This window comes from Schistocerca nitens, chromosome 2 (assembly GCF_023898315.1).
Source record: "Schistocerca nitens isolate TAMUIC-IGC-003100 chromosome 2, iqSchNite1.1, whole genome shotgun sequence".
NCBI lineage: Eukaryota > Metazoa > Arthropoda > Insecta > Orthoptera > Acrididae > Schistocerca > Schistocerca nitens.
In genome coordinates this window covers 929,259,886-929,548,243 of record NC_064615.1, presented here as the reverse complement: position 1 = coordinate 929,548,243, position 288,358 = coordinate 929,259,886, and the positions used below count along the sequence as shown (strand labels likewise).

At 43.0% G+C, this 288,358-nt stretch overlaps 1 protein-coding gene and 1 non-coding gene across 2 annotated transcripts; one reads left to right on the top strand and one right to left on the bottom strand.

Annotated features, from left to right (window-relative positions):
* The first annotated feature begins 57,015 nt into the window (after positions 1 to 57,015).
* LOC126234715 (solute carrier family 22 member 7-like) lies at positions 57,016 to 271,103 on the top strand. The gene is made up of 11 exons (XM_049943463.1): positions 57,016 to 57,148; positions 99,376 to 99,491; positions 165,097 to 165,284; positions 175,282 to 175,373; positions 184,370 to 184,532; positions 197,709 to 197,866; positions 213,316 to 213,484; positions 219,723 to 219,944; positions 243,228 to 243,442; positions 261,574 to 261,761; positions 270,625 to 271,103. Exons 2-11 carry the CDS (start codon positions 99,396 to 99,398, stop codon positions 270,865 to 270,867), a joined length of 1,734 nt encoding a protein of 577 aa, XP_049799420.1. The 5' UTR covers positions 57,016 to 57,148; positions 99,376 to 99,395; the 3' UTR covers positions 270,868 to 271,103.
* Positions 121,183 to 121,257, bottom strand: Trnas-cga (transfer RNA serine (anticodon CGA)). The gene has a single exon. It is a non-coding gene; the product is annotated as a tRNA-Ser (tRNA).
* Positions 271,104 to 288,358: the final 17,255 nt, after the last annotated feature.

Genomic DNA, 288,358 nt, shown 5'->3' with positions numbered 1-288,358 from the left:
CATGCCCGAGGGACGACTCGTTATCCTAAGGCCAAGCGCACGCACCCATACCCGAGGGACGTCTCGAACCTCCGCCGAAGGTCGTTATCCTAAGGACAAGCTCACACACCCATGCCCGAGGAACGACTCGTTATCCTAAGGACAAGCTCACGCACCCATGCCCGAGGGACGACTCGAACTCCGCCAAGGGACGACTCGTTATCCTAAAGACAAGCTCACACACCCATGCCCGAGGGACGACTCGTTATCCTAAGGAAAAGCGCACCCACCGATGCCCGAGGGACGACTCGAACCTCCGCCGAGGGACAACTCTTTATCCTAAGGACAAGCTCACCCACCATGCCCGAGGGACGACTCGTTATCCTAAGGACAAGCGCACGTACCCATGCCTGAGGGACGACTCGAACCTCCGCTGAGGGTCGTTAAACTAAGGACAAGCTCAAACACACATGCCCGAGGAACGACTCGCTATTTTAAGCACAAGTGCACGCACCCACGCCCAAGGGACGACTCGAAACTCCGGAGAGGGACGACTAGTTATCCTAAGGACAATCTCACACACCCATGCCCGAGGGACGACTCGTTATCCTAAGGACAATTGCACGCACCCATGCCCGAGGGACGACTCGAATCTCCGCCGAGGGACGACTCATTATCCCAAGGACAAGCTCACACACCAATGCCCGAGGGAATACTCGTTATCCTGAGGACAAGCGCACGATCCCATGCCCGAGGGACGACTCGAACCTCCGCCGAGGGTCGTTATGCTAAGGACAAGCTCAAACACCCGTGCCCGAGGGACGACTCGTTATCCTAAGGACAAGTGCACGCACCCACGCCCAAGGGACGACTCGAAACTCCGGAGAGGGACGACTCATTTTCCTAAGGACAAGCTCACACAATCATGCCCGAGGGACGACTCGTTATCCTAAGGACAAGCTCAAACACCCATGCCCGAGTAAGGACTCGTTATCATAAGGACAAGCGGACGCACCCATGCACGAGGGACAACTCGAACCTCCGCCGAGGGACGACTTATAATCCTAAGGACAAGCTCACACACCCATGCCCAGGGGACGACTCGTTATCCTAAGAACAAATGTACGCACCCATGCCCGAGGGACGACTCGAACCTCCACCGAGGGTCGTTATGCTAAGGACAAGCTCACACACCCGTGCCCGAGGGACGACTCGTTATCCTAAGGACAAGCGCACGCACCCATGCCCGAGGGATGACTCGAACCTGCGCTGAGGGACGACTCATTATCCTAAGAACAAGCTCACACACCCATGCCCGAGGGACGACTCGTTATCCTAAGGACAAGCGCATGCACCGATGCCCGAGGGACAACTCGAACCTCCGCCGAGGTACGACTCGTTATCCTAAGGACAAGCTCACACACCCATGCCCGAGGGACGACTCGAAACTCCGCTGAGGGTCGTTATCCTGAGTACAAGCTCACACACCCATGCTCGACGAACGACTCGTTATCCTAAGGACATGCGCACGCCCCCATGCCCAAGGGACGACTCGAATCTCCGCCGAGGGACGACTCGTTATCCTAAGGACAGGTTCACACACCCATGCCTGAGGGATGACTCGAATCTCCGCCGAGGGACGACTCGTTATCCTAAGGACAAGCTCACACACCCATGCCCGAGGGATGACTCGTTATCCTAAGGACAAGCGCACGCCCCCATGCCCAAGGGACGACTCGAATCTCCGCCGAGGGATGACTCGTTATCCTAAGGACAAGCTCACACACCCATGCCCGAAGAACGACTCATTAGCCTAAGGACAAGCTCTCACACCCATGCCCGAGGAACGACTTGTTATCCTAAGGACAAGCGCAAGCACCCATACCCGAGGGACGACTCCAACCTCCAGCGAGATACGACTCGTTATCGTAAGGACAAGTGCACGCACCCATGCCTGAGGGACGACTCGAACCTCCGCCGAGGGATGACTCTTTATCCTAAGGACAAGCTCACACACCCATGCCCGAGGGACGGCTCGTTATCCTAAGGACAAGCTCACACACTCATGCCTGAGGGATGATTCGAACCTCCACCGAGGGTCGTTATCATGAGTACAAGCTCACACACCCATGCCCGAGGAACGACTCGTTATCCTAAGGAGAAGCGCACGCCCCCATGCCAAAGGGACGACTCCAATCTCCGCCAAGGGACGACTCATTAGCCTAAGGACAAGCTCACACACCCATGCCCGAGGGACGACTCGTTATCCTAAGGACTAGCGCACGCACCCATGCCCAAGGGACGACTCGAACCTCCGCCGAGGGACGACTCGTTCTCCTAAGGACAAGCTCACACAAGCATGCCCGAGGGATGACTCGAACTTCCGCCGAGGGACGACTCATTAGCCTAAGGACAAGCTCACACACCCATGCCCGAGGGACGACTCGTTATCCTAAGGACAAGCGCACGCCCCCATGCCCAAGGGACGACTCGAACCTCCGCCGAGGGACGACTCGTTATCCTAAGGACAAGCTCAGACACCCGTGGCCAAGAGACGACTCGTTATCGTAAGGACAAGCTCACACACCCATGCCCGAGGTATGACTCGAACCTCCACCGAGGGACGACTCGTTATCCTAAGGACAAGCGCACACACCCATGCCCGAGGGACGTCTCCAACCTCCGCCGAGGGACAACTCATTATCGTAAGGCCAAGCGCACGCACCCATGCCTGAGGGACGACTCGAACCTCCGCCGAGGGACGACTCGTTATCCTAAGGACAAGCTCAGACACCCGTGGCCAAGGGACGACTCGTTATCGTAAGGACAAGCTCACACACCCATGCCCGAGGTACGACTCGAACCTCCACCGAGGGACGACTCGTTATCCTAAGGACAAGCGCACACACCCATGCCCGAGGGACGTCTCCAACCTCCGCCGAGGGACAACTCATTATCGTAAGGACAATCTCACACACCCATGCCCGAGGGACGACTCGCTATCCTAAGGACAAGCTCACACACCCATGCCCGAGGGACGACTCGAACCTCCGCCGAGGGTCGTTATCCTGAGTACAAGCTCACACACCCATGCCCAAAGAACGACTCGTTATCCTAAGGACAAGCGCACGCCCCCATGCCCAAGGGACGACTCGAATCTCCGCCGAGGGACGACTCGTTATCCTAAGTTCACACACCCATGCCCAAGGGATGACTCGAACCTCCGCCGAGGGACGACTCGTCATCCTAAGGACAAGCTCACACACCCGTGGCCAAGGGACGACTCCTTATCCTAAGGACAAGCCCACACAACAATGCCCGAGGGACGACTCGTTATCGTAAGGACAAGCGCACGCACCCATGCTCGAGGGATGACTCGAACTTCCGCCGAGGGACGACTCATTAGCCTAAGGACAAGCTCACACACCCATGCCCGAGGGACGACTCGTTATCCTAAGGAGAAGCGCACGCAACCCATGCCCGAGGTTTGTCTCGAACTTCCGCCGAGGGACGACTCATTAGCCTAAGGACAAGCTCACACACCCATGCCCGAGGGACGACTCGTTATCCTAAGGCCAAGCGCACGCACCCATGCCCGAGGGACGTCTCGAACCTCCGCCGAGGGTCGTTATCCTAAGGACAAGCTCACACACCCATGCCCGAGGAACGACTCGTTATCCTAAGGACAAGCTCACGCACCCATGCCCGAGGGACGACTCGAACTCCGCCAAGGGATGACTCGTTATCCTAAGGACAAGCTCACACACCCATGCCCGAGGGACGACTCGTTATCCTAAGGACAAGCGCATGCACCCATGCCCGAGGGACGAATCGAACCTCCGCCGAGGGACGACTCATTAGCCTAAGGACAAGCTCACACACCCATGTCCGAGGGACGGCTCATTATCCTAAGGACAAGCACACACACCCATGCCCGAGGGATGACTCGAACCTCCGCCGAGGGTCGTTATCCTAAGGACAAGCTCACACACCCATGCCCGAGGAATGACTCGTTATCCTAAGGACAAGCTCACGCACCCATGACCGAGGGACATCTCGAACTCCGCCAAGGGACGACTCGTTATCCTAAGGACAAGCTCACACACCCATGCCCGAGGAACGACTCGTTATCCTAAGGACAAGCTCACGCACCCATGACCGAGGGACGACTCGATCTCCGCCGGGACTTTGTCATAATGAAAAGGGAAGTCTTTCATACTGTAAAAGTTAGCAATCTGTTTGCAAGAATTTTGAACAGTATAAATTGCCTGAATAATTGACTTGGACATAAAACCTAGAGGCAATTGCTTTGCAAAATTCGATCACGAAAACTGTCTCTCAATATCGTACGTTGGCCCTGACTGAATGAATAAAACAATCAAAATATTTTCTCCTTACCTCTAATCTGCGTAAATTTGGATAATGCGTTGCTCTACTGCTCTGTCTTGCGCGCCTCTATGCTAAAGCTGCGCCGGCCGTTGTGGCCGAACGGTTCTAGGCGCTTCAGTCCAGTACCGCGCTGCTGCTACGGTCGCAGATTCGACTCCTGCCTCGGGAATGGATGTGTGGGATGTCCTTAGGTTAGTTAGGTTTAAGTAGTTCTAAGTGTAGGGGACTGATGACGTCAGATGTTAAGTCCCATAGTACTCAGAGCCATTTGCTAAAGCTGCAAATTACTATCTATCTGCAGAGACACTCGCGAGGTGCAAAGAGTTCTTCGTACATACTTGTTTGGATCTTCCATTAAAAAGAATTATAAGAGAAATGTTGGTAATAAAATGAAATGTGTGCATAAGTGACAACAGTCTGTTTTCTTCGTATATTGAGAAAAAGTGCTCAATGCAGATTTTAAATGTAATGAACTTATTAACATCCAAACAACACACTTCCCTATCTCTCAAATGTAACGTCTTTCGGTACAGTAACCAAATTCCTTCGATGGCGCAGCAATAGTGAAAAGTAATAACACCATTCCAGAATGAGATTTTCACTCTGCAGCGGAGTGTGCGCTGATATGAAACTTCCTGGCAGATTTAAACTGTGTGCCCGACCGAGACTCGAACTCGGGACCTTTGCCTTTCGCGGGCAAGTGCTCTACCATCTGAGCTACCGAAGCACGACTCACGCCCGGTACTCACAGCTTTACAGATTCTGGCAGAAGTAAAGCTGTGAGTACCGGGCGTGCGTCTTGCTTTGGTAGCTCAGATGGTAGAGCACTTGCCCGCGAAAGGCAAAGGTCCCGATTTCGAGTCTCGGTCGGGCACACAGTTTTAATCTGCCAGGAAGTTTCAATAACACCATTATTGTATTTACCTGACATTCCATTCGATTTGGTTCAATTGGCTCTGAGCACTATAGGACTCAACAGCTGAGGTCATCAGTCCCCTAGAACTTAGAACTACTTAAACCCAACTAACCTAAGGACATCACACACATCCATGCCCGAGGCAGGATTCGAACCTGCGACCGTAGCAGTCACGCGGTTCCGGACTGAAGTGCCTAGAACCGCACGGCCACCGCGGCCGGCCCAATCGATTTCTTCCGTCGCAAATCAGTCTCATAATCATGTTGATTGAACAAAAGATACATTTTAATTTGAATCGTAATAATTCCATAGGTTCCTCACTAACACTGCTTAAAACTCTAACACAGTTCTACTTCGACACCACTCGTTACCAGAGCTAAACATTGTCTGCTCCCTCTGCGCTCTCACGCAGCTCAAGGATGTTAGCTTAACTTCTGCGATACAGCTTACAACATGGCTGCTCGCTCACAATTGATTCATATACCAAAAATTCACAAACCAAAATTATACTGGCACCTAAGACAATGCCCCTTTATACGTTGAGTACGCGGTACTGCCGCCATCTGCATATATCCACATCAGTATCCCATCTCATTTGCCACCTCGGTGTAATATCTACGTCACTCATCTTTCTAGTGTTTCGGGAATTAACTAAGGACTATACTCCTGTATGTTACTTGGGAAAGGAACATCTGAATGCGAAGCCATGTATTTTTGACTTTGCTTTGCTATCCAATAGCCGGCCAGTGTGACCGAGCGGTTCTAGGCGCTTCAGTCTGGAACCGCGTGACCGCTACGGTCGCAGGTTCGAATCCTGCCTCGGGCGTGGATGTGTGTGATGTCCTTAGGTTAGTTAGGTTTAAGTAGTTCTGAGTTCTATGGGACTGATGACCTCAGATGTTAAGTCCCATAATGCTCAGAGCCATTTTTTGCTATCCAATATTTCAATTCTTGTCATCCATAAGTATCTGACACTAACTTTTAGGCCACCTACAGAGTTTGCATTTTGTTGTTGTTGTTGCAGTCCTCAGCCCGATGTCGGGTTTGATGTAACTCTCCATGCTACGCTATCCTGTACATGCCTCTTCATCTCCGAGTAATTAGTGCTTACTATACTAGTCTCTTGGCCTAACCTCTACAATTTTTACGCCCCCCCCCCTCCCACACACACACACACACACACACACACACACACACACACACACACACACACACACACACATCCCTCCAATATTTCAATACTAAATTGGTGATTTCTTGATGCCTCAGAGGGTGACCTATCAATGATCCTTTCTTTTACTCAAGTTGTGCCACATGTTTCTTTTCTCCACAGTCCTATACATTACCTCCTCATTGGTTACATGATCGCCCATCTAATCTTCAGCATTCTTCTGCAGGAATACATTTCAAAAATTCTGTTCTCTTTTTGTCTAAAAAGTTTATCGTCCAAATTTCACTTCCATCCAAAGCTACAATCCAGACAAATACCTTCAGAAAAGACTTCCTAACACAAAATTCTAGATCCGATAATAACAAATTTTTCTTCTTCAGAAACGCTTCTGCTGCCATTGCCAGTTTTCATTTTGTATCCTCTCTACTTCGGCCATCACCAGTTATGTTACTGCTCAGAAAGCAATGTTCTTCTACTGCTTTTAGTGTCTCGTTTAGTAATCTAATATCTTCAGCATCACCTGATTTAAATAGACTACATTCCATTGCTCTTGTTGATGTTCACATACCTCCTCCAATCAAGACACTGTCCATTCCATTCAGCTGTTCTTCCAAGTCCTTTGCTCTCTCTAACAGAATCATAATGTTATCCGCAAACCTCAAAGTTTTTATTTCTTTTTCAGGAACTTCAATTCCTACTCCCTAGTTTTTCTTTGGTGTCCTTTAATGCTTTATGTTTGTACAGATTGAATAACATCGGGGATAGGCTACAATTCGTCTCACTCCCTTATCATCAGCCCCTTTCATGCCTTTCCATTCTTGTAGCTGCCGTCTGGCTCCTGCACAGGTTGTAAACAGCCCTGCGCTCCCTGTATTTTACCTGTGCTCTCTTCAGAATTTCAAAGAGTGTAGTGCAGTCAACAACTTCAAAATATGTTTTTAAGTCTAGAAATGCTATAAACGCAGGTTTGCCTTTTCTTAACCTGTCTTCTAAGAGAAGTCGTCGGGTCAGTATTGCCTCCTGTGTTCCTATATTTCTCCGAAATCCAAACTGATCTTCCCAGAAGTCGGCTTCTACCAGATTATCCAGTCGTCTTCTACAAATAAGTCATGTTAGTATTTTGCAACCATGATTTATTAAACTGATAGTTCGATAACGTCCACATCTGTTAGCGCCTGATTTGTAGTTCTCTTGTCTCATACATTTTGTACACTAGGTGGAATAGTTTTGTCATGACTGGCTCTTGCAAGGCTATTAGCAGTACTGGCGGAATGTTGTCTGTTCCCGAATCCTTGTTTCGACTTAGGTCTGTCAGTGCTCCATCAGTTTCTTCTCGCAGTATCATATCTCTTATCTCCATCTACGTCCTCCTTCCTTTCTATAATACTGGCTCAAGTTGATATCCCCTGCATAGCGCCTCTACATACTCCTTGCATTTTTCAGCTTTCCCTTCTTTGCTTAGTCCCGGTTTTACATCTGAGCTCTTGATATTCATATAGCTACTTCTCTTTTCTCGGGATGTCTCTTAAATTTTCTCATACGCGGCATCTATCTTTCCCCTTAGTGGTACAAGCTTTCATTTGCTTATGTTTGTCCTGCAGCCATTCATCCTTAGCCATTTTTGCACTACGTGTCAATCTCACGTTTATACGTTTGTATTCCACTGCACCTGCTTCATTTACTTCATTATTATATTTTCTCTTGACACCAATTAAATTAAATGTCTCCTGTGATATCCAAAGACTTCTCCTGTTTGACCCTCTTCTACCTTCACTATTTCATATCTCTAAGTTACCCATTCAACTTTTACTGCACTGTATTTCCCTGTTGTAGTGAACCGTTGCCTAATGCTCCCTTTGACTCTCTCAACAACCTCTGCTTTTTTTCAACTTATCCAGATCCCATCAGCTTAATTTCCCACTCTTTTGCAATTTGAGCAGTTTTAATCTGCTGTTCATAAACTTAAAATTGTGGTCAGAGTGTACATCTTCTCCTGGAAATGTCGTACAGTTCAAAATGTGATTCCGAAATCTGCCTTACCATTAGGTAATCAACCAGAAACCTCCCGGTGTCCGCAACACTCTTCCACGTGTACAGCCTTCTGCCATGATTCTTAAACCAAGTGTTAGTGATGATAGAATTATGTTCTGCGCAAAATTTTACTTGACGGCATCCTCTTTCATTTCCTTCTCCCAGCCTGTATTCACCTACTACGTTTGCTTCTCTTCCTTTTCCTACTATGGAATTACAATCCACTATCACAGTTAAATTTTCGTCCCCATTAACTAGCTGAATAATAATTTCTTTTATCTCATCATATCTTTCTTCAATTTTTTCATCTGCGTAACTAATTGTCATATAAACTTCTACTGCGGCAGTGCGTGTGGGCTTATTGTCTCTCTTGGCTACGACAAGGCGTTTACTATGCTATTCATAGTAGCTTACCCGCAATCCTATTTTCATCTTCGTTATTGAACCTAGCCCTGCATTACTCTCATTTTTTTTATATTTTTGACACTATATTGACCTGACCAGAAGTTCTGTTCCTTCTGCCACCGTACTTCACTAGTCCCCACAACATATAACTTCACCCTATTCATTTCCCGTTTTTGATTTTTGAGCCTACTTGTTGTAACAAGGGATCTAACATCCTACGCTCCGACCTGTAGAATGCCAGTTTTGTCTGTCTTTATATCGACAACTTCCTGAGTAGTCTCTGCCAGAGACCCAAATGGGGGACAATTTTACCTCCTGAACATTTTAGCCAAGAGAATGCCACCATATTTTAACCATGCAGTGGAGCTGTATGCCCCTGGGAAAGATCACGGCTGTAATTTGCTCTTGCTTTCAACCGTTCGCAGTACCACAACAGCAAGGACACGCTGGTTGGTGTTAGAAGGTCAGATCAGGCGATAATCCAGACCGCTGTCCCTGCAACTACTGAAAAGTCTGTCGTCCCTCTTCGGAAACCACGCGTTTGACATGCAAGGCTCCTCGCCGGGGCAAGGTTCATGGTTCTTGGGGGAGAGCAGCTGCATATGATCAGAATTTCAATGGGTTTTGCGACGTTTCGGTAATATTCTGTTGCCAGTAGCCGTCGAAGGCTTCACGCATAGCCCTTTTGACACCAAAGCTCGTTTCAGTCAGCATCTTGTAGCGGAACGAAACGCTTAACTAACTAACCATAAAGCTCAATTTTTGTGCTGTGGCTATGCTCAGAATGTGTTGGGGCAGGAGTAGAAAGTAACGTGAAGACAGGTACCTGTCACTAAAGTGCTTCAACAGTCAGGGTGCATAACTTCGTACAGTAGAAACCTGTCTGTCGCACAACTCCGTGCGATTTTTCCGTCAGTGTAGTTCTTAGTAATCAGCAAGTAATGTTAGAAGACGTGAGTGTTTCAAACTGAGCGCATCAAGCACCTGTGAAAAGTTGCATAAATGTATGGCAAAGATACAATATATCGCACATTACTAACATTTCGCTATGGTATATTGTACGATTAAAATAGCCGAAGAGAATCTGTGTCCCACAAAGTCATCTTGAAAGGTGTAGTAATTTTCTCAGATCACAGATATTACAGATTTAATTAAAAATAGTAGTAATGTGGTAGGAGGAACTTGTGCCAGATTGGCTGGAACAAACATCTTTTGAGCGAACTAGACTTTTGACGAGACCACAAATGAAATAGACTTCTTCTTTAATGCTTGCGGGCAGTGGGTATACTCTTCCAGGACGCGTGGCCAATGCAAGCAAGATTATTTATTACTTATTTAGCCTGACCAGATTAGGGTCTTAGGATCCTCTCGTACTTCTGACCAGGAACAACGTATACCAAATATTTTACAAAACATTCCCATTAATAATAATAATAATAATAATAATGGTAAAGGGCATTTAGAATTACATAGATTAACTTAGCAAATTTGAAGCCGTGTTTAGTATTATGAGAAGCGGAATGGATGAAGGAATAGGAGAAGATTGAAATGACACTGAAAGTCTCTGTTAGGAACGAACAGAATATAAATGGAGAACTCTGCCAACTAGGGAAATAAGAAAGTTGTCGAGGAAGGGGACAGATGCGCGTGAGCTGCATAGAATATGGAAGAGATGGCTATTGTGATACACGTGTGTTTTTAAGTTTGGAAGGAATTTAACTGCTTTTATATTTCGAGGAAGACTGCTCCTAAGTCGGATTGCTGATACAGAAACTGACTTAAGGAACGTGTCATTGTTATCTGATGGTAAAGAGTATTTCTGTTGTGCTATTGAGATGGTAGTGTAAGAGTTAAAGAGTAACAAAAGGGATTGCAGTGACTGAGAAACGGTAGACCAAACACAGATTGTGTTGGTCTCTACGCTTATCGGCACGTAGCCATGATAATTGTTTGTAGGCTGGTTTGATAGGTCGGAAAAGCGTATGTCACAAATGTGTCGCAGATAAAGATTCATCACCAGTTCCAGCCTGTGTAAGGTTTCGTACCAAAGTCCTTGGAAAATGGTATCATCGTAGTCGAGTAAGGAGAGCTTAAATGTCTCTAGAAACTTCTTTTTAAGTTCGAAATAAATTACTTTTCTACACTTCTGCTGCGAGTGAAGTGAACCGATACCTTCTTACAGGCTCCAGTTATACACACATCAAAAAGTTTTGCATCACCCCCAGTTGCCAGAATTCCTGAAGATAGACGTTGACTGTAGGTATTGTATCACAGACACAGTCCCGTTGATTGTTCAGATATGTCTCTAAACCCGCCCAAAGATGTAATCAACCATGCATGAACAGCGCCTATTCCACGGAGGGGTTCGACAGCCGATCAGTTCCACTCATTCCACTTGGAAGGAGGTACACGGCTCGTGTTGTCTGTAGTTCAACAATGCCTAGACGGTCAATACCGCGATTCGATCACGTCCGCATTATTACTTTGGGCCAGGAAGAGCTCTCAACAAGGGGAGTGTCCAGGCGCCTCGGGGTGTACCAAAGTGATGTAGTTCTGACATGGAGGAGATGGAGACAGACATGAACTGCCGATGACATGCCACGCTCAAGCCGCCCAAGAGCTACTACTGCAGTGGATGACCGCTACCTACAGGTTATGGCTCGGGGGAACCCTGACAGCAGCGCAACCAAGTTGAGCAACCACGACACCATGTAGCGCGGTACAGTTGGGCCCAGTAACATGCCGAATGGACCGCTCAGGATTGGCATCACGTTCTCTTCACCGATGAGTGTCGCATATGCCTTCAACGAAACGTCAGAGACGTCTTTGGAGGTAACCCAGCTAGACTGAACGCCTTAGGCACACTGTCCAGCTACTGCAGCAAGGTGGAGCTTCCCAGTTGTTTTGGGGTGGCATTATGTGAGGCCGACGTACGCGACTGATGGTCATGGGAGGCGCCGTCACGGCTGCACGGTATGTGACTGCCATCCTCCGACCGATAGTGGAACCATATTGGCAGCATATTGGCGGAGAATGCGTCTTCATGGACGACAATTCGCGCCACCATCGTGCACATCTTGTGAATGACTTCCTTGAGGATAACGACATCGCTCGACTGGAGTGTCCAACATGATCTCCAGACATGAACCCTATCGAACATGCCTGGGGTATGAAAAGGGCTATTTATGGACGACGTGACTCACCAACCACTTTGAGGGATCTACGCCGAATCACCATTGAGTAGTGGGACAATTTGGATCGACAGTGCGTTGGCGAACTTGTGGATAGTATGCCACGACGAATACAGGCATGCATCAATGCAAGAGGACGTGGTACTAGGTATTAGAGGTATCGGTGTGTAAAGCAATCTGGACCACCACCTCTGAAGGTCTCGCTGTATTGTGGTACAACATGCAATGTGTGGTTTTCATGAGCAATAAAAATGGCGGAAATGACGTTTATGTTGATCTCTATTCCAATTTTCTGTACAGGTTCCGGAACTCTCAGAACACAGGTGATGCAAAGCTTTTTTTTTTTTTTTTTGATGTGTGTACGCTCATTGCCGTCTAAGTGAATTATCCCCAAGCTCTTTGCAGAAGAAGAAAAGGTTAATTCTGTGCCGTTTAGGATTCATGGTGTAAGAGATTCTTGAACAGTGGGGTAATATGTCTTCTGTGTGCGACTAATTGTATTTTAGATGGGTCAAGTTTCAAACCTATGCTCTGCACACACTTGATAGGGCAAATAAATCAGCGTTTACATGCTGGATGGCTATAGGTGATGCTTGCAGTGTGAGAGAATAGTTGACGTCATATTAACATACAATGAAAAGAGTAAAGGGCCTAATACTGATCCTTTTGGGACCCCTGATACCACATCCCTCAGTTGTGACCATTTTGTTCCACTCATCACATACCGTTGGCGAGATGTAAGGTACGAGTGGAACCAGTGCACAGCACTTGTAGAAAAACTATGACTTGTGAAATTAACAAGTTGAATGTCAAAGTCGACAGTGTTGTAAGCTTCGCTGAAATCCGAAAAGAACATAAAAGTCACCAGTTTTTTTCTCCATAGCTTATTTCAGTTCGTCAGTCACTTTTGTAACACTATATTGCAGTGCCTCAGTTGTTCTGAACAACACAGACACAATAACGTATTTATCCACCGACGCTGGGTAAGCGACTTTCAATGAAAATGTGTCTCCTGTACGGGAATATACATAATGGACGTACAAGTCCAGGTTGTAAACACATGGTTGACGACATATGAAAGTTTGGATCAGGCCGTGAAGGGTGCTTGAATGGCCCACTGGTAAGGCGGTCGCTAGCGATAAGCGGAAATCCGGGTTCGAGTCCCGGTTCACCACCAATTTTCATTGCCGTCATTCTAGTACATGGTGGTCAATATTTGCACCTGTAGATACATTTCATGTATTTTTATAAGACTAGTCGTCCTGCTGCTCATTTGCTGAAAAAAAAAGCGGGACTGCTATTCGTCTAAAAGATTATTTGATGTTAAATAATTAGTAAGCTCTTTGTGCTTTGTTTATGATATTTCAATGGTTGGTAAGATGATGTGTGCCGATTGCCTTGCTCCATTGGTTTTCCCTGTTAAAAAGAGATTGCTGCCTAGATAATTTCGATATAGATATGAATTGCCAATATAGATATGAATAGGACTTGAGCTACGTTAACTGAGGATATGTATTGTAGATTGTTTGTGATACCAATAATAATAGAAGGCAGTTTTCTTTTAACTTTGTTTATTCCGGACTGGGAGCCCAGTAGCAACGTCGGCGTTTTATTAATCCTTATTAATATTGTTTCACATGCCTTATGCTGTGGATGAGTGCGTCCGTTATGCGACAGAGCACCGAGGTGAAATGGTGTGGGTGGGTATCAATTCTGTTTGAGCAGTAGAAAGCAAATCACGATCCTCTGGTGTTCCCACTGCGCGGAATCCACACGCGCAAGCACAGAACTACCAGTACTACTATTAATATTACACCATCGCAATCTCTGTCTGTACCTTTGTCTTACACCTATTGTGAAGCAGTCGCTGTTTGTTTATGGGTTTCTTTACGAAGATCACCGAAGTTAAGCGCTGTGGGGCTGGGCTAGCACTTGGATGAGTGACCATCCGGTCTGCAGAGCTCTGTTAGCCACCGGGGTACACTCAGCCCATGTGAGGCAAGCTAAGGAGCCACTTGGTCGAGAAGAGGCGGCTCCGGTCTCGAAATTTGACATACGGCGGGGAGAGCGGTGTGCTGACCATACGCCCTTCCATACACACATCCATTGACGTCTAGGAGCTGAGGATGACACAGTGGCCGGTCGGTACCTTTGGGCCTTCATGGCCTGTTCGGGCGGAGTTCAGTTCACTTCATTACGAAGACTGTTCAAATGTTCAAATGTGTGTGAAATCTTATGGGACTTAACTGCTAAGGTCATCAGTCCCTAAGCTTACACACTACTTAACCTAAATTACCCTAAGGACAAACACACACACCCATGCCCGAGGGAGGACTCGAACCTCCGCTGGGACCAGCCGCACAGTCCATGACTGCAGCGCCTTACGAAGACTGTACGCCATTGTATTATAAATAAGTGACAAATAAATAAAATGTCTGTGAACTAAGTGTCGATAATCTGCAGGGTTTTCTGCATCTCTCAGCCCTGTGTATTCAGTAATGAAGACTGATAATTGCGAAAGAGAGCTACAGATGTCGTCTACGAGGCCAATGATATATTTATCAATCAGTAATAGTTCCATCTCAGAATGAAGTACACTCGTGTAATGATATTAGCTGTTTTATTTATCCACCTACGTTTCTTCAGATTCCCGCTAAATATTTGTGGAGAAATATAGAGAAACGGACGCCAGTAATACTTTAAAATTTTCTTTAAAAGCCTTACTTTGTGGGTATGATGTAATGATGGTAAACACCTATGTAGATATTTTGGGCAATTCATAAACTTGAACCGACACATATTTGATACGAAAACTATCTACACATTGCTACCACGTTTTCTTCAAAAGCAGCTCTCAACATCTTGATTTTTTTCTATTCCTTCTCTCTTACTAAAAATCCAATCTGGAAGCTATTTTGTTGACTGCGAAATGGCAATAGATCGACTTCTTACAAACATACTGTATTGTACAGTCATAAAGCGGAATCATTGAAGAAGAAAATAGGAAATAGTGAGTATCAGTAATTAGTTAATTTTGATGCAAGACACACGTGTGCATATTTTGGCGTAAACTACTTTTGTTATCGACAGTAATTACGTCTTTCTCGAAGTTGCGAGATAAAGAGCTCTGCTAGCGCCTACAAATGGCCGTCTAACATTGACAAGGCCAGGCAGGAACCACAATAAATTATCCAACATATGTGTGTTGTTTCCTATCTCTGTTTTTCTGGAAGGTATCTGCCGCCTTTGTAAATTACAGTATGGTTTTCATTCTGAGTCAGTAGTCGAACCACCGAAATGTCGACGCTATTGCTGTTTATGTAAGCGTTTTTCTGTAACGGATAAGCATTTCCTAATATGAGAACTATCAGTTTTTCCAGAAATGAAAACTAAACTGAACTCCGCCATCAGGCTCCGTAGACCAAGCCATGTCGACCAACCGCCGTTCATGCTCTCCCACGTGGCGTTAAGCAGATGCGGTATGGGGAAGGGGGAGGGGGGCATGTGGTGAACACACCGTTCTGCCGGCCATTGTCGACTTTTCAGACCTTAGAGTCGATGCTTGTCATTCAAGTAGCTCCACAATTGGCAATCTGTGCGTCAATGTGCAAAAACGGAACCATTATTGGACGGCTTTGTTGTCCGTCCTTCTGCATGTCTGTCTGTCCTACTGTTAAAAACCCTTTTTGTCTGGAACAAGGATAGGTGTAAAGATGAAATTTATGGCACTTATGAAGCTCTACGGTTCCTTTTTGGTAGTAAGAAACTGAAGCTTCTAAGTCAATGCAATCAACAGATACGTCACATATTTTGACACTCGTAAACTCACTGGTTAAAACCTGTAAGGATACTTCGGTTGATCTAGAATCATGAAATTCGGTAAGAAGCAAGGTCTCACTACCAAAGGAAAAAATCGAAAACTTGTTAATTTGTAATTATATCACACGAAAAAGTTTTTGTCATTTGTTATCAGGCAGTCTGTCTGACCGTCTGTTAAGACCCCTTTTCTCACGAAGTTGATGAAGACCGAAAAGGTGTTTCCCATTGATCTAGAATCATGAAATTTCGTAAGAAAAAAAAAAAGAAGATTGTTAATTTGTACTTAGATCACGAGGAAAAAAATTGTCATTTATTATCAGCCTCCAGAATGAGATTTTCACTCTGCAGTGCAGTGCGCGCTGATATGTAACTTCCTGGCAGATTAAAACTGTGTGCCGGACCGAGACTCGAACTCGGGACTTTTGCTTTTCGCTTGAAAGAGCTCTACCATCTTTTTTTTTCATTTTGATCGTTATTGTTCGTTGCGTTTGGTCGTAGCGGATGTCACATGACATCCGTTGAAGTTCGTCGTTGATCCTTTCACTCAGTTTTTTTATTACAGAGCACAGCTAACCCTCTGACCGAACACGCTGAGCTACCCTGCCGGCAAACTATCTGAGCTATCCAAGCACGACTCACGCTCCGCCCCCATAGCTTTAATTCTGCCAGTACCTCGTCTCCTACCAAAGGTACCGAGTTCGAGTCTCGGTCCAGCTCACAGTTTTAATTTGCCAGGAAGTTTCATATTGTCATCCTGTTTGTCTGTTCTTCCATTTGTTTTTCTCAGAAACTGGTAGTCATATCAAGTTAATATTTATGTCACATACTGAAATCGCGACCGTAGCGGTCCCGCGGTTCCAGACTGAAGCGCCTAGAACCGCTCGGCCACACCGGCCGGCGCGTATGGTTCTTTGGTGGTGGAAAAAGATGAGCTGCTAAGTCAGTGTGATCAAACGATCGTCCATGTGTGTCACATATTTTGATACTTGCAGGAGTATTCATTAAAACATACAGGGCATTTCTCATTGACACAGAATGATTAAATTTGGCTAGAAGCATGGTTTCACAGTACAAGTGAAGGAAAAAATTCCGAAAATTTTTAATTGGTAATTACGTCGCAGCAGAAAATATTTCTTTTGTTGTCCTGTTTCAAACTTGACATCAAAACATTTTCGAAAGTCTTGGAATTGCTTGGAACAGTATCTTGCGAGTATTAGTGTTGATGACAGACAAAAATAATCGAGATTCTCGATTCACGGAATGGATGAACTGTCTGTACGAAACCCTCAGCGCGCAAGTCCTAATCGCACCTGGCCATTTTTTTTTTCTCTTACCTTAGATTTGTCTCTCCATCTTTGTGTCTTCAGTGGTTCTTCGCGGGTGTCGCAAGACATCTTACCAAACTTCACTCAGTATGCTGACCAAACACTCTGATCTACCGTGCCAGTAATATAGAATTTATTATTTAAATGCCACAAATGAACAGGGCGATCCATCGTACTTTAGTTGTATTACGGTCGTTGGTTTGCTACAGCAGCTATCCCGAGTGGTTTTTCAGGCGCTTTTCCAACCTTGTTTACGCAAATACACAGCTGCTCCATAATGTCAGCCTCAGAAAATGTGAAACACAATAGGATAATATACAAAACAAAGTTAACATGACTCACAGACAAAAGGTGCGCAGGACATTTCTGCCTTAGGTTAATTGACAGGAAGGTGGTAAAATAAAAATAAACTTGCGAGATCATGAAAACAGCGGACTCTTTACGATGACATAAAGGCTAGAAGAAGCACGTCGATAATTCAAGAGATAAAAAGAAAGAGATCTCTGCTTTAGATTCTACTTAGAGTACTGAGAAGTATTTATCGTATGTAAAATGGGCGATCGAAATCCTTCATCACCTCTTTTGGCCTTACAAATGACAGTGTGAACAATACAGTGTGAGTCACTAACTATTGCCACCTAGAATATCTCCGGAAGTATGAAAGCAGCTGAAAAGTTTGTGGGACAAATGTTGCATGGTACAATGGGGGCTACAATATGACGTTGGTTTTTTGTTGTTAGGTGAGTCGCGTCGGAGATATGAAGGTCATCTTTGTTTATTTAAATGGTATGCTATAGTCTGGTACTCATTTTCTGATAGCGGCTATCGAGACGAATCCAGTAATATGTAACAGTAACGTCTTTGAAGATCAACGAACGTTAGAAAGTGGCATGAGCGTCCATATACAGAAGTTGTTCGAAGTGATGACCATTGGTATCAATGCAGTGCTGCAATCTTCTTATCATGGATTGGGTGGTATTCCTTATCACATCGGCACTTATTGAAACACATGCTCTGACAATTCTCTCTCGTAATCGTGCAAATAGTAAATATTCGTCGAATACGGCGTATCCATCTAACGTGCCACTGACATGTAAACACCATTCGATTGAGTTGCATTATAAAAGTAACAAAAAAAAAAGACGTAAGATTAATTAAACACGTATTCACAGTAGTATTCTAGTTTGCTTTTGAAGACCAATTTACATGTCAAGACCGCTATGTTACCACTGCGTTGACGTCGAATATCTAGAGCGGCGCAAGAAGTATCGACTACCGTAGAGATGCTGCACAGCAAAGCGGTATCACGAGGCGCCAATGGGGTGCTGGGAAGAAGCCGTACCTCCCGTAGTTCCGAGGTGCCACCTCTTCGTCTCTGCCCTGAAACAGCGTCGCGAGAGGCCAGGAGGGTAGTTCTGTTCGAAGTAGGATCCTGTTCACATCCAGGAAGTAGCGTCGTTGTGCTGCCTACTCGCCGTGACACAGACAGTGTCAACAGTCGGAGAGTGAAGAAGCTTCCGTCTCCTATGAACCGTGCCTACGCACCAACGCTGTCAGAGCTGTGTCAAAAAGTGTCTACGAACTTGCGTTTTCTAGTGACTATGGTGAAGCCACATTACGGCCGTTCTGAACTTGTAACAATTCGCCACTCGGTACTCCCGGGTCATTTAGTGTGTTCTGAACCGCATGTTCATGTGTGCAGTTTCATACACTACTGGCCATTAAAACTGCTACACCAAGAAGAAATGCAAATGATAAACGGGTATTCATTGGACGAATATATTACAATAGAACAGACATGTGATTTCATTTTCACTCAGTTTCGGTGCATAGATCCTGAGAAATCAGTACCCAGAACAACCATCTCTGGCCGTAATAACGACCTTGATACGCCTGGGCGTTGAGCATTGAGTCAAACAGAGCTTGGATGGCGTGTACAGGTACAGCTGCCCATGCAGCTTCAACACGACACCGCAGTTCATCAAGAGTAGTGACTGGCGTATTGTGACGAGCCAGTTGCTCGGCCACCATTGACCAGAGGTTTTCAATTGGTGAGAGAGATGGAGAATGTGCTGGCCAGGGCAGCAGTCAAACATTTTCTGTATCCAGAAAGGCCCGTACAGGACCTGCAACATGCGGTCGTGCATTATCCTGCTGAAATGTAGGGTTTCGCAGGGATTGAATGAAGGGTAGAGCCACGGGTCATAACACATCTGAAATGTAACGTCCACTATTCAAAGTGCTGTCAATGCGAACAAGAGGTGACCGAGACGTGTAACCAATGGCACCCCATACCATGACGCCGGACGATACGCCATTATGGCGATGACCAATACATGCTTCCAATGTGCGTTCACCACGATGTCGCCAAACACGGATGCGACCATCATGATGCTGTAAACAGAACCTGGATTCATCCGAAAAAATGACAATTTGCCATTCGTGCACCCAGGTTCGTCGTTGAGTACACCATCGCAGGCGCTCCTGTCTGTGATGCAGCGTCAAGGGCAACCGCAGCCATGGTCTCCGAGCTGATAGTCCATGCTGCTGCAAACGTCGTCGAACTGTTCGTGCAGATGGTTGTTGTCCTGCGAACGTCACCAACTGTTGACTCAGGGATCGAGACGTGGCTGCACGATCCGTTACAGCCATGCGGATAAGATGCCTGTCATCTCGACTGCTTAGTGATACGAGGCCGTTGGGATCCAGCACGGCGTTCCGTATTAACCTCCTGAACCCACCGATTCCGTATTCCGCTAACAGTGCTTGGATATCGACCAACGCGAGCAGCAGTGTCGCGATACGATAAACCGCAATCGCGATAGGCTACAATCCGACCTTTATCAATGTCGGAAACGTGATGGTACGTATTTCTCCTCCTTACACGAGGCATCACAACAACGTTTAACCAGGCAACGCCGGTCAACTGCTGTTTGTGTATGAGAAATCGGTTGGAAACTTTCCTCATGTTAGCACGTTGTAGGTGTCGCCACCGGCGCCAACCTTGTGTGAATGCTCTGAAAAGCTAATCATTGCATATCACAGCATCTTCTTCCTGTCGGTTAAATTTCGCGTCTGTAGTATGTCATCGTCGTGGTGTAGCAATTTTAATGGCCAGTAGTGTAGTTGCAGCCGAGCTTGGCGAACAAAGATAAGTTAACTTGTACTAAATAAAGCATTACTTATTCAGAGTGTTCTAATTGTTACGATAGTGAAAATGCCTGTGTTATTCTTATTACGATGCAAAGTTCCTTTGCACACGCATGATTGTCCAAAGGAACAGGCATTCCGAAGACCACAGCCGTTTCAAAACACATCAAGTGAATTCGCAAATGCAAGTAAGGACTACCATCGGCAGTAGAATAGAATGACGAGAATGAAAATTTTTACCTTACCGGGACTCGAAACCGGATTTCCCGATTATCGCGAGCGGACGCCTTAGCATTCGGCTACCCGTGCACGAGTACTTAAAAGTCGGTTGCCCGTTATCGGCAGATATATACGATAACGTAGTGCATGCATTATTCTGATTACAGTGGAAAGGTCCTTTAGACGTGCATCGGGTACAGGTCGTAGTCGCATGGCTGAGGGCACGTGGAGATTTGGATGTGGCCGTGGGTCGTGCAAGGATAGCCAAATGGTAAGGCGACCGCCCAAGATACGGGGAAAATCCGGGTTCGGGTCCCGGTCAGGCACAAATGTTCACTGTCGTCATTTCATTCTACAACAAATGTTCAAAAAAATTGGTTCAAATGGCTCTGAGCACTATAGGACTTAACATCTGTGGTCATCAGTCCCCTAGAACTTAGAAGTACTTAAACCTAACTAACCTAAGGACATCACACACATCCATGCCCGAGGCAGGCTTCGAACCTGCGACCGTAGCGGTCTAACGCGCCTAGAACCGCACGGCCACACCGGCCGGCATTTGATGTTCTAATTATTGCTAGCCACCTCAGTGTCCAAGAAGTCGGACACAACAGACACTATCACTGGATTGCTGGTTTCGGTGTTATATATTGCCATCCTTCCATTCATTGAACTGGGCAGTGGTTATTACGTCGTACAGTGCTTAAACCACTCTGTCACATGAAAAATATACCATATTCATAAAAACTAGTGGAATTACAATGATATGCCCTGGTGTTCGATCATGTCACTGTAATACCTCAATATTTTATGAATATTGTACACACTTCATGTGACAGTATTGTGTAAACATTTTTTATGACGTAACTACCGCTGTCCGGTTTTATGGGTCTGAAGATAGAATACATATTGCCGAAACTAGTAATTCAGTAATCCTGGAAAATAAATTAGTTAAAAAAAACAGACTACAATACCAAATTATAGATCGCCTCCTGCTCTGAATGATCATGCCAGGAATCCATACTGTCAGTAGCTTTAACGTGTTTTTACCAAAAACGCACAGACCGACATGATGCTGGTGGCAATCTGATGAAATAAGTTATGAATTTCTGGTAAACCGTTTTTTTTGTTGTTGTCAGGAATGGTGCTATCCGTCCACTTCCAAGCCAAGGTGCAGCTCCGGATGTTGAACGAGACGACCACAGGTGATGTCAGTCATCAGGCGAGGCAGCCCATTACGTTTAGGCGAGGGGGTTATTGCAGCTGCCTCTCGCACTATGGCCAGTGAAATCTTTCAACGTGGTTACCGACATTACCTGAAATGTGCACACCTGTGATTTCCAGCATCTGCGTAATCATCAGCTGAGAGGCGTCAGCCTGAGGCTAGGCTGCCTCCTCTCATAGTTAATTCATTTCTTCATTCTGATGAGCAAATTTTGAATCTAATCGAGACACAGAGAATAATCATAAGAGCCCGAGGAATAGAAACAAAGTTTTAAGAGAAATAGGTGTTTGTGAAAATCAAATTTGTATACAAACTCATAGGTTTGACTTGTTTCTTAACCAAGCCTCTACATCCTGTAATTCATACAAAGATCATGTACCCACTTTGTACTACGAAATTTTAGTTAATATTTAGGATTAATAGTGTTCATGTTAATCCACAAATTTTTCCTATATGGGCTAGCGGCAATAGTGTCTTTTCGATTATTGTGTAGTTTATAATTAATACGAAACTAGAATCAGAACATAAAGAACAGATACTAAATGTAGCACTCACGCAACTATGATCGATCCCAACATTTCTTGGTCCTCATTATCATCATTTTCATAAAGCACGCTTTCCGCCATGAGAATCAGGTAAATGTAGGAATGAAATCTAGTAGTTTTGTTAAGTCTACTTGGTTCAAATGGTTCAAATGGCTCTGAGCACTATGGGACTCAACTGCTGTGGTCATCAGTCCCCTAGAACTTAGAACTACTTAAACCTAACTAACCTAAGGACAGCACACAACACCCAGCCATCACGAGGCAGAGAAAATCCCTGACCCAGCCGGGAATCGAACCCGGGAACCCGGGCGTGGGAAGCGAGAACGCTACCGCACGACCACGAGATGCGGGCTAAGTCTACTTGTTTCAAGTTTGATCTAGCCGTTTTTTTTAAGTCTTCGTGTTTTCAAGGTTGCTATTTGCCTTCCACCTACATATTTTGACACTATGTTTCCTAAGGAAACTACCAATTGTGGGGAAATGCAAACTGTGGTCCCCCTCGATGTGAACTGAAGAAAATGATGGCTCCCCACGACTCCAATGAAGAATATGTTAACATCTTCAACTTTTGTAGTTCCGTCATCCTCAGTTGCTTATAACATTGCGGTACGTTGATAGTATTTACCTTTTCGTACATACTATTTAGTTATATACGAAGACAGTAACTTGTTCTCGAAAGAACAGTTACTGCTGATGACCGTGCAGCTTTTCCTCGGAATAAATGATGACTAACTGAAAACCGCAGCTGCCGACAGGTGTTGATGATATACCTCGATGTGGACAGCTGAAAATGTGTGCCCCGACCGGGACTCGAACCCGGGATCACCTGTTTACATGGCAGACGCTCTATCCATCTGAGCCACCGAGGACACAGATGAATAGCGCGACTGCAGGGACTTATCCCTTGCACGCTTCCCGTGAGACTCACATTCCCAACTGTCCACAATTCTACATAAGTGTTGTACCTTATAGACATTTGCCCACCCACTCATTACTCGCGCACGCTTTGGCGATTCCCGTAAGAGTTTGGGCAACCTGTGCGCATTCGCACAGACGAAGGTCCATGGCTGGGTAGCCTTTAACTATATATACGAAGACAGTAACTTGTTCTCGAAAGAACAGTTACTGCTGATGACCGTGCAGCTTTTCCTCGGAATAAATTATGACTAACTGAAAACCTCAGCTGCCGACAGGTGTTGATGATATAACTCGATGCGAATGCGTACAGGTTGCCCAAACTCTTACGGGAATCGCCAAAGCGTGCGCGAGTAATTAGTGGGTGGGCAAATGTCTATAGGGTACAATACATATGTAGAATTGTGGACAGTTGGGAATGTGAGTCTCACGGGAAGCGTGCAAGGGATAAGTCCCTGCAGTCGCGCTATTCATCTGTGTCCTCGGTGGCTCAGACAGTCAGCCTTCGGCGGCGCAGCGGTTCGGACGGTGTTTACGTCCCTACCGCACGTCTGCGCGAGAGGTGTTTACGTTACGTGGGTAGCGGTGTGTCGCGGTAATACATAGAACGAATCATGGCCTTCTCGTTCCGCAAATCGACACTGAAATTTAGTTTTGTTAACGAATATGCTCGACCGAAGGCTTACGAGATCGAACGTTATTTACGGGACGAGGTGAAAATCGAACCTGACGTTCTAGTTGGAATACACTTATCTATAGTCAGCAGCGTGGTTTATGTCAAGCTTATAAATGAAGCGGCATGTGACGAACTACTACTTCGACACCGACAAGGACTTCGTTTCTGTCATTCGGACGGGAATGTTGGAGCGGTAACAGTTGAACACGCCGGCATGGGACTCCGAACGATCCGCGTCTTTGAGCTTCCATTCGAAGTGCCAGAAGAATTGGTGACAGACGCCCTGCGTCCTTACGGTACGGTCCTATCCCACGTGGCTGAAAAATGGGCGAGTTTCAAGACGTATCCTGTCCTCAATGGCGTCAGGCAAATACGGATTGAACTCCGAAAACACGTCCCGTCATACTTGTACATCGCCGGTTGTAGGACGATTGTCATTTACGACGGACAACCAAGGACGTGCTCTGGATGTGGGAAGGAGGGACACATACGTTCTGAGTGTGCTCAACGAAGGTTATTACAGCTGCCACGGGATGATCCACCCCTCACGCCGCATCCGACTGTGCTCCCCATGACTTACGTCGCCGCATTACGCGATGACGTGGGCCGCGAGACAGACGCGTACCAGAACACACAGACAGCGGCGGATCGTGGCGAGCCACATAAAGACGACGTTGCGCTGGACCGCCTGCAGCAGTCACAGGACGCCCTCTCTTCGGTTGCGCTTGCGGCCCCTTCCGATAAGGCACTTGGAGACGTCGATAATACGACGGCGCACGATTCTGACGTCCCCCACGAACAACTGGAGACCATGCTGACCTCTGATTCCGAGGCCCGGCAACGTAAACAGCGCTCACCAAAACGCCGGAAGAAGCGCCGCCTCACGGTGGAGAACGACCACTCTGATCTAGCAGATAATTCTGAGAAGTTTACGGGTACAGAACAGGCGACCATGGATACTGAAGAACTGCCTCGCGTGGATGCAACGGCGGCCAGCGGGACGGCGGCACGACCTACCGCTGATGATGCTCCAGACACAGCGAAGGAGCTCAATAGACGGCAACAGGCTACTGAGGAGTCTACGTCGCCTGCACCGCACGACAACGATGGGACACTAGGGGACTGGTCAGAAGAGCCACCCCCGTGGGGGACAGACGATGCCGGAGGAACTGCTCCCACGCACTCTCCCGGTGTAAGATCGGCAGAGTGCACGGAATAATGGCAGACCATATGAGGGGACGGCGGGGGACGTTAGTCCGACAGCAGCCTATGTACGGCAAAATTAGCGACCGTACGGTACCCTATCTACGTAGACCGCCATGCAACAAGCTTATCGGATAGGGTCTGTTAACATCAACAGCATTGGGATGCCGGTAAAAATCAAGATGCTCAGTAACATGATAAAGGCTGCGGATTTAGACATCGCACTATTACAAGAAGTTCGGGTACTTCCCCCCTCGGACTTTTACGGTTACGACGTTTACTGTTCCCCGTGTGACGAGAGAGCCGTTGGCACAGCTATATTATTAAAGGAAGGGATACGTGCAGACGAAGTAGAGTATTTGCCTTCTGCCCGTGGTACGGCCGTGACCATAGGAGGAATACGTTTGATCAACATATACGCACCGTCAGGCTCGGATAAGAGAACGGACAGAGCAGATTTTTACGCCCTTGAGGTTGCACCATGATTCCAGGGACGATACGATGGTTGCATACTCGGCGGAGATTTTAATTGTGTGCTTGACAGAAAGGACCAACAACCTAACTATACTACTAGCCCAGAACTTAGGGAGCTGGTCAACGGGATGGAATTAGTCGATACATGGGACCTGAAGTATCGCAACCAACCAGGATATACATTTTTTACTAGCCACTCCGCGGGCCGTTTGGACCGAATCTACGTTTCAAGGGCGTTAGCAGTGTCGACGGTGGACGCAGAAATATGGCCGACAGCGTTTACGGACCACGAGGCATATACGAGGGGCGTTCAGAAAGTAAGCTCCGATCGGTCGCGAAATGGAAACGACTATGAAAATCCGATAAAGCTTTGCACAGATGTGTTGGGTAGTGTCTCTAGTATAACCCCAGTTAGCATCACGTCGCTCTTCTCATTTCTGAGCTCGCAGTGAGTGCGTAAAGATGTCTAGAAAATAGTGACTGCCGCCAAGTACGAGGGCCTGGTGAGAAATTTCGCCTGAAGCTATGCAGCTAACATTACATAACTGTCGTGCTGTTTCTTCTTCAAGACAATTCTCAGTCGCATTCTGCAGGGGCAATGAAGATGCTCCTGCATCGTTTTCAAATGGAAATGTGAGATTACTCACAATACAGTCCGCAATTGTCTCCCCCTGAGTTTCATCTCTGGCCACATGAACCGCTGTCTTTGAAGACAACATTTTGACACAGACAACGAGGTGTAGGCCAGCGTGGAGAATTGGCGGAAAGCACTGGCGGCTGCCTTCTATGATGAGGCTATTGAAAAGTTGGTACAACGCTATGACAAAAGTCTAAGTCAGAACGGCGACTACGTAGAGAAGTAGCTGAAAGGTGTAGCTAATTGTTACAAGTAAAACATTTCTGATGTTCACTGTGGTTTCAATTTGGCAATCAATCGGAGCTTACTTTCTGAACAGGCCTCGTATTTGTACGGTTAACCTTGATAGACAGCAGGTATGGAGACGGAGGGGTAATTGGAAGATGAACGTCTCCCACCTGCGAGATGCAGAATGCCGACGCATGGTGGAGGACGCGTGGCATGGCTGTCTCCGTCGTCGACATTCTTTTGGTTCTATCCTGCAGTGGTGGATCGAGTGCGCGAAGCCAGCTTTACGGAGGACGTTAATAGGTTACGGGAAGGAGGTTTCTCAATGGCAGCGCACGACCACTGAGTTTTACTTTACGGCTCTCCGGGAACTGTTAGCTCAACCACCTACATCAGAACGCCAGACGGCCGTCCACCGAGTTAAGGCGAAGCTGGTACAACTTGCGAAGCAGAGGATGGCAGGTAAGATGATACGCGCGAGGTCGCAGGATTTCCTGCCCAACGAGGTTCCCTCGATGCATTACGTGATAAAGGAAAGACGAAGAAGACGCAGGAATTTAATACATGAGATCGATCTCGGCGATGGCCGTCGTTTTACAACACAAAGGGGCATAGCACAGGCATTCACGGATCATTTTAGCAGATTCTATGCGAGCAACGGGGAGGGTCAGAGGGAGCTGGGGAACGTCCTGGAAGAGATCCCAGACGCGACGAGTGTGAACGGGGAAGCAGACGGGTTATCTGAAATTACGTGTGAAGAGCTGGAGGAAGCGATTACACGAGGTGCTTGCAACAAGTCCCCAGGTCCATATGGATTCCCGTTGGAATTTTACCGTGCCTTCGTGCCCATTATGACACCGATGTGGCTATGTATGTTTAATGAGCTTCTGCGGCAAGAAGTACCGGTTCACATTCAATTCACGGAAGGGCTCATGATACCGATACCGAAGCCCCGTGGTGGCAAACGGCCTTGTGATTATCGCCCCTTGACCCTCCTTAATAGTGACTACAAGATCTTCATGCGCATCCTGGGAAGTCGTATCAAAAAGTCGCTGGAGCATCGAATACATGCAGATCAAACTTGTCTTGGCGGCATCAGTAATATCCACACAGCCTTGGGAGACTATCGTGACGTCGTCGCCCTCGCGGCTGCATGCCGCCTCCGGGGGGCGATGGTTGCTGTAGATTTCGATCATGCTTTTGATCGCGTGGATCATGTGTACCTCGCGGCGGTGATGAACAGGATGGGTGTCTCGCCATTACTGACCAATGCTGTGATGCGGCTGTTGCACGGCGCCAGATCAGCGATGGTGGTCAACGGAGGGAGAACTGAGTATTTTAAGATCTTAAGATCAGTGAGACAGGGTTGCCCCTCGTCGATCCTCCTTTATGCGATCGCCTTAGAACCGTGCCTCGCAGGCCTTCGCCGCCGTCTTACCGGGATCTCCCTACGGCATTTATCATTCAAATGCAGAGCATACGCGGATGATATTGTGTTCCTCGTGCGGAATGAGAGGGAGACTCAAACAGCACTGGATTGGCTACAGACGTATGGGATGGCAGCTGGAAGTGTGGTCAACTACCGAAAATCACAATTCATGCATGTGGGGCGTGGACTAGAACCGGGAACGGAAGGGCCCTTACCTGCGGTGGAAACCCTCCGCTGTTTGGGTATCACCTTTCATAAAGAGACAGCGGGAACGGCTGCGGACAACTACCGAAGACTGTTACTCAGAGTCCGCACGGCAGTACGACTAAACGCCCTACGGTCGATGGATATGCTGCAGCGAGTGTTACTCGTCAACCTTTATCTCGCGCCCATGATGTGCCACCTGACACACCTTCTCCCCTTGACGCGTACGATGGCTATGAGAATTCAGGCGGCTTTTGGGTACTATGTGTGCCTGGGACAACTCTTTAAGGTACAGTACAACACGCTTACCCTCCCAGCGCGAGAGGGGGGCGTTGGTTTAGTGAACGTGCACGAGAAGGCGCGTGCCATGTTTATTAATACTATGCTCAAATGGTGGCGCAACAGGAACCACTCGCTTACGGGGACGATCATCGAAGAACTCGTACCAACATCGCATCTTCCTCCAGTCAGTGTCGGCCATATATCGCCCCCTTTAACGTATGTGCGCACGTTCATCGTGGAACACAGTTACGTTGGAGAGCGTTTACCGACGACCCGACAGTCGACATCGAAGGACGTGTACCATCTGCTTCTTCGACAGATCGCCCGGAATAGGGTGGAACGCAAACATCCAGCTGTTAATTGGCACGTGGTGTGGCGCACGGTCCACCACCCCCACCTACCTACATCAGTCAGATCAACATGGTACATTGTCGTCAACCGAAAATACCCTACAAATGATAAAAAGTACGCAATACATTTGGCGGATTCGCCCTTGTGTCAGCAATGCGGCGTGCTGGATACGGACGACCATCGGCTGGTCTGCGGCGAGGCATTGGCTGTCTGGACTCTCGCAAGAAAGATAATAGCGTTCATGCGGCGCACTATCTATACAGCAGTCTCTTCTGACATAGTATTTTTTCCAGAGGAAACGTATTTTCCGCGTCATAAGACGAACGCGGTGGCGTGGATCACAGGTATGACGGTCCATTACATCTATAGAGACTCACGTACGAACTTACTGAACGTCCTGGATTACTGGCAATACTTGCAAGATGGACACACAACACTATTACGGCTACAAAAGTACAAGGATTGGTATGCCAATTTCCTAGTAACGGTTTTTGCGGACCCGCCGTATACCTGGGGTGTGCCGGGTGCGCAAAGATGAGCGGCGGTGCTGTCGTTGTGAAACCGACCAAGTTAAAGTGATCGACTAAGAACACTATGCGAGTATGCGACCTACGAAAAACTCACGCTTGAACAGTTATCAAATGGATGTATTTCAAATTTTGTTTTCATATCCAACATACTTTTCTTTAGGGTGCCGGAGGTGGCCCCACTTCGATTTTGTTGTTATTTCATGCTGCATGGTAGGACGGCAGCGAGGATCCTTCCAGAACAGTTATCATGTGGCAGGACGTACTATGTTTATTTTGTGAATAATAAAGGTTTCTGTTTCTCCTACCTTCCTTCATAAAAAAAAATGGATAGAGCGTTTTCCATGTAAACAGGAGATTCCGGGTTCGAGTCCCAGTCGGGGCACACATTTTCAGCTGTCCACATCGAGGTTTATCATCAACACCTGTCGGCAGCTGAGGTTTTCAGTTAGTCATCATTTACTATTTAGTTTACATTTGGGACGATGAATATATATAGGATGTAAACAGTTATCGCAGTTTGCTTTTCTGTCGTGTAATAATTTAAAGGTCTATTTACAGGTTTCATGGATGTTTTTCTACATGTTGTGTTTTTCTTCATTTTCGGCGCTCTTCATCTTATAATGGCCATTTGAAAAAGAAAATCACGTACGAGGGCTATTCCGAAAGTAAGGTCCGATCGGTCACGAAATGGAAACGACTATGAAAATCCGATAAAGCTTTGCACAGATGTGTTGGGTAGTGTCTCTAGTATAACCCCAGTTAGCATCACGTCGCTCTTCTCATTTCTGAGCTCGCAGTGAGTGCGTAAAGATGTCTAGAAAACAGTGTCTGCCGCCAAGTACGGGGGCCTGGTGAGAAATTTCCCCTGAAGCTATGCAGCTAACATTACATAACTGTCGTGCTGTTTCGTCTTCAAGACAATTCTCAGCCGCATTCTGCAGGGGCAATGAAGATGCTCCTGCATCGTTTTCAAATGGAAATGTGAGAGTACCCACAATACAGCCCGTAATTGTCTCCCTCTGAGTTTCAGCTCTGGTCACATGAACCGCTGGTTATGAAGACAACATTTCGGCACAAGACAACGAGCCGTAGGCCAGCGTAGAGAATTGGCGGAGAGCACTGGCGGCTGCCTTCTATAGCGAGGGTATGGGAAAGTTGGTACAACGCTACGATACACGTCTAAGTCGGGTCGGCGACTATGGAGATAAGTAGCTGCAAGGTGTATCTAACTGTTGCAAATAACACATTTTTGATTTTTACCGTGGTTTCCATTTCGCGACCTATCGGACCTTACTTTCGGAATAGCCCTCGTACATACCATCACATAATCAAACGAAAACTAATACCATTACATACACTCACAGAAGAGCGCTCCCACGCACACCCGCACGCACACACGCACACACACACACACACACACACACACACACACACACACACACACACACACACACACACACACACACACACACAAACAGATCACAGATATCACAAAAATAGAAAATACACACAATTGTTGGCAATAACGTTCGATCTTTGGCAATAGCATTTGACAGTTGGCAACACATACCAAAATGTAACATCAAAACAAGTGTTCAGTTCCTAGTGCTGTGAAGTCTAAAAACTAAAATTTCAGATGACAGTTATAAGAAGAATTATTGCACCACAGAAAATTAAACTGTCAGAACTGTTTAAAACCTATATATACAACGTAAACTAAATAGTATAAAGAAAAATATGTACATATTCCAGGCCACTGAAGATACCTTGCAAAGAATAAAGACGAAAAGCGAATGCACAAAAATTATTTCATTCAGTTGCGCGAAAGCAAAAATTATCAACATAATGTCAAAAGAATATGTTATTTTCAACAGTAGTTAATGCAACCCTATTGATAACGTCACCCATGAAAAATTTCTGAAATGTACGTTGTTACCACGAACGTCAACTTCTGGTTTGGTAGTGATATTTCCTAACAGCGTCTATTGCATGTTAGAATTGTGTTTCTGTGTGAACTGTGGGAACAAGTGGAAAGGGGAAGCCGATCGTGGTTTACCTGGTGGTCATCCTGAAGAGGAGAATCCTAGTAGAGCAGGGGTGTGCCGGCCTAGAGTCATCATCTTCGGCCGAGTATTGCATTAATAGGTGCCGGGATGACGTTGTAAGTGGATCGTCCCCCTAATACGAGGGTCACTCCAAAACAAATGCACACTATTTTTTTAAAAATCCATCTTTTATTCTACATGTTTGAAAGTTTTACAGTGTGTAGATACATCATTTAGGAACAATATTTTCATTTCTCCACATAATTTCCATCCCTCTTAACTGCCTTACGCCATTTTGGAACCAGCGCCTGTATACCCGCACGGTAAATTCTGGACCAACCTGTTGGAGCCACTATTTGGCAGCGTGCACAAGGAAGTCATCATCTTCAAACCTTGTTTCACGAAGAAAGTCTTTCAGTTTCCCAAAGAGATGATAAGTCACATGGAGCCAGGTCAGGACTGTAAGGCGGGTGTTTCAGTGTTGTCCATCCGAGTTTTGTGATCGCTTCCATGGTTTTTTGACTGACGTGTGGCCGTGCATTGTCGTGCAACAGCAAAACATCCTATTTTTACCCATGTGGTCGAAACGACTCAGTCGAGCTTAAAGTTTCTTCAGTGTCGTCACATATGCTTCAGAATTTATGGTTGTTCCACTTGGCATGATGACCTCCAGCAAGAGTCCTTCGGAATAGAAAAACACTGTAGCCATAACTTTTCCAGCAGAAGGTGTGATTTTGAATTTTTCTTTCTTGGGTGAATTTGCATGATGCCACTCCATTAACTGACTCTTCGACTCTGGTGAAAAATGATGGAGCCATGTTGCATCACCTGTCACAATTCTTCCAAGAAATTTATCTCCACCATTCTCGTACTGTTCCAAAAGTTCGCTGCATACCGTTTTTCTTGTTTCTTTGTGAGCCACTATCAACATCCTGGGAACCCACCTGGCACAAACCTTTTTTAACGCCAACACGTTCAGTATTCTGCAAACACTTCCTTCCCCTATCCCAACGTAGGGTGACAATTCGTTCACTGTGATGCGTCTGTCAGTAGTGAACATTTCGTTAACTCTCTGCACATTGTCTGGAGTGTGTGCAGTACGAGGCCTGCTGCTGCGAGGACAATCCTCAATATTGCCGTGCCCGCTTTCATCACGTAACCTGCTTTCCCATCGACTAACTGTACTGCGATCGACAGCAGCAGCTCCATACACCTTTTTAAACCTCTTGAAAATGTTTCCCACTGTTTCGTTTTCACAGCGCAATTCTATGACAGCACCTTGCTTCTGACGAACATCAAGTGTAGCAGCCATCTTGAAGACATGCTGTGACGGCGCCACTCACGGGAGCAGGTTGAACTAAGTTTGAAAACAAGCAAGAAGGATGTATCTACAAACTGTAAAACTTTCACACATGCAGCATGAAAACTGAATTTTTACAAAAATAGTGTGCATTTCTTTTGGAGTGACCCCCATACAAAGACAAAAACAAGACGCACCACGAAGCAATAGTAAGAATGGTATGAAGTTCGATAGATATGATGGAGATGTAGAGACAAACTAATGAATTAGAAAGAGTTTCACAAACTGAACAAGTCAGTAATGCGCTGGTCCACCTCGTGCCCTCACGCAAGCAGTTATTCGGCTTGGCACTGATTGATAGAGCTGTTGGATGTCCTCCTGGGGAATATCGTGCCCAATTCTGTCCAACTGACACTTTAGATCGTCAAGATTCTGAACTGGTTAAGGATCCTACCAATAATTTTCCAAATGATCTCAATTGGGGTAAAGATCCGGCGACCTTGCTGGCCAAGTAAGGTTATACAAGCAATAGAAGCTTTCACAGTGTGTGGGCAAATGTAAGCCCAGGGTGGTTTCCATTAAGGGCAATAAAATTGGTCGTGGAATATCGTCGACGTATTGTTGTATTGTAAGGACTACAACCAAACGATCCTGCTCTGAAATGAAATGGCAACCTAGACCATTACTTGTGGTCGTCGTTTTGTACAGCAGCTGACTGTCAGGTTGATATGGCACCACTGTCTGGGGCATGTCCAGACACGTCTTCGCTGCTCATCGGCGCTCAATTGGAAATGAGTCTCATCACTGAAGAAAATTGTACGCAAATCAACGTTATTCCAGGCCGAAGACGCTTCCAGAGGGTCACTGGACAGCACAGGAATACCAAATTGACTCTTATCCGCTATACGGCCTGACAGCTACCAGGAGTGACGGTCTGGGAGGATATTTCTTTTCATAGCAGGACCACTTTGGTTGGCATCCGCGTCACTCTTATGGCACAGAGGTACGTCGATGATATTTGACACCCCATTTACTTGCACTTCATAGTAAGCCATTCTGGGCTTGTAAGATAATGTGCATATGCACATGGCGATAGTTAGTTCTTTTTATCTTCATGCTTGCCAAACCATACCTTGGCCAGCAAGGTCATCGGATCTCTTCTCAATCGAGAACGTTTGTATCATTATGGGCAGAGCCCTCCAACCATCTCACGATTTTGACCATCTAACGCTCCATTTGGACAGAATTTGGCACAATATCCTCACGAGATCCTACAACTCTATCAATGAATGCGAAGCCGGATAATTGCTTTCATGTGGATCAGAGGTGGACCAACGCGTTACTGACTGGCTTAATTTGTGAAGCTCGTTCTCTTGAAAAAATCATAAAATTTTTCTGAAACCGTAATATTTGTTTGTCTGTGTATGTACTTCACGTCAACCGACTGCCTTTGTAGTGCATGTATTTTTTTATTCTTCTTGTAGTGTGCAAGGGAGTAGTAGCTACACTCCTGGATATGGAAAAAAGAACACATTGACACCGGTGTGTCAGACCCACCATACTTGCTCCGGACACTGCGAGAGGGCTGTACAAGCAATGATCACACGCACGGCACAGCGGACACACCAGGAACCGCGGTGTTGGCCGTCGAATGGCGCTAGCTGCGCAGCATTTGTGCACCGCCGCCGTCAGTGTCAGCCAGTTTGCCGTGGCATACGGAGCTCCATCGCAGTCTTTAACACTGGTAGCATGCCGCGACAGCGTGGACGTGAACCGTATGTGCAGTTGACGGACTTTGAGCGAGGGCGTATAGTGGGCATGCGGGAGGCCGGGTGGACGTACCGCCGAATTGCTCAACACGTGGGGCGTGAGGTCTCCACAGTACATCGATGTTGTCGCCAGTGGTCGGCGGAAGGTGCACGTGCCCGTCGACCTGGGACCGGACCGCAGCGACGCACGGATGCACGCCAAGACCGTAGGATCCTACGCAGTGCCGTAGGGGACCGCACCGCCACTTCCCAGCAAATTAGGGACACTGTTGCTCCTGGGGTATCGGCGAGGACCATTCGCAACCGTCTCCATGAAGCTGGGCTACGGTCCCGCACACCGTCAGGCCGTCTTCCGCTGACGCCCCAACATCGTGCAGCCCGCCTCCAGTGGTGTCGCGACAGGCGTGAATGGAGGGACGAATGGAGACGTGTCGTCTTCAGCGATGAGAGTCGCTTCTGCCTTGGTGCCAATGATGGTCGTATGCGTGTTTGGCGCCGTGCAGGTGAGCGCCACAATCAGGACTGCATACGACCGAGGCACACAGGGCCAACACCCGGCATCATGGTGTGGGGAGCGATCTCCTACACTGGCCGTACACTACTGGTGATCGTCGAGGGGACACTGAATAGTGCACGGTACATCCAAACCGTCATCGAACCCATCGTTCTACCATTCCTAGACCGGCAAGGGAACTTGCTGTTCCAACAGGACAATGCACGTCCGCATGTATCCCGTGCCACCCAACGTGCTCTAGAAGGTGTAAGTCAACTACCCTGGCCAGCAAGATCTCCGGATCTGTCCCCCATTGAGCATGTTTGGGACTGGATGAAGCGTCGTCTCACGCGGTCTGCACGTCCAGCACGAACGCTGGTCCAACTGAGGCGCCAGGTGGAAATGGCATGGCAAGCCGTTCCACAGGACTACATCCAGCATCTCTACGATCGTCTCCATGGGAGAATAGCAGCCTACATTGCTGCGAAAGGTGGATATACACTGTACTAGTGCCGACATTGTGCATGCTCTGTTGCCTGTGTCTATGTGCCTGTGGTTCTGTCAGTGTGATCATGTGATGTATCTGACCCCAGGAATGTGTCAATAAAGTTTCCCCTTCCTGGGACAATGAATTCACGGTGTTCTTATTTCAATTTCCAGGAGTGTATGAATCAGGAGCTGCCCTGCCTCAAGAAACATATGAGGAGGACAATGTTGGCATTTCGGCTGGGCCATATATTGCTTTTCCAAGGATGTCCTCCGGCCATAGAAAACGTGAAAGCCAATTTTTGTTAAAGGCGTGCTCTCCTGCAATGCTGGGTGATAATGTTTCCACCGTGATGACATTTTTCTGTGTTGCATGTGAAGCGGGTGCCACTTTTGGCTATGCCTTTTTTCTGTTTTATGGAGGCGAAAAGTGCCAGTCTGACACCGTACCTGGGAAAAGATTTGGTTGCTTGTTTGTCTGTGTCCGTTTGTTGACCCAGAAAATTTCCATAGGGGGGAGAGGTAGCTTTGCTATTAAACTTCCCATTCTACTGAAATTAGCCCTCGGACTGGCAGATGAAGGTGCACTAAACTACAGTACCGCAGTCTGGAGCAGAGAAGCAGAGGAGCCCCGGGGAATTACATAGTGGGCACTCTTGGAGTGCAGTTGTCTCAGTTTCTGGTTTTCATGAAGCACTCTTCGTGGTCACCCCGGACTTAGAAAAATTTGTCGCTGATGGGCTGCAGAGGCGGAAGAATGTCGGAGATGCGGGACATTAGGCTGCCCCTCAATTAGGTTTTAGGCTCGTCCGGTTGCGGCAATGCACGTCTTACAGCTGCAATTTCCAGTACACAACTCTTAAGAATTGTCTGCGCCTTGGGGCTTCGAGACTACAATGAAGTTTAAGCGTGATCGGACCACAAGTTGTTTCCAATCTGAAATCGTCATTCAGTATATGTAAATGTTGGTGTGGCTCATTTATAACAGCACAGTTAGATTTCTGTAACCAGTCTCCTATTACTAGCACATTCGTGCCACCTCCAGTTGTACTGATTAACAGCCTCAGTGTTTGTGTGTGGTGTGATCTCATTATTCCACCATATGTCATGCGACGCTAAACGACAGGGACTAAATTTGCAAATTGCTATACCTTGGTTATCTCATGTGAACACAAACAATCAAAATAAACCTTATAATTCCACCGAACCTTGAATTTTAATTTAAGTAATTAGAAATTGTATCTCATTTCCTGGCAGGTAGCTGTTGTAAATGTAGAGATACCGACACAATAACCCACTTACATGGGCCTATTTTGATACCATTTATGTAACTAATTCTCATTGAAATAATTTGCGTTTCTGTTTATGGTGGCGCGAGAGTTATGATGATGTATACCGTGAGTCAATTATGGTAAAATAAATGTCTTATCAATGCTGTGGAAGCAGATAGGCCCGGTGTATCGCACAACGTCATCGAGCCCACAAACAGCTTTAAGCTATAAAGTCTGCCAGACTCAGTTATCTACATTGCCAAAGCTAGTACCATTGTAATAAAGCTTTTAGTAGCCTTTGCTAGCACACATAAAAATAGGTAATAAAATTTGAGAACGTTGATGTTTCAAGCAGCAGGTAAGGACGTGGTTATTGCCGATTGCCGAAACAGCAGCTGCTGGCAACGTGCAAGATTTTCTGCGGAGTTCCGTCCTATTCAAACGTTACGCTGTGGCGCTCGTTAGAAGGGAATAAATGTGCAGCATAAACTTTACCTGTGACATTGAAAGTTTCAAATGTACCACAGTGGCCTATTTCAAATAAAAAGAGCCCAATGATAAAATCTTCACTACTTAAATAAGTACGGTAGATTATTGATCTCACACTCTTTTATTTGTCATCTCTTTAAGCATTTCAGCGCTTTTACTATTCTCGCAACAATTTTCAGGTATTGCGACATTTTTTATGTACTACTTCACACACTGTGCAAAAAAACAAAAAAAACTGCACATCCTTACACTAATATCAATCGGCTGGAATGTATACTACAACTAGTTCGATTGTTTTTCTTGTACCATAGACTGGTGAGGCAACTCCCCTATCCTTTGCGTCTGTTTGTCCGTTTAATTTAGTGTGCCTTCGAGACTTCTTCCGTGCGCATGCGTGTTTATCATCAGTTTATTGTGCCTTCAAGACTTCTTCTGTGAGTGTGTGTGCGTGTGTGTGTGTGTATGTGTGTGTGTGTGTGTGTGTGTGTGTGTGTGTGCGTGTGTGCCTGTTCATCGTCACTGTCGCCATCTCGCCACTGTTTCGTTGCCGTTCCACCGTCGCCGGCCGGCCGGTGTGGCCGAGCGCTTCTAGGCGCTTCTATGTGGAACTATGCGACCGCTACGGTCGCAGGTTCGAATCCTGCCTAGGGCATGGATGTGTGTGATGTCCTTAGGTTAGTTAGGTTTAAGTAGTTCTAAGTTCTAGGGAACTGATGACCTCAGATGTTGAGTCCCATAGTGCTCAGAGCCATTTGAACCATTTGTATCACCGTCACCTCCGCCACCGCCACTGCCACCACCACTTTCGTTAAGCATTCAACGCCACTATGCCTTCTCCAACCACTACCATTGTTTAAATTCCTCCTCCCAATCCCCTACTACCATCACTTGGAGCACTTCCTCTTTCCATAAGGACTATTCCCCTTTCCCAGTGCTCTTCTCTCCAGGCACGCCATACTCAGTAGCACTTTCTTTAGATCCAGTACAAGGACCAGCATCATTATGTACAACTGGGTCACGAGAACTGCTGTCACCATACATCGATCCACCTGAGCTATCACCAACGGCTGAGCAAAATGTTTCCGCAACAGCTTCCTGGACTGTGGTACCCTCTTCATCCAAACCCCCTTTCAAACAATCCCATCATATGTTACCCCCAGTTGTGCCCATCAAGCCCTGCTTACCCACATCCATCCGCAAGAACACCAAACGACTCGGTATTGTTCCTGCCTCCATCCCTGATCTCAAAAAACACCAGACTTCTTGGACTGGGAGGTCATCTATTACTTTTACTGAATTGCACATCTTTCTTATCTCCCATCGTGAATCCACCTTCCTCAAATCCAAAACCCTTGTCCTCGAAATCAGAAAATATATCCTTTTCTTACCCATCAATCAGCTCATCCTGAGAAGAGTCTCCATAATGAAATCCTCTGATCCACAATTCCACAGGAACAACTTCAGAAGATCCACCATGTCACTTTCGATTGCTATGACTACCTCGCACACTTTCCCACAGCCACCTGGACCAACCAGCCACAACCTCCTTGCTGTCCCCACACCCTCACCACCATGATCAAAGGGATCGACTTTGGGACCAGAATGGAGGAAGTGGTGTCTGAGCTCAACTCCTATCCTGATCTCTCAGTCCAGAAAGCACTCCATATCTCTTATGATTCTGGCTCAACCTTCCAAGTTCACATCTTCAATGAATCCCTTTCCACAGTGAACCACCTTCTCCTCTGTGAGACACTGATCTACAAATGACGACATGCTGCTGAGCCATCCAAATACCATCCTCAATCCTACCACTGCTGAAGATGCCTAATGTATAATGACCACCTAACCACTGACTGCAAAATCCCACCCACCTGCCCCTACTGTAAGTCCCACAATTCCCTAAGCAGTATCCTAACCTTGCTTCCCCTCTGTCAAGTAATACCTGTAACCTGCATCGTCAAACCAATTCTCCCACAGCTGAAGACATCATTTGCTTTACGACTGTAGTTCTTCAAAAAATTCACCCTTTCCAGAGGCCAAACAACTTACACCAAATTTTCCTTGCTGCCCACACTGTCTTCCACCTCAATACACAAGTCACCTATTCCTGAAATAAGGTCTAGTTCCTTTTCCCTCAACTCGATACCTTGGTTTAAACCTATCTGAGCCATCCGTCCCCATCACCCTTTCTCTCCTAAATCGAGGCTCGACTGCAGTATAGTATCCTATTCCACAATATGTCTGCTCCTTTTCAGCCAATGAACACCTCTTCATTCACACAACCTCTCCTACAACCATGCTGATGCTTTCATCCTGAATGAAAACTTCCTCCAGCCTCATCATACTATCTGAAGTTTGCCATACATCCTCCACCAAACAGATAATCCATTTCCCATGGCCCGAGGTGGGGTTGCTATTGGCCATCACAAGAATCTCTCTGTTTGGCCACTCTACAACAATCCGGCTGAACACCTTATTTTCATCCTCTCCCTCAAAGCCGTAACTGTTACCTGTGGCGCTAACTATATCTGGCTACACCATCCCTTTCGATACGACTTCCTCACCTGCACAGACCATACCATTTCAGTCTATATTGTTGCTGCTGTCTTTAATATCCACAGCCAGTCCCATGCTGAATTCCAGTGCTGGTATCTCTCTCCCACTACATACCCACACTGAAAGCAGTTCCAGTACTGAAGTTGTCCTCGACTCTTCTACTCTCCTTTGGACCATTACTGCAACAACTCTCGACCCCATCGTAAGGTACCATCTTCCTGTCCTAACCACCATCCCCCACTCCACACTCCTTACCAGTGGACCCACTCCTCCCACCTCTCCCAAACACAGCCAGGACTTCTCCTGTGTTGGCTGGGATACCTAGAGGAAATTCATTACTATCAAACTCAGAAGCTATCCCCTATCCTTACCTACCCTTTCTGCAGTTCCATTACCGAAACACACTCACATGCCCCTGAAAATTACGACACATCCGAAATCTGTGACACATCCGAAATCTGCTGAATGTAAAGAAACGCCGGTTTTATCGCCAAACATGCACAAACCTCAACACTACACTGGCCACAAACTCTTTCAGATACTGGAAGGCACATCACCACCACACTGGAAACAGCTCAGCTCCCTCCTAACCCTCCAGAATGATAATCACCCTCTTCCCGACAACCTAAGCAAAGACAACCACTTTGTGTCCTACCTCTCTGACACCTTCACCGTCCCAGATGACCCCCACTTCGATTACTCCTTATCCCCAACAGTCTACTAGGGTACCAATACCTCCCTCCAAATCCTTGCTCCTGGCTTCCAGTACCTCAATAACATCCGAGGGACAGAACTCAATACTCCGTTAACAACATATCCATACATCCATACTCCGCAAGCCACCTGAGAGAGTGTGGTGGAGGGTACCTTGAGTACCTCTATCGGTTCTCCCTTCTATTCGAGTCTGGTATTGTTCGTGGAAAGAAAGATTGTCGGTATGCCTCTGTATGGGCTCTAATCTCTCTGATTTTATTCTCATGGTCTCTTCGGGAGATATACGTAGGAGGGAGCAATATACTGCTTGACTCCTCGGTGAAGGTATGTTCTCGAAACTTCAACAAAAGACCGAACCGAACTACTGAGCGTCTCTCCTGCAGAGTCTTCCACTGGAGTTCATCTATCATCTCCGTAACGCTTTCGCCATTACTAAATGATCCTGTAATGAAGCGCGGTGCTCTCTGTTGGATCTTCTCTACCTCTTCTATCAACCCTATCTAGTACGGATCTCACACTGTTGAGCAGTATTCAAGCAGTGGGCGAACAAATGTACTGTAACCTACTTCCTTTGTTTTCGGATTGCATTTCCTTAGGATTATTCCAATGAATCTCAGTCTGGCATCTGCTTTACCGACGATCAACACATGACATTTAAAACAAATACGCCATTACAAACGCAACATGGCTCCCAGTCATGACTGCATCACCTACAGACATCTGAAAGAATGCCCTCTCTCCTTCCTTGGAAATCCTAGCCTCCTTTTACAATGTAATCCTCCACATGGGTTTCTATCCTGAGCTTTGAAAAACTACTCAAATCCTCCTCTTCCTCACACTTAATAAATCTGCCACTGACACCTCCTCCTACCATCCCATCAGCCTGATCTCCATGTTTAGCAATGTCCTTGAGTCAGTTCTATCCTGACGTATCCATAAACACCTACAACAACACCTAGCCATTCCTGTCCATCTAAGTGACTTTCGTCCCATTTTTACTCTGATGACCAACTCGTGTACCTTACTCATTTCATAAGGGGACTGATGACCTCAGATGTTAAGTCCCATAGTGCTCAGAGCCATTTGAACCATTCTGAACTCATTTCATATCCCACCAAATGGACAACTGAAAATCCGCCATTTCTGTCTCCCTAGATCTTGAGAAAGTTTATGAATGTATATGGCGTTGTGGGTTCCTCTTTAAATTCCTGATCTTTGCACTTCCTATAAATTTTGTGTGCCTCATCGTCTCCTTTCTCATTAACCACCTGTCTTATGTCACCATCAACCATTCCAACTCCCATATCTTCTACCTCACTGTTGGTTGCCCCAAGGTTCTGTTCTCTCACTTCTACTGCATGTCATATACACGGCCGATAATGTCCAAGGCCCCTCCTCCTGTTCATATCGTCCAGAATGTCAAGGACACTGCTTCATTGCCCTTTACCCTGTCTTCCAGAAATCCCGACGATTACTCCAGCTCCATGTCAATCAGTTCACCTCCTGGTGCAACCAGTGGTTCTTCAAAATCAACCCTACCAAAACACAGGCAACAATTAAAGGCCGAACCACCTGCAGCTTATGTCACCACGACTTTTACCGTATCATTTACGAGCATCCTATCTAGTTAACTAACATACGAAGGTAATCCCAAAAGTGAGGTCTCCTATTTTTTTATAAGCACATAGACCTGTTTATTTCTACAATGGTTTACATCAGTTTACAGCTTGAACATTTAGCTATTTTTCGACATAATCACCATGTCTGTCGTTGCATTTTTGTAGACGCTGTGGCAGTTTTTGTATGCCCATATCATACCAGCTCGCAGCCATGCAGTTCAAAAAGCTATGAACCTCTTCTTTCACCTCGTCGTCGGAGCTGAATCATTGGGACCACAGTTAACGCTGACAGGTACTGTGAGACTCTGAAAAAACTCAAACGTGCAATTCAGAATCGGAGAAGAGGAATGTTGAGCAAGGGCGCACACATTCTTATTTGAGACTAACACTTGATCGCCAACTTACATTGAAGCCTCATCTACTAACTATTCAACAGAAAGCCCGCAACAGACTAAAATTACTAAAACTACTAACCGGCCAAACATAAGGATTGCATCTTTCTACGATGCTCTGCTCTACACATATTCAGCCCTAATTCAACCCATCCTCTTCTATGCTAATGTGACATGGATTTTCGCTCCTCTGTCGTCTTATCACGCCTTACATGTCCTCGAATGCCATGCACTCTGCTTAGCCTTTTTGAGCCACTTACCTTCCCCCACCTGCATCCTCTACCAATTTATCAAATTCCCCAGCCTATACTTCTGTCTCGAATACCTCCAAACACCCTTTTGTTACCTGTAATCTCGACAGTGCCGAACCTTTAGTTTCCTCACTGCTAAGTGATCCTGGTACTCTGCCACACCTCGATCACCACACTCCCCCAACACTAAACCCCCGTACACTCCACATTCTCTCCCAAAGAAACTTTAATCGTAATCGCCTTCCCTTATCCGACCGTGAGATCAGCGGTGCTATACACCCATCCTACCAGATCTAGGAGATCCCTACCACCAACCTGTAGTCAGGGCTCCCTTCCCCTCCATTCCTCTCTGCCCACTTCCTAAGTCTGGGTTTGGAACTACATCATTCTCCACTCTTTCCCCATCCCTTCCCAGACATCCACCTACAAAAACCCCCTCCTATACACTACCTTTAAATACTATGTTCTCCTGATTCCCTTCTCCCTGGCAGTCTGTTTTCTCTCCTCTATTCAATTATCCATGTATCTCTTGTAATAAGTGATATATCGGCCGTTCATTTTTAGTTTAGGCAACTGTCTATCTGTTTTCATATCTTCATGTGCGACACTCAATTTCCATTCATCTGTGTCCATATTTTAATTAATCATCGAATCAGCCTTTTATCTTTTAACTTACGCAACTGACGATTTATCTTTTTATTGTACAAAGCGTTTATTTTTTCAAACGTCATGTTCAGTTTTTACGTTATGTTTTTTAAGATTTTTCCCACATGTCGCTGAAGAGCGGCAAATTGTATCCTCTGACAGCCCACCCTGTGCCCTTGTGAGGCAGGGGTTGGGGAGGGGGAGGGGGTGGGATGAAATTACAACAAAGAAAACACACACACATACTCTCTCTCTCTTTCATGTTTCGGCAACAAAACTCTTGTTGAGTGCACCTGATGTTACTTTGACATATGACAGTTTAGCCCTATATGTCTACTTTCAACAACACAATTCCCAACTCCATGGCGTCCACATTATGTCAAATGGATTCGAAGGGAGATTAGGAGTTAACATGACGACATATGACAGTTTAGCCCTATATGTCTACTTTCAACAACACAATTCCCAACTCCATGGCGTCCACATTATGTCAAATGGATTCGAAGGGAGATTAGGAGTTAACATGACGACGACGGCATGGACATTAGAGGCGATGGACAAGTTCGTACTGTGGACCGAGTGTAGTGGTACAGGGGTAAGACGCAGGAGTCTAATTCCAGAGGACAGTTGTTCAAACCCCAGTCAACCTGCGCAGATGTCGGTTTGCCACCTCTCTTTGCTAGCGTTCATCCCGTCGTTCGGCGTCCACGTCTTCGTGATTTGGCTACTTCTTTATTATCTGAACTTTGTAGCTGGAAGCCGCTTCCTGGCCTACAGACGGCAGGTAACCTAATGGGGGTAAGAGGTGTGCGCAGCCCGTGTGAGAAAATCTTTGATCAGTGTATTATTATATTTAACTCTTTATAAGTTACATTGTATTTTCTGAGTCTGAGATTGGGGCCAGCCGAGTATTTGCCTAAACGAGCATTGAAAACCATTGGCAATGGATGAGCACCACTGTTGTTGGCCGGCCGTGGGAATCCAACGGACGTCCAGGACGTCCGAATCCTTCGATCGGTCCTCATCGGTGGCCAGCCCAGTTACTGCTCTCACTGAGGTTGACCCTCACCTGTGGTCGAGTGGGAGGTCGCCCCGGGGCCTAGCAGGCTGCGAAAGACTTCCCAGGCGGCCGCACGTAAGGCCTCCCCGGTTTGTCTGACAAAAAGGCTCCAGGTGTTGTCTGTGGCTGACACTATCGCTGAGCCAGATGCCGTCGCCTCTCCTGTTTCAGAGGACACCTCTCAGCCTGCAAGATCCGGACAATCACAGAGGGTGGGATTATTGATAGTTGGTAGCTCCAACGTAAGGCGTGTTATGGGGACCCTTAGGGACATGGCTGCCAAGAATGGAAAGAAACCCAATGTGCACCCCGTGTGCATGGCGGTTGGAGTCATTCCAGATGTGGAACGGGTCCTCCCGGATGCCATGAAGAGCACAGGTTGCAGCCAACTGCAGGTGGTTGCTACGTCGGTACCAATGATGTGTGTCACTTTCGATCAGAAGAGATTCTCTCTGGTTTCGAACGGCTAACAGAAGTGGTAAAGGCTGCCAGTCTTACTTGCAAGATTAAAGCAGAGCTGACCAATTGCATTATAGTCGACAGTACCGATTCCGAACGTCTGGTACAGAGCCGAGTGGAGGGTCTGAATCAGACGGTTCTGCGACCGTGTAGGTTGCAGATTCCTCGACTTGCCGAAGGGTGGTTGGGTTTCGGGTTCCGCTGAATAGGTCAGGTGTCCACTATACGCAGGAGGCGGCTACACGGGTAGCAGGGGCTGTGTGGCGTGGACTGGGCGGCTTTTTAGGTTAGAGGGTCTCGGGAAAACACAAGAAGGACACGCCGAACACAATAAGAACGTAGATACAGGAACCATCGGTATAACAGTTGTAAATTGTCGTAGCTGTGTTGGCAAAGTACCAGAGATCCAAGCGCTAGTTGAAAGCACTGATGCTCAAATCGTTATAGGCACTGAAAGCTGGCTAAAGCCGGAGATAATCTCAGCCGAAATTTTTGCGAAGAACCTAACGGTGTTCCGAAAGGATAGGCTAAGCACGGTTGGCGGTGACGTGTTTGTTGCTGTCAGAAGTAGTTTATCTTGTCGCGAAATTGAAGACACTAGTTCCTGTGAGTTAGTATGGGCAGAGGTCAATGTTGGCAACCGACATAAAATAATAATTGGATCCTCTTACCAACCTCCCAATTCAGATTATACAGGTGCTGAAAGGTTCAAAGAAAACATGAGTTTGATTTCAAACACATAACCGAGTCACAGATTATAGGTAGGGGTGACTTTGATTTACCCTCGATATGTTGTCGAAAATACGTATTTAATTCCGGAGGTAGTCATAAAACATCATCCGAAATTGTGTTAAACGAATTCTCTGAAAATTATTTCAAGCAGTTAGTTCATGAGTCTACGGGAATAGTAAACGGTTGTGAGAACACACTTGACCTCTTAACAACAAATAATCCTGAATTAATAAAGAGCATCAAAACGGATACAGGGATTAGTGAACACAGGGCTGTCGTAGCAAGATTGAGTATTGTAACCCCCAAATCATCGAAAAGTAAACGAAAAATATACCTACTCAAAAAATCAGATAAAAATTCACTTGACGCCTTCCTGAGAGACAATCTCCATTCCATCCAAATTAATAATATAAGTGTAGACCAAATGTGGCTTCAATTTAAAGAAATAGTATCGGCAGCAATTCAGACATTTACACCAAATAAATTAACAAACGACGGAGCTGATTCTCCGTGGTACACCAAACGGGTCAGAAGACTGTTGCAGAAATCGTTTTTGTAAATCGTAAAAAGCAGAGGACCTGTTACGCTGCCCTGGGGCACACCTGAAGCTACTGTTGTTTCTGTTGAAGTTACCCCGTTCAGAACGACATACTGCTCCCTGTCTGTTAGAAAACTTTTCTATCCAACCGCATATGTCATTGGATAGACCGTAAGCGCGCACTTTTTGTAGCAAGCGACCGTGCGGAACTGAGTCGAATGCCTTTCGAAAGTCGAGAAATATGGCATCAACCTGGGAGCCGGTATCTAGAGCCTGTTGTATATCATGCACGAAGAGGACCAACTGTGTCTCGCATGACAGCTGTTTCCTAATACCGTGCTGGTTTCTGCAGATGAGCTTCTCAGAGTCTAGAAAGGTCATTATGTCTGTACACAAAATATGTTCCATGATTCTACACAAATCGATGTCAGTGAAATTGGCCGGTAATTATGTGCATCCGATTTTCTACCCTTTTTATAGATTGCTATGACCTGAGCCTTCTTCCAGTCCCGTGGAACTTTCCGCCGTTCCAATGATCTCTGACAGATGACGGATAAGAATGGTGCTACATTTGTAGCATAGTCAACATAAAATCTTACGGAGATACCGTCTGGGCCAGATGCCTTTCTGGCGTCTAAGGATCTTAACTGTTTTACAATCCCAGATACACTAAACACTATGCCAGCCATCCTTTCGTTTGTTCGAGAGTTGAAAGGGGGAATGGTGCTGCAGTCCTCTATCGTAAACGAGTTTTTGAAAGCTAGGTTTAGAATTTCGGCCTTCTGTTTATCGTCATCAGTTACATTACCGACACTGTCAGCAAGAGAAGGTATTGAAATATTTGTAGCGTTCATAGATTTTACGTACGACCAAAATTTTTTGGGGTTATTTTTAGAATCTGAAGATAAAATATTGCTTTAAAATTCGTTAAAAGAGTCTCTCATTTTCCTTCTGACAGCTGCTTTCATTTCGCACAATTTCTGTTTGTCAGCGGAGCAGTGACTACGTTTAAAACAACGGTGCAAAATTCTCTGATTTCTCAGCAACTTCCTAATATGTTTGTTGTACCAAGGTGGATCTTTTTCCTCACCCTATACTTTTACTAGGCACATACTTCTCTAGCACATGGTGGACAATACCTTTAAATTCTGACCAAAGATGCTCAATATCTTTGTGTCCCGCGGAGAATGCTTGGAGCTGACTATGAAGATATTCATTAATGACACTTTTATTTGCTTTCCCAAACAAGAAAACTCTACGCTGTTTTTTTTTTCCCAACTTTCACTGACATAGAACCCACAACGACTTTATGGTCACTAATACCTTCCCCTAGATTAACTTCCTCAAAAAGATCAGGTCTGATTGTCGCCAAGATAACTAATATGTTCCCATCTCGAGTTGGTTTTATAACCAATTGCTCAAGGTTTTATGTAGAGAGCGCTCCTAGAATAGCTTCAGACGAATCTTTGCTTCTGCCCCCTGTGATAAACGTGTAATTTTCCCAGTCAATGGATGCCAAATTAGTCTCCATCTATAACTAATGGATAATTTGGATATTTACTTCCTATGTGTTCAAGACTTTCCCTGAAACGTTCTGCGACGTTTGTTGCGGATGCTGGTGGTCTATAAAAACATCCTAATACAATGATCAATCCTTGTCTGATTGACAGCTTTATCCAGACTATTTCACAGTCCGACGCAGTATCGATCTCAACTGCGTTTAAACAGCTTTTAACTGCAATGAACACACCACCTCCCACAGCATCAATCCTTCTTAAACATTGTCCAATCAGAGTTCAAAATTGCACTGCTTTTTATGTCTGGTTTCAACCAGCTTTCGGTACCTAATACAATATTGGCATTGCTACTGTTTATTTCGGAGATTGACTGGAGATCTTGCTACAGACACTTCGACAATTTACTAACGTGAGATTAAGCATTTTTAAATACTTTGGAATGACCTGTTTAGGGGTACTAAGAATTTTTACAGTTGGCACACCCACATCAGTGTCATGGACTGGTAATTTTTCGGGCCAGTGGTTTGCTTCCCATGGGGAGGAACCTAATCTAAAAAAAAACCATGTGCATGCCACAAGTACTGTGCTACCCATGTAGCTGCTTCCTGTGTGTAGTGCACCCATGATCTATCGAGGGGCGTCCTACAACCTTCCACCCAATAGCGTAGGTCGAGGAATCTACAACCATTTTCGTCAGAGTCGACGTAGCCTCTGATTTAGGTTGTCCACTCGACTCCAAACCAGAGGACCCAGGTCTACCCTGGGTACGATGCTGCAGATCGTCAGCTTGGCTTCCACCCCTCGAGAGATGGAGGCCGCCTTCGCCAATTTAGCCAGCCGTCGAAAGGACCCAAGGATTTCCTCGGAACCCCTTCGACAGGCATCGTTGGTGCCGACATGCGCAACGATCTGCAACTGTCTGCGCCAGCACACTCGATAGCCGCCGGAAGAGCCTCTTCCGCATGCTTGACAAGGCCCTCCGGCAAGCACACCGAGTGAACGTTGGACTTCTTCCCCGCCCTAGTCTCTATGTTCCTGAGGGGCTCCATGACCAGCCTAACATTGGAGCTCCCAATAACTAACAAACCCCTACCCCCACGTGCTGGTCCGGACCTTGCTGAAGGAGCAGCCACTATCCTGGCAGAAGATGCAGCTTGATCCGGCTCAGCCCCCCCCCCCCCCCCCCCAGCATCAGATAGCACACTGAATCTATTAGCAAAGCGCATGGGATTTGGCAGGAGCCTGTGTCCCCCATGCACCCTTCGCCTTGAGGCTCGAGACCTCGACACAGTCTGCCACCCACACTGAGGTGAGAGTGGGCCAGCCGGATTAGTCGCACCTGAGGTCGGCTCAGCGACAGAGAGCTGTGACATCCCCCCCCAGGACATCTAGTACATCAGAGGCTGCCCCAGGCATCCCATCCCCACCGCACCTCAAGGTGGCACTCAGGAGCTTGTTGACTGTGGTCAACAAAGCTTCGAGGTGCGTTTGGAATCTGGCCAACTCCTCCTGCATCTGCACACAACAAACAAAGTCTCTATCCATCTAGCTAATAACTGATTTACTATAAAAAACTTGAGGAAACCTACTGTCACACAAGGTCAACAGCTACACTCTAGTTGGCAGAAAGGACACTCAATAATGAAAATAAAAATTTATGGTAGAAGCGAGATCTGGTGCTTATTTTCCTGATAGGGGCTATTTAGTGAATACTTAAGGATAAGACAGTGACCTACAGTAAACTGCTAGGGGCTGTCTATTAAATATTATAAACGAATTAAACAGTGACCTACGGTAAGATGCACCTACTGATTATCCCTAGTATTTGTAAACCAAACAAGCGTTTACGTGCATTCTAAAATGACCTAATAAAACTATAAAAACTGCTACCTTAAATTTACCGAGTCTAAATGACATTAATAAACGTAACACTGGGTATTGTACACTGACTCCTACCCGTACCATTAACGTCGATATGCAGCAGGACTCCGGAACATATATTCTGTTCGAACATAATGAACTACCTCGGAGAAAGCGGTCTATTGACACACAGTGAACATGGGTTTAGAAAGTATCGTTTCTGTGAAACACAACTAGCTCTGTATTCACATGAAGTGTTGAATGCTATTGACAAGGGATTTCAGATCGATTCCGTATTTCTGGAAGGCTTTTGACACTGTGTCACACAAGCGGCTTGTAGTGAAATTGCGTGTTTATGGAATATCGCCGGCCGCGGTGGTCTCGCGGTTCTAGGCGCGCAGTCCGGAACCGTGCGACTGCTACGGCCGCAGGTTCGAATCCTGCCTCGGGCATGGATGTGTGTGATGTCCTTAGGTTAGTTAGGTTTAAGTAGTTCTAAGTTCTAAGGGACTAATGACTACAGCAGTTGAGTCCCATAGTGCTCAGAGCCATTTGAACCATGGAATATCGTCTCAGTTATGTGACTGGATCTGTGAGTTCCTGTCAGAGAGGTAACAGTTCGTAGTAATTGACGGAAAGTCATTGCGTAAAACAGAAGTGATTCCTGGAGTTCCCCAAGGTAGTGTTATAGGCTCTTTGCTGTTTCTCATCTATATAAACGATTTGGGAAACAATCTGATCAGCCGTCTTCGGTTGTTTGCAGACGACGCTGTCGTTTATCGACCAAGAAAGTCATCTGAAAATCCAAAAAAAATTGCAAAATGATTTAGAAAAGATATCTGAATGGTGTGAAAATTGACAGTTGACCCTAAATAACGAAAAGTGTGAGGTCATCCACATGAGCGGTAAAAGGAATCAGTCAAATCTAAAAGCCGTAAATTCAACTAAATACCTAGATATTACAATTACGAGCAACTTAAATTGGAAAGAACACATAGAAAATGTTGTGGGGAAGGCTAACCAAAGACTGCGTGATACTGGCAGGACACTTAGAAAATGTGACAGGTCTACTAAGGAGACTGCCTACAGTTTGCTTGTGCATCCACTTTTAGAATACTGCTGCGCGGTGTGGGATCCTTACCAGGTAGGACTGACGGAGAACATCGAAAAAGAAGAGCAGCACTTTTTGTATTATCACGAAATATGGGAGAGAGTGTCATTGAAATGATACGGGATTTGAGCTGGACATCATTAAAAGAGCGACGGAATCTTCTCACGAATTCTCCTCCGAATGCGAAATTATTTTGTTGACAGAGACCTAAATAGGGAGCAACGATCACCACGATAAAATAAAGGAAATCAGAGCTCCTACGGAAAGATATAGGTGTTCGTTCTTGCCGCGTGCGATGCAAGATTGGAATAATAAAGAATTGTGCCGCACGGGGTAGCCGCGCAGTCTCACGCGGCTTTTCACGGTCCGCGCAGCTACCCGCGTCGGAGGTTCGAGTCCTACCTCGTGCTTGAGTGTGTGTGTTGTCGATAGCGTAAGTTAGTTTAAGTTAGATTAAGTAGTGTGTAAGCTAAGGGACCGATGACCTAACGAGTTTGATCCCATAAGATCTAACCACAAATATACAATTTAGAGAATTGTGAAGGTGGTTCGATGATCCCTCTGCCAGGCACTTAAATATGATTTGCAGAGTATCCATGTAGATGTAGATGTAGATGTAGATGTAAAACCGCAGTTCGACTGGCCTGTGTGGCAGGTGCTGAGTAAGTGTTTAGGTGACCAAACAGCTGAGGTCATTAATTTTCTATTCACTCGTTCCCCCGAACTACGGCAACTTCCCTATGCTGACGTGAAACTGATAGCTGTGAATAAAGCACCATCACGCAGCTATGCAGCTTTTGGAAACAAGCCAAGATTCTTGAATTTTTTTTAATTGTAATAATTTTTATGACAATTTAGATTGTTACTGAATGCTGAATGCATTTTTATTGTTATTCACAATTCCTGCGAGCTGTGGTTGCCATCATAGAGCTGTTTGCTGGGAGGAGACGGAAAACAAAGAGAGATGGATACAGTCGGTCGTAGAGGGTGAGGAGAGACGGATGTTGGAGGAGTTCCGGGGCTAAAGGCACGGAGAGGCTACGAAGGCTAAGTAGATGCTGCTCTCTCAAATCACTGAGGCGCTGTGCCTCCTCCACTCTGCTCACATTACACTGAAGACTGTGGTAAGCGTCGCTTACAGCTCCGTAATATCAGGGTAAGCGAGTGTGTATTGCAGTTCAATCGCAAGATAGCCATCGCTGGTACATGTTTGTCAGTGCTTTCTCAGATCGTCGGGATTATTGAGTGTTGGTTCCAGACAAAGAGTCACCGTGATTGTTATAGAGGGGTTGTTGCACCCATTCAACGGATTTAGATACAAGATATTATGTGAGTCCATCTGTTTCAGTAACTTTGCCAATTAAGAACTTTAGTTTGCAGTTCTTATAGCAAGGTACATCTTTGGACGAGGGTTGTTCATTAAGTTGTTTTCCTCTGCCAATTTCGGTTGAAAAAAATGCAGGATTTGTTGCGAAACATCGTGGAATATTTCGCTTCAGCTCCTGTAGTTTAATGAAGTTCCGATAGTGGCGGAGCTATATGTAGGCTTCAAAATGGCGTCTGTAACGGACGTGCGTTCCAAGCAGAGAACTATCTTTGAGTTGCTTTTGGTAAAAAATTGATGCATCGCGGATATTCACAGGCGCTTGCAGAATGTCTAAAAAGATGAGGCGGTGAACAAAATCACTGTCAGTCGTTGGGCGAGGCGTCTGCCATCATCGCAACAAGGTCAGGCAAACCTGTCGTATCTCCCGTGTGCCAGCCAGCGGCACACAGCTGTGCTTCTGCAATGTTGGAACTCGCGAACACTCTCATTCGAAATGATCGACGGATCACAATCAAATACTAGCGCTGACACCCTCGTCCACAGGTTGAGGTCGTAAAGGGTGTTTGCCCGCTGGATTTCTTGCCACCTAACAACAGACCATAAAGAGCGAAGAAGGACCATCTATGGGGAATCGCTTGCGCATTACAAGGCTGATCGTGGTGCTTTTTTGTCGAACACCGTCACAGGCTATGAAATGTGGGTTCATCACTTCGAACTGGAAACAAAACGACAATCAATGGAGTGGTGCTCCACCAACTCTCCTCCTAAGGAAAAGTGCAAAACTGCAACCTCAGTCGGTAAAGCCATGGCGACGATCTTCTGGGACTCTGAAGGGCTTCTTCTCTCTGATGTCCTCCCTCATGGTGCAACGATCAACTCTGAAGTGCATTGTGCTACCCTCAGGAAATTGAAGACGCGACTTCTTTAAGATCGTCTCCACAAAAATGCAAACGAACTTTCCCTCGCAATGACAGAGCGAGGGCTCACAGAAGTCCGCTCAGCAGAGAGGAGCTCACAAAACTTCTTTGGACTTTTTTTATTCATTCACCCTACAGCGTGGGCCTCGCAGCTTCCGACTTCCATCTGTGTGTCCCAATGAAGGGTGCACTCTTACTGGAAGCAGTACGTGGATGATGGGGAGGTTAGTGACGCAGCAAGACGTTGGCTCCGACATCGACAAATAAGAGTGGCACCGTGCGTACCTACAAGCCCTCTCAGTAAGGTGGCGTGAGGCCATCACAATGAACCGACGTTATGTTGAAAAATAGGATTTTGTAGCCAAACGTGTGGGGAATGGTATGGCGTATTGGAATCCTGAAGAAAACCAACATGATTTCAGCAAGGATATGTGTTGCATTACTGAACGCCCCTCGTAAAGTTGTTGTCCACATAATTGCGTTCTGTCGCATTACTTCTCATGTATGTTTCATAATAAGCTACAGTATTATAAAAATGTTTAGTTAATTATCGCAACCTCTCCCTTTAAATGATAAATATTACGTCAATACCTCAGCTTCAGATTCACTTCTGTTGTTGTTGTTGTGGTCTTCAGTCCTGAGACTGGTTTGATGCAGCTCTCAACGCTACTCTATCCTGTGCAAGCTTCTTCATCTCCCAGTACCTACTGCAACCTACATCCTTCTGAATCTGCTTAGTGTATTCATCTCTTGGTTTCCCTCTGCGATTTTTACCCTCCACGCTGCCCTCCAATGCTAAATTGATGATACCTTGATGCCTCAAAACATGTCCTACCAACCGGTCCTTTCTTCTTGTCAAGTTATGCCACAAACTCCTCTTCTCCGAATTTCTATTCAATACCTCCTCACTAGTTATGTCATCTATCCAGCTAATCTTCAGCATTCTTCTGTAGCACCACATTTCGAAAGCTTCTATTCTCTTCTTGTCCAAACTATTTATCGTCCACGTTTCACTTCCATAATGGCTACACTCCTTTCAAATACGTTCAGAAACGAATTCCTGACACTTAAATCTATACTCGATGTTAACAAATTTTTCTTCTTCAGAAACGTTTTCCTTGCCATTACCAGTCTACATTTTATATCCTCTCTACTTCGACCATCATCAGTTATTTTGATCCCCAAATAGTAAAACTCCTTTACTACTTTAAGCGTCTCATTTCCTAATCTAATTCCCTCAGCATCACCCGACTTAATTAGACTACAGTCCATCATCCTAATTTGGTTTTGTTGATGTTCAGCTTATATCCTCCTTTCAAGACACTGTCCATTCCGTTCAACCGCTCTTCCAAGTCCTTTGCTGTCTCTGACAGAATTACAATGTCATCGTCGAACCTCAAAGTTTTTATTTCTTCACCATGGATGTTAATACCTACTCCGACTGTTTCTTTTGTATCCTTTTACTGCTTGCTCAATATCCAGATTGAATAACATCGGGATACGCTACAACCCTGTCTCACCACCTTCCCAACCACTGCTTCCCTTTCGTGCCCCTCGACTCTTATAACTGCCATCTGGTTTCTGTACAAGTCGTAAATAGCCTTTCGATCCCTGTATTTTACCCCTGCCACCTTTAGAATTTGAAAGAGAGTATTCCAGTCAACATTGTCAAAAATTTTCTCTACGTCTACAAATACTAGAAACGTAGGTTTGCCTTCCCTTAATCTTTCTTCTAAGTTAAGTCGTAAGGTCAGTATTGTCTCACGTGTTCCAACATTTCTACGGAATCCAAACTGATCTTCCTCGATGTCGGCTTCTACCAGTTATACCATTCGTTTGTAAAAAATTCGTGTTAGTATTTAGCAGCCGTGGCTTAATAAACTGATAGTTCGGTAATTTTCACATCTGTCAGCACCTGCTTTCTTTAGGATTGGAATTATTGTATTCTTCTTGAACTCTGAGGGTATTTCGTCTGTCTCGTACATCTTGCTCACCAGATGGTAGAGTTTTGTCAGGGCTGGCTCTCCCAAGGCCGTCGGTATTTCTAATGGAATGTTGTGTACTCCCGGGGCCTTGTTTCGACTCAGGTCTTTCAGTGCTCTGTCAGACTCTTCACGCAGTATCGTATCTCCCATTTCATCTTCATCTACATCCTCTTCCTTTTCCATAATATTGTCCTCAAGTACATCGCCCTTGTATAGACCCTCTATATACTCCTTCCACCTTTCTGCTTTCCCTTCTTTGCTTAGAACTGGGTTTCCATCTGAGCTCTTGATATTCATGCAAGCGGCTCTCTTTTCTCCAAAGGTCTCTTTAATTTTCCTGTAGGCAGTATCTATCTTACCCCTAGTGAGATAAGCCTCTACATCCTTACATTTGTCCTCTAGTAATCCCTACTTAGCGATTTTGCACTTCTTGTTGGTCTCATTTTTGAGACGTTTGTATTCCTTTTTGCCTGCTTCATTTACTGCATTTTTATATTTTCTTCTTTCATCAATTAAATTCAATATTTCTTCTGCTACCCAAGGATTTCTACTAGCCCTCGTCTTTTTACCTACTTGATCCTCTGCTGCCTTCACTACTTCATCCCTCAGAGCTACCCATTCTTCTTCTACTGTATTTCTTTCCCCCATTCCTGTCAATTGTTCCCTTATTCTCTCCCTGAAGCTCTCTACAACCTCTGGTTCTTTCAGTTTATCCAGGTCCCATCTCCTTAACTTCCCACCTTTTTGCAGTTTCTTCGGTTTTAATCTACAGTTCATAACCAATAAATTGTGGTCGGAGTCCACATCTGCCCCTGGAAATGTCTTACAGTTTAAAACCTGGTTTCTAAATCTCTGTCTTACCATTATACAATCTATCTGATACCTTCTAGTACCTCCAGGATTCTTCCATGTATACAACCTTCTTTTATGATTTTTGAACCAAGTGTTAGGTATGATTAAGTTATGCTCTGTGCAAAATTCTACCAGACGTCTTCCTCTTTCATTTCTTACCCCCAATCCATATTCACCTACTATGTTTCCTTCTTTCCCTTTTTCAACTCTCGGATTCCAGTCACCCATGACTATTAAATTTTCGTCTCCCTTCACTACCTCAATAATTTCTTTTATCTCATCATACAGTTAATCAGTTTCTTCACGCGTGGGCTTCGTGTCTATCTTGGCCACAATAATGCGTTCACTATGCTGTTTGTAGTAGCTTACCCGCACTCCTATTTTTTTTATTCTTTATTAAACCTACTCCTGCATTACCCCTGTTGATTTTGTATTTATAACCGTGTATTCACCTGTTCAAAAGTATTATTCCTCCTGCCACCGAACTTCACTAATTCCGATTAATCTAACTTTAACTTCAACCTATCATTTCTAGGGACATTAAATTGATACTCCTGCATTACCCCTGTTGATTTTGAATTTATAACCGTGTATTCACCTGATCAAAAGTCTTATTCCTCCTGCCACCGAACTTCACAAATTCCGATTAATCTAACTTTAACTTCAACCTATCATTTCTAGGGACATTAAATTGAAGTCTTCGTAATTTCGTTGCGTACATTTTATTCAGCTCTGGATCTCAAGGATATACCCAATTCTTGATTAATTCTTGCTACATTCTCACACAAACGGAGTTTTGCAGGCTCAAAAAACTTGTGGACTTTCCTCCTCGCCGAATTTGACTAATTATAAAAATCAGAGGCTGTGTTACACGGCTTAAACGTGACGTCTCCTGATGGTGACCAATTTTTTGACCACTGTGTTAACTGCACGCAGTGAGACACGTGATTCCAGTTCACCTGCTTGAGAGAATGAATTTTCCACTGCTTACCTGAACCAGAAAGCCGTAGACGCTATCGACAGAGAGTTATTAAACCCCTACAGGAAATGAAAAGAAACTTTCGTTCCGAGACAGAGTGCCTGTTTTACGGCGTGAGTACGGTTCTACGCAAAGAAGTTGTACGGTGGCGAGGACAAAGGAGCCATTCTATGGCCGCTTGGCGCTACCATGTTATCCCCGGCAGATATAACGAAGGCCGTCAATTTAGGGAAGAAGTGATAATGCGCTGCAACAACGTTTTAGTGCGTAACTTAACAACCGGCAAGGCGACCCGGGTATTGAGAACCGCGAACGGACAAGGTAATACGGCTGTATCGGAGCAAGTCTGCCCGCGATAAGGCTCATAACGACAGGGGAGGTGGCGGTGGAGGCGCCGCGACGCCCGCCTAGCGAGTAGCGCTCCGCCTGACCAGTTACTCCTCACCGCTCACCCAGTTCAAACCTGAGGCTGCCGAGGTCCACGCAGGTACGTCCCGCTCGCGTCTCTGCTGTTACGTTTTACTCTCTGTGTATATGTGTGTGAGTGTGTGCGTCAGTCCTTTATTTTAATGGCTTTAGATAACGGCTCCCGATCAGAATTTTGCGTTCCACTTCGTCAAAACATATAACGGAAGAAACGGAAGTTTAAAACCTGGTTTCTAAATCTCTGTCTTACCATTATACAATCTATCTGATACCTTCTAGTACCTCCAGGATTCTTCCATGTATACAACCTTCTTTTATGATTTTTGAACCAAGTGTTAGGTATGATTAAGTTATGCTCTGTGCAAAATTCTACCAGACGTCTTCCTCTTTCATTTCTTACCCCCAATCCATATTCACCTACTATTTTTCCTTCTTTCCCTTTTTCAACTCTCGGATTCCAGTCACCCATGACTATTAAATTTTCGTCTCCCTTCACTACCTCAATAATTTCTTTTATCTCATCATACAGTTAATCAATTTCTTCACGCGATAGAGTTTTACGCCCCATCGGCAACCTGGTCAGTAGAGAAGTAGCACAAGCTCGGATTCGGGAAGGATGATGTAGGAAATTGCTTTGAACAATTCAAGGAAATCACGGAAAACTGAGATCTGGATGGCCGGACGGAGAACTGAACCGTGGTCCTAAGGAATGTGTACTGTATGTGCTAACCACTGCGCCAAATATAGGCTCCCGTCTGATTGATCACTAGGGTGGCTCACATTCGTAGATCGCATTTGTTGCTAACAATGATCGTGTGCCGATAACAATTACGTTCAGGTGCGCCGGCTATTGAAAATTAATGTTGTTGTTGTTGTTGTGGTCTTCAGTCCTGAGACTGGTTTGATGCAGTTCTCCGTGCTACTCTATCCTGTGCAAGCTTCTTCATCTCCCAGTACCTACTGCAGCCAACATCCTTTTGAATCTGCTTAGTGTATTCATCTCTTGGTCTCCCTCTTCGATTTTTACCCTCCACGCTGCCCTCCAATACTAAATTGGCGACCCCTTGATGCCTCAGAACATGTCCTACCAACCGATCCCTTCTTCTAGTCAAGTTGTGCCACAAGCTCCTCTTTTCCCCAATTCTATTCAATACCTCCTCACTAGTTATGTGATCTGCCAATCTAATCTTCAGGATTCTTCTGTAGCACCACATTTCGAAAGCTTCTATTCTCTTCTTGTATAAACTATTTATCGTCCACGTTTCACTTCCATACATGGCTGCACTCCATACAAATACTTTCAGAAACGACTTCCTGACATTTAAATCTATACTCGATGTTAACAAATTTTTCTTCTTCAGAAACGCTTTCCTTGCCATTGACAGTCTACATTTTATATCCTCTCTACTTCGACCATTATCAGTGTTTTTGCTCCCCAAATAGCAAAACTCCTTTACTTCTTTAAGTGTCTCATTTCCTAATCTAATGCCCTCAGCATCACCCGACTTAATTCGACTACATTCTATTATCCTCGTTTTACTTTTGTCGATGTTCTTCTTATATCCTCCTTTCAAGACACTGTCCATTCCGTTCAACTGCTCTTCCAAGTCCTTTGCTGTCTCTGACAGAATAACAATGTCATCGGCGAACATCAAAGTTTTTATTTCTTCTCCATGGATTTTAATACCTACTCCAAACTTTTCTTCCTTTACTGCTTGCTCAATATACGGATTGAATAACATCGGGGATAGGCTACAACCCTGTCTCACCACCTTCCCAACCATTGCTTCCCTTTCCTACCCCTCGACTGTTATAACTGGCATCTGCTTTCTGTACAAATTATAAATAGCCTTTCGCTCCCTGTATTTTACCCCTGCCACCTTCAGAATTTGAAAGAGGGTATTCCAGTCAACATTGTTGAAAGCTTTCTCTAAGTCTACAAATGCTAGAAACGTAGGTTTGCCTTTTCTTAATCTTTCTTCTAAGATTAAAATTAAATTGATGTGGGTGCTCTAAACTGCAGTTCACAAATGTGTAAGTGAGTGCTGGGTTCTGGGTCAAGCGGAAAAAAGTCTGGTTTAGAGACGATCAACAAAATGTGTATAGCAGCTATACATAAGCAGTGTAAAAGTCGTGGGTCGCGACACGAACACGATAACTGTACAGGCTTCATTAAATGAATTCGCAATTGCGAATGACAACCATCAGCTCTAGAATGAAATGATGACAATAAAAAACGTGTGCCTGACTGGGATTCGAACCCGGATTTCTCGTTTATCGCGAGCTGTCGCTTTTCCGTAAGGCTATCCGAAAACGGCTTATGGCCAGACCCAAACATCTACATGTTGTGAGCCATGCGTCTACGACCTGTACTCGTATACACATCAGACGTTGTACTTGAAAGTCGTTTACCCGGTATCGGCAGATAAATATGATATTGCAGTGCCTATGTTATTCTGAATACGATGCCAAGTTCCTTTAGACATGCATACATGTCCAATGGAACTTTGCATCGTAATCAGAATAACACAGGCAGTGCAATATCGTATATACAGGTTTCATATAATATCAGTGTTTTTATTCTACGTTATTAGGTTTAAGAGCAAAATTATACAAAATTTTAAGAAAATGAATCGTTCTATATTCAATGGTCTTAACGTAAATAACGATACAAGTGCAATCATATCCATTTTTACTCGGTTCACAAGATTATTATTTTCCTCTTTTACAAATGGAATCATTTTACCAAAAGCCCTTTTTGTTTTCTTCAGACATCCCAAGTTCACGGTGTTGTGTTTCCAGCTGCACCTATTGAACATCAGAAGGCTTCACGTTCCTCTTCAAGATTGTAATGTCCTTGAACTCTTTACCTCCATTGAGAGTTGACCGAATTTTCAGGATCTCTAGCCGTTCGGCAGTCAGTCTGGTCCGCTGTGCTTTTGAAATAATTGTATTGGTTAAATTCATGTGTTGTGCGCGTAGATTCAGCGTTTCGAAACCTCATACATGGTTAACCTCTTTCGATTCTCAATGTGAGCAAAATCACGATAGCAAGACATAAAAGAGTGTCCTTTCACCAAAAATATATATTCCGTTTCCGTAAAATAACCCTTTTCTCTTAGGTAAGTAAATGAATCTGTGCAAACAGTTAACTATAACCCTATAGCATTAAAATACTTTAGAATTACCTGCGCTGATTCCAAGTTTTGTAAAAAACATTAAAATCACGGTCAAGGTCTCCTGGTGCTTGGGAGACACATTAACTGAAACCACAATATCGTCATTTTGGGTGTATTCCTTTCCTTCGCTGCCTACATTCTTCCTTTCACTTCGAGCACTACCTTCGCCTCTCTTCCTCCATTTGGCGCACTTTTCCTTTCCATTTCGGAATATCATGAGTTATTTACATATAATAATTACTTAATAAAAGCCCTGTTGCTACATACAAAGCATAGAGCTACTTCAGTTGCCATCAATTCACACATGTGCACGCCTAGACACTAAGAGAGAGCTGACGCATGGCTCATTAACTGAACATCGATGTTGGTCTTAGACACGAGTACAGTATTTAGACAGCTACAAACACTGTTTCCCGCTGTTTTGGCGCTTGTGTCGCAACAAATGTTATTGGCATTGACATTTACATAGGAAATTCACCAGTAACTCGCATATTACTTTTTTGGCGCTTGCCACAAATGTTGAAAACCAATCCCTTCTTAAAAACCTGTCTTTGTATTTTTGAATGAGCACCGCTTGATAAAGGAAAACAAACTATTGTTCACTACGTTCTTTTTTCCACAGTAGCTATTTAACACAAAAAATAATCCACAATCTACATATAATTGTTTTATTTTTTCAAATCTTTGTGTAATTTCTAATTCTAATGCACAAACAATGTGTTCCTACGAATGATGGATCGTTCGACGATAATTTTCGCCACAGTGTCAAGGATTTGTTTTCCGCTTCTGGTTTATGGGCATGCATGATGGCGTTGTAGTTCAGTTTCTCTTGCTTCGTGGTGTTGAGCAAGTACGTTTTCAATCTTCTAAGGGGGAAGAAAGAAAGTTTTGCTGTAAGTTTTGAAACTCGTAAAGGATTAGAGCGATCTTTATCAATTCACCCACGTGCATGTTTAAGGAAAAGGACCTCACTAAGTCTTCCGTATTTTCAAAGAAACAATTTTTAAATTTACACCCATTTAACATCATATTTCTATGCAAAGTAAATTTTTCTGGGTTAAAGTCGGCTTTATAAAATTCTGTTACGTATACGCCATCTTTAGTTTTGGAAAGAAGATATGTTTATGTTTCTTTGAAGTGAGTCAAAGTAGCTTTAGAAAATCGATCCTTGAAACACTGAATCACAATGTCTGAAACCTCAACATAAATTCTAAGGTTATAACCACGGAAGCAAGAGAAATCTTTCGAACCTTTGGAAGTTCCGGATCATAACATCAAATCTTTTGGCCAATTCCAAGCGAAAGCTCCATACCTAATGGAAACTTCATCAGTTCGTGATGACTTCACAACAATTCGGACTCTACTAATATTCCATGGCCTTTTGGAGCTGTCGAGATGAATTTTGCAGAAAAGCGTTCAGATTTCCAACTGGCTCTAAAATTTTAATAAGATTTGTACTGACAAAGATAAATGCAAAGGAACACAGAAAGTTTCAGAAACCTTTAGCCTTAATACCTGTATCGGATTTTCCGAGCCCTAGCTCCTCGGAGAGCAAATCGAAGCTCGTAATTCTGGAAAATAGTTTCCAGCGGACTTATTCATCAGCACCGCCTGATATGGCGAAAAGGTCGAAGAACTATACGATGAACAAAGCTAGCACCATGGTCAGCTTGTAGAGACTTAAATATTGCCAGTCGCTTGGCTGGGCGAGTACAAAATTGGTCATTTCTTTCATATTTGAGATTCTCGCCATGGTCTCATTCGAAATTGTGTCTTGAATCACATGGGTCAAAGAATAAGCCAGACAGTGAACATGCAGAACTGGCAGCTCACTTTCCCTGATTTCTGCTTACAACCCAGAAAAAGTTCCGGTCATATTTGCCTCTCGGTCAGTAGCAATACCTCTGCATGACATGATATCTAGTGAAAAGCGAGTGAGAACATCCATTAAAATTGTCAAAAATACTTCAGCTACAGTAGATTCAGTATTACAGAAACAAAAAAAAATCATTAATCTGAAAATCATCACCACTGAGACGTCTCAAGGAAATCGAAACATGCCCGTGTTGACAGACGCCGCTAGTTCATTTAAATGATACCGTGTTAAGCAAAATGTAAACTAAAACATACTACTCCACAAAGGATGGTACTGTGTGAATAAATATCTATCGACGCAAAGCAGGCCGTTTAAATTTGTCTGCCGTTTTCCGCGAGACAGATAGCGCTGATCACTATTAATTGTTTCTGGAGGACTGAGAAGCCTGACTGCATGAGCCAACGCGACGTCAAAATTGGCATAATTAACAGATTTGAATGTTTCCTCAGTTTTTCTTTTTTTCATTTATGGTATTTTCCTTCCTCACTTTGTGTGTGTGAAAAATAAATTCGGAGTACGATCACAGTTACGAGACTTCCTGCTCATTGTTGTGTGCCGGATGGATTAACCGAAACTGACGCCCCTTTTATTTCGTGAATCGTTGGAAATATCGAAACGAAGTTTTTGACTGGTGGTTGTAGGCAGAGGGCAGGTTAGTTTCGTTGTATAGGCAGTATTCTCACCTCTTGTATCAACCGAGATACTGAAGCAAGAATGTTAGTTTAAGAGGAACAACGAAGTGTTTTAGCGGTATTCGAAAGCTCTTGGAAACAGGAATGCAACTATGTAACCCAAGTTACTGTCGACGTTGAAACCTATAGCACAAATATCCGAGAAACATGCTAAAATTGAATTTCCATGCGGCCGGAAACGAGTATTGTCACACCTCCAAGGGTGACTCCCATTCCAGGCTCCGCCAATGTTTCAAGGACTCTGTCTATTCCCCTTGTTTCCACAAAATCCATTCACTTAAACATGAGTATAAACACAGAGCTGTAGTAAATATGTTGTGTAGGTGGATATGGTGAGGTTTATTTTGCTGTAAACAGTGCTCCTACCTGCCGAGATGTTCTCAGACTAGTTCTAATGTATACTATCATTGTTGTCAGTGACTTTAATAGAAAAAGCTTGTTACGTTTTTTTTTTCTAGAAAACAATTTTCTGATTTTTCAGTCGTCTGATATAAGGTAACTCATATATATTACTCTTCTTGCCTCAGTTACACGTAGAGTAATGCTACTTTTACATATTCTATGTTGAAAACACGTATTTTGGCCTAAGAGTGTAGTTCCTTGTTGTTTCTTTCGATCTGATAGTTTCGTGTGCCGGCAGGAAAAATGGTCACGCTACTCTTCAGGAAAAATAGCCAAGGTGTTTATCCCAATAAGAAACAGTAGATCCAGTGACTTTCATATACGATACATAATACTACACGTATCAGGTTTACCTGTATACCGTTTTATATACGAAATTATCATATGTCATTGTATCCTTTTGTGACGATTTTGAATTAATTTATCAGTAAATGACGTATGTAGCCAACCGGTTGCACGGAGTTTATGTAACTGGTTCAAATGGCTCTAAGCACATGAGACCTAATATCTGAGGTCATCAGTCCCCTAGACCTAGAACTACTTAAACCTAACATAAGGACATCACACACATCCATGCCCGAGGTAGGATTCGAACCTGCGACCGTAGCAGCAGCGCGGTTCCGGACTGAAGCGCCTAGAACAGCTCGGCCACAGCGGCCGGCGTTTATGTAACTTTTTGGGTGCATAAATCATTTATTGAAAGTCTCTTTTTACGGTTGTTGCTGTCAGACATGTTTAAAATTGTAATTAATTTATATTATTTAAAACCGTCTCTGCTCTGCAATATTCGACCTAATACAAATAACCGATTGCAAACCGTCTGCTGCAGCCACTTGATGTTGTTACACATACTAGGACAACAAGATGCTTAGAAAATGTATCCGGAACTCAGAACAAACAAGATGGAGGTGGCCTTGGCCGCATTATCCCCTTACGCAGGGAATGTAAGCCTTCAGAAAAATGCACATAGTTCCTATAAATTATTTTCTTTTTCACTTAAAATATTTGGTGTGATACGTTACAATATGTAGATTCGAAATGTGTAAGTGACAAACGTCTATCACTAATCGTGGTTTAGTAAAACTTCAGTCTCGCTTAGGCGTATCGGAGTATCGTCTCAGTTGTGTGACTGGAATCGTGATTTCCTCTCAGAGAGGTCACACTTCGTCGTGATAGACGGTAAACCATCGAGTACAACAGAAGTGATATCTGGCGTCCCGCAAGGTAGTGTCATAGGCCCTGTGCTGTTCCTCATTTACATAAATGATCTAGGTTGTAATCTGAGCAGTTCACTTAGATTGTTTGCTGATGACGCTGTAATATACCGTCTAGTAAAATCATCAGACGATCAATTCCAATTACAAAGTGATCTGGAGAGAATTTCTGTATGGTGCGAAAAGTGGCAATTGGCACTAAACAAAGATAAATGCGACGTCATCCACATAGGTACTAAAAGAAATCCGATAAACTTTGGGTATACGATAAATCGCAAAAATCTAAGAGCTGTCAATTCTACTAAATACCAGGAATTACAATTACAAGCTCCATAAATTGGACAGACCACATAGATAATATTGCGGGGAAAGCGAATCAAAGACTGCGCTTTGTTGGCAGAACACTTAGAAGATGCAATAAACCCACTAAAGAGACAGCCTACATTACCCATGACTGTCCTCTGCTGGAATATTGCTGCGCGGTGTGGGATCCTTACAAGGTAGGATTGACGGAGGACATCGAAAAAGTGTAAAGAAGGGCAGTTCGTTTCCTGTTATCGCGCAATAGGGGTGAGAGTATCACTGATATGATACGCGAGTTGCGGTGGCAGTTACTGAAAGAAAGGCGGTTTTCTTTGCGGCAAGATCTATTTACGAAATTTCAATCACCATCTTTCTCTTCCGGATACGAAAATATTTTGTTGACATCCACCTACGTAGGCAGAAATGATCATCATAATAAAATAAGAGAAAACAGAGCTCGAACGGAAAGATTTAGGTGTTCCTTTTTCCCACGCGCCATTCGAGAGTGGAATGGTAGAGAAGTAGTATGAAAAAGGTTCGATGAACCCTCTGCCAGGCACTTTAGTGTGAACTGCAGAGTAACCATGTAGATGTAGATGTAGATGTATGCGCACACTTTACCCCACATTCCCCTACACAGGTTAGTACTTTTCTGAATGAGTAAGCATTGCAGTTGTGGAATTCCCAGTTAAACAGGTCTTACGATCCGTCGGTGGTCTGAAATTAACCGAAATCAATAGTCAAAAATTAAGTATGTGGTGCGGGCGTGTGTTGTATAAAGCAGCTCTTAACAGTTTAAATATTTTTACTAACAACATTCTGATAAGCTAATGGTTAACACAGAGTTCCGTTTACATGATTGGTAGCTGACCCTTTATCTGTGTCGTGCAAAGTAGAGGCCAAGAGGATACACGTTTTATCTTGGCACCGAAGGCCCTATCTTTTCGTTGCATATAAGGACAGAACCTTGCCCCACATGGCGGAGTTTACACCGGTTTAGCCGACTCCGGCCGTTTGGCCTTTCAAATTTAGCATACTTCTCTGACAATTTTGTGAAAAATATCAACCAGAGTTGTGTCACCTTACTACGCACACTAGCACACCACATCCGGCTAACTCGCTTCCAAACCCGGTCATTATAAAAAATGGCTACAGAATCCTATAAAACTGTGTTTTTATTAGATCCTTGGGGATGCTTATTAGGAATTCGATGTCGGAATTATAAAATTCAAAATGACATCTCCAGTTTGGCAGATCAAAAATTTGGATTTAGTGGATTGGAATAAAACTTAGGGTATAAAGCATTGAGATCGCTGACAACGAATCAGGAGTTGAATTTGCCGCATTGAAGTACACTCCTGGAAATGGAAAAAAAAACACATTGACACCGGTGTGTCAGACCCACCATACTTGCTCCGGACACTGCGAGAGGGCTGTACAAGCAATGATCACACGCACGGCACAGCGGACACACCAGGACCCGCGGTGTTGGCCGTCGAATGGCGCTAGCTGCGCAGCATTTGTGCACCGCCGCCGTCAGTGTCAGCCAGTTTGCCGTGGCATACGGAGCTCCATCGCAGTCTTTAACACTGGTAGCATGCCGCGACAGCGTGGACGTGAACCGTATGTGCAGTTGACGGACTTTGAGCGAGGGCGTATAGTGGGCATGCAGGAGGCCGGGTGGACGTACCGCCGAATTGCTCAACACGTGGGGCGTAAGGTCTCCACAGTACATCGATGTTGTCGCCAGTGGTCGGCGGAAGGTGCACGTGCCCGTCGACCTGGGACCGGACCGCAGCGACGCACGGATGCACGCCAAGACCGTAGGATCCTACGCAGTGCCGTAGGGGACCGCACCGCCACTTCCCAGCAAATTTGGGACACTGTTGCTCCTGGGGTATCGGCGAGGACTATTCGCAACCGTCTCCATGAAGCTGGGCTACGGTCCCGCACACCGTTAGGCCGTCTTCCGCTCACGCCCCAACATCGTGCAGCCCGCCTCCAGTGGTGTCGCGACAGGCGTGAATGGAGGGACGAATGGAGACGTGTCGTCTTCAGCGATGAGAGTCGCTTCTGCCTTGGTGCCAATGATGGTCGTATGCGTGTTTGGCGCCGTGCAGGTGAGCGCCACAATCAGAACTGCATACGACCGAGGCACACTGGGCCAACACCCGGCATCATGGTGTGGGGAGCGATCTCCTACACTGGCCGTACTCCACTGGTGATCGTCGAGGGGACACTGAATAGTGCACGGTACATCCAAACCGTCATCGAACCCATCGTTCTACCATTCCTAGACCGGCAAGGGAACTTGCTGTTCCAACAGGACAATGCACGTCCGCATGTATCCCGTGCCACCCAACGTGCTCTAGAAGGTGTAAGTCAACTACCCTGGCCAGCAAGATCTCCGGATCTGTCCCCCATTGAGCATGTTTGGGACTGGATGAAGCGTCGTCTCACGCGGTCTGCACGCCCAGCACGAACGCTGGTCCAACTGAGGCGCCAGGTGGAAATGGCATGGCAAGCCGTTCCACAGGACTACATCCAGCATCTCTACGATCGTCTCCATGGGAGAATAGCAGCCTGCATTGCTGCGAAAGGTGGATATACACTGTACTAGTGCCGACATTGTGCATGCTCTGTTGCCTGTGTCTGTGTGCCTGTGGTTCTGTCAGTGTGATCATGTGATGTATCTGACCCCAGGAATGTATCAATAAAGTTTCCCCTTCCTGGGACAATGAATTCACGGTGTTCTTATTTCAATTTCCAGGAGTGTATTTTATTCGATACTTTACGTTTTTCAGTCGAAATCACAGTCACATTCGTCACTTGTGTCTTTATTGCTTCCAGAAGGGTCACTGTTGGATTGTCCACCGGGAGAGGTCCGAAAAGCAGGTGTCATATGTTTATCTTCTTCAATTATTATTTTCTCGACTCTCGGGCTGAGTGGATACGAAGATGCCAGAATGCGACATGCATCGTTTCATCAAGGGAATATTTGCGTGTAAAATCTCCTTGGTAAAGTTGGGTATCCTATTCCCTGCTTCCTGCGCATCTTCAGACGGACGATCAAACGGGAACGGAGCAACTTCGGTTTAGGCATATCTGGCGTCAAAACTATGTGGACTGATGTTGCCAAGGGGCATTACTGCAGAATGTTGTGGGTCCGGCGATGCTGACACTCGACTTTCGAGAAATATAGACTATTTTCAGAATCCTTAATAGACATATTTTAGTTTTAGGTTTCTCTGTACAAAATTTGAATAATTCTGCAGCATTTTGCGAAAGAAACAATATTACTCAGAGAAATTTTAATCTTGGAAAAAATTATTGGCCAATTTCCGAGTAAGTATGATTACTACAATTACGAATGTCCCTCCAAGATTCTACAGGAAACCCTATAACATTTTTTTGTGCAGTCACTAATTTACGAGATAATTGTAATAATGAGGGACCCATTTTTACCATGTGGCACTGCTGCAGGGTCGAAGAACGACCGTCCACTAAAAACGTGCAAAAATGCGCACGCAAATGCATTTGAACTCGTTAAAAACACTATTAAGGTAGCAGGACACCCATTTACAAAAGTAGAGCCACGCAGAGTAAATTTTGTAGCCAACAATTTATATCGGTAGTAGTTTAATGTTGATATACGTCACTGCATGTTATAAACACACATTCTGGAGTACTATGCATCCTATTTTGACAACTAGGGGGGGATCATAGTCATGTATTAAACAGGCCACGCTAACAGTACCTGAAAAATGAGTCGCTGTCCGATTCACTGTTCACTGTCCAGTGTCACGGCAAGTGTTATATCGACTGGAATGACACCGCAGCTTTGGCCAAGTACGCACTAGTACTATCTACACAAAACTTCGCGGGACTAAAGTCGGAAGGTGCATATTTTTTTTCCTAATCTGTCCATGTTTTGAAGCCGGTTGGCCCATTGCGAAGCAGATTAACGAGTAGGACCAGCTTGGAGGCGGTTTTTAGGCTGTTTTCCACATCCGACTAAGTGAACATCGGTCTGGTACTCACGTCCCACCTCATTTACACAATTCCCAAACGTATCGAAAACGATCTCACAGTTTCACGTGGAATACCACTAGACGTAGACAGATGAGGGTGGCAGGGGGGGGGGGGGGTTGGTGACATGAACGGCATCCGACCAGCCTCTGCCCCTAAAATTCTCAAATGCAGTTCAAAATGCCGGCCACGTGAAGATAAGGAAAAGGCCAGGAAGTCGCTTCCGAATGCCACAACCAAGATTCACCTTCCATTGTTGGTGGCGGAAAGGAGTCGACCCCGTGGCAGATGATTATAATTGTGCTGAGGTCAAAAGTGGGCATGTCACTGAACAGTAGTTTTGAAATATATTGAAAAAAACTGAATAAACACTAACAGTATTATTCTTAAACCTTATAGTTACACCCACAGGCTCATCAGGAAGAATACAATCGTAAACCAATGTATTTAATCATTCAGCAAAGGCAAATAACAGAAAATATTAATAGAAAATGACTGACAGCTTTCATTTTTGATTTAAAGAACATTCATTTTATTATAAACATCATGTAACTAAAAAAGGAGTACATTTCCAAGCAAAATATTCTTTTTAACCATGTCAAAATATTCATAAACATTCCTATTATTTCTATAAACATTCATACTTAAACAATTCATATCAAAATAGACAATATAATGGAAGTAAATAACCTTTTTAGTGCCTTAGCTTGTAGCATGTGAGTGTTAAGTTCACATTTCTTTATTTAATAAACAACCCTGTCTATTTTGAAGCATACTCGTATGTTCATAAACTTGCCACTCTCAGTCACTGTCCCGAACTTCTCTGCCATATTCATTCTCTTCCTCTCCACCAGTCACTGTATTAATGGCACACATCTTTAGAATATTATCAAAATACTCACGAAACTGCAAAGTGATAACATCAATCATGCGTGAAGCTTTCTGTAGTGTCTCAGGTTTCAGAGGAATGACGTCAATGTATCTCTAACAGGCAAATTCCCTCCATTCAATGTTACAGATTTCTTAAAAAACGAATCTAGATGTTTGTGATAGTCAATAAATGCGTATTGTGTGTACACTTCAACATGCATGTGTTTCCTTAATTTCTGTAGCACTGTAGACCATTGGGGGGGTATATATACTGTCCTGTTTCCTTTTTCATAATTCCAAACTTGTCAAATCCCTATCACAAACATCGTGGAAATGTCCACGTGTTGGAAACACGTGGGAAACGTTGGAGAATCTTCCACTATGAACTAAGTGTGCCAAAATTGAACCATTGTGTGATTACTGTTCTGTCCTGTACAGGAATCTGAAAATGTATACAAAGTTTTCACACCAGAGGCCACATGTTTTCGTTATGAAGTCCATAAGGAGAGAAACCACTGCATTAGGACTCTTCTTTGAGGTTACTTCCTAGTTCATGAAAGCTTCGTCATCAGAAAATCTATGAATGCTTAATTCATGTAAATAGTCCCGAACTTGTATCACGGTTTTATCACCGAAGCCATTTTGTAATCTTGCAGCTGTTTACTGCATCCCGCCACAGAGCTTTCGTGCAATATAGCGACTTGTCTCTGTGTCAAGTCCTCTTTCTGTACGAAACAAAACTTCAACATTGGTTGAGACAGGGAAAAAAAAATCACTGAACAAGTCCCATTATAGAATCAACAGATGTGGAATCTTGTGAAAACAACAACTAGAGTAATAGCTTATGTAACCCTAAAATGATGAAAAGTCCTGTTTTTGATCTCAATGCCTCAATTGCATCTGTTGCCCTCAGACGTTGCCGCGATAGGTACATAACACAGGGTTATTCAAAATGATCTTGCCACTTTCAAATGATTGTCAGAAACGTTTGTATTGAGGTTAGGTACTATATGGGTAAATGTATGGAAACAGCAACTCATGTTCAGAAACGTTCAGTGTTTGAATCTTCAGTCTCAAGGCAAACTTCCAGTCGGTCAAGACACGCGCCGAAGTGTCCACATTTCTCTTCAAAAAAGTATTGCGTGACTCTGGCTCAACGTCATCAAAAACTTTTACGTGTCATTTTGGTTCGACGCGACTACCATCTGTAACATGACAAACACTCCACCAGTAATCTGTTTCTTCCCACATTCGTTGCTGCAAATCTGGCATAACTTATGCAATGGCAGCGTACAATCGATTTTTCAGGCCTGGTAAACATACACACTGTCTTTAATGAAACACCAAAGAAAGAAATCTAGTGCTGTCAAGTCCGGCGAGCGAGGTGACCATGCGACTGGCACTTCACTCCCAATACACCGACATCAGAAGCGATTATCAAGTAAACCTCTAGCGTCCGCGAGGAAATGAGGTAGTGCACCGTCTTTCTTCTAGCACACCATCCCGGCGCGGCCTTCTTCATCGATATGTGAAATTAAAAAGTTTTCCAGCATATCCAGACACGCTATACATACAGTTTTCTTCATGAAGAAGAAAGAATCGTACACTATAAATTTGCTAAGGGCACAAAACACATTAACTTTGGGACTGTCACGAACGTGTTTCAGGCTTGCATGTGGATTTTCGCTGCCACATATTTCGCAGTTCGCCGTGCCACTGTTATGAAATGTTGACTCTTAGCTGGAGATTAAGCTTTTGACAATGTTGACTGGAATACTCTCTTCCAAATTCTGAAGGTAGCAGGGGTAAAATACAGGGAGTGAATGGCTATTTACAATGTGTACAGAAACCAGATGGCAGTTATAAGAGTCGAGGGACATGAAAGGGAAACGGTGGTGAGGAAGGGAGTGAGACAGGGTTGTAGCCTCTCCCCGATGTTATTCAATCTGTATACTGAGAAAGCAGTGAAAGAAACAAAAGAAAAATTTGGAGTAGGTATTAAAATCCATGGAGAAGAAATAAAAACTTTGATGTTCGCCGATGACATTGTAATTCTGTCAGAGACAGCAAAGGACTTGGAAGAGCAGTTGAACGGAATGGAAAGTGTCTTGAAAGGAGGATAGGAGATGAACATCAACAAAAGCAAAACAAGGATAATGGAATGTGGTCGAATTAAGTTGGGTGCTGCTGAGGGAATTAGATTAGGAAATGCGAGACACTTAAGGTAGTAAAGGAGTTTTGCTATTTGGGGAGCAAAATAACTGATAATGGTCGAAGTAGAGAAGATATAAAATGTAGACTGTCAATGGCAAGGAAAGAGTTTCTGAGAAGAAAAATTTGTTCACATCGAGTATAGACTAAAGTGTCAGAAAGTCGTTTCTGAAAGTATTTGTATGGAGTGTAGACATGTATGGAAGTGAAATATGGACGATAAATTGTTTAGACAAGGAGAGAATAGAAGCTTTCGAAATGTGGTGCTACAGAAGAATGCTGAAGATTAGATGGGTAGATCACATAACTAATGAGGAGGTATTGAATAGGATTGGGGAGAAGATAAGTTTGGGGCACAACTTGACTAGAAGAAGGGATCGGTTGGTAGGACATATTCTGAGGCACCAAGGGATCACCAATTTACTATTGGAGGGCAGCGTGGAGGGTAAAAATCGTAGAGGGAGACCAAGAGATGAATACACTAAACAGATTCAGAACGATGTAGGTTGCAGTAGGTACTGGGAGATGAAGAATCTTGCACAGGATAGGGTAGCATGGAGAGCTGCATCAAACCAGTCTCAGGACTGAAGACCACAACAACAACAACAGTTGGAGATTATTGTGTTCAGGAATGTGTCGCCATCCTGTATCCGACGCAACATTTCCGCAAAGAATTCCCCACGAGCGGCCTAATCTGCATCACTAATGTGCTTTGCCATTGTGGTTACGTATGATTTCAACTGCAGACTTTTACATTGTACTCGGCAAATAGACTTTTGTGGAGTGCCAGTCTCGCGAGACGCACGTCGCGTTGATTTTTGTGGACTGAGAGAAAAGTTCTCCCTAACCTGTTCAACAAAATCATCAACATGTGGGCGACCTGGTGATTTATCATGTCGCGGTCAATAATCCGTCTCAATAAAGTTCTTGCGCCAAGAGTCAATTGCAGGCCTTCTTGGAGGTTCTTTAGCATATTCAGCGTGAAACTGATGCCGAACAATTGTTTCAGAGTTCGTTTTATGAAACCAAAACAAACAGCTAACACGCCCAGCATCAGTGAAAGTAGTAGTCTGGCGCTCCTGGTGGCGTAATGGTGTACTTATGCGCTACGTGAATCAAACTTGAGGGTGTTAGCTGCAAAATGACACATCTACCGCTTCTGTAAATTATCCCAATAAATTCCTATGTCATTACAAAGTTGTGAAGCCCTTTTTGACTCGCCCTGTATGCCTTCTTGGCACAGATAGAAATCTCACCATCCGAACAGGTCTCGGAAGGTCCAACGGTACCGACCGACCTCCGTGTCATCCTCAGTCGATGAGTGCCACTGGGTGCGGATGAGAAAGAGCATGTGGTCAGCACACCGCTATCCCCGGCAGTTTTCAGATTTCATGACCGCTGTTTCTCACTTAAGTAGCTCCCCAGTTGTCATCACAAGGGCTGAGCGCACCCCGCTTACCAACAACGCTAGGCAGACCTGGAAGGTCACCCATCCAAGTGCTAGCCAAGCCCGATTGTGCTTAATTTAGGAAATCCGACGAGAACCGGTATCACGACGGCCGCAAGGCCGTTGGCTGGTGGAGAAAAAAATGGTTCAAATGGATTTGAGCACTATGGGACTTAACTTCTGAGGTCATCAGTCCCCTAGAACTTAGAACTACTTAAACCTAACTAACCTAAGGACATCACACAATCCATGCCCGAGGCAGGATTCGAACCTGCGACCGTAGCGGTCGCGCGGTTCCGGGCTGTAGCGCCTAGAACCGCTCGGCCACCCTGGCCGGCGCTGGTGGAGACCTAGGGCATTTTAAATAAGGTGGTAGAAAACCACAGACCAGCTTCTTGTAATATAAACCAACGGTTCTACGTTGACTTTGCCTGTTCCTAGTCTGTGAATTAGTAACTAAATCTAGTTTTTGTAAGAGGGAATCGATAAATTCCCTAGTTAGCAGAAAGCTCTATGTCGTTGACCAAGTGTCGAAATCAAGATTGGAAACGACCGTGAAGCCACTGACCCTTGTGGTACGCCGATAGAGAGTGACATGGGCCCTGTGTCAGTCCGTTATAGAGTGACATACGTGTCGAGTGATGGTATCAACAGTGAATGCAACCGTCAGTGCTATCGGCACTCGTGGATGAATGCCGATATCAGTCCTTCCCTTGACCCTCTCTCTTTCATGTTGTACATATATGTCCATGAAAACCTCTACATTTTGTGGACTGGATGAAAGGAACTTAAAGGTAGTTGTGCGCTGTGCTGGTGGCTAATACATCCCACATGAGGATCTCCAGACAAAAAAAAGTATGATGAAGCAGATACAATATTCCAAATCAAAAATATTTGTACTTTTTAATGTCCCAAACGTGTATCTAAGCATTTATGCCATCCTTAAATCATTATCTTTGTTTAAGGCAGTAAAACGTTATATCAGACATCATTTGTAGCTCAACACACAGATTCATTTCGTACCCTGAATAAAAAATCTTATGTGTTGTAGCAAAATGGGAAGGTTTCAGACATTTATATATCTTACTGACGTTTTTGGTGAGTAACAAACACAAATAAAACGATATTTCATGCTTGGGAAAGAATGATCACGTGAAAAATTTCTGAAATTTTGTCACAGTTACTGCATTTATAAATATCCGGTTACAGTTTCATTATGATCGTAGTCGTTAATGATATGGTGTATAGCTAAGAAATGCTGTAAGACAGCAATTTGTTTGCACGCCTATACCAAAGACGATGATGGTATGAAGGTGATAAATGTGTGTGTTGCCGGTTTCTGAGTGAATCGCAGCGATCTTTCTGAAACCTGGTCTAAGCGTTTGTCTGTGTCGCAAGCAGTCTGCTTTCATAATGCTTGAAAATGCCCACGTGTCGAAATTGCAATCGCATTAAATAGTGGAGCCAAAAATAATAGCCAAGAGCGGAATGATTTCATTTAAAAATTCTGCGATGTGCTTTCAACACCATGTCGCCAGTGCCGTATTGATGGCAATGGTCGTACACGCAGTTCAGTCATCCAAGCCCAATAGAGGCAAAACGTAGAGCACAATGTCTTACAGGAAGATATGTCTTTTGTCTGTAACAGCTTTTGCAAACTGGAGAATACTGATGTCTGAGGACAATTTGTGTGATGAAATGAAATGATCGTATGGCACTGATAGCCGGGTGTCCCCGTTTGGGGAGTTCGATCGCCGAGTTGCAGGTCTTTTCTGTTGACGCCATATTGGACCGCTTGCTTGTCGAAGGTGCTGACATGATGATGAGGACAATATAACACCCAATCCCTGAGTGGAGAATATCTCCGACCAGGCCGGGAAACGAACCGAGGCCCGCTGTATGGCAGTCAGACACGCTGAGCGTCACCTAAAAGGACGGCCAACTAGGATGATAACAGCCTTGAATAAAAGAAACAAATTCTACACTTACTGGGTCACTGTTTTTTATTCACGACAATGTCGCAGCTTGTGAGAGAATATTCATTCTTGCCAAATTTTGTAATAAACTGACGCAAAGTCAGTCTTGGTGCACTGTCCTTAGTGAGACACGTGGGAGCCCACTTGCCAAACCCCATGGATCAACAAAGAATACCTGTATCTCTATCCATATCATCTCGTTAAACATCCTGACTACACTTATTACCCGCCCGGGTTCCCGGGTTCGATTCCCGGCGGGGTCAGTGATTTTCTCTGCCTCGTGATGACTGGGTGTTGTGTGATGTCCTTAGGTTAGTTAGGTTTAAGTAGTTCTAAGGTCTAGGGGACTGATGACCATAGCTGTTAAGTCCCATAGTGCTCAGAACCATACACTTATTACCGTACCAGAACGCTTCCAAACAGTATCCCTTTCGGTTATCTGAACCGGAGGTACCTCAGCTCTTTTAAACATAGCGATGTCTTATCACGCAATACTCTTAAAGTAACTGCCACAAAAGTTCTGTAGGCTGGGCTGCACAACTGCGCATTCTTACTCTTGAAGCAACTAAAATGCCTTCCATTCAGCATTCTCCGCCGGAATTCTGCAACACATTGGAAAACCACATTCAGCAGTTGCCCAGCGCGCAATTGTGTTGCTTGGAGGTTTAGCTTTACAGTTTCCTTCATCACACTGCAATTACCATTTCATTCGAGCCAAACTAAAGGTGTTCATTCTGTAATCTTTCAATGCTCACAATTCACTTGTCCTTGCTATGAAGTATAGACGACAAGACCTTTAGCATCAAAACCCATTGTTATACCTCAACCAGCACCTCTGCACTCTGCTCAACCATATATATAAAATAAATAATGTGAAGTATTCATGTGTCACGGACCCAACGGGATAGCCCCGTATGTTAGAACGCTACTTTCCGAGATTCAGTGCCTGGCAGATTAACTTCGGGGGTTGGTCGGCTGGCCAGCGTAAACGTGGTTTTAAAGCGGTTTCCCACATCCGACTAGGTGAACACCAGGTTGTTACCGACGTTCTGCCCCAATTACACGATTCCAAAAATTTCGAAAACGTACCCACATATGGATAGGACAATACTAGATGCAGACAGATGGGGCACACAAATCCCGTGCCTGAGCACCTAGACCTTGAGGAGCTATGAGCACGTGTTCATCTTCGCAAACCTTGCAACACGTCTCCGCTACTGTGGTATGCATTCTAAAGCCCCAGCTTACTGAATGTTTTTTCTTGTTTTGGCCGTAACCTCTGAGGGTTGCTTACCCTACAATCTTAGCAACAGCAGTATCTACACATGTATGCTACTGCCAGAAGTACAAGAGCCATTTCGCTTATATATTCCGACTCCTCCGTTTTTCGGACCAGTGCCCCCTACCGCAAGTAGATTCATTTACCCTTCTATATTATTCCTGACGGTTTGTTACATCATCATGGATTCACACTGTACGTACATACACACTATTTACAGGCGCAGGCGCCTATAATTTCGACGCTCTGTAGCGTCGCTGGACGATGATTCCGGACGTGGGTTCCTGTCCCCATTTTGTTCCTTAAGACACCTTCTACATCCCCTCGAAACTGTCGGTGTAATTTTTAACACCCTGTATAATAAAACTTCCTGGCAGATTAAAACTGTGTGCCGGACCGAGACTCGAACTCAGGACCGTTGCCTTTCGCGGGCAAGTGCTCTACCATCTGAACTACCCAAGAACTACTCACGCCCCGTCCTCACAGCTTTACTTCTGCCAGTACCTCGTCTCCTACCTTCCAAACTTAACAAAGCTCTCCTGCGAACCTTGCATAACTAGCACACCTGAAAGAAAGGATATTGCGGAGACATGGCTTAGCCACAGCCTGGGGGATGTATCCAAAATGAGATTTTCACTCTGCAGCGGAGTGTGCGCTGATATGAAACCTCATGGCAGGTTAAAACTGTGTGCCGGACCGAGACTCGAACTCGGGACCTTTGCCATTCGCGGGCAAGTACCCTAACATCTGAGCTACCCAAGCACGACTCACGCCCCGTCCTCACAGCTTTACTTCTGACAGTACCTCGTCTCCTACCTTCCAAACTTTATAGAAGCTCTCCTGCGAACCTTGCAGAACTAGCACTCCTGAAAGAAAGGATATTGCGGAGACATGGCTTAGCCACTCTGTATAATATATACAATATACAGGGTGTTTCAGAACGGCTGTTGTCCGTTGAGCTTATGGATTGCACATCGCTATCCCCGCCATTTTTACGGCCATCTCAAACCAGGACCGGTATTTCCCCTTAAAGCATCCACTAAATTGTCTTCATGAGGTTGCGTACACTTCATTTCAACAAACGGAACGCAACCTATGAAGTCGTGTTAGCAACAGAAACGCGATTGCATTTGTAGACCTATCGAGCTTGCGTTACGCACGAGTAAATGGACAACCTGTTTGTGAAGCCATCACTCACGAAGCTATGAACGTCATAATATGTTATGTACATGTTGCAGTGTTATCGTAATGCAAGAGTAATAAACGGAATCCGCTATGTGCAATACTCTACCAAGTGCGTCTTCATAATATTGTGGTTATTCGTCGTTGTACAACTCCCTCGACACGGTGAATCTATAATTCTTATACGTAACCTTGTACGTCTCTATATCAGCTAGTAAAGTATCTCCACATCCGTTCCGGTAGAATCGTCGTCCAGTTGTCCGGTCCGAAGGCTACAGTTATCAGCGAACATTCATGGTCACACCTGAAACCGTGTCGACACTGTTTCGTACCTTGCGCGACCAATCTTAGGAACCAGTTTGTGTTCACTATCAGCTTTCAACTCTTTCTGACCAATGGACACTTCACGTGTTTCGACTAATGGTGACGGACAAGGAGGAGAGGGCGTGTGGGGGTGGAGAGGAAATCCCGCTCTATCGCTGTAAGTTATAAGCGATGTTGCGCATCATTAGTGCATAAATGAAGCTTTGCAACTCAACATGAACACTCAACGTAGTTCATTTCAATTTCAGGTGTGTCGAGTAAATGTACATGAAGTATTTCGAACATGGTTTTATGAAGTCTAATGGCCTAACTTAATTCAGAACATGAATGGAATGGTAGGGAACATCGATATCGTTCCAGAAGCTTATAAAGTCTTTATCGATATCACCGATGCATCCTATGAGGATGCAAACCCAAATGGTGCAAAATTTTGACATCAGTGCTATGGAACAGCTAGAGGAACATACTTTGCTTTATGAAGAAATTCTTTCAGCGAAGAGCGAAAGAGGATGGCTAACAATTCATCCAGCCTATACACAACATGAAGAGGGAATATTGAATCTAGCTGATGATTTCTGTAGGAGATGTATGGAAGTCTGGAGACTGCTGACGGACTGGACAATGACCCTACCAAATTGTCTGTCTACATTGGCGAATCATCTAAGCCGTCAATTACTGGTGAGTGGTTAAATAAAACGCTAGAAACGTTCATCAAACCTTGTAAGAGATACTGATGAAGAAACCTCTGAACTATCGCAAATATTTTTACTGGTCTGCAGGAAAACGTCATTAGAGTGTGTAGTTATGGGAGGCATCAGACCTGGATAAAATTCTTGTGGAATATAAGGGACATTTTAGAAATGTCCCTAAAAGGCAGTTACTGCAATTTTTTATCTCTATAGAAGACCATTAAATGGTGGAAGTCTGCATAAAGACTGTTGGAATTGCTGTGAGATTAGAAACAAGGGCGTTAATCCAAAGAACATCCGACGATCTCGCTCTTACATCATACACAGAATATACGAGGCCTGTTCAGAAATTAAGCTCCGATTGATTGCCAAATTGAAACCACAGTGAACATCAGAAATGTTTTACTTGTAACAATTAGCTACACCTTTCAGCTACTTCTCTACGTAGTCGCCGTTCTGACTTAGACTTTTGTCATAGCGTTGTACCAACTTTTCAATAGCCTCATCATAGAAGGCAGCCGCCAGTGCTTTCCGCCAATTCTCCACGCTGGCCTACACCTCGTTGTCTGTGTCAAAATGTTGTCTTCAAAGACAGCAGTTCATGTGACCAGAGATGAAACTCAGGGGGTGACAATTGCGGACTGTATTGTGGGTAATCTAAAATTTCCATTTGAAAACGATGCAGGAGCATCTTCATTGCCCCTGCAGAATGCGGCTGAGAATTGTCTTGAAGAAGAAACAGCACGACAGTTATGTAATGTTAGCTGCATAGCTTCAGGCGAAATTTCTCACCAGGCCCTCGTACTTGGCGGCAGACACTATTTTCTAGACATCTTTACGCACTCACTGCGAGCTCAGAAATGAGAAGAGCGACGTGATGCTAACTGGGGTTATACTAGAGACACTACCCAACACATCTGTGCAAAGCTTTATCGGATTTTCATAGTCGTTTCCATTTCGCGACCGATCGGAGCTTACTTTCTGAACGCCCCTCGTATTTGAAATAATGCTCTTTAACCCTGTAACACACTTCATTGAGTCACTTCTAATCCATCTTCAGACCAGAAAGATACTAGCCAAGAATCTATTAATAGAAAATCTCCCCCAACTTGCAGAAGCTGGTTTCTAGTCATCAAACATCACCGGAGGGGTCTATGATACTGTATAGCACCAATTTATTATGTGCGAAGTTGGTCGTTATTTTTGACAAGCGGTTTCGACAGATATAACTATAGTATTCTGGTCTGTAATATAATGCATATGCATGGCATGTATCTCTTTTCATGATTTGCGACGTAATATTTGACAAATTATTTTTACGACATTACAAACAAGGGAAACGGAAACTGAGCATTTACATGCCTTCAAATATGTTTTGTTACAGTGTGATTTGGAACCTCATGCCATGTTGTCATTATGGTGGATAAGGTATAGCACGTTATACAAAGATTTGCCGGAAATTAAACATTTACAATTAAAAAGCGCCTTGGCATATGGCCATGTACCTCTACGTAGCGCTCACAGATGATTGTAAATTCTTAAAAATCACAATATACAGTAAAATGGACATTTGCACATTTGTTTACGTTTGCAAGACACTTTCCATACATCGAGTCTTTAAAACACTGTACACGCTTTATGTTTGCCACACTGTCATCGGTTTGCACCATATACTTCGTCTAAGGTTTAACCTCAATGTATGGAACATGTCACGCAAACACATGTGCAAATGCGCATTTTACTGTATACTATCATTTTTAAGAATTAACTATCATCTGTGAGCGCCACGTATATGGACATGATCATGTGCACAATGTGCTTTGTAATTGTTAAGTGTTTTATTTCTGATAAGCCTTTGTACAATGTGCTATATTTTATCCACGATAAAGACAGCATGGCACGAGGTTCTGACTCACAATCATATCGTTTTGTAAAAAAATAAAAAAGGTTTCTGAAGGACGTAAAAGCAGAATTTCCATTTCCACTCTTTGTAACGCCGAACAAAAATGTTTTTGAGAACGAAGTCTTTAGCACTCCATACAAATACTTTCAGAAAAGAGTCCCTAACACTTAAATGTAGCCGTGCATTGAAGTGAAACATAGACGACAAACAGTTAGACAGAAAGAGAATAGAAGCTTTTGAAATGTAGTGCTATAGAACAATGGTGAAGATTAAGTGAGTAGATAACGTAACTAATGAGAAGATACTGAACAGATCTGGGGAGAAAAGAAATTTGTAACACAAGCTGACTAGAAGTAGGGATAAGTAGGAATCGGTTGATAGGACACATTCTGAGACACCAAGGGATTACCAGTTTAGTACTGGAGATAAGTGGGGGGGTTAAAATTGTAGAGGCAGACTAACAACTGAATACAGTAAGCAGATGCAGAAGGATGTAAGTTGCATTAGTTATTCGGAGATGAAGAGGCTTGCACAGGATATGGAAGCATGGAGAACTGCATCAAACCAGTCTTCGGACTGAAGAAAACGAGCAACAACAGCATGCATTATGTTACAGACGAGAAGATCACAGATTTGTAGAAACCGTTTGTCAAAAATAAAGGCGAATTTTTGTGATCTTGTCTTTTGCAAGTTTTTTACCCATTGAAACATAGATCCCTCCTTCTAATTTCTCAGCATGAGAAAATTCAATCATATTATGTATGAACATCGCAGCCTAAGAAAATATTTCAATCTGTTGCCACCATTTTAAGGGACCTTTGTACCCTTGTAGTAAGGGGAGAGGACTGACGAACAGCCTACCACAGAACAGTGTCACTATCTCTTCCTTTCGTTAATTTCTATGCCAACTATCAGCCACTTCTCCACAGTTCCTGTGCGTCAGTGATCTGTCGCTTTCAGATCGGAGCGAGAGTTTCAACAAAGTGATTCCAGGTTTATGGGCTTCTCATGTATGAGGCATCCTGAAGAACGCTGTCTGCAATGGCAGCCGAAACGTCGGTAGCTTTACCACACGCAGCGGCAAACCAAGGACTCCGGCCGCGAAAGCCTGCGGCTTCAGCTCAGCATAGTAAACCTGATTATTGAAAGCTTCACCATTCAAATTAAATCCACTGAAGAAAGGGAAATTAGTGACGGATCACGAACGCTGGGAGTGAAGTCGGTGGGAAACGACCCGAAGGAAAGCGAGTCACCGAAATATTTGGGTGCAGACTTGGACATCTTATAAAAGGCAGTCAAACGAAAACGAGACAGATGAAAAAAGTACGCAAACTGTTCATTATTTCAAAAGTAATCCCCATAACTGTTAATACACCTACCCCATTGTGGGACAAGACGTCCAATTGCATCATGGGAAAATGACCCCTTTCTCCGAAGCAAATTGATGCCACGAATGTCTTTCTCCAGGGCTCCAAAATATGTAAATTGCTTGGGGAGAGATCAGGACTGTAATGGAGACTGTTCCAGGGCTTCCCAGAGAAACATATGCACTGTAGACAAAACAGCCTTGTTAACTTGAGGGCGGGCATTACCCGGCAAAAGAATGAAGCCGTCCGTCAATATTCCTGGGCGTTAGGACTTGATGGTGGGCTTCAGTGTTTGCAAAGCGTCTACACACTACTGCGTTTCAATTATGGCTCTGTATTCCAGGCACTCAATGTGCAGTGGGCTCTTGCAGTCAAAGAGAAAGGTCATCATGACTTTCCCAGAGCTGCTGCAACTGCTGTTTCGACAAAGCTGCTGAAGTTTCGCTGGGAAGCCCTCACACATCCTCATCCAGTCCTGATCTCTCTCCGTGCGATTCCCATATTTTTGCTTGGGACGAAGAGACGCCTGCCTGGGTACTCTGCTGGCCATTAAAATTGCTATACCACGAAGATGACGTGCTACAGACGCGAAATTTAACTGACAGGAAGAAGATGCTGTGATATGCAATTGACTAGCTTTTCAGAGCATTCACACAAGGTTGGCGCCGGTGGCGACACCTACAACGTGCTGACATGAGCAAAGTTTCCAACCGATTTCTCATACACAAACAGCAGTTGCCCGGAGTTGCCTGGTGAAACGTTCTTGTGATGTCTCGTGTAAGGAGGAGAAATACGTAGCATCACGTTTCCGACTTTAATAAAGGTCGGATTGTAGCCTATCGCGATTGCGGTTTATCGTATCGCGACATTGCTGCTCGCGTTGGTCGAGATCCAATGACTGTTAGCAACATACGGAATCGGTGGGTTCAGGAGAGTAATACAAAACGACGTGCTGGATCCCAAAGGCCTCGTATCACTAGCAGTCGCGATGGCAGGCATCTTATCCGCATGGCTGTAACGGATCGGGCAGCCACGTCTCGATCCCTGAGTCAACAGATGTGGACGTTTGCAAGACAACAACCATCTGCACCAACAGTTCGACGCCGTTTGCAGCAGCATGGACTATCAGCTCGGAGACCATGGTTGCGGTTACCCTTGACGCTCCATCACAGACAAGAGCGCCTGCGATGGTGTACTCAGCGACGAACCTGGGTGCACGAATGGCAAAACGTCATGTTTTCGGATGAATCCAGGTTCTGTGTACAGCATCACGATGGTCGCATCCGTGTCTGGCGAAATCGCGGCGAACGCACATTGGAAGCGTGTATTCGTCATCGCCGTACTGGCGTATCACCCGGCGTGATAGTATGGGGTGACATTGGTTACACGTCTCGGTCACCTCTTGTTCGCATTGACGGCGCTTTGAACAGTGGGCGCTACATTTCATATGTGTTACGACCCGTGGCTCTAACCTTCATTCTATCCCTGCGAAACCCTACATTTCAGCAGGATAATGCAAGACCGCATGTTGCAGGACCGGTACGGGCCTTTCTGGATACAGAAAATGTTCGACTGCTGCCGTGGCCAGCACATTCTCCAGATCTCTCACCAATTGAAAACGTCAGGTCAATAGAGGCCGAGCAACTGGCTCGTCACAATACGCCAGTCACTACTCTTGATGAACTGTGGTATCGTGTTGATGCTGCATGAGCAGCTGTACCTGCACACGCCATCCAAGCTCTGTTTGACTCATTGCCCAGGCATATCAAGGCCGTTATTACGGCCAGAGGTGGTTGTTCTGGGTACTGCTTTCTCTGGATCTATGCACCCAAATTGCGTGAAAATGTAATCACATGTCAGTTCTAGTATAATATATTTGTCCAATGAATACCCGTTTATCATCTGTATTTCTTCTTGCTGTAGCAATTTTAATGGCCAGCAGTGTATAATCATGGTTTCATACAATATACAAAAAATAATCGAATCACTGCCTACTGTAAACATTTCAGCACTACAGTTCTTCTCGTTCGACCATCCTCTTCGTCAGTAGATTTCACTTTCCTATGAAATGACCGAATGCCGGGAGACCCCGTCTAGGATTGTTCGGCCGTCTGGCTCAAGTCTTTGTATTTGGCGCCACCTCGGCGAGTTGTGCCTCTATGAAGGTGAGACGATATGATTAACACAAACACAGTCCCCGACGGAACAAAAACTCTGACTCAGCCGAGAATCGATCGCTTGATTCTACGAGTTAGAGATGATGGCCAATAGGCCACGAGCTGTGGACACACATTCCTGTACTGTCTATTGTACGTTTCATAAAGTATTTGATCCTGCCTCTTTCACTTTACAAGACGTTCACACTGTTCTCCCATTTCAGTACCACTACCTTACACGTCTAAAAGCAATTTTCGGTAAATTGCTGTCTCGGTACTGGATTCAACACTAGTATGCTTGTCTCTGCGCCATACACAAGCTACATGTACCTAAGGTGACATCGCCTAACTCATCTGTTTGGCGGAATATGCGCTCTTCCTCCTGAATGACAATTTCCAGAATTGGAATAGGGGATTTAGAGGATCCTTTCTCTACCTGTTCTGAGCTACTCGACCACCTGGCACGACCTGGAACGGAATGACCACCTAAAACTAGCTGTAGGAAAAACAGTTGCCAGGTTGAGATGCGGTGGGAGATTCTGATGGAAATGTAACTCACCTACAAAAAAGTGATTGGTAAATTCCTCGCACGACCGATTCATCAGTCTGGGACCCTCACCAAGTAGGTGTATAATAGAAGGGCTACAGAAAATCCAACGGAGAGCACTTTGTTTAGCAAGCGCGAAAGCGTCACCGCGGGTTCAGCGAACTCGAGTGTCAGGCGCTACAAGAGAGGCAATGTGCATCACGGTGTAGTTTACTGTTAAATTTCGAGAGCGCACGTTCCAAAAGTTATCGGACAACACACTACTGTCACCAACATATGTCTTCCCAAATGACTGCGTTCCTTCCCGGCATGATTACAGATTGGGACACGGATGAGGAGAAATGATTGTGATGTCAGAAGTACCCCTTCCAGCCCCCTCTCTTGGTTCTCCTTCCCCCCCCCCCCCCCCCCCGTCCCTTCCAGGAGGGACACATCTCAATGTAGCTTGCGGTATAAACAGGGTGTCTCACAGTTTATGTTACACGTAGGAAAAATGTACTGTAAACATGGGCCCTAAAATGCATGCCTCAGGAGCTATGAGCAATTGTTCATCTTCGCTACTGTGAAACATATCTCCTCTATTGAAAAAAGTGCTCATAGATCCTCAGATATCGTTTTAGATCTCATGTTTGGTGGCCATTTTTCCTTATTTTGGTCCATACTGCCACCTGTAAAAGTTGCCTACCCTATAACCCTAGCAATAACTGTACCAGTACATGTATTCCACTGTCAGAGGTATCAGAACAGACTTCGCTTTTAACTTTCGACTAGTTCGTTTCCGGTACAGCGACTCTTACCTCAGACTGACACATTTGTCCTTCTCCATCGTCCTAGTAAGTTTGTCACTCTATCATGGAATCACGCTGTATATACATTTACAGGCAGCGGCGCCTGTAACTTTGACCCTCTACAGGACCATTTGATGACGTTTCCGTACACGGGTTACTATGTAAAAGTTGATCTAATAAGTCTCCTCGACAACGTTTAGCAGTGTGTAACATGAATTGTGAAGCACCCTGCAGATATAAATAAGCTCATGGTTTGAAGGTCAGTGATGACCGATATGGAACATACAGATTAGTTACAAGGTCTCTTAAACCAGACTACACATGCAAACTATATTGCCTTTCATGGATTGCTCCACCTAACATTCAACGTGATATTGCTGCAAGTTACCTCATTTGATCAATTCCAATCCACATCTGATAATGGCCATTGACCTCCAACACACTGACTGATGTCAGGAAGTCTTCTCTGCGCTTTACAACGTATGTGGAAAGAAAACCAGTGTCGCACTACGAAGCCGTAATTTTTTCTTTCGACCGTGGGCTTCGAAGGGAGATTGCCCCTTTGTATGAACTACAGGTCCCTTGGAAGTTGTTCCAAAGATCGCGAACCGGTATTGGCAGAACCTAGATCAATCCGTAGTAATCGAGTACCCTAAGGAGATCTGCTGATATTGTGGTGGTAAGCCTCAAAGAACAATGCACGCCATAGGTTGATATGTACACCTAAACAGCTTTACAATGCTTCATTAAACGCTGACTGGTACCGGTGCCATTAGGGTAGTCAGTGTTCTACTTGACTCATTGTAAAAAAAGATGCAAGTACGTAAATAACTGGCACCGGTATAATACTTTACATTAGTCAGAAAACATGACTGACTGACCAATTCATACAGTATAGCAGGCGTTTACAAACAGGTATTAAAACGACTAAAATATAAAACCGAATGAAAAGTGTAATATTATTCTGTTGCTGTACTTATTTAAGTCAATTAGATACGCACACAACCGGTTTCGAAACTTTTGAGTTGCATCTTATGTTGTGCACCTGTACAGAAAATTTATAAATGAATGCTTTAAAATGGAAAAATGAATTTATCTGAGATATCTTAAAGTGCTTAGTGAATTGACTTAAACAATGAAGGAAATATTAAGCATATAATTAGGAAACTAGGCGTGGATCACTTACGCCCCACAAACAACGGGCCTAAACGCATTTAATAAAGAAGATTTTTAATTTTATGCGAAAAGAAGCATACTTACAATTGCTATATCACAGAGTACAGGGAGCAGTTACAGAATGCCGCAGAGTAACATCTGACGTAACTAGGCAAAGCTCTCAGCCTTCCTCAGTTAATAAAAAACATAGGTTTGCACTTGAATACACAAAAATTAGTTAAATTGTCGTCTGTTGCATTGAGTGAAAGATTCGTTACTTGGTCTGTTGTACATCGTTCGTTAAATTGTTTCCTCTCGTAGCGCACAGTTTTCACAAACCGTTGCGAGTTTGTTTCGACATGATTACTTACAAAACTCTCGTTATTCACGCTGTTTCTCCTCCACCTCTTATCCTCAGCTGCTCACAATTTACATCTCATAACAATACGTTACTGTGGTTCAGTGGAAATTTGTGAATACTATATCTTCACTGGGTCAAATACTTTTGGCGTTAGTACTAATAAAACCTGTCTACTGATCGTCCATAAAATTCTGTTGTTCTCAGACTCCAGAAAGAAAAGACTAAACAGCGCCTACCGTTAAAGTCAGTAACGCAAAATGCCACTATCAGCTCACTGGCTAGTACTACCTTCTCCATGACAAACATGTGCCACCAGCTGCGATAACTGAGTCGTGAATATTGTTCGCAGCGCCAACCAGCTCGCTTTTGCAGGAAACCTATAACTATTTCACGGCCAGGTTGTAAGTTGCACGTGGCGCAACGAGACAATCAGTAGTTCCGCAGCTTGTTTTCGTATTAGGACAGACACCGGTAATACAAAAATTTACGCTCTTCAGTTAATTGTTAGAAGTGCGGGATACAAATTGCAGACTGATTGTCCTACTCCGGTGCTTTCTCAATATCACTTCAAGTAAATGTCTGGAAAGTTCCTCCGACAAAACCTTCGTTCCTCATGTATGCTCGTGTAAGCTTAAGTTCTGTCTTCAAAGATAAACCTTAACCTTGATTTTTTCACCCTTTGAGTTAATTAAAGCACAAACTTTTATCTGTAAAGGCTCAGTCAACAAACACACCTGTACATATCAAATAATGTAATATAGTAGCATGGAATGTCACGGCGTCAAGTATTCCTCTAAAAATCTATAAACGTTTATGAGTGAAATAGATTCTGGTAAATACAAATATAAGATGTTTAGTTTACTTTTGGCGTCTTGGAAGACATTGGTGTATACACTCCAAAAATAGCTTAGCAGAAAAGAAAAAAAATTGAGAAACCTATTACGATCTTAGCTGTGAACGCAGAACGTGAGCATGAATCCAGACATTGGGGCAGTAAGTGGAATATTTCACAGCAGCGTCCTGCACGTAATTCACTCAATAAAAGCACCGCTCATTCCCAGAATCCTTCAGTCAAATCTAAGTTTTCCGCCTTTCTCACCTACTACGGATATACGTGATTCGTCTATTTCGTAAGCCATAAAACTTTAATAAAAATGTGAGTGACATCTGACGTTTACTGCTAATTTTGAAATCGATCGCTATCGGCTTCTTTCTGCTTGTTATGAGACTACCTCGCAGTAATCCAAACGTAAAGAGAGCAGTCATTAAGGACAGTAAATGATGAGTGATGTCTAACGTGTTCCGCACCTTCTTAGAGTTATTCAGCGATGGCATTTTCTCGTGGACAGTTAGTTTGTAAACTGTCGATATTATGAGTGATAATTCCGTTGTTATCGTAATTTAGACTCAAAGCCAGAACAACATAAAATAAGAAATAAACAGACGTCGTGGAATGGAGGTAAAATTTGATGTGGAGTCTGAGAAGGTGAGAGAACAGCAGGAATGAAACGTCGATTCGGACCAAATAAGCACACCAGACATTCCTAGAACTATGACAAGTGAAGGCAGGTCAGGGCGGTGGAAGCGGATGGCATTATACCCCTCCTTCCACCGTCTCCCCTCTCCGCTGTCCCCCTGTCCCTTCCCTTACCCTCTCCAACAGTCAGAGCCCTGTGTTCCACAGACCATTAAAAATGAAATAGCCATCAGCATATACCCCATGTTGTTCCGTGCACTCTTCACCTGAATCTATTTTTCTATTCGATTTTAAGCCATGCTTCTTTCTTGCGAACACATAAGCGAGAATGCTTGTAAACCAACAAATGATGTTTACTTCTTGGAAATTCAGAGAGGCATGATAGGTGTAGGTCACAAGAAAAAACACAACCTCGAAACAAATCCACAGGTTAATTGCCATTTTCAAACCTGATAGTATGTGTAGGACACTGTACATGGTGTCCTATGTGGAATGGCCAATATTCCGAGAAATGAACAGCAACGATCATTCGAAGCAATAAACTCTAGTAAATGTGGGCCATCACAAAGGCCTTCAATATACTCTTTTCCCCTACGTACTGTCTCTTCCGAGTTTAACAGTGGAGTTCCTATTGCACTTTTATTGTTACCATCTTTACTTTTAACTGCACTAAAGGTTGTTTTGATTTTTATGGTTCAAATGGCTCTGAGCACTATGCGACTTAACTTCTGAGGTCAACAGTCGCCTAGAACTTAGAACTAATTAAACATAACTAACCTAAGGACATCACACACATCCATGCCCGAGGCAGGATTCGAAACTGCGACCGTAGCGGTCGCTCGACTCCAGACTGTAGCGCCTAGAACCGCACGGCCACTCTGGCCGGCCTCCCGATGATCCTTTCTTTTTTGATTTCTTGCTGCAGTTCCTATTGATTTCATTCCGAAGGGATTTATATTGCTGTATTCCCTCATTTCGCGAAACATTTTTGTACTTTCATCTTGAAGTATTTCTTCTATTATACAAGGTTTTTTAACAGTTTTCCTCCTCATGCCTATGTTTGTCTGTGCAACATCTGTGATGGCTCTTTTTGAGATGTCCGTACTTTTTCAACTGAACTGCCTAATCTGGTATTACTCATCGCAGTATCCACATCCTTAGCGAATTTCAAATGCGTCTAATCATTTCTCTGTACTTCAGTATACTACTTCCTTCCCCACTTACTTTTCTGTTCTTTGCTCTTAAACTTCAGTCTACTCTTCATCATTACTAAATTGTGATCTGAGTCTGTATCAGCAACTCGGTACGCCCTACAATCCAACATTTTTGGAATCTCTGTCTGAGCATGATGTAACTGAGCTGGAATGTTCCTGTGTCTCCAGATCTTTTCCAAGTATACTTCCTTCTATCAAGATTATTGAACAGAGTGTTCGTTATTTCCATATGAAATTTATTGCAGAACTCCATTAGTCTTTCTCTTCTCTCATTTCTACTGCAAAGCCCGTTTTCTCCTGTAACCCTTTCTTCTATTTCTTCCCCTACAAGCAGGTTCCAATCCCCCATGACTATTAGGTTTTCGTCTCCTTTACAAACTGAATTACCCGTACAATATCATCATGTACTTCCTGTATCTCTTCCTCTTCTTCTTGCGACGTGGGCACGTATACCTAAATTGTTGTTGTTGGCTTTGCGGATTTGGTTTGCTGCCGAATCTGATGAGAACAATTTTATCACTGAACTGTTCACAGTTGCTCACTGTCTCCCTACTCCCCCATTCATAACGAATCCCACTCCCGTTATACGATTTTCCGGTGCTGTTTTGTCGACATGTGTTAAGAGGGTTCAAATGGCTCTGAACACTATGCGACTGAACGTCTGTGGTCATCAGTCGCCTAGAACTTAGAACTAATTAAACCTAACTAACCTAAGGACATCACACACATCCATGCCCGAGGCAGGATTCGAACCTGCGACCGGAGCGGTCGCTCGGCTCCAGACTGTAGCGCCTAGAACCGCACGGCCACTCCGGCCGGCTGTTAAGAGGGACAGTAAAACATATACAATAACGAGTACTCAGGCAACGAATGAGCGGTGCTACTGCATAGTCGCTGTGGACCAGGATGGTGCTGCCACTGCTGGTTATTCTTCGTGTTTAACCGTCCCTGTTACTAGACATCAAAAATGGTTCAAATGGCTCTGAGCACTATGGGACTCAACTTCAGAGGTCATTAGTCCCCTAGAACTTAGAACTAGTTAAACCTAACTAACCTAAGGACATCACACACATCCATGCCCGAGGCAGGATTCGAACCTGCGACCGTAGCGGTCTCGCGGTTCCAGACTGCCGCGCCTACTAGACATCGATAGAACGAATAGCTCCCTGGACTTATTTGGAACCGCTGTACCTAATGGGCGAGTAAAATTCCGCTTTAAAAATCATTTCGTTCATAACGGGAAACAAACGGACGCTCTCTGTCGACACTGTGGGTCTCATGAAAGATGAGATGAACAATAATTGTTTGGGCGAACTCCAGCTATACATTGCAAATATCTGCCGAAACACCACAGGAAATGAGCCTGACCACTCTTAGGAGAGACCCCAATGATAAATCAGTACTTTACCAGATATTTAAATGTAACAACCAATCACATCTCAATATTTTAACAGCAAAATAGCCAATCCTTATCGATGTTCTCTGTACCTCCGACTTTCAACAAGCATAATTCATTCTTTGTATCACAGAAGAGATGAGAAAATTAAATTTTTCCAAATTAGAATGTCTTTATTATTGATCAAAACACACATGACTCTCTTACTGGTACTAGTGATCTAATTTACATACTTTGGTGCACTTGTCAGTGAGGATGGTTCGATCATTGTTCCATACCTGGCATACTTGTTGTAAGCCACAATGGAGCCTCAAATAAAATATTTCCGCACCTAAATTGTCTGTGTTATAGTTTTGTAGCTATATAAAGCACATATTAGCTAAAATAATGTTTCAGCTACTGGAATAGAGCAGTTATTGTCTAACTTACTCTCGATGCCTGAAACATGACTGTAGACTCCCAAATTAAGCGCGACAATGTTGCTTCCATGTTTAATTGACTGAATTATTGTTCTATAGAACACAAGTTATCTAAATAATGTGTCAGCTGCTGGAAGAGGGCAGGTATTGCGTAACTTGCAGTTGACGCCTAAAACATGACTGGACTCTCAAATTAAGTACCATAATGATATCTCCACGTCTAAATTGTTCTATAATAATACAAAACTCATGTGGCTAAAAAGTAATATGCTGCACTAACGGTTGACAATTGTTCTGTGGCCTAATTGAGGCTATGTTACAAAAGTGAGCTTACCAAGTAGTAATTCAGGGGCGAAGAAAATAATTAATCAAGAAAAATTTAAATAATGTTATTGACTTGCTAACATGGCTTTTCTTTAATTACATTTGATCTTGGACGTATCTGTGGCAGTTTGTTTATCCACCGATGTCTCATTTCACGACACTTTAACACAGCAAAATGTACTGTAAGTAGGGGATTTTAATGAGATATTTAATGCATTGTATCACTTAATGCTGCTATGTTAGTTTTCTGGAAACTTCTGTGTTCCGATCGTTTTTATATATCAGACTGCTTTCTCCTGTAATACTCTCGACGACTAATGATCTTTTTAGCTTTCACCACCAAGAAAACTGCTTCTCTTTTGGAAAAATTGCCTCCCTTTTCACTAATTATATGATATGTACTCGTCTGTACGTCCTTAGGTTACCGAAACCTCACACCGACATACTCCCTTTTTTTGTCACTTAAAATTTTTTCGGAGACAAAACTTTTCCTACCGCACCACAGAAGATTGTTTCGTTTCAACTGCGTACAATTAAACTTACATAAAACACTACAACAAATTTGTAAGGTACATTACATTTCATTTACGCTTAAATACAAAATATACAAAATACGAGTGGTGGCCAGAAAGTAAGTCCTGGTCGGTCGCGAAATGGAATACACACTCAAAATCGGATGAAACTTTGCACATATGCGTTGAACAGTGTCTCCAGTATGCCAGTCGATCTCTTCACGTTGCACATTACGGTTCTGAGCACGTAAACATGACTAGAAAATAGTGTCTCCCGCGAAGTATGGGTGCCTGTCGAAAGATTCCACCTGATCTCATACAACCCCACATAACGTAACTGCAATGTATTTCCTTATTCGCGATAATTCACGGCCGCACTCTGCAGGGGCTACGAAGACGCTCCTACAGTATCTTTTCGATGGGAAGCGTTTGATAACCCGCTATGAAGCCCGCATGTGGCTCTCTCTGATTTTCATCACTGCTCGCTTGAAACGGCGGTTATGAAGACAACATTTTGGTTCCGACAACGAGCCGCAGACCACCTTAGAGAATTAGCGGAAAACACAGGCGGCTGCCTTCTATGGGCAGAGCGAGGGAGAGCTGGTACAATGCCATGACAAATATCTAAGTCGGAGTGACGACTAGGTAGGGAAACAGCTGGAATGTTTAGCTAACTGCTGCAAATAAAACATTTCTGATTTTCACTGATTTTCAGCGTGGTTTCCATCTTACGACCGATCGGAGCTTAGTTTCTGGACAACCCGACTAAAAAAAGGTATCAAGGGTGTGCAGAATATATGCAGGTATCATTACATATGTGGTTGAAATCATTCAAAACGCGCTGTGTTGTGTTATGTCAGAGAAAATATCCGTTATAGGGTCTAGTCAAGAGCTTAACAATGCTCGATTATTACCTGTATGAATGTTTAGTACGACTGTTCACTGTGCTATTTCATCGAAGTGTCATGTTGTTTCCATTGTGTGACATCATAGGTCAGTCCCTGGCAAGTGCACTTTAATCTGAAAGTTAGGTCAGTTGTACTATCCGCTTTTTGTAATATTGTTGAACATGTCTTTATGTATTTTGATAAATAATGCAGACAATTTTATTCTGGTGCCAAGATCGAATTTCCGTTCATGATGAAGAATCGATAATTGTTCTTGGGTACTACGTTAAGCAGTCCTTACGTGTTTCATACTCGAAATCTTTACATTTAAGTAATAACACAAACTAATTTATTTAGGAGCAAAGATGGAATTTTTGAGATATCGAACTTTTCTATCCGTGTGGAACCTTGTCCATCACTGTCTTTAACCCTGTTCTGTTTAAAATATTTGATGCAGTACAAAGATATATTTGAGTACGCTCTCTTGTGGCAAAGTGATGTAAAATGTGTCGATGTTGAATAAACATTCAGTATGTCGAAGATCAAAAATAATTTTAAAAAGTGTTACTAGTAAGGTAGTAATATTAATCTTATTTTTCTTCGTACATTATCTTTTCCCCCCAAAAATGGTTCCCGATAAGTCCGGTTTTCGTAACATTGCCTCATTTGCGCGAAAGATGAAGTGCCAGCGATTATTGCAGTTCGTTATTTCATAGCAACATGTGTTTTACGCCTTTGTAGAACGATTGGGACTTGGAAATATTACTGTGGTTCTTAATTTGTGAGTCCACAGTCGTATTTAATGCATCAGATGCAAGGTACGCAATAATTTCACCCTTCCAGAAACTGACACATTATTTTAGTTAATATGCGTTTTTTAGAACAATAATATAGACACTTCAGATGTAATAGTAACATTTAAATAACTATTATCTATGTGCTTATGTAATACATCTGATAAATAAAACAGGTTGTAGGTCTTGAAAATAATGGTAGTTACACCATGATATCAATATCTTTATGCATTTTAGATGTATAAATAATATTGTCATTAACAATTTGTGTATGTTTACACATATTTGATAAACTTTTAGATAAGGCGATAACACTTGAAAAGCATATAATTTTAACTAACATGTATTTTGTATAGGTATACAACCCTCTCATGGACAACTTAGATGTGATAATATTTACTTTGTGGTTCCACCGGGCCTCACACCAAATGTTGTACAATGATCGCACTGTGCTCATTTACAAGTGGGATGCACAGGGAACACAGCTAGTGACAGGCTGTTTCATTTTAATAGCAGATAAAATACTGGGTCTTTATTGGAAGAGTAAACTGTGGTTATGAGTGTGTGTGTGTGTGTGTGTGTGTGTGTGTGTGTAAGTCTGTGCTGCCTTCTGTTGGGGAAGACAAACAACAAGCTCGTCACTGTGTGGCACTCCATTCGTTAAGAGCACAAGGTAGCTGTTGACTCTATTTCGCATTTTGAAGTTTTGCAGAACAGTAATTGAAGAAAAACTCATCTCCAGCAGCAAATAATTTCTAATTCATCAATACAACACTGCATAAGCGAATGTTTAAGTATTAATGGCGAGAATATTCACACTCATTCTCAGATTTCATAATCAATGCTACATAGTTTCAAACATTTTAATGTTGGATGACAGAGTAGAAATTTTTTGTATGAGCTTAAGTCCATTTGCATCGAGATTGTGTTTTTTGTTGTGATCTCTGTGTATTGTATTTGTATTATTGTTATGACAATGTAATGTTCTATAATTTACTGATGCACTATCCCAGTGTTTTTTCTTCGGATCTGTACTTATTATGCTTGTTCAAACTCCCATAAGAGACATAGCATTTGTTGGCTTAGCTGCACCCTGAGTGATTTGTTTCCAAGAAAGAGGCCTGACTTCAGATGAAGTTGAAAAATAAGGCCACATGTGTATTACAAATAAGAAGATGCACTACATACTGACGGGTTGTTTCGTCTTAATTGCCAGCAAAATACTGGGCAATGATTCGTGGAGATGGCAGGGGAAGGTATGTGTGGTGAGAGGGGGGAGCGGAAGAGGGTAAGGACATGACAGATTGCTGCTCTCCCCACCCTACTGTCTCTTCCACCAGCCGCCGTCTGAGGAAAGGCTGATCTGCGTATTTGGTCCCAAATCAAAATTGCATTTTTACTAAGGATGTTAAGTAACACGGTTGGATACGAATTAATTTTAGATGTTGTAACCGCTCTATCGCTGAGAGGTACCTAGTTTAAAAGATGCCGTGTAAGAAAACAACGAATGTGCAATGCCTAATTTTAGTAACTGTTACACACACCAGCTCAGGATGCGCACGTGCGCACTAAAGGGTGATACTGTGAGTACATTTACTTGTAAAATAGAGAGGGCATAAAAGAAACAGTGAGGAAAAGAGAGAGGGATTGAAATGAGGCGAAGATTAATCGATGAGTTTTATAGCGTGCGAGCATGTATAGCTTAGAGATATAATTATATTTAACGTTGCAGAACTGTTGTTACAATAGTGACAAACTGCCTATTGGCTTCTGTCTCGGGTTCTTCGGCCGACGTTCATCTAATGATTTTTCCGACGTTTCGCCAGCACGAGTGGCTGGCATTGTCAAAGCTTCACCCTCCATTGCCGGTGGTGAACTGGAGGCGAGCTCGCGGCCGCAGACTATATGTACCTGGCGCGCCAACGTCCGAGGGCTTCTCCGCGGTCATTTCCGGTGCGGTTCTCCTCTTGCTACCTGCGACGGTCGTTCGCTGCAGTACGGGAAGCCAGGATCCGTTTACCTTAAGGCTTTCCTCTTTCTTGTTGAAACTGTTCGCGTGTTTTTGGATTTCTACAGCTTCTCTGAACAAGCGCGTGTGATAGTGCTTCTCTACAGCCAGAACTTCCGTGTCGGCGAATTTTATTACGTGGTCGGTCTCATTCAGTGCGTGTTCTGCCACGGCCGATTTCTCCACCTGCCCCAACCTGCAATGTCGCTTATGCTCTTTGATCCTGGTGTTAATGGATCGTCCAGTCATTCCGACATAAACTTTTCCGCATGTGCAAGGTATACGGTATATTCCCGACATTGCAAGTGGGTCTCTTTTCTCCTTCGCCGATCTAAGACACTCTTTGATCTTCCTTGTCGGTTTGAAAATCGTCTTTACGCCGTGTTTGCGCAATATACGGCCGATTCTGTCCGTCACTCTGGGAATGTATGGCATTTATGTCGGAATGACTGGACGATCCATTAACAGCAGGATCAAAGAGCATAAGCGACATTGCAGGTTGGGGCAGGTGGAGAAATCGGCCGTGGCAGAACACGCACTGAATGAGACCGACCACGTAATAAAATTCGCCGACACGGAAGTTCTGGCTGTAGAGAAGCACTATCACACGCGCTTGTTCAGAGAAGCTGTAGAAATCCAAAAACACGCGAACAGTTTCAACAAGAAAGAGGAAAGCCTTAAGGTAAACGGATCCTGGCTTCCCGTACTGCAGCGAACGACCGTCGCAGGTAGCAAGAGGAGAACCGCACCGGAAATGACCGCGGAGAAGCCCTCGGACGTTGGCGCGCCAGGTACATATAGTCTGCGGCCGCGAGCTCGCCTCCAGTTCACCACCGGCAATGGAGGGTGAAGCTTTGACAATGCCAGCCACTCGTGCTGGCGAAACGTCAGAAAAATCATTAGATGAACGTCGGCCGAAGAACCCGAGACAGAAGCCAATAGGCAGTTTGTCAACAAGTGGCCACGAAAGCCTTAACAATTTTGTGTTACAATAGTGTTAAAATACTTAATACATTGGTTTGATTCCAAAACAGACTGAACATCGTAATGTTAATAATCAAAAAATGAACAGAAGCTCTTTTATTATTAACATAGTAGCTACAGTAAAATTACGCTCTCCGACAAATACGTTTGTTAATTCCTTAGTGTAACTATACTGAAGAGCCAAAGAAACTGACACACCTGCCTAATATTGCGTAGGGCCCCACGAGTACGCAGAAGTGCCGCAACACGACGTGGCATGGTCTTGAATAATGTCTGAAGTACTACTGGAAGGAACTGACACCATGAATCCCGCAGGCCTGTCCAAAAATCAGTAAGACTACGAGGGAGTGGAGCTCTCTTCTGAACAGCACTTTGCAAGGCATCCCACATATGCTCAATAATGTTCACGTCTGGCGAGTTTGGCGGCCAACGGAAGTGTTTAAACTCAGAAGCGTGTTCCTGGAACCACTCTGTAGTAATTCTGGACGTGTGGGGTGACGCATTGTCCTGCTAGAATTGCCCAAGTTGGAATGTACAATGGACATGAATGGATGCAGGTGTTCAGACAGGATGCTTACGTACGTGTCACCTATCAGAGTTGTATCTAGACGTATTAGAGGTACCATATCACTCCAACTGCACCCGCCCCACGCCATTACAGCCCCTCCACCAGCTTGAACATTCCCCTGCTGACATGCACGGTCCATGGATTCATGAGGTTTCTCAATGCCCCTACACATCCATCCGCTCGATAAATCTAAAACGAGACTCGTCCAACTACGCAACATGTTTTTCCAATCATCAACAGTTCAATGTTGACGGGCCCAGGCGAAGCGTAAAGCTTTGTGTCGTGCAATCATCAGAGGTACACGAGTGGGCCTTCGGCTCCGAAAGCTCATATCGATGATGTTTCGTTGAATGGTTTGCTCGCTGACACTTGTTGATGGCCCAGCATTGTAATCTGCAGCAGTTTGCGGAAGGTTGCACTTCTGTAACATTCAACGATTCTCTTCAGTCATCATTGGTCCCGTTCTTGCAGTAACATTGAACGATTCTCTTCAGTCATCATTGGTCCCGTTCTTGCAGGATCTTTTCCCGGCCGCAGCGATGTCGGAGATTCCATGTTTTATCGGATTCCCGATATTCGAGGTACACTCTTGAAACGGTCGTACGGGAAAATTCCTACTTCATCGCTACCGCGGAGATGATGTGTCTCATCGCAAGTGCGTTGACTATAACACCACGTTCAAACTCACTTAAATCTTGATAACCTGCCATTGTAGCAGCAGTAAGCGATCTAACTGCGCCAGAAACTTGTTGTCTTATATAGGCGTTGCCGACCGCAGCGCCGTATTCTGTCTATTTACAGATTTCTGTATTTGATTACACATGCTGTCATCAGTTAATTTGGCGCTTCAGTGTAAATAAATTTGCATGCCAGGAGGCTCTTTCAATATACCACAATTTCATTTTCGACTTAATTCGAACGCAAACTTTCATAGAGGCATCAACCAAAGATATAGATGTTCTGTTATGAGAGCCAGATGTCCATGAAAACGAAGAAGTAATCGAGAACTTCATTGGAGATTAATTTTGTGTTTTAAAGTCACAGGTCATTGATCAGTTTTGGAGGTGTGTCGAATTAATCATATTCTGCGCCGTTTTTACCTTTCTCTTTGAATTTAATTTCTTTCAACACACATCATAATACACATAAAATTATGTGTTTTGTGCTTTTCGTGTTTTTCTTTAAGGAACTCTGTGTCCGCTAAATAATGAAGCGTTGTTCCTATTCCCAGCTTTCAGTGTCAAATTAATCCATTAGCTTTTTCCATGAGTAACTGCCTGACATTCTTGATGCCACAATGTGGGATAATATGTCACAAATTTCATGACTGCACTTTGGATGTTTCGGGACAAACCGAATTTATCCCTCTGATGGACGTCACTTTCGATATAAAGGAGATTTTGAATATTTATTAGAGATAATTTTATTGATTTAACAGCTGAAGAGCACTGAACTGGATCTTGAATCAGCAGCGGCAAAGTTGTAGGAGGGGAGATTAAAAATAAAGGAGAGCGTTGTCAGACCTTTATGAAAAACAGTTACGTTTTGAAGATGTGAGAACGTATCATCAAAGCTGCAACGCTTAATTTATTTAAAAACGTTGGTCTTAGTTTAATAATGAGAGTTGAACTTTTATTTCCGGGAGAACAATAATCATTTTCTCTTTTGTTATTCTTGCAATAAAATTTTTTGCATTAGTTGTGTGAATTACTTGGGGCAAAATCATAAAATTGCAGTCAACAAAATTATTTACAGGACCCTACAACTTTCTGGAGATGGTCTGTACAACGAGCACTCAGGGGAAACAAGATGCTAACATTCCAGTACCCGAAGATTCTACTGATCCAGGAATCGAGTCAATCATCCAACAGGTCTGTAATGCATTCACACCAATTATTCTTTTTCTAATGAAATCATCTTCACAATTTCTTAGCGCGATTATTACTTGCTAAAGCAGTCTAATATTAATTTTGATCTTAAAATAATGCTTTAAACTGTTGGTTGTGGCGAGCAGGAGTACTAGAGGAAGACTTAACCAATATAGTTGACTTTATCCTGGTATTTTATAGTTCAAAACATAGCATAGATCCTAATACAGTCAGTCACAACGACTACACAACGATGGGCTATAATACTGACTTCCTTATTCTTCTAAATGGAAATTTCGTACTACAAACTGTTTAGTTGTTTGTAAAGTTTCGTACTTTATTTGTACGTGTTGTGGTTGACCATGGTGGCTCGTGCTCGTGTTATAACGACGGACAAATTTTTTGTCTGTATGGCACCAATCTTTACAGGTAATGATAATATTACATAATCACGTGACAATATTACGTAGTTCAATGGAGGTTCCAGTTATTATTAAATGTAAGACATACAGAACACCGATAATGCTTTCCTAGTACTCACGATGGCCGCGAAGATTGAGATATGGACGTCAGGAAGGAGAAGTCCCAATATCAGCTTTAGCAATCGTTAAATCATTAAACTTATCCCTCTTCATCGGCAGTACAATGGAGTGAAGGACCTATAAGTACGAAGTTGTGCTAAAAAGCAATGTCTCTCAGTTTTGTATTTGAAAACTCTTAAAACTTTTTAAATAAAACAAAGGTTATTAACATTCTACATCTTTATTCCTCAAGTCTACATATTTATTTCTCAACACAGGCGCCATGGTGACGAGCAAAGTTTTTCCAACGAGACACCAGTTTGTTGAAAGAATGTTTGACTTTGTTGACGGAGCCACAACCTCACCCCCGCTTGCACCGATTCCTCACTACCAAAGTGAAATCCTCTACAACTACACCACTGGCCATTAAAATTGCTACACCACAAAGATGACGTGCTACAGACGCTACAGATCAGTTTGCATACAGATGAATTTATTTATGAAAATACAAAGTACAGTCACCAACAAACTTTACATATTCACATACTCCTTCACCTTTAATCCAAATGAATACAGACTAATTTACAGATATTTTTCTCTTATTACGAGTATACAAAGACAATGCAGAAAGCGACATAAAAGCTGATTTACCAAAGTCTTTATTTGCAAGTTCTGCCATATGGTAGGTACGATACGCGATAATGTCTCTATCAACAAAACTTTCAAGTCCAGGTACGTTAGGAACTCCCGTACCTCCACGTACAATGGCTACAGTGAGCCAACTATTACCATGGTCGGAAGTATCATTAATGTCAATACTAAAATTAAGTCTACAACCACAGAAAAGACAAGGTCCGTCGACAAGTGCAGTAGCAGCAACACTCTTAACTGGTATGCGATTCTTCTTGTCTCCAGATTTAGTGGCGAACTCGATGTTCTCAATGGTTTTATAAACTGTCTGTTTAGAACGACGTCGATGATTCAAATGGCTCTGAGCACTATGGGACTTAACATATGTGGTCATCAGTCCCCTAGAACTTAGAACTACTTAAACCTAACTAACCTAAGGACATCACACACATCCATGCCCGAGGCAGGATTCGAACCTGCGACCGTAGCGGTCACGCGGTTCCAGACTGAAGCGCCTAGAACCGCACGGCCACACCGGCCGGCTTACTATCAGCTCGGAGACCACGGCTGCGGTTACCCTTGACGCTGCATCACAGACAGGAGCGCCTGCGATGGTGTACTCAACGACGAACCTGGGTGCACGAATGGCAAATGTCATTTTTTCGGATGAATACAGGTTATGTTTACAGCATCATGATGGTCGCATCCGTGTTTGACCACATCGCGGTGAACGCACATTGGAAGCGTGTATTCGTCATCGCCATACTGGCGTATCACCCGGCGTGATGGTATGGGGTGCCATTGGTTACACGTCTCGGTCACCTCTTGTTCGCACTGACGGCACTTTGAACAGTGGACGTTACATTTCAGATTTGTTACGACCCGTGGCTCTACCCTACATTCGATCCCTGCGAAACCCTACATTTCAGCAGGATAATGCACGACCTCATGTTGCAGGTCGTGTACGGGCCTTTCTGGACACAGAAAATGTTTGACTGCTGCCGTGGCCAGTACATTCTCCAGATCTCTCACCAACTGAAAGCGTCTGGTCAATGGTGGCCAAGCAGCTGGCTCGTCACAATATGCCAGTCACTACTCTTGATGAACTGTGGGATCGTGTTGGAGCTGCATGGGCAGCTGTACCTGTACACACCATCCAAGGTCTGTTTGACTCAATGCCCAGGCGTATCAAGGCCGTTATTACGGCCAGAGGTGGTTGTTCTGGGTACTGATTTCTCAGGATTTATGAAACCAAATTGCGAGAAAATGTAATCACATGTCAGTTCTAGTATAATATTATTGTCCAATGAATACCCGTTTATTATCTGCATTTCTTGTTGGTGTAGAAATGTTAATGGGCAGTTGTGTACATACACGCATACATCGCAAGCTATCGTAAGGTGCGTGGCAGAGGGTACCCCGTGCTACTACTAGTCATATCCTTTCCTGCTCTACTCTCAAATAGAAAGAGAGAAAAACGGCTATCTATATGCCTCCGTACGAGACCCAATTTCTCTTATCTTCGTGGTGAAATGTACGTTGGCGACAATAGACTCGTTCTGCAGTCAGCCTCAAATGCCGATTCTCTAAGTTTTCTCACCAGCGTTTCTCGAAAATAGCGTCGCCTTCACTACAGGGATTCCCTCTTCCCGAATCATCTCGGTAATACTTGTGTGTTTTCGAGCCTACTGGTAACAAATATAGCAGTCGGCCTCTGAACTGCTTCGATGTCTTCGATCTATTCGACCTGGAGTGAATCCCAAACACTCGATCAGTACTCAAGAATGGGCTGCACTAGTGTTTTATGCGCAGTCTCCTTTACAGGTGAACCACATTTTTCTAAAATTCTCCCAACCAACCTAAGTCGACCATTCGCCTTCCCTACTACAATTCTCGAAGATGTTCTTTAAGTTTTGGAAAGAGATGAAAATCTGGTGGGGGCATGTCGTGAGGATGATCGATGAGAATGAACCAAAGCGTAGTATTGCTGCAGATGTCACTGCGATTGTATGACGTCTGTCATTGTCATGCTGAACGAGAGGGGGCTGTATGTGTGGACGAATTCTTCAAATTCGAAACTCGGTTACAGCACGCTGTTTCTCAAGCACCGACATAGTTACGTTACACACTATCAGTTTATACGTTACAATTTGGCGGCCTCTACCTGCAGGGAGGGGAAGGTGAAAAATAATTAGACATGAAGAATAAAGACGTAGAACATTGATAACGTTAGTTTTATTTAAAAAAAGATTCCTTATGAAAAATTCAGCATGCCATTGTAGGTGTAGCTTTAGGACAGTATTAATATTTTTATTGTGTATGTGTACTCATGTACTTCATCTTCGACCAAATGGCAACGTTTGAAAGCCGTACAATCATTAGTTTCACATCTGATCATTTTTCTTCACATTAAGATGTCAGGTGGTTCATGGTGTGGGTTCCTGTAATCATGTCCTAGTTCATGAACCACGGGCAACGTATGAGTGGCCAAGTAAGTGATACCGACAGTCGGGATACCAGTTACTTTGGAATAAGGCTGGGCATCTCGGACATATTCTGAGTCGTGGTCACCTTTGTGCTCATACGGCAAAGACTACCACATCCACCGGTTAGTCCCTCAGCCGTAAGGGGTAAAACCCAATGGGACTCGGGGCAAGTAAGGCTAGCAACCTGCTTCCCTGGTACTTTAAATATGATGCTGGCTACAATCAGAGCAAAATGCCTCGGACCTTTGAAGGTGACGGAGTCCCACCTCTAACTGACAAACCAGGGACTCTTAAGATACGACTTGGCAAACAAATGGTAATGAGATGGGGAGCTATTAATATCAATGGGGGCTACTCTGGGAAGAAGGTAGAGCTGGCAGAGGCTGTAAGTAAGATGGGGCTGGACGTTTTAGCTGTTAGTGACATTCGGGTAAGGGGTGAGAAAGAAGAGGAAGTGGGAGAATACAAGGTCTATCTACCTGTCAGGAGTCAAAGCAGGAATAGCACAATGGGGTGTAGGGCTTTACATCAGGAAAGAAATGGAACCCAGCGTAGCTGCAATAAGGTATGTAAACGAACGACTGATGTGGATAGATTTGACAGTGTCTAGCAAGAAAATTAGGATTGTGTCAGTATATTCGCATTGTGAAGGGACAGATAAGATAAGACGGATAGTTTTTATGAGGCACTCGTGATGTAGTTATTAGAGTAAAGGACAAGGACAGTGTTCTGCTCATGGGTGATTTTAACGCCAGGATTGGAAATCGAACAGAAGGGTATGAAAAGGTTATGGGTAAATTTGGAGAGGATATGGAGGCCAACAGGAACGGGAAACAACTCTTGGATTTCTGTGCCAGTATGGGCTTAGTAATCACAAACTCCTTTTTTAAACATAAGAACATTCACCGGTACACTTGGGAAGGCAGGGGAACCAGATCTGTCATTGACTATATAATAACAGATCAGGAATTCAGGAAGGCTGTGAGGGACACACGCGTATTCAGGGGATTCTTTGATGACACTGATCATTATTTAATCTGCAGTGAAATTGGGATTGTGAGGCCGAAAGTGCAGGAGGTCAGGTCCATATGTAGGAGGATAAGAGTGGAGAAACTTCAGGATAAGGAAATCAGGCACAAGTACATAACAGCGATCTCATAAAGGTACCAGTTAGTTGAATGTAGTCAATTACAGTCATTGGAAAAGGAATGGACAAGGTACAGGGACACAGTACTAGAAGTGGCTAATGAATGTCTTGGAACAGTAGTGTGTAAAAGTAGGATGAAGCAAACAGCTTGGTGGAATGACACAGTCAAGGCAGCCTGTAAAAGGAAAAAGAAGGCGCATCAAAAATGGCTACATACTAGAACTCAGGTAGACAGAGAAAGTTATGTTGAAGAAAGAAACAAAGCCAAACAGATAATTGCAGCATCCAAGAAGAAATCTTGGGAAGACTTTGGAAACAGGTTGGAGACTATGGGTCAAGCTGCTGGAAAACCATTCTGGAGTGTAATTAGCAGTCTTCGAAAGGGAGGTAAGAAGGAAATGACAAGTATTTTGGACAGTCAGGAAAACTGCTGGTGAATCCTGTGGATGCCTTGGGCAGATGGAGGGAATATTTTGAAGAGTTGCTCAATGTAGGTGAAAATGCGATAAGTAATGTTTCATATTTCGAAGTAGAAACCATGTCTCATCCATTTCCTCCCCCCCTCTGTGACGATCTCCTCTTCCCAATCTCTCTGTCTATCTCCTCCTCTCCATTTCTCTGTCCATCTCCACCACCTCATCTTTCGGTTGACCTCCTCCTCCCACTGTCTATATCCGTCTCCTCCCCCCTCTCTTTGTCCATCTTCTCTTAACTTCTCTCTCTCGGTTCATCTGTTTATGTCACCCCATTTTCCCAAACACCCACACCCCAATGGGTAGTAGGTGGTTCTTACCCCCACAATGCTTTTTTTTTAGACAGTAAGCGGTATGTGTGATACATGTTCGAAATCGATTGAGTAATTCAGAAGGAAGTACAGAACATAAATACAGGGGTTGGACGAAACTATGCAAACAACAAAAATACAATACATTACCATGCTAATACATTGCAGAAAACTCATAGGCATTCAAAACAGCTTCCAGTCGTCTCGGAATGAATAAATACAGATCCTGTATGGTTTCAAGTGAATCTAATAGCAATTTTCCTGATAAATAGAGGCAGGATCAGATAATGATGATGGGAGGTGGCTGCAATCATCGACCCATCTCTACAAAATAGATCACAAAACCTAAGTAATATGGATGTCTGGTGACTGTGGTAGCCACTGGGGTAAAAATTTTGTTCCATGGGATGGACCGGATCAGCCAACATGGTCACATAGTCCTTGGAAGTAGTGAGATTTTGCAGAATAACCATGAAGCCCATGGAATAACACGATATGGCTGCCCAAATTATTATTGCATCACTCCATGTTCCACTCTTGGGAAGTAAACTCTACCAGAAGTCGGAAACAGTGTGAAACAACACTTATCCGATCAAACGATTTTCTTCCATTGCTCCACAGTCCAGATTTTATGGCTCGGTTCTACGTTTTCGTGTTACAGGTACCTACATCACTGATGACTGATTTTGGAATTAGGGCTAGCCCAGTAAATCCGTGCTTATGGAGCTCCCTTCGTGGTACTTTGATGCGGACAGGGTTCATGGCTCAAATGGCTCTTAGCACTATGGGACTTAATATCTGAGGTCATCAGTCCCCTAAAACTTAGAATTACTTAAACCTAACTAACCTAAGGACAACACACACATCCATGCCCGAGGCAGGATTCGAGCCTGCGACCGTAGCGGTCGCGCGGTTGCAGACTGAAGCGCCTAGAACCGCTCGGCGACACCGACCGGCCAGGGTTCATGAGAGTGACATTCAGTTCTGCAATGACTTCCAGCTGACGTTTTCTTATTTTTCGTCATAATCATCTTCAATGATCGTCGGTCTCTATTATTCAATACATACAGAGCTGTGCGTGGCTCATGTTCGTGCCATCTTTATTTAACATCTTGTTTTTACCGTATGGCCACTTCGTCATTTCAGTTACTGGTGTCACTGAATTGCTGTCTTGCCTGCCAGTGAGCGGCAGCAGCTGCGCGTATCGATAAGTGCACTGTCGTACTATCTCTGGGCGACCCATAGTATTTCCTGGTCGTTGTGTGTCTGGTAGTCAGTTGGAGAAGGACCAGCAGAGCGGTCGCGACGCAGCGCCAGTGCAGTCGGGCACAGAGCCCCTGTGAGGTCCGCACAGCCAGTACCAGTGGCGTAGACCGTTTGTTGGTCGTTCGGTCGGCCGTCTCATCGACGATGTGTATTTGGGTCGGTTCCTTCCTGTGGAGAGATGTCGGTTGTGTTCCCTCTGCATGGTTGGGTCCGAGCCAGTGTATCCGGGACGTCGTACGTCGGAAGGAAGTCAATGAGTTGGAGTCGCACCAGCAGTGCAGTTGCGACGGACCAGCAGTCCGTTCGGTCGGTTGGAGTGGAGCAGCAAACAAGTCCCCGCCACGCTAGGTCGGGCTGGAGCCGCTGGCAGCGTGCACGCACGGTTGGAGTGCGAGGCGCTGCTTGCGAGTGCTACGAAGTTCGCCGCCCACCCATCTTGGACATGAAAGTTGAGTCTTCACTTAACTTACTATCGAGCCTCAACTGTTTACATTTCTTCGTTTGATTGTGGTTGTCGCTTTTGGGACATACCGGGGAGCAACAACATGTGTGTATTTAAGGGGCTCCGGAAAGGCTCAAAATCATGAAAAGTTCAATTTTTACTTTTTTGCGTTTTCTGAATCTGCAGACTATTACCTTTTAATAGATATATAATTTATTCAATTCCGAAGACTACAACTATTTTTAAATTTTTTTTGAACTGTGTTCTACATGGGCGTGACCCACTGTGGCGCTGTTAAACTGCTGTCAAATGGTGTTATTATTAACGTCCGTGTTCATCAGGTACATTTTAGTGATGTGAGATAAAGTATGTGTTGTGGACAACCTGTGATGGTTCAATATATATCGCTGGTGTGATTGTCGATTGTTTCATGTTTATTTACTCTGTCGTTATCTCGAAAATATTCGTAATTAATTCTGTTTCTTGAGTCTCTGTTTTGTTGAAGTATAATAATGAGTAAAAGTAAAGTTATTAGAAATCCTCTGAAGGCTTTTAAGAAAAGAAGAAATGTTGGAAAGCCAAAGGTATTTAGAAATATGGGAATGAAGATAGGTTCTAACATGGTTCGAGCGATGCTTGCTTTAGACAAGGAACGCCTTCGGGCTGCAGACAGGGCTGTAAAGAGTCTAGAAATACAAGCAAGAGTAAACAGGAGGAGGAACAAGAGGAAGCTGGAGGAGGAGTTTGCAGAGGATGAAGATAATCCATCGTATGGACCTGGAATGCGCTAAAACGTTAATCCAATGTTTGTCGCTCGATTCCCAAAACTTTTATTTTCTCATACTAATTACATGTTTTCGAAGGATCTTCCAAACATATTTGTTTCAAACTTTCAGTAAATGTTACACAGTACCTTCTGCATAATTTAACACAGCCTTTTTCCAAAAAACTGTATATTTTTGAATATATAAATAAAAAATTGCAAAAAAATGTTGTGAATTTTCATTACAATTGAAAAAAAAATCATCTTTAATAACTGAACTAAAATTTTGTAAAATCCCTGTGTTAAGTTGTAGCCCATATTCCAATAAATAATCTGTAAAAAGTTCAACTTCCTACCTCAAATACTTTGTGAGGAAAGATGTAATTTATAAGCGTTATTTTAACATTGCAAGTATAGGGCGTTCCGGAGCCCCTTAAGTCGGCTAAGATTCCAGCCGTCTTCCTGTGGAATTTAACTTAATTTATTCTCTATTATTGAGGTTCAGTAATGGTATCTTCTGCCTTGTGGCCGTTGATGTTCCAGTTACCTGCCCTGGTCGTTGACGTAATTTTAGGCAGTGTATTTCCCTCGTCGCATTGTTGCTGTCCAGCGCGGCGTATAGTTCGACAGCTGAGGTGTTGTTAGTCGTTGTGGGCGGCAGTATTCTGTGTGTCATTGTATTGAAATCTTGTGGTCGTTTTACTGGTTGCATGGAGCGGAACTGATTTGGTTGATTTGTCGCCCGGCTGTCTGTCGGTTAGGTTGCCTCCAAATTAAGAAGTCGTTGGACAGGCTGCCTGTCTCAACTAAATGGGCGTTAGTGTCACAATCCCAGGCCGACCCTTAGAAACTTCTGAGCACCGTTCCCTGTGTGTTACATAGTAACTTCTCTGTTTGAGTTATTTGGTTGATGTGTGTCCTTCAGCCGAGTTTTTATATATACTGAATTAATGTTTCTCTCTTGCCCTTTAGGCATAAGATTGTTATTTCTTATTTGGGGCTTTTAGCCGAATTTTACATCAAATCTTAATTTAAGGCCTTAAGCCGTTAAATTATTGTGTTGATGTGTGGCCTTCGGCCATGTTTTAACATCTCTTAAATTAATGTTCTTGTTTTGTCCTTAAGGCTTGATTGTGATGCTTGTATGGGCCTTCATCCGAATTTTGTATTCAATGTTTTAAGATAAGGCCTTCTGCCTTTTGATTGAAACTCTCCTTATTGCTTAATATGCGACCTCCAGGCAAGTTCCATTAAAATTAGATTGCTAAGGCCCTCAGCCGATTAGACTGAAGACTTAGAAAAGATTCTTGGGTGAAACCTCCAGAAGAACCTTGTATTTAAGATTTTGCTTAGGCCTTGTGTCTTCCATTTTAAGTGTGGCCTTCAGCCGATCTAAAGCTAATCAAGGAGGTCGATTAAAATTTTCAGTGTTTTAAATTCTTGTTGTAATACTGTGTGTTGATAAATAAAGTTTGTATGTTGACAGCAACCTATTTTGGCCCCTATCCACAACCTAACCCGCTCTGGCCTGCTAGGCCAGGCATTTCACACACTACCGTCCGCGGTGTTACTTAGTGGATGATGTTTTTCTGTTTCTCCTGTATGCAGCATAAATTGGCGATACCGTTTCTCTTGACACACCAAACACTTCGGCTACCTTGGTCACAGAAACACCAACCATACGAGCACCAACATTTGCCCACGTTCAAATTCATTTAGCTGCGACACAATGCATTCACACAATAGCACTAGACTTGTTTGTAACGGGAAACAGGTCGATGATTACTGTCGACACTGGTCTTCGCAGAAGCAGTAGTACTCCGGGCTGACTCCAGTAACATATTCGAAAGCAATATTGCAAATATTTACTGAAGCACCATTAACAGAAACAACGAAACACAAAGAACAACCAATACCCCAGTAGCGACTCAGCAGCGCTGCTGCATCGTCGTAGCAGCCAGAGGAGGCCAGGGAGGTGCTGTGACTGCTCTAGCACTGGTTTCTCTTCGTGAAATTGCAAGTACCTGTCTAAACATCACAGATAATGCGCTTAATGACTCCGAGGCGGGACACCCTGTATATATGTGATATGACTAGCTTTCTGCCCTTTGTATGCCACATATGTTGCAAACATCTTGTCTTCTCCCTCACTTTGTCTATCACCTCCTCCCTCTCTGTCTGTCTATCCTCCTGCCCCTCTATCTCCTCCTCTCCCTTCTGTCCGTCCATCTCCTCCTACCCTTTTCCCTATCCAACTCCGCCTCCCACCTCTCTCGCCTTGTCACGGTTCGCGTGGCTACCCCCGTCGGAGGTTCGAGTCCACCATCTGGCATGTGTGTGTGTGTGTGTGTGTGTGTGTGTGTGTTATCCTTAGCGTAAGTTACTTTAAGTTAGATCAAGTAGTGCGTAAGCTTTGGGACTGATGACCTCAGCAGGTTGGTCCCTTAGAAATTACCACAAATTTCTAAATTTCCCACCTCTCTCTGCCTCTCTCTACCCCCCCCCCCCCTCTACCCCCTCTCTATTTACCTTCCATGTAACCCAGGTTTCACACCACTCCCAATCCAGTGGAAGATGTTTCTTACGCCGGCAGTACGTGCTTCCAGACAATAAGTGATACTTGCACAAGGTTTGTTTAAAATCAACCCACTGGTTTAGAAGGAGATCTGGAACACACATCAGGGTGATCAGACGTCCAGTTTCTCACAGGATATTCCCAACAAAACACATTTGGGATGCACAGTACATTGTCTCGTTTTTCATTAACCGTCCCCTATATTTCGAAACAGTGTGATTTTAACTAACGTGTAGAATTAGCAGCTGGTGGACAAATGTGATCACATTTAAAGAATAAAGAAAACACTTGTTTGATTGAAATAGACTCAACGAGGCTGATTTGTTGAGTACTTTGGTTGGTACTTCGAAATGGCGAGTAGTTTTCCATGTCCATTTTCTATACGCATTGTCTGTTGTTCCACGTGGTCGTGTTTAAAATTTGGTTTTAGACCGTTCGAGTCACAGTTATGTTACTTGATGAGATACGCTGAAAACTCTTCACAGGAAAGCCACCGAACAAAATAAGCGGTTTATTTCCTGGCAAAATTAAAGCTGAATTTCCATTTCTGTAATTAGGACAGCAAAGCGAGAAATATTTTGCACATTGTGTAAACGAACTTTCTCACTCGACCATGGAGGTCGAACTCGTGTTGTGAAAAACATTAATGTGAAGAAACACAGGGTAACTGTTTCAAACAATCGAGCTAGGTGGCGCAGTGGTTTGCGCACTGGACTCGCTTTCGGGAAGACGACGTTACAAATCCGCGTCCGGACATCCTAATTTAGGTTTCCCGTGATTTCACTAAGTTGCTTCAGAAAAATGCCAGGATGGTTCCTATGAAAATGGACGATGAGGTTTCCTACCCCATCCTTCCCTAATCCGAGCTTGTGCTCCGTCGACGGGACACTAAACATTAATTTTCTCTTCCTCCTCCCCCTCCTCCTCCTCCTCTTCCTCTTCCTGTTTCAATCAAAACTTCTTCACAAAGTAGGATGTATTTTGTTACAAGACTTGTAAAAGAAGCCATTACAAAAGACGAAGAAAGCGTGTTGCTGCTGAGGAAGATCGCCTAGCCTTCATGCAATGAAACTTAACAATTCAAACAGTTCAATGAACTATACTGCTGCGATCATCAAAAAGCTGTCTGAGTAGATATTTACCTAGTCCAGAACAAAGTGTGAATCTATAACAGTAATTGTGTTGGTTCGATACGCATTGTGTCAGATCTGTGAGATGCTGAAAGATGTGAAGTACGTTTCAGATATGGTGATTACTTCTAATAACAAAAGCGTAAAATTGATGATAATGTTTCTTCAATATTTTGTGTCAGTTAAGAGCAGGCAAGTAAAGGTGAAAGACTTCCGGAACATAACAGGTGGAAAGGCTGATATTATGGCAAATGGAAATTCTAATAAATTTCATCTGAAGGATAAAATAATTGCATTCTGTGGTGACAGCTGCAACACCAAGTTTGGAGTTGTAGAAGGAAAGGAATAAAATCATGTTTTTACAAGACTTAAGCCTTTGCTGAAGAGCTACATAATGGTGTAATTTGTACAGAGCACACGGTGCGTAATGCAATAAAAACTAGTGCTAATATTCCGCCAGTAGACATAGAAACCATTGTGAATAAAATGTTTCAACATTTCCAAATTTAAACCATTCGTGATGAAGGACTGAAAGAGTTTCGAGACTTTCCTGAAGTGGAATATAAACAGGTGCTTGGTACTGTTAAAAGCGGATGGCTTTCCTTGGAGAATTAACAGAATTACTTATGTGTATATACAGGGGACGAAAACCTTATATTTTGTCTTAAGAACAATGCCCTACTATCTTAAAAGCATTCTTTAGTGATCACATCCTTGGCTTTATTTTATTCAGAGCGGACTGAAAATGTTTCATCAGCAATAAGGATTGATGAGGCAGGAATTACGTTAGCAGCTGAAGTTTCGGAGGAGTTAGAAATATTGATAAGCAAAATAAAATCGGGGAAGAATTCAGTCTCTAATAAGTACACTGCAATAAGATGACTTGCTGAAAGACACTGATTTCTTGGAAATTTCAAATTCACTTTGTGAAACATTAATTGACGGTATTGAAAAATGGGCTTACCAATTACATGTGCTGGAACCACTTAATCGGATTCAACTCAAATATTCTCTTCTCTGGAAGATGGTTCAGCAAAGTTTTAAAATTTTAGCAGAGTGAAGACGAATTTTTGAGGAAGTGAACCACGTTAGAAATATATATAAAGTGAAAACCCGTGAATCAAGAATCGTTTAATAAGCTGCTGAGAAATCGTCTATCATTTCCCACATCCTAGATATCAGCTGCAAAAATTTGTAACTCATTACTATGTTTGTACTAGCTGTACCTGGAACTAATGCTGCTGCAGAAAGAGTGCTCCCTATCACAAATGCCATATGGACTCTTAAAAAGAACGTGTTTAGTGAGGAAACTGTAAAGAAAATAATTATAATTAACACCCATTTGCAGGACACTTCATGTGCTGACTTTCGTAAAAATTCTGTTTGATTGTATCAGACTCCTGAATGACACACATTCTACTGTACCACACAGCAAACTGCACTTTTTTCAGAAAGTAGGCACATGCACATCGGAATGTCGATGCCGATTGAGAGTGAGAAATAAGTAACTTAGTACGATAAACTATGTAGTTGTAGCATAAACCAAACATTTTAACACAACTCTACTACATAGGGATAGTATAAACCAGGGTTTCCACAAAATGTAGGTTCACTTCAACTCTAATTTTTGACAAATGTTTTCATTCTGCATATCTGTTACGCTAATTCGCCATAACATATACACATATATGCACTTTCGCCAGGCGTAGTACAGCAACCCGACGTGCTCTCAACAAGTCGCTAGTAGTCCCTTGCAGAAGTGGGCTGTAGCCATCGATTATTGCGAAAGTGTTGCTGGTGCAGGACGTTGTGCACGATTTCACCTCTCTGTTATGTCCCATGAATGTTGGATGGCATTCGTGTTGAGCCATCTGGGTGGCCAAATCATTCGCTCGAATTGTTCAGAAAGTTCTTCAGATCAGTCACGAACAATTGTGCACCTAAGAAATGGCATTGTTGTTAGGGAGCATGAAGTCCATGAATAGCTGCAGATTGTCTTCAAGTGGCCGAACGCAACCCTGTCCACTCCATTCCATATAAACACAGCCCACACCATTATGGAGCACCACCAGCTTGTACAGTGCCTTGTTGACAACTTGGGTATATGCGTTCGTGGGTCTGTGCTACACTCGAACCCAATCATCCGCTCTTACCAATGGAAATCGGGACTCATCTGACCAGGTCACGGTTTTCCATTCATCTAGGGTCCAACTGCTATGGTCACGAGCCCAGGAGAGGCGCAGCAGGTGGTGTGCTGTTAGTAAAGTCACTCGTGTCGGTCGACTCCTGATTAACGCCAGATTTCGCAGCACTGTTCTATCGGATACGTTTGTCGTACGTCCCTCATTGATTCTGCAGTTATTTCACGCAGCATTGTTTGTCTGTTATCATTGGGATCTCTACGCAAGCGCTGCTGCTCTCGGTCGTTAAGTGAAGGACGTCGGCCACAGCGTTTTCCGTGGTGAGAGGTGGAATTTGGCATTCTCAGCACTCTCTTGGCACTGTGCAGCTCAGCCAACGAACTGTTCTTTTATACCTTGTGTACGCGATACTACTGCTACCCGTATACGTTCATATCGCTGTCCCATGACTTTGGTCACCTCAGAGGATATGACTTGATGGGTAAGATGTATTAAGATCTCATGTTTTTTTTTGTAAAAGCTTCAGATCCAAGAATGACGTTCTCTCACTTCTATCTTTCAACCACAACTCCTTCTTTCAACCACAAATATCTCAGCAGAGTAATTAGACATGCTTTCCCGTGGTATGGGAGTCAAGGGAGAAATTGTCTGTGACCACTTCAATCACTTATTTTTGGGTCGTATAATCCGGTCGAAACTGAAAATGGATGTGGAGCTGTTGGATTTCAGGTTCCAAAAACGCTCATAAGGATGATAAAGATTTCAGTTAAAAAGCAATTACACTGGCGACGTTTTTCGTTTGACTGTTACCCTCATTCTCCCTAGGTTTACTTGTATTTTTACGTCCCCTGATTTCCTCCACAATGGGGGAAGGAAAAATACCGTTGGCTAAGTAACGTTGTGTAGATCATTGGTGTCAAGCTGAAAATGAATACCTATCTGAAATTCTAAATCGAATACGTGTCGTGTGGCCGAGCGGTTCTAGGCACTTCAGTCTGGAACCGCGCGACTGCTACGGTCGTAGGTTCGAATCCTGCCTCGGGCATGGATGTGTGTAATGTCCTTAGGTTAGTTAGGTTTAAGTAGTTCTAAGTTCTAGGGGACTGAGAACCTCAGCTGTTAAGTCCCATAGTGCTCAGAGCCATTTGAACCATTTTTGAATACGTGTCTTTTTTCCTTTTCTCGGATTCTGTTAGGTTAACAGGCAAGGTTTAATAGATACAATAAAGCCACAGGATAGTAAATGAGAAAGAAACTATTTTATTCTTGACCGTGGCATTCGCTTAGGAGAGTACAGCCTGAGAAATGAAAGTATGTAGTACTGAGACATGTTGTGTACGTAGTTTTAATAAGCACCAGACTATCAGTCCACTAAAGCAGATAAAGCAAAAATTTCTAGTTTCTTCCGAATTGCGTTAATATCATGCATATTGAACAAAAATCATTTCTTCCGAATTGCGTTAATATCATGCATATTGAACAAAAATCATTTCAATATACGTTTAACACATATAGAAGGGTGGAAATAATTTCAGTGATGATGTATTACCTGTTCTCACTGAACTCCTGAAACCAATGGTTTTTGTTTAATGACAGAGAGAAGAGGAGGAGGAGATGATGAAGTGAGTGGGAGGAGACGGGTTGACTGAGAGGAAGGAAGAGATGAACGGAGAGAGGAAGAGTTGGACAGAGGGGTGAGAATGGATAGAGTGTAGGAGTAGCAGGCAGGTGGAAAATGGATAGTGGGCAGGTGTAACTGAAAGAATGTGTGAATAAGCAGGTGGAAGAAGGTATGACATAGAATAGGGTGAGGGTGTGAGGTGGAAGTGGAAGAGTGTGTTTTTGGAAGGTGGGGAGGGGGATGAGGCAGGTGGAAGAGGGGCAGGTTGTGAGTGTGATCTCATTTATCGATACCACCCTATCACTGTCTTACAGTTGGCAATGGAATTACAAATTTTCATCAGACACCGGCAACAGTTATGTGGGATCCAGCGAACCTAATAGTTCACGCCTACTGAGCCATGCCTTCAGCGGCTCTGGATTATGGGTGCTCTCTGCCGTCATAATATAGGATAGCGCGTGGAACCTCTTCACTACGTGAGGCTACACAGACGCCACCTAAGCGCCGCTCTAACTCCACTGTTCGTGCTTTAGTACAGAGAATCTCTTCCTTGTTGACAATGAAAGCTGGGCCCTGTTTCTTGTTCTGTTATTTGTAATGAGTCTTCGTTCGTTTGGAGAAATACAAGTTAAGTAAATCTTCTGTTTACTGTGTTAACTTGTTCGCTAATCGTTTCTGCTTCTGTCTAGCTTTCCGACAATGACAGTTTCTGCACCACTATGTAGCCCAAATCTCCTCACCATTGTGTATGTTGTCGTACACAACAGTTATAAGGCCGGTGAAAGAGAATAAGGTTGTGAGGAGGTGGGTGGGACAGGTTGTGGAGAGGCAGGTGCAAGTGGGAAGAGACAGGTTTAAGAGGGAGATAGATTAGGGAATCGGTTTAAATTTTTTCTGGTTGTTGAAAACATGTACCATCATGTATTCGATTGGAATACTTAAAAAATATTTGGTGTTGTTGCCTTTTGTTTGTGCAGTTCAGCTTGTCAATCAAGTGTGACAATCAGCACTTCAGCGGGCCAATATTTTTGTCTTTCGGGACCTAAGTGCATGCCACGCGATATAGTACCACAAGTAAACTTAAAATCCTCTATGGAGTTGTATGGCAAGGTATCAGATACATATGTGTGCAATACATCTGTCATTCTCGTACATGGGTGAAGCCATGGGTAAAAAGTTAATATCATATATTTGTTTATTTTCCTTACTCTGGCGTAGGAGTTAACAAAAGCCCGAATTGTGGGTTAACTAGAGTTTTGTATCATCAATGTCTAATCATTCCAGTTCAGTCTTTATTGATCTTAACGAACATAAATGGCTGCTAGATGCATCTTATCAAAACAAAATCACACCCCTGATTTTAGATCAGCTAACGTCCTATCGCAAAACCAACAGAAATGGCGATTAGGTTCCTTATTTATCTGTCACTAACCTCCTATCCTTCCGATATGTCTACCTGCCCATAGAATGTTGCGTCTAGTGTTCAACAAACTTCCTAACCAGCTAGCACATCAATAATGTGAAAAATTTAGTAAAGCGTAAATCGAAGAAAAGATCACACCAGACAAGACACTCGTCAATGGTATCTTTACAAAAGGTAACAAAAACACCTGTGAGCAGTCTTTGATACACTTTCAATGAAGTAGCACTGGTAACAGTGACGGGTAGAAGCAAGCCGATCTCGATCTGAGCCGACAGATGCAGCCTATCAGCACTTCATGGCCTCACCATTCCAAATTTTTGAATATATACGAGAAAATAGATATCTTGGTTTAGGAGCTTCAGTAAGTTTAAGGCGGGGCGATTGGAAAATAGAGAGGCACGTATACGAAATTTTCTTAGCTTCAGAAGCAAGCCTGGAATGAATGGGCGCGAAACGGAGACATGACGGAACGTTGTAGACGGATCTCTGGCTGATGGAGTGCGTGTGAGTGAAGAATAACACAACTAGAAAAGTGACTCATTTCCTAAATGCTCATGGTTTCTTTAACTCTTATTAAGTGAATGGAGTTAATGAATTCACCACACTGATCATATAAATGTAATGGCCATCAATGAACGGCCCAAACAAAGAATGGCGAAGACAAAATAAATTATAACGAAAATGTTTAAACAATATACGCTGATGACATTCTCTTCGAAAAGCTTACTTCGGGATATCATGGAAAATAAAGGACAGACTTTTTAGTTATAAATCTGATTAAGGTGATGCGAAAAACTTTCGTTTCGCCTTGCACAAAGACAATCACCGGCTGCATGTGAGGGTGCTTGCAATAAAGGTTTCAGAATTGAGATGCAATCCTGTACCTCAGTTTTCGTGGATATCCTGGGACGATAAACGGTTCTTGATGCTAGTGACTCACATATATGCCGCGACAGAAATTATAAGTCCAGAGACACATGGACACAAACAACCATGTTTGTTACAAAGTCAGTTCCGAAAACAGCCAACTGAATTGCCCCTAAGACATTCGTGCATCAGTGTATGCTCACGATAACCAAACTTAGGTGATTTCTGGATTGTTTTGAAACGTATCATGCATGAGCACGGTCGTTACTACAAACGTTCTTTAAACTTATTATAGCTTTGAGTAAAATAACAATTGTATGGAATGGATGTTGTTGTTGATAGTTGTTGTTGTCGTCCAAAGGCTGCTTTGATGCAACTCTCCACAATAGCCTATTCCTTGCAGCCCCCTTCATCTCAGCATAGTTATTGCAAACTCATTATCAGTTTGAGTAAATTAACAGCTGTACAGAATGGAGCTATTGTTGTAGTTGTTGTTGTTTCTCGTTGTTGTCCGAAGACTGGTTTGATGCAACTCTCCGACCCAGTCTATCTCTTGAACTGCTTTTCGTCTCAGCATAAGTATAGCAAACTCATTTTTGATTTGAGTGAAATACAGTTGTACGAATTTGAAGCCATTTTGACTATTTTTCGACCGTGACTGTCTCAAGAAATATGTAAAGGTTTTTTTAAATTACCGCTATCGCTACCTAAATATAATCAAAAATAATTTATTAAAAGGTCAGACTATATCCACAGCTGAAGTAGTTGACTTAATAGACTTGCCAGAGCTTGTTCTTTCACACAATTATTTCACATTTAATGGCAAAATGTACAAACAAGATGTAGGCTAGTAATGGGAAGTCCTCTAATCGGAATCATTGCAGAATTTTTCATTAACGACATTGAAAATAAACTTCTCAACAACAAAGACATAATAACCCAGAAATGAGTACACTACTGCAGATATGTTGATGACACATTCATGGTATACAATAGAACTGATGAAGAAATAGAAACTCTATTAAACAAATTCAATAATTTACACAACAACATCCAATTCACCGTAGAACATGAGAAAGATAACAAAATTAATTTTCTAGACATGACAATAAGCAACGCAGACCGAACTCTAAATATCAATGTATACAGAAAACCAACATACACAGACACAGTCATTAATAAATCTTCAACACATCCCAACTCACATAAACAAGCTGCATTCAGATCCTTGTTAAACAGAGCACAGAAATTCCCACTTACTGCTGCCGACTATGAGACAGAAATGAACACTATCAAATATCGTACATTGCACATAATAATGGATATCACGAACATGAACTAGACACACTATCACAACGCACAACAAAAAATAACAACAAACAATGTGACACAGCTCCCTCACAGAACATCCAAAAACCCAAGTACATAACGTTACCATATTTAGGCGTCATATCAGACAAAATATCCAAGCTGTTTAACAGACATGAGGATCAACTTTGAAACCAATAACAACTTAAAAAAGAAACTGATACATCTCACATCCCACAGAGAAACTTAACAAATCAGGAACTTATAAAATTACATGCAGTCATAGCAACAAATATTAATTGGCCAAACGGGAAGAAATTTTAAAACACGCTTTAAAGAACAAATTAACTGTTTCAGAATTGCCAAACCGAATAAATCAGCTTTAGCGAAACAAATAAATGAAACAGGACACAGTGTTACAATAGACAACGATCTCAAAGTACTACATAATTTCGAAAAGAGCTGGAAAATGGCCATCTTGGAAGAAATGAAAATATTCATCCATGGTCACATGGGGAGTAACGAGATCCTGAATGAAATGACAGACTTCATAAATTCATATTTCTTTTCCAATTTCGCTACAGAACTCTTAGAATAAAAGGTACATAACATGACAGTCGTTTGACTCTAGCCCCAGCAATAGCTTAGAAACATCTAAAATAAATAGTTTATATCATGCTGTGTTCAACCTGCATGTGTAATACGATAACAAGACGTGCAGAAGACATGTAAACATCTGACACCACATACATCGACAAATCGATAGTCAAATGGAACCCAGCCATATTTCAACCGCCGTCTTGTCCACTGCACTCAAGATTTGTTTGTGATCGTGTTTCCAAGTTCCTGTTACGTTAGTAAAAATTCGTGAACAGTGACCAAGAAAGCCAAGAGAGCCACGGAAATGGAAACACCTCAGCGCATCACAACGAGACTGCCACGCCAAAAGAACAAAGTGAGTGACCGTTACAAAACATTTTCATGTAAACATCAGTCCAGCTTCAAAGGTGACATCGCCTCTTACTTAGTCTTCTCTTCTTCCACAGGATAACCATAGCATTTCTGAAGATACTATGTAACATCGGTATGGTCTTATTGTAAAATGGTTTTTGTAATGCCATTTAGCCTGAAGATGAGGTATTCCCTCGAAACAAGTCGCTAAATAAATAAGGAATACAGTAGTTGACAAAGTTTGTGACTCCCTGTTGTTGTTATTTGAAGCCTGGTTAGATGCAACTCTCCACGCTAGGCAAACCTTTGCAAGCCTCTGTATCCCACCATAATTATTGAAATCCGCATCCATTTAAACGAGCTTACCTAGGTCATTCTCTGCAAATTTTAACCCACTCCCACACTCTCACATATTATCAAGCTGACCATTCCTTGACACCGCAGGGTATGCCCTATAAACCAATCCCTTCTTTCAGTCAAGCTGAACACATATTTTCCTTAGACACTTAAAACTTTGTAAGCCAACCATGAAAACCTTGCCGTTTCTTGCACTGAAGAACCAGAGAAACTGGTACACCTGCCTAATACCGTGTAGGGCCCCCGCGAACACGCAAAAGTGCCGCAACACGACGCGGCATGGACTCGACTAATGTCTGAAGTAAAGCTGGAGGGAATTGTCACCATGAATACTGCAGGGGTGTCCACAAATCGGTAAGAGTACGAGGGGGTGGAGATCTCTTCTGAACAACACAAAATGTATTCTTCCAAGCGCAAAGTGTGTACAAAGCAACTAATGTTTCTTTATTTACTATCCTTAAATATGTTAATTTTATTGACCTACATTATACGTGCTTCTCTAAGTCTTGATCATTTACTCACATGACTATTTTTTCAGCTCAACGGACGCCTTTGGCGGTTTGCTGGGAGATATAAGGGGTAGTCAAATGAAACCAGAACACACGCCACAACGGGACCATGAAATCGTTCCATTCAAAAGTAATCAACACACGCATTAAGACATTTATTATCCCACTGGGAGAACGCGGTCGGCCGCCGGCGGACCCACAACCACCCTTGCACTTACTCGTTCGACTGAAATCGACGTCCTCGCATATCTCTCCTCAGGTTACCAAAGATGTGAAAATCACACAATGAAAGATGCAGGTGGTACAGAGGATGTTGCAATGTCTCTCAACCACATCGCTGGCATCCAGCCTTGGTGCTGTATATGTCGTGTTGGGACGGGTGGTATCATACAACAGAATGATTCTAGAATGAGACTTTCACTCTGCAGCAGAGTGTGCGCTGATATGAAACTTCCTGGCAGATTAAAACTGTGTGCCGGACCGAGACTCGAACTCGGGACCTTTACCTTTCGCGGGCAAGTGCTCAACCATCTGAGCTACCCAAGCACGACTCACGCCTCGTCCTCACAGCTTTACTTCTGCCAGTACCTCGTCTCCTACCTTCCGAACTTTACAAAATCTCTCCTGCGAACCTAGCAGAACTAGCACTCCTGAGAGAAAGGATATATCGGAGACATGGCTTAGCCACAGCCTGGAAGATGTTTCCAGAATGAGATTTTCACTCTGCAGCGGAGTGTGCGCTAATATGAAACTTCCTGGCGGATTAAAACTGTGTGCCGGACCGAGACTCGAACTCGGGACCTTTGCCTTTCGCGGGCAAGTGCTCTACCAACTGAGCTATCCAAGCACGACTCCCGCCCTGTCCTCACAGCTTTACTTCCGCCAGTACCTCGTCTCCTACCTTCCAAATTGTACAGAAGCTCTCCTGCGAACCTTGCAGAACTAGCACTCCTGAAAGAAAGGACATGCGGAAACATGACTTAGCCACAGCCTGGGGGATATTTCAGAATGAGATTTTCACTCTGCAGCGGAGTGCGCGCTGATATGAAACTTCCTGGCAGATTAAAACTGTGTGCCGGACCGAGACTCGAACTCGGGATCTATGCACTTGTCCGAGAAAGACAAAGGTCCGAGTTCGAGTCTCGGTCCGGCACTCAGTTTTAATCTGCCAGGAAGTTTCAGAATGATTCTGTCCGACAGCATTCCTGGACGTTTTGGTCTTTGTGGCTCATCACAGTTTCTGCAAAGTGTCCTCATAGCACTGTTCACTGATTGTGGTTCCATGCTCGTGGAACTCGACGAGTAGAGGGCCCCTGCATTCAAAGAAGGAGGTCAACGTGATCTTACCGGAACTTCTGCGAACGGCTTTGGATTTCTTTGGCAGAGGACATGTGGGATGTTTCCATTGCTGGCTTTCCTGGTTGCCCTCGGGCTGTCGGAATGCTGTTGGACGGAATCATCCTGTTACACAATAACCCCCGCTTCAACACTGCCAGTCGGACGAAGGCCATGCTTCAGTAATTTGGTTGGGAAACACTGCAACATCCTCTGTAGAGCCCAGATATTTCACAGTATGATTTCTTTGGAGTCCTGAAGAAAAAAATGCATGGACGGCGGTTTGAACCGGACGAGGAAGTGCAAGAGTGAGTGCTGTTGAGGAGCCGCCAGAGGCATAAATGTATTACGTGTGAGATGATCACTTTTGAATGGAATCATTTAATGGTCCATTGTAGAGGGTGTTCGGCTCTCATTTGACTGTCCCTCACATTTAGGGTAGGACCGATAAACTACCTCTTCGCTGCATATACCGGATGATCAAAAAGTCAATATAAATTTGAAAACTGAATAAATCACGGAATAATGTCGATAGAGAGGTACAAATTGACACACATGCTTGGAATGACATGGGGTTTTATTAGAACCAAAAAAATACAAAGTCCAAAAAATGTCTGACAGATTGCGCTCCATCTGATCAGAGTAGCAATAATTAGCATAACAAAGTAAGACAAAGCAAAGATGATGTTCTTTACCGGAAATGTTCAATATGTCCACCATCATTCCTCAACAATAGCTGTAGTCGAGGAATAATGTTGTGAACAGCACTGTAAAGCATGTCCGGAGTTACGGTGAGTCATTGGCGTTGGATGTTGTCTTTCAGCATCCCTAGAGATGTCGGTCGATCACGATACACTTGTGACTTCAGGTAACCCCAAAGCCAATAATCGCAGGGACTGAGGTCTGGGGACCTCGGAGGCCAAGCATGACGAAAGTCGCGGTTGAGCACACGATCATCGCCAAACGACGCGCACAAGAGATCTTTCACGCGTCTAGCAAAACTTTTTTTGTTCTAATAAAACCCCAAGGCATTCCAAGCATGTGTGTCAATTTTTACCTCTCTATCTACATTATTCCGTGGTTTATTAAGTTTTCAAATTTATACTGACTTTTTGATCACCCGGTACATGATAAATTGTGCACATTACAACACGAGTCCAACACAGACGCTTTCTGGACACATTTTCGTACTCTCTTCAAACCAAACTTTTGTAAAATTTTTATTAAGATCTCGTCCGGACATTTTTCACCTGGCATCTTCCTTCACAAGCGCAGTTGTAGTCGTTGTGAGTGAGGCAGTGAGTAATGGTTCAAATGCCGCTAAGCACTATGGGTCTGAGGTCATCAGTCCCCTAGACTTAGAAACTACTTAAACCTCACACATCCATGCCCGAGGCAGGATTCGAACCTGCGACCCTAGTAGCAGCGCGGTTCCGGACTGAAGCGCCTAGAACCGCTTGGCCATAACCGCCGGCCGTGAGTAATGTTTTCTGTCCTACGTCAGGCACTTTCTGAACCACTACAGAACTCAGAGTCCACTATCGCTAAACAAGTGAACAATGAAGGCCACTGAAACAGGCTGGCACGGAGAACAAAGCCGATAGCGATATCAGTAATATAGCTCTGTGTACGTTCTGCAAGTGCTGCTGACGCACGGCTGGTGAAACAGCCAGGCCCGGCCTACGTCGCTATAGCGTTGCACGACACAGTATCGAAACCATGAGTTCCACTGTGGTGACAAGTATCACATCCCAGCTGTTGGTTCTCAGTCTTTCGACCTTTGATTAGAAAAGCAATTCACGCATTTATTTTGTCGGTGTAGTTGAATGCGTTGTTGAGAGTTTCGAAGGGAGTGTAGGGCAACGATTGACTGAAGAAGGACAGAAGAATAAAACAGAAGACGAATGGGTACCTTTGACGGAGGCAGTAGTGTTGACAGCGAAGGTAGAAGTAGGCCAAGAGACAAGCCCCGTAAAAATCCTTCGATAATACACGAGGTACTGATTTGAAATTCAGTAAAGAGATATTATAAAAACGCAGCAAATTGACGGAAAAGGAAATGAAAGAGCAGTTAAACGGAACGGGTAGCGTCTTGAAAAGTCGTTATAACTGGAATATCAACAAAAATAAAGCTAGGTTAATCGAATGTAGTCGAACTAGTTCAGCCAATACTAAGCAAATTATGCTAGAAAATGTGACACTTAAAGTAATAGTTGAAATTTGTTATTTTGGCCGAAGTAGAAAGGATACAAAATGCAGTCTATCAAAAACAAAAAGTGTAACTAGGAAGATACTAATGTAGAACACAAAATTAAATGTTAGGAAGTATTTCATAGAGTCACTCGTCTGGTTAACTTTTTCTTATTGAGTAATAACGGGCCATCTGTAAACATAAAGGATATGAAGGATTACCTCTTCGACACCTACATAATAAACTACATATGGGGCTTTATACTGTACAGTCACGTCATTTAGTAGGTTTCTGAGTGCAAGAATATTGTCAATGAATGCTACTGTATGAATAGTTTGTATTGTATCTGATGTTGCACATACACAGAATTTTGATATACGACTTAGGTTCCGGTCTTAAAAACATGTTGTTACTTTCAAATGTTCAAATGTCTGTGAAATCTTATGTGACTGCTAAGGTCATCAGTCCCTAAGCTTACACACTACTTAATCTAAATTATCCTAAGGACGAACACACACACCAATGCCCGAGGGAGGACTCTAACCTCCGCCGGGACCTGCCGCACAGTCCATGACTGCAGCGCTCGGCTAAGCCCACGCGGCTTGCTTTTTTCGACTTACAGTTTAAAAAGCAGTCGTAGGTTTCATAACGTTCTTTATTAACTCAAGAATGTGTTTCTCCCGGATAGGGAATCATCAAGTATCCGGGCGAAACGCGTCGTTCTTGAGTTCTGTGGAATCTGCGACTGGGTTTTTTAAATAGTAGCAACGATAAGGTTGCTGTACCACCAGGCCAAAATGGAATGGAATAACTTTTTAGACTTATTGTTTTACCTCTGTATTGTTGGGGTTGGGTTGTTGTGAGGGAGGAGACCAGACAGCGAAGTCATCGGTCTCATCGGATTAGGGAAGGACGGGGAAGGAAGTCGGCCGTGCCCTTTCAAAGGAACCATCCCGACATTTGCCTGGAGCGATTTAGGGAAATCACGGAAAACCTAAATCAGGATGTCCGGACGCGGGATTGACCTCTGTATTGTTACGTAACTCTTCTGTTATTAGAAAAAATGTAGCTTTACCTCCATACAAATGAAAATTATAATTTTATACCAGTTACCACAGTTTTCTGTTTTTAGAAAATAGTTTAGTTTTTACCTGCTAGGAAGGTAGTGAACTGCAAATGGGGCTCTATACTCTGCAATCCAGCCGTCTACTAGGTTCCTGCTGTGTAAGCATAATGTCAGTAAATGTTACTGCGTGATTACCTTGTCTCATATCTGACGTTGTACATACCATTATGAAATACGACTCAAGTTACAGTCTTGACAACATTTTGAGTTTCGGCCTGTTGTTTTACCTCTACATGGTTGTAGTCTTAACGACATGGTGTGTTTCGGCCTACTTTTTTACCACTACATGTTTATGTATACTTCTCTGTTTTTAGAAAATATTTTAGCTTTCACTTGCTACAAGATAAATTATGATTGTATACTAGATACCAGATTTTTTTGATTTTAGAAGATATTTTAGCGTATAGGGCACATACGATCACGCAAAAGGACCGTAACACGACGTGGCATACTCGACTAATGTCTGAAGTGGTCTTGGAGGGAACTGACGCAATGAATTCTGCAGGGCTGTAAGAATAAATCCATAACAGTACGAGGGGGTGGAGATCTCTTTCGAACAGCACGTTGCAAGACATCCCAGATATGCTCAACAATGTTCATGTCTGGGAAGTTTGGTGCCCAGCGGAAGTGTTTAAAATCAGAAAAGTGTTCCTGGAGCCACTGTGTAGCAATTATAGACGTGTGAGGTGTCGCATTGTCTGCAGGAATTGCCTACGTCCGCTGGAATGCATAAAGGACATGAATGGATGTAAGTGATCAGACTGGATGCTTACGTACGTGTCATCCGTTAGAGTCATATCTAGATGTATCAGGGGTTCCATATCACTCCAACTGCACACGACGCACACCAATACAGAGACTCCAACAGCTTGAACAGTCCCCTGTTGACGTGCAGGGTCGATGGATTCATGAGGTTGTCTCCATACCCGTACGCATCCATCAGCTCTGTACAATTTGAAAACGAGACTCGTCCGACCAGGCAACATGTTTCCAGTCATAAACAATCCAATATCGGTGCTGACGTGCCCAGGCGAGGCATAAAGCTATGTGTCGTGCAGTCATAAAGGGTACACGAGTGGGCCTTTTGCCCCGAAAGTCCTTGTCGATGATGTTTCGTTGAATGGTTCGAACGCTGACATTTGTTGATGGCCAGCATTGAAATTTGCGGAAGGGTTGTACTTCTGTCACGTTCACCGATTCTCTTCAGTCTTCGTTGGTCTCGTTCTTGCAGAATCTTTTTCGGCCTCTACGATGTCGAAGATTTGATGTTTTACCGGATTCCTGATATTCACGGTACGCTCGTCAAATTATCGTACAGGAAAATCCCCACTTCATCGCTACCTCGGAGATGCTGTGTCCCATTGCTCGTGCGCCGACTATAACACTACGTTCAAACTCACTTAAATCTTGATAACCTGCCATAGTAGAAGCATTAACAGATCTAACAACTGCGCCAGACCCTTGCTATTTTACAGGCGTTGCCGACCACATCTCCGTGTTCTGCCTCTTTACATATTTTTGTATTTGAGTATGCATGCCTATACCAGTTTCTTTGGCGCTTCAGTTTATTTCGTCAGTATTCTTCCGAAGAACTTGAACCTATAATCTTCGTTGCGCACAGCTAGATTCATCAGACAATTACAATTTAAATATGTCAAGGCACATAATCCCAAAAGGTACACGGCGTGTCGTTCCATTGAGTGATCACCAGTCGTGTAATCAGCAGGTAAGAGGTCCTTTCGTCTGTTTGTAACTGTATACAGCTTTATGTAAGTACTGAGTTCCAAAATTACGATCGCTTCGTAATACCATCGCTTATGTTTGTCATCTACAACCAAAGAAGGAGTCTTTGATCTAAAATGACATATTCGGTGATACGTTTAAGCAAAAATATCCATGCTACTATTGACTATACGATTTTGTTTTGTGATCTCTCTTACAGGCTACATACGTACACCCGAGGTTCTTTCACTGTCATTGTCAGTACCGTAGTCTCACGGAATAATAAAATTGTAGTTAAAATTACAAATCCGAAAGGTATCCCACTAATAAACTTTTTATTTACTGTTCGACTAGAGGACGGCTGCAAAATTCAGATTTCCTGTACGTTACTTCATTACTTGTAAACCGATAATTAGAGAACGATTTTAAAAAATCAGCTTAGTAGCTACTTTGATTCATTGCTTCCACACGTCAGAACCTGTAATTATGGAATAAATAGTAACCACAAGGACGAGACTGATCCTTAAGAAGGCAGTACTATTGTCCAAAAAATGTGAACAGGTTTTTAACGTCGCAGTTAGGTACATCTGAACAAAAATTCTTTTTTATTAAATTATTATTTACAAATGAAGAAGAATTTAAGAAGAGGGTTCTGTTACAGTGCTTGATTCTTAGAGGCAATATGCTAGCAGTTACTAGCGCAGCAGATATTAGCTGACAACAATTATTCCGTACCAGTGTTCCCGACGTGAAATGAGGCAATTATTGAACCACGGGGTAAAATTATCTTAAATAGATCAGATTTAACTAGAACTGTCGTACTTCTAAATAATGACAATAATACATAATACTGAGTGTCAATTCTGTTTGTGTATACTTTATAGTCGATCTCTTGTAAAATATACTACTTTTTCCGAATCAACGAAAACTGTTTAGAATTAAAGGTCATGGTTTATGCACAATTACAACTGTACCATGAAAAAAGTTGTGCGATGCCCTCCCTCCTGGTTAGGTTCCGTCACGTATCGGTGCCATCCCGAACACTCTGCGTCCACTCATTTATTTCTCTCATTGCTGCCAACGCCAGCGACCTCACAGTGACACAATCGTGCCCGGTTGGAATTAAGTATTGTATTCCTCGTTACTAAGTAGTCATGCGTTCGTAGACGATCGTCTGGATAATATGTTTTCACGGATCAATGTTAGTTCAGTGTAAATCTAAACTTTAGCAGTTAATCGGTGCGAGACGCATTAGGCGTACGTGATGCATGCCCATTGTGGATTAGCAGCGCCTCACCTGAATTACGTCAGCATTTTCTCTTACAAATTTCTCCTTATGCAGCGACCCCTTTACCTATGGTCATCGTATCGACGAATGAGACGAGATAAAAGGGAAAAACAAATGTCGGCGAGAAGTATGGCACGTGGAGGGGCGAAGAATTCCACCAGTCTTAGGAAGATAAACGCTGTTTAAACGTCGCACCAAATATTTGCTGTTCCTGTTCTGTGCCCTGAAGCTTGTAGAAATTAATCAGCGCTTTTATTTAGAGAGTTTAGGTCATCCTATTCGAAGAATGTAATCAACATGACGAAAAGGCAATGCTGTTACTAATGCAATAACCAAAATGCGCTGTGCAGTGTCAGATCGCAAAAACTGGCAACATTTGTGAGGCGCACGAAACTTCCTGAGATATACTGAAAAATTATGATCAGAACTATGGGACGGAGGGCCACATAGAAAGTGAGTGCCTTGTAGTTACGCCCTTCTCGCCATTGTATTCGGCGAAGAATACGACACACATAGACGAAGCTATTTTCTCTTCACTTCTGTCATTAAAATGTACATACATAAAAAGGAAAAACACATAATTGTCTCCCACTCAGAATTTAATAACCGAGCAGTATTTGAAATCCAATCGAAGAATGCCACTACTATACAAGAATTTGTACACAGTGCGCCAACATGTTGCATTTATGAAGAAATTGGAAACGAAAGGGTAGAGACAAATGAAACGACCGACAATTTTCTTATGATTAAGTTAATATGTATTTTACATTAAAACACCCAGAAAATATAAATATTTATGCAAACAACAACATATTAGGTACGAAGCTCTGGCAATTATAGGAGCAGTTATAGAATTAACACGATTTTTTCTTTCAATGATATACCAGTCATTCTTATTATCATACTATCGCTATTTTTATGACTTAAAACTTGTTAGGCATGAAAATGCTATCACACTCCTCCTCATCTACACTGCTGGCCACCGTAAATGCAACACCCTGAAGGAAGCATCCGAATCAAGTGAAATTTACACCATGGGTTTGCAGCGATGAGATATGCAACTGATTAGAATTTCAGTGCAGACGCACATCACGCGCGCCTGTGGCGCCACCTCATAGCGCCATTTAAGGCTTGGCGATTTCGACGAGTGTACGTTCGGCACGTGTGTTTACCTTGTGGTTGTTTCACAAGACGATCAGTTATGCCTCGTAGACAACAGCGAACATCGTTTGATCAAGTATCCGAGTTCGACAGAGGAAGGATAGTGGCTTACCGAGATTGTGGATTATCATACAGAGAAATCGCTAGTCGTGTTGGACGAAACCAAACAACTGTAATGCGGATATGTGACCGTTGGATGCAGGAGGGTACGACGGACCGACGTGGTCGATCGCATTCACCTCGGTGCACCACTGCACGTGCTGATAGGCAAATTGTGCGCATGGCAGTGACGGATCGCTCAGTGACATCCCGAACCACAGCACAGCACATTGCGTCTGTAACACATCATCCAGTGTCTGCGCGTACCATTCGACGCCGTTTACAGCAGAGTGGTCTGTCCGCAAGACGTCCATTGCTTCGTCTACCATTGACGCAGAACCACAGACGTCTCCGTCGCCAATGGTGTGATGACAGACGGATGTGGACGGCAGAATGGAATGACGTTGTCTTTACTGACGAGGCACGCTTCTGTCTGCAGCACCACGATGGTCGGATTCGAGTGTGGAGACACCGTGGAGAGAGGATGCTGGACAGCTGCATTATGCACCGCCACACTGGTCTTGCACCGGGTATTATGATATGGGGCGGTATTGGATATTACTCTCGCACGCCTCTAGTACGCATTGCCGGCACCTTAAATAGCCGGCGTTACATATCCGAGGTGCTGGAGCCAGTTGTCCTTCCTTACCTTCAGGGCTCGGCCACAGCCATATTTCAACAGGATAATGCGCGACCTCACGTGGCACGCATTGTCCAAAGGTTTTTCGTCAATAACCAGATTGAATTGCTTCCCTGGCCGGCTCGCTCTCCGGATCTTTCGCCGATAGAAAACATGTGGTCCATGGTTGCTCAACGAGTGACCCAGATTACATCCCCAGCTGCCACACCAGATGATCTTTGGCAACGTGTGGAAGCTGCTTGGGCTGCTGTACCCCAGGAACACATCCAACGTCTCTTTGACTCAATGCCGAGACGTGTGGCAGCGGTGATCTCCAACAATGGCGGCTACTCTGGCTACTGATTCTGGCAGGAACCACATGTCACAGACGTCTGTAAAGGTAATCATTTGATACTTGGTCAACATGTTATCTACAAAATAAATTTTGTTGCGCTACCTCTTGTCTTTCTTGGTGTTGCATTTACGGTGGCCAGCAGTGTATGTTAACCTTACAATCGTGATTTTTTTTTTTTTTTTTATCGAAGGTGTGTTGAGCTGTGGGTTTCTCTGTGTAGTGCTAGGTTCATACGACTACATTCACTCGGTGAAGGCTCATAAGTTGTGCAGTTTGTGTTTCTTTCGCTCATTGTTTCGCTAAGAGTACATTGTTTACAGTCGAATTCACCTTTTATTTCGTGTTTTCGTTTTCATTAATCTGATTTGGCGAAATGGATGTATTCGAGTACGGAGGTGAAATAACATCCAATACAAAACTAGACAATTTTTTAAAAGTTAACCTCTGCTCGCCTTCTTCGCTAGCCATCAGTTGTTACCGATAAATATCCACAGAACTTTTTGTTTCAATACCTGCCGGGAGCTCAAACGATGGTAACTGCCGCCATTTATCATCGCTTTATTCGATACTAGCTGAGGTACACCGCTTCGCCCACGGAGTTGACACGAGATTGTGTGGACGCTTTTATATTTTGAAGACAGTGTTTTGACTCTGGAGTTTACCCGGTCATGTAACGTAAAAATTGCAGCGAAGGTGCTTCCATTCGTGGTAAACGAATTTTTCCATTCACGCAACAGAATCCTGGTGTTTCTCTACTGAAGTTTTTCGCGTTGCGAAACTGGTAGATGTTATCAATTTTTTCGATTAATACATGTTTGTGTTTGTTATATTCCATCGTGGGGTCGTAGTGGAATGTTTCATTTGTTAGGTTGTACTGTTTACTTGTCCTCGTCCGCGTTTCTCGTAGGGAGATGTTTTCATGGCTTTTCTGAACAGCATGTTGCAAGGCATCCCAGATACGCTCAATAACGTTCATGTCTGGGGAGTTTGGTGGCCAGCGGAAGTGTTTAAACTCAGAAGAATGTTCCTGGAGCCACTCTCTAGCAATCCTGGGCGTGTGGGTTGTCACATTGTTCTGCTGGAATTCCCCAAGTCCGTCAAAATGCACAATGGATATGAATGGGTGCAGATGATCAGACTGGATGCTTACGTACGTGTCACCTGTCAGAGTCGTATTTAGACATATCAGGAGTTCCATATCACTCCAAATACACACGCCCCAAACCATTACAGAGCCACGACCAGCTTGAACAGTCCCTGCTGTCATGCGGGGTCCATGGATTCATGAGGTTGTCTCCATTCCTGTACACGTCCGTCCGCTCCATACAATTTGAAACGAGACTCGTCCGACAAGGCAACATGTTTCCGGTCGTCAACAGTCCAATGCCGGTGTTGACGGGCCTAGGCATGACGTAAGGCTTTGTGACGTGCAGTCATCAGGTGTACACCAGTGGGCCTTCTGCTCCGAAAGCCCAAATCGAAGATGTTGCGTTGAGTGGTTTGCACGCGGACACTTGTTGAAGGCCCAGTACTGAAATCAGCAGTAGTCTGCGGGAGGGTTGTACTTCTCTCCCGTTGAACGATTCTCGTCAGTCGTCGTTTGTCCCGTTCTTGAAGGATCCTTTTCCGGCCATGGCGACGTCGGAGATTTGATTTTTTTACGGGAATCCCGATATTCGCTGTACACTCGACAAATGGTCGTAGAGAAAATACCCATTTCATCGATGCATCGTAGATGCTGTGTCCCATCCCTAGTGCGCCAACTACAACAACATGTTCAAACTCACTTAAATCTTGATAACCTGCAATTGCAGCAGTAACCGATCTGAAAACTGCATCAGACACTTTTTGTCTTACACAATAGGCGTTGCCGACCGCAGCGCCGTATTCTGCCTGTTTACATATCTCTGTATTTGAATACGGATGTCTATACCAGTTTCTTTGGCGCTGCAGTGTACTTCAGTCCTTTGAGTCCCAACAATATCAAAACAAATTGCTTTTAAAATTTATCACAAACGTAATCTTCACTATCGCAGCAAGCAATGAACACAAGAAGAAATTGGCAAAAAGTAAATCCTCAGTTATTTTCAGGAGGTGCTTCTGGTTGGAATATAATTTTCACTTTATATCATAATAACCTTTTTTATCACAGTAAGCAACAAATACAGAAGAAATCGGCAAAAAGGTAAACAATCAATTTATTCAAGGATGTGGTTTCACTTTGGATCCACAAGAACAAGTAGTTTTCAAAAATGGCTCTGAGCAGTATGGGACTTAACATCTGTGGTCATCAGTCCCCTAGAACTTAGAACTACTTAAACCTAACTAACCTAAGGACATCACACACATCCATGCCCGAGGCAGGATTCGAACCTGCGACCGTAGCAGTCGCGCGGTTCCGGACTGAGCGCCTAGAACCGCTAGACCACCGCGGCCGGCAAAGTAGTTTTCGGTCACTCACTATTTCATGTCATACATTTGAATGAAAATTCGCGTTTTACCTAGTCAATCACTACTGGCCATTAAAATTGCTACACCACAAAGATGACGTGCTACAGACGCGAAATTTAACCGGCAGGAAGAAGATGCTGTGATATGCAAATGATTAGCTTTTCAGAGCATTCACACAAGGTTGGCGCCGGTGGCGACACCTACAACGTGCTGACATGAGGAAAGTTTCCAACCGATTTCTCATACACAAACAGCAGTTGACCGGTGTTGCCTGGTGAAACGTTGTTGTGATGCCTCGTGTAAGAGGAGAAATGTGTACCATCACTTTTCCGGCTTTGATAAAGGTTGGATTGTAGCCTATCGCGATTGCGGTTTATCGTATTGCGACATTGCTGCTCGCGTTAGACGAGATCCAGTGACTGTTAACAGAATATGGAATCGGTGGGTTCAGGAGGGTAATACGGAACGCCGTGCTGGATCCCAACGCCTCGTATCACTAGCAGTCGAGATGACAGGCATCTTGTCCGTATGGCTGTAACGGATCGTGCAGCCACGTCACGATCCCTGAGTCAACAGATGGGGACGTTTGAAAGACAACAACCATCTGCACCAACAGTTCGACGACGTATGCAGCAGCGTGGACTATCAGTTCGGAGACCATGGCTGCGGTTATCCTTGACGCTGCATCGCAGACAGGAGCGCCTGCGATGGTGTACTCAACGAAGAACCTGGGTTCACGAATGGCCCAACGTCATTTTTTCGGATGAATCCAGGTTCTGTTTACAGCATCATGATGGTCGCATCCGTGTTTGGCGAAATCACGGTGAACGCACATTGGAAGCGTGTATTCGTCATCGCCATACTGGCGTATCACCGGGCGTGATGGTATGGGGTGCCATTGGTTACACGTCTCGGACCCCTCTTGTTCGCATTGACGGCACTTTGAACAATGGACGTTACATTTCAGATGTGTTACGACCCGTGGCTCTACCATTCATTGGATCCCTGCGAAACCCTACATTTCAGCAAGATAATGCACGACCGCATATTGCAAGTCCTGTACGGGCCTTTCTGGATACAGAAAATGTTCGACTGCTGCCGTGGCCAGCACATTCTCCAGATATCTCATCAATTGAAAACGTCTGGTGAATGGTGGTCGAGCAACTGGCTCGTCACAATACGCCAGTCACTACTCTTGATGAACTGTGGTATCGTGCAGAAGCTGCATGGTCAGCTGTACCTGTACACACCATCCAAGCTCTATTTGACTCAATGCCCAGGCGTATCAAGGCCGTTATTACGGCAAGAGGTGGTTGTTCTGGGTACTGATTTCTCTGGATCTATGCACCCAAATTGCGTGAAAATGTAAACACATGTCAGTTCTAGTATAGTATATTTGTCCAATGAATATCCGTTTATCTTCTGTATTTCTTCTTGGTGTAGCAATTTTAATGGCCAGTAGTGTAGTTGCACATCTAGAAACTTCCATAAATTCATAATTCCTAAAATAGATTATAGTCCTAAATAACAAGCAAAAATGTACCCAAAATTTAATAAATTTTGAAAACTACATATACATATCGTCCCCGTGGCTTCATTTAGAAACCATTTGCAAAAGCAGTAATACAAACTCAAATATACGTTACGTTAACTATAGGTATGCTAATTTTGACTGCCAGTGACCCACTCAATATGGACACGATTAAAAAAATAAACCGGCATGCCACAATCTCCTGCAGTCACTTAGAGCTATCTCATAGCCGGCTGTTGTTTTGAACGCTACATGTAACTGAATGCGCTACGTTGGTGTGTATACTTTGATTACTGAGACGGCAGGAACTCGAAGGGCACGTATTATCTCACGGCCGCCGAGTAAGTGAAACCGGTACTAATGAGGAAAGTAATAGGCGGTGGCAGCAGTACAAGAGATAAGCGACGCGAGGAAGCACGCCAAGTATCCCACGTGTATGTGGAACAGTACGCTGACTAGAGACGACTGAAGATGTTTGTGTAACTTCTGTCTTACTCTGTACCACTATATAAAAACAAGTCGTTTTAGCTTTGTTGTCCGCAGCTCGTGGTCGTGCGGCAGCGTTCTCGCTTCCCACGCCCGGGTTCCCGGGTTCGATTCCCGGCGGGGTCAGGGATTTTCTCTGCCTCGTGATGACTGGGTGTTGTGTGCTGTCCTTATGTTAGTTAGGTTTAAGCAGTTCTAAGTTCTAGGGGACTGATGACCATAGATATTAAGTCCCATAGTGCTCAGAGCCATTTTTTTTAGCTTTGTTATCCAAAATTTAGCACATTTTACTTCAGATTTTTACACGAGACTCTAATAAATGTTCGGACGTACATAGGCTACATTTTTTTTAAAATGATTATGATATATAAATACCTTAAGTAATAGAGATCAGTCGTTGTATGTTACCAAAAATCTCGGAAAGTTCTTGACCGATTTATTCGAAATTTATAGATGATACTTCAATAAACGTTCAGATTGACATTACCTGTGTACTGACTGATTCATCATCGCCTAGGTGAAACCGCTAAGGGCAGAAACTTGAAATTTGGAGAAGGTGTAGATCTTATACTGTAGGCGTCGCTTAAGAAGGGATTTTTCGAAATTCCAACTCTAAGGGGACGAATGTTTTTTTTTTTTTTTTTTTTTTTTTTTTTTTTTTTTTTTTTTTTTTTTAGAAGACTCTATTAAGGCAATTTTGAAGCTCGGCCTACGGAAATTAGTAATTGGTTTCTTGGTCAGAAATGAAGAAAGGCGTGTTTCAGCATTTTTGGAAATTTAACCCTATGGGAGTGAAATGGTGTGTGAAAACTTTTATTGAAAATATATCGTCATTAAGAACTACTAAAGTATTTTTAAAACTACATCTTTGATAATTGGTAGTTGACTTCTCGGCTAGAGATGAAAACATAGATGTTTGTCTATTCAGACCCTAAGGGAATGCAAGAAAATTTTTAAGAAAATATCTCGTTACATTAAAAAAATTTAAACGTAAATCTATGAACATTGGTATATCGCTTCTGGGTTAGGTATAAAGAAATATTTGTTAGGGGACGAAAGTTGCTATGGAAATATCTCCCCAAGAACGCAAAAGGCATGATTAACAAAAACTTTGGACTCCAGCTACCAGTATCGCTATTTCGTCAGAAGTACATTTGGAATGTACCATGCTTATGTGACCTTAATAAGCGTGAAAAACCTAGAAGGTGTTGCAGTTTGTGAGCATAAAAACAAAAATATCACTGCAGACCATACAGTATATGCGAGCGAAGTGGCGAGTGCTATCTCGTGAAGTTCTTCCCTAATCTACTTGAAATTTCTGTGCGATACTCTAATACACATTCAGACGGATGTAGCTTGTACATTTTTTTAAACAACAATGTAAAGGTTTTCTGTTAAAACTGACTGCGGGAAAGAAAATGTTTTCAATGCTGTGCTGTGAAAAATGCAGTTCCGTTTTCTTTGGTGCAGTCAGTTTAAATAAACTACAATACCAGGGAATTTAAACATTAGCCAAACTCTTTCTTCTATACATATTCTTTCTACTTTTCAACGGATATCGTGTACATATCTACGTGCTGTTTTGTTGTCTTTCTCGCAGCTGGTTCCGACAGAAAACAGGAAAGTTATGTTTATGGTATATTGGTTTATGATTAATGGCTTATCGATTTATGATTAGAATACTACTACGGAATCTGAATCGTCTGAAACTTTGTTATCCTACCAGTTCGTAGATTCAAATGCTGTGCGAAATAATGTAGCTAAAACTATGCTCACAGATACAGCAGAAAGGGAAGTCTGTCATACCCCGTACACAACCGACCTATTCATTTTAAGCGACTTCGATTCCCAGTTAACAATGCTCAAGGTCAGAGAGAGGGGAGAAGTGCAGATGGACAGAGAGGGGGTTAGAGGAAATAGATAAAAAGAAGGGGAAGGAGGAGAGGGACAGAGAGAGGGTGTAGGAAGTGAAGAAAGGTAGGGCGGGGGGGACAAGAAGATGGACAGGGGGAGGGAGTAGGTGGGGATGGGCAGAGAGATGAGGAGAAGGTGGGGATGGATAAAGAGGAGGTGGAAGATGAGATGGACAAAGAGGGGGGAGAAGGAAATAAGGATGTAATTCCTATACCCATAATTATGTAGCAACAGTATCGCCAGTAGATACTAAAAACATCAAAATGCCCAAAGTGATCAGAACATACACAACTTAAAAATGCCTGAATTCTTCGTAGCAAGGTGCCCACAGAAAGCGCTCATAACACTATTGAAAGTCATAGTTGTTGTTAAATTAGTACAAATTGGATAATAAGGCAGAATGTTCACTCTGATGATTAAAACATTTGGTATAGTGCCAAAATGGGATAGTATATCGGATAGCGACCTGCGAATGTTTATTGATCTTAGATGTAAATAGTCAATGGAAAATAACTGTATTTTTTACAGACTCATCGTAATGATACCGAAATAAATCACATACTATGTTTAGCCGTGGACAAAACGAGGGCCGGCCGCGGTGGTCTCGCGCAGTCCGGAACCGCGCGACTGCTACGGTCGCAGGTTCGAATCCTGCCTCGGGCATGGATGTGTGTGATGTCCTTAGGCTAGTTAGGTTTAACTAGTTCAGTTCTAGGGGACTGATGACCTAAGATGTTAAGTCCCATAGTGCTCAGAGCCATTTGACCCATTTTTGACAAAACGAGCGAGACCCCTCGCCTTTTCGTTATGCTGATCCGCACAGCTTTAAAGTCCGCTACACAGCATAACAGGAAAGGCCACAAAGTGCTACCAACATACGATGCACAGGTGTGAAATTCACAAACCATCCGAACTTTGTCACACTGTTTTCAATCATGTGTAAGACTATATTAATGCTGATTTGTGTGTTAAACACAACACGTAAATATAAGATATAAATGAAAGAAGAAACGCTAATTAGTGTGAACTTTACAAATGAAAATGAATTTCAGCTTATCGAGATAACATAACTGTTATAGTATGACAAAGTACCCCTAGATCGTTACGAATTAGCAAAATATCATGCGCATTCGGCCGCGAAATGGTCTGTGTCAAAGTTCAGACCAGTTATACTGGATTACCGTTGCTGAACTACCATGAAAGTGTGCAAAGCGTGAAGATTCATAACGAAATCAGTTAAAAATCATTCAGTGCATCAATTAAGTCAATTCAGTTACTGACAGAAGCGGAAAAAGTAGGCCGTAACAAGTATGAAATTCTACAAGAGATTCATATTGACATCTACAGGGCGCCGATACAGAATAAAGGTAGCAATAAAACGTATTGGGGGTGCGAGAATTTCTTAAAATTGCTTTACTGATAGTCTATCTGCCTCCATCTAGATTAGAACCGAAAACGAACCAGACCTCCCTTGCAGTAATAAACACCTTTCACTACGGTAGCACACAACCCATTCAAACAGCCCTCTATTATTACCCTAGACATGAAGAAGCCGAAAATTTTGCAATGAAAATGGCAAAATAATCTGCAGTTTTTGCTGCATAGAGCTTTCTGGACCCTAAAAAATCAATTTTCTACCTCCATTTCACCGCTTATGTGACAATCATTCGGGATGGCTCAAATGGCTCTGAGCACTATGGGACTTAAAGATCTGAGGTCATCAGTCCCCTAGAACTTAGAACTACTTAAACCTAAGGACATCACACACATCCATGCCTGTGGCAGGATTCGAACCTGGACCGTAGCGGGCGCGCGGTTCCAGACTGAAGCTCCTAGAACCGCTCATTCGGGATGTTTATCGAAATAACAAAAAACTGTTTTTAGCGAGTAAATTTAGTAGGATAATTCTGAACCACCCCAGGAAATAAACGGCTATATAGGTGCCAAACATATTCTACAATCCAGAATGAGATTTTCACTCTGCAGTGGAGTCTGCGCTGATATGAAACTTCCTGGCAGATTAAAACTGTGTGCCCGACCGAGACTCGAACTCGAGACCTTTGCCTTTCGCGGGCAAGTGCTCTACCAGCTGAGCTACAGAAGCACGACTCACGCCCACTCTTCACAGCTTTACTTCTGCCAGTATCTCGTCTCCTACCTCCCAAACTTTACAGAAGCTCTCCTGCAAAGAGCTGTGAGGACCGGGCGTGTGTCGTGCTTCGGTAGCTCAGCTGGTAGAGCACTTTCCCGCGAAAGGCAAAGGTCCCGAGTTCGAGTCTCGGTCGGGCACACAGTTTTAATCTGCCAGGAAGTTTCGTATTCTACAATGTTTAGAATTCTCCAATGGACTCACCACAGTCAGAAAACGTTCATTAGCCGAAGTGTTTCTTAAGCTAGCTAGCAATGGGAATGCTCGTACTTCTAAAACGAGGTAGCATTAATACTGGAATCTGAATTACCACGTGTATAGGCAAATGGATTTTATTTGCATTCCTGTAAAAGTGATTTGTATCGAAAGCGTAGCTACGATTAATATGCTGATGTATCGACTGCAACTAGAGCATTTCGAATAAAGAGTACGGGGAATTATTCATGCGGCCCTCATCTTCCGTAAGTGTCATAGCTATTTTCGTTGTTAGGATTTCGTCACCTAAATCGGTAAAAGTGGAACCCTATTAGTCTCACTTTCTTGACCGTCTATCTGTCTACCCAACCCTTAAAACCCGTTTACCTGGAGTACGGGTAGACATAGTAAGCAGAAATGTATCGCAGTTCCTGCATTATACGGTCCCTTGGTGGCATAAAAAGTGAGCTTCTATGTCAACGCAGTCTAAAGATACTGCCGTTTATGTAAAGATGATCTACGCGGAAGGTCAAAAAATGGTTCTAAGAACTATGCGATCAAACTGCTTAGGTCATCAGTCCCCTAGACATAGAACTACTTAAACCTACCTAACCTAACCCACATCCATGCGCGGGGAAGGATTCAAACTGACGGCGCAAGCAGCCGCGCGGTCTGCGATACGACGCCGTTGAACGCACGGCTAACCCGCGCCGGCAAGCTGTTAATATCATCTGGTGTTGCTAAAAAGTTGTTCACTTCTGGTGTATGATTTGCTGCGCAGTTCATTTAAGATAGAATAACTAAACTATATTTGATATTACGGAAGAGAAAGGACGCCTAATTCATTTCCCCTTGTCTTTATTTATGATGTTAGAATCGCAATCTGAGCATACGTACTACCCATAACCACAGTTTAGCGCCAAGTCACAGTTACTGATATGCGAATACAACACGTTGGCTTATACTTGAGGGATTTCGTTTCCCACGAAGTGGTGGCAGATGATGCTGTGGCATCTTCGAAGCGCGAGCTTCGCTAGGTCTGTCTCAGCACATCAGCTGAGCGAACGTTTTCTTCCTGCTGCTAGTCTAATGCCCAATGGCAACACCGCAGAATTCGTTTGACAACTATGTGACCATCTATTTACGTTCTTTTGTGGTTCATAATTATGTTAGTAAATCCACTCGATATTTTTATGTCCTTTAAATTACATTTGCTACATGATTCGCACTGAAGACGTAGAAAATGTATTATATTTGGTCCAGGAAGCACGTTCCAACAGAAATTGCTGCTTACATTGACATTTATGCTGGGAATTAGTCGTCTTATGCATCACATGTACAACGAGGATGCTCTGTTTTGCAACAGTTGCTACGTAGCTTAGTGGTATTGTGTGTTGGTGAAGTTGCCAGTTTACATACTGTGCATGAAACACAAAATAAAAGCGTTGGATGCCTACAGTGATCAGTCTACTTGAATAACGTTCGTTGTCATCGTTATTTACGTAACTTGCTCTTCGCCCTCCAATTTCACAGTTTGTGGAAAAATGTTTTACCTTGCTAGTCCTAGTTTCAAACATTGTCTGACTATTATAGTAAACTTTTGAATCTACTGGACACTTGAATTCTTTATATTGATTCTGAGAGTTTTGTTATTCCTCTTGTTATTTACTGTCTCAGTGTCATCCGTGATAATAAAATTAAAGGCAGTGGATTTAGATTCCTGATCTCTACACTGTGTATTAAAATTCTGCGCTGCTACGTAAATTTTAAAGTTTATATTCTTTATGTAAAACAGAGTATTGGTTTCAGTACTAGGATCGACGATAAAATTCAGAAATACAGTAACAGAATAGTCGCATATCGATTATAGCTCCTCACCATCAACAATAGTTGTTACCCATAGTTTTGTATTTGCTATTTGACCGTCGTCACCCTTTAGAGACCAACCTGATCTTTCCACAATGCCATTTTTGACTTGCTTCGTAATATGTCCTTTAACTACAGATTTGTTGAAAATATTGACTGTTACATACGCTATTCCACAAATTAAAAACTTCCAGATATTCTTTATATCTTGTAACTTACTACCGTTCGCTTTCACCGAAGAAAAGATTCATGCCTGCCGCGGTGGTCTAGCGGTTCTAGGCGCGCAGTCCGGAACCGCGCGACTGCTACGGTCGCAGGTTCGAATCCTGCCTCGGGCATGGATGTGTGTGATGTCCTTAGGTTAGTTAGGTTTAAGTAGTTCTAAGTTCTAGGGGACTGATGACCACAGATGTTAAGTCCCATAGTGCTCAGAGCCATTTGAACCATTTTGAAAAGATTCATAATAACAAAATGAAATCATAGATTAGAACCTCAAAGTATACTGTGAATGGTTAAAATGAAATGAACCAAAAATCATCTTCTTTTCTGAAAAACGTTACTGTTCCAGAGAACTTCGGCAACTCTCACAATTTTTTACACTTGTGACGTTTAGCCACATGTGGACAAACAGTGAGTCTCACGAAGCAGCACTCTTTAGCGGTCACAAAATAAAACCTCAAAAATCAGGAAATAAAACTATTCTTCTACTGTTGCTCCGAATCGCATGTACCAACTGCCCTCTGCTGCGACAACGACTCGAAGTCTGTTGGGTATCTGATTTTTCTCTTCTTCTTCGGGCCTTCTTTCCTCCCCTTCTAGCCCAACCTTCGCTCTCCAATCACGCCTTCATCGCCGAGCTTCTCCTCAATATTTTTCATTTGTGCTGAATTGCTTTTTACCCTTCTTGCATATACACGTGTGTCATGTGCTTTTTAGAGACTGCATGAATATAAGAGTATTTCTTCTCTTAGCAAATTAAATCTTACATATCTTGTTGTGAATTAATTTGTTTGTCCAGATTCCACTTACTGCGTTTCCTTAAAATTATATAAAATATACGTCTGTAAAAAAAAAAAATAACTTGAAACATCTGTTGCAGCTGATTGGTTAAGGTCTGAAAAAAAAAAAACCACCCCTGCTGATGCTGCTTAGTATCGCATATAGCCTCCTTCGGCTTCCACAACGGCTCGAAGTCTGTTGGGCATTATGCCCACAGCTCTAAACACATAACTAGGAGATTCAAGTAACTCATTCCAAGCGTCATGAATCACATCAGAAAGCTGTCGGCGAGTCGACGGTGACTGTCCCTTTTCCCGTGTTACTCTGACCATTTCTGCCCATATATTCTCAATTGGATTCATGTCAGCTCCTTTAGGTGGCCATTCCATTACAGAAATATTGCTGTGGTCTTCGAACCACTTCTTAACCACCCGTGCCATATGAATAGGCGAGCGATCTTGTTGGAACATGATCTGATCATCACCAAATCTTGCTGTCACAGAATGTAACATCACGTTCTCCAGTATGATACGTAATTGGGCGCATCGAGTCTTCCTTCCACTTTCCACAGGAGCCCACACCCTTCGCTCGATATCCATGCCCACGCCGTTACCGACTCCCTGCCACTCCTTCGGCAACTGTAAATATATTTTGGATTATACCTAGCACCGTTTGGTCGGTAAACAAGTACTTTTCCGGTTGATGCCGTAGAGAAAACTTTTTCATCCTTGGAAATCACTCGCCTCCAAAACTGGAGAGGTTTGTCAACATTTTCAGCATCAAAAGCTCGGTGGGAAACAGTCAATGTCTCGTTCACAGCAGCGCTTCTTGCTCTCAGTTCACCTTCCCTTAGACGACGAGTGACAGGCATACTGCTAACATTGAGACCCAAAGTCTGCTGAATTTGTCGTGCGTTGACAAATGGGTGATTCTCACGGAAACGGCGTATCTGCCGATCCCGAGCTGCTGTTGTTTTGCGGCGACCGCTATGAGGCCTTCCATTCAGGTTACCACCCTCTTCATTTCGTCTAATCCACCTGGCTGCCATCGACTTTTGAAGACCCATAGTTCTTGCTATATAGCCATTTGAAAATCCCTCTGCATGGAGTGCTATTATAGTGCCCTTGTCTGCCTCAGCCAGCTATTTAGCGTTGACTGAATGATTCGACGCGGTTAATATCTGCAGCGAAAACAGCGCTAGTAGGAAAGGGACTGCCTTCTCTACGACTGCAGCCACAACGCAATGGCCAAGAATGTGTAACACGAAATCGATGGCATAAACGAAGGATCGAAAGTCCGTACCCGTGTAATTACATAGTGGAGCAAATTAGAATCTGTAATTTTTCTCAGAAGGGAATGGTCCGCTCTTTTCATGTCTTATCTTGATAAATATTACGTGAAATGAAATGTTTACGTTTTGCATATACGGCAGGCCTAATGCAAGAAATGTTTCTGAAATATCTGAGGCAACCTGAAGAACACTCCGTGAATTTTAGCTGTAGAAGGTTGCCTTATAAGAAGGAAAACTTGTTTAGCCCCGCTCGCCGTGTTTCCAAGTGGCACAGTTTACTCTGAGGCATACATAGTTCTCGCCGGGCATAGGAAGCGACTCAACTAACGAGGGAAGCCGGCCGAAGTGGCCGTGCGGTTAAAGGCGCTGCAGTCTGGAACCGCAAGACCGCTACGGTCGCAGGTTCGAATCCTGCCTCGGGCATGGATGTTTGTGATGTCCTTAGGATAGTTAGGTTTAACTAGTTCTAAGTTCTAGGGGACTAATGACCTCAGCAGTTGAGTCCCATAGTGCTCAGAGCCATTTTTGAACGAGGGAAACTCGCCAGGTGCCATATGCTGATTGTCCGGAAACTTTGCTCAGTGAAGGAGAGGACAAAATAAGCGAACATGTGTTTCGGCTTATCTGCAGACACTCGACCGTTTCCGAGAAAACGACGATCAAAGTTATCAATGTTCTGTTGCTATAGTTCAGATACCTTTTGCGCCCGAGAATGCAATTGAAGCGGTGGCTCAGTGGCTACCGTCGTTCCTTCTTATCTTTGATTTCCAAGATCGAGACCATATTGGTTTTTATTATTATTATTATTATTTCCTCCCTCTCTATCAGAATTATCTACGAATGTTTTTTTCAGTTTATGTTGAAATAATGTTGTCCTTATTGGTCAATTAACTTTCCGTGTGATTAATGAATTTAAAAAAACAATAAACGAATAAGAAAACAATGTGAAATATTTTTGAAACTCCTTATAACCTGTAAGGTTGCAAGGACATACACAAATATTTCACATCATTTTCTCATTCATTTATTTTTTTTAACTTCTTTCATTACACAGTAAATTAATTGACGAATAAAGACAACATTGTTTCAACATAAACTAGAATAAACATTCCTAGACAATTCAGAGAGTGAGGGGAAAAAAAAAGGAACAAGCGAATTTCGAACTCGCAGCGCGAAGTTTTGAAGTTGCGACGGTAGCCGCTGAGCCACCGCTTCAATTGAATCCCTACACGCTAAAAGGTATCTATACTATAGCAACAGCGCACTGAAAACTTTGACCATCGTTCTCTCAGAAGCGATCGAGTGTATGCAGATAAGCCGAGACACGTGTTCGCTTATTTTGTCCCCTCTTTCACCGAGAGAAGTTTCAGCACTATCGGAGTACGACACTTGGCGGGTCCCCTCGTAAGTGGCGTGCGTTGAGATTCAGTAGACAGAATGAGTCCACTTCCTCGACTACTGATTGACATGTTTGGAATCTTTCGTTCTCGTAGTGGCAGTTTGCATTATGAGGGCTGGTTTTCCTGATAACAATCTACTAATGGACTTTGCTCCTAATTTACGTTACTGTGTAGTAGACCTACTGCAACGACTTGAACCGGAAATGTTTGTTTATTTGGATAGTCCGCTTCTTAGTTGGCATATTTCGCTATAATATTTTCCTTTGTTTCAAAACGGCAAGTTTAGATAACCACTGCAACTTGGTAACATAGGTAACAATTTAATACTATGAAACAGTAACGTGTGGTGTACGAGGAGTGTACTCTGTTGAATGAGGAATACACTAAACACGAAAGCTGCGTCCAGTAACAATAATTAACTTCCGGTTACATGAAAAAACATAAGTCGAAGAACTGTCAATTCATTTCAGTACCCAATAAAACTTAAACTGGAAGGATCGCAAACATACTTTTGTGGGGAAGGCAAACGAAAGACTGAGATTTATTGGCCGCAGACTAAGATTACACACCAAGTCTACTGAAATAACTGCCTACACTACGTTTGTCCGTCCACTGCTATAGTATTCCTGCGTGGTATGGGATCCTTGACAGACTTGATTGACGGTGCACGACAAAAACGTCCAAGGAACGGTGTAACCTCCCCGCAAAAATATTCGAAGACAATATTTATTAGAAATGGAGCAAAAATATTAATGACAAAGACAAACAAAATTTAGCAATCTGACTCAAGTATAAGTTCTCCACACAAAATGTAAGATAATCCCATGATAATGAAACTACAGTGATAATCAAAACTCAATTTAACCGAAATGTCGGTCTTTGGCCCTGTGCAAAAATCAGAATTAATTTCTTACCTCAGTATGACTGCATGTCAAAATTCTGCTCTTATTCTGCGCCACAGCTTGCAGTAGATGCATCGCAATAACTAATTTTTTTTGAAGTTAATTGAAATTTTTTTGTTGAAAGGAAATGGAAGGAAATCGAATGATTGTTTAGTTAAAAATTGCTTTGAAATCAGATTATTATTGGGGCGATTTGAAAATTAATTACAACGAATATAGATTAGATTATGTGATGAGCGCAAAGCTGCATGAATACTTATTTAATAAAATTATACCTCATCCTGAATCTCGACCATTGCTGTGCCGACGCCCGCCGACTGCTCTGGGCTACCACTACTCACAGACTCCTAGCACTACTGAGGACTGACTACTACAGACTGACTGACTGCTCGCTACTGCGAGTCGAGCGCAACTGCTCTGGTCAGAGATTCTACAATGTCTCAGCATCGCTGCCGCACAACATACGTGTTTCATAACCCTCCACTGGGGGGGCAAAAATTTGGCAGCGATGGTGAGTCATTTGGACTTGCCATCGTAACAAATTTTTCCTTTAATTAATTAACATTTGCAAAATATTTGGATGTAATACATGAATTAAATGTTGTGCGCATGCACCAATTACAAAACATTACAGACAAGACAAAATATAAGTACAAAACAAATCAGGAAAAATGTATATACAAATTATTTGACAGATAATAAAATGCACACACACTGAAAAATTCTTTAGCAGTTTCATAACAGGCAAAAAAAATCATGTTGACAAGTGTCATGAGTGCACATGCACTGCAGTGGAGAACATATCAGTAAAAAACGAAATGTATATACAATGAGTAACAAGTGACATAAATCATAAAAGGTATACAGAATGAACACAAATCATATCGTAAATTGGGAAGAGTGCAGAGGCACTGGAGTTCAGTTGAAAACATATTCACATAAGTGCACATGCACTGAAAAGCTTTTGAACATTTTCATAACAAATAAACACAAGGGTAAATAATCATCAAATCACAAAAAGTATATACAATAGAGATGACAAGAGTGCACACATACTGCACTTCAAAACAAATCGAAAATGTCTTTAGTATTTTGACAACAAATGGCAAAAATCATGTCGACAAGTGACACAAGTGTACTCGCACTGGAGTTCAATAAATCGAAAAAAAATGTATAGGCCATGAACATAAATGATGTTAGCTAAAAATGTTTTTCACTATTAGGATAGGAAAGGAAAGGATTGCATCATGGTTATAGCACTTTAGTTTGCACATAGCTGCACTGAAAGTCCATATCTTTCCACAGAATCACAACTAAGTGATACAATCTGCAGTTCCGTTCCCAGAAGTATTTATCAGTGTATCAAGACAGTGAAACGTCGTAGTATTATTCCATGCTATCGTTTGGCAGTACATCAGGTACACCAAACAGTGGGACCATAATAACGTCTTCTTCGCTTACAGTGGTGGACAGCATGTCGTGTCAACACCACGCTCTTAAGAGGCACACCAACGTAGAATTAGTGCAAAACCAAATATAGTGCTCCATGATTAGGAGGATGTATAGGACAAATGGATATTACAGTAATTCAGGGTAGTTAGCTCAGAAGTTGAAGGACATTAACTAACAGACAAGCCTTAATAGGTGATTACATAAGTAGTATGCGGCATACATAGCTCAGTTATTGAACATTTCTGTACCATGAATGTAATATTACAGAAAAATGTTCATTAATTAATTTACAGACAAGAGTGGCAATCAATGGCCATCAAGTATTGAGTATTACAAAACATTTTTCCTCATTCAAATGACATATTTACAAATAATTATTGGCATTCAGTGGCTAGCAATTATTGATTAGTACAAAACATTTATCATCATTCAGTATTATCGTGAGAAGTCATCATTGAAAAATAGGAGCTCATTAATGGCATAATTACTAACAAAACATTTAGTTACATTAATTATTGGCACTCAGTGGCCTAGCAACGTTTATCATCATTCAGTATTAATAGGAGAAGTCATCATTGAAAACAGTAGTTAATTAATGGCATAATTACTAACAAAACATTTAGTTACATTAATTATTGGCACTCAGTGGCTAGCAACTTTTATCATCATTCAGTATTAATAGGAGAAGTCATCATTGAAAACAGTAGTTAATTAATGGCATAATTACTAACAAAACATTTAGTTACATTAATTATTGGCACTCAGTGGCCTAGCAACTTTTATCATCATTCAGTATTATCGTGAGAAGTCATCATTGAAAAATAGGAGCTCATTAATGGCATAATTACTAACAAAACATTTAGTTACATTAATTATTGGCACTCAGTGGCCTATTATTAAAAACATGAAGTCAGAATTGAATACAGTAGCTAATTAATGACAATTAATACATAATTCATTAAGTGACACTAATTATTGGCACTCAGTGGCCATCAATTATCGAATTAACAAGTCATTATTAAAAATCAGTTAATTACAATCATAGCATTAAGAATCATGGGCATAATAAGTAGTCTCATTACAATAAGAAGTCATTATTCAAGTGACATACTATTCAGAGCTAATTAGTATTATGCAGAATTATCATAAACTAGTGACATTATATGGGACTGGTAATACATTTTGTTTTTTGTGCTAGCAATGCATTGCTTGCGTAATTATAAGGGAAAACAAAAAAAGAGAAAAAATTGCTTCTAGGTTGTTCCTATAAATGAAAAATGTGTAACGTCATTCGTCATGAGTCAGCTGTAGCAAGGTTGTGACACAAGGTATTATATGTGATCACGTTTGTAAATTATATACAAATGGGTAAAAAAAAAATAAATTGCAAGTACTAGAACAGGTATAATAAGTAACAAGTTTAGTAAGTATCATGAAAAGCTTCTCCTAGAAAAAATACAAAATGGATTATTGAGCTGAAAGAAGAAACGCAGACTATGCTGAAAAGTAGTGAAATTCGAATTAACAGGTAGTGAAATGTGTATAAAAAATATGTGTTCCATAGCTGTCCTTTCCAAAACCTTCAGTCATCCTACTACGCAATATAACACCTGCTGTCAAAGTAAACTGCAACAAATACTTAAATAACTACATAGCATAAATACATAACTTCAACATTATCCTCATCTGTAAAGAAAAAACTTCATTATTCATATCATCATAACTTCATCATTATCATCACCTGTAAACAAAAACTTCATTATTCATAGTACCATATTCTTCATCATTATTCTTCGTCAGCATTAATTATCATCTGCAAAAATCACTTCATTATTCATCACATAACTATTCCTTATCCCTAGCATATTTCATCACTTAAAACTAAGATGTGTAGTTCTGTCTGACAGCTTGCATCAATCGCTTTGTATTCTGAAAGAAAAAATTAGTTAAGACTGCTATTCTGCGATGTGTATAGTATATTCTTGTTAATTCTGATCCATTTACTCGTCCTCATTAGTTTATTGCATCTTCTTTCGTTTATTCCGTAGGTGAAATTCCCATTTCTGTTTAATTTATTTCCTTAACGCATCATTTCTTTCTGAAATTGATGAACAAAGATTAATGTCTTGCATTTAAATCATATACCCATTAAATAGTGACTGGTTAATGGTGACTCAATTAAGCATACAGCATAACATGACAGAAAAACGTAATATGTCAAAAGCATAGACAGTGTTCAAAGGCAAAAAATGTACAGAGAATATCACAATGCAGCAGCAAAAAAAAAAAAAAAAAAAGAAAATGTAAAACAGTCACGATGTTGAGATATCATAGGGCAAAAAGTCAAAGTCAAATGGTGTGTGTTATACCTTAACTAGTTCACAGTGCATACAAACAAAACATAAAAACAATCGTACATACATAAGAAAGACAAAATGTGATATTCGTTGTGCTCAGCTTGTTAATTAAAGACTTCAATGGAAAGAGAATTTGATAAAATTAATGCGTCATTACAGAGGATTACATAATTATTCATAAAATGCGTAAGTTCATCTGAAAAAATGCACGGTCTAGTGTGTAACGACAAGAAGAGCGACCTGCTAACCTTACCTTGCCGGGCACTTGCCAAGAAAAAATACGATAATCATCAATAGGTAGTCACATAAATGTAATTGCATAAGTGGTCACAAAATGTGTAAGTTCATCTGGAAAATATGCACGGTCTGATGTGTAACGACAAGAAAAGCGACCTGCTAACCTTACCTTGCCGGGCACTTGCCAAGAAAAAATACGATAATCATCAGTAATTAGTAATGTGAATATAATTGCATAAGTGGTCATAAAATGTGTAAATGGCCTCATAACATGTTACATCGTAAAGTGGTTTCATTCTATAAAGGGTTTAATGTTTGACACATGATGGTTCCCCTTACTTTTCCTGGTTCTCAAAGTTTCGACGTGTACAACATTGGGATGAGGAATGCTGCGAATCCGATATGGACCTGCATATAGAAGTTCAAATTTACTGCACTTACCTTTTAATTTGCTGGATAAATAATGTGTACGTACTAATATCTTCTGTCCAACGTGAAAGTCTCGGCGTCTACAAACCTGTTTTTGCTGTCTTCTCCGGCGCTCTGCGGCACGTTTGATGTTGTTCAGCGCAATGTCAATTATTTCATGGTGTCGTAATCGACGAGATGTAGGAAATGTTACTAATTCTTTAATTTTGTTTGGTGGTTCAACGTTTTTCAGTATAACAGACGGAGATAGCATAGTGGATTCATTTGGAATGGAATTAATTACATCTTGGAATGAGTGTATGTGTGTGTCCCAATTAACATGTCTTTTGTGGCAGTATATTCTACACAGTTTACCAATTTCTTTCATTAATCGTTCACAAGGGTTCGAAGAAGCGTGGTACTTGGATATATAAATCGGAGAAATGTTTCTAGTTCGTAACATGCGTGTCCATATAGCAGAACGAAATTGTGATCCATTATCTGAAATTACTTTCATCACATGCCCTACATGAAATAAGAAATGCTTTACAAATGCTTTCGAAACAGTTTTGGCAGTAGCTTTACGTAACGGAGTGAAAGTAACAAATTTTGAAGTGAGTTCAACAGCGACAAAGATGTAGCAAAAACCTCTGTTAGTTCTCGGAATTGGACCAAAAATATCTACTGCGGCCATATGTCTTAATTTAACAGGTACAATGGGATATAATGGAGGAATATGTGAAGTTGTGTCAGACTTAGCTTTCTGGCAAATTTTACATGACGCTAAAACTCGTCGTATACGTTTTTCCATGCTGGCAAAATAACAGTTCTGTCTCAGTATAAGAAAACATTTTCTAGCTCCATAATGTGCGTAGCTTAAATGAGTATACCAAATTAATTTGTTAACCAGTTCGTCAGGAATGCATAATAACCAATTGTTGCTGTCTGGATGAGAACGGCGAAACAGAATGTCATTGCGTACAGTGTAGTGGTTCCTAATCGTAACATTATTCTTATCTTGCCAAAGGTGTTTAATTTCTTTCCACACATTGTCTTTGCTTTGCTCTCGTGCTATATCCTGTAATGAAGATGAAATAAAATTTTCAAATGCGACTTGCTGAATGTACATGACGCTGAAATTTGCTTTGCAGAAGTTGGTTGTTACGTCTTGCTGATTGTTGCTGAGAGAACGCGAAAGTGCGTCTGCTATAACATTTTGTGTGCCGGGAATGTGAACAATCGTAAAATTAAATTCCTGTAAATAAAGTTTCCATCTGCTTAATCTATCGTGAGTGAATTTAGCTGAAAGTAAAAATTGTATAGCTCTGTGGTCTGTGTAAACGGTGGTGTGTCTACCATACAGAAAATGCCGAAATCTCGTAAAAGCCCATACAACACATAACGTTTCTAATTCAGTAACGGAATAATTTCGTTCAGCAGGTGACAAAATGCGGCTTGCAAATGCGATGTTTTTAATTACTGTAGAGCCATCTTCTTCAATTTCCTGAAAAATGTGTACGCCTAAAGCTGTGTTGGAACTGTCGGTGGCAATAGAAAAATTTCGAGTAAGATCTGGGTGCGATAAAAGTGGAGCATTCAACAAAGCATGTTTCAGGTTCACGAATTCAGAATGTGCTTGCTTATCCCAAGACCAAATAGTGTTTTTACCTGTTAATTGGCATAATCTAGGCGTGTCTAAAGCAGAATGATGAATAAATTTGCGGAAAAAGTTAATTAACCCCAAAAAGCTGCGTAATTGTTTCTTCGTTGTGGGAACAGTAATGTCACGTAGAGCTTGAAGTTTTTCTGGATCAGGCGCAATGCCTTCTGCTGAAATTACGTGTCCAAGAAATTTTATAGAAGTTTTACCAAAATGTGATTTACTGAGATTCACTGTAAGTCCTTGTGCATGAAAAGTTTGCAACAGTTGTTCAAGAATCAGATTGTGTTCAGACCAGTTAGCTTCTGCGATAAGAATGTCGTCTACGTACGTCGTAATTCTGTCTTTCAGTTCTGTCGGAAGTATTGTGTTCAAACCGCGAATAAAAGCTGCAGAGGAAATAGTTAAGCCGAATGGTAATTTGCAAAACTGATAGCAATCACCAAAACAGAGAAATGCTGTGTACTTTCTGCAATTTGGATGAAGTTGAATTTGCCAAAATCCCGATTTCAGATCTAATGTGGAATAAATAGCTGTACCGTGAAATTTCTGTAAAAGTTCTTCTAATGTCTGTGGTCGATCTGTTTCATTAATAATAATGTCATTAATGTGGCGTGAATCAAGTACAAGGCGAAGTGACCCATCTTTTTTCTTAACAATATGTAGCGGGTTTATGTACGGGCTAACTGCTGGTTCTATAATTCCTTGGTCGAGCATATCTTGCAATTCTTTTTTAACCTGTTCTCGGTGGATATATGGAATGGGATAATGCTTTGCTTTAAACGTGTCGTGTTGTTTGACTTGAAATTCATACATAAAGCCGGACATAGTACCAGGAATGTTGTCGAAAACTGGAGCTTGCTGTAAAAGAATTTTGTGTAATTGCGTTCGTTCGTCGTCTGTATTTGCACTGCTTTGTTCAACTTTATCGGAAATCATTTGCATTACGTCGTAGTCAGTTTCGTCTGGAGTGTTATAGTTATGTACGTACGTGTCTGTGAACAATGTGGGATTACAGTCTATGTTACGTGTTGCGAAAATGACCTCTGTGCGGTTAATTGTTTGTTCTTCCGCAGATAAAGAATGCTGAAACTCTAAAGCTAATTGTACTTTTTCGTCCTTCAACATTAAATAAGAATTTTGAAAATCAACCACTGCGTCGTGTTATACGAGAAAATTAGTACCTATAATTACGTCTGTTGTCAACAAGGGAACAATCCAAAAATTTGAGTGAAAAGTATGACCTCCAATACAAAATGATAAATGCGTCTGTAATTTCACATCCACTCCTTTACTCGATACTGCTCCTTTCACTTTGGTTTTGCCTAAAGGTAATGTGGGATAGGTTTTCTCTTTGTTGCACTCATTAAAAGTCTCCTCATTTATTACTGACATAGGTGATCCGGAATCAATTACTGCTGAAAATTTCGATGAACCTATTTTAACTTCGATGACAGGATGTGAAATGGTTTTCTGAACAACTGGTTTTTCCTGCAAAAGAGTGTCTCTGATATCGTCAAAAGTAATTACATTCTCGTGAACAACATTTTGCGTGTCAAAAGTAGTGCTTGTGTTATTGGAAGATGCGTCCTGAACAGTATCTAGTCAAATTCTATCTGACGTGTTACTATTATCAGGAGGATGTTGTGGCATTTCTACTATTTGAACAGTTCTATTACTTCTTCCAGACGTATTACGCTCTGGATGATACCTACTGTCGGGTTCATTCATGAGAATATGTTCTTGTGGATGATTTTGCTGTTGGTAAGACCGACTGTTGTTAGATGTACGCTGAAAATTGTCGTCATTATTTTTACGTCTGTCATAATAGTCATTCCTATACGGTGCATTGCGATAGGAATTGAAATACTGCGTTTTCTGTACGTAGCTGTTCCTTTGCTGCCGTGCGTTACTATTTGTTGTATCAGGGACTATACGTGCACGCGGCGAAACATTAAAGCCTGGTTGACCTTGTGCATTCCATTGTTGGTTAGGTATGTTAACCGGCTGACCTTCATGCTGTTGTGGTTGAAAACGTCTATTGTTACTAAAATGTGATTCCTGTTGCTCAAAATTTTGACGATATTGATAATTAGAATTTTGTCTGTTATTAAAGTTTTGGTGGTTGTCATTCCTAAAACGTCTGTTACCTCTCCTATTAAAATTACGCGTCTGATCATAATTGCTGTACGTCTGTTGGCCTTGGTTGTTATACGAAAAATTTTTGTTTACAAAAGAATAATCAGATTGTTGTACCTCCAAGAGCTGTAACAGATCTCTTAATGCTGAAATATTTTCCTTTTGCTGACCGGTTAGAAGTGAAACTCTTAATGACCGTGGTAATTTAGAGATACATAATTGAATGAGTGCAGATTCACTGTACGGTTCACTAAGGTACTGGTTTTGTTGCACCATGTGCTCAAAGAATTGCGTCACACTCGGAAAATTTGAGTTCTCATAATTTGGTAAACTAATTAGCTGATCTTTAATTCCGCGCTGTGTCGTCTTCGACCAGTACGCTGATAGAAAAGCATTCTGAAATTCCTCTACTGAATAACATTGTCTCGCGATCGGTCTCATACGAGTTGCCGGTTCGCCTTCCAAAAAGCTACAAATAAATTCCAGTTTATGCGTTACAGGCCAAGTCGGTGGAAAAGCAAAGCTAAATTGTTGGATCCAATCTAGCGGGTGAATCTGTGTTCTGTCGTTTTTAAACACTTTAAATTTTCTTACTGACAGAAAATGTTTGTAATCGAAATTATCGTCTCTGTGTGATGGAACGGGATCAGGATTGCAAGAAAATCTGTTGAACTGTGGTTGTTCGGAATCTAAGTCCCGTACTCTCTGTAGATTACTCAAATTACACGCGCTGCGTGAGTCTGGCAAATGTTCGAAAAATGGCGTCTGCTGTGATGCGTTATTAACTGAAATACTTTTCATTTCTGTTACTTCCTGTTGTAAACTAGACAACTTTCTGCGCAACATGTTATTAGACGAATCAATTTCATTAATTGTCTGCTGTAAATTTTGAAATTCAGTTGTTTGACTAAATGAAACCGGTGAAATGTCGTCTGATTTGCTGTCATTAGTACTTTCAATAGCATCAATACGACTGGCCAATTCATCATATTTTTCAGTCAGTATTTTTGCCTGATCATCGTTTTTAGAATCGGACGCATTAATCTGTTTTTCCAACTTACGTGTAATTTCGTTCAGTTTTTTAACGTCAGCTTTGACGACATCGGAATCCTGTGTTATTTCTAATTCTTCAAATCTGTCCGTCACTGTCTGAATATCTGCTGTGTGTGTATCTGTTTTTGATTTAAGATCAGAAATTTCATCACGTAATTCCGCGTTCAACTGTTCGATGGTATTCATTTTGTCCGAAACTGTGGCAATATTATTGTCTACGTATGTTTTTGCCTTCGCAAACATTTTACGTTTGTCTTCCTGTCTCTGAGCAGTGATTGTTTCCATTACTTGACGTTTTACTTTATTTTGATCATCAATAAATTTGCGGAAACGCGTATCACTGTTCTGTATGTGAAGACTAAGACGTTCGTTAATCTGTGTGTTCTGTTGTTCGAATTTCGCATCAATCTTTTCATCCATTGTGCGCGAAAGTTCTACCGTCATTGCTTTAAACTCGTCGCGTAATTGTGTAGCTTTTTCAGAGCATTGTTTAGCGACTCCGCTAATTTCGTCTCTGAGTGTTTCTGTTGCAACTGTTTGCAATTCCCTTAATTCCTGAGCAACAGACTTAATTTCTTCGCTACTTTTTCGTGAACAAGCCTCAATTTCCTCGCGTAACTGTTCCTTAGTGTCATGGCACTGTGCGGCAACGGCTCTAATTTGGTCACTAAGCTGTCTGGAATTGTTGTCTAATTTTTCATTTAACTGTCTGGAATTGTTGTCTAATTTTTCATTTAACTGTTCGTTCTGTTCACTAAGTTTGTCTTGTTTTTCACTCTGTTGTCTGACCTGTTCACTAACTTTGTCTTGTTTTTCATTAAACTGTTTGTTCTGTTCACTAAGTTGTCTGAAATTTTGTTGCAAAAATGCCATAATTGGATCCGATAAAAAATTAGCATTTCTGCTCTCTGTGTTAATCAATGCTGGATCTGGAATTGTCTCATTTTGTGTAACCATTTGGTTATTCTGAGATTCACAAAAAGGTTTGTCAGTCGGATGTGTACCGTCAGACATTATTTCGGAATTAAATAAATCCGGCGTACTTTGTGTACACTGCCCATTTTCATTAGACAAATTTGTCTGTTCGTTACTTGAATTTTCCAAACCGGTTGTGTTAAGCTGGGCAGCGCTCATTACAACAGAGCGTCCCTCGTCATCGATTGTCGTCAAATTAACAGAGGAGACAATTGAGTTCTCTTGTTCATCATTAGGGTAAAAGTCGTCATTCGCGATTGGAACGCACTGACTGTTAGTGAACACAGCATTGTCATCATTACACTGCGTGTCACTAGTACTATTGGTCACGTTGTTTAAGTCGGTAATTTCGTTCATAATGCCTCGCGATACACTATTCACTGTCTTTCGCGGCATTTTCACAATAGACACAATTAATCACAAAACAAATAAGCACAATTACAAAAGCAACAAACAAAATACAACAGAGCAACGAATTGCCGATGATCTGAGGAAAAAAGTCACAAGATTAGTAAAAGCGTTGCGCCAAATCCTAATTATATCTAAGAAATAAGAGCAGATATCTGACTGTTTTTCAAAAGATTCTCTACGAAATACGATCCTGGACCGGGTGTCGCCAAGTGTAACCTCCCCGCAAAAATATTCGAAGACAATATTTATTAGAAATGGAGCAAAAATATTAATGACAAAGACAATTAAACAAAATTTAGCAATCTGACTCAAGTATAAGTTCTCCACACAAAATGTAAGATAATCCCATGATAATGAAACTACAGTGATAATCAAAACTCAATTTAACCGAAATGTCGGTCTTTGGCCCTGTGCAAAAATCAGAATTAATTTCTTACCTCAGTATGACTGCATGTCAAAATTCTGCTCTTATTCTGCGCCACAGCTTGCAGTAGATGCATCGCAATAACTAATTTTTTTTTGAAGTTAATTGAAATTTTTTTGTTGAAAGGAAATGGAAGGAAATCGAATGATTGTTTAGTTAAAAATTGCTTTGAAATCAGATTATTATTGGGGCGATTTGAAAATTAATTACAACGAATATAGATTAGATTATGTGATGAGCGCAAAGCTGCATGAATACTTATTTAATAAAATTATACCTCATCCTGAATCTCGACCATTGCTGTGCCGACGCCCGCCGACTGCTCTGGGCTACCACTACTCACAGACTCCTAGCACTACTGAGGACTGACTACTACAGACTGACTGACTGCTCGCTACTGCGAGTCGAGCGCAACTGCTCTGGTCAGAGATTCTACAATGTCTCAGCATCGCTGCCGCACAACATACGTGTTTCAACGGTAGCACGATTTCTAATGTCTCGAAATAGGGGAGGGTCCCAGATTTAATAAGCGATTTGGGGTGACATTCATGAAAACGAAAGAGTTTTTCGTTGCCGCGAGATCTTTTCACGAAATTTCAATCACCGACAACTGTTCTGAATGCCAAAACATTATTTCCTCGTGAACTCACACAGGAAGAAATGACCATAGTAATAATGTAATTCAGGGCTCGTAAGAAAAAATTTAAGTGGTCCTTTTTCCCGCACGCTGTTAAAGAGTGGGACGATAGAGAAATAGTCCGAATGTGGTTCGATGAACCATCTGCTAGGCACGTAAGTCTGGATTGCAAAGAAATCCTGTAGATGTAGTCATGTAGATGTAACAACGGAATTATATTGTAATTGCGGCATGTGAGTAACATTTGATTTGAACATCGAAGTTGTTTCCTGTTTATTTATTTTTTTGTTCATTATCTTCAGACATAGACAAACACCTAGGTGCGTTAAATTGATACTGAAATAAAGTGTCGCGCATGGTCCACTAACAATAAATTCTTAACTACTTGTTATGGTACTGCAGTATCTGTCAGCGTCTTCAGAAGTGGACATCGCATACGACATTCCTAAGGTGTTCATAAGTGGATATTGCAGACGACTTCGAACAAAATTTGTAGCTTCGTAAAAGTTCTGTGATCAAACGATCTGAGTTGCTGGCGAATACATTTTATCCTCATTAGACAGTATATATTATCATTATGCATGAGGTGAAAAGGGTTTCGCCGGGTCCGGTGGCCGAACGGTTCTAGGCGCTTCAGTCACGAAACGCGCGGCTGCTTCAGTCGCAGGTTCGAATCCTACCTCGGGCATGGATGTGTGTCATGTTCTTACGTTAGGTAGGTTTAAGTAGTTTAGGTCTATCGGACTGATGACTTAAGGAGTTTGGGCGCATAGTTCTTAGAACCATTTTTTGACCTTCCGCGTAGATCATCTTTACATAAACGGCCGTATCTTTAGACTGCGTTGACATAGAAGCTCACTTTTTATGCCACCAAGGGACCGTATAATGCAGGAAGTGCGATACATTTCCGCTTACTATGTCTACCCGTACTCTAGGTAAACGGATTTTAAGGGTTGGGTAGACAGATAGACTGTCAAGAAAGTGAGACTAGTAGGATTCCACTTTTACCGATTTAGGTGACGAAATCCTAACAACGAAGATAGCTACGACACTTAATGAAGATGAGGGTCGCATAAATAATTAATAGTTGCAGTCGATACTTCAGGATATTAACCGTAGCTACGCTTTCGATCCAAATCACGTTTACAGGAATGCAAATAAAATCCATTTGCCTACACACATGGTAATTCAGATTCCAGTATTAATGTAACCGCGTTTTAGATGTACGAGCATTCCCATTGCTAGCTAGCTTAAGAAACATTTCGGCTAATGAACGTTTTCTGGCGGTGGCGAGTCTAATGGAGAATTCTAAACATTGTAGAATACGTTTGCCAGCTATGTATCTGTTTATTTCTTAGGATGCTGCAGAATTATCCTACTAAATTAACTCGCTAATTACAGTATTTTGTTATTTCAATAAACATCCCGAATGATTGTCACATAAGCGGTGTCATGGAGGTAGAAAATTCATGTTTTTGAGTCCAGAAAGCTCTATGCAGCAAAAACTGCAGATCATTTGGCCATTTTCATTGCGAAATTGCCGGCTTCTTCATGTCTAGGGTAATAATAGAGGGCTGTTTGAATGGGTTGTGTGCTACCGTAGTGAAAGGTGTTTATTACTGCAAGGGAGGTCTGGTTCGTTTTCGGTTCTAATCTAGATGGAGGCAGATAGACTATCAGTAAAGCAATTTTAAGAAATTCTCGCACCCCCAATACGTTTTATTGCTACCTTTACTCTGTACCGGCGCCCTGTAGATGTCAATATGAAACTCTTGTAGAATTTCATACTTGTTACTGCCTACTTTTTCCTCTTCTGTCAATAATTTAATTGACTTAAGCGTGGCACTGAATGATTTTTAACTGAATTTCCTTATGAATCTTCACGCATTGCTAAATTTGCACACTTTCATGGTAGTTCAGCAACGGTAATCCAGTATGACTGGTCTGAACGTTGATACTGACCGTTTCGCGGCCGAATGCGCATAATATTTTGCTAATTCGTAACGATCTAGGGGTACTTTGTCCTAGTGAAACAGTTATGTTATCTCGACAAGCTGAAATTCATTTTCATAAGTACAGTTCATACTAATTAGCGTTTCTTCTTTCATTGATACCTTATATTTACGTGTTGTGTTTAACACACAAATCAGCATTAATATAGTCCTGCACATGATTAAAAACAGTCTGACAAAGTTCGGATGGTTTGTGAATTTCACGCCTGTGCATAGTATGTTGGTAGCACTTTGTGGCCTTCCCTGTTATGTTGTGTAGCACACTTTAAAGCTGTGCGGATCAGCATAATGAAAAGGCGAGGGGAATCGCTCGTTTTGTCGACGACTGTACCTCAGCGTAAAAGCAATGACATCACGAAGAAACTGGTGATATTCTAGTTCTACTGCGTACGTATCACTTGTGGTAACGGTAGGTATAACATTTGCTTTTCTTCGTTAAAAAATCCACAAGAGGCTGACGAGATGCACTACACAAGATTTAGCTTTAAATTTGGAAATTTGTGGTAAGGATATGGGACGTAACTGCTGATGTCATCGGTCCCTAGGCTTACACACTAATTAAACTAACTTAAATTAAGGATAACACACACACCCAAGCCCGAGGTAGGACTCGAACCTCCGACGGGGGAGCCGCACGAACCGTGACAAGACGCCTCACACTGCACGGCTACCCTGCGCGGCATTTAGCGATAGGGAGCGATGAAATTGGCGTATTGTAAGATGTAGGAGAAATCAGTGTCTCAGCATCAGTTACGGGTCATATTGGGATGGATCGTTTGGTGAAGCGATGTCTTAGATATAAGACGTTTGCAGATGCGTGACGTCAGTTACTGAGGCGCGTTTGTAACTACTAAAGTTATTTGAAATTTTTGGGGCCACATGTCTATTGACGTAAATTTTTTTGTGTTAACTAGTAACTTCTTCCACAGTCGATATGGTGGGCTTTGAATAGCGGCCTGATGCTCAGAACTTAGTAAATTCTCGAACACATTCTCGAATCAATCTGTCACTGCACTTAGCAAAAGTGAGTGAAACGTTTTTATTCGCTACACAGTACCCACACTCTGTTAAGGACGTTTTAATTTGGACAACGAATTCATGCCTGCAATTCAGTCAGTTATCAGGAAGTTTCCGCAACAACATTAAAAACAGTATTCGGGCAGTGCGAGATGTGTGTGACCGCCCCGTCGACACCATCGTATCCACAGAACTTTTGAGTGGATCACACACCTTATGAAGCCCTTGTATCACCCAACTGTGTTTAGAAGAGTGGTAAGCTTGCAGTAAGCACGGCTGCCTTTATTTGATCTCTGCTTCCTTCACACATGCAGCTCCTGAATATTTGGTTTGCTGATTATTCCTGCATAGCTAAAAAAAAAAAAAACGAAACCTGATGAATTCTGTTTTTACTGGAACAAAAATTCTAGTCTGAGATACACAGCTATGCACGTGACTCTTGTTTTACTACCAGAAGACGTTTCGGCCCAAATCACACTGTCAGATACAGTTTTTCGTTGTTTCCTATTTTATCTTCAGGTTGAAAGCCTGCCCATCTATTTGAACCTACGAATCTATAAGAAATTACGACCCCGGTTTTTATGCCCTTAAATATTACACTTTATATTGAATCGGACCCATATATGAATAAATTCAATCTGACTGAAAATATTAAAGTTTTGGAGTGCTTAGAACTTTAGAAAAGCGGAACCAAGTAATAAAAAGGGGAGGAGGAGGGATTTAGCCAGGGTTAAGCAAGACTGAAATTAGAATTCTCTCTGTAGACCTCATGAAGCTACTAAACATGCGCGTAACGGAATTGCATCTTGTAGTTACTATTCGTGCAATCCAAGTGTTTTTTAAATCTGTGCCCTACTTCTCGGCTAGTGTGGCAGCGGGCGTTGTATCGATGTCTCCGTCTCCGCTGGCTCATGTCTCGAGTTAATTGCAGCACAAACTTTGGTACATAACTAAACATTTTATTTAATAAAACTGCCGTCTCTGCTCAAGACAGGTCATTTCTTCACAGCTTACAATACATTTAAAATGAATGTGGTACGTTTTGAGAACATGGCTCTTGAGTGAATTCGTGTGGAAGTATGGAACATGTGGAAGATTAACTTGAACAAAGATCAGGAAATGTGATAACATGCTCATAAAAATCTCAGTTATACTCAAAGTATTATAATGAAAAGTATTTGAGTACAAGATAACATATTTCATATAAAAATAAAGGGCTATTTGAAAAGAAGGAACAAATTTCAAAAATTTTTTGCTTCCAAACTACAAAAGATACAAACACAATTTCAACTTTCCTGGAAAGACAAAAGTTAAAATTTTTCTGCATTAAATGTTGGCACCATTTGTTACACGACAAGTATCAAAATGGTGGCTCATTTTCCGCCACACACGAAGCACCTGGTCTCTCGTTATCGAATTCACAGCTTCAACAGTGCGATGTCGCAAACTTGCAAGAGTGTCAGACGGGGGATACAAACGTGGTCTCTCACGTAACCCCACAGATAAAAGTCGCAAGGTGTGAGGTCTGGAGATCCGGGAGACCACCTGTGATGAAGTTCATCTTTTGATCCTTCTCCTCCAAGCCAACGTCCTGGAATGGTGTCATTCAGGTAACGTCTGACGTGCTTATAGAAATTCTCTATGCAAATCCAGTATGCTGGATTGGAAGAGGAGGAACAGAAGATGAACTTCATCGCCGATAACCTCCCAGTTCTCCAAATCTCACACCTTATGACTTTTATCTGTGTGGTTACGTAAAAGACCACGTTTTTATCCTCCTCACCTTTCTGATATTGGTCGTTTAACGCACGGTGCTCACATTGCATGCATAGAAATTTGAACTTTTCTCTTTCCAGGAAGGTTGGAATTGTGCTTGTATCTTTTGTAGTTTCGAAGCAATAAATGTTTGAAATCTGTTCCTTCTTTTTGAATAGCCCTATATACACTCCTGGAAATGGAAAAAAGAACACATTGACACCGGTGTGTCAGACCCACCATACTTGCTCCGGACACTGCGAGAGGGCTGTACAAGCAATGATCACACGCACGGCACAGCGGACACACCAGGAACCGCGGTGTTGGCCGTCGAATGGCGCTAGCTGCGCAGCATTTGTGCACCGCCGCCGTCAGTGTCAGCCAGTTTGCCGTGGCATACGGAGCTCCATCGCAGTCTTTAACACTGGTAGCATGCCGCGACAGCGTGGACGTGAACCGTATGTGCAGTTGACGGACTTTGAGCGAGGGCGTATAGTGGGCATGCGGGAGGCCGGGTGGACGTACCGCCGAATTGCTCAACACGTGGGGCGTGAGGTCTCCACAGTACATCGATGTTGTCGCCAGTGGTCGGCGGAAGGTGCACGTGCCCGTCGACCTGGGACCGGACCGCAGCGACGCACGGATGCACGCCAAGACCGTAGGATCCTACGCAGTGCCGTAGGGGACCGCACCGCCACTTCCCAGCAAATTAGGGACACTGTTGCTCCTGGGGTATCGGCGAGGACCATTCGCAACCGTCTCCATGAAGCTGGGCTACGGTCCCGCACACCGTTAGGCCGTCTTCCGCTCACGCCCCAACATCGTGCAGCCCGCCTCCAGTGGTGTCGCGACAGGCGTGAATGGAGGGACGAATGGAGACGTGTCGTCTTCAGCGATGAGAGTCGCTTCTGCCTCGGTGCCAATGATGGTCGTATGCGTGTTTGGCGCCGTGCAGGTGAGCGCCACAATCAGGACTGCATACGACCGAGGCACACAGGGCCAACACCCGGCATCATGGTGTGGGGAGTGATCTCCTACACTGGCCGTACACCACTGGTGATCGTCGAGGGGACACTGAATAGTGCACGGTACATCCAAACCGTCATCGAACCCATCGTTCTACCATTCCTAGACCGGCAAGGGAACTTGCTGTTCCAACAGGACAATGCACGTCCGCATGTATCCCGTGCCACCCAACGTGCTGTAGAAGGTGTAAGTCAACTACCCTGGCCAGCAAGATCTCCGGATCTGTCCCCATTGAGCATGTTTGGGACTGGATGAAGCGTCGTCTCACGCGGTCTGCACGTCCAGCACGAACGCTGGTCCAACTGAGGCGCCAGGTGGAAATGGCATGGCAAGCCGTTCCACAGGACTACATCCAGCATCTCTACGATCGTCTCCATGGGAGAATAGCAGCCTGCATTGCTGCGAAAGGTGGATATACACTGTACTAGTGCCGACATTGTGCATGCTCTGTTGCCTGTGTCTATGTGCTTGTGGTTCTGTCAGTGTGATCATGTGATGTATCTGACCCCAGGAATGTGTCAATAAAGTTTCCCCTTCCTGGGACAATGAATTCACGGTGTTCTTATTTCAATTTCCAGGAGTGTATTTTCATCAGGCCATGAGGCTTTATACAGGGTGTTACAAAAAGGTACGGCCCAACTTTCAGGAAACATTCCTCACACACAAATAAAGAAAAGATGTTATGTGGACATGTGTCCGGAAACGCTTAATGTCCGTGTTAGAGCTCATTTTAGTTTCGTCAGTATGTACTGTACTTCGTCGATTCACCGCCATGATTTCATACGGGATACTCTACCTTTGCTGCTAGAACATGTGCCTTTACAAGTACGACACAACATGTGGTTCATGCACGATGGAGCTCCTGCACATTTCAGTCAAAGTGTTTGTACGCTTCTCAACAACAGATTCGGTGACCGATGGATTGGTAGAGGCGGACCAATTCCATGACCTCCACGCTCTCCTGACCTCAACCCTCTTGACTTTCATTTATGGGGGCATTTGAAAGCTCTTGTCTACGCAACCCCGGTACCAAATGTAGAGACTCTTCGTGCTCGTATTGTGGACGGCTGTGATACAATACGCCATTCTCCAGGGCTGCATCAGCGCATCAAGTATTCCATGCGACGGAGGGTGGATGCACGTATCCTCGCTAACGGAGGACATTTTGAACATTTCCTGTAACAAAGTGTTTGAAGTCACGCTGGTACGTTCTGTTGCTGTGCGTTTCCATTCCATGATTAATGTGACTTGAAGAGAAGTAATAAAATGAGCTCTAACATGGAAAGTAAGCGTTTCCGGACACATGTCCACATAACATATTTTCTTTCTTTGTATGTGAGGAATGTTTCCTGAAAGTTTGGCCGTACCTTTTTGTAACATCCTGTATAACCGCCGGATGCAATAGGCAAAAGAAAATCATTACATATTAGATATTAATACCTGAAACATTATTTCAACCGTATATTCTCAAGACGCCTAGTGCGCGAACGAAGACCTAACATTGACGACATGGAAGAGAACTGCAAAACATATCGGGGAAAGAGATCAGATGCACCACAATTTGAAAAGCTACTAGTGTACAGTCATGTGAACGCAGCACAAATGTTCAGAGTCAGCAACAGACAGACCATAACTCAAAACGAAGTCAGATAAATATGCACCTTTTCACAATCACAAGACAAAGTTTCACTTCAGATCGACACTCCGTCATCACGACAGTAGGCAGAAGAGAGTGTCTTTGAGACTCTATCGTTGTAATGTGCCCACAGCTGATTTTCGGTCTTTATGTTTGCCTAGCCCTTTCCCTAGGAGACAATAGTCGACAATGTCCAGACCATTGCTTTCGTCGAGAAGCGCGTTTAATGCAATAGCCTTAAAAACTGAAATGTAGAACGTTTTGTAAAGACAGTAAATAGCAATTTCCGGTAAAAATGTGTATATTCTGGATTATCTGTGTTTTCGTTTGTTCATAAACTTGCGGATCAGCATTAATTCGAAAGTCAGGAGCTTGTATTTGATTAGTTTTCTTGTATGCTTTTTGCAGGCGGGAGGATTTGGCCGCTTCCAGAAGCGCTTTCTGTTTATCTACAACTTCCTGCTGCCATGTGCCATGGGGATGAACTACGTGAACATCGTGATGGCGCTCACTGCCCCCGACCACTGGTGCCATGTTCCAGGCAGAGACGAGGCAAACCTCACCGTCGACCAGTGGAAGACGCTCACCTTGCCCAGGTACGCTACGACATTTTACGTCAGCTTTTTCTTCCAGTTAGCGTATGTCCCATAGTCTCCGACAAACATGAAATGAAAGTCGCAGTAAACAGTCCATTTTTGGGAATGTTATTGCAGTCTTTCTTTAAGAATTACTAGAATTACTTGTCATTTAGCAGGTCCCTGGAACTTTTAAAGTTTATTGTCTAACTTCCATCGCGTCAAATACCCACCACCAAAGACACTTTATATCATTTATACTACTTAGTAATCTGTTCTTCTGACAAATACCTGTCTGCGAGCTGTGCTTCTATACCCCTTTACTACTGTGTCGCATTTGACTATCGTATGGGATCATAGACAAAAAAGAAATGAGGCGTCCTTCATTTATAAGGGGTTGGGTTGTTTCGGGAAGGAGACCAGACAACGAGGTCATCGGTCTCATAGGATTAGGGAAGGATGGGGAGCGAAGTCGGCAGTGCCCTTTCAGAGGAACCATCCCAGCATTTGCCTGGAGTGATTTAGGGAAATCACGGAAAACTTAAATCAGGATGGCCGGACGCGCGATTGAACCGTCGTCCTCCCGAATGCGAGTCCAGTGTCTAACTGATGTGTTGGCAGAAGAGCCAACACCGTGTTGCTAGAGGAGGCCGAAATGCAAGCGTTTAAACTCACGCAGACTGGCGTGAGGTCTGGAACAGTTAAAGGAGTTATAGTAGCCAAAAATAGTACATAGCTTCTGGAATACTTAACTTTAATCCATAATTGGAGAACATCGCTCTTGATGATACATTAATTACAATCTCAATATAAACTGGTAATGGCGCCTTGCTAGGTCGTAGCAAATGACGTAGCTGAAGGCTATGCTAACTATCGTCTCGGCAAATGAGAGGGTATTTGTCAGTGATCCATCTCTGGCAAAGTCTGCTGTACAACTGGGACGAGTGCTAGGAAGTCTCTCTAGACCTGCCGTGTGGCGGCGCTCGGTCTGCAATCACTGACAATGGCGACACGCGGGTCCGACGTATACTAGCGGACCGCGGCCGATTTAAAGGCTACCACCTAGCAAGTGTGGTGTCTGGCGGTGAGACCACACTAACCACTGCGCCACCTCGCTCGGTGGTATTTATAAGGTACTGTGCCATCAGGCTTCTGACTTGCCTGATTCGGCGATTCGGCCCTCCAAGAATTTCACTCCTTGGCAACCTCTTCATCTCAGAGTAGCACTTACAACGTACGTCTCCAATTATTTGATGGATGTATTCCAATCTCTGTTTTCCTCTGCAGTTTTTACCCTCCACACTTCCCTCTAGTGCCATAGAAGTTATTCCCTGATGACCTACCATACTGTCTCTTCTTCTTGTCAGTATTTTCCTTTCCACGTCGATTCTGCGGAGAACATCTTCATTCCTTGCCTTATCAGTCCACCTAATTACCGGCCGCTGTGGCCGAACGGATCTAGGCGCTTCAGTCTGGAACCGCGAGACGGCTACGCTCGCAGGTTCGAATCCTGTCTGTCTGGATATGTGTGATGTCCTTAGGTTTAAGTAGTTCTAATTTTTAGGGGACTGATGACCTCAGATGTATGTCCTATGGTGCTCAGAGCCACTTGAACCACCTAATTTCCAACATTCTATTATAGCACCATACATCAAATACTTCGATTCTCTTCTGTTCCGATTTCAACCTGTTCATGTTTCACTACCATTCAATGCTGTGCTCCAAACGTACACTCTCAGAAATGTCTTCCTCAAATTAAGGCCTATGTTTGACACTAGTAGACTTCTCTTGGCAGGAATGACCTATCCGTCAGTGCTGGTCTGCTCTTGATGTCCTCCTTGTTCCGCCCATCATTGGTTATTTTGCTGCCTAGGTAGCCGACTTCCATAACTTCATCTACTTCGTGATCTCAGTCCTGATTTTAATTTTCTCCCCTGTTCTCATTTCTGCTACTTCTCATTACTTTCGTGTTTCCTCGATTTGCTCTCAGTCCACATTCTGCACCAATTAGACAATTTATTCCATTCAGCAGATGCTGTAATTCTTCTTCACTTTGACTGAGGATAGCAGTGTCATTGGCAATCTTATCATTGATATCCCTTCATCCTGAATTTTAATTCAATTCTTGAACCTTTCTTTTATTTCCTTTATTATTTCTTCGATGTATAGATTGAACAGTATCGGCGAAAGGCTACATCCCTATCTTTTACCCTTTTTAATCCGTGCACTTCGTTCTTGGTCCTCCATTCTTATTGTTCCCTCATGGTTCTTGTATATAATCGCTATAGCTTACCCCAATTTTTTTCACAATTTCGAACATCTTGCACCATCTTACATTGTCGAGCTGTTTTCCAGGTCGACAAATCCTGTGAACGTGTCTTGACTTTTCTTTAATCTTGCTTCCATTATCAACCACAATATCAGAATTGCTTCTCTGGGGCCTTTTACTTTCCCTAAAGCCTAACTGATCGTCGTCTAACACATTCTCAGTTTTCTTTTCCATTATTCTTTATATTATTTCTGTGGGAAAGTTGGACGCATGGGTTGTTACCCTGATCGTACGATAATTCTCGTACTTGTCACCTCTTGCAATATTCGTAATTGTGTGGATGATGTTTTCCCCAAAGTCAGATGGTATATCTCCAGACTCATATCCTATACACCAACGTAAAAAGTAGTTTTTTTGCTACTTTCCCCAATTATTTTACAAATTCTTACGAAATGTTATCCATCCATTCTGCCTTATTTGACTTTAACTCTTAAAAAGCTCTATCAAATTTTGATTCTGATATTGGATCCCCATTCTCTTCTATATCGACTCCTGGTTGTAATCCTAATCATCAGACAAGTCTTCCCCGTCTTAGAGAACTTTGATTTATTCTTTCAACCTATCAGCTCTCTCCTCTGCATTTAACAGTGGAATTCCCACTGTACTCTTAATGTTGCCACCCTTCCTGTTTTTAATTTCACCGAAGGCTGTTTTGACTTTTCTATATGCTGAGTCATCCTTTTGACAGTCATTCTTTTCAGTTTCTTCACATTTTTCGTGTAGCCACATCGTCTTAGCTTCCCTGCATTTCGTATTTATTGAACTCCTAAGTGACTTTTACTTCTGTATTCCTGAATTTCCGTGAACATTTTTGTGCTTCCTTCTTTCATCGGTCAACTGAAGTATTTCTTCTGTTACCCGTGGTTTCTTCGCAGTTACGTTCTCTGTATCGACGTTTTGCATTGCAACTTCTGTGACTGCCCTTTTTAGGGATGTTCATTACTCTTCAACTGAACTGCCTACTGAGCTATTCATTATGCCAGTATTTATAGCCTGAGAGAACTTCAAGCGTAGCCCTTCATTCTTTAGTACTTCCGTATCCCAATTCTTTACGCACTGATTTTTTCTGACTAGTCTCTTAAACTTCAGAATAATCTTCATCACTACTAAATTGTGATCTGCGTCTGTATCTGCTCCTGGGTAAACCTTACAATCCAGTACCTGATTCCGGAATCGCAGTCTGACCATGATGTAATCTAACTGAAATCTAATTGAAATCTTTCTCTTGAACAGAGTATTCGCTATTACTAGCTGAAATTATTGCAGAATTCAATTAATTTTTCGGCACTCTCTTTCCTAGTACCAAGCACATATTCTCTCGTAACTCTTTCTTCTGTTCCTTCCCCTATAACCGTATTCCAGTCCTCCATGACTATCAGATGTTCCCCTTTTCGTAGTGAATTACCCGCTCATTATCCTCATATGCTTTCTCTATTTCTTCATCTTCAGCTTGCGACATCGGCATGTATACCTGAACTATCGTTGTCGGTGTTGGTTTGCTATCTTCTTTGACGCGAACAACCCTGTCACTGAACTGTTCACAGTAACTCCCTCTCTGCCCTACCTTGCATTTCATAATGAATCCTACTCCCGTTGTACCATTTTAGGCTGCTTTTGAAATTACCCCATACTCAACTGACCAGAAATCCTGGTCTTCTTTCCATTTCACTCCACCGACTCCCACTATATCTAGATTGAGACTTATAATTTCCCTTTTCAAATTTTCTAGCTTCCCTACCACGTTCATTGTATTTTTAAGCTGTTACAAAAAGCAATCGGTACAGCGCCACTGGCCGAACGATTTATCTTAGAGATATCCTTACGTTATGCTGGGAAGTTTCGTGTAATTGAATGGCAAGTAAACATTTCGTTTCTTGTGGAATCCAAAAGTTTTCTACAAAGACTTTCCGGATGCTATCAGACGCTCACTGCAATGACATTTTGTCGTGTGAGCGTGTCGCTAAATGGTGTCAGAGGTTTTTGGAAACGCGATAACTCCACGGAAGAGACGCAGGAGAAGTATATCATGAGTGGAAGGAACCACTGCAAATGTTCGACAAAGAAACTGTTCTCGGTATTTCTGTTTCTACTGCACGTGAAGAGATGGATTTTGACTCATCTTAACGTAGTACTAGGACAAAAGGTAAGCGTTTGGAGAAAGGCGATAAGAAGGAGACAGAGCTACTGGAAAAGTACATGAATCGAACGAAACACTGCATATGTTCGATAAGGAAATTGAGTGTTTCGGTATTTCTGTAATCTTGCGCAAGAACGGATAACGTGTTTACGCATGTTAAGAAAGTAGCTGAACGCGAGGGAAGTGTTTGCGAAAATGAACTGAAAAATTGATCTGATGAGCTAAAGGAAACTAGAAAGAAAGTTTCTTTTGACCTTTTGGAACTAATTAATGAAGAGCCGAGTATCTTGAAGACTGTTACTACACCTGATGAGGTGCGGATATAACGTGACTGTCATTGCTTGGAGACTGACTCTCTGTAAATCGTACAACGAACAAAAATAACACTGTAGTTTAAAAACAGCTTCAAGTTCTTTTTAGTTTTTCACAATGGCACTTCTTCTTGTGACTTGGTTCCAATTTTTGTCGATGAATAAATAGAAAAGGAGTTACGTTTTATTGAATTTCGCAAGCATCACTTTCATGAGATCAATAGCTCGAGGTACAGCCGCCTCCAGCGGCAATAGATAACCAGCATTTAAATAACCCTCAGTGGAATCCACGAAGGAGCTGTCTTGATACGAGAAGCTCCTACGTTGATAATGAGGGCAAAACAGTTATACTCTCTCTGGAACGTCCAGGTTGTCTTTCGTTCTAAGACAGGTATCTACACCTACACCTACATCTACGTTCATACGCCGCTTGTCAGATACGGTGCATGGTGGAAGGAACCCTGTACTGTCGTTTACTTTCATGTTCCACTCGCAGAGGTGGTGGAGGAAAAACGATTGTCTATAAGGCTCCGTATGAGCCCCAATTTCTTGTATCTTTGTTGTCCTTGCGCGAAACGTGTGATGGCGGCAGTAGGATCGTTTGAAATAGACTTCAAATGCCGGTTTTCTAAATTTTCTCAGCAGTGTTCCTCGAAAAGAACGTCGCCTTACCTCCAGGGATTCCATCTCCGTAACACTTGCTTGTTGTTCGAACCTATCGGTAACAAACATAGCAGCCCATCTCTGAACTACTTCTGTGTCTTCCTTTAATTCGACCTGGCGCGGTTACCAAACACTTGAAGAAAACTCAAGAATATGTAGCACTAGCGTCCTATATGCGGTCTCCTTTACAGTTAAACCACACTTTTCTAAAATTGTCCCAATAAATCGAAGCCGACATCTCACCTTCGCTACCACAGTCCACACATACTCGTTCCATTTCATATCACTCTGCAATGTTAAGACAAATACACTCCTGGAAATTGAAATAAGAACACCGTGAATTCATTGTCCCAGGAAGGGGAAACTTTATTGACACATTCCTGGGGTCAGATACATCACATGATCACACTGACAGAACCACAGGCACATAGACACAGGCAACAGAGCATGCACAATGTCGGCACTAGTACAGTGTATATCCACCTTTCGCAGCAATGCAGGCTGCTATTCTCCCATGGAGACGAGCGTAGAGATGCTGGATGTAGTCCTGTGGAACGGCTTGCCATGCCATTTCCACCTGGCGCCTCAGTTGGACCAGCGTTCGTGCTGGACGTGCAGACCGCGTGAGACGACGCTTCATCCAGTCCCAAACATGCTCAATGGGGGACAGATCCGGAGATCTTGCTGGCCAGGGTAGTTGACTTACACCTTCTAGAGCACGTTGGGTGGCACGGGATACATGCGGACGTGCATTGTCCTGTTGGAACAGCAAGTTCCCTTGCCGGTCTAGGAATGGTAGAACGATGGGTTCGATGACGGTTTGGATGTACCGTGCACTATTCAGTGTCCCCTCGACGATCACCAGTGGTGTACGGCCAGTGTAGGAGATCGCTCCCCACACCATGATGCCGGGTGTTGGCCCTGTGTGCCTCGGTCGTATGCAGTCCTGATTGTGGCGCTCACCTGCACGGCGCCAAACACGCATACGACCATCATTGGCACCAAGGCAGAAGCGACTCTCATCGCTGAAGACGACACGTCTCCATTCGTCCCTCCATTCACGCCTGTCGCGACACCACTGGAGGCGGGCTGCACGATGTTGGGGCGTGAGCGGAAGACGGCCTAACGGTGTGCGGGACCGTAGCCCAGCTTCATGGAGACGGTTGCGAATGGTCCCCGCCGATACCCCAGGAGCAACAGTGTCCCTAATTTGCTGGGAAGTGGCGGTGCGGTCCCCTACGGCACTGCGTAGGATCCTACGGTCTTGGCGTGCATCCGTGCGTCGCTGCGGTCCGGTCCCAGGTCGACGGGCACGTGCACCTTCCGCCGACCACTGGCGACAACATCGATGTACTGTGGAGACCTCACGCCCCACGTGTTGAGCAATTCGGCGGTACGTCCACCCGGCCTCCCGCATGCCCACTATACGCCCTCGCTCAAAGTCCGTCAACTGCACATACGGTTCACGTCCACGCTGTCGCGGCATGCTACCAGTGTTAAAGACTGCGATGGAGCTCCGTATGCCACGGAAAACTGGCTGACACTGACGGCGGCGGTGCACAAATGCTGCTCAGCTAGCGCCATTCGACGGCCAACACCGCGGTTCCTGGTGTGTCCGCTGTGCCGTGCGTGTGATCATTGCTTGTACAGCCCTCTCGCAGTGTCCGGAGCAAGTATGGTGGGTCTGACACACCGGTGTCAATGTGTTCTTTTTTCCATTTCCAGGAGTGTATTTAAAAAAAAATTGGCTGTGCCGAGCAGGACACTATTAATGCCGTATCCGAACATTACGGGTTTGTTTTTCCTACTCATCCGCAATAACTTACATTTTTCTACAATTAGAGCCAGCAGGCATTAATCATCCAGACTAGAAGTTTTGTCTACATCATATTGCATCATCTTAGTCACTCATCTTCAAAACACAGCATCATTAGCAAACAACCGCTGATTGCTAGCCATCCCGTCTGCCAGATCATTTATGCATACAGAAAATAATAGCGTTACTATCACACCTCCCCTGGGGCACTCCTGATGATAAGGTTGTCTCTGATGAACACTCGCCGTCCAGAACAACATAATGGGTTCTATTACTTAATAAGTATTTTTGCCACTCACATATCTGGGAACATATGCCACATTATCGTACCTACGTTAACAGGCTGCAGTACGGCACCGTGTCAAATGATTTTCGGAAATCTAGGAATATGGAATATGCCTATTGCCCTTCATGCATAGAGGGCAGTACGTCATGTGAGAAAAGATAAAGCCGAATTTCACACGCGCAGTGCTTTCTAAACTGTCTCACTTCTTTAGCCGGGAAAGCGTTCTTTATGCCAAATTACGTCGAGCAGCTTAAACAGGGTTACTGCTTCTATGCAGCGCCACAGCCGGCAGCTGCAAGTTGCAAACAGTCCAGCTCCCATCATTTATGTAGTTCCTCCTCGTCTGAAGGGAAATCACCGTAGCCCGTCTCTGTGGTTTCTCTGTAGTGACTGTGGTCTGGATCTTGGTTCTTCTTCTTAGTGGCACTATTCTGTTTCTCCGCAGAGTTGCCCTGTTGTTCCATATTTGACATGGTTAGAGATAATGGGGAACTGGAAGAAGGAATAAAGAGGCCAGGGCAGAGCCACCGCAGTCGGCATGCCCAGAGATCAGCTGACGATGTGGACGTAGCCTACACAACCACAATGGACATGGTCATCACCAGACATCAAGAAGCAGCAGCCACCACTAGCGAACTGACAGAAACTATGGGATGATACGGCACGTACACCACGCAGCGTCGTAGATGCAACTGCGATAAACGCAGCCACAATACCTGCACCCAAGAATGCCTAGGTTCCTCATCTCCTGTTGAAATACACAGGGGATCAACCATGGGCAGAACTAAAGACCACCATCATAGCGGCCTCACAAAGGGGCTTCAGCGCAAGGGCAGAAGGTGACAGCGGAGGTGTACACATTCCACTTTTAAATCGCCTGTGCTCGCCTGTTAGCTAGTCAGGCAAGCTGCCCCACGTTTTCAGCCGAACGGGCAGGTTGCTTTCCTCCCGTCCAAGCCAACCTATGCCAAACCCAAGCAGGATAAAGGAATCTTGCTTGCTTGCTCGTTTTCCCGCCGTGCTACGCTACGTTAGAGTTTATTCTGTGCGCTTTCACTGTAGTGTTTTGAGTAGTGCTTGGACGTTTTTTACCCTGGTATCGAATAACATGGCCCAATATACTATATATATTCATTCTGGTTCATTGTAGCCCAGAAAACTGTGGATTTCATTTGTCTCTTTTTTTCGTTTTCGGCGTTTTTCTCACTTATTTATTTCCTGCGATATGAACGGTTTTCTTTGCGACTTCACCCTCTTTCAACTACTACTGGCTATTCTCAATTCTAACCATCACTGAGTCATCTCTAATACACGTTTTCGATCGTAATGAGAACCATATCTAAAAGTCAAGATTCTTTGCAATGAAGAACCTGAAGATGTCTATTATACTGCAACGGCAACTAAAGTAAGGTTTCGGAGGTCTACTTTCTGTAGACTTAGTGTTTTTCAGCCAAATATGAAACCAGTGATGCCAATCTTAATGACTTTTCCCAGGATGTGTATTGTGGTTTTGGCGAATTCATTCATTCTAAGTGGTCAAAATAATCATTCTACAGTCCTAAAATGCATTTTAGCAAACAAGAATCTAAAATGTACATGTCTGAAAGAAGAAGCTTTCTTTCATACTAAGCTTTCTCCCCACTACGTTGCATATCACCAGAATGTGGATTTTAATATCCACTGTACCATATGTTTTTCCTATTTCTCTCTGCCACTCCCACTCTGACGTAACGCCAGCACGGCACAGGACAAGAATTTGTGGCGTGCCGCATCAAACCAGTCTAAAGACTGACGATGTAAAGAAAGGCCAGCACACGTGGCTGACTTTGGCAAAACTCCACTCTCCATTGTTGATGGCGGACAGTGGGAGGTGAAACATTGACAATACCAGAATACCAGCCACTCGCGCTGGCGTAACGCCGGAAACATCGTCAAACGAACGTCGACCGAAGAACCCAAGATAGAAGCCAACAGGCAGTTTGCCGACAAGTGGCCAGAGAAGCCTTAACAGTTTCGTATTAAACTCATCATCAGCTGACATTAGGACCAAAGCGACAGTCTTCTGTTTCCACTTTGTATATTGCAACTTCCCGTTTGCTAGCTTAGTAAATCTGATTCACCATCCATTTATCATGAGTGAGGTATTTTTCTTAGAAAGAGGATTACATGTTAGCATTATACAATGGATATCTCTGAGAGGAGTAAAATTTTTTGAAAAACATAACATAAGAATAAAGAGGTAAGCAGCTATTATCGTAAATCGGTGAGAACGTTATCTCTTCTAACACGAAAGATGGTCTACATTACAGGCTCACGTGTATTTTGCCATTCTCGCTAGAGTAAGTTCAGAATTTTAACAGCGCTACGAACCTAAGAAACTGCTCTGTAACAAGCATCATGAAGTTGATGTTTATTCTATTGAATACGCTCACCAAATAGCCAAGTTAATCCTGTGTTGTTTGCTTGTGTGTTTCAGGAAAGCGAACATTTACAGTCGCTGCAGCATGTACGCCGATCCGGGAGAGAATCCTCATATTATCGGGTCTTCCATAGAGGAAAACATTACAGGTACTCAGCATGATGAAGTGCATGTAGTTAAAGAGAGAGTTATATGATAAACGTCACGGCACATTTACGTGTATTAGGAACACTGTCCTAATTATATTGTGTGTCAACAACAGAGAGCCTAACTTTCTATGTTATTCCGAAGATGTAAAGAGAAGAAGAGGAAAAGATTACTGAAAACTGTAATAATGATGAAGGTAGCAGAATATGTGTAGCGTACATTTTCATCCCCACCTCGTATTCCTTCTGAATAATGCGACCTTCCATGAAGTCATCACTCAGTGACCTCACTAACCTAGCAAACCATTCTCTGGCTGTTTTGATTTTTCCACATCTCAAAGGCTGTACCTCCAAAACTCCGTCAGACAAGGGCTACCAAACTACTTAACTTTTTGGGCCCTCTGACTACGTCAGTTGCTAAGCAGGAATGGCTATAGAACAAATGTTGGATTTAGAGGCATATACCTTATCACTAGGGGAAACAGAGGTCGCCTAGAGGAAAATTAAAGAGGCATTTGAAGAAAAGAGAAGCAGCTGTATGAGTACCAACAGATCAGTTGGAAAACCAGTCCTAAACAAAGAAGACAAAGCGGAAAGGTGGAAGGAATATACAGAGGGTTTATAAAAGAGAGATGAACATGAAGGAAATATTATAGAAAGGAAAGAAGAAGTAGATGAAGATAAGATATGATACAGCGAAAGAAATTTTCTATAGCAGTGAAAGACCCACGAATGAAAGAAAGGCCCCTGGAGTAGACGACATTCCGTCAGAACTACTGATAGTGTTGGGAGAGCAGTGTACGACAGAGGTCTTTCATCTGGTGTGCAAGATGTATGAGACAGGCAGAATATCCTCAGACTTCAAGGAGAATAATATATTCCAGTTCCATAGAAAGCAGGTGCTGACAGGTGTGAGTGCTACCGGATTACCAGTTTAATAAGTCATGGTTTCAAAATGCTACCATGAATTCTTCATAGAAGACTGGAGAAACTGGTAGAAGCCAACCTCTGGGAAGATTAGGGTGGATTTCGGAGAAAAGTAGGTAAACGCGATGCTGCAGTGACCCTACGAATTATCTTTCAGGATAGGTTAGGTAAAGACAAACCTACCTTTACAACATTTGTAGAATTAGAGAAAGCTTTTTACAGCGTTGACTGGAGTACAGTCTTTGAAATTCTGATGATAGCAGAGGTAAAATACAGGGAGCAAAAGGCTATTTAGAATTTGCTCAGTAACTATGCGGCAGTTGTAAGAGTCAAGGGGCATGAAAGGAAATAATTAGTTGAGAAGGGAATGAGAAACGGTTGTCGCCTATTTCCGACGTTATTGAATCTGTACAGCGAGCAAGCAGTAGAGGAGAGAAAAGAAAAATTTGGAGTAGAAATTAAAGATTATGGAGAAAAAATTAAGACTCTGAGGTTTTCCGATACATTGTAATTCGTTCAGAGACAGCAAAGAACTTGGAAGGGCAGCTGAAAGGAATGGAGAGTGTCTGGAAAAGAGGATATAAGCTCAACATAAACAAAATCAAAAGAAGTGTAATGAAATGTAGTCGAATTAAATCCCACGATACTGAGGGAATTAGATTAGCAAAAGAGAAACTTTTAAGTAGATGAGTTTTGTTATTTGACCGGCAAAATAACTGATGATGGCCGAAGTAGAGGGGCTATAAAATGTATGCTGGCAATAGCAAGGAAAGCATGTCTGAAGAAGAGAAATTTGTTAACATCGAATATGGACTTGAGTGACAGGAAGTCTTTCCTGAAAGTATTTATATGGATTTTAGCCATGTGTGTGTAAGTCAACGTGGACAATAAACAGTTTAGACAAGAGGGCAATAGAGGCTTCTGAAATGTAGTGCTGCAGAAGAACGCTGAAAATTAGGTTAATGAGTAAGTACTGAATAGAACTGGGGAGAAAAAAATTTGTGATGCAACCTGTCTAGTAGAAGTGATCGGGAGGCAAGACACATTCTGTGATCTCAAGGATCACCACTTCCGTACTGGTAGGAAGTGTGTGTGTGTGTGGGGGGGGGGGGGGGGGGGTTAAAATCATAGAGGGAGACCAAGAGATGAATACAGTAAGCAGATTCAGAAGGATATAGGTTACAGTAGTTATTCGGAGATGAAGAGGTTTGCACGGGGTAGAGTAGTTTCGAGAGATACATCAAACAGGCTTCCGACTGAATACAACAGCAACAGAAGCAACAATACAACAACTGACTACTTCAATCTCGAAGATATGCGAGTCACTTGTTGGATCGGAGAAATACAGGGAGATTGTCAGCAAACGAGCTGAGCTACAATGGAACGTGTAACAATACTACAGGGACCTAAAAGACCAAATGTGTGCTTTTTATTGGATTTTGACTGAAACGGGGCACGATTCAAGTTCACTGCCTACCAGAGGGAGCATTTTGAGTACCTATTTTTTGGGTGCAGCTGATATTGAGAATTATGATCAGCATATCACTTGCAGACGGATTTATTCAGTAGTGTGACCCCGTTACATTAACCAAGTTTTGTTATTCAGGTTTTTTTAAGCCGAGTAATCGAATTATCCTTATCTCGTTATATTATTCAGGTAATGACTATGGGAAGAGCTGCGGTCAGTACTGCATTATTTAAATTAGCAGAGGAGATATTTACTAATGTAACATATATTTAGGAAACATGCATGAAATAAGCTAAAATTCCAGACGGACCTCGCTGTTCGATGAAAATACGAGGGCGTTCTGGAAAGTCATACCTCCGATTTTTTATATGAAACCTATTACAGCTTTTTAAAGGAAACAAACGTTATTAACATTCTACATCTTTATTCTTCGTGTCTACATTTTTATTTCTCAACATAACATTCCTGGCGACGAGCACCTTTCTCCCAACGAGAGAGTAGTTTGTTGATATTGTCTTTGCTGAACGTTCCACTTCGTTCCACCTCACCTCTCCTTGCATCGCTTTATCCACATCAAAATGAAGTCCTAGAAGGTGTTCTTTAAGTTATGGAAACAAGGTGAAAATGAGGTGGGGAAAAGTCGAGGCTGTATGATGGATGACCGATGACAGTGAACCCAAAGTGTCGGATTGTTGCACGTGCCTATGCACTCGTGTCTGGTCTGCACTGTGATGCTGAAGGAGTGGGTGCTTCATGTGTGGGCGAACTCTTCGAATTCGAATCTCGATTATAGCACTCTGTTTATCACGCATTGACATAACTACGTTCCACACCGCTATGTCAGACGCTAGAATTCGGAGCCCTCGAGCGGCAGAGAGCTGCAAATAAGTAGACAAAAAGAATAAACATGTAGAATGTTAATAATGTTTATTTTATTTAAAAGGCTTTAAGGGTTTCCAAATAAAAGAAATTCGGAGTATTTACTTTTGAGCTCGCTCTCGTAGTAATAGATGGTCCAAATGCAGTGACATTTATAATTGTATTTGCTGAGATTTGGTCAGGTTTGCGGATAACATGTGCCTCATTTATAATCAACTGGTATGTGTACGGAAATAAAGACAACGAAACCTTATTTTCAGTTTAGTGAAGGAATAGGGGACTATTTTGATCCTAAGGATGGATCTGTTTTGGTAGTAGACCGAAGACGGCGTGTAATTACGATGGAAGTAAACGCACACTCTAATCTGTGGTGTAGTGACATTACAAATGTTAGGGATTCTGACCTAATGGACTCAAATAGTGAATGCAATCTGCCAGTAAGCATGTTCAAATTTCAGAATAGAGTAGGATATGATTTTAGTGAACAATGAAGTACTTTCTGATATTGTAAAATGGTTGTTGGATGAAGGACTATCACAATCCATCACTTATGATCTGTTCGGCGGTGTAAACATAGGGATGTACGGTTCAACGCTGCAACATTAAGAGGGCAGATTGTTCACTACTGAAAAGCAAGTTTAAGCTGATAGAAATACAGGCAGATGATATGACAGCAAATAAAAGAACTGACGGCTGCCTGGAGTACAAGGTGGATAAAGAGTGTGCCATCATCAGTGCAATTACCAATCTACAAGAATAGGTTCGTTTAGAGACCTTCATTTAAAGACGTTTAGAGTACAAGGGAGAGGTCATTAGAATCAGAGATGATTGGTGGAGAAACAACATTTGCAATGAAATGGCCCTAAATCCCTGTGGTGTACCGTGCCAGATAATGATAAGTGAAATAATGGAGCCCTACATGTTGATAACTCCGTGAAGGGAAAATGGAGAAATGCCCAAGGACTGATAACAGTCTGCTGATATGCTGATGCAAGGGTCGAGGATGAAGATAATAATCAGAAACAACTTCGGGGAAAGGTGGATAACGATTACGATAATCGTACAGAAGCGACGTCACTCACTTAGGAAGATATAAGAGTAGCCATCATACAGCTGAAAAATAAAGAATATCTGTAGGGCCTGACAAGGTATTGACCGAGATGCTTGAGGCGTTAGAAGATAAAATAACATCAAATCAACGATTGCTTGAAACAAGGAAAAATTTCAGTGTCATGGAAAATAGCTGAAAATACCATTCTTAAAAGGCGGAAGATAAAAATCCTACTATCCTATAGTCATATCGAACCATTTCTGTAGGAAATTTAATGTAGTTAAATTTTGTACTGGGATGTGCTTTCGCTAGAGACCTCAGTTTTCGAGTTATTCAAGAAAAACGTGCAAAAGTGACGTTCAAGCGCACCCCTACTCCCACTCGCAGCACCCACAAATTTCTGGTATGTTGCTCGTGGCACTCCCCCACATAACTCCACAAAAATTTGCGACTGCACGAATTATTTACCACATCCGTTCTATTTTAGTCATCATGGACTGGCCTCTTTACACCACCGGCTTTGTCGGGTATTTACATATTGTAAAGCTAACCTCTGTGAGAATTTTATCTAACAATATTGCGATTATAACAGCATAAAATAACCAATTACATTGTTGTACTAGTCATATCTTCTGAGGATTAAACTACTGTGCTTATAACACTTAAGTTTTGATCGAATTGTCAACGTAATTGGTTTTAGCGTAATGTTTACAAAAGTCGTTTCTCTTTCATTATCCTCGTGGGCGTGTTAAAATTAATAATAGCCCAGTCAACAGAGACCAAAGGAGGTCGAATATCGGGAGTAGTTTGTGTAGTCGGAAATTTTCATGCTGTGGTAGGAGGCAATGCCATGAGCAACATAATAGAAATCCTGACCGCTGACGAATGTGTGAGGATGGATGTGCGTCTGTAGGTCACCTTTTGTACGTTTTTCTTGAATGACTCGAAAACGGTGGCCTCCAGCGAAAACGTATCCCACTACAAAATTCAATTACATTAAATTTTCTACAGAGAGGTCCTGTTCATTTTTTCTGTACGACTAATAGTTTGCTCGAAGGGAGCGAGAAATTATGGAAATCTCTAGCATGGTTTTTGAAGGCCAGATGCAACATTGTGGGTTGCATAAAGCGACATCAGTTGGGGCAGCTCAATCACCCAGTATGATTGGTGTCAGCTAAATAAAATAAAAGTGGCTATACAAAAAACGGTTCCTATATTGACAAAATGGCTCTTATCGCTGACAAGGACTCCTACCAAAAAATTAGTAATCATTCTTGATGAACTGTAAAATTTTCTAGACTAGTTTCTAGATTAGTTAAAATTACGTCTTAGTTATGTAAAAGTATATCAATGTACACATAATAAGTTTAAACTGTCTTTTCAATTCATATGAACTTACTGGAACGTATTTTAGCAGACGTCATGTGATACGGAGCAAGCGTATGGGCTCACAGACTGAGGACTGCGATATTTGCCCTGGAAATCTGAAAAGCACAGTGAAGTATAGCGATAAGATTAGCTCGAGCATGTCGAACGATACCAACAGAAGCTCTTTGTTTTATTATTAGGGTCTGGAAAAATGACTACATCATACGCTACAGAGGTGCGATGAAGTGAATAAGAAAAGAGGTAAAAAGAAAGCTAAATCCATCGCAGGAGAGTAGGCAGACAGCATGTTCGAAGTAATGAATAAGCTATCATTAGAGTGGCGAGGAGCCTGGAGAAGCAGTGCTACTGGGAAATGCATCTATTAAATATTTCCCGATTTTGAGGAAAATTTACCCGTAAGAGGTTTTCCACTTGGGCATCGTCCACATCCCAAATCCCTTAAATAGAAGGCAAATTAACATTTGCGTTTGTAGGCTGACAAGAACTCTTAAGCATGTCGTTATCGGGTGTGAACTACAGGCAGATATCACAGATGGAGAGGGAGGACTATTGGAAAATAATAGTATTTTGCTATAGTTAGGGGCAGTGGATTGTATGGTACTAAATAGATTATCTGAAAAGGTGTAAAGTGAACTGGAATTGTATTTGACAAGACAAGATTCAGCTTCAAGACGATACCAGGTATCAGTCAGCCCAAGTGAAATAGTATCAACATAACTCTAGGATAGCAAGAAGAGCATCTATGGTACTTAGGAAGAGGGGCTGCAGTCGGGATGACAGGCATCTTATCCGCATGGCTGTAACGGATCGTGCAGCAACGTCTCGATCCCTGAGTCAACAGATGGGGTCGTTTGCAAGACAACGACCATCTGCACGAACAGTTCGACGACATTTCCAGCAGCATGGACTATTAACTAGAAGACCATGGCTGCGGTTACCCTTGACGCTGCATAACAGACAGGAGCGCCTGCGATGGTGTACTCAACGACGAACCTGGGTGCACGAATGGCGAAACGTCATTTTTTCGCAAGAATCCAGGTTCTGTTTACAGCATCATGATGGTCGCATCCGTGTTTGGCGACATCGCGGTGAACGCGGATTGGATGCGTGTATTCGTCATCGCCATACTGGCGTATCACCCGGCGCGATGGTATGGGGTGCCATTGGTTACACGTCTCGGTCACCTCTTGTTAGCATTGACGGTACTTTAAACAGTGGACGTTACATTTCAGATGTGTTACGACCCGTGGCTCTACCCTTCATTCGATCCCTGCGATACCCTACATTTCAGCAGGATAATGCACGACCGCATGTTGCAGGTCCTGTACGGGCCTCTCTGGATACAGAAAATGATCTGCTGCTGCCCTGGCTAGCACCTTCTCCAGATCTCTCACCAATTGAAAACGTCTGGTCAATGGTGGCCGAGCAACTGGCTCGTCACAATACGCTAGTCACTACTCTTGATGAACTGTGGTATCGTGTTGAAGCTGCATGGGCAGCTGTACCTGTACACGGCATCCAATCTCTGTTTGACTCAATGCCCAGGCGTATCAAGGCCGTTATTACGGCCAGAGGTGGTGGTTCTGGGTACTGATTTCTCAGGATCTATGCACCCAAACGGCGTGAAAATGTAAACACATGTCTGTTCTATTATAATATATTCGTCCAATGAATACCCGTTTACCATTTGCACTTCTTCTTGGTGTAGCAATTGTAATGGCCAGTAGTGTAATACACTCCTGGAAATTGAAATAAGAACACCGTGAATTCATTGTCCCAGGAAGGGGAAACTTTATTGACACATTCCTGGGGTCAGATACATCACATGATCACACTGACAGAACCACAGGCACATAGACACAGGCAACAGAGCATGCACAATGTCGGCACTAGTACAGTGTATATCCACCTTTCACAGCAATGCAGGCTGATATTCTCCCATGGAGACGATCGTAGAGATGCTGGATGTAGTCCTGTGGAACGGCTTGCCATGCCATTTCCACCTGGCGCCTCAGTTGGACCAGCGTTCGTGCTGGACGTGCAGACCGCGTGAGACGACGCTTCATCCAGTCCCAAACATGCTCAATGGGGGACAGATCCGGAGATCTTGCTGGCCAGGGTAGTTGACTTACACCTTCTAGAGCACGTTGGGTGGCACGGGATACATGCGGACGTGCATTGTCCTGTTGGAACAGCAAGTTCCCTTGCCGGTCTAGGAATGGTAGAACGATGGGTTCGATGACGGTTTGGATGTATCGTGCACTATTCAGTGTCCCCTCGACGATCACCAGTGGTGTACGGCCAGTGTAGGAGATCGCTCCCCACACCATGATGCCGGGTGTTGGCCCTGTGTGCCTCGGTCGTATGCAGTCCTGATTGTGGCGCTCACCTGCACGGCGCCAAACACGCATACGACCATCATTGGCACCAAGGCAGAAGCGACTCTCATCGCTGAAGACGATACGTCTCCATTCGTCCCTCCATTCACGCCTGTCGCGACACCACTGGAGGCGGGCTGCACGATGTTGGGGCGTGAGCGGAAGACGGCCTAACGGTGTGCGGGACCGTAGCCCAGCTTCATGGAGACGGTTGTCAGTGGTCCTCGCCGATACCCCAGGAGCAACAGTGTCCCTAATTTGCTGGGAAGTGGCGGTGCGGTCCCCTACGGCACTGCGTAGGATCCTACGGTCTTGGCGTGCATCCGTGCGTCGCTGCGGTCCGGTCCCAGGTCGACGGGCACGTGCACCTTCCGCCGACCACTGGCGACAACATCGATGTACTGTGGAGACCTCACGCCCCACGTGTTGAGCAATTCGGCGGTACGTCCACCCGGCCTCCCGCATGCCCACTATACGCCCTCGCTCAAAGTCCGTCAACTGCACATACGGTTCACGTCCACGCTGTCGCGGCATGCTACCAGTGTTAAAGACTGCGATGGAGCTCCGTATGCCACGGCAAACTGGCGGACGCTGACGGCGGCGGTGCACAAATGCTGCGCAGCTAGCGCCATTCGACGGCCAACACCGCGGTTCCTGGTGTGTCCGCTGTGCCGTGCGTGTGATCATTGCTTGTACAGCCCTCTCGCAGTGTCCGGAGCAAGTATGGTGGGTCTGACACACCGTTGTCAATGTGTTCTTTTTTCCATTTCCAGGAGTGTAAGTGAATCTTTCTATAAAACTTCAATTTACGTTTCATTGTTATTGTAATGTGTATTTTGTCAATGAGTAAAATATGCTGTGAGAAAACACTAGGAAAGTAATCTGGTACTACACCCTTGTTGGACAGAGTGTCAGTTCGGCTGGGAGTACGACCGCACGTGGTACACGGAGACTGCGGTCTCTCAACACAACTGGGTGTGCAACGACGCCATCAAAGCCTCCATCGCGCTATCGCTGTCCAGCCTGGGGCAAGCCGTGGGCCTGCTGGTGTTCGGACAGCTGTCTGACGTGTGAGTACTGCGCATCTCGCTGACTGCAGCTCAGGAAATTAAAACGAAGCACTCAGACAAGTCAGAGATCTAAACTCTCTCAATACTACGCTCTCCTCATTAACTGGATTCCACAACAAAAAGGAAAGTAGTGGCCTCTGCCTTTCATATGATTTAATTAAACAGGGTAATGGATAAATCTGTACATGTTATAAAAGGACTGTGCGCATTACAATATATTGCAGAAAGCTGAACGTGCAAATACGTTTTTTTAAGAGTTCGTATCTTGGATTCTATTGATCACAGAAATAAGGGGTCAAGTGTTTTGGACAGCCCTTGTCCCAACGGCCATTTGTATACTTGTCGGAGGAACAGGCATACTGTAGCCATCCCACAGTACAGGGACAAAATTCAAACATTACAACCTTCCTCCAAGCCAGAGCAATTGAGTAAATCGGTTGGTTCTTTTACATTGGGTGTGGTCTGTGGTGGACCTTGGGCGGCTTATAAAATTACCATTTGTTCATCAGCAGCTCCTGAGAAAACTCAGAAAAAATATGATTTTTGGACACGAAAAATAGCAATTGTGGGCGTGGCGACATCTATAATTTCTACTCGATATTTCTACCATATGTTCTTAAGATGATATTCTCGGGGAACTTCGAAACATTTTGCGACATCATTATCCATAACCAAGATCCAGAGGTTCAAAGTTACCGTACATATACCAGTAAAATGTGCACGTAATATCCGGTCTCACACGTAGATGTAGTTTTAACTGACGTAGTGAACGCCTGGCAAGGATTATAGGATCATCGAAAGGGTTCTAAGGCCACCAAAATATGTTTGTAGTCAGCATTTTTTCACTAACTTCATGACGTGTTGTCTCTGTATAATGGACACTTCACGCCCAAACAAATATGCCCAGAGTGCAGTAACAAAAATGGGCGAAAATGTTCTTAACATGTCTGAAAAGAACTTAAAATTATGTAAAACTGGGAAGACTGTAAATTTGGTAGAAAATTTGTAACAACATTTTCACTCTTCCAATAAAAAATTATCAGCCAGTAATTTTCGAGGAGCATAGGGAAAACAATTTCAAAATTGTGAAGACAAAAATTTAGAACACGAAAACATGCTTACGTTTTATAAGTGAAGCTACAGTGCAATCTCCTGTATGTGATCAGATAAAGAGGAAACACAGATGCCAGCCAAAAACGCAAAGTACTGCAAATAATCACTTATTTATGTAAGAAGCGAGAAGTGAACTGTTTTATAAGCTACAAATATCACATATCAAAAGAAAAGTGTATCTTTCTAGATCCCACCGAAGAGGTCTTAAAGTAACATGCGAAACGCGTCTGGAAGAAATAAAATACACTGCAGCAAGTAAAGGCGGTTTTTATTTACAAAACGAATATTTCTGTACTTGCTGCGGATGATGGTCACGCAAAGAAAGTTGTTAATAAACAGTTTATTTACTTTTTATCTCATGGATCCCAGCTTCCAACTCATTCCAAAGGGAATTCTTGATGCAATGACTCCTGGACAATTTTTTCCCATTGAGGTGGTGTTTCATCTAATTGAAACGTTACATCTGGCTGTATCTCATTGAACCGAGGTGTAATGTAATTCTGAACCATTTTCAAGTACAACGTATCAGTAACATACGTTTTACAAGTGAAGAATGAGCAGATATCTTTGTCGTACATTAGTGCACACCGCACACTGGTCTTCAGGCTGTCCTTTACGTGCTGCTGCACCAGTCTCCAGACGTTACATCCATTTACCATGCCGCCCCCCCCCCCCCCCAAAAAAAAACAGGACATTGATAGTGGCGACCAATGATCATGAGGGTGTGGGACGGAACTCAGCGCTGGCCGGTGTGGCCGAGCGGTTCTAGGCGCTTCAGTCTGGTACTGCGCGACCGCTACAGTCGCAGGTTCGAATACTGCCTCATTGCATGGATGTGTGTGATGTCCTTAGGTTAGTTAGGTTTAAGTAGTTCTAAGTTCTAAGGGACTGATGACCTCAGATGTTAAGTTCCATAGTACTCAGAGCCATTTGAACCATTTGAACGGAGCTCACCAATTCGGCTCAAGCTTTGTGAGTAGAAGCAGGTAGATGTCCCTTTCAAGTTCCAATAATGTTTCACCTGAGTTGCCTGTAGGAAAACCTAAAACGCTTCCTGAAGATTTACAAGTAGAGTATAAGGCATCTACGTATGACCAATACTTAACGTATTGTAATGGCCAAAAGCAGAGAATGGGCAGTTAGTCAGCTCGGGTTAGATTCTCACTGCTATCACGTTTTCTCATTTCATTCATTTTATTTTATCCCTTGCAATGCTAAGCTGTTAGTTATAAAATTTAAATATATTTCATCATTTCCAGTTACATACATGAAATTAATATGTTCGATTTAGTTACGATTACTACCCCTTTAAGTTAAAAGGGTATAGGTGGTGGTAATAAAAACGAATATATCAGGAAATTTAGTATGAAACTACGAAAAGATGATAATCGTTCCAGACATGCCATTTTTGTTGAACAACGTAGTTTTTGCAGTTATGTATAAAGAACCCATACTCTCCGCTCACTTCCATTGAAAAATGTTGCAAGTGGCAATAGCATAATGTGCAGGATTTCAGAAATTTTACTCTTGGTACCACAAATTTCATCACGTGCTGCATGCCTGCAAATTTAGCACAAAGTGCTTCTTGATGTACAGAACAATGATTACAGTCCGTCAGTCGTTGTAATTCCTTGCTCTTTCATTGTCAACTAAATCTTTAAATTCTTTCTGCATTGTACTGTAATGCCACGAGAGGTCGTCAGACTGCCTCTTTTTGTGCAAAAAGTCACTGGATCTATAACGTCCTTCATGCCAGAACAAATAGCGAAGGTTAAACGGCGCTGACGTCACGATTCTGCCGAAAGTAACAAGAGAACCTCCCCATCTCACCCCCCCCCCCCTCAGATTTAGTTATAAGTTGGCATAGTGGATAGGCCTTGAAAAACTGAACACAGGTCAATCGAGAAAACAGGAAGAAGTTGTGTGGAACTATGAAAAAAAATAAGCAAAATATACAAACTGAGTAGTCCATGTGCAAGATAGGCAACATCATAGAAGAAGTGGTCCCGTGGTCCCGTGGTTTGCGTGAGCAGCTGCGGAACGAAAGGTCCTTGGTTCAAGTCTTCCCTCGAGTGAAAAGTTTATTTTCGCAAAGTTATGATCTGTGCGTTCGTTCATTGACGTCTCTGTTCACTGTAATAAGTTTAGTGTCTGTGTTTTGCAACAGCACCGCAAAACCGTGCGATTAGTAAACGAAAGGACGTGCCTCTCCAATGGGAACCGAAAACATTAGATCACCAGGTCATAGGTCAACCGATTCCTCCACAGGAAAACACGTCTGATATAGTCTATACGACACCGGTGACGGCATGTGCGTCACATGACAGGAATATGTTGTCGACCCACCTAACTTGTACACTTGGCGAATGGGTAAAAAGATTCTTCTACGCCCGATTTAGGTATGCTTGTGGATGTGATAATCACTCCCAAAAAAGTGCTGAAAACATAAGAGTTTGTGACATAAACTACAACAAACGAATGCTACAGTTTCACAGTCGCACAGTTTTCCCTGTGCTCTGTCAAAACATATGTTTTTAATGTTTTCAAATTTTTCCGTGTTTAGACCGTCAAATCCTGCATATGTCTGAACATGTCCTGGAATTTTGGAGAGCGAAGTTGATTATGTGTGAGTGCCTGAACTTTGATATTTGTCTGAAAAAAAATTAAACTTCTCACTTGAGGGAAAACTTGAACCAAGGACCTCGTGTTCCGCAGCTGCTCACGCAAACCACGGGACCACGGGGCTCATGAGTTCACTTTATCCTTGATGTTGCCTATCTTACACATGGACTACTCAGTTTGTATATTTTGATTATTGTTTTCATAGTTCCACACAACTTCTTCCTGTTTTCTCGATTGATCTGTGTTCAGTTTTTCAAGGCCTATCCACTGTGCCAACTTATAACTAAATCTGAGGGGGGTGCGATGAGGAGGTTCCCTTGTAAGAGAGTTGTGCCGACCGCTGTTCCCGGAACTTCCGAGAAGAACCGAATAAAGCCGAGTGGCAGGCCGGGCGTTGGCGCGCACGCGCCCCACACTCGCTGCACGCGTGGTCTGGCACCACGTGGCCGGCCCTGTGCTACATCTTAGTGTATTAGGTTAACCTAACGGCGCAACAATGCTACGTCGCGCATTTCATGATGACCTACTGAAACTAAGTCTGTTTGTTTTTGTCCCATTGCAGCACGTTGGTAAAATTTTCCACCAGGAGCCAGTAAATGTTGACTCATCTGAAAACGCTATTTTGTTGTTGAAGACATTGGACGTCTCACGATGCCATTCTTCTATTCAAACGTACCCTTATTTAGAAAGGAAGAAAGGATGTTTGCGTGTCTTAGTCAACTTAACGTCTATTGGCGGTTTCCTATAAGTTGTTTTGAATTTTTGTTGCACACAGATTGGAGGTTTTGTCTCAACCAGCCACATTTTTGCTTTTCCCTACACTGATGCCTGTATTTTGTGTTTTAACTGGTATTGGAGCTCCCGGCGACAGGTTCAGGAACTGAATCGTACCTTCACTGAAACTTAACGACTTTGTGAATAAACGGGGAGTTCAAAAAGTCTCTCCGCAGTGCCGTATGATTGTTATTCGTGCGTGCCGTATCATTGTTCGCCTGCCTGGGTTACTTCCCTTCAAGTGGACTCTCCCGACATTGAACTGTTTTGTTTATCTCAGCCAGCGTCAGTAGTATCGTTGGTCCGTGTCGTTACGTGTTGACGTAAACGTTTAAGTTTACTTCCTTTGTTGGTTTATTTCATTTTTGTCACTTTTAAAATGCTAACCATTGAAGACCGTGTGTTTTTAGTCCAACAAGTGTTCAAATCTGAAGGTAAATACACAGTTTCAGTTCGTCAAACATTTAATTCAGTTTTTCCGGAGACAACACTCCCACATCGCGTCACTGTGCGAGCTTTGATTAATGAATTTCGAAGTACAGGTTCAGTGACAGATGCACCGAGAAGTGGTCGTCCTAATTTTTTGCCTAAGGATAAACTGTAACACCCCACCCGTCACTTATCTGGTTTTTGCGTGTGTTCACCCCAGCTAATTGACTAACAGATCAACAGAGAGTGCAAAACTGCCGCAATATTGGATAACACAAAGAAAGTATTAAGGCCTTGTGACTCCTGATTGAACTGCGGTGGCAGTGTTGACATTAATTGATTCAGAATTGATCGCTTTTAATTAAAAAGGGGTGCACATTGATGTTATATTCAGCTATTGAACACCAGATGCAAATGCTGAACATAAAATTAATTAAGAAAATGACTTGGGATTTCAACTACTTGATTGAAAACAGATGCAGTCGATTAGCACAAATTTATTTTAACTCACGACCTTCAATCTTCACATTACATGACTCTCCTACCAGGCAGTGGTAATAAATTGCTTTTGCGTGGAGTAAAGCATGATAACTCAAAAGTAATTCCTATCGACTGACCCAGGCGTAATGCGAAGTGCGAGAAGAATTCTACAATACACGGTCCATGAAACCCTCATGGAAACTTTGCCGACGTGATCCAACAAATTAATCAGTTGCCGGAGCGGGTGCAATATCACCGAATACAGCGTGGCAGAGCGGCATCGCTGCGTGGACGTCGGCTGACCTCGTGGTGCTGCAAGACTGCGCTCGTCTATTCACTACTAGCTATCTTGCTCAGTACATAGCTGAACCAAAACTTTCTATCTCCAAGCTCAATCGTTCCAGTCCTAAACTGCAGAGATGCTCACTCTTTCTCAGGCAAGCTGAGTAAAGAACGCCACATCTGCACTCTAGGCAAGCTGGGAATGGAAGACCACTACAGAGACTTCTCACAGTCCTCTCTTTGCCTCAGTTTCCCCTCCAGCAAAATCACTTACGCCAATTGCAGCGCAAGTTGTGTTAATTATGCGTCGCTTCCTAGCGCCGACCAATGCCTGCTCTGGAAAGTGAACAAATTCCCACAAAATTTCCCTTCCTCTCAACGTCTGCTATTTAGCTCCTCCCAGGCCACCCATCAAGGTTAGCGTCTGCACAAACACCAATTTTTCCGGAATTCTGACTCCCAGGAGAGTACTTCAAATTCCTTGGTCCTACGTTCCCATCGGAGGCCGGCGTATTTAATTCTGTCGCTCTTCACCTGATTTACTTCAGACTCTGCTGACCATGAATTCAGCGTGAAGTTGCTATAGTCACGAACATGCATATTTTGACCTCTGTTGACCGCTCCACCGTAGCTTTGCACGGCTTTCTCGCATGTTTCACTGAAAATGGGACGACGGGTATTTATCAACAGGTGTACAAGTTCTCTATCTGCTTCCCGGTACACCAGCATGGGGTTGACCACCCACTCACTGTCACTCATCTTAAGGCAGCTGGAGGCCGCGCCCCGTTACCACTTTCTCAGAGCTTGAGCCGCCCTAAGCTGCCTATTGTCGCTTCCCTTCGCTGCTCCTCCACCGGCCACAGTTACTCGAATACTTCCCAGGGATAAACTAGCCTCCAGTAAATCGACGCGTTTCCACAAAGTTTTCGTGTCATGTGAATTACTTTAAAACCATCACCCGACATTAATTATTCCAATACTTTCATACTATACCCTCTACAAGATGCATTGTGCCTTGTCAGTCATTTTTGTTCAGCCCTACTGTTCGCTTTACGTGAGTTATGTGATCTTTAATGACTTCATGTAAGGGGCATAGTTCTTGCCATCTTACGAAACTACTCGATATTTCCGATAAAATGTCCTTGAATTCGAAAAAGTCAGTAAGAAAACTCGCCCAGGAAATCGATGTTAGTGTCGGAATGGCCCACGCAGCTGTAAGGAAAAAATTAGAACTTTTCCCATACAAAGTGACAGTTGTGCAAGAACTGAAAAATACTGACCATGGCAAGAGAATGCTTTATTGTCAATGGTTCAAAAATTTCGTTTAACATAATAGAAGGGATGTTCTTAATGAAACGTTTTTCACTGATGAGGCATGGTTTCATTTCTCCAGGTACATGAACTCCAAAATTCTCGTGTGTGGAATACTGCAAATCCATTGTGTATTTATGAGGAACCACTTCATTTTGTGAAAATAGGCGTTTGGATTGCAATTTCTAGACGTCGGTTTATGGGTCCAATATTTTTCAACGAAACAATAAACGCACAACGTTGCTGCAGTGATATTCTGTTCCCATTCGTAGGAGAACTTGTGTTAAGTGATACACTGAACGGTTATTTTCAACAAGATGGTGCAACCATGCATACATCTCGCGTTTCAATGTCACTGCTTGCTGATGTTTTTGGTGATCGCATAATTTCACAGGGACTTTGGCCTCCACGATCATCTGACCTAACACCACCTGACTTCTTTTGCTGGGGTTCAGCGAAAGCAACTGTCTATAAAAACCGTCCAAAATCCATCGATGAATTGAAAACTGCAATATCCACTTTCACTGCTAATAATAGTATGGATGAATGGTATCGTATTTTAAGGACTATAAGACATACTTTTTTCTTCGAATATTGCCTCCAAATTCATCTACATCTACATCTACATGGATACTCTGCAAACCACATTTAAGTGCCTGGCAGAGGGTATGTATGTATGTTAACAGGGGACCTAGAAACGACGGAGAGGCTCCGTCCCGCTGCAGCCGCAGTGGTCCACAACTCCACAATGACTACCACAGTCCACTTCACCCTTCTGCCTCCCCACACGGAACCCAGGGTTATTGTGCGGATCGGCCCCCGGTGGACCCCCCATGGAACGTCTCACACCAGAGGAGTGTAACCCCTATGTTTGCGTGGTAGAGTAATGGTGGTGTACGCGTACATGGAGAACTTTTTTGTGCAGCAATCGCCGACATAGTGTAACTGAGGTGGAATAAGGGGAACCAGCCAGCATTCACCGAGGCAGATGGAAAACCGCCTAAAAACCATCCACAGACTGGCCGGTTCACCGGACCTCGACACAAATCCGCTGGGCGGATTCGTGCCAGGTTCCAGGTGCTCCTTCCCGCCCGGAAAGCCGTGCATTAGACCGCACTGCCAACCGGGTGGGCTCTGGCAGAGGGTTCATCGAGCCACCTTCACAATTCTCCATTATTCCAATCTCGTTTAGAGCGTGGAAAGAATGAACACCTATATCTTTCTGTACGAACTCTGATTTCCCTTATTTTATCTTGATGATCGTTCCTCCTTATGTAGGTCGGTGTCAACAAAATATTTTCGCATTCGGAGGAGAAAGTTGGTGATTGGAATTTCATGAGAAGATTCCGTCGTAACGAAAAACGCCCAAATCCTGTATCATTTCTGTGACACTCTCTCCCATATTTCGCGATAATACAAAACTTGCTACCTTTCTTTGAACTTTTTCTATGTACTCCGTCAGTCCTGTCTGGTAAGGATCCCACACCACACAGCAGTATTCTAAAAGAGGACGGACAAGCGTAGTGTAGGCGGTCTCCTTAGTAGGTCTGTTACATTTTCTAAGTGTCCTGCCAATAAAAAGCAGTCTTTGGTTAGCCTTCCCCACAACATTTTCTATGTGTTCCTTCCAATTGAAGTTGTTCATAATTGTAATATCCAGGTATATAGTTGAATTTACGGATTTTAGATTAGACTGATTTATAGTGTAACCGAAGTTTAACGAATTCCTTTTAGCACTCATGTGGAGGACCTCACACAGGTGCGTCTTATACTCGAAATTAATGCAAAAATGTCGAGTGTTTGATTTAAAATTCCCGCCAGAATTAAAAATGGCCTGTCTCTATCTGGCAACATTGGACTCGACTGGCAGCAGCAGCAGAGCAGCGATGCGACAAACACGAGTTGCGGGGATTTACAAGCTTCCTAATACTATCTCCCTCCCGCCCCGCCATTACAAACAAAGCACTGTCTAGCTTATAATTCGTCATTGCACTTTATGGTGCCAGTGAACTGGAATTCAAAGTGATTTGTGTTATCGGTTGCAGTACAATATTTTTGTTAGTATCTGGTTTCGTAATGGAAAAAAAGAAAAGGTATTCGTATGACGTGGGCTGTAAATTGGCAGTAATAGCATATGCAGAAGAACATGGAAACAGAACAACTGAGCACGAACATAAAAAACCACTCGCTATTGGCGGGCTATTGAGGCAGAACTGAAAGAAATGAGAAATACTAAATATGCAAATAAAGGAATGAATGCAAAATGGCCAAAACTAGAAGATGATGTATTGAAGTGGATTCAAGGGCACAGTCAAAATGGCATCGGAATTAATTAAAAAACGATTCAAATACACTCTTGTAAATTAGCACTACATTGGAACTTTACAGACTTTAAGGTTGGAGTTGTTTGATGCTACAGGTTTATGATGCTTCATGGACAAAATCAAAATATCTCATAAAATGCCACAAGAATTTTAAGAGGAAATATTATCTTTCAACGCTTTATTAGTCAGTATCGAAAGAAAACCAGTGTCGACCTAAGCCAAATAGCGAAATTCCTCTGACATTTGATATGTCGAGTAACAGAAGTGTTGCCATGAAAGGTGCTAAAAATCGTTCAAATGGCTCCGAGCACTATGGGGCTTAACATCTGAGGTCATCAGTCCCCTAGATTTAGAACTACTTAAACCTAACTAACCTAAGGACATCACACACATCCATGCCCGAGGCAGGACTGAAGCTCCTAGAACCGCTCGGCCACTGCGACAGGCGAAAGGTGCTAAAACTGTAACTATAAAAACAAGTCGATATGAAAAAATGCACCACACTTTTGTCTGTTCATATTGTGCTGACGCTACTAAACATAATTCAATTATCATTTTCAAGCGCAAAACAATGCCAAAACCTTGTGAAATACCGCCACTTGTTGTTCAGGTCCATAACAAAGGTAGGATGGACGAGGGTGGTATGAAATTATGGGTTAACAGAGTGTGGGAGAGAAGGAAAGGTACTTCATTGCAGAAGAGTTCTCTTCATGCTCTAGATTAGTTTTGTAGTTTATTTTATTTTATTATATTAAGTGTATAGCTATGGTGTTCTTTTAATCGTTGACAAAGGTCTTCTTAGGCACTTGTGGGTTTTATTGTTCTGAAGAAGGTGTAGTTATCTACGCAGAAACCTAAGTTAACACTTAACGCTAGGTGCTTTTTTCGCAATCGAGGCGGGTTTTTAGTTTTTTAATATATTAAACAACGATTGCTGACGCGTTGCGATGTTGAAGGTTCTTAAGTTTTGTAGTTATTTGAAAAATTCTGTGAAAGAGATATTGAGACAGGGAAATTCAGAACTTGCTGTTATTCCGGGAGGACTTACTTCACAACTGCAACCTCTAGATGTCCCGATAAATCAACTATTTAAAGCGTATATGAGAAAGAAAAGGAACAAGTGGATGACGGATGAAACCCAACATGGATTCACGCCGAAGGGAGCTTCAAAACGACCTACAATGAAACAAGTGTGTTAGTGGATTAAAAAGTCGTGGTCTAGAGTGAGACAAGCCATTACTGTTAATTCTTTCAAGAAGTGCGGAATAAGTAACATCTTGTATACGAAAAAGACAACGATGAGAAGAGGAAGAAAAAGAAGAAGAAGAAAATCCAGATGACGATTTTCAGGGATTTTAAAGGTCAGTTCGTTTTTATAAAATAAGATTTTTTTCATCTGGCTTTGCAATCTAATAATAAAAATGGTAAATATGTTATTTAAAAAAACTGCTTTAAAATTAAGGTGTGTCATAATCCGTAGCGTGTTATAGTCTGTGAATTATGGTATTCACAATTGAAAACTTCTGTATGATCGATATATAGTTTTCAGGTAGAACATCATTTTTTTAAAACTTTTAGTGGCATAATTATTCATGTGCTGGAAATTGTTATTAAATTGTAAAATGTGTGAAGTTCGTTCATGTATAGGTATACTAAAAGTGATTTACTGATGGGCGAGCTGCCTCCTTAGGGCTTCTCACACTGTATGAAATACGCAACACACGCATAACAGGTGACCCACTGTTTGTTCACCCTCTCCAAGCGTACAAGCAGCACTTGGGGCTAGCTTGAACCAACGATAGTGAGACATTAGTTTTCCATTCTCGGTTAACACTGTTGTAAGATTAGATGACTGCGGTAACCTTATGGGAAGCCGGCGTTTATCAGTTGGGATAAAAATCTTTTATGATCGCCCTTTCTTTCTAAGTGCATCTTAACTTTGTTCTGATCACAGAAGAAACGATTCTGTTGCAGTTTTTTGTTGCGTTTTCTAGAGTTGCTTGTTCAGCTAGTGCATTCCCAGGAGTTCCTACATGTGCTTTTGTCCATTAGAAGTTATCATTCCATTTCCTCTGACGCAATTCCCTCATATTGATTCTGACCTCTTCTGTTAAATATTTATTATTCCTGGAATGTTTTTAACGAATCCAGCGTAATTCGAGTGTATGTGCATATTACAGCTGCCATTTATTTAAAGTAAGTTCTCTAGTTTTTCTAAGACTCACAAGACTGCAGATTGTTCTCGTTGGTTAATGGTGGACCCATTCTTTAGTGCAGGGCTTCCCAACCTGTGGTCCGCGGACCCCTTAGGGGTCCGCCGGCACTTTCTAGGGGGTCCGCGGCCACCTTTCAACAAATCGTGTAAAATAATGAGTAAAATTATTGAATAAAAATGTGAAAATCAAATTCATCACTATTTTTTTTGTGTGAAAAACATGTCTACTTTTACTTCAGGTCGTATCCCCGAGCAGCCTTTGCGGTTCCTAAGTGAGAACGTATACACAGTTTAGTGCCGGAGAATGCGGCTTCTCTGATCCACTGTTTCGCAACAATACGGGGGTCGTTTGTGCGCCGGCACACGGCGCTAGATGCGCTGAAACCTTTTACGCATGCGTGGAGCGAGCTATGTCGACCAGTCACAGCGCTCGCTGGCACGTATGCGGCCCCAGGTATCATTAAATGTTAAAATTGCTTTGTCAGTGCACTACTTATTTCACAAGTAGATTTTTGACCAGTTTATTACTTCTAACATGGATCGGTGGCTGAAGTCAGGATCATTGAAGAAGGGTGCAGTTTCTCCATCGCCTTCACAACAAGGAAGTTTCCAGTTGAAGTGAATGAGGAGGGAGGACGATCAAAGGACGACTTTACATACATTTGAACATTTTTCTTCGGATTTCACGAAAAACCACACACACACACACGACTGTTACGAAATATGCATGCTCCTTACACAACAGTAGCCAAATAGTGGAAGTGAACAGACCATAAGCGACAGCTTGTCAACAGCGAACAGTTTGGACGTGACGTTGTTTGCTCTTGGAGGAAGAAAGCTCCATCGTGTGAAATTTCAATTACCAAGAAACTTTAATCAGGCTATAGTGTGTTGAACAAAGGGAGTAAATCCACTAGTAAGTGTCTGGATACAGTGAGAATTCAGATTGGATCGTTAATTTCAAGTTATTTTCATTCATCTCTAAACCAAAGACTATTGATACTTCGACGGGGGGGGGGGAGGGGGGGGTCATTGGGAACATGACACCTGCATTAAGAAGCTTTCAGTTCTCATGGGTTTCGCTCTGAAATTTGAAGTTACTGTGCTGTTGACTGACTAAGGATCCGCCATGGATTTTCGACTGAAGAAGGGGTCCGCCGGCTGAAAAGGTTGGAAAGCCCTGCTTTAGTGTGTACTTTAACTGACAGGAAGATGTGCCATAAATGATTATTACCACTCCTGAACCTCTTCCGTTCTCTGAATAGCTAGGCAGATGTGCCGTGTATGATTATTACCAGTCCTGAACCCGTTCCGTTCTCTGAATAGGTCTCACAGGTATAAACCTATTGTGAATATTCCTTGAGTTTTAAACTTTATTCTAAAGTTATTGTACTTGGTGGGCGGGCCACTGTTTGAAATCTAAAGGAATGTCTGCGTGTTCGGTTTTTATAATATTATTCAGCTCTTGCCTGGGGTTTAATAATTGATGGTCTAAGGTCTGTTAGAGTGCACACGCTTAAGTAAACAATTACATGTGTCTCTGTTACTTTGTTGTATCCTTTTGATGACTAACGGCGTGCGACCACACCGCTGCGTAACTTCGACCGTGTCTTCCTTGCCCGCCAGCGTGGGCCGCCGTCCAGTGTTCCACGTGGCGGCGGTGTGCGTTCTGCTGGGGCGCATCGGCTGCGTCTTCTCGTCCGACATCTACTGGCTGTTCGCCGCCGCCATCTTCCTGGGCGGCAGCAGCTACGGCGCCTGCTACAGCACCACCCTCACCCTAGGTAGGTACCAGTGTGCGCAACCTGAATACACATACAAATCAGTGACTCCGTCCTCACAATACTTCATCAGTGCAATCTATTTTGTAACGTAAGGCTATTTAAAAACTCTTACAAAGTACTTATTACAGGGTCGTCCATTGATAGTGACCGGGCCAAATATCTCACGAAATAAGCGTCAAACAAAAAAACTACAAAGAACGAAACTTGTCTAGCTTGAAGGGGCAAACCAGATGGCGCTATGGTTGGCCCGCTAGATGGCGCTGCCATAGGTCAAACGGATATCAACTGCGTTTTTTAAACAGGAACCCCCATCTTTATTACATATTCGTGTAGTACATAAAGAAACATGTTGGACCACTTTTTTCGCTTTGTGATAGATAGCGCTGAAATAGTCACAAACATAACTACGTGGTATCACGTAACACTCCGCCAGTGCGGACGGTATTTGCTTCGTGATACATTACCCGTGTTAAAATGGACCGTTTACCAATTGCGGAAAAGGTCGATATCGTGTTGATTTATGGCTATTGTCATCAAAATTCCCAACGGGCGTGTGCTATGTATGCTGCTCGGTATCCTGGACGACACCATCCGGACCGTTCGCCGGATAGTTACGTTATTCAATGAAACAGGAAGTGTTCAGCCACATGTGAAACGTCAACCACAATCTGCAACAAATGATGATGCCTAAGTAGGTGTTTTAGCTGCTGTCGCGGCTAATCCGCACATCAGTAGCAGACAAATAGCGCGAGAATCGGGAATCTCATAAACGTCGGTGTTGAGAATGATACATCAACATCGATTGCATCCGTACCATATTTCTATGCACCAGGAATTGCATGGCGACGACTTTGAACGTCGTGTACAGTTCTGCTACTGGGCACAAGAGAAATTACGGGACGAGGACATATTTTTTGCACGCGTTCTATTTAGCGACGAAGCGTCATTCACCAACAGCGGTGACGTAAACCGGCATAATATGCACTATTGGGCAACGGAAATTCCACGATGGGTGCGACAAGTGGAACATCGGCGACCTTGGCGGGTTAATGTATGGTGCGGCAATATGGAAGAAGGATAATTGACCCGCATGTTATCGACGGCAATCTAAATGGTGCAATGTATGCTGACTTCCTACGTAATGTTCTACCGATGTTACTACAAAATGTTTCACTGCATGACAGAATGGCGATGTACTTCCAACATGAAGGATGTCCGGCACATAGCTCGCGTGCGGTTGAAGCGGTATTGAATAGCATATTTAATGACAGGTGGATTGGTCGTCGGAGCACCCTAGTATGGCCCGCACGTTCACCGGATCTTACGTCCCCGGATTTCTTTCTGTGGGAAAAGTTGAAGGATATTTGCTATCGTGATCCACCGACAACGCCTGACAACATGCGTCAGCGCATTGTCAGTGCATGTGCGAACATTACGGAAGGCGAACTACTCGCTGTTGAGAGGAATGTCGTTACACGTATTGCCAAATGCATTGAGGTTCACGGACATCATTTTGAACATTTATTGCATTAATGTGGTATTTACAGGTAATCACGCTGTAACATCATGCGTTCTCAGAAATGATAAGTTCACAAAGGTACATGTATCACATTGGAACAACCGAAATAAAATGTTCAAACGTACCTACATTCTGTATTTTAATTTAAAAAACCTACCTGTTACCAACTGTTCGTCTAAAATTGTGACTATTACAGCGCCATCTACGCAAAGCGAAAAAAGTGGTCCAACTAAAACATTCATATTTCTTTACCTACTACACGAATATGTAATAAAAATGGGGGGGGGGGTCCCTATTTAAAAAAAATACCGCAGTTGATGTCCGTTTGACCTATGGCAGCGCCATCTAGCGGGCCAGCCATAGCGCCATCTGATTTCCCCCTTCAAGCTAGACAAGTTTCGTTCTTTGTAGTTTTTTCGTCTGACACTTATTTCGTGAGATATTAGGCCCGGTCACGATCAATGGACCACCCTGTATAATGAATTTATGTAATGACAACTTGAGTCAGAAGGCTGTGGGTCTAAGACTAATGATGAACTGATCAACGAAAATGTCTCTGTTAGCCGGCCGCGGTGGCCGTGCGCTTCTGGCGCTGCCGTCTGGAACCGCGGGGCTGCTACGGTCGCAGGTTCGAATCCTGCCTCGGGCATGGGTGTGTGTGATGTCCTTAGGTTAGTTAGGTTTAAGTAGTTCTAAGTTCTAGGGGACTTATGACCTAAGATGTTGAGTCCCATAGTGCTCAGAGCCATTTGCACCATTTGTCTCTGTTAATAATCGTTGGGGTTGCAGCTACTTTACTCGTGTGCAAGCATAGTGTGGCGAAGTTATTTGAAATATCTCAGAACAACCAAACAGTCATCCGCCATAAACAAAATACACTCTAAGGAAAAAAGGAGAAATGACGCACCATGAAGGACTTATCCGAGCCGGCAGCGGTGGCCGAGCGGTTCTAGGCGCTTCAGTCTGGCTCAAAATGGCTCAAATGGCTCTGAGCACTATGCGACTTAACTTCTCAGGTCATCAGTCGCCTAGAACTTAGAACTAATTGAACGTAACTAACCTAAGGACATCACACACATCCATGCCCGAGGCAGGATTCGAACCTGCGACCGTAGCAGTAGCTCGGATCCAGACTGTAGCGCCTACAAACGCACGGCCACTCGGGCCGGCGCTTCAGTCCGGAACCACGCGACTGCTAAGGTCGCAGGTTCGAATCCCGCTTCGGGCATGGATGTGTGTGATGTTCTTAGGTTAGTTAGGTTTACATAGTTCTAAGTCTAGGGGACTGATGACCTCAGATGTTAAGTCCCACAGTGCTTAGAGTCATTTGGACTTATGCGAATGGGGCGGATATCGATAGATGTAATGTGCATGTACCGACAAACAAATGATTGCAGTGAAAAAAGTTGGATGATTTATTCAAAAGAAAGAATTTCACGAATAAAGCAAGTCAATAACGCGTTGGTCCTCCCCTGTCCCTTATGCAAGCAGTTGTTCTGCTTGGCATTGAGTGACAGAGCGGCTCCATGACCTGCTGAGGGATATCGTGCTAAATTCAGTCCAATTGACGCGTTAAATCGTCAAAATTCCGAGATGGTGGGAGGGCATTTCTCATAATGCAGTTCAATAATGATCAGTGAAACCAAAAACTTTACTGTAATCGAACGTCGTTTATTCAAATCAAGCTACCAGTTTCGACGCCAAAAAGCGTCGTCTTCAGGCCGCAAGCGTAATCTGCTATCAACGTACAAACTAACAGTCTTCAACAGTACAACTTACTAAGCGCGTTACGCCAGCATGTGCACCCAACAAAGTCTTTCGCATGCTGACGTAGCATGCTCAATAAGTTGTACTGTTTCCATTTGAAGACTCTGTCTTTGTCATTATGGTTCGTACGCTGATGGCAATTACGCTCAGGGGCCTGAAGATGACGCTCTTTGGCGTCGAAACTGGTAGCATGTTTTGAATAAACAACATTTGTTTACAGTACAGTTGCTGGCTTTAATTATCATTCAAGTATCTCATGTTCGGCTGCTCTTGCCGTGTGCGGGCTGGCATTATCTTGCTGAAATGTAAGCTCAGGATGGCTTGCCGTGGAGGGCAATAAAACGGAATACAGAATATCGTCGGCGTACCGCTGAGCAGGGAGTGTGTCACACATGAGCAGCAAAGGGGTCCTCCTATGAAAAGCACCCCAGACCATCTCTCATGGGTGCAGGGCCGTTCGCCGCCGTGACTCCAGAGACCTCTTCGACGTGGGATCTTCGGTGACGAGTTCCGGATCGAAATGAGCCACAATGACCATCATAGATGGTCTGCAGATGCCACCGGCAGTGGTGGGATACCAACCTGTCAGTCGCCCGCCGTTCGGTCCTACAGCGGTGAGTGATGGTCTGGGGCGCCATTTCTTTCAGAGCAGGACCCCTTTGGTTTTCATCCGCGGCACTCTTAGAGCACAGCTGGTATTTTATGCCCCGTTTTGGTTCCCTTCATAACAAGCCATCCTGGGCGTAAATTTCAACAGGATAATGCCCGCCCGCTCACGGGGAGAGTTTCTGCTGCTTGTCTTAGTGCTTGCTCCTATTTGTTATTCTACAATTAACATGAAAATGCTTGTAGTAGGATAAAGCAAAGAAACTTGCAAAATGTGCGCAGGACACGTTGCCCACAACACAGTGTCACGGGGAATATACACTTCTGTCACTAAACGGGACTCCGATTCCGAAACTGCTATCTGACCCTGAACGTGAAGCAAGCTTATACAGTGTGTTAGGACGAAATATGCAAAAAACAATGAAAAGGTTGTGCTCATAGTAAGCAGGAGTCCTCACCGTTAATGCAGAAATCTCATTGTTGTAGGCCTAAAGAAAACATTTTGTTTCCTACTCAATAACTTGCATACTCGTTTAGTGGTCACTTCCCCAGTGGGAAGGAATGTTATCTGTCCCTTTTGCCTTATTTGACAGCAAGTCTTCCAAAACTCTGTTGAGCTCTGAATCTTAATACTTGATCCCCTATATTTCTCATGTTGCATTTACAAGTGTAGTTTCTATTGCAGCCTTAACGCTGATGTCCTTGCTTTTAATTTCAGCGAAGGCTGTTGTAACATTTCTATATGCTGAATCAGTCCTTCCGATGATCATTTCGTTTTCGATTTCTTCACATTTTTCCTGCAGATGTTTCGCCTTAGCTTATCTGCATTTCCTCTTTATTCCATACGTAGGTGACTTATATGCTGTATTCCTGTCTTTCACTGACAAGGGAACCTGTCGTACTTGCCCTCAGCGATTTGATTCATAGTGACCGGGTGTGTAGTTCACCGCTAGGACTTCAACATAGGTAAAAACGAAGGTGCAGCTCTCAACCATTTTCGAGGAAATAGAGATTGAAAGTTTAGGCATGCATATATACTCACGTGTGGTCGCTAGCAGCAATGGTGTCCGTACCCGACCGAGTAAGCGCTTGGTCTCATAAGACGGAGGTCTGTGGATCGAATCTCTCTCTCGCTACTGCTGTTTTTCTTTCTTCATTCCCACTAATTCTAATAACAGGTTTATTATGACCGTGCAAATTATCTGTGTCTAAGAAATCGTTTACTGTTAACATAATTTTCACCTTGAAAACCCGGGTTTTTCTCTAACATTGTGGAAGTAGTTTACCATTATAACCATTGTCTTGTAGGTAAGTTTTAACCAACAATGAAACCACTTCCCCGTTATAGGTACAGACACAGTACGACTAACCTTTGAACCCATTTTCCCAGTAATCCTGCAGTTAGTTTTGATTCACCAGAAACAGCTGCATGTGCACAAACAGCTTTCCGTTGGTGGAGGGAGAAAGGGAACGGCCTTTACAAACACGAAGAATACTCCATTCGAATGTTAGCCCCAGAAATAGTTACATATCAACGTTCCAAGATGTCTGATTTTACGTGCAAATGTATTGCTGTGCCTGATATTTGGACAGCAAAACAACCTGAACTTGATTGTGAAGCCAAATTGTTTTATAGTGACGTTTCAAAATTGAGATTAAGAACAGCACTTGTGTGTAGTGAACAGCTCCTACTCAAAAACAATCTCATCGCTTCAAAACCTTATGCAGTAATAACACAAGAACACATGGAAATTGGAGAAGAAATATTTCGCAGAATATTCGAAATGCTATCGGAGAAACAAGACGTTGTACAAGACGAACAAGTTGCCAACCAAAGCATCAATGAAGAGGATGTGTTTGAAGAAACTGAAGAAGTAGACGATTACGAGGCGGAAGAGAAGCAGTCGATAAGGGCAGCGATACGTTCCGCAGTACTACAACATTACGATCGACAATCTAGCGACAGAGCATCCAGGATGGGGTTTGGCCACTTTTCGTGGAAGGGGAGCTTCGCGCCTCAAAAGCATGAAAGGTTTGAAAAGATGGGAAGGATATATAAAGCAAGGTGGAACAACGCGTGAACAACTTAAAGCAACTGATTTGTGGACCTATGATTGTTTCATAGAAGCTCGAGAATGTAATCAGCAGGTGACGACGAGAAACCTGCAGCAATGGACTCTTGTTACTGCTATCCAATTTCCTGATTTAATTTTCAAGCTACTGACTCGTGGATCGCGGTCTTCAAGCGAAGATATCGGATTCGCCAGAGAAAAATCTTCAGATTTGCATCCGAGAGGGTAAGCGCTTCACTGCAGCAAGTCCTTGAAGCAGCAACAAATTTCCGAATGCAGACCTGCTCCCTCACACCAAAATACGGCAAGGATTTTGTTATTAACACTGATCAGACAGGTATTACACATAAAAGGACCTGATTCATTTTCATCAACTGCAGTGCTATTTTTATAGAACATACGATGTTAATTTGTGAACGTTTGTTCAACGGTGCTAATATCAGTCAACTTATGACCGAACTCTCGCCGAACGCGGAACAAAGATGGTTCTTTTGCATCGAAATAACATGCAGAAGGTGACACATGTGTATACTGCACAATATGTTGTCACCTTATCTGGAAAGTTACTGCCAACGGTCTTCGTTTGTTTGCTAAAGACCACTGGCTCATTTGGACCAAGGGTGCAAAAAGCAACTGATGAATACGCACACAAATACAAAAACGTTATGTTGAGATTTTCAAAATCTACCAAACTCACAACAGCACTATACAGGAAATTTCTAATTGACGTCTTGAAGCCATTCGTGAGAGAAGAACAATTTCTTTTGCTCCTCGTCGATTCATGAGGAGGGCAAACGAACTCGGTTTTGCGCAACGGGGTTTTTCAAGACAGAGGGCGTCTGCCAACGTGCAGTATTAAAGCAATTCCTCCAAAATGTACTCCACTGGTGCTGTCCTGCGACGTTTATTTTTACAGATAGGTGAAAAACCTTATACAAAATTGCTCGTACATCACCGAACACGATAGAGATAGCATCAAGAGAAGATTGCATAAAAATTCAGTCAATCGGCGCCATCAGTTATCTGCATCACTGTTCGACGATATCAGATGTGGGTGGAACGCCGCGAAACTATGTGGTGGATGTAAATAAAGTTTGTTCTGCAGTAGGAACATTGCAAAAACAATGCTCATGCAAAAACTCTGCGTTAATTACGTGTGCTGTGTGTCACAATAATTATTGTTTCACTTGATTCTACGATCACTTTCAGCCTGATTCGCGCAGTTCTCCACACGTGTCACAAATATAAGTACAACAATAACGAGAGACTACACTTATTTGGTTCAAAATGGCCGTGTATCCTATTTTATTTCCAGTGTCCTCATACAAATATTTTGTTTTCCTATTTTTGAGGCTAAATATTGTGCAAATAATAAGTGTATCATTAAATACTGAAGATTCTGACAGTCATAATAAATCTGTTGTTAGAGTGACGTGGGAATAAAAAAAAAGCACCAGCAGCCAGGTTCGATCCAGAGACCTTACCCTAATGAAACTAAGCACTTAATAACATGGCTACGGTCTCTTTGCCTAAATCTTTCAAAAATTGTCTCGGAAAAGGGTGAGAGTTGCGCCTTCCTCTTTACTTAAGTTGAATTTCCAGCCATGTTCTAAACCCACTGTCAACGTGAATCGAATCGGTGAGCGCAAGTATGTACGATTCCCTTGTGAACGTTAATGTACTTCCTTCTTTCGTCGATCAGTTGAATTATTTCTTCCGTTAATAAATTTTTCTTCGACGTTACCTTTTTGTATCTGGTAAGCAAACTTGCGCCATTTTTGGAGGATGATAGGTGGTATAATGGGATCCTAGTGCGGGAAGGCTTCGGGCGATGAACTACTTTTTAATATTTAAACAAATTTATCAAACAGCAACAGTGTACATTGGTACCTGAGCAATATACAGCTTAAACTGATACGATGATAGCTGGTCTCAATGCTGCGGGGAGTGTAAGGACCAAGTCGACAGATGATTCTCAGCAACAAACTTTATTTACCAGGCATCGAAACAACCACCACTGGTAACAGCACATAGACACAATTGATTTACAACTTACTAATTGTTCAAATAATAAATAAAGTCAGAAATTCAGAAAAATCTTGCAAAGCAATAAGCGTACCGTTTAAGAACATATACTTTAATTTAAGACTACAGCCGGTGATTGCCTTCGATAAAAGAATTTCTTTTTAACTTGGAACTTATGTTTCAGCTTGTGACAAAACTTAATTGCACAATAGTTTCCTTTCTTTCTTTTTCTTTTTTTTAAAAAAAGAAACAAGAAGTTTTGAGGAAAGACTTTAGAGATATTCTACTTGTTGAATGCAAATATTTTAGACGAAATTATCTGACAGAGGACTAACAAGCCTGGAAGTTCCGAAAGGGGTTAAAATTCTTTGAATAGTTTGAAACAGCAAAAACATAATTTACAGGTACAGTTTTAAAATCAGAAAAATTTTATTAGGGGTAGAATACATGCATCAATTACAGTAGTGCTCAAACTCAGCAGCCTTCCGCGGTCGTAGTGCCACTTCGTTGTACTGGTGGCGCGGCAATGCATGAGGCGCAGCCCAGCCGGCTTGCAAAGCCGCAAGTTCCTTCTGTAACACACCAAACAAACCATTGGAACATGACCCGTGTTACGCCAACTGTGAAACCAGCCAACCTTTTGCATGCTAGATGTTAAATCAGATATTAACGTACAGACTTATAAGCAGCCAATATGCTGGAAGTTCTTAAAGAAAATTGCAACACTAAAGCACTTCAAGACTACTTGTGTCGCAGTTATAGTCATATGTTATTTGACGCTTTCTTTCAGTTGGTTAGGAAGGAGTTGAAGTTTGTGACGTCTGAAGATGGGTGTCATCCCGAAACGCGTAACATGTTCTAACAAAAGTGTCAATTGAACATCTCATGATTTTATTGCGATTGTACAGCATTGGTTGCCAATTATGAACATAAAAATGATCGCAGGCCTCAGACGGGATTTTATGTCCTGTATATAATTTTTATTGCAACTTTAACCATCAGATGATTTAAGTAGGACACTTACTTAAATACACTATCAGTGAGCAAAGCAGTAAATGCGTAATTCATTATAGGGCTAAGATAAAATTACATCTTTAGAATTACAACTGAAATTGCATTGTATAATTTGAGCTGCTTGGGCACAAAGTTGAGCAGAGGTAAGAAGTACGTCGGTCGCAGGTTCGAATCCTGCCTCGGGCATGGATGTTTGTGATGTCCTTAGGTTAGTTAGGTTTAACTAGTTCTAAGTTCTAGGGGACTAATGACCTCAGCAGTTGAGTCCCATAGTGCTCAGAGCCATTTTAAGAAGTACGTAATCAAGTACTGCAAGAGAAGCCTTTACCAGTAATTTGGTTGACTTACAATTAAGATTACACATGCTCCTGTTCATCACAACAGACTTCAAACAACGTGACAGAATTTACCGCAGTCACGATTGTAGAACTTCCCAGGCTCTGGGCTTTAAATAAACAAATAATACTGCAGCAAAATATCCCAGTGGTGGAAAAACTCTTACGTTATTAGATTTTCAATCAGCTGAGCAAAACTGAACGTACTCAGACATTTCTCTCTTTACTTATTCTGATCATCTCTAAACTGACACACAATATTTTTAGCACAACGCAATCTGACTTTCAATAACCCCTACAAAAGAATGACTCTGACTAACAATAACCTATACTTTTCATGAATCACTTACCTCACAAAAATCTTCGTTACTCGAACTACTGCAATACAGCGAGCGCCAATACTGCTAGCTAAATAATTCTAACTGCTGAAGGCACTAACTACTGATAGGCATAGTTAGCAAATGAAAGATTTTGATTCAGAATAAACAATGTATTTACCTCCTTAATAATGTTGAAAATATATATATATATATATATATATATATATATATATATATATATATATATATATATATATATATATATATAACATCCATCTTTACAAATTTCCTTTTTATGGCGGACACACGTCCAGATCGTCCGTTCTCAAAACTGGCATCTCTCTCTCCACATCCACCATTGCTGGCGGCTCACCTCCAATTGCACAACTCTACGCGCTGTTCGTATCCAAATGCCCAAAACTACAATAGCAAATATCCCAACAATGCCAACGAGCGTCGCACGCTTCCAAACTGAAGCGTCTATAACCGCTCGGCGACACCGGCCGGCACAAGTTCCGACCATTAGCCTTTCCTCAAGTTGAAATCCACGACAGTAAATGTAATAATGGTCGGAAACTAGACCCTCAAAACGTCAAAATGGTTATCATATAGCAAGGTAAACGGACAACAGTCCCTGCAAGATGTTACGCCAATTTAAATACAGAAGTCGGGCACTGAACAATTTTCACTACAACATAAAGCGACGCTGGCCCCTTTCAACGATTAGTGACTTAAGGCAAGCAATACGAAATCAGCAAGTAAATGTTGGGCACTAGCCCCTTCAAATGTTAACTACATTTGAATATAGAAAGATTGAGCGGGTACTACCCTCTTTGAATGATAACTGATTAACAGCAATTAATGCAAAAAACAGCAAACAAATGCCGGGCACTAGCCCCTTCAAATGTCAAAATAATTTCGATATAGAAAGTGTAAGTAGGCTGTTTAGTTTTTATGCTGGTAACGCCACGTAGCGCTCTGTATGAAAATCACTTACTGTGCTGTTTGCAATCTGTGGCTAGTTGGCATTGCTAGAATATTCGCTATTGTAGTGCTGGGCAGTTGGGTGTGAACAGCGCGGAGCGTTGTGCAGTTGGAGGTGAGACGCCAGCAGTGGTGGATGTGGGGAGAGAGATGGCAGAATTTTGAGAGTGGACGATCTGGACGTGTGTCCGTCAGAAAAAGGAAATGTGTAAGACTGGATGTCATGAATTTATATATATATATATATATATATATATATATATATATATATATATATATATATATATATATATATATATATAATGACTTTTGAACACTATTAAGGTAAATACATTGTTTGTTCTCCAGCAAAATATTTCATCTGCTAACTATGCCTATCAGTAGTTAGTGCCTTCAGTAGTTACAATCTTTTATTTAGATGGCAGTATTGGCACTCGCTGTATTGCAGTAGTTCCAGTAACGACGATTTTTGTGAGGTAAGTGATTCATGGAAGGTATAGGTTATTGTTAGTCAGGGCCATTCTTTTGTAGGGATTATTGAAAGTCAGACTGCGTTGCGCTAAAAATATTGTGTGTCAGTTTAGTGTTGATCAGAATAAGTAAAGAGAGAAATGTCTGAGTACGTTCAGTTTTGCTCTGCTGTTTGAAAATGAAATAACGTAGAGGTTTTCCAGCACTGTCATTTATAAATTTTTTCAAAGGGGATGTTTCAAAAGAATAAGCGGGCGCTATCCCCTTTAATGACTGGTGATTAAAAACCAGTTAACGCGGAAAATTCAGCAGTAGATGCCGGGCACTAGCCCTTCAGGCGGTAAACAACTTTCAGTATGGCATGAATAAGCAGGCACTAGCCGCTTTAAATGATTGGTGATTAAAATCAATTAATACAAAAGAAGCAGCAAATCGATGACGCGAACTAGCCCCTTCAAACGTTAAACGAATTTCAGTACAGAAAACATAAGGCGGGTGCTAGCCCTGTTTGACCTTATCTGACATACTATTAACTGGTCAATAGACTATTACTCGTAATGAAACACGTACGAGTCAACAGAAATTTGCATCAATTTCACGCCACTAAGGGAGTGCTTGGAGGATTTTATGAACCAAACCTTCAAGCAGTTTGTAACTACCACAAGTCCAGTGTCGAAAATATGGAGACAGTCAGCAATCGTCAAAAACACTTCAGGGTGGTAGGGGGTGAGGGAGGGAGGGTACGTGGCGTTGGAACAGACGCTACTGCCCACAGCAAAGTACCACAGCAATACAACTTGCCGCGTAGTTAACAGCCAACACATTACATAAGCAACCAGTTTGAGTTCTATGAAACAAAGAAACTATATGAGACAACGCATTTCAAACAGAAGAGGGAGCGCGGAACCTGCGCAATGAATAATGATCTAAAAAAAAAGGAAAACCTGTTTGTGACTTGGTACTGCTCGGCGCAGGGGGAAGTCCTAAACAAGAACAGTGCCTGGCTCAACCAGAATGGGGCGTGGTCGGACACATGGAAGTCCAAGAATAATAACACCCGTCAAACAATTTTTGCCCTTCCGGACACGCCTACAACAAGCGGACTGTCACTTATTGTGCACTCTCATTTAATAATGATAGACCACAGTACTTCGTCACGGGGAATATAACGGTTCTCACCACAATTCCTTCCAGTGCTGTCGCTGACAAATTCCGTGAGCCACAATTAACTGCTGTCAGCGATATTGTACATCGTGCACGTGCGAGCGAGCAGATACTTGCGCTCCCTTCTCGTCCCCTCGGCATGAACCCTCTCCCGGATCCGCCTCGCTCCACACGTGGTTCGCTCTAGAGACTGTCATCGTCCCCCGCAGCCGACTGGACACGGTTCTAACTCACACCGCTGAAAAGGGCTCATTTTCATGCGCACATGCCTCCAACCTGCCAACGCGCCGTGCGATCTCTGGCGACAAACGCTCCAAATATCAGTACATCGCGCCAGATGCATCAGTGTGTAGTTTTCTCGTCTAATCCTGTTATTACCAGATTGAGAGCTGTCAATTCCTCCTCAACTGAACATTATATTATGTTGAAACTTCCTGGCAGATTAAAACTGTGTGCCGGACCAAGACTCAAACTCGGGACCTTTGCCTTTCTCGGGCAAGTGCCCTACCATCTGAGCTACCGAAGCACGACTGACGCCCCGTCCTCACAGCTTTACTTCTGCCAGTACCTCGTCTCCTACCTTCCAAACTTTACAGAAGCTCTCCTGCGAACCTTGCAGAACTAGCACTTGGGACTCTGCAGGGTTGATCGTTTGTGACACCTACTCGGATCCATTACAGAGTAGGTAAGACAATCAGTAGACTTTTTGGCATGCCTAGGACTACAACATTTGTAGATAAGATTACTGGAGGATCATTGCAAATTCTTGTATCTACCCGATGCGGTCGCAGGTTCGAATCCTGCCTCGGGCATGGATGTGTGTGATGTCCTTAGGTTAGTTAGGTTTAAGTAGTTCTAAGTTCTAGGGGACTGATGACCTCAGATGTTAAGTCCCATAGTGCTCAGAACCATTTTCTTGTATCTATATCTACATTTACATCCATACTCCGCAAGCCACCTGAGAGAGTGTGGTGGAGGGTACCTTGAGTACCTCTATCGGTTCTCCCTTCTATTCGAGTCTGGTATTGTTCGTGGAAAGAAAGATTGTCGGTATGCCTCTGTATGGGCTCTAATCTCTCTGATTTTATTCTCATGGTCTCTTCGGGAGATATACGTAGGAGGGAGCAATATACTGCTTCACTCCTCGGTGAAGGTATGTTCTCGAAACTTCAACAAAAGCCCGTACCGGGCTACTGAGCGTCTCTCTTGCAGAGTCTTCCACTGGAGTTTATCTATCATGTCCGTAACGCTTTCATGATTACTAAATGATTCTGTAACGAAGCGCGCTACTCTCCGTTGGATCTTCTCTATCTCTTATATCAATCCTGTCTGGTACGGATCCTACAACGGTGAGCAGTATTCAGGCAGTGGGCGAACAAGTGTTCTGTAACCTACTTCCTTTGTTTTCGGACTCCATTTCCTTAGGATTCTTCCAATGAATCTCAGTCTGGCATCTGCTTTATCAACGATTAATTTTATATGGTCATTCCATTTTAAATCACTCCTAATGCCTACTCCCAGATAATTTATGGAATTAACTGCTTCCAGTTGCTGACCTGCTATATTGTAGCTAAATGATAAAGGATCTTTCTTTCTATGTATTCGCAGCACATTACATTTGCCTACATTGAGATTCAATTGCCATTCCCTGCACCATGCGTCAATTAGTTGCAGATCCTTCTGCATTTCAGTACAATTTTCCATTGTTACAACCTCTCGATACACTGCAGCATCATCCGCAAAAATCCTCAGTGAACTTCCGATGTTATCCACAAGGTCATTTATATATAATGTGAATAGCAGCGGTCCTACGAAACTCCCCTCCGGCACACCTGAAATCACTCTTACTTCGGAAGACTTCACTCTATTGAGAATGACATGCTCCGTTCTGTTATCTAGGAACTCTTCAATCCAGTCACACAATTGGTCTGATAGTCGATATGCTCTTACTTTGTTCATTAAACGACTGTGAGGAACTATATCAAACGCCTTGCGGAAGTCAAGAAACACGGCATCTACCTGGAAACCCGTGTCAATGGCCCTCTGAGTCTCGTGGACGAATAGCGCGAGCTGGGTTTCACACGATCGTCTTTTTCGAAACCCATGCTGATTCCTACAGAACAGATTTCTAGTCTCCAGAAAGGTCATTATACTCGAACGTAATGCGTGTTCCAAAATTCTACAACTGATCGACGTTAGAGATATAGGTCTATAGTTCTGCACATCTGTTCGACGTCCCTTCTTGAAAACTGGGATGACCGGTGCCGTTTTCCAATCTTATGGAACGCTACGCTCTTCTAGAGGCCTACGGTAAACGGCTGCATGAAGGGGGACAAGTTCCTTCACGTACTCTGTGTAAAATCGAACTGGTATCCCATGAAGCCCAGCGGCCTTTCCTCTTTTGAGCGATTTTAATTGTTTTTCTATCCCTCTGTCATCTATTTTGACATCTACTACCAATTTGTCATCTGTGCGACAATCTAGAGTAGGAACTACAGTGCAGTCTTCCTCTGTGAAACAGCTTTGAAAAAAGGCATTCAGTGTTTCGGCCTTTCGCTGCAGTGATGGACTGTGCGGCTGGTCCCCGCGGAGGTTCGAGTCCTCCCTAGGGCGTGGGTGTATGTGTTTGTCCTTGGGATAATTTAGGTTAAGTAGTGTGTAAGCTTAGGGACTGATGACCTTAGCAGTTAAATCCCATAAGATTTCACACTCATTTGAACATTTTTTCGGCCTTTAGTCTGTCATCCTCTGTTTCAGTACCATTTTGGTCACAGTGTGTCTGGACATTTTGTTTTGATCCACCTACCGCTTCGACATAAGATCAAAATTTCTTAAGATTTTCTGCCCTGTCAGTACATAGAACTTTACTTTCGAATTCATTGAACGCCTCTCGCATAGACCCCCTCACACTACATTTCACTCCGTAAAATTTTTGTTTGTCTGGAAGGCTTTGGCTAGCAGCGTTTCAAGTGACATTGTTAAGCACTTAACGTTACTGTATTTGTGAGCCGATCCTAGAGGCCCATTAAAACTGTGACTCAATTTGTCTTACTATCGGACTAGTCCTGTTTGTTGATGTGTGCAGTATGACAGCTGGTGCCAAGCCAGGAGACTGGCTTCGTGGTGATGCTGGAGCTGGACACGCCACGAGACTGGTGACTTTTGTTTACAGCGGGAGAGCTGGTGCCTGGCAGCAAACGCGGCTTGGTGACGATGACGCAGCTGACTGGCTGGGCGGCGGGCCACATGGCGGCGCCACTGGTTGCGCTGCTGCTGCCGGACTGGCGACACTTCACTGCCGCCACCGGCGTCTCCGTGGCTCCCTTCCTGCTCGCCATCTGGTGAGTGCGACAGCCGAGCAGCTACCCCTGCCACTGCACGATGCGCGATGCAAGACGCGATATGTCGCAGAAACAACCTGTATTGGCAGTGTGCAAAGAAACGTAGTGCAAGCGACTTAACTGGTTCACACTGAGACGACAGGGTTACAACACCGACACGTGCCTCTGTCGTATCACACAGCCCTACACACCGAGCGAGGTGGCGCAGTGGTTAGACACTGGACTCGCATTCGGGAGGACGACGGTTCAATCCCGCGTCCGGCCATCCTGATTTAGGTTTTCCGTGATTTCCCTAAATCACTCCAGGCAAATGCCGGGATGGTTCCTCTGAAAGGGCACGGCCGACTTCCTTCCCCATCCTTCCCTAATCCGATGACACCGATGACCATGCTGTCTGGTCTCCTTCCCCAAACCAACCAACCAACCAACAGCCCTACACAGAGTGCTGGTGGCTCTACGCGACTTCTGTCGCATGATACGAGGTGCATTCAAGTTCTAAGGCCTCCGATTTTTTTCTCCGGACTGGAAAGAGATAGAAACATGCGCATTGTTTTAAAATGAGGTCGCGTTCATTGTCAATACGTCCCAAAGATGGCAGCACTGTACGGCGGATGGAATTTTACCGCCAGCGGCGAGAATGAGAACTGTTTTAAATACTTAAATGGCGACGTTTTCCTTACTTGAACAGCGTGCAATCATTCGTTTCCTGAATTTGCGTGGTGTGAAACCAATTGAAATTCATCGACAGTTGAAGGAGACATGTGTTGATGGAGTTATGGATGTGTTGAAAGTGCGTTCGTGGGTGCGACAGTTTAATGAAGGCAGAACATCGTGTGACAACAAACCGAAACAACCTCGGGCTCGCACAAGCCGGTCTGACGACATGATCGAGAAAGTGGGGAGAATTGTTTTGGGGGATCGCCGAATGTTTGTTGAACAGATCGCCTCCAGAGTTGGCATTTCTGTGGGTTCTGTACACACAATCCTGCATGACGACCTGAAAATGCGAAAAGTGTCATCCAGGTGGGTGCCACGAATGCTGACGGACGACCACATGGCTGCCCGTGTGGCATGTTGCCAAGCAATGTTGACGCGCAACGACAGCATGAATGGGACTTTCTTTTCGTCGGTTGTGGCAATGGATGAGACGTGGATGCCATTTTTCAATCCAGAAACAAAGCGCCAGTCAGCTCAATGGAAGCACACAGATTCAACGCCACCAATAAAATTTCGGGTAACCGCCAGTGCTGAAAAAATGATGGTGTCCATGTTCTGGGACAGCGAGTGCGTAATCCTTACCCATTGCGTTCCAAAGGGCACTACGGTAACAGGAGCATCCTACGAAAATTTTTTGAAGAACAAATTCCTTCCTGCACTGCAACAAAAACGTCCGGGAAGGGCTGCGCGTGTGCTGTTTCACCGAGACAACGTACCTGCACATCGAACTAACGTTACGCAACAGTTTCTTCGTGATAACAACTTTGAAGTGATTCCTCATGCTTCCTACTCACCTGACCTGGCTCCTAGTGACTTTTGGCTTTTTCCAACAATGAAAGACACTCTCCGTGGCCGCACATTCACCAGACGTGCTGCTATTGCCTGAGCGATTTTCCAGTGGTCAAAATAGACTCCTAAAGAAGCCTTCGCCACTGCCATGGAATCATGGCGTCAGAGTTGTGAAAAATGTGTACGTCTGAGGGGGATTACGTCGAGAAGTAACGCCAGTTTCATCGATTTCAAGTGAGTAGTTAATTAGAAAAAAAATCGGAGGCCTTAGAACTTGAATGCACCTCGTACATGGGGAGAGAAATTTTTTATTATCCGGTGTGTCTAAAAACATATTAAAAGGAAGGTTCAGCGTTGGCCATAATATTGATGTTTCATTGATAGCAAAATGGCTCTGAGCACTATGGGACTTAACAGCTGAGTCATCAGTCCCCTAGAACTTAGAACTAATTAAACCTAACTAACCTAAGGACATCACACACATCCACGCCCAAGGCAGGATTCGAATCTGCGACCGTAGCGGTCGCGCGGTTCCAGACTGAAGCGCCTAGAATCGCTCGGCCACTTCGGCCGGCTATTGATAGCAGAATCAGTGCTGGAAGCTGTAGTGTACAAATTAAACTCGATCACTGGGATCAAGTTATCAATAACCAAAAATGAGAAGCGATCACAATGAGTTATTGTGATCGCCTCTCAGTTTTGGTTATTGATAACTTGATCCCAGTGTCCGAGTTTAGTTTGTACACCACAGCTTCCAGCACTGAAGATGATCACTATGTGATCGAAAGTCGATTCTGCTATCAATAAAACATCATTATTACGGCCAACGCTGAACCTTCCTTTTAATTTAACATATATGATCGTTGTGCACACAGCACTCCATGGAGTCGCCAATCAATAAAAACAAATTGTTTTATGTAGATGAACTAAATCTACATCCGTCTAAGTAGTTGGCTTCACTGTAAGAAATATATTTTCCCCATAAAATACTAAAAACCACAGTTTTGGGATTTGTGGGTGTTCTCTGTGATGTAGTCCTTCTAATCCAATTATGAGGAAAATATTCAGTAAAAATAATCATTTTTGTATAGCTTATAGTCTGACATCGAAGCTTAATAATAATTTTTTTATTATTTTGCATAGCTATTGTGAAATCTACACCTGCATCTACATGGATGCTCCGCAAATCACACTTAAATGCCTCCACATAGGCTTCATCGAACCACCTTCACAATTCCCTACTATTCCAATCTTGTATTGCGCACGGAAAAAACGAACACCTGTATCTATCCGTGCGACCTCTGAATTCCCTTGTTTTATTATTGTGATCGTTTCTCCCTATGCCCGCATCTCGTGGTCGTGCGGTAGCGTTCTCGCTTCCCACGCCCGGGTTCCCGGGTTAGATTCCCGGCGGGGTCAGGGATTTTCTCTGCCTCGTGATGGCTGGGTGTTGTGTGATGTCTTTAGGTTAGTTAGGTTTAAGTAGTTCTAAGTTCTAGGGGACTGATGACCATAGATGTTAAGTCCCATAGTGCTCAGAGCCATTTGAACCATTTTCTCCCTATGTAGGTCGGCGTCAACAAAATATTTTCGCATTCGGAGGAGAAATTTGATGATTGAAATTTCGTGAGAAGATTCCGCCGCAACGAAAAACGCCATTGTTTTAATGATGTCCACTCCAAATCCTGTATCATTTCAGTGACACTCTCTCCCCTGTTTCACTTAGCACACTGGACTCGCATTCGGGAGGACGACGGTTCAATCCCGTCTCCGGCCATCCTGATTTAGGTTTTCCGTGATTTCCCTAAGTCGTTTCAGGCAAATGCCGGGATGGTTCCTTTGAAAGGGCACGGCCGATTTCCTTCCCAATCCTTCCCTAACCCGAGCTTGCGCTCCGTCTCTAATGACCTCGTTGTCGACGGGACGTTAAACACTAACCACCACCACCACCACCACCCTGTTTCACGATAATGCAAAACGTGCTGCCCTTCTTTGAACTTTATCGATTACTTATTTACTTTGTGTTCTGCCCTACGGCAGGTCTTGTCATGGGGGAAGCTTCGTCAGAGAGATCCACCGCATGAGCGTCCAGGGAAGTGATTCTAATGGTGGTTTCCCCCTTGCCTTCTACTGATGATGATGAAATGATAATGAGGACAACGCAACACCCATTCCCTGAGCGGAGAAAATCCCCGACCCTGCCTGGAATCGAACCCTGCTTTATCGATGTACTCTGTCAATTCTATCTGGTAATGATGATCCCACCCCACGCAGCAGTATTCTAAAAGAGGACGGACGAGCGTAGAGCAGGCACTCTCTTTAGTAGATCTATTACATCCTCTAAGTATTCTGCCAATAAAACGCAATCTTTAGTTTCCCTTCCACACAACATTTTCTATGTGGTCTTTCCAATTTAAGTTGTTCGTAATTGTACTTCCTAGGTATGGAGGTGAATTTACGGCCTTTAGATTTGAACCGAATGGATACCTGTTAGCAATCATGTGGATGACCTCACACTTTACATTATTTAGGGTCAACTGCCAATTTTCGTGCTATACTGATACCTTTTCTAAATCGTTTTTCAATTTGTTTTGATTTTCTGATGACTTTACTAGCCGGTAAACTATAGCATCATCTACGAACAACCTATGGCGGTAGCTCAGATTGTCTCCTAAACCGTTTATGTAGTTAAGGAACAGCGGAGAGCCTATAAAGAACCTATAAAATTACCTTGGAGAGCTCCAGAAATCACTTCTTCCGTCAATTATTACGAACTTTGACCTCTCTCACACGAAAACATGACTGAGACGGCAAAGAAAAACGCCGCACATGTTTTGTAAACTTAGCAGTGAAGAATATAGTCGCTGGACAGTTTACGTTCGGTGCGTTTTAAGTCATATTCTATTGCGCATGGAGTGTATCTTACATACCGAAAGTCTTTAACCCTGGAAGAACGACAACACCTCTTTCAGTTCTCGATAAAATACGTGAGGTATATTGGGGATTGTGCTGGACGAGGTTGGCTGCTAAGTGCCGCACATGTGGCTGTTGCTACACGATGTGGCCATATATGCAGTGTGTGGACCTGCAGCTGCCTCGTAACAGGAATTTAGATTTCAGATCTCTTTTACGCCTGCTACAGAGTTTCCTGAAATCAGAAAACATAGACCGAAGACAACATCGCCAGCTGATGATGCTGACTCGATGTTTTTTCAGTTTGTGTTCCCTGATTTCAGAACATTTTGTGAAAGGCGTAAAAGAGATCTGAAACCGAAATTCCTGTCACTTCTGAACGAGTAGCTGGATAAAGCCAAAGATGACCTTTCGGGGTTTTCCTTAGCGCCATGGGGTTCTTTTATTTCTTTAATAACTTTGTCTACCTCTACACAGAGTGTATCACACAGTGCTACACCATCGCTAGCAACTTATCTCACTTCAAATCGAACAACGTTTCTTCTGAATGCTCCTCGAACTGAATCATACGCTATTCGGCAAAAGTGAAAGGTTGTGAAATTCTACCCTGGATTTACAAATTTGTAAACATTTCTCTGTATGTATCACACTGAATAAAGTACCATGCTAGACTGTCTTACAAAAAATTAACTTTTCATAATGGCACTTTTAACGTCATTCGCACACTTTCATCAAATTACCGTATAGTAATGAGTAGATCCTCAGCAGGAGAAATAGCTAGTAGAAAATTTGTGTCCTGCTTTGCCAGAGCAATTGCTCCAAAAAGTGGAAACTGGCTGGATTCACTCTGTAGAACTCGTGAAATTTGTATTCGTATTGGGACAACCCACGAGAAACAACTGTTGAACAATGTTTGATATTTATATTATCGTATGGGCGCACCCAGTACTTCTTTTCCTTTTCCATTTCCTTGAGCTTTAAATAATGATAAGCCACAATAAATTCCGCTCAGAAGAGCTCCACATGAGTACTAAAAGCAATCCACTAAATTTTCGTTACACGATAAATCACACAAATCTAAACGGCGTGAAATCAACTAAATACTTACGGATTACGAATACGTATAACTTACCAGAATGAGATTTTCACTCTGCAGCGGAGTGTGCGCTGATATGAAACTTCCTGGCAGATTAAAACTGTGTGCCGGACCGAGATTCGAACTCGGTACCTTTGCCTTTCGGGGGCAAGAGCTTTACCAAGGGTTTTTTTTCCGTGGCGGACGTCGCAAGACATCCTGTTCAAGTTCGGTGGTTGATCCTTCCACTCAGATTTTAATTACAGAGGCCAACCGGCTCTCTGACCGAACACGCTGAGCTACCGTGCTGGCAACCAACTGTGTTACCCAAGCACGACTCATGCCCCGTCCTTACAGCTTTACTCCTGCCAGTACCTCGTCTACTACCTTCCAAACTTTACAGAAGCTCTCCTGCGAACCGTATTCGGCCTGTTCACATATCTCTTATATTTCAATACGCATGTCTATACGAGTTTCTTTGTAGATTAAGTGTATAAATGTGCAATAACGGATGTAACACGACTAGCAGTGATATCTAGCCATCATGGAAATTCAATGACAGGAAATAAATAAAATAAAAAATAAATAAAGAATAGGTGTCTTGTTCCATCGCATACTGCAGAAGGCCGCAATGTTTAACGATCCACCCGATATCGGGTCCACGATACACTCACGTTATTGATCTTCTTGCATCAGCTGCCACAGCTTCAAAGGCAAGACGTCAGTTTTAACTGTTGTGGTCAGGTGGTTCCCGGAGTCGCCGCGGTGGCTGGCGGTGCACGGCAACGCGGAGCGCGCCCTGTCGCAGCTGCAGGCGATCGCCAAGTCCAACGGCTGCCAGCTGCCGCCGGAAACGGACCGGGTGCTGCACAATCTGGCCAGCCGGCGAGAGCGGGTGTACGGCGTCCCGAGCCTGTTCGCCACCCGCGACATCGCCATCACGTCCACGCTCACCTGCGTCGCTGGGTGAGTCACCGCGTTCCTCCTTGTCTCGTAATGTAACTGAATCACTCAAAACTATGACAAGCGACTCTTTTTACGATGTACAGCTACACTACTGACCATTAAAATTGCTACACCACGAAGACGACGTGCTAAAGACGCGAAATTTAACCGACAGGAAGAAGATGCTGTGATATGTAAATGATAAGCTATTCAGAGCATCCACACAACGTTGGCGCCGGTGGCGACACCTACAACGTGCTCACACGAGAAAAATTTCCAACCGATTTCTCATACACAAAAGGCAGTTGACCGGCGTTGCCTGGTGAAATGTTGTTGTGGTGCCTTGTGTAAGGAGGAGAAATGCGTACCATCACGTTTATGACTTTGATAAAGGACGGATTGAAGCCTATCGCGATTTCGGTTTATCGTATCGCGACATTGCTGCTCGCGTTGATCGTGATCCAATGACTGTTAGCAGAATATGGAATCGGTGGGTTCAGGAGGGTAATACGGAACGCCGTGCTGGATCCCAACGGCCTCGTATCACTAGCAGTCGAGATGACAGGCATCTTATCCGCATGGCTGTAACGGATCGTGCAGCCACGTCTCGAGCCCTGAGTCAACAGATGGGGACGTTTGCAAGACAACAACCATCTGCATTAACAGTTCGACGACGTTTGCAGCCGCATGGACTATCATCTCGGAGACCATGGCTGCGGTTACCCTGGACGCTGCATCACAGACAGGAGCGCCTGCGATGATGTACTCAACGACGAACCTGGGTGCACAAATGGCAAAACGTCATTGTTTCAGAAGAATCCATGTTCTGTTTACAGCATCATGATGGTCGCATCCGTGTTTGGCGTCATCGCGGTGAACGCACATTGGACGCCTGTATTCGTCATCGCCATACTGGTGTATCACCCGGCGTGATGCTGTGGAGTGTCATTGGTTACACGTCTCGGTCACCTCTTGTTCGCATTGACGGCACTTTGAACAATCGACGTTACATTTCAGATATGTTACAACCCGTGGCTCTACCCTTCATTCGATCCCTCCGAAACCTTACATTTCAGCAGGATAATGCACGACCGCATGTTGCAGGTCCTGTACGGGCCTTTCTGGATACAGAAAATATTCGACTCCTGACCTGGCCTGCACATTCTCCAGATATCTCACCAATTGAAAACGTCTGGTCAATGGTGGCCGAGCAATTGGCTCGTCACAATACGCCAGTCACTACTTTTGATGAACTGTGGTATCGTGTTGAAGCTGCATGGGCAGCTGTACATGTACACGCCATCCAAGCTCTGTTTGACTCAATGCCCAGGCGTATGAAGGTCGTTATTACGGCCAGAGGTGGTTGTTTTGGGTACTTATTTCTCAGGATCTATGCACCCAAATTGCGTGAAAATGTAATCACATGTCAGTTCTAGTATAATATATGTGTCCAATGAATACTCGTTTATCATCTGCATTTCTTCTTGGTGTAGAAATTTTAATGGCCAGTAGTGTATTTTACCATATCGTTAATACGTAAAACTTCATTATCAACCGCGTTTTTGCAATAACTACAGACTTTTTTGGTGAAAGAATGCAATTTTTATGGGCCATCGATAGCTGGTGAAACGAGAAATGCTATGGGCTTTTGAACAACATGAGTGAAGACATTACACGTTTGTTTTGTATCAAGGATGAGCTTTTTCATAAGCTACTCAACTTCCTTTTCCCCTGTTCCTCACTCAATAGACTTAAAAAACCACTGTTTCAGGGTTCTCTGGTAGCTGTGTCTGTGTGAGATGAGACAAAAAATAGTTCAAATGGCTCTAAGCGCTATGGGACTTAACATCTGAGCTCATCAGTCCCCTAGACTTAGAACTATTTAAATCTAACTAACCTAAGGACATCACACACATCCATACCCAAGGCAGGATTCGAACTTGTGACTGTACCAGCAGCACGGATATGGACTGAAGCGCCTAGAACCGCTCGGCCACAGTGACCGGCTGAGATGAGACAGTGTAAACTCTGTGTATTTTGTCAAAAGAAGAAAATTTTGACTTGGCAACCAGACAAATATCTACGTTTTACTAAAAATTCGCCACTCATGACACTTCTCTGGAAGTTTCAAATGGTTAACAAGCCAGGCGAAAGTAGATCTCACTATTTTCGGCGGAATTCTTTTTAGATACTAACAAAAGCAGAGGTGCAGTAGATCTTATTGTATGGTCACCATGTTAGTGTGGGCACTGAAGGGCCCCCACTTAATATTTACAAAAAAATGTGTGCGTAGGCCACAATTTCAAATGGCAGTTTCCCCTCTAGCGCTCAGCAATTCCCCTACCGCTCTTTGAGTGACCCCCACCACTACCACTCTCCCCACACTTCCCCAGCTGACTGCGCATCTACCGGTCACGGCATTTTGCGTATGCTTTACGAGCACAGTGGTGAGGGTTGCATATGTTAGAAATCAAGGCGTCACTGATATGTCGGTGCTATACTGGATTCCTTCGTTCCATCTACATCTACATTTACATTTATACTCCGCAAGCCACCCAACGGTGTGTGGCGGAGGGCACTTTACGTGCCACTGTCATTACTTCCCTTTCCTGTTCCAGTCGCGTATGGTTCGCGGGAAGAACGACTGTCTGAAAGCCTCCGTGCGCGCTCGAATCTCTCTAATGTTACATTCGTGATCTCTTCGGGAGGTATAAGTACGGGGAAGCAATATATTCGATACCTCATCCAGAAACGCACCCTCTCGAAACCTGGCGAGCAAGCTACACCGCGATGCAGAGCACCTCTCTTGCAGAGTCTGCCACTTGAGTTTATTAAACATCTCCGTAACGCTATCACGCTTACCAAATAACCCTGTGACGAAACGCGCCGCTCTTCTTTGCATCTTCTCTACCTCCTCCGTCAACCCGATCTGGTATGGATCCCACACTGATGAGCAATACTCAAGTATAGGTCGAACGAGTGTTTTGTAAGCCACCTCCTTTGTTGATGGACTACATTTTCTAAGCACTCTCCCAATGAATCTCAACCTGGTAACCGCCTTACCAACAATTAATTTTATATGATCATTCCACTTCAGATCGTTCCGCACGCATACTCCCAGATATTTTACAGAAGTAACTGCTACCAGTGTTTGTTTCGCTATCATATAATCACACAATAAAGGATCCATCTTTCTGTGTATTCGCAATACATTACATTTCTCTATGTTAAGGGACAGTTGCCACTCCCTGTACCAAGTGCCTATCCGCTGCAGATCTTTCTGCATTTCGCTACAATTTTCTAATGCTGCAACTTCTGTGTATACTACAGCATCATCCGCGAAAAGCCGCATGGAACTTCCGACACTATCTACTAGGTCATTTATATATATTGTGAAAAGTAATGGTCCCATAACACTCCCCTGTGGCACGCCAGAGGTTACTTTAACTCCTGTAGACGTCTCTCCATTGATAACAACATGCTGTGTTCTGTTTGCTAAAAACTCTTCAATCCAGCCACACAGCTGGTCTGATATTCTGTAGGCTCTTACTTTGTTTATCAGGCGACAGTGCGGAACTGTATCGAACGCCTTCCGGAAGTCAAGAAAAATAGCATCTACCTGGGAGCCTGTATCTAATATTTTCTGGGTCTCATGAACAAATAAAGCGAGTTGGGTCTCACACGATTGCTGTTTCCGGAATCCATGTTGATTCCTACAGAGTAGATTCTGGGTTTCCAAAAACGACATGATACTCGAGCAAAAAACATGTTCTAAAATTCTACAACAGATCGACGTCAGAGATAGAGGTCTATAGTTTTGCGCATCTGCTCGACGACCCTTCTTGAAGACTGGGGCTACCTGTGCTCTTTTCCAATCATTTGGAACCCTCCGTTCCTCTAGAGACTTGCGGTACACGGCTGTTAGAAGGGGGGCAAGTTCTTTCGCGTACTCTGTGTAGAATCGAATTGGTATCCCGTCAGGTCCAGTGGACTTTCCTCTGTTGGGTGATTCCAGTTGCTTTTCTATTCCTTGGACACTTATTTCGATGTCAGCCATTTTTTCGTTTGTGCGAGGATTTAGAGAAGGAACTGCAGTGCGGTCTTCCTCTGTGAAACAGCTTTGGAAAAAGGTGTTTAGTATTTCAGCTTTACGCGTGTCATCCTCTGTTTCAATGCCATCATCATCCTGGAGTGTCTGGATATGCTGTTTCGAGCCACTTACTGATTTAACGTAAGACCAGAACTTCCTAGGATTTTCTGTCAAGTCGGTACACAGAATTTTACTTTCGAATTCACTGAACGCTTCACGCATAGCCCTCCTTACGCTCACTTTGACATCGTTTAGCTTCTGTTTGTCTGAGAGGTTTTGGATGCGTTTAAACTTGGAGTGAAGCTCTCTTTGCTTTCGCAGTAGTTTCCTAACTTTGTTGTTGTACCACGGTGGGTTTTTCCCGTCCCTCACAGTTTTACTCGGCACGTACCTGTCTAAAACGCATTTTACGATTGCCTTGAACTTTTTCCATAAACACTCAACATTGTCAGTGTCGGAACAGAAATTTTCGTTTTGATCTGTTAGGTAATCTGAAATCTGCCTTCTATTACTCTTGCTAAACAGATAAACCTTCCTTCCTTTTTTTATATTCCTATTAACTTCCATATTCAGGGATGCTGCAACGGCCTTATGATCACTGATTCCTGTTCTGCACATACAGAGTCGAAAGGTTCGGGTCTGTTTGTTATCAGTAGGTCCAAGATGTTATCTCCACGAGTCGGTTCTCTGTTTAATTGCTCGAGGTAATTTTCGGATAGTGCACTCAGTATAATGTCACTCGATGCTCTGTCCCTACCACCTGTCCTAAACATCTGAGTGTCCCAGTCTATATCTGGTAAATTGAAATCTCCACTTAAGACTATAACATGCTGAGAAAATTTATGTGAAATGTATTCCAAATTTTCTCTCAGTTGTTCTGCCACTAATGCTGCTGAGTCGGGAGGTCGGTAAAAGGAGCCAATTATTAACCTAGCTCGGTTGTTGAGCGTAACCTCCACCCATAATAATTCACAGGAACTATCCACTTCTACTTCACTACAGGATAAACTACTACTAACAGCGACGAACATTCCACCACCGGTTGCATGCAATCTATCCTTTCTAAACAACGTCTGTCTCTTTGTATAAATTTCGGCAGAATTTATCTCTGGCTTCAGCCAGCTTTCTGTACCTATAACGATTTCAGCTTCGGTGCTTTATATCAGCGCTTGAAGTTCCGGTACTTTACCAACGCAGCTTCGACAGTTGACAATTACAATACCGATTGCTGCTTGGTCCCCGCATGTCCTGACTTTGCCCCGCACCCGTTGAGGCTGCTGCCCTTTCTGTACTTGCCCAAGGCCATCTAACCTAAAAAACCGCCCAGCCCACGCCACACAACCCCTGCTACCCGTGTAGCCGCTTGTTGCGTGTAGTGGACTCCTGACCTATCCAGCGGAACCCGAAACCCCACCACCCTATGGCGCAAGTCGAGGAATCTGCAGCCCAGACGGTCGCAGGACCGTCTCAGCCTCTGATTCAGATCCACCACTCGGCTCTGTACCAAAGGTCCGCAGTCAGTCCTGTCGACGATGCTGCAGATGGTGAGCTCTGCTTTGATCCCGCTAGCGAGACTGGCAGTCTTCACCAAATCAGATAGCCGCCGGAAGCCAGAGAGGATTTCCTCCGATCCATAGCGACACACATCATTGGTGCCGACATGAGCGACCACCTGCAGATGGGTGCACCCTGTACCCTTCATGCCATCCGAAAGGACCCTTTCCACATCTGGAATGACTCCCCCCGGTATGCACACGGAGTGCACATTGGTTTTCTTCCCCTCTCTTGCTGCCATTTCCCTAAGGGGCCCCATTACGCGCCTGACGTTGGAGCTCCCAACTACCAGTAAGCCCACCCTCTGCGACCGCCCGGATCTTGCAGACTGAGGGGCAACCTCTGGAACAGGACAAGCAGCCATGTCAGGCCGAAGATCAGTATCAGCCTGAGCCTGAAACCGGTTCGTCAGACATAATGGAGAGGCTTTCCGTTCAGCCCTCCGGAATGTCTTTCGCCCCCTGCCACACCTTGAGACGTCCTCCCACTCTACCACAGGTGAGGGATCAGCCTCAATGCGGGCAGTATCCCGGGCAACCACAGTCGTAGTCCGATCGGGGGATGCGTGGGACGAGCTGGCCGTCCCCGACAAACCCCCATCCGGACCCCCACAGTGATGCCCATTGGCAACAGCCTCAAGCTGTGTGACCGAAGCCAACACTGTCTGAAGCTGGGAGCGAAGGGATGCCAACTCAGCCTGCATCCGAACACAGCAGTTGCAGTCCCTATCCATGCTAAAAACTGTTGTGCAAAGAACGTCTGAACTAATCTACAGAGAGTGCAAACAAATCGACAAAATTTAAACGGTTATTAAAATACAAGATTGCCTAGTAAATGCAGTAATGCTGCTACTTGCGCACTGCTGACACACTGCTCGGCGGCGGAAGGAGACTACGCGATTTTACACTATTCAGGTACTAAAACGCGATGCTACAACTCTCAAATACTATAATACGCCCGAAATTTATGAATTAAACAATGCAAGTACCAAAAACACGCAAAGAAATTAAGAATTAAACTATGTAACAAATGAGTGAGCTAGGAGTATACGACTTGCTGCTGCAGCTGCTTATCCAACGGCGGCAGGGAGCACACCACAGAACACCAATATAATAGAAGTGCAAAGACCACGTTATTATACGGCAACACAGAACGACACCAGCGCTACTTGTGGCCTGGCCGGTCACTTCAATACGAAAAAATATGGCGCGAAAATCTCTTATGTTTATTTCTAAATACGCGAATTAGATGACAATATTTTTCATTTAATCTTTGAATGTGGGCTGCATAGTTTTTGAGATCTTGCAAAGTAATATATAAAAGAAATCTCAATCAAAAACAAACATTAACTACTCGTAGCTGCAGTTTACACTGAAAATTTTCGTAAATTACGACATCACCTTTTGACTGTGAAATTTGTTTGTAAAACTCAATATTGCGATTTTGGCCGTGTCGCCATTAACATGTGGAAATAAACGAGCTTTAGCACATGGCAGACTAAAAAATCATCTGACATTGCATGCATATATAAATGATTTTTACGTTTCCACATATCCTAAAGCACATTATGTCCACTCGCATGATCGAAAGTGGAATAGTAGGTTACACAAATAAATAACTACACAGCTATAGGATAACCAAGAAGTCATTTACAAAAAAAATCTGTGCTACAAACCAAGGATGTACTGTAAAGTCTACAAAATCCGATTTATTATTTTTTCTGTTGATTGTTATTTATGGATATTCAGTCATCCGAAATTGAACTTCTGCACAGTTCAAATAAATTTATGAAACACACAAAATACTACTTTACATCAACTGAAAAACAAACTGGGAGCAGAGCAGGTAGACACTCCATGAATGTAGCCAAAATGTTTTTGCCAATGAGATATACAAAGAAAATGAACTGCAACACATAACATTTTTTTTTTCTTTTTTCCCCAACTTGGCTGTTATTTTGGCAACACCCATCATGTTTAAATAATGAAAGACGACAATGGTACAACATTTGTTTCTAACATTTTTATTTATTTACCTCCTCTTTGAAAACTTTGTTTGGTACACTACTGAAAATTAACACATATTCCCCTTGACAGCACTTTATTCATTATACTTTTGGAGTCCAATCATCACATCTAGAAAGTGTTAAGTTACGTTCCTGCTGAATTACCAGATTTTGCCATAACAAATCAAAGGCATGATTTTGATACAAGAACATGTAATTCTCTGCTTTTAATACAACATTTGTATATGTATAGGGAGCTTACTCTCATTGTGCACATAATAAACACTGAAATACAAAGTCTTTTAACATGATTTGAACTTCTTTTTAAGTTGTTGCGTACACAATTTCCTCTTGTTTGTAAATTTCTTTTCTTTCACATACTTGTAGATTATAAATGGAATACTTGTCTTCAGAAGTCTCTCTTCAATGTCATGTTTATTACAAATTGTTGTATGAGACAGAACAAATGTTTTTTATAAAATTATCATGTAGTCTTGTTGTGTGACCATGACTATTTAGATACTCATACAGCTGATCATGGAGTGCCCTTAGGAAAATCATGACTCTGTCACTTGCATATTTCAAATGAGAATGCTCCTCACTATTCTCTTTAAATGAGGTAAACAAATGATTTTCAGTCACAACAGAGGAGTAGAGACTGTTATTACATGTTTCACAATCATCTGGTACATCTATGGCTTTTAGTACATAGCCTGCTACATAGGCTAAGGATTGTTGATCTTCTACAGACTCGATGATACCATCTGAGTAAGAATAAATTTGCTCAGGTGTATCAGTGTCATTCATCTCACATTCACTTAAATGTTCACTCCTACCACTAGCTGCCAAAAAGTGACACAAACTGCTCAAGGGAGTGTAATCATCATTTTCACAGTTACTTACACTCATGGCTTTGAAAGGCAAAGTCATATGATTGACAACACAAGTCTTCAGAGCTTGTACAAACTGAAAACAAGTTGGGTTTGTATTAGCAATACCATGTTGCCTTATACTACAAAAGAAATTTTCTAAATCATCTTGATTGAACGCCTTTAAATTTAAGTACTTAAAGCCAACCACTTTCAAGGTCTTCCACAAGAAAATAATAGACTGTATTGTAATCTGCCAACCTTTTATGAAGCTAAACATATTAGTCTTGTTCCTTCCCATTTTTAAATCTATTATTTGCCAGCTGCCTATTTCCCTCAATATGCTATACCACATTTCTGAATGTGGTGAATTTTCTGATAAAGCACACCTAAATTGTTTTCCATCCCTGGGATATTGCTCATTACTGTTGAGTGAATCAAAGAGATTATCTACCTTTTCCACAAACTCAGCTGTGTGTATAGCTTCAGATGGTAATGTGTGAGTAGAAACATATGTTTCAGTTGCAGCTGCAACAGTATGGCTCATTTGTGCAGCAGAAACTTTTACCTTAATTTTGACATGGGAATCAAAAACGTTAAAGTGTTGTGCTTTTAATTTGGGTAGAGTTTTCAATCGTTTTTTTTATCCAAAAAGAACACTGTACTGATGTACTCAAACTTTGCTGCTTTGTGAGCTTCAAATAGAAATTTATTATCTATCAAAGCATTTATAGTGTTTTGAGCAGATGTGGTACATCATAAATGGTAACAATTGGTTGATTATTGACGACAAAATGAAATATACTGGGCTTCAACAACTTTGCTTCACACAGTTGCTTAAGGGCCTTTTGGTTTGTTGCATTCTGGTCACATACAGTACAAACCACTTTGAACCCAATATTCTGTAGTTCACTTATGATGTGAACAATGAGTGATTTCAAATGGGTGTAGTGGAAAGTGGTTGCGGTAAAGTAATAGGCTAGAACTTGTTTCCAAGTTCTGTGAATGCCTTTCAGCATAAAAACCAATGCCTGACTAGCAGCTACAGGTGAACGTCCTGAATGACCCAAGTCCTGATACCCATAGATTAGCTGTTTGTGTGCATCATAGTACATACCATCATCCAGAGACATTTCATCACAAAGTAGAGCACAATACTTGTCATTTTCATGCATATTACTTACTTCCCATGCTAAAAAGTTTAATAAAGCTGGATTAAGTCCTGTATCGAATGGTATGTGGGAAAGCACTCCCTTGAGCAGCCTGACAGATGGAAGGGAGAAGTATGTGGCCAAATATCTGTACAACCGGGGACTACACTTATAAATAGATAAAGCAAAGGCCTTATCTTGTATACACCACTGTACTGCTGTGGACTGCATATTGGCATTTCTTAACTGACTATTAATAAAAGTTTTAGTCACATCATTCAACTCTTCTTCAATCAACTGAAATTTCCTGTCATCATACAACTCTTTTAGAATTTTCAATTTATTCCTCTCATTCTGTAGCTGTTTTCACAATTTACACACTCTGGAAACTGTAATTCTATGCAGTTTGTACATTTTGTGTTTTCTTGGAGTTAAATCACGTTTAGAAGCGCCAGATCTCATTACACCTGGACTACTTTCAACATCATAAACAGTTGAAGATAAAAAGCTGTACTCACCATCACCTGTGCTCTGTAAAGGCGGACTGCTTCGTTGTATTACTGTAGATTTTGCATTGTGATCTGTCTCGTGCACACTTATATTTGCACCCGATGTGGTGAAACCGCCACCACCACCACCACCACCACCATTGTAACACAGATGGGTGGGGGGAGGGTGATACAACACCAGTTCCATGTGCTTTGGTATAACACCAGGATTTAGCCTGTGTCTAGTAAAGTTCACAAAATCTGCTTCATAAAAATGATCCTCACACACATAATAATAACTACAGTTGACACCATCTATATTACAGATCAATTTCCACTTCTTTAAAGTCTTACTTTTTGATGCTGCTGGAAATTTACAGAAATGTTTATTCTTGTGTTTGGAATTTGTTTTTACATAATACCTACTCCTGCATCTGGGAAACTTGCACGAGTATTTCAATTTCAATCTCAAACTGGATTCTTCTCTTCTTGTATGCTCCATCCTCATGTATCTGAAATGTTATTCAAACCAAAAATTAGGAGCGAGAAAAAAGTTCAGGTATGGTTTACATTGATTAATGTTAAAGAAAACTCAATGTAATATTAATTTCCCTATAAAAAATCATATTAGCTTATGTCTAAATGCAGCTATCCTGTATCGAAGTATTGATAACTGTTATGATGGCTTGTAATCTGATGTGGTATTGCTACAAAATAGTGAAAAAACGAAACAAATTCTCATTTCTACTACGGACATGCACATCACTCTATATATAACTGCGTGAGCGTAGTTGCACTATATTCTATATTCAACACTACTTCGTTAAACAGTGCTATCAGGCAGTAGAAACACTGCTTATTGTACCATTCCAGTATATTTCAGCATCTAGATACCATGGTAGATACCAAATTCAGCTGTACATTTATCAGTAACAGTTACAGCTGTAAATCTGTATTACATTGTGTTGAGCATTAAAGTGCGAGAAGATTTCTACTGCATTGAATATTGCCACAATAATACGTGTAAATGTCCAACTGCTTGAAGGACCTGCTTTGTGTGACTTCCAAACAGATGTCTTATTATGTGAGACACAACCTTTGTCGATACAACAGCAACAAACACTTTTTACCTGGTTAGAGTGTTATGTACTGTACAGAATATTTACTGTCGAAAACGGGAAATAAAACACACTCGAGGCATTACGAATCAATTGTAACACGTCCAATATTAAGGTGCAGTAAACGGCACAATAAATGGTACTTATAATGTCACTAAGAGTACTTCGTGGCAAAAAGGAAGATGAATCAAAGTCAGAATTATATTCCATTACAGGATTCAAAAAATGGTTCAAATGGCTCTGAGCACTATGGGACTCAACTGCTGAGGTCATTAGTCCCCTAGAACTTAGAACTAGTTAAACCTAACTAACCTAAGGACATCACACACATCCATGCCCGAAGCAGGATTCGAACCTGCGACCGTAGCGGTCTCGCGGTTCCAGACTGCAGCGCCAGAACCGCGCGGCCACTTCGGCCGGCATTACAGGATTCGGAAAGTTGAATACCAACTATGGCAAAATCAGCTAGCATGGGATTCTCTATGAAATACAAGGTAATATGAACAGAAATAAGAAATATACTTACCCTTTAAGTGTACTGAGCAATGGAAATTGTATTTCTTTGCAGGAACAAATATACAAGAGTCCACAGAACTTAATGTGATGATACAACCTCGTGTTCTATATGAAACAAAAGTAAAAAAGTAAATACTGAATCATCACACCATCAAATATTACGAATGCATCCAAAAATTAAGCAGAATAATAGCAACATACTTACACTGCAATTTAAACAAAAAATCACGATCACGTTGCTACGATACCAAAACAATTATGGAAGACTACGTCATCCAATAGGAACACGAGACTATAAATTGCTAAACTTGCAGCGCTGCAAGTGGCCTGGGACCAAACCAACGTCGTGTTACCGGAAATCCCTATATGAGTTTCACCCCCCTGGAGCACACTGACTGACCAACCGACGCCGGCCGTTCAAAACAAAAGAGAAGACAAACGACTACGCGAATTTACACTATTCAGGTACCAAAACGTGATGCTACAACTCTCAAATACTATAATACGCCCGAAATTTATGAATTAAACAATGCAAGTACCAAAAACACGCAAAGAAATTAAGAATTGAACTATGTAACAAATGAGTGAGCTAGGAGTATACGACTTGCTGCTGCACCTGCTTATCCAACGGCGGCAGGGAGCACACTGCGCCCCACTGTGGTTACGTGATAACGTCGCGTCTGAGAATGGTGGCACTGCAGTCACTTCCTACTCATCGTCTCGTTCTCCCTTACTAAAGGGTGCAGGAGGGTGAAGCCGTGACGTAGCGTGCACACTGTGTGCATGTGGCTGCTGTTGTAGTGTAGCCCAGACAGAGCGAAATATGACCGACTTTCGGAATCCTATGTTCTCTAACAAAGCTATGTCTAGGGTGCAGAGAGTGTAAGGCGAAAATTAAATGATGCAATGAACACAGCTGCAAATTTACTCCATAAGAGGAAGAGTGATATTTAGAAAAAGCTTGATGCTGTAGTCCACAATTCAGATAGAAACAAATACTAAGTTCGTCCACTGCAAACAAAATTGTTTATTCTTGTTTAATAAATTTACAGTTGCATATGTAGCGGCGATAGCGTGAGTTATCGTTTCCTTCCAGACTCATGAACTTGCTCTACTGTCTATGTTGCCATGGCCCATTTGTACCCGACAACAGACGCAAGCGACGAATTTTCAGTTAAATGGGCGGCAATGCATACTGGCGAGTCGAGTCTTCAATCGTACAGAGACGGCAAGTTTGCGGGCCAACGAGACATACGGGCCCTGCAACGAACTTGTCATATCACACTAGTCAGCTTGCCCGCCACACTTCGCGAGCGCTCACCTTCATGCAGGGCCCACGGGAAATCAATATTGGACAGAAAAGGTACCCCTAAAGGTCAAAATTGTCGTGTGCTACCGAGGACTTGCATGCACTTAAACGTGCAGTCTAGAACTATTAAACTCGTCTAAAGTAGTTACTCGTTCTCCGTCTGACGGCTGCTGGCACTCGTAAAGCCGGCCGCGCTGGCCGAGTGGTTCTAGAAGCTTCAGTCCAGAACCGCGCGACTTCTACGGTCGCAGGTTCGAATCCTGCCTCGGGCATGGATGTGTGTGATGTCCCTAGGTTAGGTTTAAATAGTTCTAAGTTGCAGGGGACTGAAGACTTCAGATGTTAAGTCCCATAGTGCTCAGAGCCATTTCAACCACTTTTGGCACTCGTAAGACCTGCAGTGTCATGTGCTGTGACGTAAGCGCCGCAACCTGTCTTCCTCGTGAGCTCCAGCGAGTTTAGAGATGACGGCATAAGACCTGCTGGCGAGTTTAAGGCGAGCAGATAGACGTCTTTGCTGATATCTACACCACTACTGTGAAATACTGGTAAAGACATGTTTCCCCTGATGCTGTAACTTTATGCAAGACTTTTCTTTTTCCCTATTGGCCAATTTCAACCTCACTCCCATTATCATGCATTTGTGTGTAAGTATCGCACTAAGTTAGAGCGTCAGTTCGAACATGTCTTTACTAAACCATCTGCTGATGATCCAGTTATGAAGAAAACAAAATGAAAGTTGCGTGGCAAGACGTTCAGGGCTTTCATACCTTATCAGCAGACAAAAATTAAAATGGTTCGACAATGCTGGCTTGAACATGCCTCGATATCCTTTCCAGTATATTAATTTTGAATTTGATGTATAGTCTACAATCAGTTGACATGTGACCACTTACATGCAAATACTTGATAACGACCATGATACTGAAATTGGCCAGTTGCAAATGAAAGTGTTATGTGATGTTACAGCCTCGATGGAAACGTGTTTTTAGGTAATCAGTGAAACAATATATTTGGAAAAGATTTGTTTCATATTTTACGCTGTAATAAAGTTTGACTGGTCACATTATGAATAGAAACTCCACAGTTGATAATTGTAGCTGGGTAGATCTACCGGAAAAACTCATTAAGAAACTAGTATGGCATGGTGCTAATCATGCTCCTAATAGGAAACGACAGATTCAACGCGAAAGACTCAAAAATTAAATCATCAGTCGCCATCTAACTTAGAAGGAATAACACTTCCTGTCATTCAACTTCCCATCTTGGGCTTTTCTTTCTTTCTTGCTCAGTAAGAATCTTTTGATAAATAGCATTGTCAGAGTATTTTGTTTTGTTCTGAGATGCTATGCAAATAGCAAAGCAGATAGGACAGTTCGAGAAAGGGCAGTGTGACAAACCGGTATATACTCGTATATCTTCTTCCCAGACTTTTATTATCTATCGTAATCCAGCAAACTACTTGATTCGTCCATCTGCCAGCCGTTTGACTGATTCTATGCCCAGAGAACTTCAGTTTCCATTACAATAAGACAGTGATAAAAAGTGGAAAGTCTTATAGTACGAACGCCTTGACCGAACGCTGCCAAACTGGTATTCCAGATTTTCCATGCCTATGGGATATGTAGATTGATCTTTCAGCCGCACGTGAGCATGTTTTCAGTACAGAAAAAACCATTCCTACAACGAAGAAGTTTTTGAGTGCATGGTGGTTGTTGAGAGTATTGGAAATTTTCAAGTGTGTATTGCAACAAAACGTTCCCAGAGAAAAGGTGGAATCATTGGCATGAGTGAAGTAATTGCCTTGAGTGACATGGAAGGATCAGACCGACAGATTGCGCAGACAGATGAATGTAATGTAATGACTGCAGAACGTTTGATCAAGAGATGAATTCTGAACAACAGTGTGGTAACAAGAGCAGTCTCAATTTTTCTAGAAGGGTGATTGGCTCCGAAAAATAGACGCATGATAATAGCTAAAATCCAAACACATGTTACGGGAACTGTGTCAGCACCAAGTGTCGGGAACATATTACTGAAAGCTTGCTTAAGTTTTCAATTTACTATGCGCCGTTTAACGCTGAAAACATTAGCACTGACTACAGGGACTGGAATGCGATAGGGCCAGTGCCGTGGTGTTAAACGACCAGTTTCGCTTGTGTTCGTGGCGGTCAGATCTACGATGACGTGTCCGTGAACGATTTGGTCGAAACTCGAAGGAAGCAGTAATTACCGAGACCTTCTCTCTAGAACTCCTAGCATTTTGTTTTAGGGCTGAAATGGTGTTTGTTGGGAGAGTTTCTATGTGCTCGCCATTATGTGGCAAGAATGGTGAAGCTGTATTTATGTCCATTATGAACAGGATACAAATGGATATCCCAGCAGGAAAATCCAATAACGCACACTGCATTTCACACTACAGACGCCTTGAAGAATGTGCGTATCATTGACTTTTCGGTTCCCCAATTTGTCACCCATAGAGCACATCACGGACACGATCGGGAAACGTCTACTTTCAAACCAACTTCGAGGCAGCAACCGTCATGAACTGATACAGCACGTATTTCAGGCATAGCAAGGTATTGGCCACGATGGCATTCAGATGTCAAAGGACTACGAGAGTGTATTTGCGCCTGTGGGGTTAACAACTCATACTAATATTGATGATGTATATCAGCTCCATATGGAATAAAAGTTTAATCGTTTAATAGCAGTTTTGTTTAGGTCATCGCTACCAAGTTTCATAAATATCGGTGTAGTGATGTGTGGTGTAACACTTCCGATTTCTGCCAATGTACATTTTGTCATATTTTCCACTCTACTTTGGTCCCTTATCTGTTTGTTTGTTTTCCAGTATCTCCTAATTGTTGCATATCTTCCTTGCGCTATCTACACTTATCAATGAGCATCGTTCAATTTTTCTGTAGTTTCAGCATTAAAATTCAGTGATTGTGAACTTTCCTTTTATAACACAGTGGAAACTTAGCTTTGGAAACGACATGTAGCACTTCAAGTGGACGAGGTTGATCTGTGGTCACTGACAACAGTAATTCCTACCGAGTTTGAAAATAATTCTGATTGACAAGATTGGTAGCTCGCCTCTGGTACCTCTGGGTTAGAGTCTTTTTCACTAGCTTTGTTCTTGCGCCGTGTTACACGCCTGCAAACTGACACATTTGGCAGTCCACTTTGATACATAATAAATCGGACAATTTAATTCACGCTTTTTTCAAAACTGGAAAAACTCGTCACAGGGTGTTATCCAGCATCCATATTTGTAGAAAATACGACAGTGAAACTGGAAGCTTCGTTAAGACTGCTTACTCTGTAATTAGGAGAAGTGATCTTAAGACGGACAACATTGCCCTAAATGGGCAAAACAGTCATTTACAAACGGAAAGTAAGTCTGTTTTGTGGCCGAGCGGTTCTAGGCGCTTCAGTCTGGAACCGCGCGAACCCTACGGTCACAGGTTCGAATCCTGCCTCGGGCATGGATGTGTGTGATGTCCTTAGGTTAGTTAGGTTTAAGTAGTTCTAAGTTCTAGGGGACTGATGACCTCAGATGTTAAGTCCCATAGTGCTCAGAGCTATTTGAACCATTTTTTGAAGTCTGTTTTCATTCACTACATATTGAGGAGCACGTCCAAATAGAGTAGTCGCTCAGGTCTTAAAGTCAATCCACCTTACCATGTTCATTCCATACAAAGAATCTGCACAAAAACACCACTTCTGAGTAATGACCTACATTACCAGCGGATGGTCAAATGACCCCTGTTATTCGTTACAAATCATCTACATCTACAGTGCTCCAAAGCTGACAGTGTGCTCTTCTAATGGGTACACGCATACATTGGCTGGTGAGCTAAAAATTAGGTTTTACATTAAAAATCGTGTTTCTTAATGTAACGATGTACTCAGGGTAAGGTACTTCTAAGACTCGATATTCATAGAATTGTTCTCTTATTCTTATGGACTTTGTTTTGTTATCATGTTTTAGTCGTCGGCCTTCTAACTTGTTTGATGCAGCTCCCCACGAATTCTTCTCGTGTGCCAACCTCTTCACCAAAGTAGCACTTGCAACCTACGTCCTCAGTTATTTGCTAGATATATTCAAGTCTCTGTCTTCCTACACGGTTTTTACTCTCTACAGGTCCCTCTAGTTCCATGGAAGTCATTCCCTGATGTCTTGATGTCTTAACAGATGTCCTGTCGTCTTGTCCCTTCTTCTTGCTACTGTTTTCCACATTTTTCTTCCCTCTCAGATTCTACGCAGATCATCTGCTTTCTTTGTCTTATCAGTACACCTAATTTTCAAGATTCGTCTGTAGCACCCCATCTCAAATGCTTCGATTCTCTTCTGTTCCGTTTTTCCTACTGTCCATATTTCACTATAATACAATACTGTGCTCCAAACGTACATTCTCAGAAATTTCTTCCTGAAATTAAGGCCTTTGTTTCATACCAACAGGAGACTTTTCTTGCCCAGAAAAACTCTTTTCTCCAATGTTAGATTGTTTTTGACGTCCTCCTAGCTTCGTCCGTCGTGGGTTATTTTGCTGCCTAACTTCATCTACTTCGTGGCCAACAATCCTGATGTTAAGTATCTCGCTGTTCTCATTTCTGCTTCTTCTCATTACTCTCGTCTCTTTAGATTGTCTCTCAATCCATGTTCTGTACCCATTAGATTATTCATTCCATTAAGTAGTTCCTGCAGCTCTTCTTCACTTTCACTGATGATAGCAATGTCATCAGCGAACCATATCGTTGATATCCGTTCACCTTGAGTTTTACTTTCACTCCTAAAGTCTTCTTTTATTTCCATCAGTTTCTTAGACGTGTAGATTGAACAGTAGGGGTAACAGACTACATCCTTGTCTTACACTCTTTTTAATATGGGCACTTCATTTTTGGTCTTCCACTCTTATTATTACCTCTTGACTGTTGTACATGCTGTATATTACCCGTCTCTCCCTATAGCTTAGCCCTACTTTCCTCAAAATTTCGAACACCTTACAGCATTTGACAATATCGAATGCTTTTTCCAAGTGACAAATCCTATGAACGTCTCTTGATTTGTCTTCAGTCTTACTACCATTATCAATCGCAGCGTCAGAATTGCCTCTCTAGTGCTTTTACATTTCCGAAAGCCAAACTCATCGTCCTCAAACACATCCTCAGTATTGTTTTGCATTGTTATGTGTATTATTTTTCTCAGCAACTTGGATGCATGAGCTGTTAAGCTGATTGTGCGATGATTCTCGCAATTGTCAGCCCTTGGAGCTTCCGTAATAGTAGGACGATATTTTTGCCGAAGTCAGATGGTATAGCGTCAGACTCATACATTCTACATACGAACGTGATACTCGTTTTATTGCCACTTCCCCCTGTGATTTTCGAAATTCTGATGGATTCTTATTTATCCTTTCTGTCTTAACTGATCATAAGTCCTTCAACGCTCTTTTGAATTATGGTTCTAACTCTGGGGCCACTTTCTCTTCTAAATCTACTCCTGTTTCTTTTCTAGCACATCAGACAGATCTTCCCCTCATAGACGCCTTTAGTGTATTTTTTCCATTTTCTCGCCCTCTGCTCTGCATTTAACGGTGGGATTAGCGTCTTAATTTTACAATCATTGCTTTTAATTTCACCGAAGGTTCTTTTAATTTTTCTATATGCTGAGTCAGTCCTTTCGACATTCATTTCTTTTTCGATTTTTTCACGTCTTTTTGCATGCGGCCATTTTATATTTAGCATCCCTGCCCCTCATGTTTATTTCCTTCGTCAGCGATTTGTATTTTTGTATTCCTGAATTTCCGGGAACATTTTTGTACTTCCTTCTTTCACCGATCAACTGAAGAATTTCTTATGTTACCTATAGTTTCTTCGGATTTACCATCTTTGTGCCATTGTTTTTCTTTTCAACTTCAGTGATTGCCCTTTTTAGAGGTGTCCATTCTTCTTCAATTGTACTGCCTACTGAGCTATTACTTATTGCAGTATCTTCAAGTGGATCTCTTCATTCCTTAGTGCTTAAGTATCCCACTCCTGTGCGTACTGATTCTCCTGACTAATCTGTTAAACTTCAGCCTTCTCTTCATCACTTCTACGTTGTGTTCTGAGTCTATATCTGCGTACGTCTTACAATCAGTATTTAATTTCGGAATACCTGTCTGACCATGATGTAATATAACTGAAATCTTCCCTATCTCCCGGTCTTTTCCTATTAGATCTTCTCCTCTTGTGATTCTTGAACAGATTATTCGCCATTACTAGCTGAAATTTATTACAGAACTCATTTAGTCTTCCTCCTCTTTAGTTCCTAGTACCAAGCCCCTACTCTACCACAACCCTTTCCTCTACTCCTTCCCTACAACTGCATTCCAGTCCCCCATGACTATTAGATTTTCATCTCCCTTTACGTACCAAATTACTCGTTTAGTATTCTCATCTTTGGCTTGCAACGACGGCACTTATATCTGTACTGTCGTTTTATGGTAACTAACTATCCTTGACGGTGTTGGTTTGCTGTTGATTCTGATGCGAACAACGCTATCACTGAACTGTTCACAGTCATAGAATCTCTGTCCTACTTTCCTCTTCATAATGGATTCTACTCCCGTTATACCACTCTTCTTTCCATTTCACTTCACTGAACCCCCAATGCCTAGACTTATCCTTTCGTTGGTTTGTGCATCTTTTTCTCATGGTTACCTCCCCTTTGATACTCCCCTCCCGGAGATCCGAGTGTGGGACTATTCCGGAATCTTTTGCCGATTGAGAGACCATCGTGGCATTTTTTTCTATTACAGGCCACATTACCTGTTTTTAATGCAATAGTTTCCATTGCTTTCTGCATCCTCATGCCGTTGATCAGTGCTGATTATTCCGCCTTTAGCGTCAGTTTCACACCCGTTGGGCAAGAGAGTGGCCTGAAACTCTGTTCGCTCCTCTGCCCTGTTTGACAAGGACGTTGGCAGAATGAGGGTAACTTCTATGCCGGAAGTCTGCGGCTGCCAAGGACGTTCTCATTACTAATCAAAGACGCTACCCTCCTTTTTTTCATTTTGTTCAGTAATGTTCGTTGCGTTTGGTTTGGGAGACGTCACAGGACATCCGTTCAAGTTGATCGTTGATTTCTTCACTCAGTTTTTCTATTACAGAAGGCCAGCGCCTCTCTGACCGAACACGCTTAGGTAACGTGCCGGCTCCCTACACCACAGCCTAGTAGCCGTCTACCAATAAGTCAATTTAAGCCATCTGAGAGGATATGACTGTGTAAACTTTCTCGGCGTATTATCTGATAATATTGTCGTCAGATCTGCAGAAGGATCCTACAGTCATCTAGACATAATATTTACGCGGTTTTTCTGACTGCCACCTTCACGTCAGCAGGTGGTTTACTAATCTCGCCGTAACTAATACCATGAACGGCAGTCCTTTCGCAAGCCACGAAGAACCAACAGTGTGTGTGCCAGAAATCGTCGCTGTCGCCCTTGAGCGCTAGTAGAGGCACAGGGCTACAGTGGTAAAATCAGGCAAAAACGATGAATCTCTGTCGGGTATCACGGTCAGTCCATCTACCCCTTCATTTGAATATAACATAAAACAGGGTTGTTAATCTTACTTAGTCGTCACTTGACACAACACATTGGAGTAATATATGTGGCGTAGCGAAAACACTGACAGCAACAATAGCATCAGTCACAGATCAAACTTTGTACATGTAAGAATAAAACAAACCAAGGCCAGTGTACGTTAAGCCCACTCATAACGATTTGCACTTGGAGGCGCCTAGATGCCACGCCCCTTCACAAACAGTGAGCGTACATAAAACTTTACTACATTGTCCCATGTTGTGTCCAACACTGGCAGCCTACAGGATGAATTGATGCACTTGGAAGAGGTATTCAGTAAAAAGTGAATGTGCAAAACATCAAATTGAGAGAGTTCTGCAAGAGAAAACATTAGTCCGACGAAAGAAAGAGGAAGAAGAAAGAGGTGTTAAATCTACAGTCTTTCTACGGTACACTGGAAATGTTTCCTCAGAAACTGTCAGAATAATGAAGAAACATGAAGTGGATGTGATCCTCCTCCCACCGGCCATGACGGCAGTTCATTAGGGAGTTCCGAAAGTCGAACTGCTTTTACGAAAGGTGGGCGTGTATGAAATTAGCTGTCAGAGTAGTAAAAGACACCTAGGACAGGCAATCAAGAGCGGCGCATCGAACACTAGCGACATACCCGCTTTCTACAGACCAACAAATCTGCGGTGGCTGATCTTCCACTCGCCATTCCAAGGATTACGGGAAAGTCAAGATAATGGACACAGCCTCATCCTACTGGGATTCAGTGGTTAAGGAAGCTAAGAAAATACAGGTGGCAGACCGCCTGCTCAGCCGAGAACAGGGTTTCCGCTTCGAGAAATGATGGAGGCCATTCATTTTAGGGCTGTGTTCGCAGAGGAATTATTGTCTGAGTTTCGCAGCCTGGGATTCCAACATGCCCTTAATTTTAATAATCAACCTCATTATTCGTAAAGAACTGTAGATTTTGTGAATCTCCATTTACTTCGATTCAGTTTTAGATGCATAAAGCATACCTGTGACTGACGCTCTTGCCACAGACAGATAATCATTGATGCAAGAGTGTTTACTCCGCAGTATTGTGTCGAATGGTTTAGATTCTGCCAGCGACTCACCTTGAAGATGGATGCAAGGTTATCACCTGAAATATCGCAAGAAGGAATTATACTACCCAGATGCATGCCCGAAAGCTGTGGCCGAGCGGTTCTAGGCGCTTCAGTCCGGAACCGCGCTGTTGCCACGGTCGCAGGTTCGAATCCTGCCTCGGGCATGGATGTGTGCGATGTCCTTAGGTTAAGTTAGGTTCAAGTCGTTCTATGTCAAGGGGGCTGATTTCCTCAGATGTTAAAACCCATTGTGCTTAGAGCTATTTGAACCATGCTCGAAAGGTAATGGAATAAACAAACTTCCAGTTTATATCGTTATCTCACATTACTGTATCTGGACAAAAGGGATTTGCCTAAAACCATTAACAATTAAAAAAGTACAAACGATCTTAGTGAAGCTGCCATCGACACAAGAGGTGTTGTGACCAGCAATACAAACAGACGACAGTGGTTGCAATTTAGCAATGTTTATTGTTGACTCCCTGGGTACCCTCCAGTGTGTAAGTAGGCTGTTTAGGTTTTCATATTGGTAACGCCATGTAGCGCTCTGTATGAAAATCACTGGCTGTGCTGTGTGCAGTCTGTGGCTGGTTGTCATTGTCGGAATATTCGCCATTGTAGTGTTGGGCAGTTGGCTGTTAACAGCGCGTAGCGTTGCGCAGTTGGAGGTGAGCCGCCAGCAGTGGTGGATGTGGGGAGTGAGATGGCGGAGTTTTGGGAGCGGATGATCTGGATGTGTGAGAGTAAATTTGTAAGACTAGATGAGATATATATATATATATATATATATATATATATATATATATATATATATATATATATATATATAATAACCTCTGAACACTATTAAGGTAAATACATTGTTTGTTCTCTATCAAAATCTTTCATTTGCTAACTATGCCTATCAGTAGTTAGTGCCTTCAGTAGTTTGAATCTTTTATTTAGCTGGCAGTATTGGCACTCGCTGTATTGCAGTAGTACGAGTAACGAAGATTTTTGTGAGGTAAGTGATTCATGAAAGGTAAAGGTTATTGTTAGTCAGGGCCATTCTTTTGCAGGGATTATTGAAGGTCAGATTGCGTTGTGCTAAGAAAAAAAATATTGTGTGTCAGTTTAGTGTTGATCAGAATAGGTAAAGAGCGAAATGTCTGAGTACGTTCAGTTTTGCTCAGCTGTTTGAAAATCAAATAAAGTAAGAGGTTTATCAGCACAGTCATTCATAAATTTTTCTAAGGGGACGTCTCAAGTGTCTATGCTCAGATCAGATAACTGAAGCTTGGGTAGATTTTGCATTTCAGCGCCGGCCGCTGCGGCCGAGCGGTTCTAGGCGCTTCAGTCCGGAACCGCGCTGCTGCTACGGTCGCAGGTTCGAATCCTGCCTCGGGCATGGATGTATGAGATGTCGTTAGGTTAAGTAGTTCTAAGACTAGGCGACTGATGACCTCAGATGTTAAGTCCCTTAGTGTTTAGAGCCGTTTGAACGATTTTTTTTTTTTTTTTTTTTTTGCATTTCAGCACGACGATGATGGTGCTGTACGACTCGACCCTGCTGACGATGACGAACGCGGTGGACAACAGCCCCGTGCTGAACCTGGTGGTGCAAGCGGCCATCGAGGTGCCGGCATACATGGCGGGCCGCGTCGCCAGCGATCGCATGGGCAGGAAACCGGCGCTCTACTGCGCTCTGCTGGCACTCGCCATTCTCAACACCTGCAGCGCCGCCATCGCAGGTACGTCGCAAAGCGCTGCAGGCTCGTCTCCAGTCCACCTGTTCTTAATTTGGTTACGGTGCTCGGGAGAGAGGGCAGATTAACTCCCATAGGTTGGCGCCGAAGCTGGTCGACGCTACCTGACCTTACGATACAGCCGCGCGAACAGCGCATATGAACACGGGGCCGTCACTGAACGCTGCCTACTTGCGCTTAGGCAGCGAAGTCTGAAGAATGGGCTGGCGGTGCGGTTCCTTGAAACGCCACCCACACTGTATTGTGTCGCAGCTAGTCACCACGTTTCCTCCGCCACGTGGTACACAACGCGCCTCCTAATATTGTGTCGGTCCTCCTTTTGCCCGGCGTAGTGCAACAACTCGACATGGCATAGACTCAACAAGTCTCTGGAAGCCCGCTGCTGAAATATTGAGCATTGCTGCCTCTGTAGGCGTCTATAATTTCAAAAGTGTTGCCGGTGCAGGATTTTGTGCACGACCTGACCTCTTGTCCCACAAATGTTCGATAGGATTCATGTCAGGCGATCTTGGTTGTCAAATCATTCGCTCGAATTGTCCAGAATGTTCTTCAAACCGATCGCCGCAGACATGATATCGTTGTTTAGGAACGCATCTACATATACATCTACATTTATACTCCGCAAGCCACCCAACAGTGTGTGGCGGAGGGCACTTTACGTGCCACTGTCATTACCTCCCTTTCCTGTTCCAGTCGCGTATGGTTTGCGGGAAGAACGACTGCCGGAAAGCTTCAGTGCGCGCTCGAATCTCTCTAATTTTACACTCGTGATCTCCTCGGGAGGTATAAGTAGGGGGAAGCAATATATTCGATACCTCATCCAGAAACACACCCTCTCGTAACCTGGACAGCAAGCTACACCGCAATGCAGAGCGCCTCTCTTGCTGAGTCTGCCACTTGAGTTTGCTAAACATCTCCATAACGCTATAACGCTTACCAAATAACCCTGTGACGAAACGCGCCGCTCTTCTTTCGATCTTCTCTATCTCCTCTGTCAATCCGACCTGGTACGGATCCCACACTGATGAGCAATACTCAAGTATAGGTCGAACGAGTGTTCTGTAAGCCACCTCCTTTGTTGATGGACTACATTTTCTAAGCACTCTCCCAATGAATCTCAACCTGGCACCCGCTTTACCAACAATTAATTTTATATGATCATTCCACTTCAAATCGTCCCGTACGCATACTCCCAGATATTTTACAGAAGTAACTGCTACCAGTGTTTGTTCCGCTATCATATAATCATACAATAAAGGATCCTTCTTTCTGTGTATTCGCAATACATTACATTTGTCTGTGTTAAGGGTCAGTTGCCGCTCCCTGCACCAAGTGTTATCCGCTGCAGATCTTCCTGCATTTCGCTGCAATTTTCTAATGCTGCAACTTCCCTGTATACTACAGCATCATCCGCGAAAAGCTGCATGGAACTTCCGACACTATCTACTAGGTCATTTACATATATTGTGAAAAGCAATGGTCCCATAACACTCCCCTGTGGCACGCCAGAGGTTACTTTAACGTCTGTAAACGTCTCTCCATTGAGAACAACATGCTGCGTTCTGTTTGCTAAAACCTCTTCAATCCAGCCACACAGTTGGTCTGATATTCCGTAGGCTCTTACTTTGTTTATCAGGGGACATTGCAGAACTGTATCGAACGCCTTCCGGAAGTCAAGGAAAATGGCATCTACCTGGGAGCCTGTATATAATATTTTCTGGGTCTCATGAACAAATAAAGCGAGTTCGGTATTACACGATCGCTGTTTCCGGAATCCATGTTGATTCCTACAGAGTACATTCTGGGTTTCCAGAAATGACATGATACGCAAGATAAAAACATGTTCTAAAATTCTACAACAAATCGATGTCAGAGATATAGGCCTATAGTTTTGCGCACCTGCTCGACGACCCTTCTACAAAACTGAAACTACCTGTGCTCTTTTCCAATCATTTGGAACCTTCCGTTCCTCTAGAGACTTGCGTTACACGGCTGTTAGAAGGGGGGCAAGTTCTTTCGCGTACTCTGTGTAGAATAGAATTGGAATCCCATCAGGTCCAGTGAACTTTCCTCTGTTGAGTGATTTCAGTTGCTTTTCTATTCCTTGGATACTTATTTCGATGTCAGCCATTTTTTCGTTTGTGCGAGGATTTAGAGAAGGAACTGCAGTGCGGTCTTCCTCTGTGAAACAGCTTTGGTAAAAGGTTTTTATTATTTCAACTTTACGCGTGTCATCCTCTGTTTGAATGCCATTATCATCCCAGAGGGCTGCGTCTGTAGCCGTCCATAGTTTCGAAAGTGTTGTAACACCCCACCCGTCACTTAACTGGTTTTGGCGTGTGTTCACCCAAACTAATTGACTAACAGATCAACAGAGAGTGCAAAACTGACGCAATATCGGATAACGCAAAAAAGTAATATGGCCCTGTTACTCCTGACTGAACTGCGGTGGCAGTGTTGACATTAATTGGTTCAGAATTGATCCCTTTTAAATTAAAAAGGGGTGCACATTGATGTTATATTCAGCTATTGAACACCAGATGCAAATGTGAACATAAAATTAATTAAGAAAATGACTTGGGATTTCAACTACTTGATTGAAAACAGATGCGGTCGATTAGCACAGATTTATTTTAGCTCACGACCTTCAATCATCACATTACATGACTCTCCTAACAGGCAGTGGTAATAAATTGCGTTTCCGTGGAGTAAAGCGCGATAAATCAAAAGTAATTCCTATCGACTGACCCAGGCGTAATGTGAAGTGCGAGAAGAATTCTACAATACACGGCCCATGAAACACTCGTGGAAATTTTACAAACGTGATCCAACAAATTAATCAGTGGCCGGAGCGGGCGCAATATCACCGAATACAGCGTAGTGGAGCGGCGTCGTTGTGTGAACGTCGGCCGACCTCGTGGTGCTGCAAGGCTGCACTCGTCTATTCACTCCTAGCTATCTTGCTCAGTACATAGCTGAACCAAAACTTTCTATCTCCAAGCTCAATCGTTCCATTTGCTAAGTCCTAAACGGCAGAGATGCTCACTCTTTCTCAGGCAAGCTGAGTAAAGAACGCCATGTCCGCACTCTAGGCAAGCTGGGAACGCAAGACCTCTACCGAGACTTCTGCCGGTCTGCTCTTCGCCTCGCTTTCCCCTCCAGCAAAACCACTTACGCCAATTGCAGCGCAGGTCGCGTTAATTATACGTCGCTTCCCAGCGCCAACCAATGCTTGCTCTGGGAAGTGAAAAAATTCCCACAGAATTTCCCTTCCTCTCAACTTCTTCTATTTAGCTCCCCCCAGGCCACCCATCAAGGTTAGCATCTGCACAAACACCAAGTTTTCCAGAATTCTGACTCCCAGGAGAGTACTTCAAATTCCTTGGTCCTACGTTCCCATTGGAGGCCGGCGTATTTAATTCTGTCGCTCTTCACCTGATTTACTTCAGACTCTGCAGACTGTGAATTCAGCGTGAAGTTGCTATAGTCACGAACACGCATATTTTGACCTCTGTTGACCGCTCCACCGTAGCTTTGCGCGGCTTTCTCGCATGTTTCACAGGAAACGGGACGACAGACATTTTTCAACAGACGTACAAGTTCTCCGTTTGTTTCCCGGTACACCAGCATGGAGTCGGGGTCAACCACCCCCTCACTGTCACTCATCTTAAGGCAGCTGGAGGCCGCGCACCGTTACCGCTTTCTCAAGAGTTTGAGCCACCCTAAGCTGCCTATTGTCGCTTCCCTTCGCCGCTCCCCCTGCTGGCCATGGTGGTCAACTCGAATACTTCCCTGGGGTAAACTAGCCTCCAGTAAATCGATGCGTTTCCACAAAGTTTTCATGTCATGTGAAATAGTTTAAAACCATCACCCGACATTAATTATTCCAATATGTCCATACTATATCCTCTACAAGATGCATTGTGCCTTGTCAGTCATTTTTGTTCAGCCCTACTGCTTGCTCAACATGCGTTAGGTAATCTTTAATGACTTCATGTAAGGGGCATAGTTCTTGCCATCTTACAGTGTTGCTGGTGCAGGATTTTGTGCACGACCTGACCTCTTGTCCCACAAATCTTCGTTAGGATTCATGTCAGGCGATCTTGGTGGTCAAATCATTCGCTCGAATTGTCCAGTATGTTCTACAAACCAATCACCGATGACATGGCATGACATCGTTGTTTAGGAACGCGAAGACCATGAACGACTGCTAATGGTCTCTAAGTAGCTGAACATAACCATTCCCAGTCAATGATCGGTTCATATGTACCAGATGACCCAGTACATTCCACGTTAATACAGCACACACCATTATGGAGCCACCACAAGCTTACACAATGCCTTATTGACAACTTGCATCCATTGCATCGTGGGATCTGCGCCATATTCGAACCCTACCATCAACTTTTACTAACGATAATCGGGACAAATTTGACCAGATCACGGTTTTTCAGTCGTCTGTGCTCCAACTGATGTGGTCACAAGCAATGGAGAGGGGTAGTGGGCGATGTCGTTCTGTCAACAAAGGCACTCGCGTCGCTCGTCTCTTGCCATAGGCCATTAACGACAGATTTCACCGTACGTTCCTAACGGACACGTTCGGTGTACGTTCCACATTGATTTCTAGGATTATTTCACGCAGTGTTGCTTGTCTACTAGCACTGACAACTCTACATAGACCTTGCTGCTCTCGGTCGTTAAGTAAAGGCCGTCAGCAACTGCGCTGTCTGTGTTAACAGTTAGTGCCTGCAAAGGTATTCTTGGCATAGTCTCGACATTATGGGTCTCCCTAACGATTTCGGAAATGGAATGTCCCATGCATCTAGCCTCAACTACACTCCATGAAAATCTGTTATCTCTTGTCATGCAGCCATAATCACGTCGGAAACCCTTTTACATGAATCACCTGAGTACAAATGACAGCTGCATTAATGCACTGCCCTCTTATACCTTATGTGCGCGATAATACCACCATCTATACATGTACATATCCCTGTGCGATAACTTCTGTCACCTCATTGTATACTCGAGAACATGGTACACAATCTAGGTGCAGAGATCCAGACACACTGAGATTCAAAAAATACAGATTCTGCATCAGTAGTTCAATGCACATCAAAAGGCAGAGGGTGCATATGGTATCGCCTTATTTTCTCACCTTAATTATTCTGAAATTCGTGATGGTGCATTCAAGCAATAGCATTCATAACGCCTCCATTAAAGAGCAAGTATCCCTGATAGTACTGGCAAGCTTTTTAAGTACGAAATAGACGGGAGAGAGAAGTGATCAGTTTTTCTTATTTCTTTATTTTTCGTATAGCGTACTGTAAGAGCTTTTGAATCACAAGAACAGCTATATACATACAAAGATTACTAAACTAATACACTTCGGCACAGCTCTCCAGCTTCATAAAACACAAATGGCAACTGCTATGTGTCAATATCAAGGTAATTTGCATAGTTTATGTTCAAAAGGACCTTCGAACATGTTGACACAACATGAGAAACTGTCGTTCAGCACCACGGCCAAAAGATGGTGATGAAAATTGTGAAAAGTGCCTGTACACCTTTCAGACCCATGCAGATGTGATACGGAATAGCCCACACTGCCTGATGCTGGTCAAATCCAGGTGCGTCTCCTGCATGCTCGTCAGTTTCAGGCATTATGGAGGAAAGTTTTGCTGCCAACAGCAGCTCCCTCCACCATTCTCCATCTGGTGTATTTAAAAAAAATGGCTCTGAGCACTATAGTACTTAACTTCTAAGGTCATCAGTCCCCTAGAACTTAGAACTACTTAAACCTAACTAACCTAAGGACAACACACACATCCATGCCCGAGACAGGATTCGAACCTGCAACCGTAGCGGTCACGCGGTTCCCGACTGTAGTGCCTAGAACCGCTCGGCCACCCCGGCCGGCGGGTGTATTTCGGAATGTAGAATATAGATATACATAGAATAATGTAGTGAGGTAAATACAGAAAAGAATGGAAGCGTTGAGACATGAATTACTGAAGGATGTGAAAAATTGAATGCTCTGATTAAAAATGAGGATTTTCTTCGAAGAATCAGTGAGGAGAGGTACATGCGCAAAACACTAATAAGAAGTAAACGAAGAACGTTAGGACACGTGTTAAGACATTAGGGAATAACTTGCATGATACTGAGGAGCCTTAGGGGAAAATGGATATTGAAATGTATCCATCTAATAATTGAGGATGTTGGGTATAAGTACTGCTATGAGATGATGATGTAGGCGGAGGAGAGGAAGTAACGGCGGCGCACATCAAACCTGTCAAAGACTGATGCAAAAAGAAAGAGTACACTCTCTGAATTTTGAAGATATGCTTTTACCTGACGCTGCGCTTGTTTTCTCTAGCGTGTGCCACTAGAAAATGGTCAGCATTCCTCCGAGGTTCTCACTCTGGCTGTACAAACCGATTGAGAAGAGTACAGTGTGGTTTACCTCTCTCTTGGATGAATTACACTCCTTTGGAGTTTTTTGTGACGTTACTGACCAGTTAAGACACTTTCTCAGACACATGTAAAAACATATTTCATAAAATCCGTAAATGACTTAATGTCCATCCGCGGAATGGTTGAAAAAATATGTCTTTGTGCTCGAGTACCGAGTCCATATTGAAAATGACTGATTTCTTGAATGATAACTCATTAATTTAAAGAAACTGTGTCGACTTATTGCGTACTTATTTCGTAAATAAACAAACATCACTCTTGCTTACAAGCCGTCTTGCCTGATATGGTGCCAAGCTGAAAAGTAAATTGCCTAGCCGACAGCTACTACACTCACGCTACTGGTTTGTATGAGAGAACAGCAGCAATAATTGTCATTTTCATCTGGAGGCTTTAACTTAAAAACAGCACTAGCGATGTCTTCCTTTAAGAGTCAACAGTCGTTTTAAATATCACCCTCGTTAACAAAAAACCTTAACCCTCCCGGATAGCCATGCGTGTTAACGCGCCTCTTCTGCGATGTGAGAAAGCGCTCAGACCCCGGATAGAATCCACCTGGCGGATTAACTATAAAGCTCGGTGTGATAGCCAGATTGGATGTGGTTTTTAGGTAGTTTCTCACAAACCACTATGTAAATACTGGTCTAGTTCCCACGTCTCACCTCGGATACACGTTGAGTAAAGATATAGGAAACCATCTCGCACTTGAACGTGTGCTTTATTCTAGATGGAGATAGATGTGTAGACGATCTCCATCCTGGGGTGGCGGGGCGACGTCAAGAAGAGAATCCAGCCACCCACTGTGCTCAGTATTGCCTCAGCCTCTATAACAATGCACAAAGAAGAAAGGAGAAGATTGGCTATGACCAGATTAAAATATAATACATAGATATTTTAAATGTAGTCGCTTGCAGGATGCCAGTTGATTTGGTTCGGAATTCTGATAAATATTTATTTGATTGATCTGTTTTGCAACAAGAAGACAATATAGGCGACTGCAAAAAATTAATATATCTGTTTTCACCCAACTTTATGTTGTGATCAGATGAAACTGCTCTTGTCCAGCCATAACTGTGGGTTCTTTGATAATTTTGGGAGAAAGCTTATCAAACTAGAACACATGTAATATAATTTAACTTTATTACATAAAAGACTAAAAGATTTACTTAACTTTGCCACAGTGCTTTGCCACAGGACTGCTTGATAATATACCTCTGTCAGTGAACATTAAAGCATCACTTGATACACTGATTAACAAACTGTTCTCTTCAGGTAGAATGTTGTGCCTTTACTGAAGTATAAGTTCAGCAAAATGGTTCAAATGACTCTAAGCACTATGGGACTTAACATCTGAGGTCATCAGTCCCTGAGACTTAGAACTACATAAACCTAACTAACCTCACACACATCCATGCCTGAGGCAGGATTCGAACCTGCGACCGTAGCTGCAGCGCGGTTCCGGACTGAAGCGCCTAGAACCGCTCGACCACAGCGGCCGGCTCACGTTCAGCAGAAACTTTAACAACTATCTCTGTGTTGAAAATTTCTCGGGAATTCAGCCGGGTAACGTCGTGCAAAAGGCTCGATATTTCGGCAAGCCGACTTCTTGCCATCTTCAGGCGTTCTAGTTGTCTGTCTGATCCCTGATGGATGGCGACCTTATATAATCTCCACCCCTCTCCCGCAGCCGCCGTCTGGGCGCTTCCGAGCTGTCCGCGGTCGGTGGTGGGGGAAGCGCGGCGCCACGCGACAGATCATGGGCCGAAGTCCTTCCGTGGCTACGGCCGCTTGCGGAACTCTGCCGTCGTGGTGACAATGCTTCTTCTCCTTCTTCAGGTGTCCTGACATGAGCGGATTTCCCTGTAGACTGTCGCTGTGTTTTAATCATACTCAAAGCTGGATCCCAGGCTTTGCTTAGCTGGAAACCGCTGTCTTTATTTATTAGTTCGTCACGCAGCGGGATCTCCACTGCCTCTTTGAGGAGACAATCCCAGAAGGTGTTCGACTGCTGCAACACTTTTGTGCCATCGTAGTTCATGTCATGTCCAAGTGAGATGCAGTGCTCTGCCACGGCGAACTTTGTCGGCTGTGCGTTGTCTGTGTGGCATTTATGTTCACTACATCTCTCCTGTACCGTCCGGATGGTCTGGCCTATATATATTTTATATTTTCTCGCACTGGCGAGGGCTGATGTGAACTCCCAGTTTCCGGAGTCCTAAGTCGTCCTTGACTGATCCTAATAATGTTTTCGTTTTGGATGGAAGGCGAAACACGCACTTGACATTATATTTTCTGAGTATTCTTCCGATCTTTGCCGATGTGTTCCCGACGTATGGTATGATCACTGTCGCAACCGATTTGTCTTCGTCCTCGGAAGGCTGCTGTCTCGGCTTCTTCGGTCTTAAGGCGCGTTTTATCTACCGGTTGCTGTAACCGTTCGTGCGGATCACGGCCTGCAAGTGCTGCAATTCAGCTGCTCGACTGCCACAGTCAGAGATTTCGCGTGCTCTGTGCACCAGTGTGCTTAGAACTCCCTCTCGCTGTGAAGGAGCATGACAGCTGGAGGCATGCAGGTACAAATCTGTATGTGTCGACTTACGGTAGACGCTGTGTCATAGTGTGCCATCTGGTCTTCGCTCGACGAGCACATCCAGAAATGGAAGCTGGTTGTTTTCTTCTACCTCCATCGTGAACTTGATATTCTGGTGCAGCGAGTTCAGATGCTGCAGAAAGTCTTGGAGGCGTCGTCGTGCGTGCGGCGAGATTACGAAAGTATCGTCTGCATATCGAAAAAAGCAAGAGCGCTTGTAGGCTGCCGACTCGAGAGCTTCTTCTTCAAAAGCCTCCATAAACACATGGGCCACTACTGGTGATAGCGGTCAGCCCATCGCTACTCTATCTGTTTGTTCGTAGTAGTTCCCATCGAACAGAAAGTATGTTGACGTAAGTAAGAATTCGAAAATTTTCGTTACTGTTGGTCCGAATTTTTCTCCTATGAGGCTTAGGGAGTCTCTTACAGGTACCCTAGTAAACAGGGATAGCACGTCAAAGCTCACCATGAGGTCTTCTTGGTCCAATCGGAACTTCTGGAGCTTCTGGACGAAATGCGCGGTGTCTCTGATGTGGTAAGGACATTTGCTCATAAAGGGGCTGAGCATCGACGTCAGACGTTTTACTAATTCATATGTTGGTGCTCCAATGTTGCTTACAATCGGGCGGAGAGGCAATCCCTCCTTATGGACTTTAGGTAGGAGGTGCAGCTGGTCGTGGCCGAAGTTTCTTCACCGTCTTCTTATCTTCGAAGGTGTGCTGGAGAAGCTCAATAGTTTTCCTTTTCACTCTATTGGTAAGATCGTCTTCGAATCTCCGGTAGCTGTCATCTTCTAATAGGTCGTACAATTTTTGCTTGTATACATTACATGATAGTAGGACCGTGCAATTCACTTTATCTGCTGGGAGGACGACAGTCTCGGCATATTCTCGGAGCCGCTTCAGTGCTTTCCTCTCTTCCTTGGAGATCTTTGGCTTCGAGGGAGCCGCCCTGGTGTGTACACGGCATGTTTCCCGTCGTATTTTCTCTGCAGCGTCACGTGGAAGAGCAAGATATGTCACCGGGCGCCGCTCTTCCCCCACCACCCAGCGTCACCCTTCCCCCACCACCGACCGCGGACAGCTCGGAAGCGACCAGACGGAGGCTGCTGGAGAGGGGTGGAGATTATATAAAGTCGGCATCCATCAGAGATCAATCAGACACCAAGAACGCCTGAAGATGGCAAGAAGTCGGCTTGCCGAAATATCGAGCCTTTTGGACGACGCTAACCGGCTGAATACCCGAGAAATTTTCAAGATTTCTGTACGCCGGGAAAACCTCAGATCACTCAACTGTCTCTGTCTTACACGGTGTTGCTGACTCTTTCAGATGCAGTCACGAACTGGGGCTTAGCTCTTGCACGCTCAACCCTCTAATGACCTGCAGTTTGAGGGCGCTGCTGTGCTTAGAAGGGAAACGTGGTCTTCAGGGTCGCCTCTGATACATTGTTGCGGATCGCAGCGAAACCCCGCAAACGTCTGTGGTAGCGATATGAATTGACAACTCCGGTGTGCTACTGTGATATCTGGACGATACTATACTTTCTAATAGCCAAATAATTTGCTGAGCCGTGTCATTCACTTCTACTGTGTGTCTAAATGTTCTTCCTGGTATCAGACTCTAGCTATGATTAACGTCCTTCCAGCAAATAATGGCTTTCATGTTGTTGTGTTAAGTAATTCAGTATAAATTAAGGTGTAGCCTTTTAATTTCATGACGGTATTGATGTGAGCACCTGAAAAACAGCCGGCCGGGGTGGCCGAGCGGTTCTAGGCGCTACAGTCTGGAACCGTGCTACCGCTACGTTCGCAGGTTCGAATCCTGCCTTGGGCATGGATGTGTGTGATGTCCTTAGGTTAGTTAGGTTTAAGTAGTTCTAAGTTCTATGGGACTGATGACCACAGAAGTTAAGTCCCATAGTGATCAGAGCCATTTGAACCATTTTTGAACCTGAAAAACAGTTCCATTTCCCCTTCCATTGGTAAAGACCGTTCTGTTCCTTTGCCAGCACGATAAATGCAACTCAGTAGTATAATTGTTTTTGTCTGTGTGCTACATGAAGTGGTTTGTTTGAGTATCTGCTGTAGAAGCTGAAGAGGAACCTGTTGGTTTCGTCCAATACGACAATATTTCATTGAAGAAAGTTAAACACTGAAACGGTTATAAAGGAAATTCGGTTAAAATGGAACATTAAGGCGGTTCTTTCAAAATGCAGCCTGATGTCTTACTTTTTATTTCTTTTAAGGATTTGCTGTGTCAGGGTTTGAGACCCCAGGGAATGTTGACTGGCCACCGTGTCCTCCCCTGCCTTGTGGCGTTGTACGGATGTGGTATGGAGGGGCAAGTGATGAGTACACCGCTCTACCGGCCATTTTGTCGGCTTTCCAGACCGTGGTGCCGCCACTTTTCATTCAAGTAGCTCCCCATTTGGAATCATAAGGCTAAGTGTCCTCCGTACCAGTCCCCACTACCGAGGAAAAATCCTTGATAGCACTAGGAATCGAACCTACATCCCCCGTGTGGCAGCCATTCGTGCTGATCATTTAGCTATGCAGTCGGACTATTTCTTCTACCATGAAATGGAAATCGCTAAACAAGAAACGATATCCGCATTTGCACTATAAACCTGGCATATTGGGTTACTTTTTTTTGTCAGACAAAACAAAGGAGGTAACGTTACATCTTCTACTTCTGTTATTCTGGAGCTGGGCTTTGTGCACTGTCATAGTGAGAACTACCGAGTTTTCGAATCCGGTGATGCGTGTTGCAAGATGTCACTGGGTATACGGGTATACTTTTTCTAAATGCTTTTGATAGCCACCCAGCATCCCGTCTCCTTAAGCAGGTCACCTCACGATTCAAATGTATGATAACGATGTAACCGCAAGGGAATGGAAAGACAGGTTGGCCCTGACACGTGATTCGTAGCTGTGGGTGTTGTACAAAATTAATAAGCGTGAAAGTAGCACTGCGGAAAAGTGTCTACTGTAACCAAATGGGAATTCAGAAACAGTGCGATTTATTTAAAAATTAGTCATATTTTCACTTGACAAATAAAAGTAAACAAATTCCATATTTTAGAAGAACTGAGTGTAGAATAACCACGTTAAATGCTAAGGTGAGTGGTATGGCTAATAAATAATTGAGATTACTTTGGCAACAAAGCTTCGCACAGAATATAGCTGAATTTAGACACTGGATCGTTCTGATCATGATGATTGAATCGACTTCACAAGTGGGTCGGATCAGCATGCAAGAAAACGCAACAACAAAGTCATAGCCTGCCGGCCGAAGTGGCCGCGCGGTTCTGGCGCTGCAGTCTGGAACCGCGAGACCGCTACGGTCGCAGGTTCGAATCCTGCCTCGGGCATGGATGTGTGTGATGTCCTTAGGTTAGTTAGGTTTAACTAGTTCTAAGTTCTAGGGGACTAATGACCTCAGCAGTTGAGTCCCATAGTGCTCAGAGCCATTTTGAACCAAAGTCATAGCCAACAGGTCAACTACAAAAGTGGTCGATTAATTACCTAAGGTCAAAACGCGTCTATTTCCTCCTGTGTATTACTTAGTGTCCACATTGGCACGTAAACTTACACAAGTTAAACTGTGATGAGGTGAGATGATGTTACAGCAGGACTGATACTTACCACGTCACATCAACTACTGCTCTCTCCTCCTCAACTGTTTGCGAAGTCCACGAGCAGTGTTCTTCTGGAGGACGCTCAGATCCATCTTTAAAAAATTGTGGCCTCTGTTCCTGCCCTCGCGATGCCGCCAAAATTGTGTGCAAGCCAATCTAAATGAACGACTCTATCTCCGCCAATGGGAAATATCGTCTCAAAAATGGTGCGTTCATTACGCAAAATAGCCTGATGATTTTTGGGAAGTTGCGAATTCCGACGAATGGTAAGAATATTCAGCCGCTGTACCCATACGCCGCGCAACGGTATCACAGCCTCACCTGCCCACTAATACTCCATGTGGAGAGTGTTCTTAATAGCGGCGATAGTGAGACGTCGGCAAGCTACAAAGCTGCTCCTAACGGTAGAATTTTACTCATTCCACATTATGTGTCTTGCAAAAGGCACCCGGAGTGGTACACTTTTACAGCATGACACCTTGATGCCCCCGCCCACTAAATGGGCGGATGATAACGCTCTATAGAAAACACTGCAGTCTCACGGAATTGTATGAGGCGGTTGGGAGATCACTCGAGCTAGGCGCCGTCAGTTCAAGTAAACGTTACTCCCCTCAATCAGAAAAACCTTCAGCCCACATCAAGACCCGTGGCGAAATAGCCCATGATCCTCGCCAACAGCCTCGCTTGAGGGTGACCGGTTCCCTGGACGCTTACCTTTGCCTACCCTACGTCCTGTCCTAATGGCATCCGTTGGCCATCACTCTCCAACAACAGATTTTTCCCAGAAAACAATAGTACACTCGAAGACAAAATAAAAACTACCCACCACGAAGGAATTAAGCGTATACGACGGAAATCGTTAGATATGATGCATATGTACAAACAAATGATTACGGTTTAGGAAAAATTTGATGATTAATTCAAGAGAAAGTGCTTCACAAGCTGAGCAAGTCAGTAACGTCTTGGTCCACATTTGGCACCTACGCAAGCAGTTATTAGATTTTCCATTGATTGATAAAGTTGTTGGATGTCCTCCAGAGGGACGGTGTGTCAAATTCTGTCCGACTGGCGCGTCGGATCATCAAAATCCTGAGCTGGCTGGAGGGCCATGCCCACAATGCTCCAAATGTTTTCAGTTGGGAGGGATTCGGCGACCCTGCTGATCAAGGTAGGGTTTGGCAAGCATGAAGATAAGCAGTAGAAACTATCGTCGTATGTGGACGGCCATTATCTTGCTAAAATTAAGCCCAAGTTGGCGTGGCCTGAGGGGCAACAAAACGGGGCATCAAATATTGTTGACGTACAGCTGTGTTGTAAGGCTGGCGCAGATGACAACCAAATGGATCCTGCTATGAAATGAAATGGCGCCATAGTCCACACTCATGGCTGCTGGCCCATATGGTGGTCAACAATCGGGTTGGTATCTCACTGCTGATTGGGGCGTCTCCAGACATCTCTTAACTGGTGATTGGGGCACATTTCGAGGTGGAGCACATCACTGAAGACAGCTGTACTCCTGTAAATGAAATTACAGGCTGAAGACGTGTCTGTAGACGCCCCGGACAACGTTGGGATACCAATCTGACTGACGACCTGCACTCTTCAAGCAAAGCAGGTATCCACATTGTGGCTCAGACTAGCCAGTTGGGACTGATCAACTGCCGTGACATCCAGTGCCAATGGCGTCATTTGCATGTGGTATGGTGGGGCATGGCGTCAGCATGCCACACTCTGGATTGTTTTGGGTTTTCTTCTCCTTGGAGCTGCTACTTCTCATTCAGCTGGCATCACGAGGCTGAGTGAACTCTGTTTTAGCCCAGGCAGTAACGGAAATCGAATCCAGGTCCCTCGCATACCAATGGACTATGGGGGAACATATGCTTGGAACATTCCCGTTGCTATCTCTTCACTATGTAGCGTGACACCACAGTCTTCAGGTACCATCGATACACGGTAGGTTTTCCATAACCAGGAACGTATGAATAAAAGCAGTGTGATTAAATTTTAGTCGAACGAAACGGGGAATCAAAGTTCTCATTAAAAACTGTGCTTAAGACAGTTTCAGAGAACAAATGAGGGGGAAAACATACTTACTTTCCAAGGTTTGGCTACTGTGGAAACAGTGGGAAGAAGACATATTTTTTATCTAATGTTGCCGAACAGATTGTCAGAATGTTGACCAATAATTTCCAAGCGACATATGTCCTTAATTTTACATTACCAGTGTTGTAGCAAGCGACGTTGTAGGCTACGCTACAGTTCTTACTCTTTTTTCTTGTTTTATGACATTTCCTTCTGGAAGCACGTAGTCGATACAGTTCTGCTTTGTTTCATCCTTTGCTAAGTGATTATTTCTTTTTCGGTACTCTAGTGAGAAACTATTGACTCTGAAGGTCTAAAGTGTGTATCAAAAAGGATGGCGCAAACTTACACGGCTGAAAATACACGGTAATTGAAGGACAAATGTCCCAGTAAACACGGGTCTACTGTGTGGTTCGAAGCCGCCATTGACGTCATTGTAGACATCGTCCGGTTTCCCCCTTGCGCACTCGAGGCCGTCATACGTTCGCTGTTTACACAATGGAACATTGCCGAGAGATGGAGTTGGAATCACACCATATGCGCAGAACGTACAGAGTCTCAGAGGGTAACAGTCGCGTCTGAGGAATGCTACGTGTTCAAAAATGTTCAAATGTCTGTGAAATCTTATGGGACTTAACTGCTAAGGTCATCAGTCCCTAAGCTTACACACTACTTAATCTAAATTATCCTGGGGACAAACACACACACCCATGCTCGAGGGAGGACACGAACCTCCGCCCGGACCAGCCGCACAGTCCATGACTGAAGCGCCTAAGACCTCTCGGCTAATCCTGCGCGGCAGTGCACCGTGTGCTGTGTTGTAGTTACAATGGAACCGTACAGTAACGAAGAGTATGCGGATATGCATTTCGTGTACGGTAGGGCTAATAGCAATGCACGGGAGGCTGCACCCTTGTACCAAGAAACATATACTGATCGAAGACACCCCGAAAGTCGTATATTTACAAGGTTCCATCAGCGCCTGAGAGAACACGGGGGTTTTGCACATGGTGGAGCACGAGTTAGGCTTACTCGCATTGCGCCAGAGGTTGAGGATATGGTGTTGGAAGCAGTGCAGCCCTCTACAGGGACTTCGAAGAGAAGAATTGCCACACAAGTGCCTATTCTAAGTCACAGTTGTGTATGGAAAATTTTACATCGCAATTTACTTTGCCCTTACCACCTCCAACGAGTTTAATGCCTCAATGACGTGGACTTTGTTTTGTCAGTGGCTGCAACAGCAGGCTGTAGTCGATCCTCGTTTCACATGTAACATTTTATTTACAGACGAAGCAGGATTCACATGCGATGGTGTGTTTAACTATCATAATACACATTTGTGGTGTGATACCCACGTGCTGTTCATGAGTCGCCACATCAGCAACGTTTCTCACTGAATGTGTGGTTAGGGGTAATAGGCGATCAACTCATTGGGCCACACATTCTTCCACCACAACTTAATGGACGGAGGTACCTTAGCTTTCTGCGGCGTCATCTTCCAGGATTGCTTGAGGACGTTCACCTACAGCAACCTCAGAGTATCTGGTACATGTTTGATGGAGCTCCGGCACATTTTGCTGCTGGTGTGAGACGGCATCTAACGTGCAGATACGGGCAAATATGAATAGGTCGAGGCGGACCTGTAACTTGGCCTCCAAGATAACCTGATCTAAAACCTTTGGATTTTTGTGTTGGGGTCACCTCAGAAGCAAAGTATACAGCACACCCATTAACACTGTTGAAGAACTGGAGCAGAGAGTTGTACATGCTTGTCAAGAATTCCGGAATGATCCAGGTGTTTTCGAAAGGAATGAAATTCATTGCAGAGACGAGCACAGTATTGCATCCAGATGCATGGAAAACACTTCGAACACCTCCTTTAACAGGTACCCCATACGTGAAATGCGAACTAATTGCGACGTTCAACCCAATAGTAAAGTCTAAATTTCAAATTAATGTGTACTAACTACGACGCTGTTTGCAATGACGTCTTTGGCGGCTTGGAACCATACAGTCGTGATTATCTCGCAAGCAGCTCGTTTGCTGACCGGTGTTTACTGGGACATTTGTGTTTATATTATCGTGTACTTTCAGCCATGTAAGTTTGCCCCATCCTTTTCGATACACCGTGTATATTTGTCGAATTATTGTTCATACTGACATATTGTATTAAATAAGATAATTTACACACTTACGAACTGTATCTTACAATTAAAGGGAAACACGCATAGGCTTCAGCTGTCAGACTGCACCTCCGATACGTCGGTCGTTAACAATGGTACCTCCCCCCCCCCCCCCCCCAAACACACACACACCTAGCTCACGTCGGTGAAGCTACAAGCCAAGTTTCTTTGAGCGTAGTCTTCTACATAAACCGCAAGAGTAATTTTACTAGGTAATTTAATTACAGCACATTAATGATATTTGAGGAGATAGAGAAAGCGGTATTTTTGCATTCTTCGTTTAATACGAAAAAAATATTTCGGTACACTCAGTTTCGGGTTAAAAGTATTTCACTGTATATGCATCAGAATTTTAGCCATCATTGTAATACATTGATTCATACTGGTGGCCTTTACCGTAAGCGGTTACTACGAAAAATGGTTCAAATGGCTCTGAGCACTATGGGACTTAACATCTAAGGTCATCAGTCCCCTAGAACTTAGAACTTGTTAAATTTAACTAACCTAAGGACAGCACACACATCCATGCCCGAGGCAGGATTCGAACCTGCGACCGTACCAGTCGCGCGGTTCCAGACGGAAGCGCCTAGAACCGCGCGGCCACACCGGCCGGCGGTTACTACGAGCATAGGTTGTTGCTTTAATTATGTTTATACAAAACCAAATAATAACTACTCTTGCATGTGTGGTGTCTGTTTTTTCTGACGTTTCCGAATAATAGTATTATCTAGGCCCCGACAGCACTTCATGATATGTCCAATGTGTTACAGGAACCATGAGAGATACTGGACAGGGCAGGAGGGGGGGGGGGGGGGCACTACGAAAGTAGTGTGCGTCAAGCTGGGACTTCAGGTTGGGCGGGAAGCGTTGCTGGGTAGCCGAAGCGTTAACGTGACCGCTTGCATAAAATCGGAAATCTTGCAAAAATTTTCGCTTGTCGCCATTGAATTATTTCAACGCCTTCACGTGGCTGACGTCGGTATTTCTCTTTCTTGCAATATAATAATTTCCGACCCTTAGATCCTTTCTTCCGAGTAGTCAGTGTAGGCTCCTCTACTGCTGTACAATTTTCACCAACGAAGCGCGTGGGAGCGTTGGCGCCGCTCACCTTCAAGACAGCAGAGCAGTGCAGTTGCTGGTTTGTCCTCAGGCTGGGACATGGTGTGGGCGGAGATGACGCTGCTGGCGCTGAGCAAGGCGCTCATCTGCGCCGCCTTCTGCCCGCTGCACGTGCTGGCGCTCGAGACGTTCCCCACGTGTCTGCGCCAGACGGGCATCTCCTTCTACAGCATGCTGGGAGCCGCTGCTAGCGTCGCCTCGCCTTACCTCGTCTTCCAGGTAACCTCTCCTCTACTTCTGTCTCTTCATAGGCGTCTCATTCCCCCCTCACCCCACATGGGTGGAGGGGCGGACTGTCAGAGAACAAGTATCCCGCTTTTCAATCATTTGGACTTAAAATGCATAAATTCGAAACGTAATTAAAAAGGTGAGATGCTTACGAATGCTTAAAGAACTACACTACTGACCATTAAAATTGCTACACCACGAAGATGACGTGCTACAGACGCGAAATTTACCCGACAGGAAGAAGATGCTGTGATATGCAAATGATTAGCTTTTCAGAGCATTCACACAAGGTTGGCACCGGTAGCGACACCTACAACGTGCTGACATGAGGAAAGTTTCCAACCGATTTCTCATACACAAATAGCAGTTGACAGGCGTTGCCTGGTGAAACGTTGTTGCGATGCCTCGTGTAAGGAGGAGAAATGCGTACCATCACGTTTCCGACTTTGATAAAGGTCGGATTGTAGCCCATCGCGATTGTGGTTTATCGTATCGCGACATTGCTGCTCGCGTTGGTCGAGATCCAATGACTGTTAGCAGAATATGGAATCGGTGGGTTCAGGAGGGTAATACGAAACGCCGTGCTGGATCCCAACGGCCTCGTAGCACTAGCAGTCCAGATGACAGGCATGGCTGTAACGGGTCGTGCAGCCACGTCTCGATGCCTGAGTCAACAGATGGGGACGTTTGCAAGAGAACAACCATCTGCATGAACAGTTCGACGACGTTTGCAGCAGCATGGACTATCAGCTCGGAGACCGTTATTGCGGTTACCCTTGACGCTGCATCACAGACAGGAGCGCCTGCGATGGTGTACTCAACGACGAACCTGGGTGCACGAATGGCAAAACTTCATTTTTTCGGATGAATCCAGGTTCTGTTTACAGCATCATGATGGTCGCATCCGCGTTTGCACACATCGCGATGAACCCACACTGGAAGCGTGTATTCGTCATCGCCGTACTGGCGTATCATCCGGCGTGATAGTATGGGGTGACATTGGTGACACCTCTTCCTCGCATTGACGGCACTTTGAACAGTGGACGTTACATTTCAGATGTGTTACGACCCGTGGCTCTACCCTTCATTCGATCCCAGCGAAACCCTACATTTCAGCAGGATAATGCACGACTGCATGTTGCAGTTACCCGTATGGGCCTTTCTGGATACAGAAAATGAGCTTCTGGTCAATGGTGGCCGAGCAACTGGGTCGTCACAATACGCCAGTCACTACTCTTGATGAACTGTGGTATCGTGTTGAAGCTGCATGGGCAGCTGTATCTGTACACGCCATCCAAGCTCTGTTTGACTCAATGACCAGGCGTATCGAGGCCGTTATTACGGCCAGAGGTGCTTGTTCCGGGTACTGATTTCTCAGGATCTACGCACCCAAATTGCGTGAAAATGTAATCACATGTCAATTCTAGTGTAATACATTTGTCCAATGAATACCCGTTTATCATCTGCATTTCTTCTTTGTGTAGCAATTTTAATTGCCAGTAGTGTATTAAAAGATGATTTTTGTCGACGACACGTAAGCTTTAGCATCTCTTTATTTCGTGAATTGTTGAAGATGCTGAAAAGAAATTATCGGTAACTGGTAATATATGGAAAATAATGGAATTTTGTTTCACGTTTAATCCTCCTATCTTTTGTGTGAACCGAGATACTGAAACACTATTAAAAACAAAACCATTTCCCACCTTTGTTGTTATACACTCACTGTCATTAGCATCACAAGATCAGCTAGTTTGGTGATGTGCCAATTTCAAGTGCTACTCCAATCACTGTATTGGTGTATACAAGTAAGAGCCAGTTATTTAAATACACTCGAATGAGAACGATGTTACATACTCAAAAATGGTTCTGAGTAATATGGGACTTAACTTCTGAGGTCATCAGTCCCCTAGAACTTAGAACTACTTAAGCCTAACTAACCTAACGACATCACAAACATCCATGCCCGAGGCAGGATTCGAACCTGCGACCGTAGCGGTCGCGCGGTTCCAGACTGTAGCGCCTGGAACCGCTCGGCCACTTCGGCCGGCTGTTACATACTCATCAATGATTTAAAATAACGTACTGCTTTAGTGGTGCAGCACGAGAAATGATGGGAGTTGATCTTTGTGACAACGGAACAACTGGCAGAGCTTCTACGCAGCTGACCCCCCATCTCTGCTGCTAGCTTGTAGTGCTTTCGTGATGGTTCACTGCAGACTCTCCATCATCTTTAGCTTCCATTCCCAATGATGGCAACAGCTTCTCCATCCTCCATACACACTGTGTGCCTCTATCACCGGCTGCCAGAAGCCTATCACCATCCATTTTCACAGAAGCCAGTGCTCCCTGGCCAACTTACTGTATCAGCCACTTCCGGATGTAAACAAGACCAGACGAGGTGCTATCCATGACTGGGTGCCACATGCACGGTCTTGCCTGTCGTTACTTCCCATGATGCTGGCTCCAAGTTATTGACACTTCCTTGCGCCACACCAGACTGTTCTCTGCTGTCACATACGGCTGCTCCTCGCTTTGCCTTGGCTTGCTCGGCTATTTTGCAGTTTTGTGTTTGCCCTGACGTGGCTTGAACGCATCACCAGCACTGACGTCAACAGACAAGAAGGATGGTTCTTCATCTGAACGTTGAATCACTAATTCACCACACAGTGGCATATGTAAATAAACATAAACACTCACATTACACTGAACACTGCAATAGATGGGTGGATTCGACGCATACTGGGTAGTGTCGAATCTATCCCTGTAGAGCAATGTGATGTGTGATGCATTTAGAGTTTCTACGGTTTTGTATGTATGTCACTACAGGAATAATGTAAATTCAAATTGTTGATGATCATGTTATGCAGTTCTCGCTCAAGTCCGCTATGACAGCGGCAATATATATTTCAATGACAGAACCACATTTATATAGACCCATCACAGTGTGACAGTGTAACATTACAATGATGATGATGTTTGGTTTGTGGGGCGGTCAACTGCACAGTCATTATAACCTGTAGAAAGTCCCAATTTTTTCTCAGTCGAATTTTTGCACAGTCCTATCTAGTCACTGTCACGAATGATGATGATAAAATGATGACGACAACACAAACACCCTGTCCCCAGGCAGAGAAAATCCCCAAATCTGACTGGAATCGAGCCCAGGACCCTGTGATCCAGAGGCAACAATGCTAGCCTCTTTTTTTAAAAAATATCTCATTTTGTTCGTTGCATCTGCTCGGGGCGGACGTCGGAAGACACCCGTCTCAGTCCGTCGTAGATCCATTAAATCAGTTTATTTTATTACAGAGGGCAGCTAACGCTCTGACCTAAAACGCTCAGCTACCGTGCCGGCGCCTCTAGACCATGAGCTGCGGACGTTTAACATTACGATGACTGGTCTAGCACTTGAAAATGCTACATTGCCGAAATCAGCTGATAACATGATACAGGTGACACTGGTCGTACTACAGCCAGGAGGAAAATTCCCTTCCTCAATATAAATTCGTTCCGTTCCGTATAACGATTTTAAGGCTTCTATAATAATATTAAATCTCTAATATTAATTATTTCTTTAATAACATAAGTCCTTTGGAGTCTTCTTAGAGATTGTTTCTATTCATGGAATTACAATCAAATTTACTACAGCCAGGAGGGAAATTCCCTTCCTCAATATAAATTCGTTCCGTTCCGTATAACGATTTTAAGGCTTCTATAATAATATTAAATCTTTAATATTAATAATTTCTGTAATAACGTAAGTCCTTTGGAGTCTTCTTAGAGATTGTTTCTATTCATGGAATTACAATCAAATTTACTACAGCCAGGAGGGAAATTCCCTTCCTCAATATAAATTCGTTCCATTGCGTATAACGATTTTAAGGCTTCTATAATAATATTAAATCTTTAATATTAATAATTTCTGTAATAACGTAAGTACTTTGGAGTCTTCTTAGAGATTGTTTCTATTCATGGAATTACAATCAAATTTACTACAGCCAGGAGGGAAATTCCCTTTCTCAATATAAATTCGTTCCATTGCGTATAACGATATTAAGGATTCTATAATAATATTAAATCTTTAATATTAATAATTTCTGTAATAACGTAAGTCCTTTGGAGTCTTCTTAGAGATTGTTTCTATTCATGGAATTACAATCAAATTTACTACAGCCAGGAGGAAAATTCCCTTCCTCAATATAAATTCGTTCCATTGCGTATAACGATATTAAGGATTCTATAATAATATTAAATCTTTAATATTAATAATTTCTGTAATAACGTAAGTCCTTTGGAGTCTTCTTAGAGATTGTTTCTATTCATGGAATTACAATCAAATTTACTACAGCCAGGAGGAAAATTCCCTTCCTCAATATAAATTCGTTCCATTGCGTATAACGATATTAAGGATTCTATAATAATATTAAATCTTTAATATTAATAATTTCTGTAATAACGTAAGTACTTTGGAGTCTTCTTAGAGATTGTTTCTATTCATGGAATTACAATCAAATTTACTACAGCCAGGAGGGAAATTCCCTTTCTCAATATAAATTCGTTCCATTGCGTATAACGATTTTAAGGCTTCTATAATAATATTAAATCTTTAATATTAATAATTTCTGTAATAACGTAAGTCCTTTGGAGTCTTCTTAGAGATTGTTTCTATTCATGGAATTACAATCAAATTTACTACAGCCAGGAGGGAAATTCCCTTCCTCAATATAAATTCGTTCCATTGCGTATAACGATTTTAAGGCTTCTATAATAATATTAAATCTTTAATATTAATAATTTCTGTAATAACGTAAGTACTTTGGAGTCTTCTTAGAGATTGTTTCTATTCATGGAATTACAATCAAATTTACTACAGCCAGGAGGGAAATTCCCTTTCTCAATATAAATTCGTTCCATTGCGTATAACGATATTAAGGATTCTATAATAATATTAAATCTTTAATATTAATAATTTCTGTAATAACGTAAGTCCTTTGGAGTCTTCTTAGAGATTGTTTCTATTCATGGAATTACAATCAAATTTACTACAGCCAGGAGGAAAATTCCCTTCCTCAATATAAATTCGTTCCATTGCGTATAACGATATTAAGGATTCTATAATAATATTAAATCTTTAATATTAATAATTTCTGTAATAACGTAAGTCCTTTGGAGTCTTCTTAGAGATTGTTTCTATTCATGGAATTACAATCAAATTTACTACAGTCAGGAGGAAAATTCCCTTCCTCAATATAAATTCGTTCCATTGCGTATAACGATATTAAGGATTCTATAATAATATTAAATCTTTAATATTAATAATTTCTGTAATAACGTAAGTACTTTGGAGTCTTCTTAGAGATTGTTTCTATTCATGGAATTACAATCAAATTTACTACAGCCAGGAGGGAAATTCCCTTTCTCAATATAAATTCGTTCCATTGCGTATAACGATTTTAAGGCTTCTATAATAATATTAAATCTTTAATATTAATAATTTCTGTAATAACGTAAGTCCTTTGGAGTCTTCTTAGAGATTGTTTCTATTCATGGAATTACAATCAAATTTACTACAGCCAGGAGGGAAATTCCCTTCCTCAATATAAATTCGTTCCATTGCGTATAACGATTTTAAGGCTTCTATAATAATATTAAATCTTTAATATTAATAATTTCTGTAATAACGTAAGTACTTTGGAGTCTTCTTAGAGATTGTTTCTATTCATGGAATTACAATCAAATTTACTACAGCCAGGAGGAAAATTCCCTTCCTCAATATAAATTCGTTCCATTGCGTATAACGATATTAAGGATTCTATAATAATATTAAATCTTTAATATTAATAATTTCTGTAATAACGTAAGTACTTTGGAGTCTTCTTAGAGATTGTTTCTATTCATGGAATTACAATCAAATTTACTACAGCCAGGAGGAAAATTCCCTTTCTCAATATAAATTCGTTCCATTGCGTATATCGATTTTAAGGCTTCCATAATAATATTTAATATTAATAATTTCTGTAATAACATAAGTCCTTTGGGGTCTTCTTAGAGACTGTTACTATTCATGGAATTACAATCAAATTTACTACAGCCAGGAGGGAAATTCCCTTTCTCAATATAAATTCGTTCCATTGCGTATAACGATTTTAAGGCTTCTATAATAATATTAAATCTTTAATATTAATAATTTCTGTAATAACGTAAGTACTTTGGAGTCTTCTTAGAGATTGTTTCTATTCATGGAATTACAATCAAATTTACTACAGCCAGGAGGGAAATTCCCTTCCTCAATATAAATTCGTTCCATTGCGTATAACGATTTTAAGGCTTCTATAATAATATTAAATCTTTAATATTAATAATTTCTGTAATAACGTAAGTACTTTGGAGTCTTCTTAGAGATTGTTTCTATTCATGGAATTACAATCAAATTTACTACAGCCAGGAGGAAAATTCCCTTTCTCAATATAAATTCGTTCCATTGCGTATAACGATATTAAGGATTCTATAATAATATTAAATCTTTAATATTAATAATTTCTGTAATAACGTAAGTACTTTGGAGTCTTCTTAGAGATTGTTTCTATTCATGGAATTACAATCAAATTTACTACAGCCAGGAGGAAAATTCCCTTTCTCAATATAAATTCGTTCCATTGCGTATATCGATTTTAAGGCTTCCATAATAATATTAAATCTTTAATATTAACAATTTCTGTGATAACGTAAGTCCTTTGGGGTCTTCTTAGAGACTTTTTTTATTCATAGAATTACAATCAAATTTAGTACAGCTTTTTGGTAATAATAAACGACATTAATTGGTCAATAAAATTATTTATTGTCATCAAAAGACCAGTCTTAAAAAGGTCGCTGCAGACCCTTCTGGGGCTAACGTCGGGTATAATTAATATAAAAGAAGTGTCTTTGCAAGATGAGACGCCCAATATATTTGTTGTAGATAAATAGTCAAAAGAGATAATGAATCACCTACAGTTGTAATCAGGTCTACTCCAAATATAGCTTAAGTATAGTGCTTTATTAAACAAACTTCTCAGATTTTATTGTTTGAATAGATAGTAACGATAGGTACTGAAGTTCTGGGAAAAGTGCGTAATTGTATGTACTGTGTCTTGCCAAAATTTAGTGTTAGTCTGATTTGTTGATGTTTTCATAGTCAGTAGTCATAGCCATTTCAGTAGGAAGTGTTTTTTTATTGTAATAGCCGTTCATGTATTTTACAAGTCGAAAATTATTAACATGTATCAAATAGGACAGAGGACTCGAATATAAATCTACCTGGTTGCTTCAAATTCAGAATTCCTGCCACCAAGTAATGGACATGAATAGCATACACAGCCATTTCTATCGTGTACCTACGCTGATTACTATCGTATCTTGTCAAAATGTAATGACAGTCTTTTTGTTCTGAGCAATTGGCAGATGTTTTAGACTATTCCGTTAGTTGTCCTTTCTGTAAGAGGAATAGCATTATCTCTCTAAAACTACAATAATTTTATTATCTGTATCAAGGAAAAAATTTTCACCTTGCGTCTTTGCAAGTCGAAGTTCGTTAATATGTATTAGGAACAGCACAAAATACAAATGTGCTCTTCGATAGGCCATAACAGATGGCGTCAAATTCAGAAAGCCTTTTGCCATGAGATGGATATGAAACTCATTCACTATGTTTTCTATCACTCCTTATTTACAGGATGGCCCGTAGTTATGTACATGTCGTTTCACTGACTGTAGCATTTGTAATTCTGGATAGGTAGTTTCGATATGGCAACGATGTGTAGTCTGAGAGTGGGGATAACAGTTACTGGACTTACAATCAGTAGTGTAAGCCAGACAGCATGGCGGAACTGTTGTCTCTGAAACAGGGTGCGCATTGAGGTGCGTTTGTATACTGCGACAAACAATTACCCGGAGGTGAGACGGAGGATGGCAGTCGAGTTTGGAGGAAATGGAGCATCTGTGTTAGCAATCGCAAAAAAATAAACAATAAATTTGACACTACTGGTAGTATGTTGCATGCGATGGGAGGGGGTAGGCGGCAGAGTATGCATACTGATGATAAAAGGGCTCGTGTGCTGGAAGCCGTTAACTCGTCCCATGATAAGCAGGAATCCCATTAGCGCTTGTCCAAAGAGTTGAATATTTCACGCACAACACTGCAGGGAGTAACGAAGGATCTAAAATTTAAGCTATATCAGCTTCGTTGGATAAAATATCTTAACGAGGATTATCCGAATATGCGCTCGGAGTATGCAGAAAAACGGATGGGAATGCCGAAGGAAAAGCAAGGTTTGCAAGAACACGTCAGAGTTTTTTGAAGGACAAAGTGTATGAACATTACATACAGAATTTTTCCGAACTACAAGAAGCTATCACAGACGAGTTTTACCGGATAACAATAGTGTCTGTTACGCTGCTTGTGACAATGTTGATCCTCGTCCCCAAGCATGTATCGATTTGGATGGTGTGTTGGTGGACCACGCCATGGAGAAGAGAGATTAAGTCTCTTTTAATGCTATGAGAGTAATGTGTTTACGTTCAATTTTATGTTAAAGTTACTTTACTAGTTTCTTTACTGTAGTCTTTGAAATATCATTTATATCTTTGTGTGCCACAGATTACGTTAAAATGCGTTATAATAACCCAGATGTCGCTGATTTTCTCTCCTTGACAGTGTCTGGAGCGTTCATAAAACAAAAGTGATAAGGATCGAAAGCTTCAGTTGTACTTTTCATTTACATAACTGACCAGTGATAAACGTCTTTTTTTTCGTCTATTGCATTAAGACCTTCTGTGTAATGTGGGAATATTTCTACCATTGTGTTGTATGTTACAGGGTCAAAACAAAGATGTTCAGATTCCGTTCCTAGTAATGTCTGCACTAGCTTCAATCGGCTCAATTCCCGCCTTCTTCCTCAAAGAGACCAGGAAACGACAAATGCCAGAGACCTTGGCAGACGTCAACAGAATGAAAAAGGCACTGAAAGTGAGGAAACTCTCGGCGCCAGATCTGACAGTAGAGTACGCCAGCAACGGCAACGTCGGAGAAGATGGAAACAGCCAACGCGGCCTACCTTAAATTGCTGTTATGGTTGTAGAACCGCAGAAGTACTACCACCGTGAAAACAGAAAAGTAAAACTTGTAACAAAACTAGATACAATTTGTGAGTATGGTTAATTACGGAGACCGCAAATACTGAGCTCTCCTTCAAAAATCCACACTTTTTCAACTCTTGTATTATTTTAATACTCTGTACACAATAAGTTTTCTAACATTGTGATCTCTAACAAGAATTAAAAAAGTTGTGAATTTGAAATATTTTTCCTCAGTGAGCTATGAGCCTATCCTCATGTCGTGGTGGCTGTGGCGTTCTGTCCATATGACATTGCGTTTTTTTCCGTTTATCGCTTTCTTATCCCTCTCTCTCTTTTTCCTTCGCCTAACGACATTGGTATTGAAAATTTTGTTTCATATTTCATTCAGATTCTTTATGATTAAAGCTAAATAATTACAAATGAAGGTAGAAGATTTCTTCTTTCTGTATTCTCTGCAACAAATTAACAGACGTTTTGTCTGTGTACGCTTTCACCTTTTGGCCGGTAATATTTTACAGCCCCTCTTGTCTGACAGCCCCGAAATTTCTCGTGAGAAGTATCATGACAAATTTTTCTTTTTATTGCAAGGATACACTTATGGGAAACTGAAGCACCGGAGAGAAGTGATATAATAAATCATCAAGTAAGTACGAAACTGTTTTCGAGGATAAATGTGAAAAGAAACGTATCAGTTTTCACTGCGCGGTTATGGCTGTCCACACATGTTTGCACTAGAGAGACAGAGAGAGAGAGAGAGAGAGAGAGAGAGAGCGAAAGAAAGAGAGAGGGAGAGAGGGACAGAGAGAGAGAGAGAGAGAGAGATGCGTGCACCTACACAAGAAAATAGGTACATGTCATAGAGGAAGATACAGCTAAACAGGGCATTGAGAGTCGTATGCCGGCCGAAGTGACCGTGCGGTTCTGGGCGCTGCAGTCTGGAACCGCGAGACCGCTACGGTCGCAGGTTCGAATCCTGCCTCGGGCATGGATGTGTGTGATGTCCTTAGGTTAGTTAGGTTTAACTAGTTCTAAGTTCTAGGGGACTAATGACCTCAGAAGTTGAGTCCCATAGTGCTCAGAGCCATTTGAACCATTCAAGAGTCGTATGGAGAACGGACAAAGCTAAGCACAAATGCAGACAGACAGAAATAAATACTGACTCAAAATAGGTTATTCTGATTTAGGTACGTTTTCTCAACATTCGATCCTTATACAGTAGTTAAAAATACAATTAGGTTAAGGTATGAAAATGAACAAGTAACACCTGCATAACTCATACCGTGTGGATATTTCTTGGAAAAATATGTAAGAGATTCCGTAACATTAATCTTAAAATAAGCTTTGGCTCAGAGATTAAACCGTGACTCAACACAGAATATACAAAACTAAACGGTATGACCAGCCAGCTACATGTTGTGTATTCTACAAACAGGACAAACATTTAGTACAAGATATAACCTCTCCACACTAAATACACATCTTAGAGAAAAACAGCAGTCGTTGGTAGTCAGAAGCCACTATCTTTTAGTTCTTCATATAAACGAAAAAGGAGAGCTATATGAAAATTATAGTGTACTTTTTACAAACAATACAAGTAACATATTAAACAATCAAATCGAACTTCAAAATAATGTATTGAGAACTTGGAAAATATTCTTCTCAGTGCTAATAATTCAGAACAAAAGACAGCTATAAATTTACATTAAAGACAAACGACTTAAATAGTGCATAATAAAAAGTAATGACAGAGCGTATCTCTGATATCATAAATGTAACAAAGAAAAATATTATTATGGTTCACATATACCGTTAAACATATGAAAATATTACTAAATATAAACATACAGTCAATAAATGTACGTTTATAATGGTTTTATTTTCCTCAGGTAAGTATCAGCGAAAGAAAAATAAAACAAAATAAAAAAGAACAAATTATAATTATAACAAATTCACATATAAAAATGCATTTCATACAATTGATTGAAGATATGGAACAGCGTGTAGAAAAAATATTCACTTTAAATATTTAATTCCATTGATAAAAGGAATATATATATATATATATATATATATATATATATATATATATACTGTTATTTGAGGTTAAATCTGTGAGGTGAGTACAAAAATGCCTATTCCATAAAACTGTAAGTGTAACATGGTAAACGGAGTGATCATGTAGTACTGCCACCAATTTTTATTTTTATATTTTATATATATCTGGTTGAAGACAATGAAACAAAGTTATGACAAGTGATAGGAGCAAAAGTATTTCGTCATATGGTTAGTACGAGAAACGTTTTTATTTGTCAAGATACTGATGCTTTATAATAAGACGATGTTCCTTTCTTGAGTCACTTCAGTACCTCTTATAGACCCATTAGTAGAATGCTTGACAATGTTCCCCAAACAGCCACGCACTGTTCTCAGAATCAAGTGTACCTGTGCAGCTCACTTCCGCTTTTAGGACCATGATAACATCTCATAACTTAAGCTAAAACTGAGACCTTGTTATTGTTGCAGCAGAGAAAGATAAAATATAAAATTTTCGTGAAGTTTTCTCCATCCAGTTAAGCCAAGTCAGACCAAGCCAGTGTGCCATATAGCGACGAGAATGACGAATAGGCAGAGAGCGGATACTGCAAATAATATTGCACTTCCCAGAACCTGATGCTTTACTTCATCCAACTGAGGAATATGTAATTCAGCAACATAACCACACTGAGGGGGCATCATAATGTCATTCTGACATCTCAGTAAAGCCCTGCAAAAACGGGTAAATGTTCCACAAGAACACCTATTGCCTGCTGAAATGGGGCAAAGGCACCACGCTGAAGCACTGAAAGCCACTGTTGCAACACTGAGATGCGGCAAAAAATGCTGATGAGCCCAAAAACGAGGACACATGTGGTCATCTACAGCAAGATTCGTAATGTCATTACCTCAGAAAGACTGTAACAAATACTGGGACTTCCAAGCCCATATGCGGTGCAGTTACAGCGACCTAGTTATGATGCGGATCCTGTGACGTGCGGCCAAACTTTTGTTAGATGACTTCTACCTTCGAGACTGCTTCAAGCTGGTCTCCCAAACAAAGTCGCTGTGTGCTGCCAACACCTTATCAACTCATGTGAAGTCTTCGGGGGACTTCTACCTCTGGGTGGCTGACAGATAACTGATGGTGTTTGGTACACCGTCAGTCTGTCGCTGTATCTGGCAGGCATGCTAAGACTGCTACGCCTGATTTGCACCTACGTCCAGACAAAGGTGTCCATGGCCTATCTTCGGTGGAGAGGCCAGGCTGTAACTACATCCCATGCATAGTTCCTGGACTTCACTTTTACCTCGACGAGAACGCCCTAGTGAAATGCAGCCGACGATATTGTGGTCGACGCCATTCTATGAGCTATGCATGCCGCTCCTACCCTGCATGGTGCCACAATCTTACATAAGCAGCTGCAATGGAGACAACAGTCTCGACGATCTGTTGTGGTGCAAGAGTCAAGGCTGCATGCTGCATCCACGTCCTCGCCATGGCCACTGAGAAGAGGATTCAATTGTAATACTTAAATCGAATGTAGATATGTCTTTGCTAACGCTATTTCATTAGTACACATAGCGCGAACTGGCCTTTACCACAGTGTTGAACACTTCACCATCCTGCAACCATAAGGGCGTCAGTTAAGGCCCTTATATTATTTAGCGGAATGCGCTCCTTAGACTAGTACAACAGGTCGCTTATTAACGCTTGGTGATATGTATATTACGGCAGAATTCTTTCTTGTATTTTACGATAGGGATAAGGAATGGTGGCGACAGAGATGAATTATATAATCTCTATTACTGTGTCACACTATGATTCATAGAGCTGAAGTTGTACTGAACATGTAAATAAATTGAAGACACAGGCAATAACACTCCTGCATACCAGATGCGGTAGACAAAGAACCGATATGAATGGGGTCTTCAGAGCACTATGTTTAAAAATTCTAAGAACTAAGGATTTTCCCTTGACTAATTATTAGTTACCATTTGTTTTTTCTAATAGGTTCCGAATTTCACCCGCTTAGCGAGGCTATAAGACGTAAAGACCTATAATAATGTATGGTACAAACTACACTACTGGCCATTAAAATTGCTACACCAAGAAGAAATGCAGATGATAAACGGGTATTCATTGGACAAATATATTATACTAGAATTGACAGGTGATTTCATTCTCACGCAGTTTGGGTGCATAGATCCTGAGAAATCACTATAAAGAACTACCACCTCTGGCCGTAATAACGACCTTGATACGCCTGGCCATTGAGTCAAACAGAGCTTGGATGGCGTGTACAGGTACAGCAGCCCATGCAGCTTCAACACGATACCACAGTTCATCAAGAGTAGTGACTGGCGTATTGCGACGAACCAGTTGTTCGGCCACCATTCACCAGACGTTTTCAGTTGGTGAGAAATCTGAAGAATGTGCTGGCCAGGGCAGCAGTCGAACATTTTCTGTATCCAGAAAGGCCCGTACAAGACCTGAAACATGCGGTTCTGCATTATCCTGCTTAAATGTAGGGTTTCACTGGGGTCGAATGAAGGGTAGAGCCACGGGTCGTAACACATCTGAAATGTAACGTCCACTGTTCAAAGTGTCGTCAATGCGGATAAGAGGTGACCGAGACGTGTAACCAATGACACCCCATACCATTACGCCGGGTGATACGCCAGTATGGCGATGACGAATACACGCTTCCAATGTGCGTTCACCGCGATGTCGGCAAACACGGATGCGACCATCATGATGCTGTAAACTAAACCTGGATTCATCCGAAAAAATGACGTTTTGCCATTCGTGCACCCAGGTTCGTCGTTGAGTACACCATCGCAGGCGCTCCTGTCTGTGATGCAGCGTCAGGGTAACCGCAGCCATGGTCTCCGAGCTGGTAGTCCGTGCTGCTGCAAACGTCGTCGAACTGTTCGTGCAGGTGGTTGTTGTCTTGCAAACGTCCTCATCTGTTGACTCAGGGATCGAGACGTGGCTGCACAATCCGTTACAGCCATGTGGATAAGATGACTGTCATCTCGACTGCTAGTGATACGAGGCTGTTGGGATAGAGCACGGCGTTCCGTATTACCCTCCTGAACCCATCGATTCCATATTCTGCTAACAGTCATTGGATCTCGACCAACGCGAGCAGCAGTGTCGCGATACGATAAACCGCAATCGCGATAGGCTACAATCCGACCTTTATCGAAGTCGGAAACGTGATGGCACGCATTTCTCCTCCTCACATGAGGCATCACAACAACGTTTCACCAGGCAACGCCGGTCGACTGCTGTTTGTGTATGAGAAATCGGTTGGAAATTTTCCTCATGTCAGCAAGTTGTAGGTGTCGCCACCGGCGCCAACCTTGTGTGAATGCTCTGAAAAGCTAATCATTTGCCTATCACAGCATCTTCTTCCTGTCGGTGAAATTTCGCATCTGTAGCAGGTCATCTTCATGGTGTAGCAATTTTAATGGCCAGTAGTGTAGGTTTTCTAACGTCAGTCTCTCTCTCTCTCTCACACACACACAAACACGCACACGCACACGCACACACACACAAAACACAAACACACACTCACGCAGCTACACACGCACATCATTTCATTGCTATTGATGAAGTATGGGAGCAAATAATAGAACAGGTAGCTACAAAGAATCAAGTTCACGATTTCTGAGGTCGGTAAAATTGCTGTGAAGTGTTGAATCAACTGAGTAGTGACCCCTGAAGGAAAACAATGAGCAGCACTACGGGTGTTGTCAGATGGGCAACCAAAACCAGGGCGTTGTGAAAGAATGCATGAGAAAATTAAATATACTTGCGGAAGGGAGCAGGACTAGCTGGAACAGTGCGAAAGAAAATGGTTCACAATTAGACTTTGATCAGCGATGTGAGTGAGTTTTCCATTACCATTAGAAATCTGAAAAGAGATCAACTCACAATACACCGTGAGTACTTTTTAGAGACTGTAACTGCTAACATACTGATAAATTATTTTGTTGTTGGATGGTACAAAAAGTTAATAATTGAAATATTTAACACTTAAAAACTATGAGTGTTCTGCAGTATCTGAAAAAAGTTTTCCTTTCCATTGTAACAAATTATATTAAGATATTTCATTGCCCTAGATACTGAACAGATATTTTCCATTTGTCGAATTCAGCACCAGAGACTGTAGATAAAGTTTCACTCACAGATATGACGCACGTTTTCTGTTTTCTCTTTGCCGCTAGCGTCTGTGCGTTTTAGCGGTCGGGATCCGTATGCCAGACCCGGAAACATAGTCACTTGTGTACATGAACTATCAATGTGTGTTTGCGGTAAAGAAGAGAATGGCAACCACATCTGCTCGAACAGGTACAATACTACATGTCACCTACGTCTGATCACCATCGGTTGCTACTTGCCGCCGTATCACCGCTTGAAAGACTTGAGATTATGTCGCCTTTTAGTTAAAAGAACAGGCCAACGTTTTGTTGATGTTCAACGCATTATATTTTACACTACGACAACATCTAAAACTAAAATACACAGATAAGCTTCTCCCATTTTCCCCTAAACTAAGTACAAACACTCCTGGAACGTTGCGCAAGAGACTCGGGGTGCAGCGTAGTAAAAAACCTGTGAGAACGAAGCGCTCTGTCGTGATTTTTTCGTGTGTGTGTGTGTGTGTGTGTGTGTGTGTGTGTGTGTGTGTGTGTGTGTGTGTATGTATGTGTTAATAATACATAAGTTCACATGAGGTTACACATAACATATTTAATACAACTTCGTTTCAGGGGCAAGTATTTTCATTTTCGATTTTGTTAAGGTTTTCTATATTCAAGTGCCCGAGAAATAAATCACTTTGGAGTATCTGTTTAGACGTAAAACAAATTAGTAACAGCTCGGTGTGAAGCATCTTAATCTTTTACTTCTATACATATCGTAGATTCTCGTACACTTATTTCTGGTACACTTATTATTAACTGAAGGCCGAGCACTTTTTAACTGTAAAATTCTCGGCAATTGAACAAAAGATAGCCATGAAGCGGCAACCATAAGATTCTGTATTGATATCGACATCACTCTACGCAAAATGATTGAAATTAACTTGACTTCAGTCTCTTTATTGAAGAAATTAATTGTAACCCATCCCTTTTTTGCTTTACGCCACGTAATATTGGGGTACTTTGAAAAAGCCTCTACCCTCTAGCAAGTGGCGGCCAGAAATACTAATTAGAACTCGCGCTGTAGTCATGAAACTCTGAAAAAATTACATTTAATTTTTCATACATGTAGGGGTGCTAATCCTACTGAATCAAGTGATTTTGTTATCATTAACGGCATATATTTGACCAGAAAACGTTACAAGATTCGTACCTCTCCATGCACGTCTTTCTCATAGGAAGATTCGAACCAGAGTAAATAGATTATGACAATCTGTTTCTCTTGCTTTCATTGTTCTCAGTATCTTTGCTTTTCATAGACATCACAGTGAAATAATTAATACTTTTATGTACACTTTTGCACACAGAATAAAAGTTCGTTTTATTTCCTAAATATTTCATGTCAACAATAAATAAATGTTTCTCGTTCCCAAAGGGCCAGCACAATGGCCCCCTGTTATTACTGGACCACAATTATATGAAGTTTTATGAACAGGCATTCCACACGTACTGTCCGTTAAATAGTCACGTCACAGTTTGTCACAATGCACTCGTAAAAACAAAACGTCAAGTTCATAACGCTTTGTTACGTGAGCACTCTTAACATCAGTTGTGGGTTCGTAATCGTATTTGTTTTAACCAGTTATTAATTGATAATTTCATACAACATTTTCAGTACATAGTTTCACATTTATAGTGGGTTCACAACTGCATCTGCTTTAAGTAGTCATCAACTAATCAGTTTACCAAGCCTTGTCAGTTACACACTATTACACTGATTGTGAGTTGAAAATTGTGTTTAAAAATAATCAATTAGTATTTAGCGATAGCTATTACATAAGATTCTTTGTATAGTTATTTACAATTACTCGCTCATTATATTAATGACTTTTTGCCCATTTCTCACCATAGTACTGCAACCAATGAAAACAGTTTGGTAAGGTTTAACATTCCCCGGAAATATACTTGTTAACTCCCCTGTTCGACTTACAGGCAGTGGGAAAAAACCGAGGATGACAAAAAGCCAGCCCGAAGTCCTCAGACTGTTTCTATCTGACAATTCGCACCATAATTACCAATTTAGTTACCAACTAGACATTAAAGTTGTTAAAGACGTTTTAAAAATTCAAACTACGAAGTTCCTAATGTAGCAGTACAAATACATGTTTGTTAAAAGAAGTCGTTGCACCTGCTTTCAATTATACTGTTCTTAGGACCTCAAGAATGCAAATATGCTGTAGAAAGTATTATTTTTGTTTGCAATCTTGCAATTCCTTCTTCGGGTTTCTGCGCCGGAAATACTGACTCAAGGTACAGGAAAAGAAGTACAGGACCACACATCTGTTGAGTAGTACTTAAGTAAATAAATTAGTGAAATCAAAGTGAACTAGAAATTAGAATATAAATGGAAAACTTGGTTTAGTTTAGAGAGTTACATACTGGCATTCAGCGGGCAAAACAGCAGAACAGAAGAGACAATGACCATGAAGTCAGCGAGTTCCACATAAGCGGGCGCTGTCGATTCAGCCGTCAGGGCATCGCCCGACCGGCTCACGTGTTTCTCAGTTGTCGTATGTGAGCAAAGGCCCTCGCCTACATCCCAAGAGCCAATGACCGACGTAAAGAAGATTCTTCGAGAATCTATTCAACGTGACAGCAGAGGCAATGACCGGCTCACGTGTTTCTCAGTCGTCGCGTGTGAGCAAAGGCCCTCGCCTACATTCCAAGAGCCAACGACCGACGTTAAGAAGATTCTTCGAGAAGCTTTTCAACGTGACAGACGAGGCAATGACCGTGAAGTCGTTCACCTCCAGTAAACTGAAGTGAATAAATACGCGAGACGCAGTGGGCCAGACAGATGAAGTCAGATGAAGTCAGATGAAGACGGAGACGGAGACGAAGACGGAGACGGAGAGAAGAGACGAAGAAGACGAAGAAGTTTTCAGTCAGTTTCGGTGCTGAAGACCGTCATGCAAGAAGAGACTGCATCATGCACGGACGCACCAAGTCCGCCGCTGTAATGGAATAGCAAACAGCAGCCGCAGCGCCAGAAGACAGAAGTTAAAAGGTATTTGAAGTCTGGTTTTTACATACCCGGGTGGCTCGTGAGGACGGGAAGGAGACGGCCTCACATCAGTAGTCACCTGTGAGCTGGGATGAAGACCTGACAGCCGAAGACTGGCAAGCGGGAGTCCGTGGTTCGAGTCCGCCACACTGGCCTTCCCCCGCCGCACCGCTCCGCTGGCCGACGCAGAACACACGCGGCCGCTTAGAGAAGAGAAACACTGGGACGCGACACCCAAGGTATCATCCGATGCACGATTTCGCTCGCAATAATTAAACGGGCCACCTCGCGCTGCGCTTCTCCAGTCAACTGAGCGAGACAGCGACACGAGATACACACCGCTACGCGTAATCAGACGCCGCCGCCGCCGCCGCCGCCGCTGCCGCAGCAGAAGACTTCACAAACGACACAGCTGCCGCTCTCCGAACCAGAACATCCCGTAAGATACAGTTGTACAAATCTTCAATAAAAGTTATCTTATGTAAAAATGATGTTTCATTCGACCTCATACCCGAGCCAAGAAGAACCCACCCTGCCCACATGTTGTTAAGAGAGAAAAGTTAATTTATTTAATATTTTCACCCTGACAGAATGCTTTAGAATGCTCATCCTGACAATTGACTTGCATCAAAAGAGAAAACCCAGTTACATTTAGTGACAGAAGTGCCACATTTAGTATCACAACTGTTACATTTGGTATCAGAAGCCGTTGTAGTTGTTACATTTGGTGTCAGAGAAAAATCCCTTGGCTCAATATGAGGTGTGAATGACAGTCACTAAAGGTCCACAGTTAGTATTGTTTAATGTGTGAAAGGATAGGGGTTTGCATAGCAGTCGTAATATTTTCTTTATTTAGAAGTGTATTTTCTCTCATAATTTTAAGAGTTTGTCGAAAATATTTAAACATCTTTTGAATTCAGTGTGGTAATATTGTGTAACTAATAGTTTGTAAAATGATGACACGAAATCGTACAAAGTCAGAGTCAGCACCACAAGCGGTTTCTACTGAGGAAGCTATTCAGAGCTTAGTTTATCAGATAGCACAGCTTAAAAGTGATAATAATGCATTATTTAAACAGTTGAGTGAGGTTAGGCAAACCAGTTCAATCCCTCCCACCCTAGATTCCTCAGCAGCAGCCTTAGTAACTCCTTTTTCAGGTAAACCTGGCGAAGACGTAACAGCCTTTTTTGATGATTTAGTAGCAGCTGCAAAGTTAGGATCATGGTCAGATGAACAGCTCTTACAAATGACAAAGTTAAGATTGACAGGAGAGGCTAAAGCACACGTATTATACCATGAAGAATTACGGAATGCTCCAACATTTAAGGAATTGAAGAAAGGATTGCTTAAACGTTTTCAAAAACAGAACAGCTGTAGATTTTATAGGGAACAGTTAAATACTATCACTCAGAGGCAAAACGAGTCGTTAGAAAGCTTTTTAGATAGGATTAGAAAAGTTAATATTAACACCTATCAGTTGACAACTAGTGATGAAGCAAATAAAGTTATTTTACAAGAGGCAGAAAATAGAGCTCTGGATACATTTTTACGTGGGTTACCTCCTGAAACGTCCCGTCGTGTCAGGGCAGAGTTTCCTAAAAATTTAGCAGAAGCTGTATCTGTGGCGACAGCTTTTGAAGAAATTGACATTGCCACCAGATACAAGGAGAAGCGAAATGTATTTTCAGCAGGAGTACGATGTTTTAGGTGCGATCGACAGGGACATATAGCAAAAAACTGCAGACAACCTCAATGCACTAATTGTCAAAGAATAGGTCACACATTTAAGGAATGCAGGTCTAAGAAAGTTTTTGGAAATAGAAATCAGTTAAACTCCAACGGGAATGTCGGAACCGCCGCCAGGCGTTCCCAATAAAATTTCATGCCATTAAGGCTAATGTGAAGGCGGAATGCTGGTTATCTGCTACCATACAGGATAAAGAGGCAAGGATACTAGTGGATACAGGCGCAAACGTATCAATAGTAAGTAATGAATGTATTGGAGAAAAGAAATATGACCCTCCAAGGTATAGATTGAGTGGAGTAGGAGGAGGTAGAGTGAAGTCATTAGGATGTACATCATTGATTTTCTATATTCACGGTGTACAATTTAAGGAAGATGTAGAAGTGGTAACGAAGGTAACTGACGGGTACGACGCGATCCTAGGACTGGATTTCCTGAATAAACATCACGCTAAAATCGACCTCAGACAGCAAACTGTAGAACTTAGCGGAATAGTGTTTCAGCTAGGTGACACCGCTGCAAAGGGCCCGCTGCCGCAAGATTTCCCTAACCGGAAGGCGAAATCAACTATACTGCGTGCAACGTCCTTGAAGGTTGATTCGCGGGATCAGATACCATCTGGCTCAGGAAAACTTTTCTGGATGACCGTTGACCCCGAAGTACCTACAGATACAGTGTGTCTAATAGAGCCTTTAGAGGAAAATGAGGAATTAGATGTATCACATTGTCTTGTACGAAGGAGTGTTGTACGGGTTCAAGACGTTGAAGGAGAAAGAAAAGTACCGGTACATATTGACAATTTCGGAGTGGAGGACAAAGAGTTGCATAAGGGAATATTAGTAGCTACAGTCAGTGCTTTTCAAGAAGAAGATTTCATTTGGTCAGATATTAACGATGGTCAGAAACCAGACGCCTATAAAACCGCATTACGCCAGAAGATTGAGCATTTGAAAGGAAATGATAGAGACACGATAGAAGCAGTTTTAGTTGAGTTTCAAGATTTATTTAATGCAGAAGGTCCACTGCCAGCAACAGATATCACACAGCATAGGATCCCAACAGGAAATAGCCCCCCAGTTTATAGGAAGCCTTATAGAGTTCCGCATCACTTACAGCCAGTACTGGATAAATTTTTAGAACAGCATCTAAAAGATGGAATTATAGAATATTCTGATTCGCCTTATAATTCAAATATCGTAATTATTCCAAAGAAGTCTCCCGACGGTACGAAACGATATAGATTTTGTTGTGACTACAGACACCTTAACAAACAAACTATCTCAGATGTTTATCCTCTTCCAAACATTACAGATATCATTGACAGTTTGGGTAACAGTAAATACTTTTCAACAATCGATCTACGTAGCGGATATCATCAATTGGAAGTTGCTCCTGAAGATAGGCATAAAACAGCATTTTCTACCCCTGGAGGCCATTGGCAATTTAAAAGAATGCCTTTCGGTTTGAAAAATGCACCAGCAACTTTTCAAAGACTACTCGATGGAGTATTGCGAGGACTCAAAACTCAGCAATGTTGTGTATATCTAGACGATATTATTGTATTCTCCAGAGACATTAATGAACATGCTGTGCGTCTGCGTAATGTTTTTCAGAGACTTAGAAAAGCTAAATTAACATTAAATATGGAAAAATGTACTTTTGCATTGACAGAGGTTACTTACCTAGGGCATGTCATTAGTGAAAAAGGAATTAAAACAGATCCTCGATTAATTTCGGCAGTTAAGGACTTCCCAACACCACAACGCGTTAAGGAAGTACAAAGTTTCATTGGTCTCGCATCGTACTACCGGAAATATGTTCAAAATTTTGCTGAGATTGCCCGACCCTTAACCCAATTATTGAAAAAGGGTGCAAAATTTCATTGGTCTGAAGATTGTGAATCAGCATTTCAAACCCTTAAAGATAAGTTAACACACAGTCCAGTATTAGCCTACCCAGATTATAATAAAGAATTTATTTTATCCTGTGACGCAAGTGGTCATTCAGTAGGAGTTGTTTTGAGTCAGAATATTAATGGCGCGGAACACCCCATAGCCTACGCTTCGAGACAACTAACAACGGCAGAAAGAAATTATTCCACAACGGAGAAAGAATTGTTAAGTGTTATTTATGGTATCAAATACTTTAAATGCTACTTGTACGGTAGGAAATTCAAGGTCATTACAGACCACGCAGCTTTAAAATGGTTGCTTGGATTAAAGGATCCATCTAGTCGTCTCACGCGTTGGGCCCTATGTCTTTCCGAAATGGATTTCGAAGTTATCCATAAACCAGGCAAAAAACACACGAATGCAGATTGCCTAAGTCGGAAAATAGCACTTTTGGAAGCAACAGGCCGAGATACTGAGGACTGGAGAAAGGCACAAGATGAGGATACAGAATGCAAAAAATACGCAACTCAAAAACAATTTTGCTTTGAAGATGGTGTATTATGCCGTAAAACAAAACTTGGACCGCGAATTGTTGTTCCCCAACACCTTAGACAAGAAATAATGGCAGAGGCCCACGATCACATCCTTGCAGGACACGGTGGACAGCGGACAACCGAAAGACGAGTAGCAGAGCGATTTTGGTGGCAAACCAGAAAGCAGGATGTTGCGCAGTACGTTCGTAATTGCATTGCGTGCGCACAACGAGCAGAACTTTCTCGTTCAAAAATACCCTTACAGAGGCTCCCCGAAGCTTCATGTCCATTTCAAATCTGCGGAATCGATCTCTACGGGCCATTTCATAAAACACCTGCTGGTAATAAGTATGTTCTTACAATTATAGATCACTTTTCACGCTATCTAGCTATGGTGAGTCTCCCAGATCAGCAAGCAAATACAGTTGCCCAAGCTTTAGTTAACAACTGGATACTTAAATTTGGCGTACCTGAAGCTATTATCACAGATCAGGGATCTAATTTTATGTCTGAACTAATGAAACAGCTTTGCCACTTACTAAAAATACGCAAATTACGCACAACTCCGTTACACCCTCAGTGCAACGGGCGCACAGAAAGAGTTCATCGGACAATTGGCAAGATGCTTAGTTATTATATTAACGAACAACATTCTAATTGGGATACGTATTTACCAATAATCGTGTCGGTATACAACGCTAAAACGCATGAAGCAACTGGCATGTCACCTTATGAAGTGGTCTATGGGAGAAAAATGCCGTCCCCTTTTGATGTAATCAGGCAGAAAAACGGAAAAGTCGGAGAAACAGTAAGAGATTTCAGTCGAATGATGAAGGATGTATGGAAAAAGGTTCAAAAATCTAATACAAAGGCTTTGGAACGACAGGAAAGATTAGGTAATACCCAAGCTAAATATCCAAATTACAAAATTGGTCAGTGGGTTATGGTTTCGACTCCTTACATTGCTAAAGGAAAAACGAAGAAATTTGTAACAAACTACAGAGGTCCTTACCAAATTATTGAGATCACGTCACCAGTCAACGTTAAATTGCAACTGCCCACCCGAACTACTATTGTCCATGCAAGTCGTTTAAAACCTTTTAAGGGCGCTCCAGATGTGATTCCTTCAACGATAGTGTCTGCTTTTCCGAAGGGTGGAGGAAGTACCCGAAAAGGAAAAAGAGTGGCCACGCCAGCACAACATACAGACATGGCACCCTACAATCTTCGACCAAGAGTACGAATGTCCTAGTTGAATCTTAGTAGACTGTAGTATACATATGTAAATAATTAATAAATGATAAGGGTTTATTTTTTAAGAAAGAAAAGTTGAACGTAGAGACATGTAGATCTTGTAATTAACAATGTATTCCTTCTTTTCTTTGTTTTTGTTTTTACTAGGTTGGTAGGTTCATAACCATGTTGTTTGCTTTTTTCAGAAAACGCCATGCAAGCATTTCCTACACAAAACCTTTCCTACCTCAATGACTCCCTTGACAGTTCCCTTCTGAAGTCATTAGATATGTTCATAAACTCACAGCAAGGCAAAATTGATGCCAATGTTATGATGCAACATGTTTTAAAATTAAAAGGTGAACACAAAACTAAAATTATAATGCTAGGAACGGGTATATCTGGAACCTTTGTGTTGGTGTTTCTACTTTGTACAGTTTTCTTTTATCTAAGACGAAAAAAGAAGCCAAATAATAATATACCACTTCATCAAATCCCTGTTACCTGGATACCACACTCTTAACTGGTGTACTTCAGTAGTTACTTTTCAGCACTCGTGTATTAATTTTGTTTATTGTACTTCACTCTTTACTAAACAGTCTTATGTTAAAGTAAAAAATACTGTAGAATAAATATTCTTGCATTCATATAGGGTTGATTAAACAGGTGTTGCTATGTAAATTTCTAAGTGAATAATCTATTTTTTTGTTTATTCATTGTCACCAAGATTTGTTACACTTATTACAACAATTTATGTAAGAACTTTGTGATTCATGACCGTACAGTGCTTTTGTAAAGTGATAAAGTGTTTTCCACATACTTAATGTGAAGCGTGTGTAATTTTCTAAGTCGAGGGTTTTCATTGTTTGTGCTTTTGCCGTGTGAAGAGTGGAGGAATGTTGAGTGGTAAATTCGAGGGCGAATTTCTCCGAAGGGTGGAGGAATGTTGAGTAGTACTTAAGTAAATAAATTAGTGAAATCAAAGTGAACTAGAAATTAGAATATAAATGGAAAACTTGGTTTAGTTTAGAGAGTTACATACTGGCATTCAGCGGGCAAAACAGCAGAACAGAAGAGACAATGACCATGAAGTCAGCGAGTTCCACATAAGCGGGCGCTGTCGATTCAGCCGTCAGGGCATCGCCCGACCGGCTCACGTGTTTCTCAGTTGTCGTATGTGAGCAAAGGCCCTCGCCTACATCCCAAGAGCCAATGACCGACGTAAAGAAGATTCTTCGAGAATCTATTCAACGTGACAGCAGAGGCAATGACCGGCTCACGTGTTTCTCAGTCGTCGCGTGTGAGCAAAGGCCCTCGCCTACATTCCAAGAGCCAACGACCGACGTTAAGAAGATTCTTCGAGAAGCTTTTCAACGTGACAGACGAGGCAATGACCGTGAAGTCGTTCACCTCCAGTAAACTGAAGTGAATAAATACGCGAGACGCAGTGGGCCAGACAGATGAAGTCAGATGAAGTCAGATGAAGACGGAGACGGAGACGAAGACGGAGACGGAGAGAAGAGACGAAGAAGACGAAGAAGTTTTCAGTCAGTTTCGGTGCTGAAGACCGTCATGCAAGAAGAGACTGCATCATGCACGGACGCACCAAGTCCGCCGCTGTAATGGAATAGCAAACAGCAGCCGCAGCGCCAGAAGACAGAAGTTAAAAGGTATTTGAAGTCTGGTTTTTACATACCCGGGTGGCTCGTGAGGACGGGAAGGAGACGGCCTCACATCAGTAGTCACCTGTGAGCTGGGATGAAGACCTGACAGCCGAAGACTGGCAAGCGGGAGTCCGTGGTTCGAGTCCGCCACACTGGCCTTCCCCCGCCGCACCGCTCCGCTGGCCGACGCAGAACACACGCGGCCGCTTAGAGAAGAGAAACACTGGGACGCGACACCCAAGGTATCATCCGATGCACGATTTCGCTCGCAATAATTAAACGGGCCACCTCGCGCTGCGCTTCTCCAGTCAACTGAGCGAGACAGCGACACGAGATACACACCGCTACGCGTAATCAGACGCCGCCGCCGCCGCCGCCGCCGCTGCCGCAGCAGAAGACTTCACAAACGACACAGCTGCCGCTCTCCGAACCAGAACATCCCGTAAGATACAGTTGTACAAATCTTCAATAAAAGTTATCTTATGTAAAAATGATGTTTCATTCGACCTCATACCCGAGCCAAGAAGAACCCACCCTGCCCACATGTTGTTAAGAGAGAAAAGTTAATTTATTTAATATTTTCACCCTGACAGAATGCTTTAGAATGCTCATCCTGACAATTGACTTGCATCAAAAGAGAAAACCCAGTTACATTTAGTGACAGAAGTGCCACATTTAGTATCACAACTGTTACATTTGGTATCAGAAGCCGTTCTAGTTGTTACACATCATCGGTGGTCAGTAGTTGCAGGCGGCTCCGCCCCCCCCCCCCCCCCTCCCTCCCCACCACCCCGGGTCAATCAACTGTTTATGCGGAATTGTTGGCGCATGAATATCAAATGTTACCAGCACTGCATTAATACATTTATCAGCATTGTTGATTTAGTTGAAAAGATTCATGAGCAGTTTCCATTCATCCGGCAGTTGTTCTTGCGTATGTGGGTAGTGTCTTTGCGTGTAGTATGAAGCAGTTACTCACTCCAGTATTTCGTACATTCCTGGTTCGTAGGCATTAGTTGTTTTAATTGGCCTACAGTGACTATTACTTTCTGTCACTGCACTCCACTGGCTCACACTGTTTGTATACACTCTGGTGAGCGTTGATTGCAGTCGTAACGGGTTTGCAGTGTTTTCCTAATTCACAGTTGTCCACCTGG

Bases quoted from the DNA above. Each gene is read 5' to 3' on its own strand.
- LOC126234715 (XM_049943463.1), top strand. From the start codon at position 99,396: ATGGTCTGTACAACGAGCACTCAGGGGAAACAAGATGCTAACATTCCA. The intron at 175,374-184,369 runs GTACTCAGCATG...CTTGTTGGACAG, and splicing joins CATAGAGGAAAACATTACAG to AGTGTCAGTTCGGCTGGGAG. The intron at 197,867-213,315 runs GTAGGTACCAGT...TTTTGTTTACAG, and splicing joins CAGCACCACCCTCACCCTAG to CGGGAGAGCTGGTGCCTGGC.